The sequence below is a fragment of the Engystomops pustulosus genome, chromosome 2, assembly GCF_040894005.1.
Source record: "Engystomops pustulosus chromosome 2, aEngPut4.maternal, whole genome shotgun sequence".
NCBI lineage: Eukaryota > Metazoa > Chordata > Amphibia > Anura > Leptodactylidae > Engystomops > Engystomops pustulosus.
In genome coordinates, this window is record NC_092412.1 from 253,774,314 (window position 1) to 254,062,671 (window position 288,358).

Here is a 288,358-nt window from a genome sequence, read left to right on the forward strand (position 1 = left end):
TCTCCTTATGCCCCTTCTCCTTATGTCCCCTCTCCTTATGTCCCCTCTCCTTATGCCTCCTCTCCTTATGTCCCCTCTCCTTATGCCCCTTCTCCTTATGTCCCCTCTCCTTATGTCCCCCTCTCCTTATGCCTCCTCTCCTTATGTCCCCTCTCCTTATGCCCCTTCTCCTTATGTCCTCTCTCCTTATGCCCCTTCTCCTTATGTCCCCTCTCCTTATGCCTCCTCTCCTTATGTCCCCTCTCCTTATGCCCCTTCTCCTTATGTCCCCTCTCCTTATGCCCCTTCTCCTTATGTCCTCTCTCCTTATGCCCCTTCTCCTTATGCCCCTTCTCCTTATGCCCCTTCTCCTTATGCCCCTTCTCCTTATGTCCCCTCTCCTTATGCCCCTTCTCCTTATGTCCCCTCTCCTTATGCCCCTTCTCCTTATTTCCTCTCTCCTTATGTCCCCTTCTCCTTATGCCCCCTTCTCCTTATGTCCCCTCTCCTTATGCCCCTTCGCCTTATGTCCTCTCTCCTTATGCCTCCTCTCCTTATGTCCCCTTCTCCTTATGCCTCCTCTCCTTATGTCCTCTCTCCTTAAGTCCCCCTCTCCTTATGTCTTCTTCTCCTTATGCCTCCTCTCCTTATGTCCCCCTCTCCTTATGTCCTCTCTCCTTATGTCCCCTCTCCTTATGTCCCCTTCTCCTTATGCCTCCTCTCCTTATGCCTCCTCTCCTTATGTCCCCCTCTCCTTATGCCTCCTCTCCTTATGTCCCCCTCTCCTTATGCCTCCTCTCCTTATGTCCCCTCTCCTTATGCCCCTTCTCCTTATGTCCCCTCTCCTTATGTCCTCTCTCCTTATGCCCCTTCTCCTTATGCCCCCTCTCCTTATGCCCCTTCTCCTTATGTCCTCTCTCCTTATGCTCCTTCTCCTTATGTCCCCTCTCCTTATGTCCTCTCTCCTTATGCCCCTTCTCCTTATGCCCCCTCTCCTTATGCCCCTTCTCCTTATGTCCTCTCTCCTTATGCCCCTTCTCCTTATGTCCCCTCTCCTTATGCCCCTTCTCCTTATGTCCCCTCTCCTTATGCCCCTTCTCCTTATGTCCTCTCTCCTTATGCCTCCTCTCCTTATGTCCCCTTCTCCTTATGCCCCCTTCTCCTTATGTCCCCTCTCCTTATGTCCCCTTCTCCTTATGTCCTCTCTCCTTATGCCTCCTCTCCTTATGCCCCTTCTCCTTATGTCCCCTTCTCCTTATGCCCCTTCTCCTTATGTCCCCTCTCCTTATGCTCCTTCTCCTTATGTCCCCTCTCCTTATGCTCCTTCTCCTTATGTCCTCCCTCCTTATGCCTCCTCTCCTTATGCCTCCTCTCCTTATGTCCCCTTCTCTTTATGCCTCCTCTCCTTATGTCCCCTCTCCTCATGTCCCCTCTCCTTATGTCCCCTTCTCTTTATGCCTCCTCTCCTTATGTCCCCTCTCCTTATGCCCCTTCTCCTTATGCCCCTTCTCCTTATGTCCTCTCTCCTTATGCCCCTTCTCCTTATGTCCCCTCTCCTTATGCCCCTTCTCCTTATGTCCCCTCTCCTTATGCCCCTTCTCCTTATGTCCTCTCTCCTTATGCCTCCTCTCCTTATGTCCCCTTCTCCTTATGCCCCTTCTCCTTATGTCCCCTCTCCTTATGTCCCCTTCTCCTTATGTCCTCTCTCCTTATGCCTCCTCTCCTTATGCCCCTTCTCCTTATGTCCCCTTCTCCTTATGCCCCTTCTCCTTATGTCCCCTCTCCTTATGCTCCTTCTCCTTATGTCCCCTCTCCTTATGCTCCTTCTCCTTATGTCCTCCCTCCTTATGCCTCCTCTCCTTATGTCCCCTTCTCTTTATGCCTCCTCTCCTTATGTCCCCTCTCCTTATGCCTCCTCTCCTTATGCATCCTCTCCTTATGTCCCCTTCTCTTTATGCCTCCTCTCCTTATGTCCCCTCTCCTCATGTCCCCTCTCCTTATGCTCCTTCTCCTTATGTCCCCTTCTCTTTATGCCTCCTCTCCTTATGTCCCCTCTCCTTATGCCCCTTCTCCTTATGTCTCATCTCCTTATGCTCCTTCTCTTTATGCCCCCTCTCATGTCCCTCTCTTTATGCCCCCTCTCTTTATGCCCCCTCTCCTTATGTCCCCTCTCCTTATGCCCCCTCTCATGTCCCTCTCCTTATGTCCTCTCTCCTTATGCTCCTTCTCCTTATGTCCTCTCTCCTTATGCTCCTTCTCCTTATGTCCCCTCTCCTTATGCTCCTTCTCCTTATGTCCCCTTCTCCTTATGTCCTCTCTCCTTATGTCCCCTCTCCTTATGTCCCCTCTCCTTATGTCCCCTCTCCTTATGCCCCTTCTCCTTATGTCCCCTCTCCTTATGCCCCTTCTCCTTATGCCTCCTCTCCTTATGCTCCTTCTCCTTATGTCCCCTCTCCTTATGCCCCCTCTCCTTATGTCCTCTCTCCTTATGCTCCTTCTCCTTATGTCCCCTCTCCTTATGCTCCTTCTCTTTATGCCCCCTCTCATGTCCCTCTCTTTATGCCCCCTCTCATGTCCCTCTCTTTATGCCCCCTCTCCTTATGTCCCCTCTCATGTCCCTCTCTTTATGCCCCCTCTCCTTATGTCCCCTCTCATGTCCCTCTCTTTATGCCCCCTCTCCTTATGTCCCCTCTCATGTCCCTCTCTTTATGCCCCCTCTCCTTATGTCCTCTCTCCTTATGCTCCTTCTCCTTATGTCCCCTCTCCTTATGCTCCTTCTCTTTATGCCCCCTCTCATGTCCCTCTCTTTATGCCCCCTCTCCTTATGCCCCCTCTCATGTCCCTCTCTTTATGCCCCCTCTCTTTATGCCCCTTCTCATTATGTCCCCTCTCTTTATGCCTCCTCTCCCAATAATATTTGCAAAAGTTACCCCATGTATATGTCCCTCACAGCAGCCTCCATGGAGGATGGGGAGGTGTAGAAGTGCATGGAGGCAGCTGTAATTTCATGTGATCAGATACATATATGGGGTACACTATGCAAATGTAATGGGTAAATGACCTTACACTAAGTACATATCTGCTATTATACAGCAGGAGAACTATCCCAATACCGTTCCTTCCCATACCTGAAAAGTTCCACAGTCCATTTATAAAGTTGACTTTCATTTATGCAAATGGAATAGAGACTGGCATTTTCATATTCTTCCAGCTCGGATTACCAGTCCAGAATAACATGCAAGGGATGAAGGTTGAGCGCTAAGGAGGACGCTTGAATAACCGCCTTGGGATTAGACTAAAGTCAAACCGGTTGGGTGACAGATTAAGTTCAGGAAATTGAAATAGAAAATTTTTAGGGCAAGAGATAGGAGTGAGAAGTGAGTTACATGGTTGCATCTAGAACAATCACAAGTCTGAGTAATCATCTAAATATTGTCTCTAAGAAATAACAAAATAACACATTCTCTAATTCACTGTTATTAACAGAAATGCAGCATTTCCCAGATATAAGTCCAACACCTGAGTGAAGTTGGCCCCCCCACCTTCTTCAAATCAAACAAAATTGGTGTCAAATGTTTGTGCAGCAGAAATTTTTGTTTGTGCCGCCATCGTTTTCGAGATTTTAATGAAAGTTTACAGAGGTCAACCAGCCCCCCCACATTGCCCAAATCAAACAAAACTGGTGCCGAACAATTCTGCTACGTTTGTGCTGCGCAAATTTTTGTTTGTGCCGCTTTTGTTTTGAATATATGAACAAAAATTTAAAGTTCAAAAGTTCAAGCAGCCCCCCCACATTAAATTTTTTGTTTGTGCCGCTATCATTTTTAAGGTATGTTCAGGTGTTTGAGGTGTTTAGGATGAACTGGTAAAAAACAAACCTAGTGACACTTCCCTGGTTTGATCACCAGGGGGAGCTAGCAAACACATTGTACTTTGGAAGAAATGAACTCTGATGACCTCTGCAAAAAAGTATGAATATATTAAAAATGATAGCGGCACAAACGAAAATTTTTGCTGCACAAACCAGCACAAACGTAGCACTAACGTTTGACACCCGTTTTGTTTGATTCGGTTAATGTGGGGGGGGCTGCTTGAACTTTTGAACTTTAATTTTTTGTTCATATATTCAAAACCAAAGCAGCACAAACAAAAATTTGAGCAGCACAAACGTAGCAGAATTGTTCGGCACCAGTTTTGTTTGATTTGGGCAATGTGGGGGGGCTGGTTGACCTCTGGAAACTTTCATTAAAATCTTAAAAACGATAGTGGCACAAACGAAAATTTCTGCTGCACAAACAAGCACAAACGTAGCACAAACGTTTGACACCAATTTTGTTTGATTTGAACAAGGTGGGGGGGCCAACTTCACTCAGGTAAGTCCAACCTGTCTCTATCAGTCCTGCTGTACACAATTTCAGTTTCCCCTAGACACGACCCTGTAACTTCTCTTAGGGTCGGGCAGCCATCTTGGATGAGATCGTGGAGTTGAGATTTCTATCTGTCTCTGCTCTATGGCTGTAGCCCCGCCCCCTGCACGGAGCTCAGAGACACTCACTTCCTGCCAGCACATTGTGAGCAGAGGAATGGCTGCAAACTACAAGCTACAAGGAGATAAGTGATCCGGGGGAAGGGGGAGGCAGGCACATGTCTGTGAGATGTAGCAGACGCCAAAGTGTAACAGTGTAATGGTTCATCAGCCTCTGTGTAATCTCATGCATCTCTGATCTGTCTCATCTCTCTCTATGTGTCAGTGTGTTAGTACAGTGTCAGAAGCCGGATGAAAGTGCATATACACCTTGTACCCTGATAATATAACCACATTGTCACTCCACAGAACTACATGGATAATACAGTAATGTGTCTGCTTAGAGAGGCCCCACTCACACCCTGGGATTTTACACTGAGCAGCCTAGGGAGTTACAGGAGCTAAAACAGCAATAACACTGAGTAACATTGTAAAGAAAGGGGTTAAAATGATCTTCACTGTGTAACATCACTAGGGGATTGAAATGTGAGAATTTTCTTTCGTGGGAAAACCCCTTTGGATGCTCATGTCCAGATGTGTTGCCAGCCATATGCAAACAGAGGCCAGCAATGTCCTCAGTGCGTTACAGCCTGCAACTGCCTCTGTAGCAGGTACGTTGTTGTCAACTCTGGACGCTGTATTCAAACAGATCGGTGGTCCGCAGCGGCACAGGAGAACCAAGGAGGGTGAAGATGGAAGTAAAAATCAAACACTGTCCAGGTCCTATGGGGTTAAACAAATCCCCATGGCCGACAGCTAACACAGTCTACATCCTCATGGTCACAACTACTCTGGTTAGAAAAGTGCTACAGGTACAGAAGAGGACGGAGAAGAAGTTGTTGTAAATCAAAAAGATTTAAATTAAAAGTTTTTTTCTTGTATACATAATATAAAATACAAAAAAATAATACAAAGTGAAAAAAAAATAATATTACTAAATACATTGCCGACCCCTCCCGGGCCAAATCCCCAACCCGTGCCCCCACATGATTAGATTCGGTAGAAAAAAACCCAAAAAACTAGGCTTTCTCATAAGAGAATCTTAGATTATAGCCCAATTCTGCTACAGCAGTAACTTTTTGTGTTGTAGTCAGGCGTTAAGTTTACACATCAGAAGGCGTCTCTAGGCCGCATGTCCGATGACGCCTTCTCTCCTGTGTGAATTCTCTGATGCGCCACTAGACTCCATCTCTGAGTAAAGCGTTTCCCGCAGGCTACACATGAAAAGGGCTTCTCCCCTGTGTGAGTTCTCAGATGTACCATGAGGTTTGACCTACGGGTAAAGCATCTTCCACATTTTTCACACGAATTTGGCTTTTCCCCTGTGTGGATTCTCTGATGTTCTATTAGCTTTGGCTTCTGGGTAAAACATTTCCCGCATTCCTGACATGAAAATGGCTTCTCTCCCGTGTGAGTTCTCTGATGTTTAATAAGACTAGATTTCAGCCGGAAACATTTCTGGCATTCGGAACACGAAAATGGCTTCTCCCCCGTGTGGATTCTCAGATGTTTAATAAGATCCGATCTCATGGTGAAACATTTCCCACATTCGGAACATAAATAAGGTTTGTCCCCTGCGTGATTTTTTAGATGCTCCACCAGACTCGATTTGTAACCAAAGCATTTCCCGCATTGGGGACATTCCAGCGGCTTTTCTCCTGTGTGAATTCTCTGATGTTCGATGAGATGAAATTTCCTCGGAAAACATTTGCCGCATTCCGAACATGAGAACCGTCTCTCATCCCGATGGATTTTCTTGGGCTTTAAAAGGTAAGAATTATTTTTAAAATCTTCCCCACATACAGAACTGTCAAAAATGTCACATATTCGATGCTCCGTTATTTCTGCACCAATCGCCATTCGATTATCTTCTTCTTTATAAATCTGAGAGGAGGGGGAATGTTCTTGGGAACCTCTTATCTGGTCTTTATCTGGAAAATAAAAAAATTTCCAGGCATCAAAAGGAACAATTCATAGAACGCGGAACAACATGCGGTCAACCATCGGTACAACCATCGGTACAACCATCGCCAAAAACATTCAGCATCGAGATATAACGAGAAATAGACAAGTCTCTAGGATAGACTCAATGGGGGAATTCACGATCCTTCCTCTTCTGGTGCCTCGTCCGCCCGATATACCAAAAGCTTCCAGTGCCCGGTTGAATTCTACGGTAGGTCTGGCCAACTATAGCATCTGCCCCAGCCTGGGGCATCCCTGGTCCACTCACTAACCCTCCTCACCCACTAGGCATTTGGGGAAAAATTTGGCGTAGAAGCCGTGATAGATCCTCCCCATTGACTTTTTCACAGTTCACAAAGATCATTGAAAGAAACAGGGGGGTAACTTTGGGATATTACTCGCCTCCTAACAGCTCGTAACCTCCAAGATGGCGGAAGATCCATCAATTCTAATCATTGGGACACATTTACTTACAGGATCACTGGAGGTCACAGAAGACATCATCTTAGTCTGAAATGTATAACCACAGATTTATGAAAGTCTCTTACCATCCGCTGGCACGGGTTCTGCTCCTTCAAGTCCAGTTGGCACTTCACCAGATATTTCCTGCAAAGATCCCATAACAAAGACATGGAAATGATCAGATATGTAGGTGACTAATACTTACCTTTTCTCGTAACCGCAATTCTCCAGCCACTTATCACCATCCATGACCCCATAAGTCAATACGGGCAACTTATAACCACGTTGACTGGTTTCTTTACAACTTTTTGAAACTTTTTGTCTCGAGAAGTAGTAGAAGAAACCAGTCAAAATACTAATAAATCCCTCCCCCCCCCCATAACTGTTCAATCACATGACAATATTGTGTTAGCTTTGGATGCAGCTTATTGACATTGGGTCTCAGAACTTTCCATCTATCCACACTGGCTCTTAATGTTCACATCCATAAAGATCGGAGGTTTAGCCACAACCAACTACAAGATCATACAAATCATATCCTCGACCGGGGCGGGAAATGCTTAGAGGAAAGTTTTGTCTCATCAAAGAATTCAAAATTTCATCTACCTGATGGTCCAGTAGATCATTTTCCTCTTTTATTGGAAAATCCAGGGAATATGAAGGACTGGGACATCTCTCTGGAGGATCTACTCTACTGGATTCATCTATAGAGAGTAAGCAGAGATGACCAGATGATGGGTGAATGGAGGTGACCCTCAGACCTGGTATCATGAGAGGTCTCCTCTTACCTGGTGATGTGAGGGGCTGGTGGTCCTCCATCATGATGTCCTTGTACTGGTCCTTGTGTCCTTCTATATACTCCCACTCCTCCATGGAGAAATAGACAGTGACGTCCTGACACCTTATAGGAACCTGACACCCACAATGACACAGTCATCACCCGGACCCCTCCCTTGTGTTATTATATAATGTCCCAGCATTCCCTGCAGCGCTCACCTCTCCGCTCAGCAGCTCAGTGATCCTGGAGGTAAGTTCTAGGATCTTCTGCTCATGTATCAGTGAATGAGGTGGAGGCTCGGTGATGGGGCTCGGGGTCCATCCTCCTGACACACGGGGGGTCACACACTCACCAGACGACTTCTTCACTACTGTGTAATCCTGTGTATGGGGAGACACTGATCACTACTAGATCCTGAGAATAAGAGAGAAGACTGATGTCCGGGGAGACCCTCACCTCATCAGTTAGCAAGGAGATGATCTCTAGGGTGAGGTCTAATATCGTAGCAGCCATCAGCATTCTGTCATTGTCCATCCTCGGTGACTCGTTGACAAAAAGAACCATCGACTTACAAAGAAAATGCACCTAAGGAAACTGAGGATAAACAAGGAGGATTGAGGGCAAAATTGTACTTGGATGAACATCTCCAATCAAGTACATTTGATGGACAATTATCTTTTCAGTGACTCCTCTACGTCTGCGATGCCATCCTCCTCCTGACCCCTCCACACCTCTGATGCCATCCCTCCTCCACACCTCTGATGCCATCCCTCCTCCACACCTCTGATGCCATCCCTCCTCCACACCTCTGATGCCATCCCTCCTCCACACCTCTGATGCCATCCCTCCTCCACACCTCTGATGCCATCCCTCCTCCACACCTCTGATGCCATCCCTCCTCCACACCTCTGATGCCATCCCTCCTCCACATCTCTGATGCCTTCCCTCCTCCACATCCGATGCCATCCCTCCTCCACATCCGATGCCATCCCTCCTCCACATCCGATGCCATCCCTCCTCCACATCCGATGCCATCCCTCCTCCACATCCGATGCCATCCCTCCTCCACATCCGATGCCATCCCTCCTCCACATCCCATGCCATCCCTCCTCCACATCCCATGCCATCCCTCCTCCACATCCCATGCCATCCCTCCTCCACATCCCATGCCATCCCTCCTCCACACCTCTGATGCCATCCCTCCTCCACACCTCTGATGCCATCCCTCCTCCACACCTCTGATGCCATCCCTCCTCCACATCCGATGCCATCCCTCCTCCACATCCGATGCCATCCCTCCTCCACATCCGATGCCATCCCTCCTCCACACCCGATGCCATCCCTCCTCCACACCCGATGCCATCCCTCCTCCACACCTCTGATGCCATCCCTCCTCCACATCCGATGCCATCCCTCCTCCACATCCGATGCCATCCCTCCTCCACATCCGATGCCATCCCTCCTCCACATCCGATGCCATCCCTCCTCCACATCTCTGATGCCATCCCCCCTGCACATCCCATGCCATCCCCCCCGCACATCCCATGCCATCCCCCCTGCACATCCCATGCCATCCCCCCTGCACATCCCATGCCATCCCCCCTGCACATCCCATGCCATCCCCCCTGCACATCCCATGCCATCCCCCCTGCACATCCCATGCCATCCCCCCTGCATATCTCCGATGCCATCCCCCCTGCACATCCCATTCCATCCCTCCTCCGCACATCCCATGCCATCCCTCCTGCACTTCTGATGCCATCCCTACTCCATATCTGATGCCATCCCTCCTGCACATCCGATACCATCCCTACTCCATATCTGAAGCCATCCCTCCTGCACACCTCCGATGCCATCCCTCCTGCACTTCCCATGCCATCCCTCCTGCACATCCCATGCCATCCCTCCTGCACATCCCATGCCATCCCTCCTGCACATCCCATGCCATCCCTCCTGCACATCCCATGCCATCCCTCCTGCACATCCCATGCCATCCCTCCTGCACATCCCATGCCATCCCTCCTGCACATCCCATGCCATCCCTCCTGCACATCCCATGCCATCCCTCCTGCACATCCCATGCCATCCCTCCTGCACATCCCATGCCATCCCTCCTGCACATCCCATGCCATCCCTCCTGCACATCCCATGCCATCCCTCCTGCACATCTCCGATGCCACCCCTCCTGCACATCTCCGATGCCATCCCTCCTGCACATCCCATGCCATCCCTCCTGCACATCTCCGATGCCACCCCTCCTGCACATCTCCGATGCCACCCCTCCTGCACATCTCCGATGCCATCCCTCCTGCACATCTCCGATGCCATCCCCCCTGCACATCCGATGCCATCCCTCCTGCACATCCCATGCCATCCCTGCTGCACATCCCATGCCATCCCTCCTGCACATCCGATGCCATCCCTCGTAGAACCTTGTGAGGCAGACAGAGCTGACCCTGCAGTGTCCTCTTTTCCACCGGCACTGGATACAGGACACTCCCTATAGATCCGGGTGACGCTTATGTTTGTGTTATAAGCTGACGCTTATTTTAACCCTGAGCTGCAGTGAAGCGGCTCAGCCTGACAACCCTCTACCACTATAGACAGCATAATCTGGAGCTAATCCTGCAGCATGATGGGAGTTGTAGTCACAATGATAATGAATCTGTTCCCTTCAGTGCACACAATGGCACATTGTCCCCCTCCCCTGATAGGGACTTACAGCAGCTCCGCCATGTTGTACCGGTGACATCTACCCCTGACTTACCCTCCAGGACAGGACCCTCCATAGACATCCTCCTGCACCCCCTCCCTGCTGCTCAGCTGTGACGTCACAGGAAGGGGCGGGGCTCCCGGGGTCACAGGAAGCAGCAGCAGCAGTGTCATAGTCTCCACAAGCCACGAATCTTGCTGCACATTTTGGAGGGTCTTTACATGTATTTTGGACCTCAGATTTATCACAGAGGTCTATGAGGCCTGATACCTGCGGCTTTTAATGTAAAAAGTCTCACAGATGCGACAATTGTGAGATATTTTGAAAACAGAAAACTTATGTATCCGCAATATTACTTGTGTACAGGAGGGATTTACATGGGACTGTATACAAGAGGAGATGATGGGAGTGATGATATTACATGGGACTGTATACAGAGGAGATGATGGGAGTGATGATATTACATGGGGCTGTATACAGAGGAGATGATGGGAGTTATGATATTACATGGGGATGTATACAGGAGGAGATGATGGGAGTGATGATATTACATGGGCCTGTATACAGAGGAGATGATGGGAGTGATGATATTACATGGGGATGTATACAGGAGGGGATGATGGGAGTGATGATATTACATGGGACTGTATACAGAGGAGATGATGGGAGTGATGATATTACATGGGACTGTATACAGGAGGAGATGATGGGAGTGATGATATTACATGGGACTGTATACAGAGAAGATGGGAGTGATGATATTACATGGGGCTGTATACAGGAGGAGATGATGGGAGTGATGATATTACATGGGACTGTATACAGAGGAGATGATGGGAGTGATGATATTACATGGGGCTGTATACAGAGGAGATGATGGGAGTGATGATATTACATGGGGCTGTATACAGGAGGAGATGATGGGAGTGATGATATTACATGGGACTGTATACAGAGGAGATGATGGGAGTGATGATATTACATGGGGCTGTATACAGAGGAGATGATGGGAGTGATGATATTACATGGGGCTGTATACAGAGGAGATGATGGGACTGATGATATTACATGGGGCTGTATACAGAGGAGATGATGGGAGTGATGATATTACATGGGACTGTATACAGGAGGAGATGATGGGAGTGATGATATTACATGGGGCTGTATACAGAGGAGATGATGGGAGTGATGATATTACATGGGGCTGTATACAGGGGAGATGATGGGAGTGATGATATTACATGGGGCTGTATACAGAGGAGATGATGGGAGTGATGATATTACATGGGACTGTATACAGAGAAGATGGGAGTGATGATACTACATGGGACTGTATACAGGAGGAGATGATGGGAGTGATGATATTACATGGGACTGTATACAGAGGAGATGATGGGAGTGATGATATTACATGGGGCTGTATACAGAGGAGATGATGGGAGTGATGATATTACGTGGGGCTGTATACAGAGGAGATGATGGGAGTGATGATATTACATGGGGCTGTATACAGAGGAGATGATGGGAGTGATGATATTACATGGGACTGTATACAGAGGAGATGATGGGAGTGATGATATTACATGGGGCTGTATACAGAGGAGATGATGGGAGTGATGATATTACGTGGGGCTGTATACAGAGGAGATGATGGGAGTGATGATATTACATGGGGCTGTATACAGAGGAGATGATGGGAGTGATGATATCACATGGGGCTGTATACAGAGGAGATGATGGGAGTGATTATATTACATGGGGCTGTATACAGGAGGAGATGATGGGAGTGATGATATTACATGGGACTGTATACAGAGGAGATGATGGGAGTGATGATATTACATGGGGCTGTATACAGGAGGAGATGATGGGAGTGATGATATTACATGGGACTGTTTACAGGAGGAGATGATGGGAGTGATGATATTACATGGGACTGTATACAAGAGGAGATGATGGGAGTGATGATATTACATGGGGCTCTGTACAGGAGGAGATGATGGGAGTGATGATATTACATGGGGCTCTGTACAGGAGGAGATGATGGGAGTGATGATATTACATGGGACTGTATACAAGAGGAGATGATGGGAGTGATGATATTACATGGGACTGTATACAGAGGAGATGATGGGAGTGATGATATTACATGGGGCTGTATACAGAGGAGATGATGGGAGTGATGATATTACATGGGGCTGTATACAGGAGGAGATGATGGGAGTGATGATATTACATGGGACTGTATACAGGAGGAGATGATGGGAGTGATGATATTACATGGGACTGTATACAAGAGGAGATGATGGGAGTGATGATATTACATGGGGCTCTGTACAGGAGGAGATGATGGGAGTGATGATATTACATGGGGCTGTATACAGGAGGAGATGATGGGAGTGATGATATTACATGGGACTGTATACAGAGGAGATGATGGGAGTGATGATATTACATGGGACTGTATACAGGAGGAGATGATGGGAGTGATGATATTACATGGGACTGTATACAGGAGGAGATGATGGGAGTGATGATATTACATGGGGCTGTATACAGAGGAGATGATGGGAGTGATGATATTACATGGGGCTGTATACAGGAGGAGATGATGGGAGTGATGATATTACATGGGACTGTATACAGGAGGAGATGATGGGAGTGATGATATTACATGGGACTGTATACAGGAGGAGATGATGGGAGTGATGATATTACATGGGGCTGTATACAGAGGAGATGATGGGAGTGATGATATTACATGGGGCTGTATACAGGAGGAGATGATGGGAGTGATGATATTACATGGGACTGTATACATAGGAGATGATGGGAGTGATGATATTACATGGGACTGTATACAAGAGGAGATGATGGGAGTGATGATATTACATGGGACTGTATACAGAGGAGATGATGGGAGTGATGATATTACATGGGGCTGAACCAATCATTGGCTTCTTTATTATTTCACCACAGTTTCAAATAAGACCGGAGGGGGTGGGGTTCCCCTGAGATGAAGCTCCGCCCAGTTTTGTCGTCATTTCGGAGTCTTTTTGGAGACCTCACAGACAGATGTGTAGAAGGATCATTCATTATTACCGAAGAATTTCTCCATTCTCTAATTTACTAAAAATATTCAGTAATTAGGAGTTTATATGTCTGACAAAAAATATTCTACATCTATGAATCTCTATCTGTATGTAAGTCTATATGTCTACAGTCTGTCTATATGTCAATCCGTATTTCTATCTATCATATTACCTCCAATAAGCTCATATTAATGACCTGTGGCAGAACAGCAGCCAATCACGGCTCAGCTTCCAACTGCCACAGCAGCAAACAATGGCTCCTGTATATGGGGGGTAATAAGTGGATTTTGGAAACCGCAGCGTGAAAATATAAGCTCAAAACCAAGTCTATGACATTCCCTTGCAAAATTTGGTGATTTGGAAATTTGGTGTAAAAGCGACGGTGCAGATTCCTTTAGCGGACATACATTCACATACATATATACATACATACATACCTGTATATACACACACATATATACATACATACATACATACACACACACATACATATATACACACACATATATACATACACACACACACATACATATATACACACAAATATATACACACACATACAAACCCACACACATATATACACACACACACATACATACACACACATATATACATACATACATACACACACATATATACATACACACACATATATACATACATACACACATACATACACTCACCGGCCACTTTATTAGGTACACCTGTCCAACTGCTCGTTAACACTTAATTTCTAATCAGCCAATCACATGGCGGCAACTCAGTGCATTTAGGCATGTAGACATGGTCAAGACAATCTCCTGCAGTTCTCCCGAGCATCAGTATGGGGAAGAAAGGTGATTTGTGGCCTTTGAACGTGGCATGGTTGTTGGTGCCAGAAGGGCTGGTCTGAGTATTTCAGAAACTGCTGATCTACTGGGATTTTCACGCACAACCATCTCTAGGGTTTACAGAGAATGGTCCGAAAAAGAAAAAACATCCAGTGAGCGGCAGTTCTGTGGGCGGAAATGCCTTGTTGATGCCAGAGGTCAGAGGAGAATGGGCAGACTGGTTCAAGCTGATAGAAAGGCAACAGTGACTCAAATCGCCACCCGTTACAACCAAGGTAGGCAGAAGAGCATCTCTGAACACACAGTACGTCCAACTTTGAGGCAGATGGGCTACAGCAGCAGAAGACCACACCGGGTGCCAGAACAGGAAACTGAGGCTACAATTTGCACAAGCTCATCGACATTGGACAGTAGAAGATTGGAAAAACGTTGCCTGGTCTGATGAGTCTCGATTTCTGCTGCGACATTCGGATGGGTCTGAATTTGGCGTCAACAACATGAAAGCATGGATCCATCCTGCCTTGTATCAGCGGGTCAGGCTGGTGGTGGTGGTGTCATGGATCCATCCTGCCTTGTATCAGCGGGTCAGGCTGGTGGTGGTGGGGTCATGGATCCATCCTGCCTTGTATCAGCGGGTCAGGCTGGTGGTGGTGGTGTCATGGATCCATCCTGCCTTGTATCAGCGGCTCAGGCTGGTGGTGGTGGTGTCATGGATCCATCCTGCCTTGTATCAGCGGCTCAGGCTGGTGGTGCTGGTGTCATGGATCCATCCTGCCTTGTATCAGCGGCTCAGGCTGGTGGTGGTGTCATGGATCCATCCTGCCTTGTATCAGCGGCTCAGGCTGGTGGTGGTGGTGTCATGGATCCATCCTGCCTTATATCAGCGGCTCAGGCTGGTGGTGGTGGTGTCATGGATCCATCCTGCCTTGTATCAGTGGCTCAGGCTGGTGGTGGTGGTGGTGTCATGGATCCATCCTGCCTTGTATCAGCGGCTCAGGCTGGTGGTGGTGGTGGTGTCATGGATCCATCCTGCCTTGTATCAGCGGCTCAGGCTGGTGGTGGTGGTGTCATGGATCCATCCTGCCTTGTATCAGCGGGTCAGGCTGGTGGTGGTGGTGTCATGGATCCATCCTGCCTTGTATCAGCGGCTCAGGCTGGTGGTGGTGGTGTCATGGATCCATCCTGCCTTGTATCAGCGGCTCAGGCTGGTGGTGGTGGTGTCATGGATCCATCCTGCCTTGTATCAGGGGCTCAGGCTGGTGGTGGTGGTGTCATGGATCCATCCTGCCTTGTATCAGCGGCTCAGGCTGGTGGTGGTGGTGGTGTCATGGATCCATCCTGCCTTGTATCAGCGGCTCAGGCTGGTGGTGGTGGTGTCATGGATCCATCCTGCCTTGTATCAGCGGGTCAGGCTGGTGGTGGTGGTGTCATGGATCCATCCTGCCTTGTATCAGCGGGTCAGGCTGGTGGTGGTGGTGTCATGGATCCATCCTGCCTTGTATCAGCGGTTCAGGCTGGTGGTGGTGGTGTCATGGATCCATCCTGCCTTGTATCAGCGGCTCAGGCTGGTGGTGGTGGTGTCATGGATCCATCCTGCCTTGTATCAGCGGGTCAGGCTGGTGGTGGTGGTGTCATGGTGTCTTTGGGCCCCTTGGTACAACGCCACAGCCTACCTGAGTATTGTTGCTGCCCATGCCCATCCCTTTATGAGCACAATGTACCCTGTAACATCTGATGGCTACTTTCAGCAGGATAATGCGCCATGTCATAAAGCTGGAAGCATCTCAGACTGGTTTCTTGAACATGACAATGAGGTCACTGGACACAAATGGCTCCACAGTCACCAGATCTCAATCCAATAGAGCATCTTTGGGATGTGGTGGAACGGGAGATTCGCATCATGGATGTGCAGCCGACAAATCTGCGGCCACTGTGTGATGCCATCATGTCAATATGGACCAAAATCTCTGAGGAGCTTCCAGCACCTTGTTGTATCTATGCCACGAAGAATTGAGGCAGTTCTGAAGGCAAAAGGGGGTCCAACCCGTTACTAGCATGGTGGACCTAATAAAGTGGCCGGTGAGTATATATATATACACATACACACATACATATATACACATACATACATATATACACATACACACACATATACATACACTCATACATATATATACACACACAAAGATACGAGGGCGGCTCAATAAGTCCCCATGTTTGGAGACAGAGGGCGTTCCTGAGGGAGATCTATCAAATGACGACGAAACAGATTGCAGACTGATTGTTTGGTTAGTTTGGATTTGGCAGCCATTTGACGTGTTTCGTGATTTTCCCTAAGATGGAAAAGTGCAGTATCGTCCGGTAATTTTGCTTTTTGTTTTTGGATGGGAAAAAAATAAAAGCAAAGTTGGACGCTGTGTATGTGGACACTTTCCCACCTATGACCACAGTTAGATATTGGTTCAACAAATTTAAACGTGGGCGGACATCCGTTTTTGATGAGGAGCGACCAGGACGCCCGGCAGACGCGGTTACTGAGGAAATCATTCAAAAAGTCCACAACATGAAACTCGCTGATCGAGGGAATGAAAGTGCGTGAAGTAGCAGAGGCCGTATGTGCGCCGACCGGAACGGCAATTAATATTTTACAGGATAAGTTGGAAATGAAAAAATTGGGTGCCACGATTGCTCGCGGTGGACAACAAGCGGATGCGGCTGATAACTTCGGAGCTTCGTGTTTGGAGCAATGTAAGCGAGATCCGAAGGAGTTTTTGCGTTGAGTTGTCACCGTTGATGAAACTTGGATCCATCATTACACACCAGAAACTAAGAAATAATCCAAACAATGGATTTCTCCCGGTGAATCTGCTCCAAAGGAGGGGAAGACGGTCCCATCAGCTGGAAAAGACATGGCGACGATATTTTGGGATGCAGACGGCGTCATCCACATGGATTTTTTAAAAAAATGGAAGAGCGATCACTGGACAATACTACAGTCAGTTATTGGACCATTTTGCCAAAATATTGAAGGAGACACGGCCACATTTGGCGAAAACGAAGATGCTGTTTCACCACGATAACACACCAGCACATTCATCCGGACTAGTCGCTGCCAAACTGCATGAATTGTGTTATAAATTGATGCTGCGCCCCCCGTATTCACCCGATCTGGGTCCCTACGACTGCCGCACCCCCCGTATTCACCTGATCTGGCTCCCTACCACTGCCGCACCCCCCGTATTCACCCGATCTGGCTCCCTGCGACTTCCGAACCCCCCGTATTCACCCGATCTGGCTCCCTACCACTGCTGCACCCCCCGTATTCACCCGATCTGGCTCCCTACCACTGCAGCACCCCCCTTATTCACCCGATCTGGCTCCCTGCGACTGCCGCACCCCCCGTATACACCCAATCTGGCTCCCTACCATTGTTGCACCCCCCGTATTCACCCGATCTGGCTCCCTACCACTGCCGCACCCTTTGTATTCACCCGATCTGGCTCCCTGCGACTGCCGCACCCCCCGTATTCACCCGATCTGGCTCCCTACCACTTCCGCACCCCCCGTATTCACCCGATCTGGCTCCCTGTAACTTCGGAACCCTCCGTATTCACCCGATCTGGCTCCCTGCAACTTTTTCTTGTTCCCTAAAATGCAGAAATGGCTTGCGGGGAAAAAATTTTGCTCAAACGAGGAAGTCATCGCCGAGACAGAGATGTATTTTGGAGAGTTCGACAAATCCTATTTTTTGGAGGGGTTAAAAAACCGTCAGGAGTGTTGGGAGAAGTGTGTCTTTCTAAAAGGGGATTTTGTTGAAAAATATATATATTTTTTTTTTTTCTTAAATGGTGTCTTCTTTTCTAACCAGTCCATGAACTTGCGCAAACCAGCCCAGTGGGTGATTCCTATTGGTCAATTCTGGCTAATACTTACTGCCACTCAAATACTCTGATCCAATTGTACCATATGTTACCGGGAGACCCACTCCATAGGTTCTCCCTAATAACTGGGAGGACACTAAGAGTCTATAAAGCCCCAGACAGGAGTGGCCGCCATCATCTATAGCCCAGGTTCCATACTGGGGGATAATAAAGCTTTGTATTTTAACTACAATATGAGTGTGGAAGAGAAATGCAAAGCAGCCGATCCATGTAAAACTCCGAACTGCAGTCGGTGTTAGCTGCAAATAAGGGCGGATAGCGACCAAACACTTGTGTGTACCAGATGGAGCACAATCTATTAGTGACAATCGGCTGTTTACACCAGGCAGAGGATATGTGTGAAACATTGGGGCTTATTTACTAAGGGTCGCGGATCGCACCTTTCAGGATTTGCGCAGCTTTGACAAGTATTTAATGGGTCTGTGCTGGGATTGTGTCGCACGCGATTGGATTTTGACGCGGCTGCGCTGCTTTCATGCGACAGAAATTGGGGGATGTGCCGTCGGATGATCTGTCTGATTCGGATTTAACTTTCAAATTGTTTCACATACAATGCACTTACATGCACCAGGAAGAAGAAGGTGAACTCCAGAGACCTGAGCAGGGAAGCGACACATGCAGGATATCGGGTGCAGGATCTTAGTGACTCCCCGCACAGCGCATTATACACGGACAATGCACTTACATGCACCAGGAGGAAGAAGGTGAACTCCGGGGACCTGAGCGGGGAAGCGACACATGCAGGATATCGGGTGCAGGATCTTAGTGACTCCCCGCACAGCACATTATACACGGACAATGCACTTACATGCACCAGGAAGAAGAAGGAGAACTCCGGGGACCTTAGCGGGGAAGCGACACATGCAGGATATCGGGCGCAGGATCTTAGTGACTCCCCGCACAGCACATTATACACGGACAATGCACTTACATGCACCAGGAAGAAGAAGGTGAACTCCGGGGACATGAGCGGGGAAGCGACACATGCAGGATATCGGACGCACGATCTTAGTGACTCCCCGCACAGCGCATTATACACGGACAATGCCCTTACATGCACCAGGAAGAAGAAGGTGAACTCCGGGGACCTTAGCGGGGAAGTGACACATGCAGTATATCGGGCGCACGATCTTAGTGACTCCCCGCACAGCACATTATACACGGATAATGCACTTACATGCACCAGGAAGAAGAAGGTGAACTCCGGGGACCTGAGCGGGGAAGCGACACATGCAGGATATCGGGCGCACGATCTTAGTGACTCCCCGCACAGCGCATTATACACGGACAATGCACTTACATGCACCAGGAAGAAGAAGGTGAACTCCGGGGACCTGAGCGGGGAAGCGACACATGCAGTATATCGGGCGCACGATCTTAGTGACTCCCCGCACAGCACATTATACACGGACAATGCACTTACATGCACCAGGAAGAAGAAGGTGAACTCCGGGGACCTGAGTGGGGAAGCGACACATGCAGGATATCGGGTGCAGGATCTTAGTGACTCCCCACACAGCGCATTATACACGAACAATGCACTTACATGCACCAGGAAGAAGGAGGTGAACTCCGGGGACCTGAGCGGGGAAGCGACACATGCAGGATATCGGGCGCAGGATCTTAGTGACTCCCTGCACAGCACATTATACACGGACAATGCACTTACATGCACCAGGAAGAAGAAGGTGAACTCCGGGGACCTGAGCAGGGAAGCGACACATGCAGGATATTGGGCGCACGATCTTAGTGACTCCTCGCACAGCGCATTATACACGGACAATGCACTTACATGCACCAGGGAGAAGAAGGTGAACTCCGGCGGACCTGAGCGGGGAAGCGACACATGCAGGATATTGGGCGCACGATCTTAGTGACTCCCTGCACAGCGCATTATACACGAACAATGCACTTACATGCACCAGGAAGAAGAAGGTGAACTCCGGGGACCTGAGCGGGGAAGCGACACATGCAGGATATCGGGCGTATGATCTAAGTGACTCCCCGCACAGCGCATTATACACGGACAATGCACTTACATGCACCAAGAAGAAGAAGGTGAACTCCGGGGACCTGAGCGGGGAAGCGACACATGCAGGATATCGGGCGCACGATCTTAGTGACTCCTCGCACAGCGCATTATACACGGACAATGCACTTACATGCACCAGGAAGAAGAAGGTGAACTCCGGGGACCTGAGCGGGGAAGTGACACATGCAGGATATCGGGCGCAGGATCTTAGTGACTCCCTGCACAGCGCATTATACACGGACAATGCACTTACATGCACCAGGAAGAAGAAGGTGAACTCCGGGGACCTGAGCGGGGAAGCGACACATGCAGGATATCGGGCGCACGATCTTAGTGACTCCCTGCACAGCGCATTATACACGGACAATGCACTTACATGCACCAGGAAGAAGATGGTGAACGCCAGGGACCTGAGCGGGGAAGTGACACATGCAGGATATCGGGCGCAGGATCTTAGTGACTCCCCGCTTAGCGCATTATACACGGACAATGCACTTACATGCACCAGGAAGAAGAAGGTGAACTCCAGGGACCTGAGCGGGGAAGTGACACATGCAGGATATCGGGCGCAGGATCTTAGTGACTCCCCGCACAGCGCATTATACACGGACAATGCACTTACATGCACCAGGAAGAAGAAGGTGAACTCCGGAGACCTGAGCAGGGAAGCGACACATGCAGGATATTGGGTGCAGGATCTTAGTGACTCCCTGCACAGCGCATTATACACGGACAATGCACTTACATGCACCAGGAAGAAGAAGGTGAACTCCGGGGACCTGAGCGGGGAAGCGACACATGCAGGATATCGGGCGCAGGATCTTAGTGACTCCTCGCACAGCGCATTATACACGGACAATGCACTTACATGCACCAGGAAGAAGAAGGAGAACTCTGGGGACCTGAGCGGGGAAGCGACACATGCAGGATATCGGGCGCCGGATCTTAGTGACTCCCCGCACAGCGCATTATACACAGACAATGCACTTACATGCACCAGGAAGAAGAAGGTGAACTCCAGGGACCTGAGCGGGGAAGTGACACATGCAGGATATCGGGTGCACGATCTTAGTGACTCCCTGCACAGCGCATTATACACGGACAATGCACTTACATGCACCTGGAAGAAGGAGGTGAACTCCAGGGACCTGAGCAGGGAAGCGACACATGCAGGATATCGGGCGCACGATCTTAGTGACTCCCGCACGGCGCATTATACACGGACAATGCACTTACGTGCACCAGGAAGAAGAAGGTGAACTCCGGAGACCTGAGCGGGGAAGCGACACATGCCGGATATCGGGCGCACGATCTTAGTGACTCCCGCACGGCGCATTATACACGGACAATGCACTTACGTGCACCAGGAAGAAGAAGGTGAACTCCGGGGACCTGAGCGGGGAAGTGACACATGCAGGATATTGGGTGCACGATCTTAGTGACTCCCCGCACAGGGCATTATACACGGACAATGCACTTACATGCACCAGGAAGAAGAAGGTGAACTCGGGGGACCTGAGCGGGGAAGCGACACATGCAGGATATTGGGCGCAGGATCTTAGTGACTCCCCGCACAGCGCATTATACACGGACAATGCACTTACATGCACCAGGAAGAAGAAGGTGAACTCCAGGGACCTGAGCGGGGAAGCGACACATGCAGGATATCGGGTGCACGATCTTAGTGACTCCCCGCACAGCACATTATACACGGACAATGCACTTACATGCACCAGGAAGAAGAAGGTGAACTCTGGGGACCTGAGCGGGGAAGCGACACATGCAGGATATCGGGCGCAGGATCTTAGTGACTCCCTGCACAGAGCATTATACACGGACAATGCACTTTCAGGGAACTCCTAGGACCGGGTAAGTAATTGTGCCCCAATGTGTCTTTCTCGGGATATTATCAACAGTGGCCAAAGATCGTTCACTTCTTCATTAACAATACTGACACCTAGTGACTGCACAAGGTCACTGCAGCTGCTGTATGTGTGTAATCTGGAAAAATTAAACTCACGGACCACTCTAAACAAACAGGAATAGACCTTAATATAGGTCTTTATAATAAATGAAACCCTTCTAGTAACAACTGAATCAATTCCACACAAATATTCGGTTTTTAAATCTTTATTTACACAAAAAATTATTTTATTAACGATACATTAAAAGTACTTGGAAACGGGATGATTCGTATTTGCCTTTGGCAATATTCTGTAAAATGTGTTAACCCTGCCAGTACTTCTGTCCCTAAATAATTATACACACACATAGATACATACACACACACATAGATACATACACACACACATAGATACATACACATATACATACTGTGAGACACTGAAGGGGTTAACTGTGGATGGGCGGTATGTTTCCCCTAGGTTTTGCTATTATGCAAGGCCTTAGTGCTGAGGTTGGGTGTCCAGCACCTTGGACACAGGTGATGGGAGCAGCCCAATCAGGCCAATAAAGCCGCTCAGCAGAGCTGGAAGTGTTGTCTCTCTCTGGAAGGAGGCTGGAGAGCACACAGCCCTGACCTCTGTGCCTGGAGCAGCCAAGTGATTTTGTATAGTGGTGAGTTAGTGAACACCTGTATAGTTAGCACCCTGACGGGTAGGATTTTTGTTTATTTAATGCCTGAGTGTAAAGGCTGTTTTGTTTTGCTGCGGCAATAAACGCAGGCGAGACCTGTTTTGGACTGTACCGCTACCACGGTCTCTACTGGGCCAAATCCCCACATATGGTGCTTCGGATTGCGGGCAGTTCAAAAGACACACACCTGAGGGCGCGTTTGAAACGCATATACAACAGCTGAGGAGAGGTGATTTGCCTAATTTCATCACTGTTAACGCATGCGTTAACAAAACGCATCGTAAACGCGATGTTAACGAATGCGTTAACAAAGCGTTAACGCATGCGTTTTGTTAACGCATGCGTTAACATTACGTTTACAAACGTAAACGGTAATGTAATTAGGCAAATTACCTCACATCAGCTGTTGTATATGCGTTCCAAACGCAATGAAAACGCAACCAAAACGCAACGTGTGAACGCGCCCTGAAAGGCTCGCTACATCCTGCAACATTGCATGGCCTGGGTGAAAGCAGCAGGCAAATTGCAGGATAAAGCCAAGATGGAGGACTTTATTAAATACCTGCAAGAGGAGGCCAGAGCTAATCGGCAGCAGCAGCAGGAAGAGTCCCAGGCTAATAGGCAGCTGCAGCAAGCCATGTTCCAGCAGCAGGAGGAGAGGTCCCGCCAGCAGCAGGAAGAATCCCAGGCTAATCGACAGCTGCAGCAAGCCATGCTCCAGCAGCAGGAGGAGAGGTCCCGCCAGCAGCAAGCCATGCTCCAGCAGCAGGAGGAGAGGTCCCGACAGCAGCAAGCCATGCTCCAGCAGCAGGAGGAGAGGTCCCGCCAGCAGCAGGAAGAGTCCCGAGCCATGTTCCAGCTGATGATGGAAAAGTTTTCTGGCGTTATGGCAGCACCGCAAGCGACGACTACTCAGGGGTCCCATACTGGTTTGCAAGGGTACCCGGTTGTCCAGCATTCCGCACGGGCTGCAGTGCAGAAGGCCTTACAAAAGATGACGGCGACCGACGACGTGGAGGCGTATCTCACTGTGTTCGAGCGAGTAGCTGAGCGAGAGGAGTTACCAGCTGAGCAGTGGGCAGATGTCCTGGCGCCGTTCCTGACAGGCGAATCGCAGAAGGCCTACTACGACCTGAGTGAAACGGAGGCCCGTGAGTACCCCCAGCTAAAGGCGTAGATTCTGGCTCGTCTTGGGGTCACCGTTCAAGTTCGTTCCAGCCGGGTCCACCAGTGGGCATACTCTGAAAAACTACCCCCGCGCTCCCAAATGCATGACCTGATCCATCTTGTCCGGAAGTGGCTACAACCCGATGACTGCACCCCAGCACAGATGGTCGAGAGAGTGGTTCTTGACAAGTTCACCCGTTCTCTGCCCTCTCGGCTCCAGCGATGGGTTGGACAGGCCGGTCCCACAAATGCTGAGGAACTCGTGTCCCTAGTAGAGAGATATCGGGCTACGGAGGATCTTCTACTTACTGCTCCCGCACGAAGCAGTGCCAGTGACAAGACCACTAAACCATCTGGTAAGACTGCTACTGCAGAAAAAGGGAAACAGGTCAGGTTGGGAGGGGGTACACTGGGGGGCTTGGATACACAGAAACCCAGTGAGGCTCGCGACAGAGGTCATAGCCGTATCCAGTGCTGGCGATGCCATGAAATAGGCCATATTGCTGTCAACTGTCCCCTGTCCGTGGAGCCAATGGACTGCAACCAGACCCGGCGAATGTCACTGTTTGCCCGGCCGGTTCTGGCAGCCGAGTCGGTCATGGATGCAGAACCCCAAGTGTGTATGGTCACAATCGGTGGTCACAGGGTGGAAGCCTTGCTAGACTCAGGGAGTCTGGTCACCCTGGTGCGGGGAACTTTGGTTGATCCTGGACTGTACAGCGGGCGGAAAGTGGGAGTGTTGTGTATACATGGGGACACTCGCGATTATCTCACTGCTGTCATCAACCTACATACCCCTTGTGGTACTATTACCCATGAAGTGGGGGTGGTGGGGACCCTGTTTCATGAGGCTATTATCGGCAGAGACTTACTGGTGTTTTGGGACCTCTGGAGACGAAGACCCACCTCAGGTGCTGTTGCAGATAGTGGACATCAGGTATGTCCGGCCTTGGCCCCTGAACCCTTTGAGGCCAATGTACCCACACCAGCAGTAGGGGTGACCCCATGTGATGAGTTCTCTCCCCTAGAGGTCCTAGCTGGTGAGGTCGAGGGCCACGAGGAGGTGGTCGACATGCCGGACCTTGAGATTTCCTGTGAAAATTTCGGGGCTGCACAGCTACAGGACCCTACCTTGTTTAAAGCACAGGAGAATGTTAAGGTGATAAATGGGGTACTCCAAATACCAGGGGCTGACAAAATATACCCCCGAATGGTGATTGTTGGGGAACTGTTGTACAGGGTCGACCAGATACGGGGTGAGGAGGTTGAGCAACTTGTACTACCCCAATCTCACCGTAGGCTGGTGCTAGAGTTGGCACACAAACATGTGCTGGGAGGGCACTTAGGTGCAGAGAAGACCCGAGAGAGGATCCTGCAGAGATTTTTCTGGCCCGGGGTGTGGGAGGAGGTAAACCGGTATTGTAGCTCCTGCCCTGAGTGTCAACTTACTGCCCCGGTGTCCCACTTCAGGAGTCCTTTGGTCCCGCTACCAATCATAGAGGTGCCATTTGAACGGATTGCAATGGATCTGGTTGGCCCCATAGTCAAATCCTCAAGGGGGCACCAATACATCCTGGTTATCCTGGACTACGCTACGCGGTATCCCGAGGCGATTCCATTAAGGAACACCTCCTCCAAAAATATTGCTAGGGAGCTGTTCCAGGTATTCTCCCGCACAGGCCTCCCCAAGGAAATCTTGACTGACCAGGGTACCCCATTCATGTCTAGGGTAATGAAGGAGATGTGTAAGTTACTGCAGGTCAAACAGCTCCGCACCTCTGTGTATCATCCTTAGACAGATGGCCTGGTCGAGAGGTTTAACAAGACCTTGAAGGGGATGCTAAAGAGGGTGGTCAGCAAGGATGGGAAGGACTGGGATTGTTTGTTGCCCTATTTGATGTTTGCCATACGTGAAGTTCCCCAGTCCTCCACGGGTTTCTCACCCTTTGAGCTGTTATATGGCCGTTCCCCACGTGGGGTTTTGGATGTAGCCAAGGAGACCTGGGAACAGGAGAGGACCCCCCACCGTAGTGTGATTGAACACGTCTCCCTTATGCAGGACCGCATAGTGGCGGTAATGCCCCTTGTAAAGGAGCACATGACAAGGGCACAAGAGGCCCAGTCTAGGGTCTACAATAGGTCAGCCAGACTCAGGACCTTTAACCCAGGCGACAGAGTGCTAGTTCTGGTGCCCACCGTTGAGAGCAAGTTCTTGGCAAAATGGCAAGGACCATATGAGGTCATGGAGAAAGTGGGGGAGGTAACCTACAAGGTATCTCAGCCGGGGAGGAGGAAACCCGAACAGATATACCACGTGAACCTCCTAAAGCCATGGAGGGAAAGAGAGTCCCTGATGGCCGTGGGAGTAGAAAAAGCGCCTGTCCCCAAGAAGGTGACACCGGAGGTAGGTGTACCCAATGCCAAGGTGCCTGAAGTACGGATCTCGGAGTCCCTCTCCAGGGCCCAGATTCAGGAAGCGAAGGAGTTTGTGCTCCGAAATGTGGATGTGTTCTCTAAGTTACCGGGACGTACTTCAGTCATCAAGCATGACATCATAACCGAACCCCACATCCGGGTACACCAAAAACCCTTCCGGGTCCCTGAAGCGCGCCGGCTTGCCATATCCGAAGAAGTCAGGCAGATGTTAGACCTGGGGGTTATCGAGGAGTCTAAAAGTGACTGGTCGAGTCCTATTGTGTTGATTCCCAAACCTGATGGTTCCCTACGGTTCTGCAATGACTTTAGGAAGTTGAACGAGGTGTCCAAATTTGATTCTTATCCTATGCCTAGAGTTGACGAGTTGATAGAACGACTTGGACAGGCTAGATTCTTCTCCACCCTTGACCTGACGAAAGGGTATTGGCAGGTACCCCTTACTGACAGGGCCAAAGAGAAGACCGGTTTTGTTACCCCTGATGGGCTTTTTCAGTACGTGGTACTCCCCTTTGGGCTACATGGGGCTCCCGCCACATTCCAGAGGTTAATGGATCTCGTGCTAAAACCTCACCGGAGATATGCCTCGGCCTACCTGGATGACATCATAGTCTATAGTAACAATTGGGAGAGTCACCTGGCCAAGGTGCAAGCAGTGGTAGACTCCCTGAGGGCAGCAGGGTTGACAGCGAACCCCCAAAAATGTGTGCTGGGTCTGGAAGAGGCCCGTTACCTGGGGTACCGTATTTGGCGAGGTATCATCAAACCCCAAGTAAATAAAGTGGATGTGATCCAGCAGTGGCCACGACCTATGAGCAAGAAGCAAGTGAGGGCTTTCCTAGGCATAATGGGCTATTATCGCCGGTTTATTCCCGATTTTGCTACCATAGCGGCACCCCTGACTGACCTGACCAAGGGTAGCAGGGCGGTGATAGTAAAGTGGAGTGAAGAGGCTGAGGGGGCGTTTCAGCGACTTAAGACGGTTTTGTGCGGGGGACCGGTACTGATCACCCCTAACTTCACCAAGACCTTTATTGTGCAGACTGACGCTTCTGACGTAGGCTTAGGGGCTGTCCTGTCCCAAGTAGTGGAGGGTGAGGAACATCCTGTGACATTCCTGAGCCGCAAGCTCACACCTCCTGAGAAGAACTATAGCATAGTTGAGAGGGAGTGCTTGGCGATAAAATGGGCTCTGGAATCCCTGAGGTATTACTTGATAGGGCGACAGTTTACACTAGTGACCGATCACTCTCCCCTCACCTGGATGAGTCAGGCCAAAGAGAGGAACGCCAGGGTCACAAGGTGGTTCCTAATGTTACAAAATTTCAAATTCACGGTGGAACATCGAGCAGGAAAGCTGCATGGGAATGCTGATGCCCTGTCTCGTACCCACTGTCTCATGGCCAAAAATGTTCGCCCCCACAGGGTCAAACAGAGGGGGAGGGTATGTGAGACACTGAAGGGGTTAACTGTGGATGGGCGGTATGTTTCCCCTAGGTTTTGCTATTATGCAAGGCCTGAGTGCTGAGGTTGTGTTGTCCAGCACCTTGGACACAGGTGATGGGAGCAGCCCAATAAAGCCGCTCAGCAGAGCTGGAAGTGTTGTCTCTCTCTGGAAGGAGGCTGGAGAGCACACAGCCCTGACCTCTGTGCCTGGAGCAGCCAAGTGATTTTGTATAGTGGTGAGTTAGTGAACACCTGTATAGTTAGCACCCTGACGGGTAGGATTTTTGTTTATTTAATGCCTGAGTGTAAAGGCTGTTTTGTTTTGCTGCGGCAATAAACGCAGGCGAGACCTGTTTTGGACTGTACTTTGGTGTCACTGTCTTGAACTGCATCCCAGCACCCCGCTACCACGGTCTCTACTGGGCCAAATCCCCACAATACACACATAGATACATTCACACACATATAGATACATACACACATACATACATACATACACACATATAGATACACATACATACATACACACATATAGATACATACACCCATAAATACATTCACACACACACACATATAGATACATACACACATACATACACACACACACATACAGATACATACATATACACATAGATACATACACACATACAGATACATACACACATACATACACACATATATATATACACACATACATACATACACACATAGATAAATACACACATACATACATACACACTTATAGACACATACATATGCATACATACATACAGTTTCCCTCAGTAATGTACACTGTACGCTATATAATCCACTAGTGTCGCACACTCTTAGTACATCTGGTCAGTGTTCAGGAGGCGACACAGTTGCACCTTCTTTTTCGGTGCACTTTGTTTAACCACGTAATGGCAGTACACGACAGGGAATATTATATACCGTCACTATGAAGAGCAATTTGTTACCCAGAAAACAAGCCTCACACAGCTCTGTACATGGAAGAATAAAAAAGTTATAGATTTTTATAGCGCAAAAACCAAGAAGGGGTTAATAAATATGGGGTTATGTGTTAGTTTATATATTGTCATTTATCTATTATATATAATTATACTGATATTATTCTTAGTATAGGACATTGAAGGGAGGTCTGACAAGTTATTTTGTTTCTTTTTACTTATATAATGATATATTTTCCCCTTATGACTTGATGCTACTTATTAGAAATAATACAGGATCGGATATTCCGCAGAGACAGGATCCCCCTGTAAATGCTGCAGGCACATAGCTTGTCTACTCTTGGGCGCCAACACCTTTCGATGCCAGTCGTCGCCCTCTGTGACGCCAGTAGAGGGCGCCGATTGGTGCACGGACAGCTGGGAGTCCGTTAAAGGCCGTCATTAGGATTTCCATATTAGTCTGAGACGCCATTGTCTCACTCGCAGTATATTTTACCCTCCAGGGTGATCGGATTCCTGGTTCATGACTTTGTCTGGTGATCCCTTTATTGTGATTTGTGCATAGGGAGCAATACAAAAAATTGGGGCACATTTACTTACCCGGCCGCTGGAGTTCACAGTAAGTGTATTGTCCGTGTATAATGCGCTGTGCGGGGAGTCACTAAGATCCTGCGCCCGATATCCTGCATGTGTCGCTTCCCCGCTCAGGTCCCCGGAGTTCACCTTCTTCTTCCTGGTGCATGTAAGTGCATTGTCCGTGTATAATGCGCTGTGCGGGGAGTCACTAATATCCTGTGCCCGATGTCCTATATGTGTTGCTTCCCCGCTCAGGTCCCCGGAGTTCACCTTCTTCTTCCTGGTGCATGTAAGTGCATTGTCCGTGTATAATGCGCTGTGCGGGGAGTCACTAATATCCTGTGCCCGATATCCTGCATGTGTCGCTTCCCCGCTCAGGTCCCCGGAGTTCACCTTCTTCTTCCCAGTGCATGTAAGTGCATTGTCCGTGTATAATGCGCTGTGCGGGGAGTCACTAAGATCCTGTGCCCGATGTCCTATATGTGTTGCTTCCCCGCTCAGGTCCGACAAAGTTCACCTTCTTCTTCCTGGTGCATGTAAGTGTATTGTCTTGCAACACAATCTATGGTGATGGTAGAACTTCCTCTCCTCTAGGTGTAGAGGATGCCCCCTGTCTATGGTGATGGTAGAACCTCCTCTCCGCTAGGTGTAGAGGATGCCCCCTGTCTATGGTGATGGTAGAACCTCCTCTCCTCTAGGTGTAGAGGATGCCTCCTGTCTATGGTGATGGTAGAATCTCCTCTCCTCTAGGTGTAGAGGATGCCCCTGTCTATGGTGATGGTAGAACCTCCTCTCCTCTAGGTGTAGAGGATGCCCTCTCTCTATGGTGATGGTAGAACCTCCTCTCCTCTAGGTGTAGAGGATGCCTCCTGTCTATGGTGATGGTAGAATCTCCTCTCCTCTAGGTGTAGAGGATGCCCCTGTCTATGGTGATGGTAGAACCTCCTCTCCTCTAGGTGTAGAGGATGCCCTCTCTCTATGGTGATGGTAGAACCTCCTCTCCTCTAGGTGTAGAGGATGCCCCCTGTCTATGGTGATGGTAGAACCTCCTCTTCTCTAGGTGTAGAGGATGCCCCCTGTCTATGGTGATGGTAGAACCTCCTCTCCTCTAGGTGTAGAGGATGCCCCCTGTCTATGGTGATGGTAGAACCTCCTCTCCTCTAGGTGTAGAGGATGCCCCCTGTCTATGGTGATGGTAGAACCTCCTCTTCTCTAGGTGTAGAGGATGCCCCCTGTCTATGGTGATGGTAGAACCTCCTGTCCTCTAGGTGTAGAGGATGCCCCCTGTCTATGGTGATAGTACAAACTCCTCTCCTCTAGGTGTAGAGGATGCCCCCCGTCTATGGTGATAGTAGAACCTCCTCTCCTCTAGGTGTAGAGGATGCACCCGTCTATGGTGATAGTACAACCTCCTCTCCTCTAGGTGTAGAGGATGTCCCCTGTCTATGATGATAGTACAACCTCCTCTCCTCTAGGTGTAGAGGATGCCCCCGTCTATGGTGATAGTACAACCTCCTCTCCTCTAGGTGTAGAGGATGCCACCGTCTATGGTGATAGTAGAACCTCCTCTCCTCTAGGTGTAGAGGATGCCCCCTGTCTATGGTGATGGTAGAACCTCCTCTCCTCTAGGTGTAGAGGATGCCCCCGTCTATGATGATAGTACAACCTCCTCTCCTCTAGGTGTAGAGGATGCCCCCGTCTATGGTGATAGTAGAACCTCCTCTCCTCTAGGTGTAGAGGATGCCCCCTGTCTATGGTGATGGTAGAACCTCCTCTCCTCTAGGTGTAGAGGATGCCCCCGTCTATGGTGATAGTAGAACCTCCTCTCCTCTAGGTGTAGAGGATGCCCCCTAGCTATGGTGATGGTAGAACCTCCTCTCCTCTAGGTGTAGAGGATGCCCCTGTCTATGGTGATGGTAGATCCTCCTCTCCTCTAGGTGTAGAGGATGCCCCCTGTCTATGGTGATGGTAGAACCTCCTCTCCTCTAGGTGTAGAGGATGTCCCCTGTCTATGGTGATGGTAGAACCGCCTCTCCTCTAGGTGTAAAGGATGCCCCCTGTCTATGGTGATGGTAGAACCACCTCTTCTCTAGGTGTAGGTGATGCCCCCTGGCTATGATGATGGTAGAACCTCCTCTCCTTTAGGTGTAGAGGATGTCCCCTGTCTATGGTGATGGTAGAACCACCTCTTCTCTAGGTGTAGAGGATGCCCCCTAGCTATGGTGATGGTAGAACCTCCTCTCCTCTAGGTGTAGAGGATGCCCCCTGTCTATGGTGATGGTAGAACCACCTCTCCTCTAGGTGTAGAGGATGCCCCTTGTCTATGGTGATGGTAGAACCTCCTCTCCTCTAGGTGTAGAGGATGCCCCCTGTCTATGGTGATGGTAGAACCTCCTCTCCTCTAGGTGTAGAGGATGCCCCCTGTCTATGGTGATAGTAGAACCTCCTCTCCTCTAGGTCTAGAGGATGCCCCCTGTTTATGGTGGTGGTAGGACCTCCTCTCCTCTAGGTGTAGAGGATGCCCCCTGTCTATGGTGATGTTAGAACCTCCTCTCCTCTAGGCGTAGAGAATGCCCCCTGTCTATGTGATGGTAGCCCTCCTCTCCTCTAGGTGTAGAGGATGCCCCCTGTCTATGGTGATGGTAGAACCTCCTCTCCTCTAGGTGTAGAGGTTGCCTATCCAGCCAGTATCTACCGCTGCACAGTTACCTCTGAATGTACTAAATGGTACAAGGGGCTTATTCGCAACTACTCCTCTGCCATGCGCATTGGCAGGGGTGTTGCACATGTCTAAGGAGCTTAGAAAAAAGTTATAGACAAAGGTAAAGGTTATAAGACCATCTCCAAGCAGCTTCATGTTCCTGTGACTGCAGTTGCACATATGATTCGGAATTGTAAGATCTATGGGACTGTAACCTCCCAGGACGTGACCTCAGAAGGAAAATGGATGACAAATCAAAGACAAATAATTCAAAGGGTAACAAAAAAACCCAGAAAAACTTCTAAATAGATTTAAGTTGAACTTTAAGCTCAAAATTTCACCATCCATTGTAGTTTGAGCCAAAGTGGACTTCATTGGAGACCACCAAGAAGGACCCCACTGCTGAAAGCAGATCATAACAAAAGACTGGAATTTTCAAAACTACATGTTGACAAGTCACAAAACTTCTGGGAGAATGTCCTACGGAGAGATGAGAGTAAATGGAACTTTTTGGCAAGACACATGTCCACAGACTGAAAACAAAGCATATCCTGAAAAGACACTGCCCCTGCTGTGACACATGGAGGAGGCCGTTATGTTCTGGGGCTTTGCTGCACCTGGCACATGGGGTCTTGTATCTGTGCAGGGGACAATGACATCTCCAGACTATGAATGGATCTTGAGAGAAATGTGCTGCCCAGTGTCAGGAAGTTTGGGCTCAGTCACAGGTCATGGGTCAAAGGATAATGACCAAAAACGCCCAAGAATGAGGAAAACAATGGACTGTTCTGAGGGACCTAAATCCCTATTGAGCATCTTGGAAGGAGCTGAAACCCTTCACATCCCAAGCACTGGAGCAGCTCATGAGGAGCGTCCCAAATCCCTGCTGAGAGGAGCAGAATCTCATGGTCACAGAAATCGTGTGATGGCAAAGATTGTCTCAAAAGCTGCTGCAACACAATATGAACTTAAAGGACCTGTCACCAGACTTTGACCCCCCCTGACTTAAAATGCCTGCTGATAAAGGGTTACAAGTCCTCCCCATAACGCCTTAAATTATCTGCCAGTGAGACCATGTACCTTAATTACAGACGGTTTTCTGATATGCAAATTAGCTTTTATGACTTATATCTGGTGTCTGTGACTCCTCTCTCTCAGGCTGGCAGTGAGACACGCCCCATTATTGTGACTGACAGCTCTGTGTCTCTTCAAATCCCTGCTCTGCCTCCTTGTACTTAGGGGCCATCTGCTAATATTCAACTTGAGACACATAAAGCTCTATGTACAGATGCAAACTATTGTGTCAATTTTTTAAAACGGTGCCTTGTGTTATATTCATAATATGTGACCAGTGACATCATCGCAGGTCCTTTAGCCTTTTAACAATAGAAAACAGTACCCATTGTATGTGATTACATGAAATCACGGCAGCCTCCATGGAGGATGGAAAGGAGTAGAAGTCCAAGGAGCCTTCAGTGACTTCATGTGGTCAGATACATGTATGGGGCACAGTTTGCTATTGTTAAGAGGCTAAAGGACCTGAGATGATGTCACTCTGGTCACATGACATGAACTGTGACCAGTAAGGAGGCATAAGACATGGGGATTATTAGATGGGAGGGGCCGGCTGAGCAGGACACGCCCCCTCTGATGCCGGATAATAGAAGATAAAAGGTGATTTATGTGGATATAATAAGTTTTAGCTTAAAGAAGGGGGTCAGCCAGTTATTAGAGCTCCACTGTCACTGGCTGTATATGTGCACATGTGCTGACAGGTTCCCTTTAAGGAAATTATCATTAATGTCCAGACGTTTCATCAGTTTTACCTTGTAAAAAATCCTGTTGCATCCATGTGTTTATTTTCATAAAAATTTATTTTTTTACTTTTATCAGATTTAAGTTATTCCTGAGTTTTTCTTTCACTAAACGAGGGAGGACCAATAATTGTGTCCAGGTGTAGACTGTGTCCTGTGTATGATTTGTATGAGGGGCTCAGCTCATCTTCGGAGCCGCTGGTTGTCAGTGACTACCATGTTGTGTCGCTGTTAGCGGCTGGAGACGTCGCACTGACGGATCTCATTAGTTATGTTACACGAAGTCGGCAGCGGTCTCCATGGTGACACGTGATGTAAACACAGAGGAGCGATTGTCATCCGGCAGGGCCGCAGTGCGCACCTCAAGGAAATCAATAAACAGCTCATAGTAAGAGCAGCTCGTCCTCGTGGGTCCACCCCAGGGCATGCTGGGACGTTCCGTTTTGGAGGCCCAAAATAAGCCTGGAACGTTGTTACATCATCAGCAGTTGCTGTATCTTCCTTACAGGATAATAAAGAGGACAATGTGTAGGGTGAGAAAACATCACTGGACTGTGAATGAAGTAGCTCTTTCTTCCCCTCTCGCAGCAGGAAGTCCCAGCATCATGTCTCATATTTACCAGGAATCTGTAGAAACTCTTGTAAATCATTTCCTTCTCATGTATTTCCTAAATCTGAGAAAATAAAATAAGTTCTGGGGAAATGAAAGGAAATCTCCCGTCAGAATCCATCAGATCCAGGCAACGTGACTGTAGTAATCTTTTTATATTTGTTTCCCATGCCTTCCTTCTAAAAATCAACTTTTAAAATTATGGTAATGAGCCAGAAGAACTCCTGGAAGTGTTACCACAGTCCCTCTACGCTGTCGCTTCACAGGCTGTTACACTGTGCAGGAGCATTTCTCTCCTCCCACTTTGTGAGATTACATCAGGCAGAAGGGGGGGGGGGGGGGAGTGATAAGATGGAGACAGTGCAACACCCTGTGGAGCTGCAGCACAGAGGGGTTCTGGTAACACCCCCCAGAACCCTTTAGGCTCATTACCATTACCTAGTCACAGCGCCTGGATCTATGAGTAAGTGTCCCTGATTGATGATGAATACTGATAGTAGAATTTCTTTACTACTTACTGTACTTTATTCCTTCTTCCTCTATGAACCATCTTACAGACCCTCCATCGTGGGTGGGGGGGATCACAAACTACTCGTTACTACAGATGATTAGACATTAGTCTTCTTACACACAGTTAGAATTTCACACTTGGATTTTAATACTATACCAAAAAAGCTCCTCCCTCTCCCAGCAGTAGGTACAGTCTCTAGCTTCCCCTGTGATGCTGTGCTGAGGCATCATGGGATTGATAACAGACATCACAGTGAGGGATACACTGAACAGTGAAAAAGTCAGATCGAAGCAGAGAAGAGAGTTTTGTAGACATCAATCAGGTTGTGGGTAAAGGGATGGGACGGTAAGTGTCTCCGGCAGCTTTGTGTGTATTGGTTGTGGGTTGTCGGCTGGATCCGGGCCTCACGCGTCTCGTTTGACTTGTTTATCAGTTTATTACTCGCCAGGACACACATCCACTGCTGTATAATGTGCCACCATCATACATCTATATAACATACATGGAGGAGGATGGAGGCTCCGGGTTCTACTTATCTTTCCCAGATCTCTGCACCTGTGGATAATCCTCGGCTCCAGGCGTCGCTGTCGTTGCGGAGCATCTGCCGAATTACACATAAAGACCTTTTGTTTCCTCCGACTATAAAGTGCGATTTGTCTGATTACACATCGTGCGGCTGAGAGCACGGAGATGATGGTCCGCGAACACACGACTGTCTCTATTTACATCTCAATGCACAAACACAAAGCAAATGACTGTCTTTTCACTGCGTCCACAATAACTGCAGGAAGAGGAGACGCAGCAGCAGCAAACAACACGGAACACAGCACAAGACACAGCAATTACTGATTACTATGTACCAGGATTATAGAGAGAATGTCCTGTCTATTCACAGCTACATCCCTGTCTGTAGTTATATTCCTGTACATAGGGGGCAGTATTATAGTAGTTATATTCCTGTACATAGGGGGCAGTATTATAGTAGTTATATTCTTGTACATAGGGGGCAGTATTATAGTAGTTATATTCCTGTACATAGGGGGCAGTATTATAGTAGTTATATTCCTGTACATAGGGGGCAGTATTATAGCAGTTATATTCCTGTACATAGGGGGCAGTATTATAGTAGTTATATTCTTGTACATAGGGGGCAGTATTATAGTAGTTATATTCTTGTACATAGGGGGCAGTATTATAGTAGTTATATTCCTGTACATAGGGGGCAGTATTATAGTAGTTATATTCCTGTACATAGGGGGCAGTATTATAGTAGTTATATTCTTGTACATAGGGGGCAGTATTATAGTAGTTATATTCCTGTACATAGGAGGCAGTATTATAGTAGTTATATTCCTGTACATAGGGGGCAGTATTATAGTAGTTATATTCTTGTACATAGGAGGCAGTATTATAGCAGTTATATTCTTGTACATAGGGGCAGTATTATAGCAGTTATATTCTTGTACATAGGGGGCAGTATTATAGTAGTTATATTCCTGTACATAGGGGGCAGTATTATAGTAGTTATATTCCTGTACATAGGGGGCAGTATTATAGTAGTTATATTCCTGTACATAGGGGGCAGTATTATAGTAGTTATATTCCTGTACATAGGGGGCAGTATTATAGTAGTTATATTCCTGTACATAGGGGGCAGTATTATAGTAGTTATATTCCTGTACATAGGGGGCAGTATTATAGTAGTTATATTCCTGTACATAGGGGGCAGTATTATAGTAGTTATATTCCTGTACATAGGGGGCAGTATTATAGTAGTTATATTCCTGTACATAGGGGGCAGTATTATAGTAGTTATATTCTTGTACATAGGGGGCAGTATTATAGTAGTTATATTCCTGTACATAGGGGGCAGTATTATAGCAGTTATATTCTTGTACATAGGGGGCAGTATTATAGTAGTTATATTCTTGTACATAGGGGGGCAGTATTATAGTAGTTATATTCCTGTACATAGGGGGCAGTATTATAGTAGTTATATTCCTGTACCTAGAAGGCAGTATTATAGTAGTTATATTCCTGTACATAGGGGGCAGTATTATAGTAGTTATATTCTTGTACATAGGGGGCAGTATTATAGTAGTTATATTCTTGTACATAGGGGGCAGTATTATAGTAGTTATATTCCTGTATATAGGGGGAAGTATTATAGTAGTTATATTCCTGTACATAGGGGCAGTATTATAGTAGTTATATTCTTGTACATAGGGGGCAGTATTATAGTAGTTATATTCCTGTACATAGGGGGCAGTATTATAGTAGTTATATTCCTGTACATAGGGGGCAGTATTATAGTAGTTATATTCTTGTACATAGGAGGCAGTATTATAGTAGTTATATTCTTGTACATAGGGGGCAGTATTATAGTAGTTATATTCCTGTACATAGGGGGCAGTATTATAGTAGTTATATTCCTGTACATAGGGGGGAGTATTATAGTAGTTATATTCCTGTACATAGGAGGCAGTATTATAGTAGTTATATTCCTGTACATAGGAGGCAGTATTATAGTAGTTATATTCTTGTACATAGGGGGCAGTATTATAGTAGTTATATTCTTGTACATAGGGGGCAGTATTATAGTAGTTATATTCTTGTACATAGGGGGCAGTATTATAGTAATTATATTATTGTACATAGGGGCAGTATTATAGTAGTTATATTCCTGTACATAGGGGGCAGTATTATAGTAGTTATACTCTTGTATATAGGGGGCAGTATTATAGTAGTTATATTCTTGTACATAGGAGGCAGTATTATAGTAGTTATATTCTTGTACATAGGGGCAGTATTATAGCAGTTATATTCTTGTACATAGGGGGCAGTATTATAGTAGTTATATTCCTGTACATAGGGGGCAGTATTATAGTAGTTATATTCCTGTACATAGGGGGCAGTATTATAGTAGTTATATTCCTGTACATAGGGGGCAGTATTATAGTAGTTATATTCCTGTACATAGGGGGCAGTATTATAGTAGTTATATTCCTGTACATAGGGGGCAGTATTATAGTAGTTATATTCCTGTACATAGGGGGCAGTATTATAGTAGTTATATTCCTGTACATAGGGGGCAGTATTATAGTAGTTATATTCCTGTACATAGGGGGCAGTATTATAGTAGTTATATTCCTGTACATAGGGGGCAGTATTATAGTAGTTATATTCCTGTACATAGGGGGCAGTATTATAGTAGTTATATTCCTGTACATAGGGGGCAGTATTATAGTAGTTATATTCTTGTACATAGGGGGCAGTATTATAGTAGTTATATTCCTGTACATAGGGGGCAGTATTATAGCAGTTATATTCTTGTACATAGGGGCAGTATTATAGTAGTTATATTCTTGTACATAGGGGGGCAGTATTATAGTAGTTATATTCCTGTACATAGGGGGCAGTATTATAGTAGTTATATTCTTGTACATAGGGGGCAGTATTATAGTAGTTATATTCTTGTACATAGGGGGCAGTATTATAGTAGTTATATTCCTGTACATAGGGGGCAGTATTATAGTAGTTATATTCCTGTACATAGGGGGCAGTATTATAGTAGTTATATTCTTGTACATAGGAGGCAGTATTATAGTAGTTATATTCTTGTACATAGGGGGCAGTATTATAGTAGTTATATTCCTGTACATAGGGGGCAGTATTATAGTAGTTATATTCCTGTACATAGGGGGCAGTATTATAGTAGTTATATTCCTGTACATAGGAGGCAGTATTATAGTAGTTATATTCCTGTACATAGAAGGCAGTATTATAGTAGTAATATTCCTGTACATAGGGGGCAGTATTATAGTAGTTATATTCTTGTACATAGGGGGCAGTATTATAGTAGTTATATTCTTGTACATAGGGGGCAGTATTATAGTAGTTATATTCCTGTATATAGGGGGAAGTATTATAGTAGTTATATTCCTGTACATAGGGGCAGTATTATAGTAGTTATATTCTTGTACATAGGGGGCAGTATTATAGTAGTTATATTCCTGTACATAGGGGGCAGTATTATAGTAGTTATATTCCTGTACATAGGGGGCAGTATTATAGTAGTTATATTCTTGTACATAGGAGGCAGTATTATAGTAGTTATATTCTTGTACATAGGGGGCAGTATTATAGTAGTTATATTCCTGTACATAGGGGGCAGTATTATAGTAGTTATATTCCTGTACATAGGGGGCAGTATTATAGTAGTTATATTCCTGTACATAGGAGGCAGTATTATAGTAGTTATATTCCTGTACATAGGAGGCAGTATTATAGTAGTTATATTCTTGTACATAGGGGGCAGTATTATAGTAGTTATATTCTTGTACATAGGGGGCAGTATTATAGTAATTATATTATTGTACATAGGGGCAGTATTATAGTAGTTATATTCCTGTATATAGGGGGAAGTATTATAGTAGTTATATTCCTGTACATAGGGGCAGTATTATAGTAGTTATATTCTTGTACATAGGGGGCAGTATTATAGTAGTTATATTCCTGTACATAGGGGGCAGTATTATAGTAGTTATATTCTTGTACATAGGGGGCAGTATTATAGTAATTATATTCTTGTACATAGGGGGCAGTATTATAGTAGTTATATTCCTGTACATAGGGGGCAGTATTATAGTAGTTATACTCTTGTACATAGGGGGCAGTATTATAGTAGTTATATTCTTGTACATAGGAGGCAGTATTATAGTAGTTATATTCTTGTACATAGGGGGCAGTATTATAGTAGTTATATTCCTGTACATAGGGGGCAGTATTATAGTAGTTATATTCTTGTACATAGGGGGCAGTATTATAGTAGTTATATTCTTGTACATAGGGGGCAGTATTATAGTAGTTATATTCTTGTACATAGGGGGCAGTATTATAGTAGTTATATTCTTGTACATAGGGGGCAGTATTATAGTAGTTATATTCTTGTACATAGGGGGCAATATTATAGTAGTTATATTCTTGTACATAGGGGGCAGTATTATAGTAGATATATTCCTGTACATAGGGGGCAGTATTATAATAGTTATATACCTGTACATAGGGGGCAGTATTATAGTAGTTATATTCCTGTACATAGGGGGCAGTATTATAGATTGGGGAACATGAGCGCCGGACATTGGTCCCTTCTTACCGTTATTTGGTTTGGTTCTTGACAGTGAGGAAATCTCCCGGTAATTCTGCCTTGTATATTTCCTCCTATACTCAGAAGATGATATGTCTTTTGCGATTCTAAATGATGACGCAATTAGGAAATGACTTATATTCCCAAGAAAAATCCATGTATGAAGTTTGAGGATAAAATGAAAAATATCATTCCGTTCCGTGATGAGAATAAAGATACAACCAGATTTCTAGCACAATTTTTTGTTTTTTTTTAATAACAAATTGATAAGAGACAATGAAAGGCAGCGGAATATTGTGGTCACAGTACAAGCCCTTCCAGACGCTGTATATACACCAGGGTCGGGACGGACGCTCTGGGTCCATGGTACTTACCCCAATTACCAATGTATGTGCATATCCCATCATGCAATGCTGCACATAATGTCAGCACCATTGACCGATACAAAAATATTTAAAATCTAATATAGACTTAGTGTTCGTCTTTGGAGCAAGTGGCAGCAAAAATAGCCGAGAGTCCGATTATATCTTCTGCACATCATGTAAGGATAAGGAATGGAGTGCTGGAAATTTTTTTAAAAAAAAACACATTTTTTTTCTGCCGTGCAGTTATTACAATCAATAATTCTGTCTAATTCTTTCCTTAGGTTTGAGTGAATCCGTCTCTTTATAATTCTAGTGATTAAAAAATCAATGATAAACCAAAAAAAAAAAAATTAAAAATTATGAATCTAAGGTCAGCGATGAAATGATAAACGATTAGTAGAAGCGAAACGAGAAGGAAAATCAGATGAGACTCCATCTGGATGTTCACTGTGGGCCACATTCCTGGAAGAAAACTTTTTTTTTTTTTTGGTTTTACACATTTTTTTTTAAATTAGTTTTCCATATTCTAATCTTTTTCTATTCAAATTATTTTTAGATTTTGTTTTAAAATTTTTTTAAAAAATAAAATCACATTTTTTGTTACAAAATACTGGCATCATTTTTAAAAAATAAATAAATCATCTTCGGGGCGAGTCCTCATGACATTAATGTGCGGGAGAAGGCGCAGGGTCATTGTATGTAGCTGCTTTCACCCGTTGTCTTGTCCTGCTGCAGCTCTAATTACAGGGATTGTCCAGGAATTGTAATTTTTTTTTAAATCTATGGATGTGGAGTCTGATCCAGTGTAATTGATCAATATTAAAGAATTGTAATGCCCTTCGAGGGTACCGTATATACTTGAATATAAGCCGAGTTTTTCAGCACAAAAATGTGCTGGAAAACTCTAACTCATCTTATATAAGAAAAAACCAGTGTATTCACCTTCCGACGCAGGTCCTCTTCTATCCATCTAATGTGTACGTCGGCATCGGCACACACTATGATGTCAGCAACGGCCCATGACAGGGCGTCGGAAGGTGAGTAGACTGTTTGTTTTTTTTTCCTACAGGCATTATAATGGGGGCAGGGGCTGCAGGCTATATACTGGGGGCATGGGCTGCAGGCTATATACTACAGGGGGCTGGCAGGCTATATACTACAGGGGGCTGGCAGGCTATATACTACTGGAGGCTGGCTATAAACTACAGGTGCTGGCAGGCTATATACTACAGGGGCTGGAAGGCTATATACTGGGGGGGCACAGGCTGCAGGCTATATATTATAGGGGCTGGCAGGCTATATACTACAGAGGGCTGGAAGGCTATATACTACTGGGGGCTGGCAATAAACTACAGGTGCTGCAGGCTATATACTACAGGGGCTGGAAGGCTATATACTACAGAGGGCTGGAAGGCTATATACTACATGGGGCTGGCTATATACTACAGGGGCTGGCAGGCTATATACCACTGGGGACTGGCTATATACTACAGGGGCTTGCAGGCTTGCTACTGGGTGCTGGCTGGGTATATACTACAGGGGGCAGGCAGGCTATATACTACTGGGGGCTGGCAGGCTATATACTACAGGGAACTGGCAGGCTATATACTACAGGAGCTGGCTATATACTACAGGGGGCTGGCTGGCTATATACTACAGGGGCCTGGCAGGCTATATACTGGGGTGGGGGGTGCAGGCTATATACTACAGGGTACTGGCTGGCTATATACTACAGGGGACTGGCAGGCTATAAACTACAGGGGCTGGCAGGCTATACACTAGAGGAGCTGGCTGGCTATATACTGGGGGGGCTGTTACCAATGCATTTCCCACCCTCGGCTTATACTCGAGTCAATATGGTTTCCCAGTTTTGTTAAAATTAGGGGTCACGGCTTATACTCCAGTATATACTGTATGTCCGATTTATGTGCACACAGTGGAGGTGCTGCACCTCCATTGACACATTGTACAATAAAAATGCAAATTTTGGTTGGGGTTATAGGGAAACAGTTCTTTTTTTAATATATGGCCCGCAGGAGCGCTACTGCCGATCTCTGTACCCAAACACAAGCTGGTAGTGACGGGCGGTGCCACAGGAGTGGTAGGTATAAGTTTATTTTTTAGGACCATTCCACCATATATTACAAAATAACTATTCCAGACAACCCCTTTAATTATGCTTTATTACAATTTTGTAAAATTTTTATTTTATTTTTTGACGGTGTGTGAAGGGGGGATGCAGGAATTTCTCACCAAAAGAAATCCACTGTGTGCACATCCACTGGACATCCCCTTGAAGGGCATTACAATTGTATGAAATTGATCATCTATAGGAGATCAGTCAGGGTTGACTTCACCCCCTTACAAATCAGCTTCTGCCCCTTTTATATGTGGTGGTAGTTGTTTCGGCATTGTTCCCTTTAATTTAATATTCTAAAGACAAACCATCAATTTAAAAGGCCTGAAAGACCCCTTTAAGGGGAGTGTGCCAGCCCCACAATCACCCCACAAGTAGAAACTAATTGTATAGGCCAATCTATAAGATTTATTGACTTTCACAGCAAGTTGACATTTTAGAGGAATTTACTGATTTTCATCAATATGCTAAAGAGATTTTTGGTGCCTTGTGGGCAGGACCTGCAACTGCAATACTTACATCTTATGGTGTCTATCACCAGCCCTTCACTCAGCGATTAACATTCCAAAAGGTGAGGAAAGAAGACGAGGGCACCAAAAGATATGGCCCCACCCCCAATGCACCAAGGAGCTAATTTGCCTCAAAATAAAAATGGTTGTTTGTCTTTCAGACAGCAGATTTACTGACACTTCCATTCTTGTCCTGTTGCCTTAGGGGCGGAATTGTTTTTCTCTTGTTCAGGAACGGCAGATTTCTTCAGAAAATAATGTTATAAAAATATGCAAATGAGCACTGGGGACAGGGCAAAGTGAGCTTATGCCACCGGGGTGGCCTCTTGCTCTGGCTCTGCCATATTTTAACATCTGCACACCCCCATTCTCTTAATGTAGCCTGCTCCCTTAAAGCCGGCTGATGTCATCACCAGTCTGCAAGAGGGAGGGGACCAAGGCTACAGGGGTGCAGAGAGACCTCTCCAGGAATGGCAGCTCTCCCCTTCTTCTTCCTGTCCATAATTCCCTTCCCTATGCTCCAGTCCTCAGCAGTGCGCATGCGTCCAGCCCCCCGTCCATCTGGCAGACTGCTGGTGATGGGAGGAACCAGACTACGCTAAATGGGGGTGTACATATATTAAAAGAAAGCAAAGCCAAGAGGCACTATGGTGATGTAAGCCTCTGGCTCATTTGCATATTTTTTATAATGTTATTGTCATTACAATCCAGCCGTTCCAGAACATGATAAAAACTATTCCAACCACTGGGCATCAGGATGAGCAAAGGATTTTAAAATTTTTTCTGGGGCCCACAAATATCTCTCTACGGCAAAAGTTTTTATAAATAAGCTTAGAATGGATTTTATTATTTATCCCAAGGAAAACTAATTATAGTAGGGACTTTGTGTCTCATCATACACAAACGTAAATTTTTTTTTCATGGGAACTTGACCCAAAGTCAAAATCCAGTGAATCGTTAACGTAACAAAGTGAAAATGTGAACATGAATGTAAAAGCAATAAGTGTACATGATGTTTAGATGAATCCATGCAAGTTACATTTCTCCAACAAAAACAGCAAAGGCAACAGAACATTTCTCTTTTTTCTTAAATGCAGTAAAAAAGATCTCTACTTCTATCATAATGATACTAAAGCATAAAACACTGTACTATAAAGTAATTGCTAAACTAAAATACTAAATCATAAAAAAGCAACACAATACATTCACGGTACATTCACCCCTTCTGGGAGTTTGCTCTTGGTTGGCAAGATCCAATAAATTCTACAAAAACTGAAGCTGAGTTCCAAAAATAGATACAAAAAGTCACACGTATTGATTTGCATTCTATAACGAAAAATATTTCTTGCGTTAAAGGTTTTGCAGTTGTGATATGATAAAACGGGAATGAGCGAGGACAGATATATGGCAGCAGAGAGATACAATGATGTAAACTTAGATAAAAATGATATCGGTACGTAAGTAGCACCTTTACCATGTAAACCAAAAAGACGCTTGGCTGAATTCACAGACAGAATTGGAAGATTGCTGGAGGACAACCAACTTTTTTTAAAAATTATATTTGAGAATTTTTAAAATAAAGTAAAACTTCAGATTTTTAAAAAAAATTCTACTCCAGGACTTTGTAGAATATAAATTTAAATAAAAAAAATGCAATTGATCAATTTTTTAATGATTGAATTAATTTTGGAAATAATACAGTTTCAGACTCTTTTGCTTTTGATGATTTTTTTCTTTTTCTTTACCTAAGCAATTTAACCCTTATAAAATATACAATCTTTCATCTTTTATTCCAATGTTTTTTTCGGTAATTTTAAAACCTATTTTATGTTATTTGTATAAATCAGAATTTTGATAGAATGTTTATCTCTTTTTATTTTAATTATTATAAGTATATTTAATAAAAAAATATTTTAATTCCATTGAAAATGATTTTCAGATAACGACAAAATTTTTTTCCATCGTGTCTGTGAATTCAGCCCACTATACTGAAAAACATAATTCGTCCCTTCCCTGGACACTGTCAATGAGAGGCACAAATAGATTGGATGGTACAAAAATAACACTGTTTGAGTGTGAGACATAAGGAATGTTGGAGAATGGAGGCAATTTTCACCCCTGTTGCTTTTGATTAGGAACAGGAGTAAGATAAAGTCTACTAAGGCTAGTCCTAACACAATCTAAAAGTGTGGCAAGTTGTAATGCCCCGCTATACTTCACATTTTTTTAAAACAAATTTGTTGAGGTCCAATTCTAGTTGGGTTGTATACCCAGCAGGAGACCACTGCTCCCAATAAGGCCCAAATGCATATGGTCTACTAGCTACTAATATGATCTTCCGCGTCAAGAAGGGGTTCCTTGGAGCACAGTGGCTAATGGCTCTGCCTCTTGTAACCAGGACTGCCTCAGTACCTCCTCCAATGAGAATCTTCCTTAAGTCTTTCACGGTGTCAGACAACGAGGGACATCCTGTTTGGGAAATCACCCTGTGAAAAATAATAAACAGTAAGATATGAACATGACAAAATGAAAAACAAAACCTCTCCCTGTCCTTGGGGCAAGAAACACAGCACCCCCAACCAAAAAAAAAATTTGGACTAAATTTTTATCTAAATTTTCCTAACCACGTGCAACCCAAATGAGACCATCACGAAAACAAACGTGTAACATGGGGCTGTTCTTAGACTGGACGGATGATCCATGACATGCATAGATGGGAGGACATGGTGACATATGGAGTGGAGTGTCTTAGATCAGATGGATGGGAATTTTTTTTTTGTCTTAAATAAAGATAATTTTTTGGTCTGTTCCTCACTGGATGTTTCCCTCAAACTTCCTGTAAAAACCACCAAACTACAAGGAGAGAGAACAGGATTATTGAAGAATAAAGGAAGCCACCCATCTGGTTTTGATTTTTTACTTGTCTTTGTTTTCATTTGATACATTTCAAAAAGTTTTATACATTTAATAAAAAAGCTGCCACATTTACAGGTTCATGTAAATTAATTTGGGGAACAAAAATAATTAGCAGCAGCGACACAAACAGTTTCATATCTGTACAAGTCTAGAATGTTTTTGCTTTTTTTATTATTATTGTTGCAAAAAAATAGATTTCTGGTCAAGGTGAATTTTAAAATTCAGAGTCTTTTTGGAGCAGCTTTTTTGAAACTGCACAGACAATCGGTAAGAACTTTTTTTTGCTTCTACAACATATCAGTCTTAGTTCCGTAACAGCAATAAAATAACCACCAAAAAAAAAAAAAAAATCAACCTAAAAGAGTGGAACCACCCGCAAGCCCACATTTTTTTTTTTTATTATTCGTTTACAAAGATTTTCAACTCAAACAAGTGTCCCAATTTCAACCATGCCTGCACAAGACAAGATACATCTGGAGCTGAATATACAGAATATATAGATATATAAAAAAAAGACATCATTAACCACTCACTGTCCACAGCATGGAGAATTGTCCGAACAGCCCATGTTTTCTTGTGTTATTTTTGAATCGTTTTTGTGTCAAACCCGAAAAAGAGGACAAATTAGTCCCTGTTTCGAAATGTGATCAAACAGGAGCTGCCTTATTACAGCATGCGTATCCCAATTAGTATCGTGTTAATGGTCCACCAACATCGTACCATAGTGTCCTCACACACACATTCTACCCAGTGTTTTTTTTAAATTTTTGACAAAGCCCGCCAACCCCATTTGGCCTGTGACCCATTCATGTAAAAAAAGAAGGCTTTTCTCACTGTTTTACTTGGTTGGTCCTTTTTCTTCCTCTTGTCTGAGGCGCTGTGATAGGAGTGTTCTCTCGAGCGAAACGGGAGAGCCCTGGCAAGCTCTCTCTCGCAGTACGGAGGAAGTGAGTCGTCTTCCTCGACTCTGTTATCCTTGCTGTCTCCCAGCTTGAACGTTGGAGAGCGACCATAGCTGCGACTAGAGTTCTGCCGCAGGCTCAGTTTGGATGGCGTTATGGTGGTCTCCTCAATACTCCTTGATTTCCTTTCGAGAATACTGCTAAGATAAGCGTCATCGTAACTCTGTCCCATTCGAGATATCCTTTTAGGCAGATGCTTGTCCTCTGGGGCTCGTATTCTAGACGGGCTAAAGGACCATCCTCTCTCGTTGTCTGAAAACAGTTCCCTGGCGTGGTTTCTCTTTCCATAGTAGTCATCAGTAGAGCTGTCCTGGTACAGAGACCTTCCTCTCATCTCAGACCTCTCAAACCTTGGCCCTGTCCCGGGACCTCGGCTGTCGGCCCTACGAGGACGTTGTTTAAAGGAGTCTGCAAATACAGCTAACTCGTCTGTGGAGACAGCTTGGACCGCCATGGGAAAGGCTTTCCTCTCTAGGACCTCCGATGTTGGTCTCTGAAGGCTGTAAAATGAAACAAAATTTAGGATGGAGTCACATGTTCTATATAGTAAATTTGTTTTTGATACCAATCTAAAATAGAATTTTTTCATCACAGCCATGAAATTCAAGTGATAAAATATCCCCAAGCCCTGTATGTACACAGTGACTGCACCAGCAGCAGAATAGTGAGTGCAGCTCCGGAGTATAATACAGGATGTAACTCAGGATCAGTACAGGATAAGTAATGTCATGTATGTACACAGTGACTGCACCAGCAGCAGAATAGTGAGTGCAGCTCTGGAGTATAATACAGGATGTAACTCAGGATCAGTACAGGATAAGTAATGTCATGTATGTACACAGTGACTGCACCAGCAGCAGAATAGTGAGTGCAGCTGTGGGGTATAATACAGGATGTAACTCAGGATCAGTACAGGATAAGTAATGTCATGTATGTACACAGTGACTGCACCAGCAGCAGAATAGTGAGTGCAGCTCTGGAGTATAATACAGGATGTAACTCAGGATCAGTACAGGATAAGTAATTTGAACGGTGACCAACCTTTTTCTATATGTAAACTACAGCATGGAGTTCGGTGGACATACCCTTTGATACACTCTGTGTTTGTACTGAGTACCTACCTGGGTTCATATCTCTGTGTATGTAGGAGATGTGGAGCTCTGTGATCATCTCATAGAGATTGATTATTGGCAGAACCAGTAAAAGCCTCTGAGCTGGAGGAATCACTTACCTACTCCGGAAGTCGTCCCGGTATTTGGAGCATGTAGAGGCTCTGGCCGTAGCCCCCACCACCCCGGACCAGTATTCCTGGTCTCCGTCGATGGTACAGCTGGCAGGTAACGGCTTCCTGTGGACTTGCCGATAGGAGCGGTTGAAGTTGGTGTGGTCTTCGTGCAGGGAGCTGAGCTCTGAGATTGTGTGGCTGTCTGAGGGAAGACAACGAGAAGATGTCAATAATGGGGGCACTGAGGCGCATTCACCCCAAAATAACAATTTCCTGAAATGGCAGATTCTTCTGGAAAAGCTGGATAAGGGGAAGGGGGGTGTGTGTCCCAAATTTGCACCGGTGGTCTGCCAGCTATCCCTAAAGCAGAGGAGCAATAGTCTGGGTGGTGATGTACCTACCACAGAGACACCAGAGCGGCTGCTTCCACCTCTTTCCACGATTATTTCCCTGCAGCCACCACTAGGGGGCGGTAACTGCACAGAGAATTCGCAGCAGCGTCTACTCCCTATGCTCCCCGATTATAGGCGTTAAAATGTTTTGGGGGTCTGTATTATTTCAAGGGTCTGATCTAAGGTCTGTATGTGTGTAGTAATCCGGGATCTTAGAAGGGGTCTGGGATCTGTAGGTTTTCTTCTGGGGTCTGCACTTATTTAGGGCACTTGGTCTGGGGTCCATCTGCATTTTTTCTGTATATGTCCGGAGGGTTTGGTCTGGGGTCTGTAATGTTTAGGGATGTGGGTCTGTATTTCTGTTTCTCTGAGGTGTGTAGTAAGAGGGTCTAAGCTTTCTATTTATTAGGGTCTCTAATCCTTCTATATGCTGTATTAAGGGGGTGTAATCTGACATTTGTAATTATTTAGGTCCGTTACATTTTCATTTAGAGGTCTGTTCTGGGGTCTGCATTATTTAGGGGATCTTTTCTGCATTATTTAGGGGGTCAGGTCTGTATTTCTGCCCTGGGGTCTGTATGTATTAGAAGTTCTGGTCCTGGGTCTGTATTATTTAGGGGGTCTGTTTATATTAAGAGGATCTGAATTATTTAAAGGGTCTGGGGTCTGTATTATATAGAGAACCTGGCCTGTATTATTTAGGGGCTCCGGTCCAGGATCTGAATTATTTAGGGGATCTTTTCTGTATACATTAGGGGGTCGGGTCTGTATTTCTGCCCTGGTTCTGTTCTGGGGACTGTATATATTAGAAGTTCTGGTCCTGGGTCTGTATTATTTAGGGGGTCTGTTTATATTTAGAGGTTCTGAATTATTTAAAGGGCCTGGGGTCTGTATTATATAGAGAACCTGGTCTGTATTATTTAGGGGGTCTGTATATATTTAGAGGATCTGAATTATTTAAAGGGTCTGGGGGTCTGTATTATATAGAGAACCTGGTCTGTATTATTTAGGGGCTCCGGTCCAGGATCCGAATTATATAGGGGATCTGTTCTGTATTATTCAGGGGGTCAGGTCTGTATTATTTATGGGTTCTGTTCCTGGGTCTATAATTTTTAGAACATCTGGTTGTGGGGTTGCATTATTATGGGGGGGGGGGTCTGTTTATATTTAGAGGATCTGGTCATAGGTCTGAATTATTTAAGGGGTCTGGATTATATATTGAACCTGGTCTGTATTATTTTTATAGGATCTGGTCCTGGGTCTGTATTATTTAGGGTTCTGGTCCTTATTCTGTATTATTTAGAGGATCAGGTCCGAGGTCTGTAATATTTAAGGTACTCGTCCTAGGTCTGTATTTTTTTAGGGTTCTGATCCTGGGTCTGTATTATTTAGGGTTCTGGTCCCGAGTCTGTATTATTTAGAGGATCAGGTCCTAGGTCGGTATTATTTAAGGTTCTGGTCCTGGGTCTGTATTATTTAGGGTTCTGGTTCTGGGTCTGTATGGTTTAGGGTTCTGGTCTTGGTTCTGTATTAATTAGGGTTCTGGTCCTGGGTCTGTATTTTTTAGGGTTCTGCTCCTGGGTCCAGATTTATATTTAGAGGATCTGGTCCTGGGTCTGTATTATTTAGGGTTCTGATCCTGGGTCCAGATTCATATTTAGAGGATCTGGTCCTGGGTCTGTATTATTTAGGGTTCTGGTCCTGGGTCTGTATTATTTAGGGTTCTGGTCCTGGGTCTGTATTATTTAGGGTTCTGGTCCTGGGTCTGTATTATTTAAGGTTCTGGTCCTGGGTCTGTATTATTTAGGGTTCTGGTCCTGTGTCTGCATTATTTAGGGTTCTGGTCCTGTATTATTTAGGGTTCTGGTCCTGGGTCTGTATTATTTAAGGTTCTGGTCCTGGTCCTGTATTATTTAGGGTTCTGGTCCTGGGTCTGTATGGTTTAGGGTTCTGGTCCTGGTTCTGTATTATTTAGGGTTCTGGTCCTGGGTCTGTATTATTTAGGGTTCTGCTCCTGGGTCCAGATTTCTATTTAGAGGGTCTGGATTATATAGTGGACCTCTGGTCTGTGTTGTATTAGTTTAGTTTTCTGAATATACTTATATTTTGATGTCTCAGGTTGCCTTTAAAGGTTCTGCTTTTCAAGCCTTCAAATCTACCAGAACCTAGGTGGTCCAGAACCCGTTGGCACGTGATCGGAGCTTGGATTTGGGTCCCTGTAGATGCAGCTGATCCCGGTAACGTCTCTGCGTTCATGTTCCTATGTATTATTTGTCTGCTTGGGGACAATGCGGGGCTGGAAGTGACAGCTCGTAGCGGTGACTCAGTGTGTAGGTGGCCGCCAAGTTCACACAAGAATGACTCAAATGAAGAAACTCTGAAATCTTGGATTAAACCCTCCGGCTCTCTAAGATTGTTACAAGAGAAGACGTTCTGTATCGGGCACTCACATCGCTCTCGCATCCGCCGCGCCGGGTCAAACTGCGCCAGCTCCTTCTCCACGTAGTACAGGACCTTCATGGAGTCGCGCTCCTTGTCCGCCTGGATGCGGTAACCTTTACGCACTGATGAGAACACGAACATGTTATAATACTCAACACCGAGTCTATTATGTATCTTTACACTTTACATGACAGGACAGGTATATCCTTAAATACTTTATGGTGCTGCTGCAGCACCTCCTGAAATACTCTGTGCTGCAAGGGACATGGCTTCTCCCTACATAGTCAGCAACCTCTCTACTACTCGCTTCCTTACATCACTGACCACGGAGGCTTTACTGGTATCATCACACTCTTCTCCTGACATACTCTGTGCTGCTGTGGGAACCTTCCACTCCTTGTAGTACATTGTTCTGAGTCTCTGACCAGCCTCTTATCCACATCTACCCGGCTTGAATAACGTTGGACTCACCATTTTGCCCTCCCAATGAGTCGCTTTGCACTAGAGGTGGAACATGCGGTTTCTCCATTAGCATCGGAGCAGGGACTGGAGCAACAGGAACGGTGGAGATGTAATAAGGAGGGCAAGCGGTGGGAACGGTGGGAGGATAGCCGATCTTTGCAGCCTTGCCTGCTTCATACACTGCCGGAGAGGAAAGAAAAATCTGAATTATAACATTTTTCATCCAGAAGACAATGAGCTCCCCCTAGTGGTGGCTGCAGTCATGTTATTTTTGGGGCTTCTTTTTATCACATGTATACATACAAAGAGACAATACTCACAAGCTCTAGGACAGCAGCAGGTTTCTGGACAGCAAGGGCAGCGAACGTAACAGCAGCAGCTGTGGGGGCAGCACTGGCACCAGCAAAGGCCCACCATGGCGAAGAAGAGGAAAGTGCCGATTATGACCAAGCAGACAAACACCCATTCTGCAAAAGACAAAGTAGATTTTTTTGGATCAGTCTACAGAAACGATGTGGCAATTTTTTAGTTTTCGTTGATCACCTGCCACTCTCAGGTAACAAAAAGTAACAATGTCACGCTAGCTACTGCGCTGCATTGATAAGTCATGTGATGGCGCTGTAACGTACGGAGAGGTCATGGAAGATGAAGGTGGGAAGAAGGTACATGGGCACTTGAGTGGAATGTATACTCCAAGGTCTTTGGCTGCATCCATGATCATTGTCGTTACTCTCCAGCCTCTAAACATAATGAGAAAACCCTGCTCATTCTGTCTCAGTCTATAAAGCACAATGGAGAGTGTAGAAGCGTCATGCTCAAGTGTCTACTCCGGTGTTCACATTGGACAGTCACATGAAATTGATATTGGCTTCTGCTGATAAGCTACATCCCTGATCATTGTCGTTACTCTCCAGCCTCTAATTATAATGAGAAAACCCTGCTCATTCCGTCTCAGTCTATACAGTAAAGCTCGCTGGAGAGAGTAGAAGCGTCATGCTCAAGTGTCTACTCCTGTGTTCACATAGGACAGTCACGTGATATTGATATTGCCATGAATAAGCCAGAGATTCAGGGGTGACACCACAATATTACAGACGCCTTCAGGTCGGTTTATACACAATGCATTAGAGGCTGATTACTACACGGCGGTAACATGAGTGCTTCTACGTTCACTATGGTAACGCTGTGGTATCTGCTGATTATACGCTCCAGAATATGGAAGGAGCTCGGTACTGAACACGTCGGAGATCCTCTCCACCAGGACTGTGTGTCCTCTCGGCACAGACTTCCCAGTATGAATCATGTTCTTCAGACGTCGCAAAGCATCAAAGAGATTCACCTTGTTATGGGCCAGAGAGAGCGGCGGTCCTGGAGGAGTACGGACCACCTGGCTCTCCTGTTCCCGCGCTATGGGAAATCACTGTAGCCTAAAGGACCACTAGAACCCTCAGGGTGCAGGTTTGAGGTAAAGAAAAACTGAATAAAATCCAAATTCATCTATTTAGAATGTCCCTCGAGACATCAGAGGCCATTTCTTAGGGACTTCAGGTTCTATTAAACAAATATTTGATAAGATCACTTTCATTGCGCTCTTGACCACTCAAGTCAATCGAGTATCATCTGATCGCACTTTAATTTATGCCTCTTCAATATCACCCTGCATTACTGGAGAACAACAATTCGGTGGAGGCATGTCCTCACACTGCTGTGCTCTTTGCACTTTTTAGTTCCTAAGCCCAGCTTTCTGACTGCCTACTTTAAGATGCGACCACCCACTTTGTGGAGGAGTTTTGCAGGCTCCACCCCATTACACTCCAGTAGTGCCCTCTTTTGGGTGAGGTTCACACAAACCCCACCCCTTTTCATGAAATTTTTTGAATGTAGACCTTACTTGCCGAAGTTTTTCTGGGGTGTCCATGCCGGTTTTCTGGGGAATTTCCCAAACTTTTCAAAGCCGTTAACAACCCAACCATTATTCATCAAAGCCGACGCAGTGTACTGTGGCTACTAAATAGTTAATATAATAAAAAGGCTTCCGCCGGCAGCAGAGTAATGAGTACTCGGGGGTCCACTGTGTAATTTGGAAACCTGCTATTACCCCGACTACTAGGCTGGGATCCCGGTCCATTCATGTTGCACAATTTTCCTTCTCTACTTTACAATCTGTATAATTAGGCGCAGACATCTGCTGAGCGGAAGCAAAATGGACCCTGAAGCGGCAGAATCACTGACACACTGTAACGGATCTCCAGCCAGAGCCCCAGAGAGAGAACTGGACTGTGTTGTGCGCTGATGGAGTCTAATGCAACAGCATCAAACTACAATGTGAATATTAACTCTTCCCCACTACTAACCCTCCGCTTCCTTCTTCCCAATTCTTGTCCCCTGATCTCCACTGCTTTCTTCCCTCCTCTCACCCCCAGCCGCCTACCTACCTGGGACTTTGGTCTCCGCTGCCTCCTCCCCACCTCTGGGCCTTCTGTCTCCGCTGCCTCCTCCCCACCTCTGGGTCTTGGGTCTCTGCTGCCTCCTCCCCACCTTTGGGTCTTGGGTCTCTGCTGCCTCCTCCCCACCTTTGGGTCTTGGGTCTCTGCTGCCTCCTCCCCACCTCTGGGCCTCCGGTCTCCACTGCCTCCTCCCCACCTCTGGGCCTTCGGTCTCCGCTGCCTCCTCCCCACCTCTGGGTCTTGGGTCTCCGCTGCCTCCTCCCCACCTCTGGGCCTTCTGTCTCTGCTGCCTCCTCCCCACCTCTGGGTCTTGGGTCTCCGCTGCCTCCTCCCCACCTCTGGGTCTTGGGTCTCTGCTGCCTCCTCTCCACCTCTGGGTTTTGGGTCTCCGCTGCCTCCTCCCAACCCCTGGGTCTTGGGTCTCCGCTTCCTCCTCCCCACCTCCTGGCCTCCAGTCTCCGCTGCCTCCTCCCAACCTCTGGGCCTTCGGTCTCTGCTGCCTCCTCCCAACCTCTGGGCCTTCGGTCTCTGCTGCCTCCTCCCCACCTCTGGGCCTCCGGTCTCCGCTGCCTCCTCCCCACCTCTGGGTCTTGGGTCTCTGCTACCTCCTCCCCACCTCTGGGTCTTGGGTCTCCGCTGCCTCCTCCCAACCCCTGGGTCTTGGGTCTCCGCTTCCTCCTCCCCACCTCTGGGTCTTGGGTCTCCGCTGCCTCCTACCCACCTGTGGGCCTTCGGTCTCCGCTGCCTCCTCCCCACCTCTGAGCCTTAGTTCTCCGCTGCCTCCTCCCCACCTCTGGGTCTTGGGTCTGGGCCTCCGGTCTCCGCTGCCTCCTCCCCACCTCTGGGCCTTCTGTCTCCGCCGCCTCCTCCCCACCTCTGGGTCTTTAGTCTCCGCTGTCTCCTACCCACCTCTGGGTCTTGGGTCTCTGCTGCCTCCTACCCACCTCTGGGCCTTCGTTCTCCGCTGCCTCCTCCACACCTCTGGGCCTTCTGTCTCCACTGCCTCCCCCTCACCTCTGGGCCTTCTGTCTCCGCTGCCTCCCCCTCTCCTCTGGGCCTTCGGTCTCCCCTGCCTCCTCCCCACCTCTGGGCCTTCGGTCTCCGTTGCCTCCTCCCCACCTCTGGGCCTTCGGTCTCCGCTGCCTCCTCCCCACCTCTGGGCCTCTGGTCTCTGCTGCCTCCTCCCCACCTCTGGGCCTTCGGTCTCCGCTGCCTCCCCCTCACCTCTGGGCCTTCGGTCTCCGCTGCCTTCTCCCCACCTCTGGGCCTTCAGTCTCCGCTGCCTCCTCCCCACCTCTGGGCCTCTGGTCTCCGCTGCCTCCTCCCCACCTCTGGGCCTCTGGTCTCCGCTGCCTCCTCTGCACCTCTGGGCCTTCTGTCTCCGCTGCCTCCCCCTCACCTCTGGGCCTTTTCTCTCCGTTGCCTCCTCCCCACCTCTGGGCCTCTGGTCTCCGCTGCCTCCTCTGCACCTCTGGGCCTTCTGTCTCCGCTGCCTCCCCCTCACCTCTGGGCCTCCGGTCTCCGCTGCCTCCTCCCCACCTCTGGGCCTCTGGTCTCCGCTGCCTTCTCCCCACCTCTGGGCCTTCGGTCTCCGTTGCCTCCTCCCCACCTCTGGGCCTCCGGTCTCCGCTGCCTCCTCCCCACCTCTGGGCCTCCGGTCTCTGCTGCCTCCTCGCCACCTCTGGGCCTTCTGTCTCCGCTGCCTCCCCCTCACCTCTGGGCCTTCGGTCTCCGTTGCCTCCTCCCCACCTCTGGGCCTTCGGTCTCCGCAGCCTCCGCCCCACCTCTGGGCCTTCGGTCTCCGCTGCCTCCGCCCCACCTCTGGGCCTCTGGTCTCCGCTGCCTCCTCCCCACCTCTGGGCCTTCTGTCTCCGCTGCCTCCACCTCACCTCTGGGCCTTCGGTCTCCGCTGCGTCCTCCTCACCTCTGGGCCTTCTGTCTCCGCTGCCTCCCCCTCACCTCTGGGCCTTCGGTCTCCGCTGTCTCCTCCCCACCTCTGGGCCTTCGGTCTCCGCTGCGTCCTCCTCACCTCTGGGCCTTCTGTTTCCGCTGCCTCCCCCTCACCTCTGGGCCTTCGGTCTCCATTGCCTCCTCCCCACCTCTGGGCCTTCGGTCTCCGCTGCGTCCTCCTCACCTCTGGGCCTTCAATCTCCGCTGCCTCCTCCCCACCTCTGGGCCTTCGGTCTCCGCTGCCTCTTTCCCACCCCTGGGCCTTCGGTCTCCGCTGCCTCCTCCCCACCTCTTGGCCTTCGGTCTCCGCTGCCTCCTCCCCACCTCTGGGTCTTGGGTCTCCGCTGCCTCCTCCCCACCTCTGGGGCTTCGGTCTCCGCTGCCTCCTCCCTGCCTCTGGGCCTTCAGTCTCCGCTGCCTCCTTCCCACCTCTGGGTCTTGGGTCTCCGCTTCCTCCTCCCCACCTCTGGGTTTTGGGTCTCCACTGCCTCCTCCCCACCTCTGGGCCTTCGGTCTCCGCTGCCTCCTGCCCACCTCTGGGCCTTCGGTCTCCGCTGCCTCCTGCCCACCTCTGGGCCTTCGGTCTCCGCTTCCTCCTCCCCACCTCTGGGTTTTGGGTCTCCACTGCCTCCTCCACACCTCAGGGCCTTCGGTCTCCGCTGCCTCCTGCCCACCTCTGGGCCTTCGGTCTCCGCTGCCTCCTCCCCACCTCTGGGTCTTGGGTCTCCGCTGCCTCCTCCCCACCTCTGGGTCTTGGGTCTCCGCTGCCTCCTCCCCACCTCTGGGTCTTGGGTCTCCGCTGCCTCCTCCTCACCTCTGGGCCTTCGGTCTCCACTGTCTCCTCCCCACCTCTGGGTCTTGGGTCTCCGCTGCCTCCTCCCCACCTCTGGGTCTTGGGTCTCCGCTGCCTCCTCCTCACCTCTGGGCCTTCGGTCTCCGCTGCGTCCTCCTCACCTCTGGGCCTTCGGTCTCCCATGCTTCCTCCCCACCTCTGGGCCTTCTGTCTCCGCTGCCTCCTCCTCACCTCTGGGCCTTTGGTCTCCGCTGCCTCCTCCTCACCTCTGGGCCTTCTGTCTCCGCTGCCTCCTCCTCACCTCTGGGCCTTTGGTCTCCGCTGCCTCCTCCCCACCTCTGGGCCTTCGGTCTCCGCTGCCTCCTCTACCTGTCCAGACTTTGTGATGAATATTTAATCCCCGGCATTAAGGATGAGGTGTAACAATCCATACGATCCATTATTCACGCTCTGCTCTATACATAATTCAGGGCTGATTTCTTTTGAGGGAATTGGTGGAATAAATCTGATTTGTGAGGAAAAACATTTCACTATTGCGTCTAATATTCATTCTACATTTCATTCCGGTGGTGACAGCCAGAACACGAAGGGTCAATTCTCCGGGCTGTTACTTAGTCACATCCGCAATACTCGTCACCTTGCAATGTACCGGCAAATATTATAATACTTTACATAACATTATCTGGGGGTGAATTATACTCTAGTCACACACACAGCTGCACTCACAATTCTACATGTACCAGAGTACAGCGCATTGTGGTGCGGAGATAAATATTACGCAGAACTAGATGGTGATTCAAAATGTCTGACACAGGGGGTGACGAGTGAATGCAGCTTATTCTAGTACATTGGGGGGGTGTCCTCACACTGCTGTGCTCTGTGCTCTCCGCAGTCTGTGTAAGGTATTGTTCCTGGAGAGATGTGTAACTATATCTTTGTGTACGTTGTTAGTAGCAGCAGCAGGACTGTGGAATATGGATTTATATTCCAGGATTGTAGCTTCATGAAGTGCACTGTGGGTGCATCCTCACACTGCTGTGCTCTTTGTATTTGAGTGCTTTATAGTCTATTTGGTCTGAACGATCGCTTAAGTATTTAACAAGCTTCCTTATTAAGTGGCAGAAAGGAGCAGTGGTCACACAGGGATGCAGTTAATACATTGAACTCTATGAGCCGGTCAGAATTAGCTGAACTCAGTCCTATAGGTACGGATGGAGCAGTATCGATCGGATGACCAATTCTCAATTCAACAAGGACCTCGTGATCAGTGAGGTCACAGCACAATCCATAGTAAACAGTTGATAACATTTGGCACAATCTCATAAAAATATAAGATTCTATCTTCCTGTAGCCACCACTAGGGGGAGCACAGGAGCATAGTACGTATACAGCATGCAGTAAGCTCCCCCAACTGGCATCTGATAGTAGTCTGTGTGTTACCTGTATGTAAGTACAAAAAAAGTAACAAAAAAATTGCAATTTTCCAGCAATTTGTCGAAAATAGTAGATGAACTGCAACAGCTCTGCCACATGAGAACTCATCCTGATGCTAAGGATGTGACTGAACTCACAGAATAATAAGCTGAGCTGGGAATTTTGGCTGATAAGGAGGAGGAGCCCCGGAGATTGGAGAAGCGCTGACTCAGCACATAAACCAATTACCTACATGTTTAATGAAAAGATGAAATAACGACAACAACGAGGATGAAGAATATCTGATGGATCCAAAGCCGGGCACTGCCTGCTGCACGTGTAACGTTACTAAGCTGCAGCCCTTAAGGGAGTCAGTTAGTTAAGAGACAATGGCGCTGAGGGGGTGACCCAATAACTATGTGCAAATGTATAACGCATCAATACATCAAGAACCTGTACATTTACAGGAGAGGGTTCTCTACAGTAAGAGCAGTAAGACTCCAGATCTCTGATGTGGGCTGTGACTACAACATAACCCTTCACCTTTGGAGAAGTTCTTTAAAGTCTTCTTATACCCGAGACTGTAAAAAGTAGCCTCTACATTTACAGTAAGATATTCTCTACAGTAAGAGCACTGAAACTTTAAAGCTATGAGACAGGATCTTGTTATATCAAGGACATCGCCAGGGGTCATCCTTGACTAAATGGATAGTGAAGGGTGAAGGGGTTCTTTACTGTTAGAGCAACATAACCCTTTGCCTTTGGAGAAGTTAATGTAGTTATTTATAGTCTTCTTATACCCAAGACTGTAAAAAGTAGCCATCCTCTGCATTTACAGAAAGATGTTCTCTACAGTAAGAGCAGTTAAAGCTATAAGACAGGTTCTTGTTATATCCAGGACATCGCCAGGGGTCATCCTCTACGCCTATAGAGACAAGGTTGCTAAATTGATTGAGAAGGGAGTAGGGGTTCTTTACTGTTAGAGCATTGATACTTGAAGCTCTGTGACAGAATCTATTTATACCCAGGACTGTAACTATAACATAACCTTTGCTTTTAAAGGGAAAGACAGTAAGAAAACTGAAACAGTAAAGCTCTGAGACTGGATCTCTTCATACCTAAGACTGTAACTGTAAAAAGCGGACTTCCTCTGTAGTTACAGGAAAGGGTTCTCTATGGTAAGAGCATTAAGACCCAGGACCTTAACATAACCAGGGGCAACCCTCTACGAGAAGAGGGTTCTCTACAGCTCGAGCAGTGGCCTATAAAGCTCTGTAACAGGATCTAGTTATATGTTGTAACTGTAACACAAGAAGGAGTCTAGTTTTTACACCAACATATAATGGGGGTTCTCTACTGTAAGAGCACTGAGTCTATGAAGCTTTTAGACAGTATCTATAAATATCCAGGACTGTAACTTAAGACTTCTTTACAGTTAGGGCAATGAAACTATAAAGTTTTCACCAGGATCTAACAGTGTAACTGAATAAAAGAGACTTCCTCTACATTTACAGGAAAGGATTCTCTACAGTAAGACTCTAAAACTATGATACAGGTTTTGTTATACCCAGGACTGTAATGTAACCAACGCTACGTCTAAAGAAAAGAAGGTTTCTACATTGATATAGAAGGGAGGAGGGGGTTCTTTACTGTAAGAGCACCGAGACTATGGGGCTCTTCTCCAGAAAAAGTTGTCAAGGGTGTGAATATGTGTGTATGAGTGTATGAATATGTGTGTATGAGTGTATGAATATGTGTGTATGAGTGTATGAATATGTGTGTATGAGTGTATGAATATGTGTGTATGAGTGTATAAATATGAGTGTATGAGTGTATAAATATGTGTGTATGAGTGTATAAATATGTGTGTATGAGTGTATAAATATGTGTGTATGAGTGTATGAATATGTGTGTATGAGTGTATGAATATGAGTGTATGAGTGTATGAATATGTGTGTATGAGTGTATGAATGTGTATGAGTGTATGAATATGAGTGTATGAGTGTATAAATATGAGTCTATGAGTGTATAAATATGCGTGTATGAATATGTGTGTATGAGTGTATGAATATGAGTCTATGAGTGTATGAATATGTGTGTATGAGTGTATGAATATGAGTGTATGAGTGTATGAATATTAGTGTATGAATATGTGTGTATGAATATGAGTCTATGAGTGTATGAATATGTGTGTATGAGTGTATGAATATGTGTGTATGAGTGTATGAATATGTGTGTGTGTGTGTAATAATATGAGTGTATAAATATGTGTTTGTATGTGTATGAATATGATTATGTGTGTATGAATATGAGTGTATGAATATGAGTGTGTGTGTGTATGAATATGTGTTTGTGTGTATGAATATGATTATGTGTATGAATATGATTATGTGTGTGTGAATATAAGTGTATATGTATAAATATGATTGTATGAATGAGTGTGTGTGTGTGTATGAATATGAGTGCATGAATATAACAATATTTATGAGTCTCCAAATATATCTATTAATATGCCTTTGTATATGACATGTATGTGTGTAGGAGTGTATGAATATGAGTATGTGTGTATAAATAAGAGTGTATGAATATGATTATGTGTGTGTGAATATAAGTGTATATGTATGAATTTGTTTATATCTATAAATACCTCTGTATGTATTAATATTTTTTGCATGTATGAGCGTTTTTGATCTGTAACCATTGATATCACATACGTTTCATAAATGACTCTCATTGAGTTCAGGATTTACTATGAAAAGGCTAAAATGTAGGATCCTGCTACAGTATGAGAGGCATCTTACTCTTGCTCCTGCAGATAACAGGGCCCCCCCAGATGTTCTTACATGGGGCCCCCAGCTGTAACCCCAAGCCAAAATGCAAATAAATGAGCCCATTAAGAAATCAGCGAGCTCCATCACACACGAGGATCGTAACATAGAGATCGTCCTATTAGGAAAACCTGACCTGGCGCAGAGTGGAGACAGATGGAAGAGACAGATGGATGAATAACAGATCTGTAGAAACACTTAGAAGATGACACTGGGTACCTGGCATAATCTCCACTTCAAAACTGGGCAACAGATCAGCAAGCACCCCTGTCTTGCCTGGAAGAGAGAAGGAAGAAAGAAAAGACAGAAATTAGAATCAGGCCTCAAAAATCATCTCTAGATCATTCCTAGAAGAGAGTGGACAGAGGTGAGAAGAAGATGAACCAAGCAAGAAAAGCCAATATCACGTCAAATACAGACCCAAACTCACACCAAAAGACCTACCTGGAACACTACCTGGGCCATATCTGCTGCTCTTTGTGGAATAAGTTCCTACAAGGAGGAGCTTTGAATCCTCCTTGGGAGATCTTTACAAAAAGTTTGTCTGATCTTTTAAGTCTCAGATTATTATCGATCTGGTGGATCTGGTGGCTCTGGTGGATCTGGTTACTGGACCATCTGTAGGCGCTTTTGTGTCCTACAAGTCAGAAAAACCTTAAAGAACCATTGATCAGGGAACATCTACACAAATATGGGCAGATGTCCGTTTAAACCAGACATGGGACACCATTTCGTCTCAGTCGATGGAGCCAAACAAATAGGTGATATCAAAAGTTTTATTGTGTCAAGGATTTACCGGTGATTGGATCTCTCAACATCTGACATGGAAATGATGAAAGGCTGGAGGACGGAAGGCAACACAACCTCCTTGTCAGCGGTGGAGAACCTTGTAGGACCATTAGATGATTAGTGACCTAGTAAAACCAAAACCCAATGTCAATACCCCAACACCCTTCCCCCAAGGTAGTTGTGGAAATCCTTGGAAGACCATCAGAAGTCCTTGGCGATCTAGTAAAAAATAACTTTGAGGATTTAAGACATTATAGAGGTTTTTAAGTCATAGACCAACCTACACCTTCTCCTCCTCCGGGACCATCAGAGGTGTTTGTTGAGCTAGAACAACCTCACTCCACGATGGGCTTCCCAGTTACTGTAGCTACCAAATTGGTATTCATCCAACTAAACCATCTTCTTCGTCCAAGTATGCTACATGTCTATGGTCAAAATGTCTGTAGGACCATCAGAAGTCATTGGTGACCCAGTAAACTATCACCTCATGATAGCATGCCCAGTTGCGGTAGAAGGATTTGGAATATTGGGGCAGATTTACTTACCCGGACCATTCGCGATCCAGCGGCGCGTTCTCTGCGGTGGATTCGGGTCCGGCCGAGATTCACTAAGGCAGTTCCTCCGAAGTCCCCGAAATGCACTGATCTTCACCAAGCCGGACCAAGTGAAGGTAAGCGTGAGTCCCGCGACACTTTTTTTTTAAATGCGGCAGTTTTTCCGAATCCCTCGGGTTTTCGCTCGGCCACGCCCCCGATTTCCGTTGCGTGCATGCCAGCGCCGATGTGCCACAATCCGATTGCGTGCGCCAAAATCCCGGGGCAATTCAGGGGAAATCGGTGCAAATCGGAAATATTCGGATAACACGTCAGGAAAACGTGAATCGGGCCCTTAGTAAATGACCTCCAATAAGTCGGTAATATTCCAAATCAGTCCCGGAAATCCATGTAGGACCATCAGAAGTCATGGGTGACCTAGGAAACAATCACCCCACAATAGGTTTTCTAGCTACTGTAACGAAGCAATTCTGAACCATGAATCTACAAGGTAGGTCCATGTCTGGAGGCTGCAGCATTCCATGTTCTCCAACGGTTCCTTCGTTTCTATGTTTCTATGTTGATATCATTTACAGAAATGTCAACAGTGATTTCTACTCGTTGCGTATTACACCCGGATCCCATTACAAAGTAATAAGCGCCATTAGTCTAGTAATACAATTTGTCCGCAAAGCTGTTTAGGTTCCATAAACCCAAGACGAAGAAGAAGAAGGAAATTCTCATAAAAGCGAAGTTAAAAGATCTGTGATTAAGAGTTTGAGTCACGAGTCCCTAAAGGCGTCTTTAATCTTATGTTACATGGTTAATAGGATTCATAAAAAAATAAGGACTAACATAGGAGGAGAAAGCGAGCAATAAACATGAAGAGGCGGAAGGAAGACGAAGGATCTGAAGCAGCGCACGCGGAGATACGGGAGGAGAGGAGGAACACGTCAGGTCTACGGCAGAGGAGAATAAGATGGGGCTGTAGAAATAAAGAATTTTATATGGGATATGAAAGAGGGATACATAGGATCTGAGGAAGGGCAGGGTTACATGGGGGCTGCTCCTATAAGGAAGAGGATTTGGGATGAGGGAATGCATGGGGGATCAGAGAAAGGAGAGGAAAGGAGACGAGGGAATACATGGGATCTGAGGAGAAGAGGGAATACACAGGATCTGAGGAGAAGAGGGAATACATGGGATCTGAGGAGAAGAGGGAATACACAGGATCTGAGGAGAAGAGGGAATACACAGGATCTGAGGAGAAGAGGGAATACATGGGTATCTGAGGAGAAGAGGGAACACATGGGATCTGAGGAGAAGAGGGAATACACAGGATCTGAGGAGAAGAGGGAATACATGGGATCTGAGGAGAAGAGGGAACACACGGGATCTGAGGAGAAGAGGGAATACATGGGATCTGAGGAGAAGAGGGAACACATGGGATCTGAGGAGAAGAGGGAATACATGGGATCTGAGGAGAAGAGGGAATACATGGGATCTGAGGAGAAGAGGGAACACATGGGATCTGAGGAGAAGAGGGAATACACGGGATCTGAGGAGAAGAGGGAATACACAGGATCTGAGGAGAAGAGGGAATACATGGGATCTGAGGAGAAGAGGGAATACATGGGATCTGAGGAGAAGAGGGAATACATGGGATCTGAGGAGAAGAGGGAATACACGGGATCTGAGGAGAAGAGGGAATACACGGGATCTGAGGAGAAGAGGGAATACATGGGATCTGAGGAGAAGAGGGAATACATGGGATCTGAGGAGAAGAGGGAATACATGGGATCTGAGGAGAAGAGGGAATACATGGGATCTGAGGAGAAGAGGGGATACACGGGATCTGAGGAGAAGAGGGAATACACGGGATCTGAGGAGAAGAGGGAATACATGGGATCTGAGGAGAAGAGGGAATACATGGGATCTGAGGAGAAGAGGGAATACACGGGATCTGAGGAGAAGAGGGAATACATGGGATCTGAGGATGGAGAGGGGATACATGGGATCTGAGGAGAAGAGGGAATACATGGGATCTGAGGAGAAGAGGGAATACATGGGATCTGAGGAGAAGAGGGAACACATGGGGATCTGAGGAGAAGAGGGAATACACGGGATCTGAGGAGAAGAGGAAATACACGGGAACTGAGGAGAAGAGGGAATACATGGGATCTGAGGAGAAGAGGGGATACACGGGATCTGAGGAGAAGAGGAAATATACGGGAACTGAGGAGAAGAGGGAATACATGGGATCTGAGGAGAAGAGGGAATACATGGGATCTGAGGAGAAGAGGGAATACATGGGATCTGAGGAGAAGAGGGAACACATGGGATCTGAGGAGAAGAGGGAATACATGGGATCTGAGGATGGAGAGGGAATACATGGGATCTGAGGAGAAGAGGGAATACATGGGATCTGAGGAGAAGAGGGAATACATGGGATCTGAGGATGGAGAGGGAATACATGGGATCTGAGGAGAAGAGGGAATACATGGGATCTGAGGAGAAGAGGGAATACATGGGATCTGAGGAGAAGAGGGAACACATGGGATCTGAGGAGAAGAGGGAATACATGGGATCTGAGGATGGAGAGGGAATACACGGGATCTGAGGAGAAGAGGGAATACATGGGATCTGAGGATGGAGAGGGAATACATGGGATCTGAGGAGAAGAGGGAATACATGGGATCTGAGGAGAAGAGGGAACACATGGGATCTGAGAGAGAAGAGGGAATACACAGGATCTGAGGAGAAGAGGGAACACATGGGATCTGAGGAGAAGAGGGAATACATGGGATCTGAGGAGAAGAGGGAATACACGTGATCTGAGGAGATTCAAAGAAAAAGAAGGGATAAATGGAATCTGTGAAGGAAGAAGAAATACAATTGAATTGAAGAATGAAGAAGGGATGGCAGGAACAGAAGAGATAGAAATTTGGGATAGAAAATGGAAGAAAAAAAAAGTCCAGCATTTGAAATGAGTAAGAAGAAGACCACTGGAGAGCAGGACAGGAGCTTATAAGCAATGATATGACAGGATGGAGGGATATGCACACAGTAGTGCGGCATCTATGATCCCGTATGGACGCTGTATGGGGGGCGGCTGCTCATTCATCTCCTCTATGAAGCTCTTCCATCAGTCTATAACCCGCAGCAATGCAATCGCAGAGTCAATATGAAAGACGATGGAGTCATCTGCAATTATATCCACACAGTTATCTGCTCGTAGCCGGAAGCACCGGGAATATAGGACACAGGAATATCTGCTAAAATATTTATTATACCAAGGCGTCAGTTATATCAGAACCTCCGGCCATGAATAACAAGCAGTGTGATAGTAACATCATCATAGTCACATCACGCGGAGAGGAAGGAAAGGTTATGGGATTTACCGGAGCCTCATTGTTCATGGACTAGACCAATGGGAATTCTGCTGGAAATCTGCAGCGCCCCCACAGTACAAATGTAGTATTACCATTAAGTTTTTTATTCTATAGCCAGAGCTCCACTCACTATTCTGCTGCTGGTGCAGTCACTGTCTACATACATGACATTACTTATCCTGTACTGATCCTGAGTTACATCCTGTATTATACCCCAGAGCTGCACTCACTATTCTGCTGCTGGTGCAGTCACTGTACATACATGACATTACTTATCCTGTACTGATCCTGAGTTACATCCTGTATTATACCCCAGAGCTGCACTCACTATTCTGCTGCTGGTGCAGTCACTGTGTACATACATGACATTACTTATCCTGTACTGATCCTGAGTTACATCCTGTATTACACTCCAGAGCTGCACTCACTATTCTGCTGCTGGTGCAGTCACTGTGTACATACATGACATTACTTATCCTGTACTGATCCTGAGTTACATCCTGTATTATACTCCAGAGCTGCACTCACTATTCTGCTTCTGGTGCAGTCACTGTGTACATACATGACATTACTTATCCTGTACTGATCCTGAGTTACATCCTGTATTACACTTCAGAGCTGCACTCACTATTCTGCTTCTGGTGCAGTCACTGTGTACATACATGACATTACTTATCCTGTACTGATCCTGAGTTACATCCTGTATTATACCCCAGAGCTGCACTCACTATTCTGCTGCTGGTGCAGTCACTGTGTACATACATGACATTACTTATCCTGTACTGATCCTGAGTTACATCCTGTATTATACCCCAGAGCTGCACTCACTATTCTGCTGCTGGCGCAGTCACTGTCTACATACATGACATTACTTATCCTGTACTGATCCTGAGTTACATCCTGTATTATACTCCAGAGCTGCACTCACTATTCTGCTGCTGGTGCAGTCACTGTGTACATACATGACATTACTTATCCTGTACTGATCCTGAGTTACATCCTGTATTATACGCCAGAGCTGCACTCACTATTCTGCTGCTGGTGCAGTCACCGTGTACATACATGACATTACTTATCCTATACTGATCCTGAGTTACATCCTGTATTATACTCCAGAGCTGCACTCACTATTCTGCTGCTGGGGCAGTCACTGTGTACATACATGACATTACTTATCCAGTACTGATCCTGAGTTACATCCTGTATTATACCCCAGAGCTGCACTCACTATTCTGCTGCTGGTGCAGTCACTGTGCACATACATGACATTACTTATCCTGTACTGATCCTGAGTTACATCCTGTATTATACCCCAGAGCTGCACTCACTATTCTGCTGCTGGTGCAGTCACTGTGTACATACATGACATTACTTATCCTGTACTGATCCTGAGTTACATCCTGTATTATACCCCAGAGCTGCACTCACTATTCTGCTGCTGGTGCAGTCACTATGTAAATACATGACATTACTTATCCTGTACTGACCCTGAGTTACATCCTGTATTATACTCCAGAGCTGCACTCACTATTCTCCTGTTGTTGTCTTGTTAAGTGTATATATGAAGGTTTTCAATGACCGTCCAATAGGGTTTCTCCAAATCTGATCATTTGGAGCAGTGACACTTTATGACTTTGGGTTTTTACTACACTTTGGTCATTTGGACCAGAATCCCTTATGGCAGATTCCCTCTATATTCTGTAAATAATCCCATGTTGTTCTGCTCCGGGGCTGCGCTGCACTGGTGTTAGGACGCTGCAGCTACTGGCGCTGACGTTTCCAGGCACAAAATAAAATAAAACTTGTTTAACGCAATTTTTCAACCTCTACAGAACAATAAAACGATAATTAAAGATATCAGTTCGTGGTTCCACTCCGGAGGCCAAGACTCGCTCCGAGCCCCGGGGAAAATCAGCAGAAAAACCTGTGTTTTATTGGCGCGGCGCGGGGCCAATCTTCTATGTATTAGTAAAGGTCTGGATATGATTTATGACCCTGGATGCCAATCTTATATGATTGCTCTGACGCTCGGCCCTGAGCCTTCGAGATGAGAATCCTATATATAGCGTCTGGAGAGGCCGCGGCGGCAGATGAGTCACGGACGACATCTATACAGCGTGAAATACGGTCAAATATCCTTTCATACTAAAACAATAAAAGGTCATATAGACAATTAGCACTTACTACATAAAAAGTTATGTACACATGCAAATAATCCTAATGGTGTGACTATACAGCTTCTCTGGAGACAGTTGTGTCTCCATGGTTACAGACAACAAATTGAAACAGTTTGTAGTCAGGTCCTGTAATTAAGAGGAAATAAGAAGTGGAATAAAGCAATTATGCTAATATGTATCTCCAGTGTGTATCTAATATGTATCTCTAGTATGTATCTAATATGTATCTCTAGTATCTATATACATCTCTAGTGTGTATCTAATATGTATCTCTAGTGTGTATCTAATATGTATCTCTAGTGTGTATCTAATATGTATCTCTAGTGTGTATCTAATATGTATCCCTAGTGTGTATCTAATATGTATCTCTAGTGTGTATCTAATATGTATCTCCAGTGTGTATCTAATACGTATCTCTAGTGTGTATCTAATATGTATCTCTAGTGTGTATCTAATATGTATCTCTAGTGTGTATCTAATATGTATCTCTAGTGTGTATCTAATATGTATCTCTAGTGTGTATCTAATATGTATCTCTAGTGTGTATCTAATATGTATCTCTAGTATGTATCTAATATGTATCTCTAGTATGTATCTAATATGTATCTCTAGTGTGTATCTAATATGTATCTCTAGTGTGTATCTAATATGTATCTCTAGTGTGTATCTAATATGTATCCCTAGTATGTATCTAATATGTATCTCTAGTGTGTATCTAATATGTATCTCTAGTGTGTATCTAATATGTATCTCTAGTGTGTATCTAATATGTATCTCTAGTGTGTATCTAATATGTATCTCTAGTGTGTATCTAATATGTATCTCTAGTGTGTATCTAATATGTATCCCTAGTATGTATCTAATATGTATCTCTAGTGTGTATCTAATATGTATCTCTAGTGTGTATCTAATATGTATCTCTAGTGTGTATCTAATATGTATCTCTAGTGTGTATCTAATATGTATCTCTAGTGTGTATCTAATATGTATCTCTAGTGTGTATCTAATATGTATCTCCAGTGTGTATCTAATATGTATCTCTAGTGTGTATCTAATATGTATCTCCAGTGTGTATCTAATATGTATCTCTAGTATGTATCTAATATGTATCTCTAGTGTGTATCTAATATGTATCTCTAGTGTGTATCTGATTAATGTAAAACTGCCATATTTTGAGATTAGTATGTTGGAAAAATGAGGTGTAAAATCACCTGAGTTTGCATATCTATCTGCAGCCCCTGCTTGTTCAGTGACTGCTCTGTGCTCTAAGAGTAAAGAGTATACTGTATAACACCTACACAACATCTTACCCCTGTGTGTTTCCCTGAATCTCATCCATACTATGAGCTAGACTGAAATCTTGTAAGCTCTTTGGCTGCTCATATATCTAGCACCCCCTGCTGCTTCACAGTCTGCATTTTTTAGTATTAGAAACCAGGACAGTCTTTATATAATCAGAACATGTAGGGGGAAAATCATCCGTAAAATACCATAAGTTAAATCTTATAAGCTCATGGACACCCCAAATATCTAGCACCCCCTGATAGTTCAAGGTCTCCGGCTGTACATAAATCAGGTTTCCCACATATATGGGATGTAAACTTATCAAGAACATATAAGCAGCAAAATACTGGCAGCCTTTGCTTGTTCTAGGTTTTTCTGTACTCTTAGTATCAGGTTTGTCCAAGTAGACGCAAAACACATAAGCGGGAATCATCAAGGTCATATGTGCAGTATGGATAACTCTGACTGCTAATTGCTGTAGTACCCCCTGCTGGTTCAGGGTCTAGTATTTTAGGAAATTGATCCAGATGGAATCAAAAGACAAGGGGGAAATCATCAAGGCCATATAAGATGCAAAATACTATGAACATGAGGTACGTAACTAGCTCTCAAATGCTCAGCTCTCTGGCACCTCCTGCTGGTTCAGGATCCACTGTTGTACTTAGAAATCAGAACACACAGAGGGGAAACAGCATGGAAGCTATATCTAAAAAAAAAAATATGAACAAGCGTTAAATGCTCTTAGCTCGAAGACTACTCACTCCCCTAGCACCTCCTGCTGGTTCAGGATCTGCTTTTCAGCTCTTATAAATGAGGTCTGCCCTAATAAAATTAGAGCATAAGGTAGGGTGGGAGTCATTAATGGCTTATGAGCAGCAAAATACTAGGAACATAAATTTTAACCTATCAGCTTCAAGTCCGCTCATTTGTCTGGTATCCCCTACTAGTTCAGGGTCTTTTGTTATCCTTTGAAAAACTGGGTTAGTCCTAATGCAATCAGAAAATATAGGGGTTAATTCACCCATATGGCAGCAAAACACTAAGGCTATTATTTGAATCCTGGTGGTTCTCTGACTGCTCATCTCTCTGACACCTCCTGCTGGTTCATGGTCTGTGTGTTTGTAATTTAGGAAATAGGGTCTGTTCTGACAGAACCAGAATACATAGTGGAAAGCACGAGAGCCATATAAGCAGTATAATACTATAGGCATGGGTTCAGTTCTGTTAGCACTTAGGCTGCTCATCCCTCTGGCACCTCCTGCTGGCTCAGGGTCTGCTGTACTTTTCTTAGTAATCAGGACTGTCCCAATAGAATCAGAACAGATAGGCAAAGCATCAAGGTCCTCAAGCCAGTTTTCTGGCACAGTAACTGTACAATCCATGGCTGGATAAGAGAGATTTGCTAACAGAGAGGAAACTTGGAAGTAATTTCCAGTCTGAGAACATGTAAGAGGAGGACGAGTTCCAGCCGCACTGTGTTGGTGGATGTTTCTGTGCGGAGAGTCTCGGATGGATTTGGCTCCGCATTCTGCCGGTCAGATAAGGACGGGGAAGATAATGGAGTTGGTGGATTTCCCAACTTGGCAGAGAGAAGGCAATGACTCAGGAGGCAAATGGAAGTGATTTCCCATCCATGTGGAGCTCAGACTGACAGAAAAAGGATAACGCAAGGTTCTAGTGCAGAGGAGGTAACTAAAGGGCTGGGGGTCCCCAAAATGACAACAAGATAACATAATGCTGTACAGAAATGGGCTGAGTCAGCATAATATTTGCACTGACTTCATTTGGATCGTTAAGATGTAGCAGAACTTGCTCCGGAACGGAGGTTTAAAAAAAACCATTAGTCAATTTGTAACAATTTCTAAGCATTCTCAAGATTGCTGTCAGTGAATGGAAACATACTGCAGAGGCAGAAAAACCACCTCATCCCAATGCTGAGGGATTGACCTAAAAAGTCAATATGGAAGGTGCCAGCAGAGTTGACGCCTAGGACAAACCTTGTGTTGCCTGGGACCTGAAAAATCTGGGACAGGTGAGAGCTTTGTTCTAAAATCTTTGCCGAATCCGTCCTGCTAAAGAAAGATAGACTGGACTAAAAGAGGATGACCTAGGAGTCTATAGAGAGGGAGGGGGGGAAGGGGGACACAGGCACAGGCAGAAACTTCTGGAGATAATAGTAAGTTTTCTATCCCACACCAAGTGCTTTATTCCTACCACTACTTCTCTATAATGTCCTGTATGATCCTTCTGATTAATAGAGGAGGGTCATAGGAACAGATAGAGGCTGCTGGTGATAACATATATGGATAGACACTGCTGGAGATAATGGGAGGTTTCTATCTCACCCCAAGTGCTTTATTGCTATCATTACTTCTTTATAATGTCCTTTATGATCCTTCTGATTAATAGAGGAGGGTCATAGGAACAGATAGAGGCTGCTGGTGATAACATATATGGATAGACACTGCTGGAGATAATGGGAGGTTTCTATCTCACCCCAAGTGCTTTATTGCTATCATTACTTCTTTATAATGTCCTTTATGATCCTTTCGATTGATAGAGGAGGGACATAGGAACAGATAGAGGCTGCTGGAAATAACATATATGGATAGACACTGCTGGAGATAATGGGAGGTTTCTATCTCACCCCAAGTGCTTTATTCGCATTTTTAAAGGTCAGTACTTATCTACAATGTCCTATATGATCCTTGTGAGTTAGAGAGCTATGGATCAAATTTGTCTCTATTATCCATGTGAGGTGTTAAATTTTTCACTCTTCAGTAATGTGCACTCTGCTCCCATCTTGACAGAAAAAAACAGAAATGTAGATATATTGCTAATTTATTAAGAAAGAAAAACTGAAATATCACATGGTTATACATATTCAGACCCTTTGCTGTGACATTCATATGTAACTCACATGCAGTCCATTTCCTTCTGATCCTCCTTGAGATGGTTCTACTCCTTCATTGGAGTCCAGCTGTGTTTAAGTAAACTGATTGGACTTGATAAGAAGATGCTCACACCTGTCTATAAAAGACCTCACAGCTCACAGTGTATGTCGGAGCACATGAGAATAATGAGGTCTAAGGAACTGCCTGAGGAGCTCAGAGACAGAATTGTGGCAAGGCACAGATCTGGCCAGTGTTACAAAATAACTCCTGTTGCACTCAAGGTTCCTAAGAGCACAGTGGCCTCTATTATCCTTAAATGGAAAAAATTTGGGACAACCACAACTCTTCCTCGACCCGGCTGTCCAGCTAAACTAATCAATCAATTGTCTGAGCTCCAGAGATGCAGGAGGGAGATGGGAGTCACCTATCACTGCAGCCTCCAGCAGCCAGGGCTGGAAGTTTCTCCTCAGTGCAAGACACATGAAAGCCGCATACAGTGTGCAAAACACATGAAGGATCCCAGACTATCACCAGGGGCTGAATACTTATCACCAGGGGCTGAATACTTATCACCAGAGGCTGAATACTTATCACTGGGGGCTGAATACTTATCACCAGAGGCTGAATACTTATCACCGGGGACTGAATACTTATCACTAGGGGCTGAATACTCATCACCGGGGGCTGAATACTTATCACCGGGGGCTGAATGCTTATCACCAGGGGCTGAATACTTATCACCAGGAGCTGAATACTCATCACCGGGGGCTGAATACTTATCACTAGGGGCTGAATACTTATCACCAGGGGCTGAATACTTATCACCGGGGGCTGAATACTTATCACCAGGGGCTAAATACTTATCACCGGGGACTGAATACTTATCACTGGGGGCTGAATACTTATCACCAGGGGCTGAATACTTATCACCAGGGGCTGAATACTCATCACCAGGGGCTGAATACTCATCACCAGGGGCTGAATACTTATCATCAGGGGCCGAATACTTATCACCAGGGGCTGAATACCCATCACCAGGGGCTGAATACTCATCACCGGGGGCTGAATACTTATCACCAGAGGCTGAATACTCATCACCAGGGGCTGAATACTTATCACTAGGGGCTGAATACTCATCACCGGGGGCTGAATACTTATCACCGGGGGCTGAATACTCATCACCGGGGGCTGAATACTCATCACAGGGGGCCGAATACTTATCACCGGGGGCCAAATACTTCTTACCGGGGGCTGAATACTCATCACTGGGGGCCGAATACTTATCACCGGGGGCCAAATACTTCTTACCGGGGGCTGAATACTCATCACCGGGGGCTGAATACTTATCCCCGGGGGCTGGATACTTCTCACCGGCGGCTGGATACTTCTCACCGGGGGCTGAATACTTATCACCGGGGGCTGAATACTCATCACCGGGGGCTGAATACTCATCACCGGGGGCTGAATACTTATCACCGGGGGCTGAATACTTATCACCGGGGGCTGAATACTTATCACCGAGGGCTGAATACTTATCACCGGGGGCCGAATACTTATCACCGGGGGCCGAATACTTATCACCGGGGGCCGAATACTTATCACCGGAGGCTGAATACTTATCACCGGGGGCTGAATACTTATCACCGGGGGCTGAATACTTATCACCGAGGGCTGAATACTTATCACCGAGGGCTGAATACTTATCACCGAGGGCTGAATACTCATCACCGGGGGCCGAATACTCATCACCGGGGGCCGAATACTCATCACCAGGGGGCTGAATACTCATCACCGGGGGCTGAATACTCATCACCGGGGGCTGAATACTCATCACCGGGGGCTGAATACTTATCACCGGGGGCTGAATACTTATCACCGGGGGCTGAATACTTATCACCGGGGGCTGAATACTTATCACCGGGGGCTGAATACTTATCACCGGGGGCTGAATACTTATCACCGGGGGCTGAATACTCATCACCGGGGGCTGAATACTCATCACCGGGAGCTGAATACTCATCACCGGGGGCCGAATACTCATCACAGGGGTCCGAATACTTATCACCGGGGGCTGAATACTCATTACCGGGGGCTGGATACTTCTCACCGGGGGCTGGATACTTCTCACCGGGGGCTGAACACTTATCCCCGGGGGCTGAATACTTTCCGTCCCCACTGTATAGTGTTGCTCCTCTTGCTGTAAGGTTGGGTACATGTAATAACTATGACTGCTTCTCATCTGTTACAATGTATCGGCCGCCGTTTCATGTGCTGCAGGTTATGAAAGCAGCTGGGATTCTGTCACCGATAATAAGATTTTCTCATAACCCAATGAAGTTAGCGGCCGCATATCCCCGGATACAGCAAATTACTTCCCACACTACAGCGACTGAGAATTGATAAGAAAAGTCTCCAGATTTCTCAGATACTGGAAGACATGCTGGGATCTGTAGTTCCACTGGAGGAACATTTGTTATTTAAAGGACATCTACAGCCAGGATGAAGGATTGTAAACCAAGCACTGACATACTGGTTTTTCGCCCACTCTGGCAGGATCTGCTCCTTTTTAAGCTCCCTATGCCCTTGTTTTCAAGAAAACAAAGGCTTAAAAAATTATGCAAATGAGCCTAAGGGGCTCCAGGCTCCATTGAAACCTATAGATCCTGGAGCCCCTCTGGCTCATTTGCATAATTTTAAAAGCCTTTGTTGTGAAAGCTTGAGAAACTAAAAGAGCAGATCCTACACAAGAGGCCGCACACCAGTAGGTCAGTGCTTGGTTTACAATCCTTCTTCCTGGTGGTAGATTTCCTTTGAAGGAGATGTTCACCTTGAAGTTATTATGATTTAAAATGTCAACTTCTCTGCATAGGGTTATGGAGGTGATGACCCTATACACCCCTAGGTGACCTGGGACTGAACCCACGAGCAATGTTTTTAAGGGGATCCTCAAAGATGGGGTATTTGTGGCTTGTGATGACTCTCCAAGCGATGTCACTGCATATAATACATCATGTGCCAAATGACAAACTCAGCACTGCTGCATCAGACAACCGCATAATCTGCTACTGTTTCACTCCTGTGTATCTCATCAGCTCTGCTGCACCAAACTCATCCTCTTCTGCATGTGACCTGTTACATTAGAGCAACTCATCTCTGCTACATTAGGCGGACTTATCCTCTGCTACATAACGTGACCTGGTCCACTCTGCTACATTAGGCGGACGTATCCCCTGCTACATGATACGGGATACACTTTCATCCTGTAGCTCCACTACAAAACGTGACCAGATCCACTCTGCTACATTTCATCTACTCTACATCTTCCCCTACATGTCACCCACTCACCTCTGCTACATCTGCTTCCACTACATCCTCTTCTGACTACATCACCTCTAGGACCCTGCGGGGATCCACAGACTCCCCTTGAAGTGTCATCTGCCTCCCCTGTAATGTAATCCCCCACCGTATGTAGCAGAGCTGAATTTGTAACTGCACTATCCACAGTGGTCATATACACATGGTTAGATGGAGGGGTTGCTACCAGGTAATATAACACTAGATGACTTATTAGATCTGCCCCACCACTGGGGGGCGCCATAGTCTAACATTATCCCTCAGTACAGGTGCCTGATCCTATACAGCAGATGCAGAGAAGCCATAGAGCTGCAGTGACAAGAGAGGCCACTAGGGGGCAGTAGTGAGACTCACTCATTTCTTTGAATGAATGACATTTTGAGCAGTGTGCGGGGGATGAACCTGCAGTCCTATGTAAATCTGCCGACGGCGAATGAGAATCCAGTAAGTGAAATGTATCATTTGTTCTGTTATTAGACAATGACATTACATCCTGCATCACTGCAGAGCGGAGTATTCCATGATTTATCACAGGGGAGGGGGCAAGGATGAAGAATAAGGGCCCATTCACATCTCTTAGGTCTTCAGTTATTTCCTTCAGTTATTTTGAGCCAAAACCAGAAGAAGTCAAACACAGAACAGACGGAAAACCTTCCATTATATATGACAGTCGCTGAGAGACTTCCATCTGTTCTGTGGTCTCCTGGTTTTGGCTATATAATAACTGAAAGAAATAACTGAAGACCTAACAGAGATGTGAACTGGCGCCAAGAGAGCCCCTTAAAGGGATCTATCAGCAGGTGTGGCCATACAGACTACAGCCAGTGTTATGTATTGTCCCTTGAGATGAATAATCAGATCTTTGTGTATGTTGTAGCAGCAGGACTGTGATATATGGGTTTATATTCCAGGATTGCAGCTTCTCCAAGTGCACTGGGGGCGTGTCCTCACACTGCTGTGCTCTCTGCAGCCAGTGTTATGTATTGTCCCTGGAGAGATGTGTAATCAGACCTCACACTGCTGTGCTCTGTGCTCTCTGCAGTCAGTGTTATGTATTGTCCCTGGAGAGATGTGTAATCAGACCTCACACTGCTGTGCTCTGTGCTCTCTGCAGCCAGTGTTATGTATTGTCCCTGGAGAGATGTGCAGTCAGACCTTAGTGTATGTTGTTAGTAGCAGCAGGACTGTGATATATGGGTTTATTTTCCAGGATTGCAACCATTCCAAGAGACTGGTGGCGTGTCCTCACACTGCTGTGCTCTCTGCAGCCAGTGTTATGTATTGTCCCTGGAGAGATGTGCAGTCAGACCTTAGTGTATGTTGTTAGTAGCAGCAGGACTGTGATATATGGGTTTATTTTCCAGGATTGCAACCATTCCAAGTGACTGGTGGCGTGTCCTCACACTGCTGTGCTCTCTGCAGCCAGTGTTATGTATTGTCCCTGGAGAGATGTGCAGTCAGACCTTAGTGTATGTTGTTAGTAGCAGCAGGACTGTGATATATGGGTTTATTTTCCAGGATTGCAACCATTCCAAGAGACTGGTGGCGTGTCCTCACACTGCTGTGCTCTCTGCAGCCAGTGTTATGTATTGTCCCTGGAGAGATGTGCAGTCAGACCTTAGTGTATGTTGTTAGTAGCAGCAGGACTGTGATATATGGGTTTATTTTCCAGGATTGCAACCATTCCAAGTGACTGGTGGCGTGTCCTCACACTGCTGTGCTCTGACTTTTGAACTTCCCCGCAGCTCATAACTTTGCTATGAGTAAAAGTTGCATGCCGGCTTCTGGTGGAACACTACAGCAATCGCTCAGAGAAGAGAGGAAGTGCTGTGGATTGGTTTAATGCACAGAATTTACAGCACAGCAGTGTGAGGACACTGAGTGCCACTTGGAGACGCTACAATCCTGGAATATAAATCCTGCTACCAAGTGAAACCAATTGTATGTATCCTAGAAGTAGTAACTAGTCTGAGCCATATACATGTGATGTGCACTGATACATTGTAACAGTCTCTCAGATCAGGAGGGGGATAGTCTCCAATACATACAATTGTAACAAACCCTCAGCTGTGAGATAAGAAGTAATATCCCTTTAAGGCTCCCCGCACAGCGTCTTCTCGGCATGACTGAGGATGGCAGCGCAGAAACCTATTAATTTTCTTGTCACTTTTGTTATTATTTGCCTTTGCGCAGTGTTCCGGGATTACAGGCGGCGCGCACGTAACCGGCTCTGCTATTCCCAAGCCGCACAGACAATGGCGGCTCTGCTGAGCGGCGGCAGCCTGACAGCCTCCTCGCCCCATCCTCTATTAAAATGAAATTGCTTGGAGATCACAGAAGACTGATCCTAACTGTGAAGAGGCTCCGGGAGCAGCGAGCGTGGCGTCTGCAGAGCATGGAGCCGCCCGTGCCGGTCCTGGATCGCACAGACGCCGCTGCCTTGTGGACCAGAAAGTACAAGTCGTGTCATTTAGAGCGTTCGCTATTCCGGAGAGCGTCGGCGTTGTCAGTCTATTGTCATCTCATCTGCTCTGGCACAGAAAAGCGCAGTCTGCAGGATGATTAGAACATGGTACAAGTGGCGTCTGAGCTGCCCCTCTGCGCCAAACCTCTAGTAACACACAGGGGCGCATTCACTTACCCGATTTCACCATCTTTTTTCTGGTGCATGTAAGGGCTTGGGCATGCGACACAATTTGAAAGTCAAATCCCGCACTCAGTCCGAATCAGTTGGATCGTCCGACGGCACGCCACCTAATTTGTGTCGCATGGAAGCTGCGGCAAAAAAGAATCGTGTGGGATACAATCCCAGCGCAGACACTTCTTATATACCTGTACAAGCCGTGTAATCCCCGAAAACCAAGTCCAACAGAGGAGCAGCGCAACCCTTAGTAAATAAGCCCCAATATCTTATATTAGTGTCATCACCGGCCACAAGGGGGAGCACCAATCTGTGCCAAGGAATTGTAGAACTGACCCACTAATGACCTATTACTGTCACCTTGCCTGTATTATTCCCAATCCTGTAGGCTTCAGAGCTAAAAAAAATCTCTTTTCATTTCCCTGCTGGTTCAGTGTCTGCACAAAGCTTTCCTTAGTTTTCTGAGACTAGTCTTTTCATACAATACAATAGTTACTCTACTAAGTTACTCTATGCTTGCTTTACCATTCTAAAGGATTCAGAGCTAAAACCTCTTCGCTTATCCTGCTGATTCAGTGTCTGGAGAAAGAATTTCCCTGGTTTTCCAAGACATGTCTTATCATACAATACTGCACAGTTACTCTATGATTAATTCACCATTCTGCAGGATTCAGAGATAAAGTTCCTTCATGTATCCTGCTGGTTCAGTGTCTGGAGAAAGATTTCCCAGGTTTCCTATTGTCCTTACATACAATAATACACAGTTACTATATGTGAGGAAAGCCGTCTGCTCCTTATCTCCTACTGCATGATTCACCATTTTGGAGATTCAGAGCTAAATTCCCTTCACATACCCGTCTGGTTCAGTGTCTGGATAAATATTTTCCTATTTTTTTCCTAAGTTTTTACATATGTTGCTACACGTTGTTACTTTCTACAAGGGAAATTAACTGCCCCCTATATCCCACTGCAATACAATTACAATTCTGAAAGATTCAAAGCTAAACTCCCATTGCATCTCCTGCTGGTTCAGTATCTGCACAGAGATCTCCCTAGTTTTCTGAGAACTGTCTTCAAATTTAACCCTGTACATTATTTTTATGCAGACAAATCTAACTGCTCCCCGTCCCCACTACAATTTTTCCAATTCTACCGCCTTCAGAGCCCCAAAATTCATTGCTGCTTCTTGTCTGCAAACAACATGCACCCATTTGTTTGCATTCACAGAAGTGATATCTTTATATACAACCCTGTGTAGTCATTTTAGGTCGTAACTAACCACTCCCTACCCCCTCTGCATTGTGGAAGCTTAGTTTTAGCATTGTATGGTCAAATTTGACCACTAGGGGGAGCTCCTTGCAGACATATGAATACAACATAATAAAAATTACATAGACTAGATTTCTCACCCCGCAGGATGGTTGGGATTCCTCTCATCTCGGGAGACTCCTGTACAATCCGGGAGGGTTCCAATATTTCTATTTTCTTGGTTTTCTTCAACATTACGATGCAGATTGTTACTGCAGCCACGGAAGGACAATTTATCACATACAAATATATAAATAAATGCGTCTGCTAATCTCACTAGTGGCTGAAAGCGTTGCTCGATGAGACCGGCTGACTGATTGTGGTGTGGGTCTGCGGCCGCTGATATCCATCATTACCTCTCGGCTCCAGGAGCGGCTCATCAATCACTCCGTGGATCCTGCACCTCAGGAGGCGGCGCTGACAGCAAGGTCTGAGACACACAGCTGCGGTGTGGCGGTGTAACAAGTACGGGTTGTATGGTAATGCTTCAAAATGAAGGCTGTCAGAGCATGCTGGGAGTTGTAGTTTTGATCAATGCAACAACACTGTATCGAGCTAAATCACATGTCATTTTATGGCGGCATTCTTGCGCTTTATGATGCTGTGCACAGACACCATATGGCGGTATAAGAACACCAGCAGGCGCAGACAGTGGAGAGATGTGTAATCAGACCTTTGTGTATGTTGTTAGTAGCAGCAGGACTGTGAAACATGGATTTCTATTCTAGGATGATAGCTTCTAAGTATATCCTCACACTGCTGTGCTCTGTGATCACTGATTCTGTATACGTTATGATCAAAAACCCTGCAAGATTTCTATTGCTCATAACAATGAACTGCACCGTCACCTTCATCTCAGGATATTTGGGCTGTCATGCAGGTCAGAGTATTGCCCTTGTGAAGTCCAAACTGCTGAGGCAAGTCTCGCTCATGACTAAGGGAAGATTGTGTGTCCACAAATCAGTAACCAGAACCTTTACTTTACCAACTTCAAAATGGCTGCCTAGAGCAACAACTTCCTGCCCCCGCTTAGAAGGGAAAGTACTTCCTGTCCCCAGTTACATTGGCTGCAGAGTTCTGAGCTTGTTCCCACACCCAGGGCTCATCTGCTGGAGCTGTGGTTGACTGCTGCCTTGCAGAGTTGATCCCTGAGCTGGGTCAGTGTTCTGTGGTTTTCAGGTGTGAGCCAGTCAGCTACGAGGGCGGTGTCCAGGAACACCTTAAATATCTAATACTTAATTCACTTGCTTATACCTTCTCCTGCAAATAGTACTTCTGTATGTGTCTTTTTTTCCCCTGAGCCTGGATCCAGTCTGATCCAGAAACTTGAAGCCCAATCTGATCCAAACCCCCAAACCTGTAACTGAGCCTGAATCTTGTCTGTTCCAGAACTCTGACCCTCAATCTGATCTGGAACCCTGACCCTGGATCCTTCCTGATCCAGAACCTTGAGCCTCCACCTGATCTAAAACCTTGAACCACCCAACTGGATCCACAACTCTGTACCCTGATCCAGAACCCCAAGCCTGTATTCTGTGTGATCTGGAACCCTTAACCCCAGCCTGAACCGAAAACCCTGAACCGATACATGAGCCTGAATCTTGCTTGAACCTTAATCCTCGATTAACTTGTGTCGGTATATTTATCTGTAGGTCTCTCTGTTCATCTTACTTCTGTTCTGAACACAAGCTGGGAGTAGGGATTGTCAACCAGTAGTCCCAACACTATGGTTTGCGTTTGAGTTCACTGCCTCCACCCCTTTCACTCCCTAGACAGAAGTTCTACCTATCCCCAGTTTCAATAGGACGTACTTCCTGTCCCTAGTTGCAGTAGGAAGTACTACCTGTCCCAAGTTGCAGTTGGAAGTACTTCCTGTCCCTAGTTGCAGTAGGAAGTACTTCCTGTCCCGAGTTGCAGTTGGAAGTACTTCCTGTCCCGAGTTGCAGTAGGAAGCACTGCCTGTTACCAGTTATATGATGAAGCGTTTCCTGCTGTCACTGATTACATAAGGAAGCACTTCCTGTCACCAGTTTTAACAGGATGTACTTCCTGTCCCTAGTTGCAGTAGGAAGCACTTCCTGTCCTTGGTTGCAGTAGGAAGTACTTCCTGTCCCGAGTTGCAGTAGGAAGCACTTCCTGTTACCAGTTACAGTAGAAAGCACTTCCTGTTCCCAGTTATGTAATTGGTGACAGGAAACACTTTATCATATAAGGAAGCACTTCCTGTCCCCATTTTTACAAGGGAGTACAGCTCTGGGAAACAAACTGCTGCTCTGTAAAGACCTCATTTCACTTATTTCGAGGTATTTCACATGATTTGCAGGAACGTGGCCACCTTGCAGGAAAAGAATGGAAATAGGCACATTTTTTTACAAACTTTATTGCCAATTTTTCCACACAAAGTTTATCTAATCCAGTCTACTATCTACAGTATATTTGGACAACATTATCACATAAATCCCACACTCCCGCATAATCTACGACCATATTTTAATAAGTCTCTTTAAACGAAAGCCTCAAAAGGGCCATTCAGTTATATGAATGGTTGCCATGGTGACGCGGCGGAGGGCAGGGAGCACTTGCAAAGAACCCGAGACAACCACAAGTGCAGTCACGGTAATTAAGAGCCTGCCGCTCGTTATTATGCCGGAGAGAATGGAGAGCAACAAGTAGGACACCATCCAAGCGAGGGGAGATTTATAGGCCGAGTGTGTCCGAGGCCGATTCTCCGCAAATCTATTTCCTTTTTTCGCCAAACCGTAAACTTTCCCTTTTTTTTGAAGCCTTTTGTGTTCTCGTGGCTTGTGCTCCACGCCGTGTTTGTAAATGTTAAAAGGACGAGGCGGCGGGAGCTTGAAAAGATCAAAGGCCTAGCGGGCAACAAGACCTCTGGAAGGTGGTTGCCATGGAGACGCTAGTAGCTGAGGTTCTTTAATGGAAAAAAAAATGTTCATTGTGAGCCACACGAAAGAAAAAAAAACCTAAAACGGGAGGGAGGGAGGAAAATCCTTGGCAACGCGGCAGCATTTTAAGAGGGACGAGTGAAAGCGGCGTCGATACGGAGCTTAGTGACTCACGCTGAGGTAACAACGACGTGACGGAGAATATTTTTAGGAGAGACAAAGATGGCTACAAAGAGAATCCATGGCGGGGTGGCCGGGCCATGCCGAGATCTGGAGACATCGACCTACGAGGTGTCAACATGAAGATCTCGTGAGGAGACAGTCAGTAATGATTCCAAGCATCGAGGCCTTCACCCACCTCAATCGATAGTGTCTCAATTATCTTACGCGAGGGGCTTCCACCACCCGCCATGATGATTTCCTCTGAACTATAGGTCAGGTGACTGCATTGAAAATTTCTCATTTTCATCTTCTTTGTGGTAATAAATGTTATGACAGGAAGGATCGTTCATCCACGTCACTGGCAGATATACGAAAACCACGGAGGCCGATGACTGACTGCAGAAGAATACGTGACACATATATTAATGTATTGTATCATTATATATGACAGAGAACCTCTCCGAATGTCCGGCTCCATATCTCATCCTTTACTGCAGCGTTGATCGTGAGGCTGCCATCATTTTATACTCAATCATCTTGGCTCATAAATAGATGTACCTTGCAGTTATTTAGCATATACTTAGTTATGCAGATTCTTGTCACATATTTGCGCTGTTAGTCTTGTTACACCAGCCATGAGGCAAGTTGAGCCTTTTGCCTCAGGCGGCAATAGCTGGAGGAAGGTGGGGGGAGAATAAGGGGCTTAGTCACTTGCTACAAAGCAACCCCTGACAATAAAAAACAGTGGGACACATTAACTTACCCGTCCCGTTGACGCCGCCGATCCGGAATGTCCGACGAGGATTCGGAGCTGCCGCCGGAGTTCACCTTCTTCTTCCAGGTGCATGTGAGTGCTGATCTTGTGACACAATTTGCTTTGTAGTTTGTCCGAATCCGTTTGGTTGTCCGACATCCGTGCTCCCCGATTTGTGTCGCATGCAAGCCGGCGCCGATGCACCACAATTCGATCGCGTGTGCCAAAAACCCGGGGCAATTCAGGGCAAAACGGTAAAAAGTCGGGAAACCTGACGAAAATGCGTCTGACGCACCCTTAGTAAATGTGCCCCAGTGTGTCTTCCTACACGATGTCAGCATGGGAGTGATACATTACGTGGTGAACCCCCCTACTAAAAACTAACCAATATATTACTATTTGATGGGGCATTATTAGTTACTTATAAGTAACAAAGAGTTGAGGTTCACCCCTTGGGTGGGATTATCTTTTTTTATTCTTGCATAATACAAACTCAAATACAAACTATAATACATTCTCAAATAGCTCAGTGAATTATCGGGTTGGTTCCCCTGTGAAATGTCACAGGGGAACCAATGTAGAAGCAATAAGAAGATTTAGAAGCAATGAAGAAGATTTACCAAGAATAGGGGAGCAGCATCATCCAGCTCATCCATGGTGATATCTCAACCAAAAAAATTGCAGGGTCCCGAAAAACGGAAAAAATGAGAAGTGAACCGATCCATCTGAAAGCCATCGATGACCATTGCGGTGGAGTCTGAGTTGTGATAAAAATATCTAATTAATTATAAAAATTATGAAATTTCTTACTAGGTGGGTCGTATCCGTAACCAGTATCCCAGATGCACCAACAACCACAGTACAGCACAAAATGCCAACCCAGAAATGATAAATACCACAAGACAGCAATAAATACCCCCCCCCCTCCCAGGAACCAAACACTGCAGTGATCACAAGTCTGGAATGGTGGTCAAAAAAAGGAGAAGCTTTGAATTCAATATTGTAATTACTGTTGGAACGAGTATAAAAAAAATGGACCGTAGAAGATTGGAAAAAGGAGATTTGGAGAGATGAGAAGTCAATAGACTGTGCTGTGATGGGTACAAATGGGTCTGGAAGAATCGAGGGAAAATGAAGCCAAATGGATCTAGTAATTGAAGGACATGTTTGGTGGAGGAAGCTTGATGAGATGGAGCCACAGCCAAAGGTGTTGCCTACATGAACATGCTGGATGATGGTGGACTCAGTGCTGAGGTTAATGTGATGATCCTACAAGATGAGTTACTCTGTAATACTCTCGAGTATTGGATGACATAGTGGGCCACATTTACTTACATTTACATTTACTTGCGCTGTGCGGGGAGTCACTAAGATCGTGCACCCGATATCCTGCATGTGTGGCTTCCCCGCTCAGGTCCCCGGAGTTCACCTTCTTCTTCCTGGTGCATGTAAGTGCATTGTCCGTGTATAATGCGCTGTGCGGGGAGTCACTAAGATCGTGCACCCGATATCCTGCATGTGTCGCTTCCCCGCTCAGGTCCCCGGAGTTCCCCTTCTTCTTCCTGGTGCATGTAAGTCATTGTCCGTGTATAATGTGCTGTGCGGGGAGTCACTAAGATCGTGCACCCGATATCCTGCATGTGTCGCTTCCCCGCTCAGGTCCCCGGAGTTCACCTTCTTCTTCCTGGTGCATGTAAGTGCATTGTCCGTGTATAATGCGCTGTGCGGGGAGTCACTAAGATCCTGCGCCCGATATCCTGCATGTGTCGCTTCCCCGCTCAGGTCCCCGGAGTTCACCTTCTTCTTCCTGGTGCATGTAAGTGCATTGTCTGTGTATAATGCGCTGTGCGGGGAGTCAGTAAGATCGTGCACCCGATATCCTGCATGTGTCACTTCCCCGCTCAGGTCCCTGGAGTTCACCTTCTTCTTCCTGGTGCATGTAAGTGCATTGTCCGTGTATAATGCGCTGTGTGGGGAGTCACTAAGATCGTGCACCCGATATCCTGCATGTGTCGCTTCCCCGCTCAGGTCCCCGGAGTTCACCTTCTTCTTCCTGGTGCATGTAAGTGCATTGTCCGTGTATAATGTGCTGTGCAGGGAGTCACTAAGATCCTGCGCCCAATATCCTGCATGTGTCGCTTCCCTGTTAAGGTCCACTGGAGCTCACCTTCTTCTTCCTGGTGCATGTAAGTGCATTGTCCGTGTATAATGCGCTGTGCGGGGAGTCACTAAGATCCTGCGCCCAATATCCTGCATGTGTCGCTTCCCTGTTAAGGTCCACTGGAGCTCACCTTCTTCTTCCTGGTGCATGTAAGTGCATTGGTTGCGATACAATTTTAATCTTAAATCCCGCGCTCAGTCCAGATCTGTCCAACGGCATGCCCCCCCCCCATTTCTGTCGCATGGAATTCACATGCAAAATCCGATCGTGTGCAACACAATCCCCTTCTAAATACCTGTTTCAGCGGCACAAATCCCCAAAACGTCAGGAAGTCTGACAGAAATGCGATCTGCGGACCCTTAGTAAATAAGAAGCCCCATAGTGTCTATGCTGTTACTATTTTACCTTTGGTACAAAATATCTATTTATTACCTGTACACCCTATGATAACTATGGGATGACTCTGCTCATGTGCCCCAGTCTATACAGCAAAGCTGCATGAAAAATCTCTTCGACCACTTTGAGAATGTTTATACTGTAAATTGTCAAAAACTTACTAAAACATTAAAAAAAACTTTTTGAAAACAGCTGATTACTATGAATGAGAATCGTTGTGCGGTGGTTGGTGACCTACAAAAGGTCCACCTCCCCCATGGTATCTGTCTACCCCATAGTCGATCACATCTGGGACGGCAGCGGCTCGGAAGATTATCGGTGCTCAATACTCGGAGGATAATCTGCCTTCGGGAATGCAAAGTGGGATTAAGAAAATGAACCTGTGCGTCGCCTGTCAAAGCAATTTCAATCTGCCTGATGTGACGTGATTACTTACCATCCTCAGCCGCTCGCGCAGACAGCCGGGACTCACTGGAAATGAAGCGAGCGCCGTCAGCTTTTACCCGGCAAAACGTAATATTTGTTTAATTGAGTCGTTGAGAAATGTTCATCTCGAGATGATTATATTACAGTGAGAAGACACTTACTGAAGATTTTTCTCTACAACTTCAAGAAATCCACAGTAAAGACAAGTTCTGGCTGTAAAAATGTGTATATTGAGTTATAAAAGTCATGTATAAGAAAACTCAGTAAAAGCCAAGACGGCTAACCAAAGAGGTCCCCTTGGTGGCAGGGATCCCTCCCAAGGGTCACTTAGAGATAATTAGAAAGTTCAGGGATAAAGATGAGTGGACCAAATGTTCGGGTTCAGGGTTTGGTCAAGCCACCAGAGTCAACCGGTGTCCTCCTGGCCAATCATAGCCATGACTTATTGCTAGGGGCGTTAATTTGCCGGATTCGCTGTTGGTCCACCAATCCAGCAATGTATCCGAGTTGTGTGCCAGAACCCCGGACCCGACCGGGAATATCGACTCTGCTTATTTCTACTGATGGACCAACCGCAATGAACGGAAGAGCAAAAAGTACCTTTCCATATCATCTCTTCATTCATTATCATTGAAAAGAGGGAATATAAGCCAAGAAACTCCTCTCTGGATCTCCTTTTCCTTTTTGGGAAACTCAAAGAAAGCCATCTGTAAACAATGGAATAAGCTGAACTCCCGACATCGGTTATAACCTGGTCTAGATTCCTACAGCAACTGTTTAATTTTCCTGCAGCGCCTCCGGAGGCAGTCAAAAGAATTACATTGTTCACAATAAATTGAATGGATGGTCAGATGCCCCCAGAGATATTCTTAGTAGCCCCTTCCATTCTTCAATCATTTTGGACAAACTAAGAAGGTGTTGATGGATACTATCACATATTTTACTCCCAAAATCCTCCTAACAACTGTGCCCACTGGGGAATGATGGTAATTTCAACAAGCGTGTAACTTAAAGGTGGGATTTAAAGAGTGTAACTTTAGGCTGTCGGGTCCAAATATAATGGGGCTCATGTACTAACGGTCCGAATCGCGCACTTTCTCGCCCAGCGATTTCTGATTTGCGCCTAATTGCCCCGGGATTTTGGTGCACACGATCGGATTTTGGTGCATTGGCACCGGATTTCACGCGACAGAAATCGGGGGGCGTGGCCGTCGGATAACCCGATGGATTTGGAAAAAACGTGAGAATTAAAAAAGAATTTGTGGCGCAAGATCAGCACTCACACGCACCGGGACAAAGAAGGTGAACTCCGGCGGACCTCGGCGCAGCAGCGACACCTGCTGGATATCGGGCGCACGGACCTTGCTGAATCCTGGCAGAACCGAATCCTCGCGACTGGACCGGGTAATTAAATGTGCTCCAATGTATTGTTTATAGTACTTGCCTTCTCATATAGGAAAGGGACGCCATATGGGCCCTCGAGGCTTCTTGGGCCCAGCTGCGATCGCACCCTCTGCACCCCTTAAGTTATGCCCCTGGACTCAAACCTAACTACACCTACTGCAGATACACTATGCTATATACGGTGGATATATCCCTTCAAGGGTCTAAAAGTCAATGTATCCTCCATATTTCCTCTGATTTATGATGTCCAGGAAATTTATCTCATCCTTTGCTCCCGCCAGGTGAACCGTGACCAGGTCCAGGTGAGGCGGACGTCTGGTTTAGTCGCCAGCCTAAGAATTGATACTTGGCGTCAGTATACAGAGCCGTCGCCATCAGTTACCTGCGGGCGCTTTCTGCAGACTCTGACATATGCGTCTAGTTGTCAGGCCACAGATGGACGTTGCTGTGTTAAGCCGTATGAGACGGTAACGGAGAGAATGAGGTTTTATACGCTCGGCTAAGTCTGATGTTTGGATGCCAGGATTTGCAAGTCAGGAGAAAAACTTGAAAATGAATGATGAATGATGATTATTTCTGCGAGGACTTGCTACCGCTGCAGACCATGTATCTATTAGATCGATGGCTTTTTGAATCTTTTTTTCCTCTATCCATAAATCTGTGGTAAATGAGAATATATGAAGCTGTATGTGGGGAGAAGTTTCATCTTCCCCACCTCCCAGTGTTGTGTAATTCGTCTTTCAATCTCGTTTCCCCCCATCTACACAAACCTCCTAAGTTTCTAAAAAAATAAAATTAATGAAACTAATAAAACTAAAAGATAGGGAGAGGAGGGAGATGCAGCTGCAAAAGAGAAAGGGAAGAGGGGAGAGGAGGGAGATGCAGCTGCAAAAGAGAAAGGGAAGAGAGGAGAGGAGGGAGATGCAGCTGCAAAAGAGAGTGAGGGGGAAAGTGCAGCTGCAACAGAGAGAGGAGAGAGAAGAGGAGGGAGATGAAGCTGCAAAAAAGAGTGAGAAGGGAAGTGCAGCTGCGACAGAGAGAGGGAGGAGGGGAGACAGAAAGAGAGGACAGGAAACAGGTACAACTGAGACAAAGAGGAAGGAAATGTAGAGGGGGGTGTAACTGCTGAAGACATGGAGGAGGGAGATGCAGCTGCAGGAAGGAGATGGAAGGCAGAGGGGATGGGATAACAGCACACAGAAAGCCTCTGACATCACACCACACACACGGAGACAATATGTATATTTTCCAAAGCCATCGATTTACACTACAAATCTAATGCTTATTACACTGCAACGTATGCACAAGCACAGCTGCCTAAACCTAGGTACCACAGCACAGTTTGGAGTGATTGGGTTAGGGACTGCTGGGTGCTTTCACAATGGGGCACATCTACTAAGTGCAGTGTCCTGTGTATAGTGCAGGGGGCGCCAGATTCAGAATTTCTGGTGCAGTTCTTCATGAATCTGACTCCCCCTGCGCTGCCCCGACAGAGTGCACCACTTTTTTTTTTTGGTGCCCCTTTAACATGGGGCGTGCCGCACAATTCTTTCGGACTTTGCATGATAAACGTGGCGCACGGTCCGACCGAGCACCAGACGCCCTCTTCAGTACAGAAAGTTGCGTTGCATGAAGACTAGTGCAGCTGCGCCACAAAACGGTCGCATGGACATAAATGTGGCGCGGACGCTTCTTATATTCCTGGGCAAGCAGTTTGCACTAGAAAGGACATGCAGGGTCCGACAGGAAACTGGCGCAAAGCCCTTAGTAAATAAGCCCCAATGTCTACATAAATGACAAAGGACAATGAGACGGGATACGATACAATCCATTAGGTGACGTTTAGCGTCGGCCGCGGTTTTGTGATCCGCAATGATTTCCTATGAACCATCTAGAAGGATCCGGATGCAATTGCCATTGACTGCAATACAACTAATTGACCGAAATCCATGTCCCGTCTTCTACACGTCTCCTCTCTGTCTTATGGCTACATGTCCGGAATATCAATCCAACCATCCAGGTCACATGACGCTCTCTACATACTGCACCGTGTAACCACAGATCACTGGAGATCTCCACACTACAGGGTTACTGGACTGATCTGCTGCTGCCACCAGCTCCACTGCTCTGAACCTTCCTGATGGACCTGCTGGTGCAGTCACTGTGTACATACATGACATTACTTATCCTGTACTGATCCTGAGTTACATCCTGTATTATACTCCAGAGCTGCACTCACTATTCTGCTGCTGGTGCAGTCACTGTGTACATACATGACATTACTTATCCTGTACTGATCCTGAGTTACATCCTGTATTATACCCCAGAGCTGCACTCAATATTCTGCTGGTGCAGTCACTGTGTACATACAGGACATTACTTATCCTGTACTGATCCTGAGTTACATCATGTATTATACCCCAGAGCTGCACTCACTATCCTGCTGCTGGTGCAGTCACTGTGTACATACATGACATTACTTATCCTGTACTGATCCTGAGTTACATCCTGTATTATACTCCAGAGCTGCACTCACTATTCTGCTGCTGGTGCAGTCACTGTGCACATACATGACATTACTTATCCTGTACTGATCCTGAGTTACATCCTGTATTATACCCCAGAGCTACACTCACTATTCTGCTGCTGGTGCAGTCACTGTGTACATACATGACATTACTTATACTGTACTGATCCTGAGTTACATCCTGTATTACACCCCAGAGCTGCACTCACTATTCTGCTGCTGGTGCAGTCACTGTGTACATACATGACATTACTTATCCTGTACTGATCCTGAGTTACATCCTGTATTATACTCCAGAGCTGCGCTCACTATTCTGCTGCTGGTGCAGTCACTGTGTACATACATGACATTACTTATCCTGTACTGATCCTGAGTTACATCCTGTATTATACTCCAGAGCTGTACTCGCTATTCTGCTGCTGGTGCAGTCACTGTGTACATACATGACATTCCTTATCCTGTACTGATCCTGAATTACATCCTGTATTATACCCCAGAGCTGCACTCACTATTCTGCTGCTGGTGCAGTCACTGTGTACATACATGACATTACTTATCCTGTACTGATCCTGAGTTACATCCTGTATTATACTCCAGAGCTGCACTCACTATTCTGCTGCTGGTGCAGTCACTGTGTATATACATGACATTACTTATCCTGTACTGATCCTGAGTTACATCCTGTATTATACTCCAGAGCTGCACTCACTATTCTGCTGCTGGTGCAGTCACTGGGTACATACATGACATTACTTATCCTGTACTGATCCTGAGTTACATCCTGTATTATACTCCAGAGCTGCACTCACTATTCTATACTAGTTTCTCAATGTTTATATTTTTCAGTAAGTTTTTCTTGTGTTGTGTCTCATCTTTGCCTCCCATGAGCAGTTATTAGTGGTTGCACCTGCTTCCATTACTCTCAGCTTTATGAGAAGGCTTTTTCAGGGGTCGGAGTAATTTGGTGTCTCCCGCGTTGTCCTACAAATGAGACACAATGGGGTTTATGTTCCTCCATAGAATATTATTCCAGCTATTAGTGTAGAGCTGAGGAGCGTTTCTCGCATCCCTCTGTAGGATGGCGCTGCCCACTCACTATTCCCCCAGCGCATCTGCTTTTAGCATTTTCAAGTCTAAGCAGAAAACACGAGGTTCGAGGCTCAGACAATGTGAATTCTGCAGATATTTGGGAAATTAAAAAAGACGACTCGTCAGGATGTAACATCGGCCCCCGGGAGACTCCCACCCAGGGAGAAAACTGAATGTCACAAGTATTTCCGAAAATCTAGAGATGACTGGAGGCCGCCATTAAAGGGATCCTCAATTCTCTATGGAAGGTTTTTCAGATGGCTGCTACACTAAGGAGTGGACAGATGGTGGCGCTAAACACTAGACACCAGGACAGGGGTAAAGAAGCCTCAATACACCAGGGACATGGGCACCATCTCTCCACATGTATGAAAGAGTTACAATAATATCACCCGGAACAAGAATGAATGATCTGGGTGGCAGGTTGGCTATTCCCAAACAATTTGGACAATAGGTCAGAGGTCATGATGGGCAGCAAGGTTCAGGGTCTACACAAGCTGGGGATGCGTTTACATACTACATTAGGACCGAGCTACCGTGACATCTGAGACTAGTTCCCCACATGCCAACCACTCGCTTACTAGTTACTGCCCTCATATATTGCCTGCCCCACCGGTGGAGTTGCCGCAATGTTTATGCGTCCACTTGTTTTGTTTTTTTTACGTTGTGTTAACAAATGTGTAAACATCATGTTTGTGTAAACACTATATTAATATAATGTAAATGCAATGTTTTCACAGTGTAAACACAATGGGGGTCATTTACTAAGGGTCATGGATTGCACTTTCGTCAGACTGTGCGCCATTTTCGGGGATTGCGCGGCTTGGACAGGTATTTACCAGGTGTCCGTGTTGGGATTGTATTGCACACCATCGGTTTCTGTCGCAGCTGCGCTTGACTCCATGTGACACAAATCGGGAGGCGGGGGGGGGGGGGGGTAGGCGGCCCGTCGTATGATCCGGCTGATTTGGTATGAGTGCAGGATTTTACTTTCAAATTGTGTCGCAAGACAATGCACTTACATGCACCAGGAAGAAGAAGGTGAACTCCGGGGACCTGAGCGGGGAAGTGACACATGCAGGACATCGGGCACAGGATCTTAGTGACCCCCGCACAGCGCATTATACACGGACAATGCACTTACATGCACCGGGAAGAAGAAGGTGAACTCCGGGGACCTGAGCGGGGAAGCGACACATGCAGGATATCGGGTGCAGGATCTTAGTGACTCCCCGCACAGCGCATTATACACGGACAATGCACTTACATGCACCAGGAAGAAGATGGTGAACTCCGGGGACCTGAGCGGGGAAGCGACACATGCAGGATATCGGGCGCACGATCTTAGTGACTCCCCGCACAGCGCATTATACACGGACAATGCACTTACATGCACCAGGAAGAAGAAGGTGAACCCCGGGGACCTGAGCGGGGAAGCGACACATGCAGGATATCGGGTGCAGGATCTTAGTGACTCCCCGCACAGCGCATTATACACGGACAATGCACTTACATGCACCAGGAAGAAGAAGGTGAACTCCGGGGACCTGAGCTGGGAAGCGACACATGCAGGATATCGGGCGCACGATCTTAGTGACTCCCCGCACAGCGCATTATACACAGACAATGCACTTACATGCACCAGGAAGAAGAAGGTGAACTCCGGGGACCTGAGCTGGGAAGCGACACATGCAGGATAGCGTGCACATGATCTTAGTGAATCGCGGCACAGTGCTTTATACACGGACAATGAACTTTCTGTGAACTCCTCCAGATGGATGAGTAAATGTGCCCCAATATGAACAAAATGGGGCACATTTACTTACCCGTCCGGAGGAGTTTACAGAAAGTGCTTTGTCTGTGCATAATGCACATCTGCCGCGATTCACTAAGATCGTGCGCCCAATATCCTACATGTGTCGCTTCCCCGCTCAGGTCCCTGGAGTTCACCTTCTTCTTCCTGGTGCATGTAAGTGCATTGTCTGTGTATAATGCGCTGTGCGGGGAGTCACTAAGATCGTGCGCCCGATATCCTGCATGTGTCGCTTCCCCGCTCAGGTCCCTGGAGTTCACCTTCTTCTTCCTGGTGCATGTAAGTGCTTGATCTTGCAACACAATTTGAAAGTTAAATACCTGTCACGGCTTCGCAAAACCCGAAAATGTCGGAACATCCGACGAAAGTGCGTCTGCGGACCCATAGTAAATAAGCCCCACTGTGTGAACGCACCCTTGGTTACGAAAAAGTGTCTATTTACATACAGGTGTGCATACTGAAGCTAGGACCCTGGGGATGTCCGAGAAGCACGGGGCGGGCATAGGAAGAGCGCCAGGCTCTAGGGGAGGAGGAGGGAAGCGCCGGTTAGGCCCACCGGACAAGGTATCACACCAAGGACTGTAAGTTATCGGACACATGAAATGACACCCAACAGACACCGAAACAAGGACTAACAACTAAACAGGGACCTGGGCGCTGAGCCTTACAATACAAGGAACTGTGCTACAAAAATATCAAAAATACCACATGCACCAGGGACCAGGCCAAATAACACTGCAGACAAAGATTTCCCGAATTTTTAATTATCTTTGGAATGTTTCATGTAGTCTTCAGATTTTTGAATTTTAATTACATCATCCTGAACATTTATTGTGTTTCTGACATCAGGTTTTTTTTCATACAATTTGCCTCATTTATCTGAATTTTCCTGGATAATTGGACACAATCCTCCACATTCCCAATCAAAGTCAATTCAAAGAATAGAATAGAATCCATGTAGCGGCAGACGAGCGAGGATGGGGGAGGGGGATGGGCCGGGAACAGGTTATCAATGAGACATGTAAAGACGCACTAAACGCTCCGTGAGGAATACGAGAAATTGGAGCCGTTCAATAATGAGCCATAAATATTTATATGACAGAGATCAGGAGTAGCGCCACACTGCAACTTTGTTTTCACACGTCTGATTTGAAGTTCAAGTGCAAAAAGCAAAACAGGAATATCAATGTGTTCTGCCCCGTCTAATTATCTCCCACAATTCTGAGAATATGTCTGCATCTTGTAAAAAATTAACAGAATAAAACTTTCTGATTGGAAATGGATTATGTCGGAGTTGGTGGATTGTTAGTAAAAGACTAGAGGTGGAGCCATTGGGACGTCAACGTATTCAGCCAAATAGGGAAGATCTGTTTTTTTTAATGATGAGCAAATTGACAAAATCCAAGGTCATTGTATCTCTACCTACCCCCACCCAAGCAGGCAAAGTGGCTGGTGATGGATATCAAGCTAATATGACCTGCACCAATGGTGGACCCCCAGACCTACTTTCATTGATGCAAGAGGGGGTGGTCTTCTCCAATGCACCAGAACATGGCAAGCTACACTCTAGATACAACAGGGGCTTTAACTAGGGAGTTTCTTGTTTTCACCACTAGGGTCCTATCTTGCTGATTGCTGGTGGCCCAAGGTAAGCTTGAGTAGTCCCACTCCATTCACTGTCTATGGCACTGATGAGTACTGTGCTCAGCTATCATATAGATGGATGGAATGCCAGGGAACCTGGGCATATTATGAGAAATCCTCATTGTAGTGTTATCCTCTCGGCCCGGGAAACCCCTTTAAATGAATGTTGTACTGTCGTACAGGGTGGTCCATTACTAAATTCTGTATCCAGTTGGCTTACTGCAATTGGCTGGAGAGGGTCTGTCTAGACCTCTCTCTGCCACCATACAGCCCATAGTGCCTTTAAGGCTGGGTCACACTTTTAAGAGCTAACGTCTCCTTTATCTGTGCCCAGTAATCCTGTGGTAATACAAGGCGGCAGTACACTATCCAGAAAGAGGGTAAAGGACCTGCATTTCATTCTGTCCTGTTTATAAATGGTAAAACATGTTTGACAAATTTTAAATGAATCTTTTGTATATTTGCTTGGGGTATTGCAGGCTGTTATCGGCTAGCTCCCGGGAACCTTCCAGAGTTTAAAAGTTTATAAACCCCAGCTCAGCTCTAGGGTTCTGGTAGTTGTTTCTTTCAGACTTATACTGCTACAGAGGGAGGTTCTGTGGAGCCGACCTATCTCCAGGAGATCAATCCAACTGAACAGACCACTGGCCCAAGGCTGAGACAGTGAAATTCTACCCAGGCAACCAAAGTATTTATTGTATTTCAACTATCCAAATGGATGAGTGGAACATTACATCGCTTGTTACTGCTGCTGTGGATTCTTCTAATAAAGGAACCGTGAGTTTTTCAGCATCTCCATTTCCAATGTCTCTGGCTTAGCAGCTAATATCACGGGCCTCCCTGAGACTAGTTGTTAATAATTAGGATACTTGAGTCGGGGAGTGGTTATTAGTCACTTTGGGGATCCAAGGTGTCCTAACCCAACATGAGTAAGTGTCTAAGGTGAAAGCTCCACAGAATCGAGACTCAGAATCCATGGAATATCCATCCATTGTGCCTGACACTGCCCCCTCCTCGATACTTATGCACAAGCCTCACCAAATGAATCCCATCAATCACGGGGCGATGGAGCGGGATAGCCATGGAGATTAGTCCACCTCTATATACCAGGAGCCGGAGTGAAGAAGAGACAGCGAGGACTGGAGACATTACAGGCATTAACTTCCCCAGCGAAATCAATGGAGACGACTGATTTAATCTAAACATTGAGGCGCGCCGCCCGCCCGCTAATCACCCGCCATTTATCTGGACGGCCCGCGCTCTGTAATTAAGCCGCGCTCTATAGAAGACGAGATGGAACGCGCTTCCATCTAGATTATTGACTCCGCTGCCGGAACGTCTCATCTCTTAATAAATATCATGACGTCATCGCAGCAATATTTCTCTTTGGCGCCGTCAGGAGGTGAGAAGGGCTGCGAACACGTAAATCCTTCCAGGAGCTGCACAACAATGAGCTCATATCTTGGCTCAAGCATCGCAAGGATCCGGAGCGGAGATAAATAAGAAGATTTACCTATTAAATGTAATGAGGTTCTGTAGTTCAGACTGCATTCTACACTGACACATTGTAGCAAAGCATCTGCAGTGCTGAGCTCACAGAGCATTGTCTAGACTACATAGACTGCTGTGCACTTCTTTGCCAAAAGAAGAACAAGCCATGTACAGGTTCAATGAATCTGCGAGTAAGCAGGAGTCTTCTCGCTCACTGACAGCAAGCAGAGATCTTCTAAATGAATATTAGAAAGTAATAGAATGTAAAGGGAACCTGTCAGCAGGTGTGACATTACAGACTGCAGCTAGGTATTGTCCCTGCATAGGTGTATTGTCCCTGCATAGGTGTGTAATCAGACCTTTGTGTGTATTGTTAGTAGCAGCAGGACTGTGAAATACGGATGAATATTCCAGAATTGTAGCTTCTCCAAGAGCACTAGGGGTGTGTCCCCACACCGCTGTGCTCTCTGCAGACAGTGTTATGTATTTTCCCAGGAGCTATGTATAATCAGACCTTCGTATATGTTGTTAGTAGCAGCAGGATTGCGATAAATGGATCTGTATTTCAAAATTGTAAATGTGAGGTCCTCACACTAATATAATCCATATTTCACAGTCCTGCTGCTACTAACAACATACACAAAGGTCTGATTACACATCTCTCCAGGGATAATACATAACACTGACACACCCCTAGTGCTCTTGGAGAAGCTACAATCCTAAAATATAAATCCCTATTCCACAGTTCTGCTGCTACAACATTCACCTATCCAGGGACAATACAAAACACTGTCCGCACTCTGTATAGTAAACACAACTGACATTCCCTTTAATTGATATGATATGAATCAGCCTGTCCTGTGTGCGCCGCACAGAATGGCAATGCTGGGCTGTCCTGACGTGTGATGGATGAGATCTGACAGGTGACATATTCGGCTCTGTAAAGGTCAGCGCTGTGATGTTTGGGGGGGGGGGGGGTCACAATATGGAAACATACGAGAGATTTCAGAGTCTCCAGAACTAAATTTGCGATAGTCTCTGCTATTAAACACTGTTGTCGGTGCCCTGTGCTTTGCAATATTATGGGGGAGCTACAGCAATCACTGTTATTGGGGGCCCTGTGGTGGTCTCTATTATGGGGGGCATTGTGGCTATCTGTATTATGGGGGCCCTGTGGCTGTCTATATTATGGGGGCACTGTGGCCGTCTCTACTATGGGGGCACAGTGGCCGTCTCTCTATTATGGGGGCACAGTGGCCCTCTCTATTATGGGGACACTCTGGCTGTCTCTATTATAGGGATCTTTGTCTCTATTATGGGGGGCACTGTGGCTGTCTCTATTATGGGGGCACTGTGGCCGTCTCTATTATAGGGGGCACTGTGGCTGTCTCTATTATAGGGGGTCTCTGTCTCTATTATGGGGTCATTGTGGCTGTCTCTATTATGGGGGGCACTGTGGCTGTCTCTATTATGGGGGGCTCTGTGGCTGTTTCTAATATGCTGGCACTGTGGCTGTCTCTATTATGGGGGGCACTGTGGCTGTCTTTATTATGGGGGGCACTGTGGCTGTCTCTATTATGGGGGGCTCTGTGGCTGTTTCTAATATGCTGGCACTGTGGCTGTCTCTATTATGGGGGGCACTGTGGCTGTCTCTATTATGGGGGGCACAGTGGCTGTCTCTATTATAGGGCTCTGTCTCTATGGGACACTGGGCTGAAACCTTTAAGGGGGCACTGTGGTTGTCTCTATTATGGGGGGCACTGTGGTTGTCTCTTATGGGGGGCACTGTGGTTGTCTATTATGGGGGTCACTGTGGCTGACACTATTATGGGGGCACTGTGGCTGTCTCTATTATAGAGGTATCTATTATGGGTCACTGTGGCAGTATTTATAATGGGGGCACTGTGGTTATAACTGCTACGGGGGGCACTGTGGCTGTCTATATTATGGCTGTCTAAAACTTTTAAGGGGGCACTGTGTTGTCTCTATTTAGGGGCGGGCACTGTGGTTGTCTCTATTATGGGGGTCACTGTGGCTGACACTATTATGGGGGCACTGTGGCTGTCTCTATTATAGAGGTATCTATTATGGGTCACGGTGGCAGTTTTTATTATGGGGGCACTGTGGTTAATACTGCTATGGGGGTTTGTGGCTGTCTATATTATGGGGGCACTGTGGCTGCTGTTGTTGTGGTTGTCAAAGAGGATACTGTGGGTGTCACTGTTATAGGGTCCTACAGGCACTCGTTGTCAAAGTAATGGAGGTCCTTTTGCTGCCCATGTTATGAGGACACTGTGGCTGTCATTGTTATGGGGTCATTGTGTAGACTTCATGGCTCTTGCTGATGTGGGGCCCCCATGGTCGACCTCACCATAACAGCATTTCAGTAATGGGAAGCTGTACTCATGGGGGCACTGTAGATGTCACCTCTGTGAAGGTAATGTAAAGCCTCATAAATAACAGATTGTCTTTCAGTTGTTAAACATCTTTACATAAACAACTCCGATGGTAGTCACTCAGACAGAAAGTCGAGTGATTTCTAGGCAACCGAAATTCACACAAACAGGAAGTCAAGTGGTTTCTGGGGAACTGAAATTCACACTAACAGGAAGTCAAGTGGTTTCTGGGAAACTAAAATTCACTCAAACAGGAAGTCAAGTGGTTTCTGGGAAACTGAAATTCACACTAACAGGAAGTCAAGTGGTTTCTGGGAAACTGAAATTCACACAAACAGGAAGTCAAGTGGTTTCTGGGAAACTGAAATTCACACTAACAGGAAGTCAAGTGGTTTCTGGGAAACTAAAATTCACTCAAACAGGAAGTCAAGTGGTTTCTGGGAAACTGAAATTCACACTAACAGGAAGTCAAGTGGTTTCTGGGAAACTGAAATTCACACTAACAGGAAGTCAAGTGGTTTCTGGGAAACTGAAATTCAATCAAACAGGAAGTCAAGTGGTTTCTGGGAAACTGAAATTCCCTCAAACAGCAAGTCAAGTGGTTTCTGGGAAACTGAAATTCCCTCAAACAGGAAGTCAAGTGGTTTCTGGGAAACTGAAATTCCCTCAAACAGCAAGTCAAGTGGTTTCTGGGAAACTGAAATTCCCTCAAACAGGAAGTCAAGTGGTTTCTGGGAAACTGAAATTCCCTCAAACAGGAAGTCAAGTGGTTTCTGGGAAACTGAAATTCACACAAACAGGAAGTCAAGTGGTTTCTGGGAAACTGAAATTCACACAAACAGCAAGTCAAGTGGTTTCTGGGAAACTGAAATTCCCTCAAACAGGAAGTCAAGTGGTTTCTGGGAAACTGAAATTCCCTCAAACAGGAAGTCAAGTGGTTTCTGGGAAACTGAAATTCCCTCAAACAGGAAGTCAAGTGGTTTCTGGGAAACTGAAATTCACACTAACAGGAAGTCAAGTGGTTTCTGGGAAACTGAAATTCAATCAAACAGGAAGTCAAGTGGTTTCTGGGAAACTGAAATTCCCTCAAACAGCAAGTCAAGTGGTTTCTGGGAAACTGAAATTCCCTCAAACAGGAAGTCAAGTGGTTTCTGGGAAACTGAAATTCCCTCAAACAGGAAGTCAAGTGGTTTCTGGGAAACTGAAATTCACACAAACAGGAAGTCAAGTGGTTTCTGGGAAACTGAAATTCCCTCAAACAGCAAGTCAACTGGTTTCTGGGAAACTGAAATTCAATCAAACAGGAAGTCAAGTGGTTTCTGGGAAACTGAAATTCAATCAAACAGCAAGTCAAGTGGTTTCTGGGAAACTGAAATTCCCTCAAACAGGAAGTCAAGTGGTTTCTGGGAAACTGAAATTCCCTCAAACAGGAAGTCAAGTGGTTTCTGGGAAACTGAAATTCACACAAACAGGAAGTCAAGTGGTTTCTGGGAAACTGAAATTCACACAAACAGCAAGTCAAGTGGTTTCTGGGAAACTGAAATTCAATCAAACAGGAAGTCAAGTTGTTTCTGGGAAACTGAAATTCCCTCAAACAGCAAGTCAAGTGGTTTCTGGGAAACTGAAATTCACACAAACAGGAAGTCAAGTGGTTTCTGGGAAACTGAAATTCACACAAACAGCAAGTCAACTGGTTTCTGGGAAACTGAAATTCAATCAAACAGGAAGTCAACTGGTTTCTGGGAAACTGAAATTCACACAAACAGGAAGTCAAGTGGTTTCTGGGAAACTGAAATTCACACAAACAGGAAGTCAAGTGGTTTTAGGGAAACTGAAATTCAATCAAACAGGAAGTTCTGGTTTCTAGGCAACCAAAACTCATAGACATTGTGGAAAACAATTTGACGCGTTCGACTTGCAGATCTCTTCTGATCAGGCGGCCATTTTTATTTTACGATGTCTTTGTACTTGTAAGAGTTGGGTTTGAAATTTGGAAATAAAAATGTAAAAATATGTCTTTTTTTAAATGTTTACTCGTATAACAGTGACCAAAAGCCAAAGCTCAGGTGTAATGAGAGAGCTGAACGCGCCCGGGGAGACGGTTTACAATAGAGGTGGGACAATACAGCGGCGCGCGCCCTCCGCTCTATGTGACCTTTTCGTTGTCTTTTCATTCTGTGTAGTTTGCTGAAGCAAAAGGTCACGAGTGTCGCCTTTATCTCCCCGCGCAAGCGCTAGGCGAGCAGACTCTCTGCAAGTAAATTACGGCAGGCGCTTCCCCGTCTCTGTACGAGGCTGAATAGAATCTTAATAAGGCAATGGAGTCTACGTCAATGGGGAGCGGCAGCTGTTTTATAGAGACGCCTTCACCACAAAGGAGACAAAACAAAGAGAAACATCAGACGTAACGATAACACAAACAAAAAAGGCCACGCCCATGATTATCTATCAATATGCACTAAAATACTGGAAAATACGCCCTGTTTTTTGGATTTTATTTAATAATTTAATATTTAATTTAATATTTAATTTAATATTTTGACTAATTATAACCAGATAAGAACATTTTGTATGAATTTTTACTAATCTGCTTTTATTTTCTGATTAGCGCCTGATTTCTGTACATGGTTCTGCTGGCGGTTATCGTACCCGAGACCTAATAACAGCATTTAGTGATCAACTTTACTGTAGCCTCATGGCCACAGACAAAAATTGTTAGTAGTGATGTAGTGATGGGTCAGTGTTATCTATATAGAGGTCATTGTACAGGGAGGGGGAGGAGATAAGCTGTGACATCATCTATTGTCAGTCGTGATGTAATGATGGGTCATTGTTATCTATATAGAGGTCATTGTACATGGAGGGGGAGGAGATAAGCTGTGACATCATCTATTGTCAGTAGTGATGTAATGATGGGTCAGTGTTATCTATATAGAGGTCATTGTACAGGGAGGGGGAGGAGATAAGCTGTGACATCATCTATTGTCAGTAGTGATGTAATGATGGGTCAGTGTTATCTATATAGAGGTCATTGTACAGGGAGGGGGAGGAGATAAGCTGTGACATCATCTATTGTCAGTAGTGATGTAATGATGGGTCAGTGTTATCTATATAGAGGTCATTGTACAGGGAGGGGGAGGAGATAAGCTGTGACATCATCTATTGTCAGTAGTGATGTAATGATGGGTCAGTGTTATCTGTATAGAGGTCATTGTACATGGAGGGGGAGGAGATAAGCTGTGACATCATCTATTGTCAGTAGTGATGTAATGATGGGTCAGTGTTATCTATAACACTGCCCCATCATTACATCACTACTGACAATAGATGATGTCACAGCTTATCCCCTCCCCCTCCCTGCACAATGACCTCTAAATAGATAACACTGACCCATCATTACATCACTACTGACAATAAATGATGTCACAGCTTATCTCCTCCCCCTCCCTGTACAATGACTTCTATATAGATAACACTGACCCATCATTACATCACTACTGACAATAGATGATGTCACAGCTTATCCCCTCCCCCTCCCTGTACAATGACCTCTATATAGATAACACTGACCCATCATTACATCACTACTGACAATAGATGATGTCACAGCTTATCTCCTCCCCCTCCCTGTACAATGACCTCTATATAGATAACACTGACCCATCATTACATCACTACTGACAATAGATGATGTCACAGCTTATCTCCTCCCCCTCCCTGTACAATGACCTCTATATAGATAACAATGACCCATCATTACATCACGACTGACAATAGATGATGTCACAGCTTATCTATATAGAGGTCATTGTACAGGGAGGGGGATGTTGCTCCCTGTCTCACCCTCAGTAATGTTCATTTTTTATATGAATAGGAATTTGGAGAGACATACGGACTACAGATAATAAATTATGGCCATATTTTGTACTATTACCATATGGAAGTTCCGCCACATCCCCAGGGGGGTATGTCCTTTGGTTGAACCAGTCTGACGTTTTGAGATAACCCCCCCCCCCCTCCTCCCCCTACAAATGTGGAAAATTTTGAATGACAAAGTCAGAGACCTGTGAACCGCTTACGATGTAAGCACATAATAGGGCGCTTGTTTTTCGGTTCTCTGCACCCCCTCCACTCTCATTTACATTGTGATGTGAGTTTTAGGTATTACGAGATGAAAGGTTCCGAGAAGAGGTTGTCAAGGCAACCTGTAGTTTTCGAGACTATTTCTGTCAATTTTCTTAACTTGCGCAAAAATAAGAAAATGGGCTTAATCTTAATGTAAACAACGTGATGCTGAGCGCTGATCGGTAAGGATGAAGGATTAGGGGTTAATACAAGGAGGAAGCCATGGCCAGCAGGGGGTTAATCTGTACCATGGCCTCCTCTGCTATTTGGTGATAGTTTATGAATTGTTTCTGTATCTAAGCCTTCACTAAACAGAGATCTGGCATGTTCCCCGTGCTCTGATTGTAAAGGGTTAATGTCTACACCACTGATGGTCTAAGGCAATCAAGGGGTTAAATTAAAGGAAATCTACCATCAAAATCCATCCTGATAAACCAGGGGCACCGGGGCTGTGGTAATCTTCTTATATTTGTTCTTCTTCTAAAATCTACTTTTAAAATTATGCTAATGAGCCACAAGGGCTCTGCAGGGCATTACCTGAGCCCCTCTGTACTGCAGCTTCACAGGCTGTTACATGGGAAGTACTCCTGCACCGTGTAACAGCCTGTAAAGCTATAACACAGAGGAGATCTGGTAACGCCCCCAGGGGCTTATTCAAGCTCATTAGCTAATTTTAAAAAATGGGATTTTAGAAGGAAGGAGGCCACGGATAACAAATATCAGAACATTCCCATAGTCCCGGTGCCTGGATCTATGAGTAATGTCCATGGTTTATCAGGATGGATTGTAAAGGTAGATTTCCTTTAAGAATCCTTAATGGTCAAAGGATTCTGTGATGGCCCCTTAGTGATGTGGAGCATGGATCTTTGATAGCCTGCAGACGCTTAGCCGTGGGGCTAATGACTGCCTGCAGGTTCAGGCGTGAAAATTTAGAAAGGTTTTTAGCAGGTGCAGCATGGCCCCTTTTAAGAAAAGTTTGTTTATCCCCCGGGTACATGGGCTAAGTGACTGGGGGTGGGCTACAGGTGTGGGTGGTATCTAGAGGTGGGCAAAAGTGATAAAGCAGGCTGCAAGGGTGATACCACCCTCTTTCCTGCGAATCTTCCCACCCTCCCTCCCCTATTTGTAATTATATCCAATGTCACAGCTGGCACAGGAACCAATTCCCAATTAGTGTAGTTTGAATCTTACGGGGATCCTGCTTGTCTACTTCCTGCTCCCGTTTCAGCACACAGGAAGCGCTTGTGTTTGCTGAGCCAATCAGAAGCTGAGGCAGTCTGAGGCTGAGTGTTAATTTTTCCACAATGGGGCACATTTACTTACCCGGTCCAGTCGCGATCCCGCGGTGCGTTCTCCAACCAGGATTCGGGTCTGCCGGTATTCACTAAGATCGTGCGTCCAATTTCCTGCATGTGTCGCTTCCCCGCTGAGGTCTGCCGGAGTTCACCTTCTTCTTCCCGATGCATGCGAGTGCTTGATCTTGCAACACAAATCCTTTTTAAATTCCGCGTTTTTTCTGAATCCGATGGACCCGCCCCCCCCCCCCATTTCTGTCGCGTGAAAGTCCGACGGGCAATTCGGCGTAAATCGGAAATATTCGGGAAACCCGACAAAAGTGCTGCGTTTGGACACTTAGTAAATGAGCCCCAGTGTCTATGAGGCGCCCAACAGTCCAGAAAACAGTCTTCCCCAAATCCACCCACACTCGCCACATCCACTGAGCCCTTCTGTGTGTACCTGTGTCTCAGTCTCCTCATACATTCTTCCTCTCCGCCCCCTCCCCTGCTCAATGCACATGACAGGAAGTGGGGAGGAGCAGAGGGTGTTGGATGCGCTGTAGAGACTCAGACACAGGCACACACAGCTGCCCCCCCCCCCCCCCCTCAGGACTCACCATGCACTTCTGGCTGTGAGACAGGTATTATTGTGAAATAAAGTTTTATAAAGTACTGAAATGATTTAGAATGCTGACAAATGTATTTTTCCAATCTGCATAGCATAGGCTACTGGAACCTGTCATCAGCTAAGAATGACATTCCTGGTGATAGGTGCGCCTTCTGTAAACTGAATATACATTTTTTATTACCGTCCAGCACTATCGCTGTAAGCAGAGCTGCCACGGTCTGCAATATGCGACACTACGTCAATGACAGCTGCTGACACGAGAAGACTCAGCTGCCGTCAGTGAAGCGCTGACAGCCTGCCTGCCGCTATCATTATTGATGGAGTTCCCGGTGCAGAACCATACACACGGCGCTCCACGCCCGCCATGGAAGATAAGTGGTCTTATCATAGAGGTACAGCCGCCTTCTGCAGACCGTCACTACCAGCGCCTCCATCCAGTAATTTGATGTCTTCGTAGTGTGAATCTTATAGCGAGCGCTTATGTCCAGGGGCCTTCTATTTCAAGATTTAAGGTTTACAGACACAGAATGTAATTTTCCATATGGCTCCTTGTTTACACTCAAAGCCTCCGGGTAATGAAAATCTTTACAAGCTATTGATGTGTAATTCATTATCTGTCCTGTGGTGGCGCTGCAGAGGAATGTAATGCTTGCTGTTAGGATTACAGGTGATTGCTGTTTGTTACAGCAGGAAGAAACTTTATGTTCAGCTCTGTTCACATAAGTGACGGAGGTCAGTCCCATGATAGACACCCAACAGATCCCATGTCAGACCCAGGATAGACACCCAACAGATCCCATGTCAGCCCCGTGATAGACACCCAACAGATCCCATGTCAGCCCCATGAAAGAAACCCAACAGATCTCATGTCAGCACCATGATAGACACCCAACAGATCCCATGGCAGACCCAGGATAGACACCCAACAGATCCCATGTCAGACCCAGGATAGACACCCAACAGATCCCATGTCAGACCCAGGATAGACACCCAACAGATCTCATGTCAGCCCCAAGATAGACACCCAACAGATCTCATGTCAGCACCATGATAGACACCCAACAGATCCCATGGCAGACCCAGGATAGACACCCAACAGATCCCATGTCAGACCCAGGATAGACACCCAACAGATCTCATGTCAGACCCACGATAGACACCCAACAGATCCCATGTCAGCCCCATGATAGACACCCAACAGATCTCATGTCAGCACCATGATAGACACCCAACAGATCCCATGGCAGACCCAGGATAGACACCCAACAGATCCCATGTCAGACCCAGGATAGACACCCAACAGATCTCATGTCAGACCCACGGTAGACACCCAACAGATCCCATGTCAGCCCCATGATAGACACCCAACAGGTCCCATGTCAGCACCATGATAGACACCCAACAGGTCCCATGTCAGCACCATGATAGACACCCAACAGATCCCATGTCAGCCCCATGATAGGCACCCAACAGATCCCATGTCAGCCTCATGATAGACACCCAACAGATCCCATGTCAGCACCATGATAGACACCCAACAGATCCCATATCAGCCCCATGATAGACACCCAACAGATCCCATGTCAGCACCATGATAGACACCCAACAGATCCCATATCAGCCCCACGATAGACACCCAACAGATCCCATGTCAGCCCCATGATAGACACCCTACAGATCTCATGTCAGCCCCATGATAGACACCCAACAGATCCCATGTCAGCCCCATGATAGACACCCAACAGATCCCATGTCAGCCCCATGATAGACACCCAACAGATCCCATGTCAGCCCCATGATAGACACCCAACAGATCTCATGTCAGCCCCATGATAGACACCCAACAGATCCCATGTCAGCACCATGATACACACCCAACAGATCCCATGTCGGCACCATGAAGGAAAGCCAATTGATCCCACACCCTGTACTATTATGGAAACCCAACAGACCCCATACCACCTCCATGATAGATATCCAATAGATCCCATGTCAGCCCCATGATAGACACCCAACAGATCCCATGTCAGCCCCATGATAGACACCCAACAGATCCCATGTCAGCCCCACGATAGACACCCAACAGATCCCATGTCAGCCCCATGGTAGACACCCAACAGATCTCATGTCAGCCCCATGATAGACACCCAACAGATCCCATGTCAGCCCCATGATAGACACCCAACAGATCCCATGTCAGCCCCATGATAGACACCCAACAGATCCCATGTCAGGCCCATGATAGACACCCAACAGATCTCATGTCAGCCCCATGATAGACACCCAACAGATCTCATGTCAGCCCCATGATACACACCCAACAGATCCCATGTCAGCACCATGATACACACCCAACAGATCTCATGTCAGCCCCAGGATAGACACCCAACAGATCTCATGTCAGACCCATGATACACACCCAACAGATCCCATGTCGGCACCATGAAGGAAAGCCAATTGATCCCACACCCTGTACTATTATGGAAACCCAACAGACCCCATACCACCTCCATGATAGATATCCAATAGACTCCATGCCTGCGCCATGAGGGGAACCAATGAACCACATGCCAGCACCATGATGGAAACTCATAGATGCCATGCAAGCTTCATAATGGAAACCCAAAAGAACCCCAAGGATAGAGGATTAAACACTTATGGTGAGGTTTTATAAGATCCCAAGCTAGCACCATAACAGACACCCAACAAACCACATGCCAGGACAATGATGGGCACCCAATAGACCCTATGCCAGGACCACAAGGGACCAGGTCAAATTGCAGCACCATGATGGACACCCAACAAGTCCCCTGCCAGTACCATGAAGGAAAGCCAATTGATCCCTTGCCCAGTATTATGATGGAAACCCAACTGACCCCATGCCAGTTCCATGATAGAAACTCAACGGACATCACCCCAGCTCCATGAGGGGAACCAATGAACCCATGCCAGTACTATGATGGAAACCCAGCTGACCCCATGCCAGTTCCTTGATAGGAACCCAAAGGACATCATGCCAGCTCAATGATAGAAACCCTACAGACCCCATGCCTGCACCATGATGGAAACTCATAGATGCCATACAAGCTTCATGATGGAAATCCAAAAAATCCAAGCCAAAAATTCTATAGACCCCATGCCAGAATCATGCCAAAAACTCAACAGACCCAATGCCATCACCATGATTGAAAACCCAGCAGACCCTATGCCACAACCACATTCAATATATAGACCACCGATTTATGTGAGTGATTGTGTAATGCTTCATCTGTCCTCTGATGGTGATGTAGAGGATTAAACACTTATGGTCAGGTTTCATAAGACCCCATGCCAGCACCATGACTAAGCAAGCAACTCAATGACACCACCATGACAAACACCCAACAAACCACATGCCAGGAAAATGATGGAAACCCAATAGACCCTATGCCAGGACCACAAGGGACCAGGTCACGTCCAAGCACCAAGATGGACACCTAACAGGTCCATGCCGGGACCATAAGGGAAACCAAATAGATACCATTCCAATACCATGAGGGACACCCAACTGGTCACATGACAGCACCAAGATGGACACACAACATGCCTTATACATGCACCAAGATGGACACCCAACAGGTTCCATGCAAGCAGCAAGATGAAAACCAAACAGACTCTATGACAACCTAAATAACTGATGCCAGCACAGTGACAGAAACCAAACAGAACCCGTACCAGAACCATGATAACAACTTAACAGCAGGATGGACATCCAACAACCATTGGCATTGGTGTCCATCATCTGATGGATCCAAAGTATCCGGCAAGTCTGGGAATGTCCAGAGGAGAACCCCTCTACTACCGGCTCATGTTCCTCTCATCATGAAGACGACTGATCATCACCTTCTGATAAATCACGGCCTACATCACTTCTTATATTATTTTTTTTATTTCGAAAGCTCTATAATTTCAAGGGTCTTGTTGAATCTCAAGGGTCTTTTTGATGAATTATCTTCTACTCGAGAACCTAATTCTGAGAGAATCAGAAGACAGGAAGGTTATTATCTAATCTTTGTACAGAAGATCAAACCGAGGGCTTTCCATATGTGTAGACACAAGGGCCGGGGGGGAGGAATAATCATACATGTCGGCGGCTTGAGGTATCTTTAAAACGGTGGAGTCAACTGTGACTTTTTGAGGGCAAAAAGTTGCGTGATAATCGGAAGATCTTTAGCAAGGTCTGAATTCTTGCATAAGAGTAGAGATAAGCAGAATCGATGTTGGCATTCAGGTTCGGACGCCCTGGCCAGTCGTACCTGTGGCTAGCAGCTAGAAGTGTCATTCGCCTGGCCGGCTGTTATGCCACCAATCCGGCAATTTGTCTGGGTCGAACCCCAAACGGAAACATCAGGTCTGCTCATCTCTGGTTAAGAGTTACCCAAGAATCAGCTGATGATAGCGAGACCTCCAGTGGCTATATATATTGGGGCAGATTTACTTACCCGGTCCATTCGCGATCCAGCGGCGCGTTCTCTGCGCTGGATTCGGGTCCGGCCGGGATTTAATAAGGGAGTTCCTCCAGTTCCTCCAGGTCCACCAGGTGGCGCTGCTGCGCTGAAAGGAGCATATGAATGCGCTGGAATTCACCGAGGCCGGCTGAGTGAAAGTAAGCGCGTCCTGAGCGACACATTTTCCGTTTTTAAATGCAGCGGTTTTTCCGAATACGTCGGGTTTTCATTCCGCCACGCCCCCCGATTTCCGTTGCGTGCATGCCGGCGCCGATGCGCCACAATCCGATCGCATGTGCCAAAATCCCGGGGCAATTCAGGTACAATCGGCGCAAGTCGGAAATATTCGGGTAACACGTCGGTAAAACGCGAATCGGGCCCTTAGTAAATGAACCCCAAAGTGTACAATCTCCCTGCAGTGCCCCCGCAGGAGAAGCTAAGTATTACAACCAAATAATACATAGATAACCTTGGTTCTTCAGACAAGTAGACGTCCTCTGCACTTGATCGTGGAGTCTTCCACAAATGTTTTTTTTAATCTGACAACCCCTTTAAATCCATTTCCCCTTTATTATCTACGTCTTTCTGCACAGAGCTTCTCCCCCGCTCGCTCCAGGCAGATTTTAAACTTTTATTTCCTTAATTCAATCCGGTGAAGGGAAAATGTCAGGAGGTAGCATCTGCTTTTCCGTCTAATTAATCTGCGGCCGAATGAGCAGCACTGCTGTAGCGGTGATGATTTACCAACATTGTCATCTCCGCGACCTTTCTGCGTCGCTATCCGGAGTGGAATCAATGTAATCCTTTAGGACAGATGAACGCCTCGTGTTTACCTAGGACTCTCCGTTTTGCACGAGGGATGGAAGTTGCGTTATTCAATGAGCGCATCACATGGGATCCTGGAGAAGATTACTGGGGGGAGGGGGGTGTCAATGGTGACCCTGGTACCGGCAGCTGCCTGCAGGCACGGGACATGCCCCTTCTCCATTGTTATTGGGGGATTTTGTAATTAAAGGGTTATCCCGCTTTATGTAATCGCTGCATAAAAGTGACCAGAACACACACCCCAAGCTACAATCCTGGAATATAAATCTATGTATCACAGTCCTGCTGCTACTAACAAGATGCACAGATGTCTGAGTACACATCTATCCAGGGACAATACATAACACTGGCTGCAGAGAGCCCAGAACACAGCAGTGTGAGGACATGTCCCCAGTGCAATCGGTGAAGCTACAATCCAGGTATATAAATCTATGTATCACAGTCCTGCTGCTACTAACAAGAAACACAGATGTCTGAGTACACATCTCTCCAGGGACAATACCTAACACTGTTTGTAGAAAGCACAGAACACAGCAGTGTGAGGACATGTCTCCAGTGCAATCGGTGAAGCTACAATCCTCAAATATAAATCCATATAACACAGTCCCCCGGCTACTAACAAGATACACAGATGTCTGAGTACACATCTATCCAGGGAAAATACATAACACTGGCTGCGGAGAGACCAGGACACAGCAGTGTGAGGACATGTCCCCAGTGCAACCGGTGAAGCTACAATCCTAGAATATAAATCCATATATTACAGTCCTGCTGCTACCAACAATTTACACAAAGGTCTGATTACACATCTCTCCAGGGACAATACCTAACACTGGCTGTAGAAAGCACAGAACACAGCAGTGTGAGGACATGTCTCCAGTCTAATAGGTGAAGCTAAAATAATCCTGGAATATAAATCCATATATTACAGTCCTGCTGCTACTAACAAGATACACAGATGGCTGAGTACACATCTCTCCAGGGACAATACCTAACACTGGCTGCAGAGAGCCCAGAATATCCATACGTCTGCCCCGGATCTGCCATTTACTAAAATCTGATCCACAGAATTATTCTGCGATTAACCCCTGCTGTCCTGTCACTGCGGGGGTGAAGGGGTTAATTATTCTTGGAGACTTTGCTTCACTTGCTATTCTGTGTTTAGACACCAAAGACGTCAAAAAATGGGGAGCTATCTGGCAGGCGCAGCGCTCACAGCTGCGGTGTATTCCCGAGAGGTGGAAATATTAAAAGTTTAATGGCCCCTCCGTCACCAGCTGCAGTAACGACGTCTTCCTAAATGAATTACACATTAAACACTGCGTTTAAGAAGAAATTATACCTCCGAGCCTGGCGGGAGGAGCGCAGCCGTACAGGAGCACATCCAGGGAATCCTCCTCACCATTATATCATTAGGGAATCCCCGGCCTCTCCGTCTTATGGAGGGCACCCGGGGGTTAACCCTATAGAGTGGCGCTTGTCTCTTGTGTATACATTGTGTAAGTTCCATGCAAGAGGCGAGTGCACCCAAGTCGTGTCACCCACGACAGGAGCACCCTGATCCATTGTGTAATCTCCACTTAGCAACATTGTTTCACTTCATCTTTTGTTCCCTGTAACATTCTATACCCGGCAAAACCTCGACCAAGCCTCGATACCATCACATGAGCTTGTGGTTACCACTGGGGTGCACTGGGCCAGTATTAAGGGGTCACATTGGGGTGCACACGGGTTAGTGTTGGATAGGTTCACATTTACCAGTGGGGTGCCACAGGGGTCAGTATTAGGGAAGGGTCATAGTTACATGTGGGGTGTCACAGGGGTCAGTATTGGGAGGTCACAGTTACCAGTGGGGTATCACAGGGGTCAGTATTGATGGGGTGGGTCACAGTTACCAGTGAGGTGCCACAAGGGTCAGTATTGGAGGGGGTCACAGTTTTCAGGTGCCACAAGGGTCACAGTTACGAGTCAAGTGCCACAGAGGTCAGTATTGGGGGGCTCACAGTTACTAGTCGGGTGTCACAGGGGTCAGTATTGGGGGCTCACAGTTACTAGTCGGGTGTCACAGGTATCAGTATTGGAGGGAATCACAGTTTTTAGTGAAGTGCCACAGGGGTCACAGTTAGGAGTCAAGTGCCACAGGGGTCAGTATTGGAGGGGTCACAGTTACTAGTTGGGTGTCACAGGGGTCAGTATTGGAGGGAATCACAGTTTTTAGTGAAGTGCCACAGGGGTCACAGTTAGGAGTCAAGTGCCACAGGGCTCAGTATTGGAGGAGTCACATTTACCAATGAGGTTCCACAGGGGTCAGTATTGGGGGGTTCACAGTTACTGGTCAGGTGTCACAGGGTACAGTATTGGGGGGGGGGTTACAGTTACTAGTCGGGTGTCACAGGGTTCAGTATTGGGAGGTAACAGTTTTCAGTGAGGTGCCACAGGGGTCAGTATTGGGGGGGCTCACAGTTACTAGTCGGGTGTCACAGGGGTCAGTATTGGGGGGCTCACAGTTACTAGTCGGGTGTCACAGGTATCAGTATTGGAGGGAATCACAGTTTTTAGTGAAGTGCCACAGGGGTCACAGTTAGGAGTCAAGTGCCACAGGGGTCAGTATTGGAGGAGTCACATTTACCAATGAGGTTCCACAGGGGTCAGTATTCGGGGGTTCACAGTTACTGGTCGGGTGTCACAGGGTTCAGTATTGGGGGGAGGTTACAGTTACTAGCCGGGTGTCACAGGGTTCAGTATTGGGGGGGGGGGGGTTTACAGTTACTGGTCGGGTGTCACAGGGGTCAGTATTGGGGGGGGGGGTTACAGTTACTGGTCGGGTGTCACAGGGGTCAGTATTGATGGGGTGGGTCACAGTTACCAGTGAGGTGCCACAAGGGTCAATACTGGGGGGATCACAGTTGCTAGTAAGGTGCCACAGGGGTCAGTATTGGAGGGGGTCACAGTTTTCAGGTGCCACAAGGGTCACAGTTATGAGTCAAGTGCCACAGAGGTCAGTATTGGGGGGGTCACAGTTACGAGTCAAGTGCCACAGAGGTCAGTATTGGGGGGCTCACAGTTACTAGTCGGGTGTCACAGGGGTCAGTATTGGGGGGCTCACAGTTACTAGTTGGGTGTCACAGGGGTCACAGTTACTAGTCGGGTGTCACAGGGGTCAGTATTGGGGGGCTCACAGTTACTAGTCGGGTGTCACAGAGGTCAGTATTGGGGGGCTCACAGTTACTAGTCGGGTGTCACAGGGGTCAGTATTGGGGGGCTCACAGTTACTAGTTGGGTGTCATAGGGGTCACAGTTACTAGTCGGGTGTCACAGGGGTCAGTATTGGGGGGCTCACAGTTACTAGTCGGGTGTCACAGGGGTCAGTATTGGGGGGCTCACAGTTACTAGTCGGGTGTCACAGAGGTCAGTATTGGGGGGCTCACAGTTACTAGTCGGGTGTCACAGGGGTCAGTATTGGGGGGCTCACAGTTACTAGTTGGGTGTCACAGGGGTCAGTATTGGAGGGAATCACAGTTTTTAGTGAAGTGCCACAGGGGTCACAGTTAGGAGTCAAGTGCCACAGGGCTCAGTATTGGAGGAGTCACATTTACCAATGAGGTTCCACAGGGGTCAGTATTGGAGGAGTCACATTTACCAATGAGGTTCCACAGGGGTCAGTATTGGGGGGTTCACAGTTACTGGTCAGGTGTCACAGGGTACAGTATTGGGGGGGGGTTACAGTTACTAGTCGGGTGTCACAGGGTTCAGTATTGGGGAGGTAACAGTTTTCAGTGAGGTGCCACAGGGGTCAGTATTGAAGGGGGTCACAGCTTTTAGTGAGGTGCAACATGGGTCAGCATTGTAGGGGTCGCAGTGAGGTGCAATTGGGGTCACTAGTGGGGGGGGGGGGTCAGTATTGGGGAAGTTACCAGCACCCCTTAAGAACTATAAAGAGACAAAGGTCAGACGGATAGGTGTATAATGTATGACGATGTAATAAATTAGGGGCATCCTCTGCTGGCGCCAGGGAATATTGAATCTGCCGCACAAATCAGAGGTCTAGATAAATGTTGTGTACTGTGAAGCCTACACACACTAGATTTGGGCAGCACTTGCTCACCCCTGGATGTGGATGACATTGTTACGGTTTTCTCACCAAAGAAAAGAAGCACAGGATAATAATAGCTTCCAACGATAAATCCTCAGTCAGTAAATGGCTGATAACAGAGGACAATGCGCTGGATTACTGAACATGACAATGGTAGATAACATTCGATATATCCTTACAGACATTTCTGCTGTTATAAAGGATTGCTCCGCCCACTTGTATATCAGTATAGGATAGTGGTACGTACCCATCACGAGGACCTCCACCCGATCCTCATTCTTGCCTTCCAGGTCGTCAGAGACAGCGACGAGGCAGTAATAGAGGCCGCTGTCCCCCCACTGCACGGTGCCAAACTGGAGGTCCGCATCTAGGAACAACAACAACGACCAGAAGTGTTATCAGAGGCACGAGAGAGTCTGCATGGGATCTGAGGTATGTGTAAGGGATCTGTGGAGTCTTATGTGATCCTGAGAGCTTGTATGGGATCTGGGGAGCCTGTATGGGATCTGGGGAGCCTGCATGGGATCTGGGGAGCCAGTGTGGGACCTTGGGAGCCTGTCTGTGATCTGGGTGTCTCTAGGGGATCTGGGGGTGGGGGCTGTAGGGGATCTCAAGAGCCTGTATGTAATCTGGGGAGCCCTTATGGGATTTGGGGAGCCTGTCTTTGATCTAGGAATCCTGAATGGGATCTCAGGAGCCTGTAGGGGACCTCTGGAGCCTGTAGGGGATCTCTGGAGCCTTATGGGATATTGGGAGCCTGTATGGGATCTGGGGAGTCTTATGGGATCTTGGAAGTCTGTATGGGATCTGGGGAGCCTGCCTATGATCTGGGGAGCCTGTCTGTGATCTGAGGAGCTTGTCTGTGGTCTGTAAGCCAGTCTGTGATCTAGGTATCCTGTAGGGCAGTGGTGGCGAACCTATGGCACGTGTGCCAAACAGGGCACGCGGAGCCCTCTCTGCTGGCACGCACGCCATTGCCTCCACCATGTGATTTATTAATGGAGCTCCGGCCAGGCTACAAGCTGTTGCTACGTGCCGGAGCTCCAGTGATTCTCTGAGCATCGGAGAGGCAGAGCAGAGACTAACACGCTGGCAGTATTATTTGGCATCACTGCTGTAGGGGATCTCTGGACCCTTATGCAATCTTGGGAGCCTGTATGGATTCTGGTGAGTCTGTAGGGGATCTGAGGAGCCTGTTTGGGATTTTGGAGCCTGTATGGGATTGGGGGAGCACGACTGTGATCTGAGGATCCTGTATGGGTATCATAGCATCAACCTCTACCGGCAGGGGGTGAGATTTCTCTCTCTATTACACAACACGGATCTGAATACAACAAAATCTATAATAACTGCATCCACACTAATAATATTTCCATCCCTCATTCTGTGCCGGACACATAAAATCTGTGAAGCGAAAAATGGAAAATAATAATGATTAGGAGCTGATAAGAGTAATGGCTGCAATAAACAGTGTCCTAGAGAGTGACGGAGGCCTCCATAATGACGTGCACGGCCCTGCACCCGCAGCACGGTGATATCACCTCATAGCAGAAAAATATGGCTGCACACAAAGAGCGCCGCACCAGTCCACAGGCGGCATCTGGTACTGCAGCTCAACTTCAGTAAAATATGAATGTGAATATGTGTTGAAATGCGATACCAAGCACCACCTGCAGAGAGAGGGGGCGCCGCTCCCCTCTCTCTGCAGGTGGTGTGTATAAAGAGCTGTGGAAAGGGAATAAGGCTTTCCAGTCATCATAGCCCTTTAAGGACTTTTGCAGTTGAATATTTTACTTTAGCTATTTTTTTTCATTTTGGGATACAAATTATTTATTGCCGAACTTCTATGAACTTTTTTAACAAATTATAAAAATAGCTGTTTTGATATTTTTAATTAACGGTGATCACCGCACGACATAACTTGGTAACTTTATTCCCCTGCTGTTCTTCTACACCTACAGAGCGGGCTGACATTTAAGGACCATTTTATTTCTTTATTTTAATCAATTATTATTATTGTTTTGTTGTTAAACGGATGTTAATTTAATGACTTTTACTGTGGAGACTAAATACTGTGCAAATTCACGAGGAAATATACGTTTTCTTTCTTTAGATTTTTTATATGATTTTTTTTTTACTATATTTTATTATTTTTATTAATTTAATTCATATTTATTCATTTCTCCATCTATTATTATACGCACATGGGGATCTGAATATGCAATGATTTGATACATAGTATCACTGATAGACGGCCTATTAGACCCTGCCTCTGGCAGACACTAAGCACTGAGGTCTTCATTTGGCCCCCGGTTGTCCTGCACTACAGATGGACCTATGTGAACTCGCTGCAAGGTATCAGAAGAGGTGAGTGAAACACTTCATTAAAGTCACTATAAGTTAAAGGAAATCTACCATCAAAATCCATCATGATAAAACAGGGACATTACTCATAGATCCAGGCACCGTGACTGGGGAAATTTTCTTATATTTGTTATCCATGACCTCCTTATTGCTCAAATCAACTTTTACAATTATGCTAATGAGTTTGAAGGGTTACCAGGGTGCCGTGCTGTGATAAAACAAGGGCACTTACTCATAGATCCAGGCACCGTGACTGTGGTATCTTCTTATATTTGTTATCAATGGCCTCGTTATTGCTCAAATCAACTTTAAAAATTATGCTAATGAGCTTGAAGGGTTACCAGGGACCTCTGTACTTTGGTTTCAAAGGCTGTTACACTGTGAAGGGGCTATTCCTCCATCCCACTGTGTGAGATTACATCAGACAGAGGGAGGGGGAGCAGTGGGAGGGGGAGACAGTGTAACAGCCTGCGAAGCTACAGCACAGAAAGGCTCAGGTAACCCTTCAGGTTCATTAACATAATAATAAAAGTTGATTTTAGAAGGAAGAAGGGTATGGATAACACATATAAGAAGATTATCACGGTCCTGTAATTTTGATTACATAGATATTTCCCCTCCTATAAGCATTTGGACCAGGTAGTTAGGACGTGAGTAGGCAGCGAGGTGGAGCCGGCAGCCTCTGGAAAACCTGCAGATACAACCCCTTATAAGTTATAATCAACTTATATTAATGACAAAATAAAAAATGTACAAAAATAAAACACAACCTGAGCGTTAGATGACGGCATCAGCTCTGCTACTCCTGAATCTCCAGTCCCAGCTCGGTCTAAGCCGGTAGATTTGCTCTAATACACGTCCCTACTACAATTTCCATATTGGCAGAGACCCAGCTTTTTCAGGATCTAGTCAGTATAATACAATGTATGACGCATCCAGCTCTGCCGACTGTAACGAGCCGCTCGTTATCTCGCTTTCCATCAGTGATCGCGGTCCTGCAGGATTAGATCCGGGAGACTGGGAGGGGGCGGGGCTGACGTTTGTTACATAATTTACAGGAAAATTGCTACTTTTTATTAAAGGATCCGATACATAATAAAATCATAGAATAGAATGTACAGAAAACTGCAAATATGAGGGGCGATGACAAAGGAGTAATCTAGAATATATTATGTATAAACCTCTAATATCAGACTGGTGGGGGTCGGACACCCCCTTTCAAGTTAAGATGTCCTCACCTGCTGATAACAATGGCACAGGAAGTAGACAGCGCCGTCTCTGTGTAGTGGTGATACTGAGTAGCTGCACCTTAGCTCCAATCAAAATGAATATATGCTGGTATGCAGTAACCTGGTCTGACCACTACAGACAGAACGGCGCTGTCTGCTTCCTGTTCCATTCCTTATACACTGATCTGTGGGGGTTCTGGGTGTCAGACCCCCCCACTAATCAGATACTGAGGACATTTTCTAAGGATATGTTGTTACACAGTTGACATTTTCTGATCATGTTACTCTTAAATCAGTTAAAATTGTATTTTATGATACGGAGGACCAAACCCTCAGGTGCCCCTGAGCTACACAGTAAAATTCACGTGGGAATCCCCATTAATGCATGTGATGGCCCCTATTATGTGGGTTAAGCATAACCAGAAGTCTTAGGACAACCCCTTTAAGAGACCAGTATACTAAAAGCTAACGTACCGTTTACAATGGTGACCGGACGCCCCTTGTAGAAGTCTCCCAGGGTCACGCTGTCTCCCAGTTTGGAGGCCACGGGTCGCACCGTCCGGCTGCCGTCGGCACAGTCCAGGTACTGGTTGCCCCCCATGTTGGCTTTGTTTGGCGGTTTTCCGATGCCCAGCGCCTCCTCTGTACGATCCTGGCAAAAAGACTTGTACTTCCACTGCACCAGGACGGGCTGCGAGGAGGTGGTGGAGTAATGGCACCGCAACAAGGTGGACTGGAAGAGCATGACCGACTTCTTGTGGTCAGGCATCGTCACCTGCACCGCGTGGGACACACCTGAGGGAGGAGAACACAGAACCAGTCATTACCCATCATAACCAGTACACAAAGCAGAGCAATGGGGGCAGATACACAAGACCCATTATATATAGCTGATGTACAATTCATGTGATACACAATACACAGAACAAGTATAGAACCCATTTACCATATACACAGGATTGTATCTTTAATACTATGCAGATCATTATCATGTACAAGAATATAACTACTATAATACTTCTCCCTATGTACAGGAATATAACTACTGCAATACTTCTCCCTATGTACAAGAATATAACTACTATAATACTGCCCCCTATGTACAAGAATATAACTACTATAATACTGCCCCCTATGTACAAGAATATAACTACTATAATACTGCCCCCTATGTACAAGAATATAACTACTATAATACTGCCCCCTATGTACAGGAATATAACTATAATACTGTCCCCTATGTACAGGAATATAACTACTATAATACTGTCCCCTATGTACAAGAATATAACTACTATAATACTGCCCCCTATGTACAAGAATATAACTACTATAATACTGCCCCCTATGTACAAGAATATAACTACTATAATACTGCTCCCTATGTACAAGAATATAACTACTATAATAATACCCCTATGTACAGGAATATAACTACTATAATACTGCCCCCTATGTACAAGAATATAACTACTATAATACTGCCCCCTATGTACAAGAATATAACTACTATAATACTGCCCCCTATGTACAGGAATATAACTACTATAATACTGCCCCCTATGTACAAGAATATAACTACTATAATACTGCCCCCTATGTACAGGAATATAACTACTATAATACTGCCCCCTATGTACAGGAATATAACTACTATAATACTGCCCCCTATGTACAAGAATATAACTACTATAATACTGCCCCCTATGTACAGGAATATAACTACTATAATACTGCCCCCTATGTACAGGAATATAACTACTATAATACTTCTCCCTATGTACAAGAATATAACTACTATAATACTGCCCCCTATGTACAAGAATATAACTACTATAATACTGCCCCCTATGTACAAGAATATAACTACTATAATACTGCTCCCTATGTACAAGAATATAACTACTATAATACTGTCCCCTATGTACAGGAATATAACTACTATAATACTGCCCCCTATGTACAGGAATATAACTACTATAATACTGCCCCCTATGTACAGGAATATAACTACTATAATACTGCCCCCTATGTACAAGAATATAACTACTATAATACTGCCCCCTATGTACAGAAATATAACTACTATAATACTGCCCCCTATGTACAAGAATATAACTACTATAATACTGCCCCTATGTACAAGAATATAACTACTATAATACTGCCCCCTATGTACAGGAATATAACTACTATAATACTGCCCCCTATGTACGGGAATATAACTACTATAATACTGCCCCTATGTACAAGAATATAACTACTATAATACTGCCCCTATGTACAAGAATATAACTACTATAATACTGCCCCCTATGTACAGGAATATAACTACTATAATACTGCCCCCTATGTACAAGAATATAACTACTATAATACTGCTCCCTATGTACAAGAATATAACTACTATAATAATACCCCTATGTACAGGAATATAACTACTATAATACTGCCCCCTATGTACAAGAATATAACTACTATAATACTGCCCCCTATGTACAAGAATATAACTACTATAATACTGCCCCCTATGTACAGGAATATAACTACTATAATACTGCCCCCTATGTACAGGAATATAACTACTATAATACTGCCCCCTATGTACAAGAATATAACTACTATAATACTGCCCCCTATGTACAAGAATATAACTACTATAATACTGCCCCCTATGTACAGGAATATAACTACTATAATACTGCCCCTATGTACAAGAATTTAACTACTATAATACTGCCCCCTATGTACAAGAATATAACTACTATAATACTGCCCCCTATGTACAGGAATATAACTACTATAATACTGCTCCCTATGTACAGGAATATAACTACTATAATACTGCCCCCTATGTACAGGAATATAACTACTATAATACTGCCCCCTATGTACAAGAATATAACTACTATAATACTGCCTCCTATGTACAGGAATATAACTACTATAATACTGCCCCTTATGTACAGGAATATAACTACTATAATACTGCCCCTATGTACAAGAATATAACTACTATAATACTGCCCCCTATGTACAAGAATATAACTACTATAATACTGCCTCCTATGTACAGGAATATAACTACTATAATACTGCCCCCTATGTACAGGAATATAACTACTATAATACTTCTCCCTATGTACAAGAATATAACTACTATAATACTGCCCCCTATGTACAAGAATATAACTACTATAATACTGCCCCCTATGTACAAGAATATAACTACTATAATACTGCTCCCTATGTACAAGAATATAACTACTATAATACTGTCCCCTATGTACAGGAATATAACTACTATAATACTGCCCCCTATGTACAGGAATATAACTACTATAATACTGCCCCCTATGTACAGGAATATAACTACTATAATACTGCCCCCTATGTACAAGAATATAACTACTATAATACTGCACCCTATGTACAGAAATATAACTACTATAATACTGCCCCCTATGTACAAGAATATAACTACTATAATACTGCCCCTATGTACAAGAATATAACTACTATAATACTGCCCCCTATGTACAGGAATATAACTACTATAATACTGCCCCCTATGTACGGGAATATAACTACTATAATACTGCCCCTATGTACAAGAATATAACTACTATAATACTGCCCCTATGTACAAGAATATAACTACTATAATACTGCCCCTATGTACAAGAATATAACTACTATAATACTGCCCCCTATGTACAGGAATATAACTACTATAATACTGCCCCCTATGTACAGGAATATAACTACTATAATACTGCCCCCTATGTACAAGAATATAACTACTATAATACTGCCCCCTATGTACAAGAATATAACTACTATAATACTGCCCCCTATGTACAGGAATATAACTACTATAATACTGCCCCTATGTACAAGAATTTAACTACTATAATACTGCCCCCTATGTACAAGAATATAACTACTATAATACTGCCCCCTATGTACAGGAATATAACTACTATAATACTGCTCCCTATGTACAGGAATATAACTACTATAATACTGCCCCCTATGTACAGGAATATAACTACTATAATACTGCCCCCTATGTACAAGAATATAACTACTATAATACTGCCTCCTATGTACAGGAATATAACTACTATAATACTGCCCCTTATGTACAGGAATATAACTACTATAATACTGCCCCTATGTACAAGAATATAACTACTATAATACTGCCCCCTATGTACAAGAATATAACTACTATAATACTGCCTCCTATGTACAGGAATATAACTACTATAATACTGCCCCCTATGTACAGGAATATAACTACTATAATACTTCTCCCTATGTACAAGAATATAACTACTATAATACTGCCCCCTATGTACAAGAATATAACTACTATAATACTGCCCCCTATGTTCAAGAATATAACTACTATAATACTGCTCCCTATGTACAAGAATATAACTACTATAATACTGTCCCCTATGTACAGGAATATAACTACTATAATACTGCCCCCTATGTACAGGAATATAACTACTATAATACTGCCCCCTATGTACAGGAATATAACTACTATAATACTGCCCCCTATGTACAAGAATATAACTACTATAATACTGCCCCCTATGTACAGAAATATAACTACTATAATACTGCCCCCTATGTACAAGAATATAACTACTATAATACTGCCCCTATGTACAAGAATATAACTACTATAATACTGCCCCCTATGTACAGGAATATAACTACTATAATACTGCCCCCTATGTACGGGAATATAACTACTATAATACTGCCCCTATGTACAAGAATATAACTACTATAATACTGCCCCTATGTACAAGAATATAACTACTATAATACTGCCCCCTATGTACAGGAATATAACTACTATAATACTGCCCCCTATGTACAGGAATATAACTACTATAATACTGCCCCCTATGTACAAGAATATAACTACTATAATACTGCCCCCTATGTACAGGAATATAACTACTATAATACTGCTCCCTATGAACAGGAATATAACTACTATAATACTGCTACCTATGAACAGTGCCCCCATGTATCGCTTGTCACAGTGCCCCCCATGAAATAAAGCAGGGTGCAATAGTAGTCACAGGTGATGTGATGCTCTGCAGGCCGGCAGTACATTACATAGATGTGTGCCGGCTGAGCAAAATGGGTCATGATTACCGACAGGTCTCCGGGGAGACTCTCTGTGGTCCAGGATACGACAAAAATTCCAGGTCACGGTATTTGGGAACACTCCACTCCCACAAGAGCACAAAGACAAAGGAACTTCTAGGAAATAATTACGCTGCCTCCTAATGGCCTGTCCTCCCGTCATAACCTACTTTCTAAAATTAAGCGAGAAATCCTTAAAGGCATATTTACCGCCGCGCCTGATATTTATAGACGCAGGAATAATAGATGGAGCACGACAAGTATACGCACAACCTGCAGCTGAGGAGCCGAGCTATTTATAAGGCGAGTAACCCATATTCCTCACCCCATCCCGTCCTGGAACACCCACACTGCCAACCCTGACACATATACGTCACCACCTACTATGCATAGCAGACATCATGTATAATGCTCCAGTCACTGCCAAAGCTCCATTCACATTTCTTCCAAATTTCCTATTGCTCAGCTGACAGGGTCAATAGTTACAGTAGGTCACGGAGTACGGATATAGCAAGAAGAATTGTGAATGCAGCTCTGGATGTAACTAGAGGAGATGTGATGACTTAACATCACTGAGAAAATGGAATCAATGTATAATGTGAAGTCTCAGGACTATGTAATCGATTTTCAATTTGATATTAAGATCTCTGCTTGCTGGCAGTGAATGTATTCTGTCTGATGTGAAGCTTCTGTTGTGTAGGTCGTTACGGTCAGTGCTCCTTCTTGTAATGAGCCTAGTTTCTGGAGGACTAATACTTCATGTGGCCTGTGAGGGCGCTGTTTGGAAACTAAACACATGCTACTATCAGATTGCTGGAGGTTCTAGTATCCTCATTGCATTTAATGGCAGTCTACTTCTGGGATGTATCATCAAATAACGATTGGGGGGCTGACCACCACCGGGATACAAAGTGGATTTTTGTGTGCATTAAAGGGGTATTCTTCCCACAAAAACAAGATTCTTAAATATACTCAATATAACAAAATAACATATTCTCTAATTCACTGTTATTAACAAAAGTACAGCATTTCAAAGATATAATTCCAATCCGTTTCTTCGATTGTACTGGGATCCGACCCTAAATCAGAAGTCTAGGGTCGGGCAGGACAGATTTTTCTCCTGTTTGACGCTGCACTGATCTTCTCTCTGCATTCCAAGACGAGCTCACACACACACACACACACAGACTTCCTGCCAGCAAGCAGCGTGCACAGACTTACTGTACAAGCTACAGACAGAGAAGGGGAGGGAGGCACAGCAGACCTAACAGTTTATGTTATGGCTGTGATAGCAGAGCTGAGAATGTCATGTGTAATATGCATCTCTTGGTCCTCATCATCTCTGATCTGTCTCATCTTTCTTTTTATGTGTCAGATACTAGTAGAATGTTCAGAAGCTAAATGAAAGTGTAGATAAACCTATACCCTGATAATATAAGCACATTGTCAGCACACAGCATCTCATAGAAGAGACATGAAGTGTCTGCTTAGAGACACTCTGGAATTTTACACTGAGCAGCCTTTATTGTGTAAACATCACTAGGGGATTGAAATTTGAGAATTTTCTTTCACGGACAAACCCCTTTACGAGGGGTGTATGAATTTAGGAAAACCATGCTAAAACAGCCATTTAGGGCTCTTCCGCTCCATCGTTAGAAAAATCAATGAGAGATGTGTATTACTTTATATCACCTTTGATGCCGCTGCAAGAAAACAGAACACTTTCTTCTGACTGATCATTGCTGATTCTGGAATTTCTATTGTGCCTAATTTTTCAGCACAATTATATGAAAAACTTAGTACTTACCCCCGATGCTCCCCAAAGCTCCTTTTCTCTCTTTGGGTTTGTGTTTAACGGGTCCAAGCATTCGGCCACCATGTTCTCGCCACCTGATGACATCATAGTGTGTGTTTGTGGGCAGAGCACTTGCACCTGTCTCTACCCGTTACACAGGAAGCCGTGACGAAGGAGAACCAGAGGTAAGTACTTGATTTATTTTTTTTTATATAAAAAGGGGCTGCTGCTTGGCATTTCAGTAGTGGAGGAGAATATTGGAAATGTTATCAGTGAGGGGAGGCTGCTGGGCATTCCATTAGTGATGGGAAGCTGCTGGACATTTCATTATTGAGGGGGAGGCTGCTGAGCATTTAATTATTGAGGGGGAGGCTGCTGGGCATTTCATTATTGAGGGGGAGGCTGCTGGGCATTTCATTAGTGATGGGGAGGCTGCTGAGCATTTCATTAGTGATGGGGAGGCTGCTGGGCATTTCATTAGTGAGGGGAGGCTGCTGGGCATTTCATTAGTGAGGGGAGGCTGCTGGCCATTTCATTAGTGAGGGGAGGCTGCTGGCCATTTCATTAGTGAGGGGAGGCTGCTGGCCATTTCATTAGTGAGGGGAGGCTGCTGGCCATTTCATTAATGGTACAAAATGAGAAAAAAGAGAGAGAGCCAGGTGGTTGCGCTTGTAACCAAAAGATGTAGGAAGGAATAAGTAGAATGGAATCTTCTAGGGTAGCAAAGGTTCACAATATTTATTGGTAGCTGGATCTTTTGCTACCAATAAATATTGTGAACCTTTGCTACCCTAGAAGATTCCATTCTACTTATTCCTTCCTACATCTTTTGGTTACAAGCGCAACCACCTGGCTTTCTCTCTTTTTTCTCATTTTGTACCATTTACGTTACGGTGCCTTTGGCTACCGGTCCTCTAGAGAGCCTACGTGTTGCTGCAGTAACCTTAAACTGTACCTTTTGAACAAATAACAAGAAATCTTCTTCCTATTGGATAAAATAAAACCACTTACCCACAAGTGGTCACCAGGTGAGCACCCATTCTCTCACCACATTTGGCACCTACTTGTCTTTACGATATCACGCGAGGCGCCGTCCTCTCCCGTTGTTGTTTTTGTTTTTCCTTTTCCCGGGCATTTCATTAGTGAGGGGAGGCTGCTGGGCATTTCATTAGTTAGGGGAGGCTGTAACCAATGCATGTCCCACTGTACAGTTTTAATTAACCCACCTTACCAGTTTTTGTGGTAAAAAAGAATGGGAAAACTGGGGGTGTGACCTCCTCAAATCACTATCATAATCCCCAGATTTATAAAATAGATGTACTTCTATTGTAAGGGGGAACAACAACCTTAAAATCCCCCTAAATCAGGACCTCCATCCTTAGATATAAAGGGTGTTGTCTTTGGAGGACCCATCAATACTGTGTAATACCTTATGTTGCCTGCGGTGGTGCTGTAGGGAAACACTTGTTGTGATCTGATCGTTGATGATCCCGGGATTCCCATATTACCCAATATATGTCATCACTTGCAGAGCACTGGGGACGTCCCCTATAAAAGGAGCGCCTGCATTATAAGTAAAACGTCTATAATCAGCTGGAATTTGCAAATTTTAGTGATTTTTTTGGTGGGGATTTATCCTACTTTGCAAATATTAACGAGGCGCAGCCGTTCCGGGTGGTTGTCCCCCCCCATTAGTCGGGTATTTTAGGTCGCGGGAAGATGAGACATTAGGGAAACACATTACTGGCAATTAAAGGGAACACGAGGAAGATAAATCCCCGCTCCGCCTCAGGTAGCCATGGTGATGTCCTGATTAGCTTTAGGGTTTAGATTAAACCCCCTTCCCTGGATTTGTACATTAACCCCTTCAGTCACAGATGGGACCTCCGACGAGTGGAGGCTTAATGAGCATCTGATCAGCGTCGTGATCAAAGCTGGGATGTGATTGGCGGTGAGGGCCCCACACAATCTGCACCGCGCTAATGAGCCCTTTAAGGAACGTGCTGTCAGGATCCTTACCATGAAATATCGTCATTAAAGGAACTGAAATCTTCCGCTACATATTTCAGGAAGGAAATTAGAATATTGTACAGTTTGCCACCGGCCATGTCATTTTAACAATAATTTTTTAACCAATAGTAGAGTGGTTGTAATATAAGATGTCCCAGATAAAGGGGTGTGAAAACTGATGACTGATGCAAAACCCGGGCTGTGGGGTCAGGGCTATAAAATGATGACATTTCCTCTCATTGTCTGTTCTATTCCTGATCTAAGGATTTAGGTCCGGGGTGAGCAACATTTATTGGTCCAAGGGCCACTTTGTCATAAGGGGCTGTATCAGTAACCAGCGTCCTAGACGCCCCAACAACCGCAGTACAGAACAAAATGACACCCCAGAAATGATAAATACCACAAGACAGCAATAAATACCCCCCAGGAACACTGCAGTGCAAAGAATAATAGTGCAGACCCCAGAGCAGATACAAAATAAATAAATCCTCTCCTTTCCTGGCTCCTTGACTGCAGCTTCTCCTCTCCTCCCTGCACCACACACTGCAGCTTCTCCTCTCCTCCCTGCACCGCACACTGCAGCTTCTCCTCTTCTCCCTGCACCGCACCCTGCAGCTTCTTCTCTCCTCCCTGCACCACACACTGCAGCTTCTCCTCTCCTCCCTGCACCGCACACTGCAGCTTCTACTCTCCTCCCAGCACCGCACACTGCAGCTTCTTCTCTCCTCCCTGCACCGCACACTGCAGCTTCTACTCTCCTCCCAGCACCGCACACTGCAGCTTCTCCTCTCTTCCCTGCACCGCACACTGCAGCTTCTTCTCTCCTCCCTGCACCGCACACTGCAGCTTCTCCTCTCCTCCCTGCACCGCACCCTGCAGCTTCTTCTCTACTCCCTGCACCACACACTGCAGCTTCTCCTCTCCTCCCTGCACCGCACACTGTAGCTTCTTCTCTCCTCCCTGCACCGCACACTGCAGCTTCTCCTCTCCTCTCTGTACCGCACACTGCAGCTTCTTCTCTCCTCCCTGCACCACACACTGCAGCTTCTCCTCTCCTCCCTGCACCGCACACTGCAGCTTCTTCTCTCCTCCCTGCACCACACATGCAGCTTCTCCTCTCCTCCCTGCACCGCACACTGCAGCTTCTCCTCTCCTCCCTGCACCACACACTGCAGCTTCTCCTCTCCTCCCTGCACCACACACTGCAGCTTCTTCTCTCCTCCCTGCACCACACACTGCAGCTTCTCCTCTCCTCCCTGCACCGCACACTGCAGCTTCTCCTCTCCTCCCTGCACCGCACACTGCAGCTTCTCCTCTCCTCCCTGCACCGCACACTGCAGCTTCTCCTCTCCTCCCTGCACCGCACACTGCAGCTTCTCCTCTCCTCCCTGCACCGCACACTGCAGCTTCTCCTCTCCTCCCTGCACCGCACACTGCAGCTTCTCCTCTCCTCCCTGCACCGCACACTGCAGCTTCTCCTCTCCTCCCTGCACCGCACACTGCAGCTTCTCCTCTCCTCCCTGCACCGCACACTGCAGCTTCTCCTCTCCTCCCTGCACCGCACACTGCAGCTTCTCCTCTCCTCCCTGCACCGCACACTGCAGCTTCTCCTCTCCTCCCTGCACCGCACACTGCAGCTTCTCCTCTCCTCCCTGCACCGCACACTGCAGCTTCTCCTCTCCTCCCTGCACCGCACACTGCAGCTTCTCCTTTCCTCACTGCAGCTTCTTCTCGCTTCTAAAGGTGGTGTGAATACTTACACACCCTAGTACTTTCTATGACCTTACAATGTTAGTTTCGATACTAAATCCAATGGTAAAGATGGTGAAGGATGTGAATATTTATACATCAAATTGTTTCTAGATGTAAGGAGAAAGGGGGTTGAAAACTTATCTATTATATTATGATTGATTACTATTACTTGATTACTATTGATTGATACCAGGAATAGTTAGGAGCGTGAATTCTTTTGCATCCATTGATTTCCGATGGTAAAGGGCCGGGCTTGATACTTTATCAATGACATTGCAGATTAGATTTCTATGGACTGATAACATGATAAAAGATAAGGGGTGAATACTTATACATCACTACTTATACATTACCATCTATGACAGTGATGGCTAACCTATGGCACGGGTACCAGAGGTGGCACTCAGAGCCCTTTCTGTGGGCACTCAGGCCATCACCAGAGATGACTCCAGGTATCTTCCTGCAGTCCCAGACAGCCCAGGACTTGCTGTGCACAGAGCTATTTTAAAGTGACAGCTCTACCTGGGACTATTTTCTGCTTTATTGGTGTCCTCAGGGGCTGGTATCAATGAAAGCTGTGACAGAGAAGGGAGAATAAATCACAAATGAAATTTCTGTGTTGGCACTTTGCGATAAATAAGCGGGTCTTTCTTGTAGTTTGGGCACTCGGCCTCTAAAAGGTTTGCCATCACTGATCTATGAAATACCAAGGTAAATGTCTATGAACTGATCCAATGATGGAGTGTAAGGGGTGTGAATACTTATATGTCTGCTGTCTCTTAGCTATCCCCATATATCTTGGTCCCTGGATCTCGCTTTCAGTCCCGTGGTCCCAGAACATGATTTACCGCACTCCCACTGTCCAGGGTCCGCAGCGGTCAGAGGAAATTTCTGTAATGTATCAGGACTTACATCTCTCCTCTTGTTGCATCTTGTAACTGCTGAGACAATGGGGTCATGGGGAAAACTGTAGCATCACCCATCAGATCGATGGACAGAGAATGACAGATAGATAGGAAGGAGATAGATAGGAGATAGATAGATAGATAGATAGATAGATAGATAGATAGGAGATAGATAGATAGATAGATAGATAGGAGATAGATAGATAGGAGATAGATAGATAGATAGATAGATAGATAGATAGATAGATAGATATGAGAGAGATAGATAGATAGATAGATAGATAGATAGAAGATAGATAGGAGGTAGATAGATAGATAGAAGGTAGATAGATAGATAGATATATAGATAGATAGATAGATAGATAGAAGATAGATAGATAGATAGATAGGAGGTAGATAGATAGATAGAAGGTAGATAGATAGATAGATGGATAGATAGATAGATAGATAGATAGAGATAGATAGATAGAAGATAGATAGGAGATAGATAGATAGATAGGAGATAGATAGATAGATAGATAGGAGGTAGATAGATAGATAGATAGATAGATAGAAGATAGATAGATAGATAGATAGATAGATAGATAGATAGATAGATAGATAGATAGATAGAAGGTAGATAGATAGGAGGTAGATAGATAGATAGATAGATAGATAGGAGATAGATAGATAGATAGATAGATAGATAGGAGATAGATAGGAGATAGATACATAGATAGATAGATAGGAGATAGGAGATAGATAGATAGAAGATAGATAGATAGATAGATAGACAGATAGATAGATAGGAGATAGATAGATAGATAGAAGGTAGATAGATAGATAGATAGATAGATAGATAGATAGATAGATAGATAGATAGAAGGTAGATAGATAGGAGGTAGATAGATAGATAGATAGATAGATAGATAGATAGATAGATAGGAGGTAGATAGATAGATAGGAGATAGATAGATAGATATTTTGACATATATAGACGGACAGAAAATAAATTAGAATTACCGGTAGATAATTAGGTTTAGAATTAGATTGGAGATAAATATTTAGATAGATTAGATATGAGATAGATAGAAGGATAATAGAAATATATGAGATAGATATATAGACTGATTACAGGATTGGAGTCTAATAGACAGATCCTGCTGCAGGGACCAAAAGACCCGACACAAATGATTGTCCTTCAAGGTTCCTTATTTTCGTGATTCTCCTTGAAAACCTGTTTCCTTCTAGTTTCAGGATTATTTCCGCACTTCTGGAAATAAGTGCCCCCCTACCTGCGCCATTATATAATGTCCTCCAGGAGGTAATACTGCGGCGCATCGTCTGCCATGGTTACGGCTCCGCTACAATTACAGGATGAGCGGCGTCCGGCTGTGTACACGAGGCGCTGACCAATCACCTCCCTGCGACCGTCCCCGAGTGTTATCTCTTCCTTCCAGGAATCTCGGCAGGACGGGATGGAGAGCTGGCTATTTGTCAGATAGGCCACTTACTAATGTGTTAGAGTCGCGATGCCAAGGCGGATCTTTAAGCACATTCGTATAGCGCCGCACCAGTTATACGGATTGTGTTACTTCAATGCGTTGGGGCAGCATTACGGATTCATCATTATTATATTCATGAGTTACGGCTTGTAAGCTGACGTATAAACTTATCACAACTGGACCATCCATAGGGAGGAATAGAATACCTAACTACAGTAAGGACTGACACAGTATCAGAGGTGCAAGAAGCATAACCAAAAGCATTGGGGTTACCATACTTCACCCACCACCCTATTTGTATAAAGCGTTGTCCACTACAAAGGCCATGAGGCATAGAAAATAGTTAATGTAAACACAGGACCCCCTTAAGACAGCCCATTTCTCACCTTTAATAACTCCACCTCTTTGTTACCTTTAATAGGTGCCGCATCACTGATTCCGACGCTTTTGGAATTTTTTCTCTAGCCCTTACCATTCCTGAGCAATCACTGCCGTAAGATTTGGCAACCAATATGCTAATCAGGTTTTTGTTTGTCAGGTGGGTGGTGCTTCAACCCAGGACTGCCCTACTGACATATTGGGTGCGGGAACTACAATTACAGATTACTCAGGAACGATACGGGCTAGAGAAAAAATTCCAACTGCGCTGTAATCGGTGGAGCAGGGCCTATATATTAAAGGCAAAAAATGAGAATTAAAAGAGGTGGGGAAAGGTCCCCTTTAAATTGGACCAAAATGATACATACACCCTGAATATACACCGTCTATGTACAGATTACATGTTTTGTAGCTGTGATTTTTCTATTGTCTCCTCAGTGAATCATCGCACTGTGTTAAAGAAGAACAAAAAGATCTGACGAAAAAAAACTGAGAATAACCATTAAGACGTCTAAAGTCGTAAAACCGGGCCCAAAAATAAACGGCAACGGGCAACAGGGTACCAAAGACGATGATGAAGAGCTGAGTAATTGTTCAAAGACGTCTGAGGAACACGTTCACATTCAGAACATCTGCGGATGATGTCTCAAGACGTCAATGGTGTCTACACCCTCTGGAGATACGTCAAGGGAGTGCATGTAGACTCCTCAGGAGGAGCCTGGTACATAGACTATAACTGGAGGAGGGCTGCTGAAGGGATTCAAGGGGGGGTGTAAATGGTATTGGACTGCATGTGGTGCTGGGATCTGTTTATCTTGTGCTGAGGTCACCTGAAGGGTTCAGATTCCTGCGGAAGGTCTGTTTAGGTGTGTAGGGGTCTCCTCCAAATCATAATGACTTTCTAAAGGGGGCTGAGGTCTACTTATTGCAGTCTGTTGACAGGACCCTCTGAGTGGATGGAGGGCTGAGGTCTGTTAAAGGTTGTTGGGGTCAGCAGAAAGTTGAATAAACTAAGTGAAAAGGACAATTGGATATGTTGGTGGCTGCCTGTGGTCTGCTGAAGTGTGCTTGGGTCTGTTGATGCTGGGGGTCTTCTGATGGTCTGTGGATTGTCACTGACAACAGGATTTGAAGATGTAAGGTTGCATTAGATCCCATTATAATCCCTTGGTTATCACACAGAAACGTGGGGTTGTGTTAGACCCCATAACAACCCCCTATGTCATCACATAGAAACATGGGTTGTATCAGACACTTTACCTCCATAAAACAGAATTGTGGGGTTGTGTTGGACCCCATTACGACCCCTGAATCATCACATAGAACTATGGAGTTGAGTTAGACTTCCACATTACACAGAAAAGTGGGGTTGTGTTAGATCCCATTACAATCCCTCGCATCATCACACATAAGTGTTACAACCCCCCATGTCTACAATCAAAGATATGGATAATAATAATAATAATAATAATAATAATAATAATAAAGATATGGATAATCATGTATGTAGTTGTATATTGTATATAGTATATTGTATACATATTTTTCATTGCTTACTGTTCATCATCTCGCGGTCCAGCACTGTCCATGTGACAGAAGATCCCTACTTAGTATAATGAGTATAGAAATTATGCTAATCTGGTGTCAGATAGGTGGTCCAGGGTTGGCCGTAGAGATCTAAAACAATAACTACTCGGGAATATTAGGGGTTAGAGAGAAAATCACAGCTACCCCATAACCAGCATCTTGGAACCTATTAAAGGTCCAAAAGAGTTGGCGCTGAAGGTGGAGGTAAAATTATTCTTTATGGTGATGAAGCAGATCCGATCCTCCTGGGGCACCGAGCGCCATTCCTCTATATTTATACGCAATTGATGTAACAAAAGGTGAGGAATAGAAGAGAATCTGCGTGACAAAGATTGTCAAGGTCTTGTGTGAGATCATTCAGTCAATGAACGACGCGTAACATAATATACAGAGCGTCCTGTATAGAAGCGACTAGACCCCCGACTCTCCATCAGCGATTTCCTGTCCTTAAACATCACATGATAAGTGTGCACCAGACACTTCATCCACACATGACAGGGATCACAATGCACTGTTATATATATATACACCCCAAAGGTTCTGATGGCACCACCCAGAGTCCACAGGAGTATGCTCCACGGGGTCCCAGCAGTACCAGGCACACTCCCTTATCTAAGAAGTAAAGTAGACCACCGATTCTCCCAATAGCCACAACTGTCCACAGTGTAGATTCTGTCCCAGTAGTCACAGTGGTCTCCTCCGGTAGTCAGAGCGGCCTCCTCCGGTAGTCAGAGCGGCCTCCTCCGGTAGTCAGAGCGGCCTCCTCCGGTAGTCAGAGCCGCCTCCTCCGGTAGTCAGAGCCGCCTCCTCCGGTAGTCAGAGCCGCCTCCTCCGGTAGTCAGAGCCGCCTCCTCCGGTAGTCACAGCCGCCTCCTCCGGTAGTCACAGCCGCCTCCTCCGGTAGTCACAGCCGCCTCCTCCGGTAGTCAGAGCGGCCTTCTCCGGTAGTCACAGCCGCCTCCTCCGGTAGTCACAGCGGCCTCCTCCGGTAGTCACAGCGGCCTCCTCCGGTAGTCACAGCGGCCTCCTCCGGTAGTCACAGGGGCTTCCTCCGGTAGTCACAGCGGCCTCCTCCGGTAGTCAGAGCGGCCTCCTCCGGTAGTCACAGCGGCCTCCTCCGGTAGTCAGAGCGAGCGGCCTCCTCCGGTAGTCACAGCGGCCTCCTCCAGTAGTCACAGCGGCCTCCTCCAGCAGTCATAGCAGCAGCGGCCTCCTCCAGTAGTCACAGCGGCCTCCTCCAGTAGTCACAGCGACCTCCTCCAGTAGTCACAGCGGCCTCCTCCAGTAGTCACAGCGGCCTCCTCCAGCAGTCATAGCAGCAGCGGCCTCCTCCAGTAGTCAGAGCGGCCTCCTCCAGTAGTCACAGCAGCCTCTTCCAGTAGTCACAGTGGCCTCCTCCAATAGTCACAGTGGCCTCCTCCAATAGTCACAGCGGCCTCCTCCAGTAGTCACAGGGGCTTCCTCCAGTAGTCATCCGGTAGTCACAGCGGCCTCCTCCGGTAGTCACAGCGGTCTCCTCCGGTATTCACAGCGGTCTCCTCCGGTATTCACAGCGGCCTCCTCCGGTATTCACAGCGGCCTCCTCCGGTAGTCACAGGGGCTTCCTCCGGTAGTCACAGCGGCCTCCTCCAGTAGTCAGAGCGGCCTCCTCCGGTAGTCACAGCGGCCTCCCCCGGTAGTCACAGCGGCCTCCCCCGGTAGTCAGAGCGGCCTCCTCCGGTAGTCACAGCGGCCTCCTCCGGTAGTCACAGCGGCCTCGTCCGGTAGTCACAGCGGCCTCCTCCGGTAGTCACAGCGGCCTCCTCCGGTAGTCACAGCGGCCTCCCCCGGTAGTCAGAGCGGCCTCCTCCGGTAGTCACAGCGGCCTCCTCCGGTAGTCAGAGCGGCTTCCTCCAGTAGTCAGAGCAGCCTCCTCCAGTAGTCAGAGCGGCCTCCTCCAGTAGTCAGAGCGGCCTCCTCCATAGGTCCGACAACCCGGGAAGTCACCTCCAGGCAATGGCCGCCTTCCCTCCCACCAATATAATGAAGTCTGTTTAACCTAATGAGTTCAGTGGGTTTCAGGTGTGTGGCAGCCGGCCCAGATTCTGCGGTGCCCATTTCCACAAAGTGGTTGCACACAGCGAGAGGCACGGGCAGGCGGCTGCCGCTGGCACATTAACCTCTTGAGATCTGCGAAGGTTAAACGCCCTCTGCTGTACGGCGTCCGGTACGGGTGACACAGTGATGACATTTCTGTAATTTCCTCCTCTTTCTGCGGCGTATGAAGGGCAGACAGTCCCCGGCTGGCGGATGACATCAATAATTACTCCGTGTAATGCTCGGAATTATTCAGGACGAGCAGCGAGGGATAATTACTGGACGGAAGCGTTTCTGCTAATGACAGCCAAACAAGAGCCGCGATTTCAGGGGATTTATCAAAATTTCACACACAAAAGGGAGAATAGAGTTTTTGACTTTGGTAACATAATTCAGCGAATCCTCCTCACGACAAATCATCGCTTCCCTCTACTTCAGCCCTTTAAATCCCTCCTCTTCTGTCTTTTCGGCATATATCGCTTTATGGTTGTTAGTGCTGCTCTCAGTGTAATAATGTGTTACTATTTAGTTGGGTTCCGTGCAGCAGGAAATTGCAACATTGTCTACAATTTAGTTGAACACTAATGTAACCATGTTATCTATTCCCGATATATGATCCCTGTCTATGGGAAAGACACACAACAGGGCAGTTCAATCCAGAGAGCACAGGGCACAGCAGTGTGAGGAAACATCTTCAGTGCACTTGGAGAAGCTGCAATCCTGGAATATAAATCCATATATAATAGTCCTGCTACTACTACCAACATACACAAAGATAAGAATACACATCACTTCAAGGTTAAAGGGAACCTACCATCACAAATCTACCTATAAAGGTAGATCGGGCGGTAGGTGGATCAATGGGACGTGAGGATCCTCACGTCCCCACACTTTTTTGTTAACTTTTATTAGACTTTTATGCAAATTTACTTATGCGGCTACTGGGGCGTGGAGTAGCCGCATCTGAGGTTACACGAGGCGGCTACTCCACGCCCCGGTAGCCTCTGTTCCCCTCCTACTCACCCATCTTCGGCGCGCAGCTCCGCGTAGCTGCGCGCCCTCATCCGTCGATCCTGCCGTCCCATGCCTGTTTCGGAGCAGTGAGCGCGCAGGCGCGGGCCTGCTCTTCTGCGCATGCGCAGACGGCAGGATCGCCAGACGAGGGCGCGCAGCTACGCGGAGCTGCGTGCGGAAGATGGGTGAGTAGGAGGGGAAAAAAGGCTACTGGGGCGTGGAGTAGCCGCGCCATGAAACCTCAGATGCGGCCACTCCACGCCCCAGTAGCCGCATAAGTAAATTTGCATAAAAGTCTAATAAAAGTTAACAAAAAAGTGTGGGGACGTGAGGATTAGCCCTTAAAAGGACTATCCTCGCGTCCCATTGATCCACCTACCACCCAATCTACCTTTATAGGTAGATTTGTGGTGGTAGGTTCCCTTTAATAACTGACTGGCTGCACAGAGCACAGCAGTGTGAGCCATCTCTCCTGGGACAATAAATAAAACTGGTGGTAGAAAACACAGAGCACAGCAGTGTGAGGGCATGCCCCAAGCGCACTTGTAGAGGCTACAATCCTGGAATGTAAATACATATATCACAGTCCTGCTGCTACTAACAACATACAGAAAGATAAGGTAACACATCTCTCCAAGGTTAATAACTGACTGGCTGCACAGAGCACAGCAGTGTAAGAACAGAAGCTATAATCCTAGAATATAAACCCATATATCACAGTCCTGCTGCTACTAACAACATACACAAAAGTCTGATTACACATCTCTCCAGAGACAATACATAACACTGGCTGCAGAGAGCACAGAGCACAGCAGTGTGAGGACATACACCTAGCACTACAATCTTGGAATATAAATCCATATATCACAGTCCTGCTGCTACTAACAACATATACAAAGGTCTGATTACACATCTCTCCAGGAACAATACATCCATTGAAGATAAGAGACACGGAAAGATGAATGACTTAAAGGGACGCGGCTACATATGAGAATGATTCCATTTCTCTATAGCCGTCTGTCTCTGACTGGCTGGTGGTGGCGCGGTGGCAATCACTAGGTCTCATGTGGCTTGTCCCTGACATCTATACAAGTGGCATCTCTGCGCTCCATTAGTCTGGTCTTGTAACGACTTCATAGATTGAAGAAAACATTAATTAAAGGGATGAGAGAGATCAGGAGAGAAGCTGAGCCCGGGGAACCGCAGCGGGGAAGTCATCAATCATCCCCGGCCCCAGCGAGACCACTGACCACAAGTCAATAATCAGGAAACAGGTGAAATGAAGGGATAATTATCATCCTGCCGAGAGAAGCTGGAGCCCCCCCGGGGGTCACACACATCCTTATAGACAGACATTCAGCATATACGGAGGGAGATCACAGTCACTACCTCTGCTACCCCATCAGAATGGAAAAAAACGTGTCTCATCTTCACAGAACAACTCTACTCAATGATTTTACCTAATGTCCTATAACATTGTAATATTAATTCATGAATTAACATCAGTAATGGTCTCAACTAGAGGTCCCTGGTGGTCTAGGGAGGTAAGGATTTTATTTGATGGTTCCTGGTGGTCTAAGAAGGTAAGGACTTTAGCTCATGGTACCTGGTAGTTTGAGGACTTTATCTCATGGTCCCTGGTGGTCTAGGGAAAAAAGGACTTTATCTCATGGTCCCTGGTGGTCTAAGGAGAAAATAAATTACTTTATCTCATAGTCCCTGTAGTCTAGGGAATATAAGGACTTTATTTCATGGTCCCTGGTGGTCTAGGGAGAAAAGGACTTTATTGGTCTCTAGTGGTAAAGGGAGGTAAGGACTTTATCTTGTGGTCCCTGGTGGTCTATGGCATTAGGGTTTTTTTGCTCAGGGTCCCTGGTAGTATAGAGCAATAATGGCTTTATTTAATGTCCCTGGTGGTCTTGAGAGGTAAGTACTTTATCTCATGGGCCCAGATGGGGGCTTCATAGTCCCTTGTGGTCAAGGTCTTAATGTCAATATCCCTAATGGTCTAGGGGCTTTATGAACTATATGTCAAGTTCTGGGGTTACGGGAAGTAAAAAGTCCATGGTCTAAGGCAGTATGAAGATGTACAAAATCCTGGTAGATTAAGCACTGATTATCAGATCCCTGGTGGTCTAGGAAGGTAAAGAGGTGATTGCAGGGTCCCTGGTGGTCTAGGGCAGTAGGTACTTAGAATTAAATTTCTTAGTGTACACGTAAAGTATAGGGTTAATGTTGAGATCCCTTGTAGAGCGCTACATGGTTATTACTAAGATTTCTAGGGGTTGACTAGTGCAGTAAGGAATCCCTGGTGGTCTAGTGCAGTAAGGAATCCCTGGTGGTCTAGGGCAGTAAGGAATCCCTGGTGGTCTAGTGCAGTAAGGAATCCCTGGTGGTCTAGGGCAGTAAGGAATCCCTGGTGGTCTAGTGCAGTAAGGAATCCCTGGTGGTCTAGGGCAGTAAGGAATCCCTGGTGGTCTAGGGCAGTAAGGAATCCCTGGTGGTCTAGGGCAGTAAGGAATCCCTGGTGGTCTAGTGCAGTTAGGAATCCCTGGTGGTCTTCTAGGGCAGTAAGGAATCCCTGGTGGTCTTCTAGGGCAGTAAGGAATCACTGGTGGTCTTCTAGGGCAGTAAGGAATCACTGGTGGTCTTCTAGGGCAGTAAGGAATCACTGGTGGTCTTCTAGGGCAGTAAGGAATCACTGGTGGTCTTCTAGGGCAGTAAGGAATCACTGGTGGTCTTCTAGGGCAGTAAGGAATCCCTGGTTGTCTAGTGCAGTAAGGAATCCCTGGTGGTCTAGGGCAGTAAGGAATCCCTGGTTGTCTAGTGCAGTAAGGAATCCCTGGTGGTCTAGGGCAGTAAGGAATCCCTGGTTGTCTAGTGCAGTAAGGAATCCCTGGTGGTCTAGGGCAGTAAGGAGTTACTATGAGGATCCCTGGTGGTCCAGGGCAGTGTGGAGTTAATGTCTGGATCCCTGGATCTTGTTGATGGTTTCCACGTATGCGGCAGCAGTAGTACTCTGCGCTCTCGCTCTATTATTCGCCACTTTGCGGTTGTAGATTATAAGCAGCGGGAGGCGGCTCAGACACTGAAGATGTGCAGATTGATGCGGTTGTTAACGAGACGCATTTCATTTGCATAATTGCATTATCCTGAGAGGCGACAACACTAAAAAACTCCAGAATCTGTGACACTGCAGGAAAATGTACTCCTTATATGGTGAAGGAGATGACAAACTGGTTATAAGGGGGACTCCGACCCCCAGCTACAGTCCAGCAAACCCAACAGACGAGATCCGACCTCTCAGCAGCGCCACCACAAGGGGGAAGGAAGCATTACACAGATCTGGATGAACTGAGCTCCCCCTAGTGGTGACTGTAGGCAGATAGAAATTTATCACTGAAATCTATGGCTTGGATACACAAGCTAAACAGACAACAGTCTCAACTCACAACATGTTCGGCTTCATTTGCTCACCTGATATGTTTATACATAATAGGCTTAGATACACATGATACATAATAGGGTTAAATACACTGGTTAGTGGATATTATCATGCGATAGGCTTAGATACACCAGCTAAGAAGACAGAATCATGCATGACTTATACTAGATACAGCAGAAAGCATTACTGTTAAAAGGCTTAGATACAGCATCTGCGTAGAGAATATAACACAGGATAAGTTAAATAAAACAATAAGTCGTAAACACAGATGATAGGCTTAGATACACAGGGCAGTGGATATTATGACACATATGCTTAGATACACAGGTCAGTGGATATTATCACACATATGATGAGATACACAGGTCAGTGGATATTATGACACATTATATGCTTAGATACACAGGTCAGTGGATATTATCACACATATGATGAGATACACAGGTCAGTGGATATTAACATACGGTATAAGCTTAGATACACAATATCAGCAGCAGTCTCACACATCATTGATTACATTGACATCTGGCCGATGTACCGCACAATGAGCTTAGATACACTGGATAAGCAGACGATATAGAAAAAGGTTGTGTAGACAAGTGTCTCAGCTGGCCGTATCACAAAGAGACTTATATACACATTGGAGTTATTATAACACATGACAGATTAGATACACTCAGCCAGGAGATAGTAGCACATATAACTGGCTTAGATACACCTGTGCATCAGACATTATTACATCATAGGTATAGATACACATAGCTCCCCAGACAGTATCACGACAGCAAGAACTAGATACACTAGCCAGGGCTGAGATACACCAGCTCAGGTTAGAGACAGTATTACACCCACCCAGCCAGCTATGACTTGCTTAGATACAGCAGCCACACAAAATTTCAGAATTAGATACAATGAGCAAGTATAATTCAAGAATGGCTTAGATACACTGGTTCACGAGACTTTATCATACATGATATACAGATACCTTCTATAGAAAACATGACACATGATGGATTAGATACACTCAACCAGGGGACAGTTAAGTTGACAGGTTCCAAGTATAATCCATGAGTGGCTTAGATTCACGTTTCAGGAGACTGTATCACATGTGAAACAAGGATACAATCAAGAAAAGTATTACACATAGGGCAGTGAATATCAATTACATCTGGCTTAGATACACCAGCCACAGAAATGTCAAAATTATGTACTACAAGATAGGCTTAGATACACTGGCTCGGGAAACTGTATCACGCGCCTAGAGGCAGCATTATACATGCTGGATGAGATACACTTAACCAGGATATAGCATCAATGACAACTGGCTTAGATACACCAGCCCCTTACATTTCAGAATAAGATATAACGTAAAGCGCATTACAAGATGGGCTTAGATACATTGTCTCAGGAGACTGTACCGCAGATGATAGTTTAGAAAGGTGTCTCAGCAGACAGTATCACATTTGGGGGCTTAGATACCTCCCTAGACACAGCTCTTTTTGTCACTGTATCGCTCCGGGTAGGTTACATTTAGCGGTGGGGTCTGTGCAGTGGTGTCGCAGGCAGCGGATACGTCTCTACGTTAGGGGAAGGTTGTGGAAATAAATATTGTGCGGTGTAAACATTCGGCGCCCCCCCCCCGCTAGACTCAGTTCTCCGACGCCGGGAAGGTCAGGACAGTTAACTCCGCGGATCATTTGTTCCGACTCTTTGTATTTACTAAGGCGCACAAAACAAATTGAATTTCGGGAAAACGAGTCTGTGGTTTATGTCGGAATTATCTTTTTTTTGGAATTGAAAGCCCGGAGCGCGGCTGAGGCGCTTATCTGTAGCTCAGCGGAGCTCATTCATCAGGATCTTCAGAGAATTTCCCAAATCTTAGGCATATTTACATAGAGGGGGGGGGCGCTGCAAACATGGCCGACGCGTGTCCAATACAGCGGGAAAAACATTCTCCTTCTATTCTGATGCTTGTAAAACTCTACTGGTCGCCCTTGGAGACATCCCTGCTGTCAGACGTGTGATCGGAGGCCGCCACAATGCACTGCTCCCCGATAACAGGAAATCTACAGAGTTGGTGAATTTAGCTTTAGAGATGAATGAAGAAAAAGAAATCAGCTAAAAAAAAAAAAAATAAAAACTAAAAAGATTTCATGATTCTATAAAAAAGCACGCAGCACTGGGACATTATGATAACTAACAAAGGTCTTTGAGCCCACCCCCTAACATGTCAGGCCAACCCCCACATCATTAAACACACCCAGAATATCATCAGGACAGCCCCTACATCGTTGGACACACCCCTTCTGTCATCAGGCCAGCCCCTACATCATTGGACACATCCATTATGTCATCAAAGCAGCCCCTACATCTTTGGACACTCTCATAATTTCATCAAGCCAGCCCCTACATAATTGGACGCAATCCCTTATGTCATCAGCCCAGCCCCTACATTATTGGATGCACCCCTTATGTCATCAGGCCAGCCCCTACATCATTGGACACTCCCATAATGTCATCAGGCCAGCCCTTACATCATTGGACACACCCATTAAGTCATCAGGTCAGCCCCTAAATCATTGGACACACCCATTAAGTAACAGGCCAGCCCCTACATCATTGGACACACCCATAATGTCATCAGACCAGCCATCTACATAATTGAACACACCCCTCATGTCATCAAGCAAGCCCCTTTATCATTGGACACAGCTATACTGTAATAAGGCCAACCTCCACATCATTGGACACACCCCTAATGTCATCAGGCCAGCGCCTACATCATTGGACACACCCCTCATGTCATCAGACTATTCCTCTACATCATTGTACACACCCCTCATGTCATCAGACTATTCCTCTACATCATTGGACACACCCCTCATGTCATCAGACTATTCCTCCACATCATTGGACACACCCCTCATGTCATCAGGCCAACCTCCACATCATTGGACACACCCCTCATATCATCAGGCCAACCCCCACATCATTGGACACACCCCTCATGTCATCAGGCCAACCCCCACATCATTGGACACACCCCTCATGTCATCAGGCCAACCCCCACATCATTGGACATATATCATCAGACTAGTCATCAGACTAGTCCCTACATCATTGGACACACCCCTCATGTCCTCAGTGTACAGTCTGCAAGGTCAACAAGAAGACTCACTCTCTCTGCTGCGGGAGCACACCCTAGTTTTCCACCACACTTCTAGGGGTCCGTGAAGCCTCTGTTTTTTGGGGGAGTCTCCCACAGGTTCTGTTTGATGGAGATCAGATTGGTAGCTTGAGGTGTAGGTTTAGGGGTTGCTACTGGGCCCGTGGGCTCGGGGTAGGGGGGTCCATAGGATCCTCTAGGACACAGTTTTATAAAGAGTCTAAATTCTAAATGGACAATTGACAAAGGAAAAACAGTTTCTGCGGCTTGTGCTGCCGCTGAAATGCAAATTGAAAATTCATCCCTGGATTCTGCTGACCGAGGACGGCGGCTGCCAAAATAACTTTATTGCTTGTGCTCAGCAGTTTTCTGTCACCTGTTCCTGGTCGGAAAGTCACGGTCCTTGACCACGAGGGTAAAACTCCTTACCGGACGTCTAACATCCGATCCCTCAGGTCTATGGTCCAGGTTTATCGACTACCTTCATATAATGTACAAATGATGCAAAATTGAAAATAGTTTTAATTAAACATCTTTTTTTGTTTAGACTATAAGCCTGTGTCTGTTACCATGGTAACAGACTACAAACACATCCTGTGTAGTCTGGTCCTGCACTCAGCCTCTCTTCTATCTCTGCCTTCCTTCTCCATGGTCAGAAGATGGCGAGATGGCGAGATCAGACTACGCAGGATGAATTTGTAGTCTGTTACCATGGAAACATCAGCACAGGAGCTGTAGGCACAAAAAAACTATTAGAAATACAAGTTCATTGTAGGTCTGTACGATTCACACATACTTTGTGTTTCAATGTCCGACTATCTCCGCTTGCCGTCAGTGAATGTACATGGATGCAGTTAAAGTTATCTACCCCATGGACACCATCAACTAAGAACTTTTTATAAATGTAAATTACAGAATATGCTACAGTATAAGCAGAGTTTTTCAGCACAATTTTTTGTGCTTAAAATACCTCACTCAGCTTATACTCGGGTATATAAAAAACCCCATAAGGGCACATTTACTAAGGGTCCGTTGGATGCATTTCCGTCTGGTTTCTCAAATATTGCCCCAGGTTTTTGGCACACACATTCAGATTTAAAATTCAGATTGTGTCGCAAGATCATGCACCGGGAAGAAGAAGGTGAACTCCGGGGACCTGAGCGGGGAAGCGACACATGCAGGATATCGGGGACAGGATCTTAGTGACTCCCCGCACAGCGCATTATACACGGACAATGCACTTACATGCACCAGGAAGAAGAAGGTGAACTCCGGGGACCTGAGTGGGGAAGCGACACATGCAGGATATCGGGAGCACGATCTTAGTGACTCCCTGCACAGCGCATTATACACTGACAATGCACTTACATGCACCAGGAAGAAGAAGGTGAACTCCAGGGGACCTGAGCGGGGAAGCGACACATGCAGGATATCGGGCACACGATCTTAGTGACTCCCAGCACAGCGCATTATACACGGACATTGCACTTACATGCACCAGGAAGAAGAAGGTGAACTCCGGGGACCTGAGCGGGGAAGTGACACATGCAGGATATCGGGCGCACGATCTTAGTGACTCCCCGCACAGCGCATTATACACGGACAATGCACTTACATGCACCAGGAAGAAGAAGGTGAACTCCGGGGACCTGAGCAGGGAAGCGACACATGCAGGATATCGCGCGCACGATCTTAGTGAATCGCGGCAGCTCTGAATTCTCGTCGGACAACGCACCTCGGGGATCGTGACGGCACGGGTAAGTAAATGTGCCCCATAATGTGATTACCGGCTCCAGGTCCGCAACAGCTCTGTGCGCATGACCCGGCCGGCACACAACTCCGATGTCAGCCCCCCCCCCCCCCCGTAGCATATATACTAAAATGGGCTGGCTGTATACTACTGGGGGCTGACTATATACTACTGGGGGCTGCCTGTATACTACATGGGGCGGGCTGGCTATATACTATATGCATTCCCACCCTAGGTTTATACTCGAGTCAATAGGTTTTCCCAGTTTTGGTGGCAAAATTAGGTGCCTCGGCTTATACTTGGGTTGGCTTATACTCAAGTATATACAGTATTCTTGGTCCATCATGGAGTGGGAGTGATGTGTACACAGGGGGCACAGTCACTGCACGCACCAGTGCCCACCTAGAATTACTGAGGCTCCTTCTATAAACAGAGACCGAGGCAAAGGCCACATGTCCTGATGGTCTCTTTAGGCTAAATACTGGTATGAAATTCCACAGGTTGCATCTGCAGCGTTTCATACTGATAACTGCTCAGCTGGAATTCCGGAATAGAATGCAAGAACTTCAGTGAAGACCGACACGTACAAGATATTAATGGCTGCATTGTATCTCACATTGATGGTTCATAGTAGGGAGAGAGGACATCAGAGACAATGGACCCTAAGTATCCCCATCCGAGAACGGTGATATACGGTGTTATTACATGAGCATGGTATGGCAGTATTATTTATATTTACACATTATTGACCTGTATAGTGTCAAGCCCCCACCCCCAGTACTGATCTTATATAGGTTATATATATATGTGCAACGGGGGCCATCCTCTGTGACCCGTAGAAGAGATGAAGATCACTCAGGGACGACTATAACAAGACTCCGGAGGAAAACCATGACCTCATTTTTCCAAATTTTGGTATTATATCTAGACCCCCTCCCTGGGCGGTATAATGTCATTTCAGACAGTGTAACCTGACTGCGGGCGATATAACCTCGCATCGCAATCCATATGATGTAGGTCAGACGCTTTACGTCGCCTCTCGTGATAAATGATACTAAAATAATTCCCTACGTGACAAGAATAGCGATCGCTGCCCAGAAGACACTGGAGGCTACTATTAAATTGTATGACCGCCAGCGACACCGTGCAAGCTGTCACTCCACATCTGCCAGGGTCACCCCTTCATAGATCACTCACCCGACTTAAAGGGACCCTCTAGCTAAAAGGAAATCTACCATCATAATCCATCATGATAAATCAGGGACACTTATTCATAGATCCAGGCACCGGGACTGTGGTAATATGTGGGAATTCTCAAAAAGGGGGTGGAGGAAGCAGGACTCACAGGCTTTCTCTATGAGTGAGAGGAGGGAGTAGGACTCACAGGCTTAATCTGTAAGTGGGAGTAGGAAGTGGGACTCATAAGCCTACTCTATGAGTGGGAAGAAGCAGGACTCACAGGCTTTCTCTATGAGTGGGAGGAAGCAGGACTCACAGGCTTACTCTATGAGTGGGAGGAAGCAGGACTCACAGGCTTTCTCTATGAGTGGGAGGAGGAAGCAGGACTCACAGGCCTTCTCTATGAGTGGGAGGAGGAAGCAGGACTCACAGGCTTTCTCTATAAGTGAGAGGAGGGAGTAGGACTCACAGGCTTAATCTGTAAGTGGGAGTAGGAAGTGGGACTCATAAGCCTACTCTATGAGTGGGAGGAAGCAGGACTCACAGGCTTTCTCTATGAGTGGGAGGAGGAAGCAGGACTCACAGGCTTTCTCTATGAGTGGGAGGAGGAAGCAGGACTCATAGGCTTTCTCTATGAGTGGGAGGGGGAAGCAGGACTCACACGTTTTCTCTATGAGTAGGAGGAGAAAGTAGGACTCACAGGCTTTCTCTATGAGTGGGAGGAGGAAGTAGGACTCACAGGCTTTCTCTATGAGTGGGAGGAGAAAGCAGGACTCACAGGCTTTCTCTATGAGTGGGAGGAGGAAGCAGGACTCACAGGCTTTCTCTATGAGTGGGAAGAGGAATTAGGACTCACAGGCTTTCTCTATGAGTAGTGGAGGGGGAGCAGGACTCACAGGCTTTCTCTATGAGTGGGAGGAGGAAGCAGGACTCACAGGCTTTCTCTATGAGTGGGAGGAGGAAGCAGGACTCACAGGCTTTCTCTATGAGTAGGAGGAGAAAGTAGGACTCACTGGCTTTCTCTATGAGTGGGAGGAGGAAGTAGGACTCACACGCTTTCTCTATGAGTGGGAGGAGAAAGCAGGACTCATGGGCTTTCTCTATGAGTGGGAGGGGGAAGCAGGACTCACAGGCTTTCTCTATGAGTGGGAGGAGGAAGCAGGAATCACAGGCTTTCTCTATGAGTGGGAGGAGGAAGCAGGACTCACAGGCTTTCTCTATGAGTGGGTGGATGAAGCAGGACTCACAGGCTTTCTCTATGAGTGGGAGGACAGGCAGAAAAAGAAGGAATCTCTGGAGTCTTTCATTCTTGGCAAAAATTAAAAGGTCATTTCCATTCAAGAAATATAAGGTGTATAAATAAGATTTATCATCTATAAGTGCTGCAAACCTTTCTCCAGAGAATTCATGGAATGAATGCGGTGTATATACCTGCCCCCCATTATTTAATGCCCCCTTTAGATGATGTGACCTATGACCCCTATAGTACTGAGAATAGGGTCTATACATGCACTAACACCATCATCTCCATGTGTACTCCGTGCACTCCAGCCACCCCCTCCCCCCCTCCACACGGCCACAAACGCATCAGTAGATCAGGACTCGGCTGAATGTGAGGGTTCACGTAATAAACAAATCTTACAACCCCCCGAGGATTTGTCTGACATCAAACAGAATGCGGGATTTGATAATCTGCGGTATGATACCGTCTGCACTCATCTCTCGCTCCTTTGAAGAGGAGACTTAGTCTTTCTACCCCATTAATAAGTAGAAATGTGCACGGGATTTCTAAAGTTGGTTTTGTAACATGTTGTTAAAAAATAACCGAGAGACTGTAAATGTTTGACCCTTCAGCGATACATGGTGAACCACTACAACTCCCCTACACACATGCATGCTCTGCTGAGCCAAGGTGTGCATGTCTTCCCATAGTGCATGCTGTTAGTAGCAGCAGGACTGTGAAATATGTATTTATATTCCAGGATTGTGCATTGGGGGGCCTGTCCTCACACTGCTGTGCTCCCGTCTCTATGCATTAAACTGTTCCACATCTGCTTCCCTCTACTCAAAGTTAAAGCTGGAGAAGGCTTCATACTAAATACTCAAACATCCTTTCAGAATAGAAGCTATACAGCAGTTCTGTACAGAGAAATGTGAGAACAGCAGAGAATACGCCCCTTTGTCCCTATGTATCACAGTCCTGCTGCTACTAACAACATAAGCAAAGATCTGATTAGAAATCTCTCCTGGAACAAGCCACCAGAGCTACAATCCTGGAACATAAATCCATATTTCACAGTCCTGCTGCTACTAACAAGATACACAGAGGTATAATTACACATCTCTCCAGGGACTAAACATAACAATAGCTACAGAGAGCACAGAGCACAGCAGTGTGAGGACATGTACCTATTACACTTGGAGAAGCTACAATCCTGGAAAATACATCAATTTATCACAGACCTGCTGCTATGAACAACAAACATACATACACATCTCTCAAGGGACAATACCTAACACTGGCAGCAGAGCATAAATTGCACTGCATGAGAAGGGATTATAAAGCAGCTCAATGCAGAAAGCTAACAGCACAGCAGTGTGAGGATACGCCCTAGTGCACTTGGTGCAGCTACAATCCTGGAAGATAGATGAATATTTCACAATCCTGCTGCTAATAAAAATACACAAAGGTCTGAATACACATCTCTCTAGGGACAATACATAATGCAGCCTGCAGAGAGCACAGAGCACAGCAGGGTGAGGACACTACTCCAGTGCAATTAGATATTAAACAATCCCGGAATATAAATCCATATTTTACAGTCCTACTGCTTTAAATAATAGATTCCACAGCCAACGACATATAATGGGTCACACAATCAGCAAATTGTCTGCCAAACCCGACAAATCTTCCCACAGCGAGTACAAGTCAGGGCTCAGAGACAGAGCACGCCGCTGTTGGCCCGCGTCTCATCCCGCTGCCACATTCATAATCTCTCCGCTCCAATAAGCCTTTTAATAAAGCGCTATATTTTTTGTATACTATAATGTCGCTCTGAGATCCGTTTAATGCTGAAAATCTGCGCAGTGGGGGCCGTGAACACAAATGAACTGCAATAATTGTAGCGGACACGTGCGCTCTACATCTGTCGCCGTGCTGGCGCGAACGCAAGGTTACGGCGCGGTGTAGCCCGTGTAACAAAGCTGCTGAACACCTGGGCTCCTTCCATGTGCCTGATATTAGTAGATAACGTCCATGGAGCAGACGGATTTGTAATTAATATAACGAGGCCCCGCGGATACAAGGTTACTGGGGATACGAGGCTCAATGCCGCAGGTTTGTAGGAGGATTCTATAGATCAGGGCACTGGATAGAAATGGACATATAGGAGGGGCTACAAAGATGAAGGGGAGAAGGTATGTGGAATGGGAAATACAGAGAGGAAGAGGAGGAGTTATAGGGAAAAAAACCCGGGAAATGGGAGTGGCTGAAGAGGGGAGGAGGTACAAAAATTAGAAATGGGAGTGGTTACAGAGGGGAAGGGAAGGAAATACAGAGAGGAAGAGGAGGAGTTATAGGAAAAAACCCAGAGAAATGGGAGTGGCTAAAGAAGGGAGGAGGTACAAAAATGAGAAATGGGAGTGGTTACAGAGGGGAAGGGAAGGAAATACGGAGAGGAAGAGGAGGAGTTATAAGGAAAAAACTGAGAAATAGGAGTGGCTAAAGAGGGGAGGAGGTACAAAAATGGGAGTGGTTACAGAGGGGAAGGGAAGGAAATACAGAAAGGAAGGAGTTATAAAAAAAAGAAGAATGGGAGTGGTTACACAATGGAATAGAATGTGATATAGATCAAGGGAAGGATTTATAGAAAACTAGGAAATGGGAGTGGCTACAGAGTTGGAGGAGGTACATAAAAAAGGGAATGGGAGTGGTTTTAGAGGGGAAGGAAAAGAGATTCAAACAAGAAGGGAAGGAGTTACATAAAAAGGAGAATGGGAGTGGCTACAGATAGGAAGGAGAGGAGTAAGGGAAATCGTAGTGGCTACAAAGGGGGAGGAAATACAGAAATCGTCGGAAAAGGGAGTGGTTACAGAAGGGAAGGCGAGAGCTACAGAGAGGAATGGAAAGAACTTATAGGAAAAAGAGAGTACCTATAGAAGGGAAGGAACTATAGATCCTGGTTATGCGGGGGGTTACAGAGGGAAAGGGGAGGAGATACAGAGAGGACAAGGAATAATTACACAAAAAGAGGAAACGAGTGACTACAGAGGTGGAGGAGATATAGTAAAAAGGGGAGGAGCGTCAGAAAAAAATGGTTGGAAGTGGCTATAGAGGGAGGAGATACACAGAGGAAGAGGAGGAGCTACAAAAAAAGGAAATGGAAGGGCTACCGAGTGAAGGGAACTAAAGAAACAGGAAATGGGTGGGGCTAAAGAAGGAAACCTAAGGAACTACAGAAAGGGGAATGGGAGGGGGCACAGAGGGGAAGGGAAGGAAATACGGAGAGGAAGAGGAGGAGTTATAAGGAAAAAACTGAGAAATAGGAGTGGCTAAAGAGGGGAGGAGGTACAAAAATGGGAGTGGTTACAGAGGGGAAGGGAAGGAAATACAGAAAGGAAGATGAGGAGTTATAAAAAAAAGAAGAATGGGAGTGGTTACACAATGGAATAGAATGTGATATAGATCAAGGGAAGGATTTATAGAAAACTAGGAAATGGGAGTGGCTACAGAGTTGGAGGAGGTACATAAAAAAGGGAATGGGAGTGGTTTTAGAGGGGAAGGAAAAGAGATTCAAACAAGAAGGGAAGGAGTTACATAAAAAGGAGAATGGGAGTGGCTACAGATAGGAAGGAGAGGAGTAAGGGAAATCGTAGTGGCTACAAAGGGGGAGGAAATACAGAAATCGTCGGAAAAGGGAGTGGTTACAGAAGGGAAGGCGAGAGCTACAGAGAGGAATGGAAAGAACTTATAGGAAAAAGAGAGTACCTATAGAAGGGAAGGAACTATAGATCCTGGTTATGCGGGGGGTTACAGAGGGAAAGGGGAGGAGATACAGAGAGGACAAGGAATAATTACACAAAAAGAGGAAACGAGTGACTACAGAGGTGGAGGAGATATAGTAAAAAGGGGAGGAGCGTCAGAAAAAAATGGTTGGAAGTGGCTATAGAGGGAGGAGATACACAGAGGAAGAGGAGGAGCTACAAAAAAAGGAAATGGAAGGGCTACCGAGTGAAGGGAACTAAAGAAACAGGAAATGGGTGGGGCTAAAGAAGGAAACCTAAGGAACTACAGAAAGGGGAATGGGAGGGGGCACAGAGGGAAGGGGTACTTATTTCTATGAATTCCAAGTGGGTCGCTAATTTCCACCCTTCCAGAATTCAGTGGGACATCCCTGAACTTTTGGGCCTGTCCCAGGCATCCGGAGATTTCTCTCAGATCTAAACTCTGAAATGTAATGGTGAAGCAGGGAGCCGTCAGCCACCCTCTGCTCTGAGGCTGGCATGTGATGATAATGATGACAATACAAATTGTCACCCAGCTTTCCTAGAAATAAGAAGTTAATACTTTATGTAGGTATTTATCACAGCAAAAGTTTTATTTACCATTCAGGAGTCTGAGAAAGCTGTGTCACAATCCCAATACAATTAATGTATTAGTTTTTAACAAACTTTTCAGAAATGCATGAAAGAATATACATAAGAAAGCTATGTATCACTGTAGGAATCTAGACAGATTTGCCGTTCAGGGGTCTAGAAAAGCTGGGTGACAGTGCAGAATGATGCTGCGGTGCTTAGCAGCAGCCAATACTTTGCAATCTGCAGTCTGTGGGACCTTTCTAATGATTCCATAAATTGAGAAATCTATGTGACAGCAGCAGTATTCACCCGCAGTAATGTAATTATGTGCGGGGTTACTGATGGCGCCCCCGAGACATTCTCACTGCATTGCGCAGTGCCCCACAAATTACCCCAGAGCGTCAGGAGGGGAGTGATAAGCGGGGACCATCCATGGCAGCTGCCGCCTGTGCTTCACGGATTAGATGCCCCCAAGACAAGCAAGATTAAGCAGCTCCTTCATCATGGCCGTCCCGTAATTACTGGACAATCGCTCAGTGACCCCGTCACACAACATCACTCTCTACAAGCTCTGCCGCCTCTCCTCATTTATGCCGCATGCCCCCAGCCCACAGAGCTTACAATTTATGCTTCCACCAAACATCATAAGTAAAAATTGGAAATTATGAGAAGGAAAGCCAAAGAACTTCATAATATCCAGCGCCCTGACAGCGTAGCCTGTCTATACTCTAGTTACATACAGAGCTGCATTTAGAATTCTACCAGATTCCTGGACAGTGCTTTATCACTTTGTGTCCTACACTCTAGTCACATACAGAGCTGCATTTAGAATGCTGCTGGTCTCATAAGAACGGTACTATGTAGCGTAATCACTTTGTGAGTATACTCTAGTGACTTCCAGAGCTGCATTCAGAACTGTGAACTGTGTGAGCTCAGTCATGTTCTGTCTTATACTCTAGTCACATCCAGAGCTGCGGGGAGACTGCACTTTCTATTAAGAGCAGTACATTGTGTGAGATTACTAAATGAATATTCATATACAGAACTGCAGCTCATGTCTTATACTGTAGTCACATTCAAAGCTGTAACATGTCGGTTTCCTTTTACCAAGCAACTAATCATTGTAGGAATTTAGTTACCCCATGTAACCCTCTAGTCCAGTGATGGCTAACCTATGGCACTGGTGCCAGAGGTGGCACTCTGAGCCCTTTCTGTGGGCACTCAGGCCATCACCAGAGATGACTCCAGGTATCTTCCTGCAGTCCCAGACAGCCCAGGACTTGCTGTGCACAGAGCCATTTTAAAGCTCTGGGACTATTTTCTGCTTTATTGGTGCCTCGGGTGCTGGTATCAATGAAAACTGTAACAGAGAAGGGAGTATAAATCACAAATTACATTTCTGTGTTGGCACTTTGCGATAAATAAGCGGGTCTTTGTTGTAGTTTGGGCACTCGGCCTCTAAAAGGTTTGCCATCACTGCTCTAGTCCCATCCATAGCCGCAGCATCTCGGTTTATTATTACAAAAGAGCAAAGCATTATAGGAGTTTAGGTACCTTAGGACTTACTTATACTCTAGCCACCTCCAGAGCTGTATTCTGTTGGTTTAGTTTACCTACATCTTATCTTATCCTCTAATCACATCCAGAGCAGCACTGTTCCAAACAGTAGTGCATTGTGGAATGGTCACGTCATGCATACGAGCTTGATGCAGGTCTTGTACTCTAGTCACACCCAATGCTGCGTTCAAAATTCTGCCGATTCTCCTTAGATAATTGGCACCATTGTGTGAGAAGGACTGTATATGCAGATACAGGTATATATAAAGATGCAGCGTCTGCAGATGTGGAGCCTCTCCAAGCAGCGTCTTGGGGGGCACATACTTTCTCCCTGCTATGTATACAGCTATTGATTGTGGGCAATGATTTACACTCTGGACATTGCTTGGACCAAAGGTCTATTCCCTGATGGAAGAATGACGGTAGATCCATGGCCACGCACAACGCGCGCAGAATACAGATGACATTCTGGTACCTGGGAAAGCTGGGTGACCACCCAAAGAACCATGAAGAAACAGCAATTGTAGCATATACAGGTTTTTCATGCCAGTCTTGTTAGCTCCTTGCCCTGGTGCAGGACTAATCATAAATTGGGTGCACAGCCTAGCAGTGATCTACTTATCATGAGACCGGTGTCACCTGAGTTTTCACTCTACTACAGATCTCTGCTGGATGTCAGTGAATAGAAGCGCTCTTCCCAAGGTTAAAAGAACAGACCGAATACTTCTCACAACCGCATTCATCTCTTATGTGAGCCGCATATAGGATACACTGTGGCTGTCACTGATGATGCCATACATACAGTGGGCACTGTGTTGGCAGGTATATAGTGGGCATCACAGGTGGAAGATAGATAGAGAGGTACTGCAGATAATAATATGGGGTAAATTATGGTTGGCTCTAATATAAGGTGAAATGTGGTTGTTACAAATCTAGGGAGCACACCAGCTGCCATTAGTAACGGGCACATACATGAACTATGACTGCAATTATATAGGGGGTCACTGGATTTGGCACTAATATGTTTACCACTCTTCCAGGAAGATTTATATAGGGATGCCCGGCACTAATGTGAAAACCATTTTGACTGGCATTTATATAGGGTGTAGTGGGGTTGGCTTGTTGGACATGCAACACCCTCGCCGATGCAATGGCGAGGGAGGGTTTGCGAATACGTCCCACCTGCATGTAATCCCATTACACTACATGGTCCTTATAGGACATAGGGGTATTGCAGTGGTGAATCCTGCCTGGCAAGGCAGGAGTTAAGTATTTTGTATGATGCAAGATGCTGTTGTCCAATGATATGTGTTACATCCTGTGCTCTGTAAGCTGAGATGTGATTGGAGGAGCAGCCACCACCTGACCAAAGGGAGGTAATAAAACCCCCTGGCCAGGAATGTTCTGGATGATTATTCTAGTGTGGAATCCTAGGTGAATCAGTGAGTGAGTGAGTGAGTGATCTCTGAGTCTAGCCCATACCAGAGCAGGAAGAGCCTAGCCCCTGCCTCTGAAGAGTGGAGCATCAGACTAGAGTTAGTGTAGTGAGGAAAGGGGTATTATCTTACCTTTAAAGGTGATACCTGAAGCCCTACAGGACAAGCTGAAGCTTCCTACCCGGACACAGCTGCCTCCCAGCCTGTGCTCTACATCCAGGCTGGTGAACTATCTCCTGAGGCTCCCTCCAACTCACATCTCAGCACTCCATCTACCTGTTAAAGGCACGTTTGCTGCGGTTCCTGCCGGTTCAAATAAAGAACTGTAAGTTGTTTTCTTCAACTTCTGTCTCCGTCTGGTCCCTGCTAATACGGCTGCCTTCATCACCGCCACCCTGTCCATCACACAGAGACTCACACTCGGGACATTAAGGGGTTGCCCCAGGGAGATCCGCTATAGCAGCCTCTCCCTCATCATTTCTTGCCAACACCACCCTGCTGGAGACCTGCCAGGCTGTAGGACAGCCCTCCGGTTCCCCCGTACCAAGCACCGTGACAATAGCGTGCTTAGGCCGCAACCGCCAGCCACTCCGGTACCGCAGGCCCCGGCTGTCTCCAGGCCGCACCTCAAGGGCTAGGCCCCGGTGGGGGATGTTGCAAGTGGCGTCACGAACAGGATTGATACTTCTGTGCCTTATTACGGCATTAAAGACTTTCCTTTATAAAAAAAAACTGTGCTGCCTAACCCTGCTGCCATCCGGGTTTAGGCCCAAGTAATTGTGTGTTTCTGGATTGAACTGTGTTATACTGCTGCCACGTGCTGTCAAGCGCCGCTCCAGCACTCAAGAGGTTAATCCTTGCAAGAACTGTACCAGCTCTGCTACATCCGGCGCTGCCGCGCCTGAAGATTTTACCTCACGAAACTGTGGCGCAGCAAGTAATTCCAGCCCGCCAAAACTTTCACTGGCGGGAAACCCAGAGACATCGCTAAGCTCCGCCCCCTGCGCGTATGGCGCGAATCCTGCCTCAGCGCGCTGTGGCGCAGCAGAAAATTCAGCCCGCCACAACTCCTGGCGGGAAAGACTCAAGCTCCGCCCTCTGGCGCGAAACTCTCCCGCGCTGCAACGCCAGTGAGAGCCCACGAGGTACCTCAGAGTCAGAGCAGCCGCCATCCAGCATCAGAGAGGTTAATCGGCCATCTTGGATTTCTCCACGTGCTGTCCTGCCGACATGCCGCACAGCCTTCGAGATGAAGAACCAAGTGTTGCATGGCTTACCCATGAGCCTCGGGCCCCTTCCTCTGCTGCACCGCTTACTGCTGTCTCCCGTACGCAGTCTTCAATGGCGGATTCTCCACAGCGGCTGCCTCCTCCGATGACGGACCTCCTGAGGACCACCGCGGATGTGAGTACCATGGCCCCCAGGGCCTATATCACAGTGACTGTGACTATATCTCCCTTAACCCCGGCTGGGGTACAGTCCGGCCTCCCTGCAGAGGGTCAACATCTCCCCATAGGAGGCCCGGCTACAAAAGGGACTCTCTTAAAGGGGCCTGACCCCTTATCTAATGCTGCTGATCGTCCTGCGGAGTATCCAGGACCACCTGCTAAGAGGCCCAGGCTGTCCGGTGAGAACGCCCTGCCAGCTACAGAGGTTACCACCGCCAGCGCAACAGCGCCCCCAAGAGCTACAGGTCAGTCCAGGAACAACAATCCTTCAGCTGTCAGCAATGGAGAAGTTACAGCTCCTGCGGTCATCATCATGCGCTCCACAGCGCCCCCAGCTACAGAAGGTCAGCCAGAGAAGTGCCTGTCTCCTTCCTTTGCTGAGATGCCTGCCGCTGTAGGTGACCTCCCTGCTGTTCCAGCTCCAGCTTCTGGGTGTTCCATGTCAGCAGTTCCAGTGTCTACCACCAGATGTCTTCAGGTGACGGATTTCAACACTGCTTTCTTCACCCAGGCTGATGATGTCCATGCTGCAGTTCCTGCTTCCATGCCTGCAGCCATTGCTCTTGAGCAGCAAGATTAACCCCTGAAGGGCTGTAGCCCACTTCAGGTACTGCACTATGTACATATTGTGTATTTATTTCTGTCCTTACCCCAAAGAGCCAGAGACTTTCCTGAGACTCTTACCCTTATTTATCTCAGTCAAGAGATTATACACTGTCATGTGCTAGGATAGCACCCTTCCTCTGCCACCGCAGAGATTTCTTCAAAGGACTCTGTCTCTCTCCAAATAGAGGAGACCCTTTGCTTCTCAGTGCACTTTTCCCCACATCAAGGGCTGTACCCAGAAGATGGACTTTGTTACTAGAGACCTTCTGAGAGACTTTTGCCAGATACTCCAGGGAAAAGTTGCTATGTCTATTGACTATTATTTTGCACTTAATGCCTTTCCTTGTAGGTACGGACATTATGCTTGCACCTTTTTATGCCTTTTCTTTGCAGGAAAAGAGACATTTGCTACCGTGCTACCCTGAGTAGCCTATCTACTTCTGTAACGTTTGTAACGTTCAAGATGTGTACCCATTGGGCTCCTAAGCCAATGTGATCTTAACCTGTTTGCACACTGTCAGAAGATATGCCAGTAGTCTGCATTAACCCTTTCATAGGCTTTTCAGGTTGTAGTGTGGCTGTGTCGGACCGTCTATTTGTGTAAAACACTGACCGCTACCTGATCCCTCAAACTGAGGTTTGCACATGGGGGTAGTCCATAAACTGCGGGTCCTACGGGGACCGGGAGTGTTACAGAGTTAGCACCTGGATGCCACTCATACATGGGTAAGGATGCCAGTCAGGAGGTACTTGTGTCGCATATGCTAACGCAATGCAGATAGACACCTTATATAATTGCCGCCAGGGAAGAAGCGTTGATAAAACAAATATACAGGCCTTGGTGCAAGGAGTGGATTACAGGACATGACACAACACCTTTCCTACTGTACAGTTCGGTTTAATGGCGTCAGCGACCAACTGTCATACAGCTACATATTTTTGTCTTAGTCCGACACCAACCCAGGTGCCTGTCTCCAGGACCATGGGCGGTTTGTCCCTACACCTCACATAGCCTGCACTTCCTAGAAGTGCCCTTAGCCCCCTCTGTGCCCCAAACCATCTGTAGTCGAGCCGAGGGCGGCTCTTTCAATTGCCCCCGGGGTATGCAACACCCTCGCCGATGCAATGGCGAGGGAGGGTTTGCGAATACGTCCCACCTGCATGTAATCCCATTACACTACATGGTCCTTATAGGACATAGGGGTATTGCAGTGGTGAATCCTGCCTGGCAAGGCAGGAGTTAAGTATTTTGTATGATGCAAGATGCTGTTGTCCAATGATATGTGTTACATCCTGTGCTCTGTAAGCTGAGATGTGATTGGAGGAGCAGCCACCACCTGACCAAAGGGAGGTAATAAAACCCCCTGGCCAGGAATGTTCTGGATGATTATTCTAGTGTGGAATCCTAGGTGAATCAGTGAGTGAGTGAGTGAGTGATCTCTGAGTCTAGCCCATACCAGAGCAGGAAGAGCCTAGCCCCTGCCTCTGAAGAGTGGAGCATCAGACTAGAGTTAGTGTAGTGAGGAAAGGGGTATTATCTTACCTTTAAAGGTGATACCTGAAGCCCTACAGGACAAGCTGAAGCTTCCTACCAGGACACAGCTGCCTCCCAGCCTGTGCTCTACATCCAGGCTGGTGAACTATCTCCTGAGGCTCCCTCCAACTCACATCTCAGCACTCCATCTACCTGTTAAAGGCACGTTTGCTGCGGTTCCTGCCGGTTCAAATAAAGAACTGTAAGTTGTTTTCTTCAACTTCTGTCTCCGTCTGGTCCCTGCTAATACGGCTGCCTTCATCACCGGCACCCTGTCCATCACACAGAGACTCACACTCGGGACATTAAGGGGTTGCCCCAGGGAGATCCGCTATAGCAGCCTCTCCCTCATCATTTCTTGCCAACACCACCCTGCTGGAGACCTGCCAGGCTGTAGGACAGCCCTCCGGTTCCCCCGTACCAAGCACCGTGACAATAGCGTGCTTAGGCCGCAACCGCCAGCCACTCCGGTACCGCGGGCCCCGGCTGTCTCCAGGCCGCACCTCAAGGGCTAGGCCCCGGTGGGGGATGTTGCAGACACTGTATTGTATTTACTAGTTATATAAGGGGCATTGCAACTGGCATCTATATACAGGGCACTGCGGCTGCCAACAATATATAAAGCCTCATGGTTGGCACTAAAATAAGGTGAGGTAAGACTGATACAGATATAAGGGGCACTACAGCTGACAGTAATATAAAACCCACAGAAACCAATATGGGGTGTATGTGGTAGTCATATAGGGGTCACTGCAGCTGACACTAATTATATAGTGGGCAGTATACCAGGCAGACACATGGGGGGACCGTGGCACTAATATAGTGGCACCAGAATAGTTGGCTTATTTTGGGGCACTCTTATTGGGGAAAACAAGCCAATATTCCGGGGTGAGAGCAATGTACCACATATCATCCCTGTGGTATGACTATAGCTCAGGCCTTGTCACCAGGGCCTTCATTACAAGATAAAGATGTGAATCTTATACAATGCGGTGCCACAAATACCGCCATTCTGAGGTAAAATTTTAAGAAACTTATATAATCTGGTGACTGAACTGAAAAAAATGTGGAAGATTTAACAAAACAAGTGAAAAATGGAGCTGTTTTCCATAGCAACCAATCAGATTCCAGCTCTCATTCCTCAGAGGCCCTTCTGAGAATGAAAGCAGCAAACTCATTGGCTGCCAGAGGCACAATGTCCACCATGGTGTCCCCGGCCTGCGTCTACGCATTGTTTAGTCTGTATACCGCCGCACTCAGAGATCTTCATCAGTCTCGTAATTGTGTGTGCATAAATTAATGAATGTCTGGCAAGGCACCTCGCTAAACAAAAGCCTCATTAATCGCACTGCTCCGGCCAAGGCTGGGGCTGGCATTTTTCAGGATTTTATACGAGTTGAGCGCATTTTAACTCTAGACTTACCAACATTGCTCAGGTTTTTCATAATTAAAGGTGAAAATCACGCTATGTATACTATAAGTGATCCCTTTAAGGGTAGCAGCAGTATGGTGGTTAGGCTCCTTGAAATTACATTATGAAAATAACATAAAATTCTCAGTTTGGAGAAAATGGAACAGACGCCCTTCCATTAAAATTAACAGGAGGTGGATTTTGGCTCAGATTCTTCAGTCAAAAAAAATCTGTGCAAAAATTTGCAGTGTGAACGTACCCCGAAAGCTTGATGTGATCATACCACTAAAGTGATATTGGAAACGGCCCTTGGACTCTGGATATCCCAACTCCCACAAATTACCAAAACCACAAGCCTTTCCCATTATTTGAAGACTCCTGATTTAAATCCCTTCCCCTGCCCAAATCCTAATATCCTAAAAGCACCGGACCATCTGCCTTAGCCCTTCTGTACACAACCATTTTCTCCATGTATTGCTATGGGCTCATGCCATATAACCTAGCGTTAAAGGGGTCATACAATCCTATAAAATAAAGTAGGTTTAAAGTGGGTTGTTCATAGATTCAGACACTGTAACTGTGAAAAACGTCTTATATTTGTTATTTATGGCCTCCTTGCTTCCAAAAATCAACTTTAAAAATGAAGCAAATGAGCCAAATGCTCTGGGTTGGTGTTACCAGAGGCCCCTCCATGCTGTAACTTCACAGGCTGTTACACTGTGTTCCCTCCCATCTGCTTCCTCAGCACGTTTCCCTTCCATCTGTCTCTGTAACCTTACACAGTGGGAGGGGGAAGTTCTCCTGCACAGTGTAATAGCCTGTGAAGCTACAGCACCGAGGGGCTCTGGTAACAGCCCCAGAGTCCTTCTGACTCATTGGCATAATTAGAATAGTTGATTTTAGAAGGAATGCGACTATGGATAAGAAATATAAGAAGATTAACACCGCCATGGTGCCTGGATCTATGGGTAATGTCCCTGGTGTATCCTGATGGAAGATTTCCTTTAAAATATTAACACCAATCTCTGCTTGTTGGTGTTTGGAAAAAGGCACAGCTGAGGGTTTGCTACACTATTATTCTAGGGTAGATTTTCCTTGCAGTGTGACACTGTATCAATTAGAGGTCACGGTGAGGGGGCTGTGGGCACATGGCGAGTTCTCGAGATTCCTGAGATGGGAGGGGGGGGGGTTAGTCGCCGTTTTGTAGCTGCAGCTTTTTTTACTTCGCTGCTTGTCACATAAAATCAGCAGCATTTACTGCAGTTGCCCAGATACGAGCGGAGCAGAAGTCGTGCGGGGGAAGAGAGCGAGCGAGGAAGAGACTGTACCTACTACACCATCTTATATCTGCTGCAGTACCACCACCACCTGGAGACAAGGGGGCGCTATTTTTGGAAGAGAGCAGCCGTATCTCTCTAATCCTAATATATGAGTTTTATGTCCCGAATTAGCAGCCCAATGTCAAAAGCTGTGACAGAATCTTTACTATCCACGCTTTAGTCTCACACCACTTGAAAAAGGAGTCTTCGCTACTCCGAAACGCGTTGTGATCCGAGATTATCAATAAATGATATCTTCAATATGACGTATCGTTTCTGAACCTGTGTGTGCGCCGCAACAGACAGCTCCTGATCTACCAGATGTTGTGTGTGCCAGAAGAGGGGAACAGTGTGCACTACATTCAATGGATGCATGTGGTGGGCGCCCCTTTAACAGTGTGTCCTTAAAGGGCACCTGACCGCAGCGCTTAAACTCCCTGGAGTAGAATTAAAGTTATTTGGAAACTGGTGCAATATTTAGAGGACCAAAAAATTACAATGTTATGCACTTTAAGGGGAGTTTTCCAAGTGGGATACAAGGGGATACAATGTATCCCCATTGCGCAGAGTTTGTAATACTTTAATTATGGTGGGGGTCTCACTGCTGGGGAGTGGGGATGCCTCCATTTTATTCAGCAGCAGGGTGCGGCGTTCAGCTATCTTCATCAGCCTCATAAACTCTGTATAGAGCAGCGGCCACATGTGCAGCCATGGGGATACCCCTTTAAGAAGATCCTCCGAAGTGTCCAGTCATTTAGGCAACCGCTGTCTCAGCATCTCCTGGAACAAACCCATAACTCCCTACAATGATTCCTGGAAGGAGATCTGCCAATGATCCGGGGCAGAGGCTGAGGCCAACTAGCTATCAATTATCAGAGTCACATTGACTGCTCAGGACTCGTGACAGTGTACAAGGCCGCAGCTCTGCAATAACAGTGTCCCTCCATGAGCAGTGTGGGGCAGGGGGGATCCAAGGTGGTGAATCCTGGTTGCCCTGTCACCTGCCCCCCTGAGGGGGGGACACGGGGTACCTCTGACTCACTCGTACAGAGAGTGGGAGTCATTGCTCTGACAAGTACGAGCATGGCCGCAGGCAGAACATATCACAGTCTCCCAAACATATGAGGACATCTTCACACATCCACCGAAAAGTGTGATAGCAAGTGCGCGGGAAGAAAGACAAAGACGTCATCTCAAAGCAGTCACTGAAAACATAAGGGGGTACTTAAAGGAACCTGTCAGCAGGTGTGACCATGCAGACTGCAGTCAGTGTAATGTATCGTCCCTGGAGAGATGTGTACTCATACCTTGGTTTATGTAGTATGTTAGTAGCAGCAGGACTGTGAAATATGGATTTCATATTCCAGGATTCTAGCTTTTGGGGCGTGTCCTCACACTGCTGTGCTCTGTGCTCTCTGTATTGTACTGTTCCAAAGCCTAAAAAATATTTACCATGATGATGGTTGTATTTTATTGTTTTCACTTACAGCGAGAGGGGCTAATGAGTGACGGAACAGCAGGGTGAGGACATACCCCACTTTACAATCCTGGAATATTAATCCACATATCACAGTCCTACTGTTACTAGCAAAATACATAAAGGTCTGATTACACATCTCTCCAGGGATAATAACTAACACTGGCTGCAAAGAACACAGAGAACAGCAGTGTGAGGACATACCCTACAGTACAATCCAGGAATATACACTCACCGGCCACTTTATTAGGTACACCTGTCCAACTGCTCGTTAACACTTAAATTTCTAATCAGCCAATCACATGGCGGCAACTCAGTGCATTTAGGCATGTAGACATGGCCAAGACAATCTCCTGCAGTTCAAACCGAGCATCAGTATGGGGAAGAAAGGTGATTTGTGGCCTTTGAACGTGGCATGGTTGTTGGTGCCAGAAGGGCTGGTCTGAGTATTTCGGAAACTGCTGATCTACTGGGATTTTCACGCACAACCATCTCTAGGGTTTACAGAGAATGGTCCGAAAAAGAAAAAACATCCAGTGAGCGGCAGTTCTGTGGGCGGAAATGCCTTGTTGATGCCAGATGTCAGAGGAGAATGGGCAGACTGGTTTGAGCTGATAGAAAGGCAACAGTGACTCAAATTGCCACCCATTACAACCAAGGTAGGCAGAAGAGCATCTCTGAACGCACAGTACGTCCAACTTTGAGGCAGATGGGCTACAGCAGCAGAAGACCACACCGGGTGCCACTCCTTTCAGCTAAGAACAGGAAACTGAGGCTACAATTTGCACAAGCTCATCGAAATTGGACAGTAGAAGATTGGAAAAACGTTGCCTGGTCTGATGAGTCTCGATTTCTGCTGCGACATTCGGATGGTAGGGTCAGAATTTGGCGTCAACAACATGAAAGCATGGATCCATCCTGCCTTGTATCAGCGGCTCAGGCTGGTGGTGGTGGTGTCATGGATCCATCCTGCCTTGTATCAGCGGCTCAGGCTGGTGGTGGTGGTGTCATGGTGTCTTTGGGCCCCTTGGTACAACGCCACAGCCTACCTGAGTATTGTTGCTGACCATGTCCATCCCTTTCTGAGCACAATGTACCCTGTAACATCTGATGGCTACTTTCAGCAGGATAATGCGCCATGTCATAAAGCTGGAATCATCTCAGACTGGTTTCTTGAACATGACAATGAGGTCACTGGACACAAATGGCCTCCACAGTCACCAGATCTCAATCCAATAGAGCATCTTTGGGATGTGGTGGAAGGGAGTTTCGCATCATGGATGTGCAGCCGACAAATCTGCGGCAACTGTGTGATGCCATCATGTCACTATGGAGCAAAATCTCTGAGGAGCTTCCAGCACCTTGTTGTATCTATGCCACGAAGAATTGAGGCAGTTCTGAAGGCAAAAGGGGGTCCAACCCGTTACTAGCATGGTGTACCTAATAAAGTGGCCAGTGAGTGTAAATCCATATATCCACAGTCCTGCTGCTACTAACAACATACAAAAAGTTCTGATTACGCATCTTTTTTTTAGGGATAATAACTAACACTGGCTACAAGGAGCACCGAGAAGAGCTGTAAATGTGAATAATTGCAGTACATAAAGAATGCCTGAGGTTGCGCTGCATGCTACAGGTGCCTAGAGGAGGTCACAGGCAGTCTGGCCCTGCCACGTAATCAAGCTATTAGCAAGCAGACTGCGATAAGAAGCCTACACCTGCATTACACTGAGAGGGGTCACAGCACCGAGGAGAGGGATGGAGGGAGCGTCACCCAGGGAGAGGTGGTCCAGAATCATCAATGGCAAGAAAAAAATTATCATGGAAGATAGAGATAGATAGATAGATAGATGATGGATAGATAGGAGATAGATAGATAGATAGATATGAGATAGATAGAAAGATAGATAGATAGATAGATAGATAGATAGATGATAGATAGATAGATAGATAGATAGATAGATAGATAGATAGATAGATAGGAGATAGATAGATAGATAGGAGATAGATAGATAGGAGATAGATAGATAGGAGATAGATAGATAGATAGATAGGAGATAGAAAGAAAGAAAGAAAGAAAGATAGATAGATAGATAAATAGATAGATAGGAGATAGATAGATAGATAGATAGATAGATAGATAGATAGAAATAATCACATAGTAGATGTGCGTCTGCTCTGTCTCCATCACTGATATCCTGACACGTCCAGGTACATGGAGGACACATATCTACACCCAGGGCTGAAGCCGCACTGACGCACATCACATAAGAGCCATTCACTTACCTATGTGGGCGGTGGATTTGTTCTCATCTCCTTAATGAACTCCTCACACAGTTTGTGAATCTTAAACACAAAGCTACGGAGCGAGGACATAATAATATCACTGCCCGAAAATATCATACCACATCACAGAGGAAATGTACAGTGTGTGGGGTAAGATGGAGAACTGCAAATATCATATATAGAATAAAGACGGACACTTATATGTACAAGAACGTGGAAACTTCTGGAATCTCTCAGTGTATGTGGATGCAGAACTCCCAGCCGTCCCTCCCATTAATCAGATATGACAAGTGGCAGCCATGAGAGCGATGTGTGTGCAGTCACCCTACAATGGTATATCTCTCTGCAATGGTATATATCTCTGATTGCTGAATCATTTTTCACCCATCTACTGTGTCTTTAAATCCAGTCTCACTCTCTGCAATGGTATATATCTCTGATTGCCCTAGTATTGCATGTGTCTGTTTCTTTCTGTAACATTTGACCCTTTTCTGTCCTACCTGATTTAATGTTCATCTATGCCCCTCAATGAGTTTGTTTTTCTCTGTTCAGAACTTGATCCACATGTGTTAAGTCTCCTAGATTAATTGTTTTACGAGCTAAATGAGGGCCTGGTCTCTTGTCTTCTCTGGGTATAAATTTAGTGATAGTATAGGATGCTTGCATTCCAGGTTGCTTGCATTCTTTGTTTGCTTAGCATAATATTCTGCTAAGTATAATAATATTCTGAGAAGTATGAAACTGCAGTTTGACATTGCAGTTGGGCAGGAGACAGGTAAGATGGCAGAGAAAAATGAACAATTATGTTTGTCTCAAAATGTTTTCCATTTTCTCCCTGTTTGCCATGGTCGGTTTACTTGCCTTCCGTCCATCTATTCCACCAGTACCAACTATCCATATCAATGCCTCCCTTCTTCACTCACCTTTCTTTTCCACTCACACACTCTATACGTTATGTAACCAGACTAACTTATCACAGTCTTCTGCCGTGAAGCAAGAAATAACTTCTGATAAATCTCTGCAGCATCTTTTGTCTCTTTTCTTTCTCCTTCTGCTTGCTGCAGGGGACATCTCTCCTAACCCAGGTCCACCTTCTGCCTATTTTAACCCTTCACACAGAAACCCTGCTAACCTTATAAAGATTCAGTGTATCCCCTCTTCTCCTTCTCCACCCGTAACCCCTTTTAAATGTGCCCTATGGAACGCCCGCTCTGTGTGTAATAAACTAGAATCAGTTCATGACCTCTTTCTTTCTAAGTCTTTTGACATGCTTGCCATTACGGAAACATGGATCCAGCAGGATGACTCTGCCTCCGTTGCAGCATTGTCTTATGGCGGTTTACACTTTTCGCACTGTTCCAGACCTGAGAATAGGCAGGGAGGAGGGGTAGGCATACTACTCTCTCCACAATGCACTTTCCAGGTCATTCCTCCTGTACCTTCTCTTACTTTCCCATCTTTTGAGGTCCACACCCTCAGACTTTTCCGCCCATTCCCTCTTCGTGTGGCAGTAGTATACCGTCCTCCTGGCTCACCCTATCAGTTTCTTGACCACTTTGCCTCTTGGATCTCTCACTTTTTATCCTGTGACATTCCAACCATCATCATGGGAGACTTCAACATCCCTGTTAACACTCCCATTTCCCCTCCTGCCTCTCAGCTCTTAGCACTGACTACTTCTCTCGGTCTTTCACAACTCTGCGTTTCCCCCACTCATAGTGAGGGAAACATCCTCGATTTGGTCTTCTCTCGACCATCTTCAATATCTGAATTTACCAATTCCTCCTTTCCACTTTCAGACCATAACCTCCTTTCTTTTACTTTCAATAATCCTTCTCATTCTCAGAAGCCTTCCACCCATCACTCATACCGGAACCCACGTGCAATAGATACTCATAAACTCACAGAAAACTTACAGTCTGCACTGTCCCCCATCTCCTCTTTCGCCTGTCCAAACCTGGCTACTAACCACTATAATCACACTGTCAGAAGCGCCCTAGATGAGATGGCACCACTCACTATCCGAAATTTTCAACACGCACGCAGGCAACCTTGGCACACTGAACAAACTCGTTTCCTTCGGCAGTGCTCCAGGACTGCTGAACGTCTGTGGAGAAAATCGCGCACATCTGCAGACTTTCTACACTTCAAATTTATGCTAAAAACTTATAACTCTGCCCTTCGCCTCGCTAAACAGGTCTATTTTACTAATCTCATATCCTCTCTCTCTAACAACCCCAAAAGGCTCTTTGATACCCTTCACTCCTTACTAACACCAAAGGTGCAGCCACCTGTCACAGACCTTGGGGCTGAAGATCTGGCCGCCTATTTTAAGGATAAAATTGATTGTATCCGCCAGGAAATAATTGCTCAATCCACTCACCCCTCCAATCCCCTTCCCTCTGGTACCTTATCTTGTTCACTCTCTTCCTTTGAGCCAGTCACAGAGGAAGAAGTGTCTAGGCTCCTTTCCTCTGCTCGCCCCACTACCTGCATCAGTGACCCCATCCCCTCACATCTTTTACAGTCTCTCTCCCCAGCAGTCACTTCTCACCTAACTAAAATTTTCAATCTCTCTCTCTCTTCTGGGGTCGTCCCCTCTTCTTTCAAGCATGCTATTGTTACCCCTTTACTAAAGAAACCTTCCCTGGACCCATCCAATGCTACTAACTACCGACCAGTTTCTAACCTCCCTTTCATCTCCAAACTCCTGGAACGCTTGGTCTATTCTCGACTAACCCGCTATCTCTCAGCTAACTCCCTCCTTGACCCCCTACAATCTGGTTTCCGCTCTATGTATTCCACTGAAACTGCTCTTTCTAAAGTCTCCAATGATCTCCTCACTGCAAAATCCAAAGGTGACTATTCTCTCCTCATTCTCCTGGATCTATCGGCAGCGTTCGATACTGTAGACCACCAGCTCCTCCTCAGGATGCTTCACTCCATTGGCCTAAAGGACTCTGCACTCTCTTGGTTTTCTTCCTATCTCTCTGACCGCACTTTCAGTGTCTCCTTTTCTGGATCTTTCTCTTCTCATCTTCCTCTCAGTGTCGGGGTTCCTCAGGGCTCAGTCCTAGGTCCTCTTCTCTTCTCTCTCTATACTGCCCCCATTGGACAAACCATCAGCAGATTTGGTTTTCAATATCATCTTTATGCTGATGACACCCAGCTGTATACCTCAGCACGTAACATCACTCCTGCCTTAATCCAGAACACTAGTGACTGTCTCTCTGCTGTCTCTAACATCATGTCCTCTCTCTTCTTGAAACTTAATCTTTCTAAGACTGAACTTCTTGTCTTTCCACCATCTACTAACCAAACCACCCCTGACCTCTCCATCTCAGTCTGTGGGATCACTATAACACCGAGGCAGCAGGCCCGCTGTCTTGGGGTTGTGCTGGACTCTGACCTCTCTTTTTCACCATATATTCAATCTATTGCTCGCTCTTGCCGGATGCATCTCAGAAACATCTCCAGAATACGGCCGTTTCTGACATTTGAAACTTCTAAAATACTAATTGTTGCACTTATTCACTCTCGACTAGACTACTGTAACTCCCTACTAATTGGTCTTCCACTCTCTAAACTCTCTCCTCTACAATCTATTCTTAATGCAGCAGCCAGGCTCGTCTTTCAGGCCAAACGCTACACAGATGCCTCCAGTTTGTGCCAATCACTGCACTGGCTACCTGTCTCCTTCCGTATTCACTTTAAAATAATAACCCTCATCCACAAAGCTCTGAATAATGCTGCACCTCCCTATTTATCTTCTCTCATCTCAGTCTATCGCCCTTCCCGTGCTCTTCGATCTGCCAGTGACATTAGATTAATCTCTACCTTAATTCGAACCTCCCATGCACGTATCCAGGACTTCTCCCGAGTTGCACCAATTCTCTGGAATGCTCTTCCCCAGACTCTCAGACTAATACCCACTCTCCAAAGCTTCAAACGTGCTCTTAAAACCCATCTCTTTAGGCAAGCTTATCACACTCGCTAACCGCATGAAATGTCAACTCTCCCTTTACTAATCCATCCTATCTGTTATCTGGCAAACAGCTGATATATACCAAGCTCCAGGCTTGGCTGCAGTCTTTTTCACCTAGGACCCTGTAAATAAGATGGCGGCTGATGGCTGGTTCAAGCAGCAACATCGTTGTTTAGTAAATTATTTATTAAATTATTTTTATATTGTTCCCTTATAAAGAATGGCTGGACCATTATACAACCTCTTGTGTCACCCCCTCATCCTCATAGTCTGTAAGCTCTTGTGTCACCTCTCATCCTCATAGTCTGTAAGCTCTTGTGAGCAGGGCCATCACTCCTATTGTTCTATATGACTGTTTGTTCTTTGTAATGTAATATAGTTGTATATGTCCCCTATGATTTGTAAAGCGCTACGTAATTTGATGGCGCTATATAAATAAAGATTATTATTATTATTATACACACAGACATGGCTATGGGGCTGCTGCATGGCGCTGTACATCACATCTCAGACTCCTGAGTCATAGGGAAAGTTTTCATTTGGTCTTTTTCCCCCTTATAGTCATAAAGGTAACTAATAGTATTCTGTCTGGAGCCAACACTAGGGGGAGCTCACAGCCCATATGCATACACTGAACTCAATACAAATAGATATTCTATTGCAAAGTCTATAGTCTGTACTAAAAACATGCCCTACATGTTGTTTACGACATTAGTTACTTATTTTGACAAGGAGGCGTGGCCTTGTGGAAAAAGGTCATGACACCATGGGAAAGGTGCACAAATTTTGCACAAAGATGCAACACATGCGCCAAAATATCTAAATATTCTTCTGATCTTGTGTGATTGGGACTGTCAGTGACCGGCAGCTGAACTCCCCTATTTTTCATTGCCCCTCCCCCCCATACTTTGACTCCACCTCTGCTGAGATGCCGGGCAGTGATTGGACAGATAGAATTTAGAAAAACAATTAAAAACATTCTTAAAAATGCAACATTCATTGATCTACTGTAGATCCGATCTGGCGCAATCCACTTCCTGCTTCCTCTTGACACACAGGACGTTGCTGCTCGTCCAATCATTGTTTGCAATGGTGATCCCTCCCCTTTGCCACTGATTGGCTGAGCAGTCATTTCATGTGTGTCAAAGGAAACCAGAATCGGGCAGTGTCATCAAGATGATTGTGGGGGATCGGGGAGAAAGATAAGTTTAAATGCAATTAGTGCAACCTAGACAAGGGGGCGGGATCATACAATGGACAGAGACACACCCCCAGGAGAAAGTATAAGATTACCTCCCCCTTGACAGGTAGGAGGTCCCGGGGGCTATATCTTATGAGTGGGTGGATGGATTTGAATGGAGCAAACGCCGAATCAATCAGGAGCACAGCGGCTATCACATAGGATTGTGTTATTCAGAATTATGTGCTTCTTACCAAGATCTCTACTTGCTGTCAGTGAATAGGTAAGATTCCTGTTTATACCCAGAAACTAAAAACCTTAGTACGCACCTAATACTTCTTATAGCTGAGGTTTTGTTGCAGTTGCATCCAGTCTCCGCAATCCTTTCTAACCATAAGAACCTGGTTCCCAGATACATCTGCAACAAACCCTCAGCTGTGAGAAGTATTTGGTATCAGGAATGATAAGTAGATTGTATATAGCAGTTGAGGGGGTGACGGGGAGGATTATGGCGGCTGAATAAGGAATAAAAAATCTTCGCAGAGCTGACTTCCGTCACTTTGTACTTAACTTTTTTTGCATCTCTGAACTTTTCTGATGGCTCAGCGTCACCTGACACTTCAATTAACACGTCCCGTCCGCGCCATCAGTCAAGTGATCCGGAGCGTTACGCCAATCACAGGAGGAGGGGCCACGAACTGGGGTCTTGTGGGAAATTATGTAAATCTATGCTAATGATCGTCATGCTGAATACAAGCTGTAACGATATTACACACACATTATCCGCATCAATAAAGAGGCGCGTGAGGCACAAGGTCTCCACGCAGGAAAAATGGCTGACCTGGCATCTCATTAGCCGCGCCGTTATTAAAGGAGTCGAAAACCGTAATTAATATTTTTATGATCTGATTAACCCCGAAAACCAATCACAGTAGAATCTGCTACTGAGCGCATATCAATTGCTCGCTATTTGAAAGATCTCTGCTTGCTGTCAATGTATGGTACCATTCTTGTTAACATTAAGAGGCTGAACGCCTTTACAGAACTGCTTTTTCCTCCAGCTGAGGGTTTGTCACAATTGCATCTTGTGTAGGCAAACCTCTGTGAGTTGAATGCTAGATTATAAGTACCTGTACTGACACATTAAAACGGAAAATCTGTGCCCCTCAAGTCTATAATCCACCGTCGTGTTAAAAGTACTGGATTTCTGTTCACTAAACAAGGAAGATTGTTACGGACATGTCCTCACACTGCTGTGCTCTTGGGTCTCTTCATTACTCTGTTACATAGCCCCTTCCTTCTATATAACAACATCAAGAGGCATCTGGTTGAATAATACTAATGGTAGAGAGGCAGTGGAACGTCTCACTGCCGAGAGCTAAGAGCACAGCAGTGTGAGGACACCTGGAGAAGCTACAGTCCTGGACTATAAATCCATATGTCACAGTCCTGCTGCTACTAACATACAGAGAGGGCTGATTACACCATTTATCAGGGACAATACCCAACAATGCCTACAGGGAGCACAGAGCAAAGCAGTGAAAGGAAACACCCCAGTGCACTTGGAGAAGCTACAATCTCGGAAAATAAATCCAAATTTCACAGTCCTGCTGCTAATAACAACAACATACAAAACAGGTACATCTCTCCAGAGACAATGGGGCTCATTTACTAAGAGTCATGCTGCTCACTTTCGTCGGACAATGCACTCAGTGATCTCCAAGTAAATGAGCCCCAATAAATAGCACTGGCTGCAGTTAGCACAGAGCAAAGCAGTGTCGGGACACTCTCCCAGTGCACCAGGAGATGCTCCAAGTCCCAGGGTCAACATATGCAAAGAGTTTGTATGTTCTCTCCGTGTTTGCGTGGGTTTCCTCTGGGTCCTCCGGTTTCCTCCCACACTCCAAAACATACTGGTAGGCTGATTAGATTGTGAGCCCCATGTGGACAGGGACCAATTTGGCAAACTCTGTGTAGTGCTGCATAATCTGTGTGCACTATATAAATAAATAAATCCTGGAATCTGAATCCACATATCACAGCTCTGCTGCTACTAACAACATACACAAAGGTCTGATGACACATCTGTCCACACGTCTTCGAGAACTGGGACAATGGCATCAGAGGTAAGAGCAGGGGAGAAACACTTTATTAGTTTTATTGCTTTCTCTGCCCGGATCCTATGAATTACACAAAGTTTTGCAACAAATAAGAAGTGGATATACCCAAAAGTATAGTATGTCTCCCACAATGCATCACACCTAGCGAGCTGAATGAGCTGACTCACCCCGGCTGTCAGGGAGCAGCTCCACCGCTCTGACTGACATATTGTTACCAAAGATCATCGTAAGAAAAGTGGAAGTCTCCTCCGAGTTACACAGCGTTATCGGTGGATGCTAATTATGAAGCCGCGCGTCTGTCTACAATGCCTGACCTGTAATACGTCTACGCAAGGAGGAAACCGTACAGCAGCGAAGTACACGGCGTAATGGCCGAGATACCGCAGCACACTAAATAAAAGCCTCACAAGGAGAAAACAATCTATTATCCAGACGTAAACTATAATAACACTTACATCTGGCACTTCACATTCATTTATACCGTCACATCAGACCTTCACGTCCCTCATCACCGTAATAATGACAGAAGGTCATAATACTACTATAATACTGCCCCCTATGTACAAGAATATAACTACTATAATACTGCCCCCTATGTACAAGAATATAACTACTATAATACTGCCCCCTATGTACAAGAATATAACTACTATAATACTGCCCCCTATGTACAGGAATATAACTACTATAATACTGCCCCCTATGTACAAGAATATAACTACTATAATACTGCCCCCTATGTACAAGAATATAACTGCTATTATATTGTCCCCTATGTACAAGAATATAACTCCTATAATACTGCCCCCTATGTACAAGAATATAACTACTATAATACTGCCCTCTATGTACAAGAATATAACTGCTATTATATTGTCCCCTATGTACAAGAATATAACTCCTATAATACTGCCCCTATGTACAAGAATATAACTACTATAATACTGCCCTCTATGTACAAGAATATAACTACTATAATACTGCCCTCTATGTACAAGAATATAACTACTATAATACTGCCCCCTATGTAGAAGAATATAACTACTATAATACTGCCCCCTATGTACAAGAATATAACTACTATAATACTGCCCCCTATGTACAGGAATATAACTACTATAATACTGCCCCCTATGTACAAGAATATAACTCCTATAATACTGCCCCCTATGTACAAGAATATAACTGCTATACTACTGCCCCCTATGTACAGGAATATAACTACTATAATACTGCCCCCTATGTACAGTAATATAACTGCTATAATACTGCCCCCTATGTACAGGAATATAACTACTATAATACTGCCCCCTATGTACAGGAATATAAATACTATAATACTGCCTCCTATGTACAAGAATATAACTACTATAATACTGCCCCCTATGTACAGGAATATAACTACTATAATACTGCCCCCTATGTACAGGAATATAACTCCTATAATACTGCCCCCTATGTACAGTAATATAACTGCTATAATACTGCCCCCTATGTATAGTAATATAACTACTATAATACTGCCCCCTATGTACAGGAATATAACTACTATAATACTGCTTCCTATGTACAGGAATATAACTACTATAATACTGCCCCCTATGTACAGGAATATAACTCCTATAATACTGCCCCCTATGTACAGGAATATAACTACTATAATACTGCCCTCTATGTACAGGAATATAACTACTATAATACTGCCCCCTATGTACAGGAATATAACTACTATAATACTGCCCCCTATGTACAGGAATATAACTACTATAATACTGCCCCCTATGTACAGGAATATAACTACTATAATGCTGCCCCTTATGTACAGGAATATAACTACTATAATGCTGCCCCCTATGTACAGGAATATAACTCCTATAATACTGCCCCCTATGTACAAGAATATAACTACTATAATACTGCCCCCTATGTACAAGAATATAACTACTATAATACTGTCCCCTATGTACAGGAATATAACTACTATAATACTGCCCCTATGTACAAGAATATAACTACTATAATACTGCCCCCTATGTACAGGAATATAACTACTATAATACTACCCCCTATGTACAAGAATATAACTACTATAATACTGCCCCCTATGTACAGGAATATAACTACTATAATACTGTCCCCTATGTACAGGAATATAACTCCTATAATACTGCCCCCTATGTACAAGAATATAACTACTATAATACTGTCCCCTATGTACAGGAATATAACTACTATAATACTGCCCCTATGTACAAGAATATAACTACTATAATACTGCCCCCTATGTACAGGAATATAACTACTATAATACTACCCCCTATGTACAAGAATATAACTACTATAATACTGCTCCTATGTACAGGAATATAACTACTATAATACTGTCCCCTATGTACAGGAATATAACTCCTATAATACTGCCCCCTATGTACAGTAATATAACTGCTATACTGCTGGTGCTGCTCTCCTCCCCTCCTGGCACAGCTATGTGTGTAATTTCTGGGAGTGCTCATCATTCACATTCATCTCCTGTTTATATTCCCGGCAGGAGGTCTCTCAGGCTCAGATCCTCCCTGATGGGTGAGGTCCTGCATGTGCAGTAGTGAGGGGGCACTGACCTGTCTCCTGCTCCTGTGTATGCAGAGTTTTCCTCTCTCTCTTTCTGTCTTATGACCTTTATCCAAGGAAATTCCAGATATAAAAAGCGCCTGTTCTGTCGCGCGTCATGTGATCAGTCAGCCGCAGCGCATGGATCCTATTATCAGACACCCTCCTGGTCCAGCTTTTGTAGGGTCCTCTATAGGAACCATTGTGCTCACACAACATGAAGAGGGTCACCGTCACAGCAATGTGTATCCAGCATCCCCCCCAACACCCAGAGCCCCCCATAGCAGCCACAGCGTAATATCAGTCACACTGCACCCATAACAAACGCAATACCCCCATAAAAGTAAAGCCCCCATATAATCTACACTAACATTATAGAAAAAACGAACCCCTGGCAATAGACCCAGTGAGCACAGACCAGAGACCCCTAATAAGAATGACAGTGCCCCCATAACAAGCACAGACCAGAGACCCCTATAAGAATGAAAGTGCCCCCATAACAAGCACAGACCAGAGACCCCTATAAGAATGACAGTGCCCCCATAACAAGCACAGACCAGAGACCCCTATAAGAATGGCAGTGCCCCCATAACAAGCACAGACCAGAGACCCCTATAAGAATGACAGTGCCCCCATAACAAGCACAGACCAGAGACCCCTATAAGAATGGCAGTGCCCCCATAACAAGCACAGACCAGAGACCCCTATAAGAATGGCAGTGCCCCCATAACAAGCACAGACCAGAGACCCCTATAAGAATGGCAGTGCCCCCATAACAAGCGCAGACCAGAGACCCCTATAAGAATGACAGTGCCCCCATAACAAGCACAGACCAGAGACCCCTATAAGAATGGCAGTGCCCCCATAACAAGCACAGACCAGAGACCCCTATAAGAATGACGGTGCCCCCATAACAAGCACAGACCAGAGACCCCTATAAGAATGGCAGTGCCCCCATAACAAGCACAGACCAGAGACCCCTATAAGAATGACGGTGCCACCATAACAAGCACAGACCAGAGACCCCTATAAGAATGGCAGTGCCCCCATAACAAGCACAGACCAGAGACCCCTATAAGAATGACAGTGCCCCCATAACAAGCACAGACCAGAGACCCCTATAAGAATGGCAGTGCCCCCATAACAAGCACAGACCAGAGACCCCTATAAGAATGACAGTGCCCCCATAACAAGCACAGACCAGAGACCCCTATAAGAATGGCAGTGCCCCCATAACAAGCACAGACCAGAGACCCCTATAAGAATGGCGGTGCCACCATAACAAGCACAGACCAGAGACCCCTATATGAATGGCAGTGCCCTAGCGAGGAGGACAGAAGAGTCTGGAAGGAGACAGAGGAGTCCTGAGAGGGACAGAGAGATCAGGAGGAGGCCAACAGTAGAGTCTTTAGTACAACAGAGAGGTCTGGAGGAGAACACAGGAGTCTGGAAGAGGAGGACAGAGGAGTCTGGAAGAGGAGGACAGAGGAGTCTGGAAGAGGAGGACAGAGGAGTCTGGAAAAGGAGGACAGAGGAGTCTGGAAGAGGAGGACAGAGGAGTCTGGAAGAGGAGGACAGAGGAGTCTGGAAAGTTCAGAGGGGTCTGGATAGAACAGAGAAGTCTGGAAGAGGATAGATGAGTCTGAAGGAGGAGGACAGAGGAGTCTGGAGGAGGACAGAAGAGTCTGGAGGAGGACTGGAAGAGGACAGAGGAGTCTGCAGGATGAGAAGAGGAGTGGGGAAGAGGACAGAAGAGTCTGGAGGAGGACAGAAGGGTCTAGAAGAGGACAGAGGAGTCTGGAGGAGGACAGAAGAGTCTGGAGGAGGAGGAGGACAGAGGAGTCTGGAAAATAGCAGGACAGGGGAATCAGGAGAGGGGCCGAGGCATTCAGGTGACACCTATAGAACATGCAGGGCAGTCTGGCACCGATGCTGCTCTATATGATCCTATATGTCACCTCTGATATTCCTTCCCATCCTTCCCTCTGCATTTATTATCTGTCAGTTCTTTGTGTCCAGTGTGAACATGGTCCATGGTGTGTGGGGCGGGGAGGGGGGGCTCGGCCGGTTACTCCCCCTACATCTGCTCCTGGTACACAATGACACAGAGCATTGTCCTCCCGCGTCTCCTCCAGATAACCCGAGGAGACCTTTCCCACCAGATCCAGGCCACAGCAAATCTGCCTCATAATCCCAAATTCCAACCCCCTCCCCCCTTATGCCGGTGCCACTCAGGAGCCAGAAAAGCTGGGTAGTATTCCATGTAAAAATTGTTAACTCCCAGGTTCTCCTGAATACAGAGACAGATGGTTTTGGCATGCAGGAGACTGGGAGAGTTGGGTGGCAACATGATTATGTAAAACTTGATTCATCTGGAATTCAACAGCCTGGAAAAGCTGGGTTATAATCCATGTAAAGTGTATTAGTTATCTCCCAGCTTTTCTAAAGCCCTGGTTATGTAGGGAAATATGCATTTGCCATTCAGGAGACTAGGAAAGCTTAGTGGCATCATCCTTACATTGAGAAACAGAAGGCGCATGGCATTCAGCAGCCTGGAAAACTGGGTTATAGTCCATGTGAGCTGCATTACTTGTCACCCAGCTTTCCGACCGCCCTATTTATGTAGGAGCAGATGCATTGAGCATAAAGGAGAGTGGAAAAGCTGGGTAATCCCTGTATGTGCCACAGAGCTACCTAGTGACATAGCAATATAAACTCCCTTATACTGCAAAACTAGATCTACATGGCACCCAACTTTCTAAAGTCTATATTTGGAGACGGATGCATTTGGCATACCTCTGACTGTTGGGTGGTTACAGCCTTATATTGAGAAGCTTAACCCACTTGACATTCAGAATCCTGGAAATGTTGGGTTATGATAATCCATGTGAACTGCATTCGTCATCACCCAGCTTTCCTAAATCTTTTATGCATTTAATATACAGAATACTGGGAAAGCTGGGTGGTAACACCTTACTACTGTAAAACTAGATCTATGTGGAATTCAGAAGCCTGGAAAAGTTGAATTATGTGAATTTTTCTAATGAGTTGGGAGAAAGGACTTGTTTCCATGGTCTGGCGACTGATGATGCTCAGTTATCAATGAATTCATGCATTTCCAGGCGGAGTAACAGAGGGACAGCACAGAGGTGTAAGTTTAGGATCACAGGGTCCTGGTGGAGGTGCCCGCGGGTGCAGTGCCAGTCCGCAGCACAGCTGATATATTGTGCCACCTGTCCATAGGCAGCGCCAGGGATTTATTCATCACCCAGGAGCGATGGCGCCTTCTCCTGATCAATCCTCCTGGTTAATATTCCGGTCAGCGGGAAGTAAGACTGATAAGATACAAATGTGGCGGCGGCGCGGAGGTGCAGGAGGTGCTGATGTCAGCGCGGGATGGTGGCACGCATAATAATCTCTCCCCTTATTATTATGCGGCTTCATAACTGGGGGAGGGAGAGGACGGAGCCTTCATCATCATCACACAACAAGCAGCCGCACAGCGGGCACCGGAGTGCGGGGAGAATGCACTGACCGTACCACCGCACACTGTGACGACACCTCTCCTGTTGCATTACAAGCTTTTGTCAGTCTGCGTAACAAAGCAAGAGAGAAGCGGCCTGATGGTGTAGGCAGGGTGTATGGGTGCAGGGTGTAAGGGTGCAGGATGTATGGGTGCAGGATGTATGGGTGCAGGGTGTATGGGTGCAGGGTGTATGGGTGCAGGATGTATGGGTGCAGGGTGTATGGGTGCAGGATGTATGGGTGCAGGGTGTATGGGTGCAGGGTGTATGGGTGCAGGGTGTATGGGTGCAGGATGTATGGGTGCAGGGTGTATGGGTGCAGGGTGTATGGGTGCAGGATGTATGGGTGCAGGGTGTATGGGTGCAGGGTGTATGGGTGCAGGATGTATGGGTGCACGGTGTATGGGTGCAGGATGTATGGGTGCAGGGTGTATGGGTGCAGGGTGTATGGGTGCAGGATGTATGGGTGCAGGGTGTATGGGTGCAGGGTGTATGGGTGCAGGGTGTATGGGTGCAGGATGTATGGGTGCAGGGTGTATGGGTGCAGGGTGTATGGGTGCAGGATGTATGGGTGCACGGTGTATGGGTGCAGGATGTATGGGTGCACGGTGTATGGGTGCAGGGTGTAGTTTATACGGGTAAAGTGTAATGTGCAATGTAGTGCATTGTTGTGGGTATGGGGGTAGTGTAAAGGGGTGCAGTGTAGTGTAGTGTATAGGGGCCCATAGTATGGGTGCAGTGTTGGGGGTATGGGTGCAGTGATGTGGGTATGGGTGCAGTGATGAGAGTATGGGTGCAGTGTTGAGGATATGGGTGCAGTGATGTGGGTATGGGTGCAGTGATGTAGGTATGGGTGCAGTGATGTGGGTATGGGTGCAGTGTTGGGGTTATGGGTGCAGTGTTGGGGGTATGGGTGCAGTGATGTGGGTATGGGTGCAGTGTTGGGGGTATGGGTGCAGTGATGAGAGTATGGGTGCAGTGTTGAGGATATGGGTGCAGTGATGTGGGTATGGGTGCAGTGATGTAGGTATGGGTGCAGTGTTGGGGTTATGGGTGCAGTGTTGAGGGTATGGGTACAGTGATGTGGGCATGGGTGCAGTGATGTGGGTATGGGTGCAGTGATGTGGGTATGGGTGCAGTGATGTGAGTATGGGTGCAGTGATGTGGGTATGGGTGCAGTGTCGTCAATATGGGTGCAGTGTTGATGGTATGGGTGCAGTGATGTGAATATGGGTGCAGTGATGTGGGTATGGGTGCCGTGATGTGGGTATGGGTGCTGTGATGTGGGTATGGGTGCAGTGTTGTGGGTATGGGTGCAGTGATGTGGGTATGGGTGCTGTGATGTGGGTATGGGTGCAGTGTTGTGGGTATGGGTGCAGTGATGTGGGTATGGGTGCAGTGTTGGGGGTATGGGTGCCGTGATGTGGGTATGGGTGCAGTGTTGTGGGTATGGGGTAGTCTAGTATGTATGACTGCAGTGTTCTATGTATGGGTGCATTTAAGCAGTTCTGCCCCCATACCTATAAGGTTGGGTGAAGCTCCCGGACTCTACAATGTTGTTTTCTCTTTAGCTTTATTTACTGCAATGGATGAACTTTTAGGCTTACTCCGGCTCTGGGGCCCAGGTGCAACAATATCTTACGCGCCCCAACAGTTACATTGCTTAAAGGGAACCTAGCAGTACAGTATTGTGGATGAGGGTGTAGATTGGAGTATGGGTGCACTATATGCATGGTATGGATGCAGTGCTGTGTGTATAGGTGTAGTGTTCTGCCTATATTTGTACTGTATAGGGCACAGTACTGTGTGTACAGGTGTAGGTATAGATGTGCCCTGTATTACAATGTTGTATGTATGGGGGCACTGTATGGGCACAGTGTTGTATGTATGGGGGCACTGTATGGGCACAGTGTTGTATGTATGGGGGCACTGTATGGACATAGTGTTGTATGTATGAGGGCACTGTATGGGCACAGTGTTGTATGTATAGGGGCAATGTATGGGCACAGTGTTGTATGTATAGGGGCAATGTATGGGCACAGTGTTATATGTATAGGGGCACTGTATGGACATAGTGTTGTATGTATGAGGGCATTGTATGGGCACAGTGTTATATGTATAGGGGCACTGTATGGGCACAGTGTTGCATGTATGGGGGCACTGTATGGACATAGTGTTGTATGTATGGGGGCACTGTATGGTCACAGTGTTGCATGTATGGGGGCACTGTATGGACATAGTGTTGTATGTATGGGGGCACTGTATGGACACAGTGTTGTATGTGTGGGGGCACTGTATGGGCACAGTGTTGTATGTATGGGGGCACTGTATGGACACAGTGTTGTATGTATGGGGGCACTGTATGGACATAGTGTTGTAAGTGTGGGGGCACTGTATGGACATAGTGTTGTATGTATGGGGGCACTGTATTGGCACAGTCTTGTATGTATAGGGGCAATGTATGGGCACAGTGTTGTATGTATAGGGGCACTGTATGGACACAGTGTTGTATGTATGGGGGCACTGTATGGACACAGTGTTGTATGTGTGGGGGCACTGTATGGGCACAGTGTTGTATGTATGGGGGCACTGTATGGACACAGTGTTGTATGTATGGGGGCACTGTATGGACACAGTGTTGTATGTATGGGGGCACTGTATGGACATAGTGTTGTATGTGTGGGGGCACTGTATGGGCACAGTGTTGTATGTATGGGGGCACTGTATGGGCACAGTGTTGCATGTATGGGGGCACTGTATGGACACAGTGTTGTATGTATGGGGGCACTGTATTGGCACAGTCTTGTATGTGTGGGGGCACTGTATGGACATAGTGTTGTAAGTGTGGGGGCACTGTATGGACACAGTGTTGTATGTATGGGGGCACTGTATGGACATAGTGTTGTAAGTGTGGGGGCACTGTATGGGCACAGTGTTGTATGTATGGGGGCACTGTATGGACATAGTGTTGTAAGTGTGGGGGCACTGTATGGACACAGTGTTGTATGTATGGGGGTACTGTATGGGCACAGTGTTGTAAGTGTGGGGGCACTGTATGGACACAGTGTTGTATGTATGGGGGTACTGTATGGGCACAGTGTTGTAAGTGTGGGGGCACTGTGTGGGCACAGTGTTGTATGCACATAGATATAAAACAGGATCACATATAGCATAAGACCCCCCTCTTCCAGCTGATCCTGTGTGCCCCCAATCCTCAGCTCCAGAACAATGCAACCTAGCTGGGCACACATGCCATCCTATGTTATTATCACCCCAAGCCAAGTCTATACAATAACCCACAGTATGCAGTGCCAGCTCCTATCCTGGTACCACAGGATGCCAAGGCGCCCACCTAAGGATGCACATTAATATCCTGCCAGCAGGTCAATGAGTGCATGCACCTTCTCAGAGAACACATCATGCCCACACTCCAAGTGGCACCCCTGTGCCCACACTTTACTGACTATATAGTAACAGCAATGCATGACAAAGTGGCATAGATAATGCAGGGTACCGTGCCCCCTCACACACACTGACATAGCAATGTGCCTGTAGTGTGCCCACACTTTGCCGTCACCTTGGATACACATCACAGGCAATGCTGTGCCAACAATCTGTTGATTTACTGAACGCACATTGCAAGAACTATCCTGTGCCCACACCCAGCCTCAGGAACAAGACCCTGGGGGTCATACCCATAAAATGCCCACATCAGATGTCTCCATTGTCTGCTGCAGGGCACCACATGCACATGGCATCAGTACAAGAGCTGAGGTGAAGCCGATGCCCACAGACATAACCGATATGCCTGTAAATGCTGAGAGCACCCATAAAGATGCCCACGCTGCCTACTGAAAAGATATCCTGGGGGGGTGATCATGTCCATGAATATTAGGCAGATGCCCCATTGTCTGGTCTGACACTCCAAGGGCACAGAAAACTCAGTAAGGGGGTTACCCAGGGCAGTGCCAGCCCCCAGGGCAGTGCCAGCCCCCAGGTGCCCCCTGGGCAGATGCCAGTCTGCAGCAGGGAGGACTCAAAGACCCAGGTAGCACTTACCTGTGGCACACAGCAGAGCAATGCAGCCCAGTAGAGTGGCAGCCATAGCCCAGTCCTGCGGCAGCTTCCATCCAGAGCCCTGTTCACACGCACAGCCCGGGCAGCACCTGGCACTGAGCTCCAGCACAAGAATGAGGAGAGGAGCGGAATCTACCACTGCGCCGGGAGGAGGGGGGAATGAGAGAATGAGCCTGACCCCTGTGCACAGCAGGTGGGACGCTCTCACCTCCCCGCCCCCCTCTCCGGCGCGGTGGTACAGCCGGGGCCCCTCACACGTCTGTGCTGCTGGAGGTAAGTGCCCCCCACATACCCTGCTGTGCCAGGGTCACTGACTATAATATCTACCACTGTCTACACATGAAGATTCATCACCTTCTCCCATAGCTGTGCTTGCTGTCAGCGAATAGACAGACACTGAGGGGTTGTCACAAATTATTCCAGTCTTGACAATGCTCTGGGCTCCAGGCTGATACATTGTAACAGATCATCAAGTAAAATGTGTTTATGTGGGCTCCATGTTATTTGGAATAGCTTTGCTTGCTGTCAGTAAAGGATTCTGATATATGGGAAACTTATACAGCTGAGGGTTTGTTACAAATGTTTCCAGTCTTGACAATTCTCTGAGCTCCAGGCTGATACATTGTAACAGATCATCACATATAATCTGTTTATATGGGCTCCATATCGCTTTGCTTTCTGTCAGTAAAATATTCTGGTATACAGGAAACTTATACAGCTGAGGGTTTGTTACAGATGCATCAGTCCAGGCTGATAAGATGTAATATTGTTTTATTGAACACTGCAATCAGAACCTTCCCCTGTACAATCATACATATATATGTGTTACATTGTTCCATATATCATACATGATAATCGCTTCCTAGAACACAAGAAAGTCTGCGCCTAAATCGCCACATCTGGGGGTAATAGACATTTTTGACAAGAGGGAGATTTGTGTATTGATTCCTTATTAAATTGTAACTTGCTGTCAGTGAATGGATACAATCAGGTATGCGGGAATCAGTCATGATTGAGTATTTGTCAAAGCTGAGGGTTTGTTACAAATACATCCAAGTCTAGACAATCCTCTGGACCCCAGGGGAATATTTTGTAAAAGATCATTAGGGCAGGAGTAAGTTTTTTGCTTGCTGTCAGTGAGCGAAACCTTGTTCAGACCAAGCAGTGGTCACAGCTGATCATCTGATACAGTGGATCCGTTCCCTCTGCTTTCAGTCCCAGGAATCGGTGCTGTGACCAATCCCAGTGACATCCCCGTTTCTGCACACTCACTAGTGATTGGCTGCAGAAGTCTCAGGATCCACCAATGAATGGAGCACAGGACATAGTTGAATATCATTTTTATTGAAACTAGAAATCCCCTTTAACACCACAAAGGATTGTGTAGCCTGATGATTGATTTAACTGTACCAAACCATCAGCAGTGAGAACTGTTTGGTGTGTTTCCATTCACTGACAGCAAGCAGAGATCTTCTGAAATTAGTTCTATGACCTTGTTATAGGGGGAGGTGCCACCAATTTGGGCAAATGAACATGGAGGGGCAGGGTCTACTCCGGATTTTTTAGGCGAAGTCCCCCCCTACTAACTGATATTTACAACCTGCACCTTTGCCCCACTGCTTATATATTAGGTGGATTGGCATTAATGTTAACTTCTAATCAGGAAATTTAAGAAGGGAACGCACCCAAAATGCCTAATTTTGAAGCTACATTCATAAGGCCTGATGATACTTTGTGCTCCGAGTCAAGATTGCTACCAAAATCAGGTCCAGTTTATCATTTGTCCATCTCAACCCCCATTATTAATCAGATTCTTCATAAGAATCTTTATTATACGAAGAACTAATTTAAATAATTTTATCCTTTGCCAGCTAAACCTTTTTCCTTGCCACTGGAGTCCTAGCTGGACTGGCATTAGAGGAGAATACAAATAACCAGCCAATCCTATGTTCCCATTTGCAGCCTGCATTATTAATCAGATTTTTCATAAAATCTTATTACTAACGCACAATAATACTATAAGGTGGAGAACATAATTTGAAGATTTTGCCTCCCCTCCTTCCCCTGACAAAAGCCAAGACTATCTTTTCTCCATCATAACTTTAATTACTCATGCCGCTAAGATTTTCACAGAACCACTTTAAATTATTTGAGGATTCTGCCTCCCCACTACCATAATCCTAAAGCCGGCGGCACATGAGCCGTCTTGAACCTGTTTTTGGGCCATTTTTAAGCAGTCCGTTAAACACATCCGTTTTAGTTAAGATAATTTGAAAAACCGCGCAAAAACGGGTGCGTTTTCAAAAAACGCATACATTTTTCAAAAACGCATGCGTTTTTTTAATGGACTGCTTAAAAACGGCCCAAAAACGGGTTCAAAACGCCATTGTGCCGCCGGCCTTAGGCCTTAGCTGAAGTGAATACTATCATTTCCTTATCTCAAAACACTGTTATTAATCAGATTTTTTGCAAAGAAAAAATAAAAATACTAAATAATTTGGAAATTCTGCCTCCCCTCCAAGCTACACGTACTGATAATATTCTAGCTTGATTCACATTAAAGAAGACGACAAGCAGATTTTCAGAAGTCTAACCTTACATAATTTGCACTATTGATCAGATTTTTCGCAAGAATATTTTCAGTTGGAGAACCCCTTTAAATTACTGTTTCGCTACCTTTACTCCACCAGCTACACCCCTGCTCTACTGATTTAAATTAAAGGAGCTAGGCAGAAATTTAACCTTATATTTCCCCATCATAATTTGCATTATTAATCTGATTTTTCGCAAGAATATTTTCAGTTAGAGAACCCCTTTAAATAATTAGCTCTTTCTGCTGCCTTTCCTCCACCCGCTACACCCCTGCTCTACTGATTTACATCAAAAGTAAAAGCAAAAGTCTACCCTATCTCTTACCATTTCTCCATCTCAGTCTGCTTTATGAATCAGATTTTTCATGAGAATTCTTTTAGATGGAGAGCCCCTTTACATAATCTGAAGATTCTGAATCCGGTCTTATTCCTTGAAGCTACACAGCTGCTCTACCGATAATATACTAGCTTGATTCGCATTAAAGAAGAGGACAATCAGCTTGGCAGAAGTTAACCTTTCGTAACTCCATCATGATTTGCATTATCAATCAGATTTTTGTTAAGAAAACTTTTAGGTAGAGAACCCCCTTAAATAATTTTTTCTTTCTGCTGCCTCTCATCCACCAGCTACACCTCTGCTCTACTGATTTACATTAAATAAGCAGAAGTCTACTCTATCTCTCCCCTTTTCTCTATCTCAGCCTGCATTATTAATCAGATTTTCATGAGAATTCTTTTAGATGGAGAACCCCCTTAAATAATTTGCTGTTTTGCTGCCTTTCCTCCACCAGCTACAACCCAGGTCTACTTATTTACATCAGGGAAGAAGTAGCTTTGCATAAGTCTACCCTATCTCTTCCCCTTTCTCCATCTCAGTCTGCATTATTAATCAGATTTTTCACCAGAATACTTTTAGATGGAGAGCCCCTTTAAATAATATGAAGATTCTGTCTCCTATCTTATTCATCAAAGCTACACCACTGCTCTACTGATAATATCTTATAATATAATTAGTATAATGTATTACATATTATAATAGCTTGATTCACATGAAAGAAGAAGAAATGTAGCTTTGCAATAGTCTAGCCTATCATTTCCCCATCTCGGTCTGCATTATTAATCAGATTTTTTTAAATAATACTTTCAGATGGAGAATCCCTTTAAATAATTTGCTGTTTCTACTGCCTCTCCTCCTCCAGCTACACCCCTGCAGTGCTGCTCGGTCCCTGGCTGCATCATAATTAAAGGAGAAGAAGGAGAAGTCACGCCTGCATTATTAATCAGATTTGTCAGAGGAACCCATTCACACATCGAATTAAAACATGGAGTGTATTTCCTGTGTATTAAGCCCGATCCTGGGATTTTCCTGGAATTTGAACTTCTGTTGGTTTTGTTGGTGATTTTACATGTCACTTCCTTTATGTGTAAAATTATGGACCGGAGAAACTTTAAGACTGGAAAACCCCTTAAAATCTCAGTGTCTGAGTTCAGTGTATAGCAGCTACTTATCTCCAGACAAGGGATGAGATGGCGGTTTAATCTACCGTACGCTTTTATATAAGAGTCCATTGATTTTGTCCTCCGCTACCCACTGACAGCACAGACAGGTGACTCTTTAGTGCAGTAATGTAGTGGCATAAGTGGACGGTGCTGGAGCGGGGAGATAAGCCATGATTAATGGGGCCCTGCGGAGGTGTGATACTAACTAGATACTTGGTTAAAGGAGGAACACCAAGGGTTAATGGAGTGATCATTATATGCTCCATCCCAGGGAGGGGACACTCAGCACTGTCCATGGTCAAGTTTATGGCTATTAGTAATGCAACCTACATCCTACTTGTGTGTAGTGTCCTCTAGTGGCAGCAAGGTGTAAGTGCAGGTAGAGAATAGCCTAAAGCACAATCTATAACAAGTGATGTACAGGCAGTCCCCGGGTTACATACAAGATAGGGACTGGAGGTTTGTTCTTAAGTTGAATTTGTATGTAAGTCGAAACTGTATATGTTATAATTGAAGTTCTGGACATTTTTTTTTCTTTTGTCCCAGTGACAATTGGAGTTTCAAAATGTTTCTGTAATAGGACTAAGGATTATCAATAAAGCTTCATTACAGACACCTTACAGCTGATCATTGCAGTCTGGGACTATAGTAAAGCATCCAGAGAGCTTCACCAGAGGTCACAGTGGGCAGAGGGGTCTGTCTGTAACTATGGGTTGTCTGTAAGTCGGGTGTCCTTAAGTAGGGGACCGCCTGTATAGTGATAATATATAGTGATGTATATAGTGATGGCAAAGAGGATATTGGGGTTTTTTTGCATGAAAACACCGTTTTTTTCATACTAGTACGGTAGATGAGCCCTTCATTACACCCCAAAATACAAACCTAAAAACAGAGCCCCAATAATAAAGAAAGCCCAACCCGGGACCCCTAAATACAGAGCCCATGCCAGACCTCTAAGAAAATACAGATAGCAAGGAAAATCAGCATCTGACAATAATAATAAATCTATATTCCTATATCACCATCATATACTGCAGCGCTGTACAGATCAAGGAACAAAATGTCTAATCTATGAAATCAGACCCCCTGAGTGCAGGCCTAAATAAACAAAGACCCCTTCAAACACACTCAACCCCCTAAATAAACACAGTCCCCCAGATCAGACCCCCTAATAACAGATTGAAACCCCTAAAAAAACCAAGACCCCAGATAAGACCCCCTTAGTACAAAACCAAATCACCAAAATAAGCACCAACCCCCATATCAGACCTCCTAAGTATAGACCCCCAGCTCAGACCCTCTAAGAACTGACTTAATCCCTTAGGTAAACAGAGATCCAAGATCAGACTGTTAAAGGGGTCGTCCACATTCAGCAAATAATTGATTTTGTTTGTGTAGAGAAAAGTTTTCTAGTATACTTTCTGAATCAATTCCTCATGGTTCTCTAGATCTCTGCTTGCTGTCCTTATATAGGAAGCTTCATTGTTTACTTCCTGTGGATAAACACCAGACTCTGGTCATGGGATTTCATACAGGTGTACAGAGATATAACGAGCCGTGCACCTGTGGGACATCACATGACCAGGGATATAACGAGCCGTGCACCTGTGTGACATCACATGACCAGGGATATAATGAGCCGTGCGCCTGTGTGACATCACATGACCAGGGATATAATGAGTCGTGTGCCTGTGTGACATCACATGACCAGGGATATAACAAGCCGTGCACCTGTGTGACAGCACATGACCAGGGATATAACAAGGCGTGCACCTGTGTGACAGCACATGACCAGGGATATAACAAGCCATGCACCTGTGTGACATCACATAATCAGGGATATAACGAGCCGTGCACCTGTGTGACATCACATGACCAGGGATATAACGAGCCGTGCACCTGTGTGACATCACATGACCAGGGATATAACGAGCCGTGCACCTGTGTGACATCACATGACCAGGGATATAACGAGCCGTGCACCTGTGTGACATCACATGACCAGGGATATAACGAGCCGTGCACCTGTGTGACATCACATAATCAGGGACATAATGAGCCGTGCACCTGTGTGACATCACATAACCAGGGATATAACGAGCCGTGCACCTGTGTGACATCACATAACCAGGGATATAACGAGCCGTGCACCTGTGTGACATCACATGACCAGGGATATAACGAGCCGTGCACCTGTGTGACATCACATGACCAGGGATATAACGAGCCGTGCACCTGTGTGACATCACATGACCAGGGATATAATGAGCCGTGCACCTGTGTGACATCACATGACCAGGGATATAATCTGAGCTACGGAAGAACATTAAGCACACAACCACTGAAGAGATATGAACCCCTGACCTGACCTCAGTCCAGACCCTCTAAATTAGGTCCAGCAGAACCTGTGTCAACCGTATGCAATGGTCATTGTGCCATATAGGTTATCAGTCAGCATTACTTATACATTTAGGACTGGGTGTAGGTGCTCAGCTGTGATCACACGTACTATAACTCTGAGTATGATTTGTCAGTATAATAATGGTGCATGCTGGGAGTTGTAGTTCAGCCGTAGCTGGACAGCAGCAGGTTGTAGACACTAACCCCCGGTCGTGCTGAACGCTGACTCATCCCTTTAATGAGAGTTTTGCCCTTTGAAGCTGTAGCAGGACCGAGGCAGTGACTGGAGGGGAGGCTGACATGTCCCCCGTCAGGACGAGGCTTCATATCTCCGCTCACGCTCGGCTTCACATCTCATCTCCAGCCGCTGGACTGTGATTCACTTCTCATCACATTGAAATTAAATCCGTCATAAATCCCACAGACCCCCCCCCCCCCCCCCCACAAGGTGCGAGAAACCCGGAGCATCTCTACCAGAGGAACATCATGTGATGGCAGCCAGATACATAATATGCAGGAAGTTATTTTAAGAAATATTTAATATTACAGCACAATGTAATACACCTAATAAAGGATAAGTAATGTCATGTATGTACACAGTGACTGCACCAGCAGCAGAATAGTGAGTGCAGCTCTGGAGTATAATACAGGATGTAACTCAGGATCAGTACAGGATAAGTAATGTCATGTATGTACACAGTGACTGCACCAGCAGCAGAATAGTGAGTGCAGCTCTGGGGTATAATACAGGATGTAACGCAGGATCAGTACAGGATAAGTAATGTCATGTATGTACACAGTGACTGCACCAGCAGCAGAATAGTGAGTGCAGCTCTGGAGTATAATACAGGATGTAACTCAGGATCAGTACAGGATAAGTAATGTCATGTATGCACACAGTGACTGCACCAGCAGAATAGTGAGTGCAGCTCTGGAGTATAATACAGGATGTAACTCAGGATCAGTACAGGATAAGTAATGTCATGTATGTACACAGTGACTGCACCACCAGCAGAATAGTGAGTGTAGCTCTGGAGTATAATACAGGATGTAACTCAGGATCAGTACAGCATAAGTAATGTCATGTGTGTACACAGTGACTGCACCAGCAGCAGAATAGTGAGTGCAGCTCTGGGGTATAATACAGGATGTAACTCAGGATCAGTACAGGATAAGTAATGTCATGTATGTACACAGTGACTGCACCAGCAGCAGAATAGTGAGTGCAGCTCTGGGGTATAATACAGGATGTAACTCAGGATCAGTACAGGATAAGTAATGTCATGTATGTACAGTGACTGCACCAGCAGCAGAATAGTGAGTGCAGCTCTGGAGTATAATACAGGATGTTACTCAGGATCAGTACAGGATAAGTAATGTCATGTATCTACACAGTGACTGCACCAGCAGCAGAATAGTGAGTGCAGCTCTGGGGTATAATACAGGATGTAACTCAGGATCAGTACAGGATAAGTAATGTCATGTATGTACAGTGACTGCACCAGCAGCAGAATAGTGAGTGCAGCTCTGGAGTATAATACAGGATGTAACTCAGGATCAGTACAGGATAAGTAATGTTATGTATGTACACAGTGACTGCACCAGCAGCAGAATAGTGAGTGCAGCTCTGGAGTATAATACAGGATGTAACTCAGGATCAGTACAGGATAAGTAATGTCATGTATGTACCCAGTGACTGCACCAGCAGCAGAATAGTGAGTGCAGCTCTGGAGTATAATACAGGATGTAACTCAGGATCAGTACAGGATAAGTAATGTCATGTATGTACCCAGTGACTGCACCAGCAGCAGAATAGTGAGTGCAGCTCTGGAGTATAATACAGGATGTAACTCAGGATCAGTACAGGATAAGTAATGTCATGTATGTACACAGTGACTGCACCAGCAGCAGAATAGTGAGTGCAGCTCTGGTGTATAATACAGGATGTAACTCAGGATCAGTACAGGATAAGTAATGTCATTTATGTACACAGTGACTGCACCAGCAGCAGAATAGTGAGTGCAGCTCTGGAGTATAATACAGGATGTAACTCAGGATCAGTACAGGATAAGTAATGTCATGTATGTACAGCGACTGCACCAGCAGCAGAATAGTGAGTGCAGCTCTGGTGTATAATACAGGATGTAACTCAGGATCAGTACAGGATAAGTAATGTCATGTATGTACAGTGACTGCACCAGCAGCAGAATAGTGAGTGCAGCTCTGGAGTATAATACAGGATGTAACTCAGGATTAGTACAGGATAAGTAATGTCATGTATGTACACAGTGACTGCACCAGCAGCAGAATAGTGAGTGCAGCTCTGGAGTATAATACAGGATGTAACTCAGGATCAGTACAGGATAAGTAATGTCATGTATCTACACAGTGACTGCACCAGCAGCAGAATAGTGAGTGCAGCTCTGGGGTATAATACAGGATGTAACTCAGGATCAGTACAGGATAAGTAATGTCATGTATGTACAGTGACTGCACCAGCAGCAGAATAGTGAGTGCAGCTCTGGAGTATAATACAGGATGTAACTCAGGATCAGTACAGGATAAGTAATGTTATGTATGTACACAGTGACTGCACCAGCAGCAGAATAGTGAGTGCAGCTCTGGGGTGTAATACAGGATGTAACTCAGGATCACTACAGGATAAGTAATGTCATGTATGTACACAGTGACTGCACCAGCAGCAGAATAGTGAGTGCAGCTCTGGTGTATAATACAGGATGTAACTCAGGATCAGTACAGGATAAGTAATGTCATTTATGTACACAGTGACTGCACCAGCAGCAGAATAGTGAGTGCAGCTCTGGAGTATAATACAGGATGTAACTCAGGATCAGTACAGGATAAGTAATGTCATGTATGTACAGCGACTGCACCAGCAGCAGAATAGTGAGTGCAGCTCTGGTGTATAATACAGGATGTAACTCAGGATCAGTACAGGATAAGTAATGTCATGTATGTACAGTGACTGCACCAGCAGCAGAATAGTGAGTGCAGCTCTGGAGTATAATACAGGATGTAACTCAGGATCAGTACAGGATAAGTAATGTCATGTATGTACACAGTGACTGCACCAGCAGCAGAATAGTGAGTGCAGCTCTGGGGTATAATACAGGATGTAACTCAGGATCAGTACAGGATAAGTAATGTTATGTATGTACACAGTGACTGCACCAGCAGCAGAATAGTAAGTGCAGCTCTGGGGTATAATACAGGATGTAACTCAGGATCAGTACAGGATAAGTAATGTCATGTATGTACACAGTGACTGCACCAGCAGCAGAATAGTGAGTGCAGCTCTGGAGTATAATACAGGATGTAACTCAGGATCTGTACAGGATAAGTAATGTTATGTATGTTCACAGTGACTGCACCAGCAGCAGAATAGTGAGTGCAGCTCTGGAGTATAATACAGGATGTAACTCAGGATCAGTACAGGATAAGTAATGGTATGTATGTACACAGTGACTGCACCAGCAGCAGAATAGTGAGTGCAGCTCTTGGTTATAATACAGGATGTAACTCAGGATTAGTACAGGATAAGTAATGTCATGCATGTTTAACATTCCCCACCGGGGCCTGGCCTTTTCTTGGGGCCTGGAGGCAGCCGGGGCCCAGAATAGCGGAGTGGCTGGCGGTTGCGGCCTGGGGCACACTGATGTCACGGTGCTTGGTATGGGGACCGGAGGGCTGCCCTGCAGCCTGGCAGGTCTCCAGCAGGAGGTGTGTGCAAGAAATATGGAGGGAGAGGCTGATGTACTGATTCTCCCTGGGGCAACCCCTGAGTGTCTATAAGATAGGTCCCTGGGTAATGGATGGGGAAGCCCGTGGTGGTAACAGTTGTATCCAGGAATCAGACGAAGTCTGAATACTCATGATTCTTTATTGAACAACAGGTAGCAGGCAACGGGCCTGAACGGTCAAACAGCAGATCTGGTCGTGGAGAGTGGTCCTCAAGAATAATGCTTCAGCCTGGTTGTAGATGGAGGCTGGGATAGTTGAGGTGGAGCTGTGTCCAAACTGTGGAAGCTGCAGCTCTGGATTAGAGTCTCCTGACTCAGTTCCTGGGATTGGTTTTTGTGGTAGCACTGAAGGTGTACTGGACACTGACTCTCTCTTCACTCTCAGACTCCTGTAGTCTGGACTGGACCATGAGATCTAGACAGACCAGCTAAGACAGGACGTAGACCACTTCAGACTGGACCATGTGCTCCCCATGCACAGGGGTTTTATACCCCCCCCCCCTGGTCAGATGGTAGAACCTCACCAATCACACTCCAGTTTACAATACAGCCAGTATAACATAGTACACCCATTTAACTATTGCCTTTCCAGGCGGAATCTACAGCTGCTATTACATAATGACAAAGTTCTACAACCTTATAGAGGGTTCGCGACTCCCCCTAACAGCTCCTGACCTGGAGAGGGCGCTATTCGCAACTACCAGCCTGCACATGCATTGGCAGGGGTGTTGCATAGGAACACAAAGACTGCAGCAGACTAGTGAGTGCAGCTCTGGAGTATGCTGGTAACAATAACTTCTAGCTTTAACATTCCAGCTGGAAATTATTACATTTTGTAAATAAGAAGAGGAAACTTCTGACACTTTGGGAAAATATGGTGATAGAATTTCTTATTCTGTCTGACATATTCATTTTCACTTGAACGCCAACTCTAAGAAATGTCATAATTGAGTTTCTGACAACTAACTCTGCCCTGTTCATCTCACCAAGGAATAGCATGAGAATGACAACATCTTCTAACATGACGCCAGTAGTCACTGCGCTAATTGGTTACATAGTCTCTGATGAATTCCTGATTGATGGGAGGAAAATATAATCAGGAGGGTCAGGCCTGTAGGATATCGCACAGGAGGAGAAATATCCAGCGGCTCTTAACTGGAAAAGTCTTGAAACTTTGTATAGTACAGAAATCCGACAGCTGGGGCCACAAGGAGACTGGCAACCAGTCTCACATCATTGGCCGCTTGTATCATTAAATTCTGAAATCTCCAATGTGTGAATAGGAAGAAGGAAGCTCATTTTTATTGTACTGCATCTGCACGTTCACTACAATTGTAAGAACTAACATTTCTATATCATAATAATACTGCCCCCTATGTACCAGAATATAACCACTATAATACTGCCCCCTATGTACAGGAATATAACTACTATAATACTGCCCCCTATGTACAGGAATATAACTACTATAATCCTGCCTCCTATGTACCAGAATATAACCACTATAATACTACCCCCTATGTACAAGGATATAACTACTATAATACTGCCCCCTATGTAAAAGAATATAACTACTATAATACGGCCCCCTATGTACAAGAATATAACTACTATAATACTGCCCCCTATGTACAAGAATATAACTACTATAATACTGCCCCCTATGTACAAGAATATAACTACTATAATACTGCCCCCTATGTACAAGAATATAACTACTATAATACTGCCTCCTATGTACAGGAATATAACTACTATAATACTGCCCCCTATGTACAGGAATATAACTACTATAATACTGCCCCCTATGTACAGGGATATAACTACTATAATACTACCCCCTATGTACAAGGATATAACTACTATAATACTGCCCCCTATGTACAAGGATATAACTACTATAATACTGCCCCCTATGTACAAGAATATAACTACTATAATACTGCCTCCTATGTACAGGAATATAACTACTATAATACTGCCCCCTATGTACAGGAATATAACTACTATAATACTGCCCCCTATGTACAGGGATATAACTACTATAATACTGCCCCCTATGTACAAGAATATAACTACTATAATACTGCCCCCTATGTACAGGGATATAACTACTATAATACTGCCCCCTATGTACAAGAATATAACTACTATAATACTCACCCCTATGTACAAGAATATAACTACTATAATACTGTCCCCTATGTACAAGAATATAACTACTATAATACTGCCCCCTATGTACAAGAATATAACTACTATAATACTGCCCCCTATGTACAAGAATATAACCACTATAATACTACCCCCTATGTACAAGGATATAACTACTATAATACTGCCCCCTATGTACAAGAATATAACTACTATAATACTCACCCCTATGTACAAGAATATAACTACTATAATACTGCCCCCTATGTACAAGAATATAACTACTATAATACTGCCCCCTATGTACAAGAATATAACTACTATAATACTCACCCCTATGTACAAGAATATAACTACTATAATACTGCCCCCTATGTACAAGAATATAACTACTATAATACTGCCCCTATGTACAAGACTATAACTACTATAATACTGCCCCCTATGTACAAGAATATAATTACTATAATACTGCCCCCTATGTACAAGAATATAACTACTATAATACTGCCCCCTATGTACAAGAATATAACTACTATAATACTGCCCCCTATGTACAGGAATATAACTACTATAATACTGCCCCCTATGTACAAGAATATAACTACTATAATACTGCCCCCTATGTACAGGAATATAACTACTATAATACTGCCCCCTATGTACAAGAATATAACTACTATAATACTGCTCCCTGTGTACAAGAATATATCTACTATAATAATGCCCCCTATGTACAAAAATATAACTACTATAATACTGCCCCCTATGTACAAGAATATAACTACTATAATACTGCCCCCTATGTACAAGAATATAACTACTATAATACTGCCTCCTATGTACAGGAATATAACTACTATAATACTGCCCCCTATGTACAGGAATATAACTACTATAATACTGCCCCCTATGTACAAGAATATAACTACTATAATACTGCTCCCTATGTACAGGAATATAACTACTATAATACTGCCCCCTATGTACAAGAATATAACTACTATAATACTGCTCCCTATGTACAGGAATATAACTACTATAATACTGCCCCCTATGTACAAGAATATAACTACTATAATACTGCCCCCTATGTACAGGAATATAACTACTATAATACTGCCCCCTATGTACAAGAATATAACTACTATAATACTGCTCCCTATGTACAAGAATATATCTACTATAATACTGCCCCCTATGTACAAAAATATAACTACTATAATACTGCCCCCTATGTACAAGAATATAACTACTATAATACTGCCCCCTATGTACAAGAATATAACTACTATAATACTGCCTCCTATGTACAGGAATATAACTACTATAATACTGCTCCCTATGTACAGGAATATAACTACTATAATACTGCCCCCTATGTACAAGAATATAACTACTATAATACTGCTCCCTATGTACAAGAATATAACTACTATAATACTGCCCCCTATGTACAGGAATATAACTACTATAATACTGCTCCCTATGTACAAGAATATAACTACTATAATACTGCCCCCTATGTACAGGAATATAACTACTATAATACTGCCCCCTATGTACAAGAATATAACTACTATAATACTGCCCTCTATGTACAGGAATATAACTACTATAATACTGCCCCCTATGTACAGGAATATAACTACTATAATACTGCCCCCTATGTACAGGAATATAACTACTTTAATACTGCCCCCTATGTACAAGAATATAACTACTATAATACTGCCCCTATGTACAAGGATATAACTACTAGGTGTATCAGGGACCTGAAGCTGCAGGCAGAGTTGTATCATGGACCTGGGGCTGCAGGTAGAGGTTTACCAGGGACCTGGGGCTGTGGGTAGAGGTTTACCAGGGACCTGGGGCTGCGGTAGAGGTGTATCAGGGACCTGGGGCTGCCGGTAGAGGTGTATCAGGGACCTGGAGCTGCCGGTAGAGGTGTATCAGGGACCTGGAGCTGCCGGTAGAGGGGTATCAGGGACCTGGAGCTGCCGGTAGAGGGGTATCAGGGACCAGGAACTGCAGGTAGAGATGTATCAGGGAGCTGCAGCTGCATGTAGAGGTATAACATGGGCCTGGGGCTGCAGGCACAGTTGTATCAGGGACCTGGGGCTGCAGGTAGAGGGGTATCAGGGAACTGGAGCTGTAGGTAGAGGGGTATCAAGGACCAGGAGCTGCAGGTAGAGGTGTATCAGGGAACTGGAGCTGTAGGTAGAGGGGTATCAAGGACCAGGAGCTGCAGGTAGAGGTGTATCAGTGACATGCAGTTGCAGGTAGAGATGTTTCAGGGAGCTGCAGCTGCAGGTAGAGGTGTATCAGGGACCTGGGGCTGCAGGTAGAGGTGTATCCGGGACCTGGCGCTGCAGGTAGAGGTGTATCAGGGACCTGGAGCTGCAGGTAGAGGTGTATCAGGGACCTGGAGCTGCAGGTAGAGGTGTATCAGGGACCTGGGGCTGCAGGTAGAGGTGTATCAGGGACCTGGAGCTGCAGGTAGAAGTGTATCAGGGACCTGGAGCTGCAGGTAGAGGTGTATCAGGGACCTGGAGCTGCCGGTAGAGGTGTATCAGGGACCTGGGGCTGCAGGTAGAGGTGTATCAGGGACCTGGAGGTAGAGGTGTATCAGGGACCTGGGGCTGCAGGTAGAGGTGTATCAGGGACCTGGAGCTGCAGGTAGAGGTCTATCAGGGACCTGGAGCTGCAGGTAGAGGTCTATCAGGGACCTGGAGCTGCAGGTAGAGGTGTATCAGGGACCTGGAGCTGCAGGTAGAGGTGTATCAGGGACCTGGAGCTGCAGGTAGAGGTGTATCAGGGACCTGGAGCTGCAGGTAGAGGTGTATCAGGGACCTGGAGCTGCAGGTAGAGGGGTATCAGGGACCTGGAGCTGCAGGTAGAGGTGTATCAGGGACCTGGAGCTGCAGGTAGAGGTGTATCAGGGACCTGGAGCTGCAGGTAGAGGTGTATCAGGGACCTGGAGCTGCAGGTAGAGGTGTATCAGGGACCTGGAGCTGCAGGTAGAGGTGTATCAGGGACCTGGAGCTGCAGGTAGAGGTCTATCAGGGACCTGGAGCTGCAGGTAGAGGTGTATCAGGGACCTTGAGCTGCCGGTAGAGGGGTATCAGGGACCTGGAGCTGCAGGTAGAGGTGTATCAGGGACCTGGAGCTGCAGGTAGAGGTGTATCAGGGACCTGGAGCTGCAGGTAGAGGGGTATCAGGGACCTGGAGCTGCAGGTAGAGGTCTATCAGGGACCTGGAGCTGCAGGTAGAGTTGTATCAGGGACCTGGAGCTGCAGGTAGAGGGGTATCAGGGACCTGGAGCTGCAGGTAGAGGTGTATCAGGGACCTGGAGCTGCAGGTAGAGGTGTATCAGGGACCTGGAGCTGCAGGTAGAGGGGTATCAGGGACCTGGAGCTGCAGGTAGAGGGGTATCAGGGACCTGGAGCTGCAGGTAGAGGGGTATCAGGGACCTGGAGCTGCAGGTAGAGGTGTATCAGGGACCTGGAGCTGCAGGTAGAGGTGTATCAGGGACCTGGAGCTGCAGGTAGAGGTCTATCAGGGACCTGGAGCTGCAGGTAGAGGGGTATCAGGGACCTGGAGCTGCAGGTAGAGGGGTATCCGGGACCTGGAGCTGCAGGTAGAGGTGTATCAGGGACCTGGAGCTGCAGGTAGAGGTGTATCAGGGACCTGGAGCTGCAGGTCGAGTTGTATCAGGGACCTGGAGCTGCAGGTAGAGGTGTATCAGGGATCTGGAGCTGCAGGTAGAGGTCTATCAGGGACCTGGAGCTGCAGGTAGAGGTGTATCAGGGACCTTGAGCTGCCGGTAGAGGGGTATCAGGGACCTGGAGCTGCAGGTAGAGGTGTATCAGGGACCTGGAGCTGCAGGTAGAGGTGTATCAGGGATCTGGAGCTGCAGGTAGAGGGGTATCAGGGACCTGGAGCTGCAGGTAGAGGTGTATCAGGGACGTGGAGCTGCAGGTAGAGGGGTATCAGGGACCTGGAGCTGCAGGTAGAGGTGTATCAGGGACCTGGAGTTGCAGGTAGAGGTCTATCAGGGACCTGGAGCTGCAGGTAGAGGTCTATCAGGGACCTGGAGCTGCAGGTAGAGGTGTATCAGGGACCTGGGACTGCAGGTAGAGGTGTATCAGGGACGTGGAGCTGCAGGTAGAGGTCTATCAGGGACCTGGAGCTGCAGGTAGAGGTCTATCAGGGACCTGGAGCTGCAGGTAGAGGTGTATCAGGGACCTGGGACTGCAGGTAGAGGTGTATCAGGGACGTGGAGCTGCAGGTAGAGGTGTATCAGGGACCTGGAGCTGCAGGTAGAGGTGTATCAGGGACCTGGAGCTGCAGGTAGAGGTGTATCAGGGACGTGGAGCTGCAGGTAGAGGTGTATCAGGGACGTGGAGCTGCAGGTAGAGGTGTATCAGGGACGTGGAGCTGCAGGTAGAGGTTCTTGATCACGTATCGGTGCTGTACCGTACACTCATGCAGGATCCTATTATATCCAGCCACAGGCACCATGTCTGTTCTATGGCTCCAATCCTGCAAGTAACTGATGGTAAAATCCTCCTTAAATAAATTGAAAACTTAATGTGGTGTAAAGTCATTATTTTCTAGTAAATACGCCTGCGGGTGACGTAACCCAGTTAGCGCCGTATAAGCGAGACTCGTCTGTGCAGTGAGCGATGGTGGGAGGGGGTCTGGACGTCCCACAAAATCTCTGCAAGTCACAGTCAGCACGATTGTAATCAGAAGGGTGCAATACTTCATTTCTCCTGCGGGGGCAGTGCAGGGAAAGTGAGCAGACATTTTTACTGGAACTCAAGATGCCAAACTGTACTGATCGGCTCTCTCCCTCCAAAATATATCACCCTTGTCTGGATAAGGCAACATTTTGGGAAAAAATCCTGCAATGTTCTGCTTCCCTGGGTCAAAGCCGGGATTTAGGAATTTTGAGATAATGCAACATCCCAGGTGAAGGTCACATAAGCTTCTCACATCCTCAATACATTGCACAAAGATTTATTCTATCCTTGTAATACGCCCTAGTTCAGATCACCCAGACCCCTGACAGAGAGAATTATGGTCCCTGAAATGTTGCTTATATCTCCCAATATTTATTTCTATAGAGTTTCCACTAAGTCTGAGCTGTATAACCGTATATACAGAGAGCTCCCCCTAGTGGTAGCTGTTGTAAGGAGAATTTCAGTGGTTCTGACCATGCAGACTGCAGCCGGTGTTACGTATTCTCCCTGGTGAGATGTGTAATCAGACCTTTGTGTATGTTGTTAGTAGTCCTGCGGTGGATTTGGGTCCGGCCGGGATTTATTAAGATAGTTCCTCCGACGTCCACCAGGTGACGCTGTTGCGCTGAAAAGCATCGGAACGCACTGGAATTCAACGAGCCGGGCTGAGTGAAGGTAAGTGCAAGCTTCGCGACAGATTTTTTTGTTTTAAATGCAGCGGTTTTTCCGAATCCGTCAGGTTTTCATTCGGCCACGCCCCCCGATTTCCGTCGCGTGCATGCCGGCGCCAATGCGCCACAATCCGATTCAGGGGTAATCGGCGCTAATCGGAAATATTCGGGTAACACGTCGGGTAAATCGGGCCCTTAGTAAATGACCTCCACTGGCTGCAAAGAGCACAGGAGTGTAAGGACATGCCCACAGTGCACTTGGAGACGTTACAATCCTGGAAAATAAATCCTTATATCACAGTCCTGCTGCTACTAACCTGAAACACAAAGGTCTCCAGGGCCAATACATATATGAAAGTACCAAGCACAGCAGTATTGGTGAACACCTGCACTGAATATGGGGAAGCTACAATCCTGTAATATAGATCCATATATCACAGTCCTGCTGCTACTAACATACACAAAGGTATGATTACACATCTCTCCAGGGATAATACATAACACTGGCTGCAGAGAGCCCAGAGCACAGCAGTGTGAGGACACCCCCCCCAGTGCACTTGGAGAAGCTGCAATCCTGGAGTATAAATCCATATATCACAGTCCTGCTGCTACCAACAACATACACAAAGGTCTGATTTCTCCATGGGCAATACATAGCACTGGCTGCAGTCTGCGGGGTCACACCTCCTGTCATAGTTATGTCCTCCTGTATGGGTGGTGGCAGCCTGAGCTGGCGTTGTACCACTAGTCGGTATTGTACAGTGCAGGTAGTGGCGGTATTACATTGCTCCATGTTACGTGCAGCTTCACAGCTCGAGCCCCAGTGATGCCCCCCCCCCATCCATCTTCCTCCCACTGCTTCATCTCCTGCCTCCTCCTCCTCAGCTGTTGCCTGTGTCCCCGGCGCCCCTCTGGCACTTCTCATCGTCGCTCTGCCTCATCGTGTCAGACAATGAAGGATTCTTGGTCACGGAGCCGGCACCAGATGCTTCAGAGCGAAGCCCGAGAACCCACCGGACCCTCCGCAAAGCCCGAGAGACCCCCGGACCCTCATAGTCCTTATAGAACCATATGGAGCGTTGCATCACTACAATATATTGCAAGATGTTTTTTTATGGGGCAGGATTTTATTATTTTTTTTAATCATTTTTTTATTTTTTGCAAAAAATATAATGACATGTTATGTCCTCCTCATATTCACCGAAGCTTCTCTGAAAATTCTGGAGTAAATTCATGATAATGAGGCCTGAATATTGCAATCTGTTGCTCTCCCATATTCTGCAGCGCAGTACAGATTGTAGGGGACATATACAAGAGCTTACAATCAATCCCATAAACTAAGTATTGATCACTCAGTGTTTTTTCTTCCTCCACGGATAGCCTCATCTGCACTCATGACCGGGAAGGGGGTGATACATGATATCTAAGAGAACTGTAACCGGGTATCCTGAGCTCTTGTTTCATATTACAAGCCTTCTACAATACTGCCCCCTATGTACAAGAATATAACTACTATAATATTGCCCCCTATGTACAAGAATATAACTACCATAATACTGCCCCCTATGTACAAGAATATAACTACTATAATACTGCCCCCTATGTACAAGAATATAACTACTATAATACTGCCCCCTATGTACAGGAATATAACTACTATAATACTGCCCCCTATGTACAAGAATATAACTACTATAATACTGCTCCCTATGTACAAGAATATAACTACTATAATACTGCCCCCTATGTACAAGAATATAACTACTATAATACTGCTCCCTATGTACAGGAATATAACTACTATAATACTGCCCCCTATGTACAAGAATATAACTACTATAATACTGCCCCCCTATGTACAGGAATATAACTACTATAATACTGCCCCCTATGTACAGGAATATAACTACTATAATACTGCCCCCTATGTACAGGAATATAACTACTATAATACTGCCCCCTATGTACAAGAATATAACTACTATAATACTGCCCCCTATGTACAGGAATATAACTACTATAATACTGCCCCTATGTACAGGAATATAACTACTATAATACTGCCCCTATGTACAGGAATATAACTACTATAATACTGCCCCCTATGTACAGGAATATAACTACTATAATACTGCCCCCTATGTACAGGAATATAACTACTATAATACTGCCCCCTATGTACAAGCATATAACTACTATAATACTGCCCCCTATGTACAAGCATATAACTACTATAATACTGCCCCCTATGTACAAGAATATAACTACTATAATATTGCCCCCTATGTACAAGAATATAACTACCATAATACTGCCCCCTATGTACAAGAATATAACTACTATAATACTGCTCCCTATGTACAGGAATATAACTACTATAATACTGCCCCCTATGTACAGGAATATAACTACTATAATACTGCCCCCTATGTACAGGAATATAACTACTATAATACTGCCCCCTATGTACAGGAATATAACTACTATAATACTGCCCCCTATGTACAGGAATATAACTACTATAATACTGCTCCCTATGTACAGGAATATAACTACTATAATACTGCCCCCTATGTACAAGAATATAACTACTATAATACTGCCCCCCTATGTACAGGAATATAACTACTATAATACTGCCCCCTTGCTGGGAGGTTGTGTGTGAGCAGAGCTCCTGAAGTCTCCTAATGCCTGGAGATAGCCCAGGGCGGGGCCACCCTGGGTGGGGAACTTCCCCAAGCAAGGCCCAGGCTCCAAGGCCTTCTCTGGGAGGAAACTCTCAGACACCAAAAACTGAGGATGCAAATCCTAAAGTGAAGTCTGTGAGTAAGGTGCAGAATGTCAGTGGCTCCAGTATAGCTGGAGTTTGTGAGAGAAAGAAGGTGAATGTTTTGGAAAAGCAAGAAGCAGCAGTGAGTTCCAGTCTGGTGAAACCATCTCCCAGTGTTAATGTGCAGCAAAAAACAGTGAGTGAGACCAGAGCGCTGGGTCAGGCAGCAGGGAAAGGTGTGCAAGAGCAGAGGCAGCCTCCATTACAGGCCTCAGCTGTGCCCTCTACACCTCCATCCAGGCACAGGAGGACATCTCTAGAGCGCCAGACTATCTTGGAGAACCTGCAACAGTCTGTATTCATCCGGCCTGAGAGAACCAGGTCTGGGAGTGGAGGTAACAAGACTGTAAGATCTGTGGAGGCCGAGGTGAGACCAGCAGGGAGGCCTCAAGCTGCTACCAGCGCTGTCACTGGCAGGAAAGTGGGACCCAGTCCCCATCATGGACAATGTCATCCCCCAGTAGTGACAGCCGCAGCGCGCCAGAGCCCACCAGCGGCACAGAGGCCCGGACCCAGCAGCAAGTCATTACCCTCAGCATGTAACCAACCTGCAGCCTCTCCCAGTCCTGTGGCTGAGCGTGCACCTGTAGCCTCTCCCAGTCCTGTGGCTGAGCGTGCACCTGCAGCCTCTCCCAGTCCTGTGGCTGAGCGTGCACCTGAGCTCCACCTCGCTGATCAGATCCCAGCGCTCGTGAAAAGACTGGAAAAGCTGAAGGAGCAAAAACTGCTGCTGCAGAAAAACATCGACTGCGCTTACAAGCTGAAGGCAGCGAATCCTGAGAGACACGAGCTCCTGGACAAGAAACTGGCCACACTGGCCAAGCAGCTCGCTGACAACATCACCCAAACTGAGGCAGTCCTGGAGCAGATGGGACCCCTGGCAGAGACCTTCAGGAACCAGGAGCGCTTCCAGGCGCAGAAACATGGAGGACCATCATATCCTGCACCCGTGACCTGCCCTGATGTCGTCCAGCAGACCCAAGTAAAGCCAATACTGCAGCCGGCAACATTCCCCTACCACAGAGCCAGTGATCAGCCACTTACAGCAGAGGCACTACAAGTCCCAGCAGCCTGCAATCTGCAGCAAGAACAGAGACACCTGACTGATGGTGATGGTGCAGTGCAAGCACCACAAGACTCAGATGACATCTCCTCGCAGAAAGACTGTAGAGATGTTCCTGAAGGTAACACTGCAGCAGCGCAGCAGAGCTCCCAGGTGACACCAGAGCAGGACAATCAGGACTCTGCTGTGCCTGTTACTGACTCTGCTGATCCTAATGTTACAGACTCTGCTGGTCCTAATGTGTCTGATACTGCTGATATGTCTGTGGTTATTGCTGCCAATGTCTGTGATATAACTAATCCCTGTATTGATACCTCCGTGTTTGATAATATTCCAACAGAAGGGGCTTCACCATCTGTCTGGGATGTTGTTATAGAGCAGTCAGAGCAGTGTATGGAGGCTGGGGACATGGAGGCTGATGGTGGGGAGGAGGTAGAGCAGTCCAGTGCTCAGGACTTTCCTCCATTAGTTCCTGATGGTGGCGCAGACCCCCCTGTTTCAGATGCTCAGCAGCGCCCCCAGTCACAGCGTGGTACCGGTCCTGATCAGGCCTCCTCTGGCAATGCCTGGAGCCGGGGTGCACCATCCTTTACATCTGGCTCGCATTACACCGGTCAAGCTTTTAAGAGGAGGAACGTGGTTAGGTTTAAGCACAAAGGGGCCAAGGAAGACCTACCTGACCGGAGGTTTGTAGTAAGATCTCTGCTATGTGACCAGATGGGTTTCTCGCCAAGTGACATCCTGGCAGTGATAAACCTCCCCGATCGCCAGGGATATGATGTCAGTTTTAAGTTGATGTGCAACCTGGACCGGTTTTGGGCCATCTTCCCCAGGTTTAGAGATGCAGAGGGGTGGAATACTTTCAGCTTCATCCCCATCTCTAAACTTGGCCAGGTTACTGTCACCATTATCTTCTGGAATGAGTCTGTGCCCCCGCAGGATATTGTCATCTGGCTCAAGAGGCACTGTGACCTCATGTCAGAGCTCACCAAGACCCGGGATGAGGACGGGATCTGGACAGGAGGGTGGAAGGTCCTGGTGAGGTTACGCCAGTTTCATAACATAACCCAACATCTGCCCAACTCCTTCTTCATTGGTCGTGAGAAGGGAGTATGCTTCTATCAAGGTCAGCCCCGCAGATGTTTCAAGTGTGGTAGAGTCGGTCACGTGGCCAGTAACTGCTCTGTGGTCAAGTGCAGCCTTTGTGGGGACATTGGTCATGTGAGTGCGGACTGCCAGAACATCCGTTGTAATCTGTGTGGAGAGATGGGGCATGCCCACAGGGATTGTCCTAATGCATGGCATAACATCTGTAAGACCTTCCCTGATGAAGATGTACTGGCAGGGGCAGATGACCTGGGGGAGGAGGAGACTTTGGTGTCAGGGTCAGCTCAGGTTGGGCCAGAACCTCAGTGCGTTGAAAATTATATCATACCAGACCAGCCTCAAATAAACACCATACCAGAACCAGACCAGCCTCAGATTAAAACCACACCAGTACCAGACCAGTCTCAAACAAAAATCATTGAGGGGAACATGCAGGTTGTCCAGCAGGTTGTACAACCCTCAGTGCCAATTCCTTCTCCAGCACCAACTTCTACAAAGAGAAGGAAGAAGGATACATCCACCCGTAAGCCAGAGGGTGAGTGGACCACTGTCCAAAAATCATCCAGGATGAAGGTGGACAGAACAGCAGATGTGACAATGACCGTAAACAGGTTTAGTGTGTTGTCAGAGTCAGATGCGGAGGAAGAACTAGAACGTGAATTGCAGAGAATGGTGGCAGAATATGAGGATGAGCCAGATGCAGATCCCCCATCCAAACGGAGACCTCAGGCAGTAGGGCCAGAATCTGAATCGGATATGGAGACGGGTGGTCAGCAGGAGGGCTCGGACTCACACTTATGATGATGGGGTTACTCTCTCTGCTTCTTCTTATGGCTCTAATGGCGGATTTTCAACTAAAAGTCATCTCGACTAATGTAAATAGCATTAGGGCAAGGAAGAAAAGACATGCGGTGTATGAACATCTCCAATATCTGGACGCTGATGTCTTTTTCTTACAGGAGACTCATCTCAATAGTCTTAGTCTCTTACGAGAAGCAGAGAGGGAATGGCGCTCAGGTCCATCCTTCTGGTCGCTGTCTGTGGAGCCATGTGCCGGGGTCTCCATACTCTTTAATACACACAATGCCACCATACATAGACTTACCGAGGTATTGATGGGAAGGTGTCTGGTGCTGGAGGTTACCATCCGAGGTAGGAGGCTCCGACTTATTAATATCTATGGTCCACAGACAGTGACTGAAAGGGTAAATCTGTTTAATGAGGTAAAACCCTATCTCTTTACATCTGTGCCCGTAATCATGACGGGTGACTTTAACGCCACCAGAGCATCTAGTGATCGATCCAGTGGTAGACCTCTCACCAGGGACTCCAAGGTCTTGAATGCTATAATCTCGCAGTCAGGTCTATCTGATGTGTTTGTGCAGGGTGGTAGGAAACCCAAATTTACCTACTCCTGTGCTGGAAGATCTAGCCGGATAGACTTGGCGCTGGTGAGTCCTATGGAGGTCATAGGTGAGAGAAGCGAAAAGTGTGTTCCCTATTCAGATCACCTTGCCTTATATTTTTGTTTAGGTGCTAGTGAGCGGCCTGATATGGGAAGAGGGTTATGGAGACTTAACTCTAGTCTCTTGGAAGAAGGTTTTGTCCAGGAACATGTCCATTCTCTTCTACAGGGTGAATCGGAGAGAGTGGATTTCTATAACCACATATCTGACTGGTGGGAGGACGTCAAGGAGGAGATCCGGTCCCTTTTAAAGAGACTGTCAGTGAAGAAGGGTAAGAGTAAGTACAGCCAGTATCTCAAGCTGCGGAAAGAATTGGAGTCACTCTATTCGGCGGGTGGGGATGAAAAACAAAAGATTGACCGACTGAAGTCTGAAATAAAGCAGTATCAGTACAGCCGCTACACGTCCCTGGTTGTGGAGCGAGACTATGGAAACTTAGTCACTCCTGATCCATATGAGAGTTGCCGGGAACGTGTGGCTAAGAAATCGATCACAGGTCTCACTGACTCCCAGGGAGTTTTACAGGAATCTCGGGAGGGTATCCTGGGGGTGGTGAGATCCTACTATGCTGAGTTATTTCAGAAGAAGGTTTTGGATAAGGATAAAATGGCTCAATTCTTGGAGGCAACTCCAGGTCCTGACACTAAAGATTTGGACTTTACTCCTTTGACAGCAGGAATAACAGAGGAGGAGGTTAAAGAGGCCATTGATAAGTTACATCTGAAGAAGGCACCAGGTCCTGATGGAATAACAGCTGAATTCTATAAGAAGTTTAGAGACCTCTTAGCCCCGATCCTTGTGGATGTTTATACAAACTGTCTAGATAATCACCTGATGCCTCCATCCATGAGAGTGTCCTCCCTTATTCTGCTGTCCAAAGGGAAAGAGCCTAGAACTGGAGGCCGATCGCCCTCTTGAATGTCGACAGGAAGATTCTGGCAAAAATTCTATTCTGTAGATTAGTCTGTTTGTCCCCGGCACTGTTGGCAGGCTCTCAGTACGGCACAGTAAGAGGGCGGAACATCTCTGGAGCAGTCATCTCGATAAGGGAGATGTTTGAGAGATGTAAAGCTCTGAGGTGTGGGAGATATGTTGTAGGTCTGGACCAGGCTAAAGCCTTTGACAGGGTTGATCATGATTATCTATGGGCCACTTTGTCAAAGTACGGTATTCCGGGACAATTTATAGATTGGCTGAGAACTTTGTATAGAGAGGCGAAGAGCTTTCCTCTGATCAATGGTTGGCAGGGGGACACTTTTGAAGTAGAGGCAGGGGTGCGACAGGGCTGCCCCCTGAGTCCACTGCTGTATGTGTTTGCCATAGACTTGTTTCTGCGATCACTGCAGCGGTGTGATTTTCAGGGGGTGCCGGTCCCCCATTGCTTGCCTTTGAAGGTAGTCGCCTACGCGGATGATGTGACTGTGGTGATATCTGAACCTCGTGAGGTGGAGATGTTATCCACAGCCATCAGAAGTTACTCAGAGGCCTCCGGGTCTCTGGTCAACCTTGAGAAGAGTCAAGCTTTCTGGACATTGGATGCTGCTCCTGGCTTTGATCTGCCACAATTCGCCAAGGCCTCCACCCATATTAAGATCCTTGGGGTGAAATTCGGGAGGGAAGATAATGCCAAACTAAATTGGGAAGAGAAGTTGGAAACCGGAAATGTAAAGGTTCAGCGATGGAAGAACTGGAGGCTGACCTATAGAGAAAGGGTTACTCTGCTGAAGACTTACCTGGTCCCTGTCTTCCTCTACGTCTCTGTCGTCTTTCCTTTGCCAGAATCTTTCTCCGCTAGGCTCTTTAGCTTGTTCTTCCAGCTTTTATGGGGGAACAGGTTGAACCCAGTAAAAAGAGGGATCACCTACCTGCAGAGGAGAGAGGGTGGGCTGGATATGTTAAATCCAAGGGTTTTCTTTGACTCCATGTTTCTGAAAGTCAATTTTGGTTGCCTGGACTCAAACAATGGTCTCCTGTGGGTAAGTAGTGTCAGGGACTGGATATTGCCTTTTGCAGAGTCTTGGGTGCGAGGCGGCAGTCTCAAGAGGGGCCGATGGACTCCTGGCTTCCTCCCCCAGTATCTGGTGTATGGTCTGAAGTGTGTCAGGATGTGGAAGCTGGAGAAGTCCTACATTGTCAGTAACACCAGGAGAGATCTCTATACTAGGATATGTCGGGCTTTCTACCACTCACCACTCGCTCTCAGAGACTGTGTGACCGCCACCTTACAGAAGAGTCTCAGGTTCCTCAATGGGAAGCGACTTCCCCCCAAGTTTTTTGATATCTCTTGGTTGTCATTACATGGGAAGTTATTTGTTAGAGGGAACCTAAAGTTTGTGAGTGTGGCAGATAGGAAGTGTCCCCTGGGGTGTCAGCAGGAGGAGACGATGGAGCATTTCATCTCTGAGTGCTGGGGAGGGAGGAAGATCTGGAAGGAAGTGTCTGACCTGCTGAACATCCCGAGGCTGCAATTCCTCCAGTACCCGGACGTCATCTATGGCGTCCCATCTCCTGATGGTATTATAGATCCGGGAACCATGTATCTTATAATAACAGTGATAAAGTATTACCACTGGCATGCCAGAACCCGGGTGTCCCTACACAGAGAGGACTATAACTACACGGCTGTGGTATCCCAAATATTGTCTGAGCTCAGGTGGATAAAATCACTGGAAGTCAGAAAAGACCAGAGAAATAGGAAATTATGGAGGAATATATCTGGTGTTTAATTTCTATATATATTGAATTTACATTTAACTTTTTCCTTTCCAGCAGCAGCAGCTATGGACTCTGTAAGTTAAATTTACTTTGAGTTAATATTTTGAATACTAATTGTACATACAGAAGAATGTATTTATGATTTTGTATTTTGTTTAATTGTATTTTTGTTGGTTTTCACAATAAAAATTGCCCCCTATGTACAGGAATATAACTACTATAATACTGCCCCTATGTACAGGAATATAACTACTATAATACTGCCCCTATGTACAGGAATATAACTACTATAATACTGCCCCCTATGTACAGGAATATAACTACTATAATACTGCCCCCTATGTACAGGAATATAACTACTATAATACTGCCCCCTATGTACAAGCATATAACTACTATAATACTGCCCCCTATGTACAAGCATATAACTACTATAATACTGCCCCCTATGTACAAGCATATAACTACTATAATACTGCCCCCTATGTACAAGAATATAACTACTATAATACTGCCCCCTATGTACAGGAATATAACTACTATAATACTGCTCCCTATGTACAGGAATATAACTACTATAATACTGCCCCCTATGTACAGGAATATACCTACTATAATACTGCCCCTATGTACAAGAATATAACTACTATAATACTGCCCCCTATGTACAAGAATATAACTACTATAATACTGCCCCCTAAGTACAAGAATATAACTACTATAATACTGCCCCCTATGTACAAGAATATAACTACTATAATACTGCCCTCTATGTACAGGAATATAACTACTATAATACTGCCTCCTATGTACACGAATATAACTACTATAATACTGCCCTCTATGTACAGGAATATAACTACTATAATACTGCCCCTATGTACAAGAATATAACTACTATAATACTGCCCCTATGTACAAGAATATAACTATTATAATACTGCCCCCTATGTACAAGAATATAACTACTATAATACTGCCCCTATGTACAAGAATATAACTACTATAATACTGCCCCTATGTACAAGAATATAACTACTATAATACTGCCCCCTATGTACAGGAATATAACTACTATAATACTGCCCCCTATGTACAAGAATATAACTACTATAATACCGCCCCCTATGTACAGGAATATAACTACTATAATACTGCCCCCTATGTACAAGAGTATAACTACTATAATACTGCCCCCTATGTACAAGAATATAACTACTATAATACCGCCCCCTATGTACAGGAATATAACTACTATAATACTGCCCCCTATGTACAAGAATATAACTACTATAATACCGCCCCCTATGTACAGTAATATAACTACTATAATACTGCCCCCTATGTACAAGAATATAACTACTATAATACTGCCCCCTATGTACAGGAATATAACTACTATAATACTGCCCCCTATGTACAGGAATATAACTACTATAATACTGCCCCTATGTACAAGAATATAACTACTATAATACTCCCCCCTATGTATAAGAATATAACTACTATAATACTGTCCCCCTATGTACAAGAATATAACTACTATAATACTGCCCCCCTATGTACAAGAATATAACTACTATAATACTGCCCCTATGTACAGGAATATAACTACTATAATACCGCCCCCTATGTACATGAATACAACTGCTATAATACTGCCCCCTATGTACAAGAATATAATTACTATAATACTGTCCCCTATGTACAGGAATATAACTACTATAATACTGCCCCCTATGTACAGGAATATAACTGCTATAATACTGCCCCCTATGTATAGGAATATAACTGCTATAATACTGCCCCCTATGTACAGGAATATAACTATTATAATACTGCCCCTATGTACAAGAATATAACTACTATAATACTGCCCCCTATGTACAAGAATATAACTACTATAATACTGCCCCTATGTACAAGAATATAACTACTATAATACTGCCCCCTATGTACAAGAATATAACTACTATAATACTGCCCCCTATGTACAGGAATATAACTACTATAATACTGCCCCTATGTACAAGAATATAACTACTATAATACTGCCCCCTGTGTACAAGAATATAACTACTATAATACTGCCTCCTATGTACAGGAATATAACTACTATAATACTGCCCCCTATGTACAGGAATATAACTACTATAATACTGCCCCTATGTACAAGAATATAACTACTATAATACTGCCCCCTATGTACAAGAATATAACTACTATAATACTGCCCCCTATGTACAAGAATATAACTACTATAATACTGCCCCCTATGTACAAGAATATAACTACGGTACTATAATACTGCCCCCTATGTACAGGAATATAACTACTATAATACTGCCCCCTATGTACAGGAATATAACTACTATAATACTGCCCCCTATAAACAAGCATATAACTACTATAATACTGCCCCTATGTACAGGAATATAACTACTATAATACTGCCCCCTATGTACAGCAATATAACTACTATAATACTGCTCCCTATGTACAAGAATATAACTACTATAAAACTGTCCCCTATGTACAGGAATATAACTACTATAATACTGCCCCCTATGTACAGGAATATAACTACTATAATACTTCCCCCTATGTACAAGAATATAACTACTATAATACTGCCCCCCTATGTACAAGAATATAACTACTATAATACTGCCCCCTATGTACAAGAATATAACTACTATAATACTGCCCCCTATGTACAAGAATATAACTACTATAATACTGCCCCTATGTACAGGAATATAACTACTATAATACTGCTATCCCTCTAATCCTGGGGCTGGTTGGGGCTGATGATTTGTACACAACATGTTACACTTTAGGATTAAACACTTCCTTTCTAGTTCCTCGCTCTGACACTAATTACATGATCAGTGAGTTATAATTTATGCGTCCTGGGACTGCACCGGAGCCTCTGGGTATGGAGGATTCTTGGCAGCTGTGTATCTGACGTGTGATGTGGTTCGTTGGTTAAATGTTCCCTCTAACCGCTCACAACCGATCTGAAGGCGACGACGTCCCGTGTAATCAGATTTCCGTATGATTTGCATCATGAATAGGCGATGCTCCTGGACATGTCGTGGTAATACAGGATTCTTTGAAGGCGGAAGCTTTAATCCGTGAAATACAGAAACTTTGTATCGAGGAAACCCCAAGGAGGCGGCCATGTTGTCCTAAGGTAGCAGAGTTCTTACACAACCCCCGTTTTGCCAATATTATGGAACTGGATGTAACTGCAATGTATCTAGAGATTAATAAGTCACTTGCTGCAGATTAAATTAGCAGTATATACTTGAGTATAACCCGGTCTGGGTATAACTGAGACTTCTAATTTTAACACAAAAAACTGGGAAAACATATTGGGGCACATTTACTTACCCGGCCCATTCGCGATCCAGCGGCGCGTTCTCTGCACAGGATTCGGGTCCGGCTGGGATTTAAGATGGTAGTTCCTCCGCCGTCCACCAGGTGGCGCTGCAGCGCCGAAAATAATCTTAACGCCCCGGAATGCACCATCCCATAGAAGGTGAAGGTGAGCGCTCCCCAAGCGACACATTTTCGGTTTTTAAATGCGGCGGTTTTTCCGAATACGTCGGGTTTTCGTTCGGCCACGCCCCCCCGATTTCTGTCGCGCGCATGCCGGCCCCGATGCGCCACAATCCGATCGCGTGCGCCAAAAACCCGGGGCAATTCATGTACAAGCGGCGCAAATCGGAAATATTCGGGTAACACGTCGGGAAAACGCGAATCGGGCCCTTAGTAAATGACCCCCATTGACTTCAGTATAAGCCGAGGGTGGGAAATGCATTGGTTACATCCTCCAGCCAGTATAAGACGGACCAGTCCACATCCCCCAATATATAGCCAGCCCCTGCCCCCCCCCAGTATATAGCCTGCCAGCTCCTGCCCCCTCACATTATATAGGCTGCCAACCCCCTGCCCCCAGAGTATATAGCCTGCCAGCCCCTGCCCCAGCATATAGGCTGCCAGCTCCTGCCCCCTCACAGTATACAGACTGCCATCCCCTCCCCCCGAGTATATAGCCTGCCAACACCATGCCCCTCGAGTATATATGCTGCCAGCCCCTGCCCCCCAGTATATAGCCTGCCAGCCCCGGCCCCAGATTATATCCTGCCCCCAAGTATATAGCCTGCCAGCCCCTGCCCCCCAGTATATAGCCTGCCAGTTCCTGCCCCCTCACATTATATAGGCTGCCATCCCCTGCCCCCAGAGTATATAGCCTGCCAACCCCCTGCCCCAGTATATAGCTGGGGTCGTTGGTCTCCTCTTCGGCTCCTCGTGTATGGCGGCCACACACAATGACCTCAGCCACTTGCCAACGTCATTGTTTGTGAGCCGCGGGGGGAACCCGAAGAGGAGCCAAAGGACAAGAAGAGGCATCAAAAGCAAGAAGAGGACCTGTGGGTCCAGTACAGTGTTCATTTTTTTATAGACTCGAGTATAAGCCAAGTTAGTTTTTTCAGGATAAATTTTGTGCTGAGATACTTGGCTTATACTCAAGTATATACGGTACAAATTTCCACAATTTGTTTTCAGCAATTATATAACATACATTTACAAAAACTGAAAAGCCAGTGGGACAGAGTTTGAGCAGGGGTGAAACTTGATGGGGTACAGAGGGTGCGGTCACAACCGGACTCAAAGGCTTAGAGGACAATTAAGTTGTCACTTTCCCATATGGGAAATCTAGTACTATAAACCATACATTATGGTCGGGGGCCCGGCACAGACTTTGCACTGGGGCCCGGCACAGACTTTGCACTGGGGCCCGGCACAGACTTTGCACTGGGGCCCAGCACAGACTTTGCCCTGGGGCCCGGTACAGACTTTGCCCTGGGGCCCATCAGCTTCAAGTTACGTCACTGAGTTTGAGTATCCAATAGAAAGGGGAACCAAGACTTGAGAAGGACCAGATAGGAGGATGTCATTCCTTGCCAAAATCACCAGCACAAATCCCCCCTTTTTTTGAACTCTGTCCAGGTTCAGCGTGAAGACTTTGGGCGGACACATTACTAAGGATGCTCTTCTAAGGACGCTCCATGCCCAAGGGGTATTTCAACAAATACAAAATTCTTAAATATATTAAGGATGGAAAAAATAACAGTCTCTAATTCACTGTTAATAACAATAATGCAGCATTTCACAGATAATTCTAATCTGTCCTGCTGTTGTGATTTTTTTGATGCCCATGGATCCGACCATAAACTCAGTCCTGACTATGGTCAGGCAGGTCTTCCAGTCTGCTCATATATCTCTCTCATGAACATGCATCTCCTGTACTGCAGGAGCAGGGGGGAGGTGGAGGAGGCAGAGAGCAGAGGACCCAGAGGTACTTCCTGTGTATGTGTGATTGGTTAGGTGAAATAGCAGAGCTGAGTGTGTGTGTGTGTGATTGGTTAGGTGAAATAGCAGAGCTAAGTGTGTGTGTGTGATTGGTTAGGTGAAATAGCAGAGCTAAGTGTGTGTGTGTGTGTGATTGGTTAGGTGAAATAGCAGAGCTAAGTGTGTGTGTGTGATTGGTTAGGGAAGAAAGCAGTATTGAGTGTGTGTGACTGATCAGGCGAGATGCGAACCTCTTGTGCACGAGCACGGAAGTCAGGAAGTGTCCGCTCAGATAGTGTCCACAAGTGATGGGAAGTCCGGCTCTTCTTAGTGAGCTGGATCATTAGGCGATGCTCAGTAAGAAGAGCCGGCTCTTCTGGATCCCGAACGGCTCCCTATTAAATATATAACAGGGAGCCTCAGGCCAGTCAGTCACCCCACAGCACTCCACTCTTACACCTGATTTTATCGGGTTAAAGGGGGTGTGGATGAGCCAGTTAAGGACAGGGTTAGGCAAGCTATCGGCTCACTGAGGGGGTCCGACTTCTGACGTTCTCGCGAAAGAGCCAGCTCTTTGTGCCGGCTCATTCGAGAACAACCCATCACTAGTCTCCACCCACAGAGCTGAATCTTACAGTGATAGGACCAAAATCGGAAGAAAAACTGAGTAGAACTGTAAAGTAAACGGTTAAAACGTATCTTTTTCATGTGAGCATCACTCGGGGATTAGGACGTGAGGACTTTGTTTGGGTCAAACCCTTTTAAAATGGGGTTGGATACAATCCTAGATTTCGGCTTTTCTGCTGCCGAACATTGGACCCCATCAATCTGATACTCAGGATCTATCCAACTATTGTGTTTAGCCCGAACCCCTTTGCAACACCCTCGCTGATGCAAGGCAGAGCTGTGTTTGCGAATACGTCCCATCATGTAGCTTTCAGCCTGTGTAGGGTCTGACTAGCCCCACAGCATGTCACTACATAGTCCCTAGATAACACAGGGGAACACTGCTGTGGTAGAACCTGCCTGGTAAGGCAGGAGTTAAGTGTTTTGTGTGATGTCATCTGTGTCAGCCATTCACATGTATTACACTCTGTTTCTGTGAGTTGAGATGTAATTGGAGTAGTAGCCACCACCTGACCAGTGGGAGTAACAAAACCCCTGGTCAGGAAACTTCTAGAAGGGGAAGAAGACTGGAATGAATCCAGTGAGTTCAGTTCTCTCTCAGAAGAGAGTGCAGTGTGAGGAGAGAGTTCACTCTCTCAGATTAGAGACTCAGAGGAGTCTGTGCAGCTAGCACACCAGACCAAGAGCAGGTGAGCCTAGCCCCTGCCTGAAGAGTGGAGCTAGTTAGTGAGGAAAGGGGTATCATCCTACCTTTAAGGGTGATACCTGAAGCAATCCAGGATAAAGCTGAAGCATCCTTCCAGGACACAGCTACCTCCCAGCCTGCCTTTGCATCCAGGCTGATGATCTACATCCTGTGGCTCCCTCCAACTGCATCTACAGCATTCCACCATCCTGTTAAGGCACGTTGCCACTGTTCCTGTCAGTTCCAATAAAGAACTGTAAGTTGTTTTTGTTCAACGGCTGCCTCCTTCTGGTCCCTGCTACTACGGCTGTCACCATCACGGGCACCCTATCCACCACACAGAGACTTATACTCCAGACATCAAAGGGTTGCCCCAGGGAGATCCGCTATAGCAGCCTCTCCCTCATCATTTCTTGCACACACCACCCTGCTGGAGACCTGCCAGGCTGTAGGACAGCCCTCCGGTTCTCCATACCAAGCACCGTGACACTAGCGTGCTTAGGCCGCAACCGCCAGCCACTCAGGTACTGCGGGCCCCGGCTGACTCCAGGCCCCGAGAAAAGGTTAGGTCCCGGTGGGGGATGTTGCACCTTTATAATGGATCCTGGCTCTGGGGGTCCCACAGAGGGGCCCTGACCCCTCTTCATATACACATTCCCCTATGACACAATATCAGGATTATTTGGCGTGATCTGTATTCCTGGGCTCATTCTGTCACCGGATCTATAAAGGGAGGGGGGAGGTGCAGACATGATTGTTGTCAGAACGCGAAGGCTTAATGGAGCAGAAAGTCATTTGTTTTTGCAAATAACCTCTAGGTGTGAATGACAGCTTCACCGGAAGACGCCGTCCTATCAAAGCCCAGAGTCCTAAATAGCCCCAGGAGTATTCTGTCTCCATGGAAACCCTAATCTGAGTCTTACATATTTGAAAGTCATTCCTGTCCTCAGTAAGTAAAGATTGTGTCTCCTGCACACAGAGCGCGGCATGTGACTCCTCTCCTGCATCTCCCAGCCCGGAGCACGAATCCTTGCACCTTCTCCATGAAGCTGCTGCAGAACACAATCATACACACCTCAGCTGCTGCAGAGCATCATAATATACACCTCAGCTGCTGCGGAGCCTCAGTATACAAGTCTCAGCTGCTGCAGAACACAATAATACACACCACAGATGCTGCAGAACCTCACAATACACACTTCAGCTGCTGCAGAACCTCATAATACACACTTCAGCTGCTGCAGAACCTCATAGTACACACCTCAGCTGCTGCAGAGCATCATAATATACACCTCAGCTGCTGCAGAACCTCATAATACACACCTCAGCTGCTGCATAGCATCATAATACACACCTCAACTACTGCAGAATCTCATCATACACACAGCTCATGCAGGCTATTCCAATTCCACAGAAGAGCTACCAAAGTCCAAATTGCCAAAAGTTCCTGCCAGATATGATAGAAAGGTGTCAGGACACAGGACATGGCAGCTCGCTGTGTATGGAGGGTGTAGTCACAGAGGGGTCAGAGCGCCCATGCTGACCCCTGACCACTGCTGGCTATGATAGAAAGGTGTCAGGACACACAGGACATGGCAGCTTGCTGTGTATGGGGGGTGTAGTCACAGAGGGGTCAGAGCGCCCATGCTGACCCCTGACCACTGCTGGCTATGATAGAAAGGTGTCAGGACACACAGGACATGGCAGCTCGCTGTGTATAGGGGGTGTAGTCACAGAGGGGTCAGAGCACCCATGCTGACCCCTGACCACTGCTGGCTATGATAGAAAGGTGTCAGGACACACAGGACATGGCAGCTCGCTGTGTATAGGGGGTGTAGTCACAGAGGGGTCAGAGCACCCATGCTGACCCCTGACCACTGCTGGCTATGATAGAAAGGTGTCAGGACACAGGACATGGCAGCTCGCTGTGTATGGGGGGTGTAGTCACAGAGGGGTCAGAGCGTCCATGCTGACCCCTGACCACTGCTGGCTATGATAGAAAGGTGTCAGGACACACAGGACATGGCAGCTCGCTGTGTATGGTGGTGTAGTCACAGAGGGGTCAGAGCACCCATGCTGACCCCTGACCACTGCTGGCTATGATAGAAAGGTGTCAGGACACACAGGACATGGCAGCTCGCTGTGTATGGGGGGTGTAGTCACAGAGGGGTCAGAGCGCCCATGCTGACCCCTGGCCACTGCTGGCTATGATAGAAAGGTGTCAGGACACACAGGACATGGCAGCTCGCTGTGTATGGGGGGTGTAGTCACAGAGGGGTCAGAGCGCCCATGCTGACCCCTGGCCACTGCTGGCTATGATAGAAAGGTGTCAGGACACAGGACATGGCAGCTCGCTGTGTATGGGGGGTGTAGTCACAGAGGGGTCAGTGCCCCCATGCTGACCCCTGACCACTGCTGGCTATGATAGAAAGGTGTCAGGACACACAGGACATGGCAGCTCGCTGAGTATGGGGGGTGTAGTCACAGAGGGGTCAGAGCGCCCATGCTGACCCCTGACCACTGCTGGCTATGATAGAAAGGTGTCAGGACACACAGGACATGGCAGCTCACTGTGTATGGGGGGATGTAGTCACAGAGGGGTCAGAGCACCCATGCTGACCCCTGACCACTGCTGGCTATGATAGAAAGGTGTCAGGACACAGGACATGGCAGCTCGCTGTGTATGGGGGGGTGTAGTCACAGAGGGGTCAGAGCGCCCATGCTGACCCCTGACCACTGCTGGCTATGATAGAAAGGTGTAAGGACACAGGACATGGCAGCTCGCTGTGTATGGGGGTGTAGTCACAGAGGAGTCAGAGCGCCCATGCTGACCCCTGACCACTGCTGGCTATGATAAAAAGGTGTCAGGACACAGGACATGGCAGCTCGCTGTGTATGGGGGGTGTAGTCACAGAGGGGTCAGTGCCCCCATGCTGACCCCTGACCACTGCTGGCTATGATAGAAAGGTGTCAGGACACACAGGACATGGCAGCTCGCTGTGTATGGGGGGTGTAGTCACAGAGGGGTCAGAGCGCCCATGCTGACCACTGCTGGCTATGATAGAAAGGTGTCAGGACACACAGGACATGGCAGCTCGCTGTGTATGGGGGGATGTAGTCACAGAGGGGTCAGAGCACCCATGCTGACCCCTGACCACTGCTGGCTATGATAGAAAGGTGTCAGGACACAGGACATGGCAGCTCGCTGTGTATGGGGGGGTGTAGTCACAGAGGGGTCAGAGCGCCCATGCTGACCCCTGACCACTGCTGGCTATGATAGAAAGGTGTCAGGACACAGGACATGGCAGCTCGCTGTGTATGGGGGTGTAGTCACAGAGGGGTCAGAGCGCCCATGCTGACCCCTGACCACTGCTGGCTATGATAGAAAGGTGTCAGGACACAGGACATGGCAGCTCTCTGTGTATGGGGGGTGTAGTCACAGAGGGGTCAGAGAGCCCATGCTGACCCCTGACCACTGCTGGCTGGGATAGAAAGGTGTCAGGACACAGGACATGGCAGCTCGCTGTGTATGGGGGTGTAGTCACAGAGGGGTCAGAGCGCCCATGCTGACCCCTGACCACTGCTGGCTATGATAGAAAGGTGTCAGGACACAGGACATGGCAGCTCGCTGTGTATGGGGGGTGTAGTCACAGAGGGGTCAGAGCGCCCATGCTGACCCCTGACCACTGCTGGCTATGATAGAAAGATGTCAGGACACACAGGACATGGCAGCTCGCTGTGTATGGGGGGTGTAGTCACAGAGCGGTCAGAGCGCCCATGCTGACCCCTGACCACTGCTGGCTATGATAGAAAGGTGTCAGGACACACAGGACATGGCAGCTCGCTGTGTATGGGGGGTGTAGTCACAGAGAGGTCAGAGCACCCATGCTGACCCCTGACCACTGCTGGCTATGATAGAAAGGTGTCAGGACACACAGGACATGGCAGCTCGCTGTGTATGGGGGGTGTAGTCACAGAGGGGTCAGAGCGCCCATGCTGACCCCGGACCACTGCTGGCTATGATAGAAAGGTGTCAGGACACACAGGACATGGCAGCTCGCTGTGTATGGGGGGTGTAGTCACAGAGAGGTCAGAGCGCCCATGCTGACTCCTGACCACTGCAGGCTATGATAGAAAGGTGTCAGGACCCACAGGACATGGCAGCTCGCTGTGTATGGGGGGTGTAGTCACAGAGGGGTCAGAGCGCCCATGCTGACCCCTGACCACTGCTGGCTATGATAGAAAGATGTCAGGACACACAGGACATGGCAGCTCGCTGTGTATGGGGGGGGTGTAGTCACAGAGGGGTCAGAGCGCCCATGCTGACCCCTGACCACTGCTGGCTATGATAGAAAGGTGTCAGGACACACAGGACATAGCAGCTCGCTGTGTATGGGGGGTGTAGTCACAGAGGGGTCAGAGCGCCCATGCTGACCCCTGACCACTGCTGGCTATGATAGAAAGGTGTCAGGACACACAGGACATGGCAGCTCGCTGTGTATGGGGGTGTAATCACAGAGGGGTCAGAGCACCCATGCTGACCCCTGACCAATGCTGGCTATGATAGAAAGGTGTCAGGACACACAGGACATGGCAGCTCGCTGTGTATGGGGGTGTAATCACAGAGGGGTCAGAGCACCCATGCTGACCCCTGACCAATGCTGGCTATGATAGAAAGGTGTCAGGACACAGGACATGGCAGCTCGCTGTGTATGGGGAGTGTAGTCACAGAGGGGTCAGAGCACCCATGCTGACCCCTGACCACTGCTGGCTATGATAGAAAGGTGTCAGGACACACAGGACATGGCAGCTCACTGTGTATGGTGGTGTAGTCACAGAGGGGTCAGAGCGCCCATGCTGACCCCTGACCACTGCTGGCTATGATAGAAAGGTCTCAGGACACACAGGACATGGCAGCTCGCTGTGTATGGGGGGTGTAGTCACAGAGGGGTCAGAGCGCCCATGCTGACCCCTGACCACTGCTGGCTATGATAGAAAGGTGTCAGGACACAGGAGATGGCAGCTCGCTGTGTATGGGGGGTGTAGTCACAGAGGGGTCAGAGCACCCATGCTGACCCCTGACCACTGCTGGCTATGATAGAAAGGTGTCAGGACACAGGAGATGGCAGCTCGCTGTGTATGGGGGGTGTAGTCACAGAGCATTTAGGACCTACAAAATCTGCTGCTGACATGGTGGTGCAGATACCACAGATGACATGTAAGGTCCAGGACTTAACAAGTGGAGAGTACACAGCATCAGGGCGAGTGAGTTTTTGATGATTACAAAGTTGCAGCACAACATTAACCATGATAATCCACCATTGCCTCAACTTCATTACATCTGGTAGTGATTGTTGTGCCCCGGATGAGCCATGAGGACGTCTCCGTCACGTAAATGCTGATATTCCTCCACTGTTGTGACATTTCAAAGTAGCATCTAACAAAACGGAATATTGGCTCTGAGGTAGCACGAGATATTATAAAGTTTAGCATCAAAAACGAAAACGCATCATTACGATGTAAGAAATGTATAAGAAATGGGAATCTCATACAGCAGCTTAGTTTTTATACTCCAGTCACACCCAAGTCTGCCATCAGAAGTGACCTTCAATCAGCCTGGAATATGATGACAGACAGATCCTAATGGCAGGTTTTGTGCCTGGAATGGTATATGTGGCTTATCTACATGAAACCGCTCTGTTAAACCTGTAATCATCCATCATGTTCTGCACAGACACTGAATCAGCAGGGACAGCTGAAGGCAGAAGAAATCCTAACACAGCTCAGGAGGTTATTACAGATTGGTGATATTGTTACTCAAGGTCAGTAAGAGGGAAACAAAGCAGGTAATTCTAAACAGGGCAATGGAGGGTGGACGGAGGAGGCCATTAAATCATTACTAAGTGCACGCCCCCTCCATCTTAACAACTCCCATATCAGTGGTTGGAGTTGTGAGCCGACGTCCTCTGCAGAGCCATCCACGTACGCCTCTCCTACCTCTGATATGGGAGTGGTTAGAAATGACAATTGTACTGAGTAATGACTTAATGGCCTCCTTCATCCACCCTCCATTGTCCTGTGCACATAATGTCCAGTTCTTTTAGAAGCACCTGCTTTGTTTCCCTCTTATAGACCTTGAATTACAATACAACCGATTTGTTAATAACCTCCTGAGCTGTGATCAGATTTCTGCAGCCTTCAGCTGCCCCTGCTGCTTCAGTGTCTGCAGAGAACATGATGTATTGTGAATGATGGATGATTATAGGTTTGACGGAGCAGTTTCATGTAGATAAGCCATATATACCACTCCGTGTACACAACCTGCCATTAGGATCTGTCTGTCACGGGAGGATCTGGTCACTTGTGATTGCAGCTTTGAATGTGACTGGAGTATAGAAATAAAGCAGCTGTATGAGATTCCCATTTCTTCAAAGTGATGTGTCTTAGTTTATGATGCGGAAGTTTATAATAGCTTGCAATTGTGATTGCCTCCTCCATCTGGCGGAATCCAGCAGGACACTGGAGGTAGCAGGAAGTTCAGAGTCCTGCTGCCCAGAGGTCACATGACCTGTGGTGATTGATAAACTTTAAAAGGGTAATTATATTATGGGTGACCCTATTTTGATCTTAAACTTACTCTGTTAAAGTTTGGTAAAAGTGGTTAACTCCTTTAAAGATAATGGGGCTCATTTACTTACCTGGTCCAGTCGTGATCCCGCGGTGCGGTGTCCGACGAGGATTCGGGTTTTGCCAGGATTCACTAAGGTCCGTGCGCCCGATATCCAGCAGGTGTCGCTGCTGCGCTGAGGTCTGCCGGAGATCACCTGCTTCTTCCCGGTGCATGTAAGTGCTGATCTTGCGACACTCTGAATTTTTTTCAATTGCACATTTTTTCCGAATCCCCCGATTTCTGTCACGAGAAAGCCGCCGCGATTGCGACGAAATCCGAACACGTGCGCCAAAATCCCGGCGGAATTCGGCGCGAAACGGAATAATTTGGGAAACTGGATGAAAGTGCGGCCGCGGAGCCCTTAGTAAATGAGCCCCAATATCCCTGGTGGTCTAGGGAAGGAATGTGAACACAAGAGACAGAACAGGTTTAGCTTCCTCTTCCCGCCCGGATCATGGATGTAAGTACCTGGTGGGAAGTGTGTAACTCCGTCTGCCTTTGCCAATTCCCTTTAGACTGTATATGTATTAGGCAACCCCCTGTGAAATGTTCTCCGTCATTCCTGATTATTTTTTCAGTGATCCATATTTTGGATTTTTTTTCTCAAAAATGTTCATCTCTTTCTTGTACTTGAACTCGATCTTTAATGTTGTAGTGTCTGACAACCCTCTGCTGACCCCTGGAGCATTGAACTTGTGCCTCTTGGCCTGCCATCCCCTAGACTGGGACCCCTTCAAGAGGTAGCAACCTGAAGTCCAGATCCATGAATAGGGGTTAAAGGGTGAAAACCTGGGAGGTCACTCAGAAAATGTCCCTATAAACAACCCAAAATTCAGCAAGCCTTGTGAAACTCTGGTTCCAATACCCACTGACTGTTACTGGAGACACCGACAAGTCAGTGGTGGAGACTGTATACCAAGAAATCGTGGCTAGAGGTTGGAGAATAAGGTATTGAAACTTATACTATTCCAGACCACCAGGATTCTTACTCATATAAAACATTCATTAATTCCATATGTATGCTTAATACCAGACACTGCATAACACTCTAAGTTTAGTGTCCCTTTAAAAAGAATATATATATATATATATATACAAATTCAATATATTTAGTACATTAGAAATGCAATTATTGGGGCAGTTTTGGTAACAATACAATAGTTCTCACCACTGGGAATAAATGTAAGATCTTAATAGATGTCATCGAGTCCAAACTGCAAACTCATCCTCCCGATACAGCAACCGATATAAATGTAATTTCATCCAAAGATGTAAGAAGCGGAACACCTGAAACCAGCAAATATATCAGACCTGAAGATAATGAGAAGAACATTACTCCCTGATAAAGAGATTCCAACAATACAAAACCCAGAAGAGACAGTAAATTATACTAAACACCACCAGAGGAGGCCACGGATTGCAGAATGTGGACCCAATATATTATAGTTATATAACATCTGAATATTAGCATTACTCGAAATTGGGAAGACAGACTTGTACAAGAATATAACTACTATAATACTGCCCCCTATGTACAAGAATATAACTACTATAATACTGCCCCCTATGTACAGGAATATAACTACTATAATACTGCCCCCTATGTACAAGAATATAACTACTATAATACTGCCCCCTATGTACAGGAATATAACTACTATAATACTGCCCTATATGTACAAGAATATAACTACTATAATACTGCCCCCTATGTACAAGAATATAACTACTATAATACTGCCCCCTATGTACAAGAATATAACTACTATAATACTGCCCCCTATGTACAGGAATATAACTACTATAATACTGCCCCCTATGTACAAGAATATAACTACTATAATACTGCCCCCTATGTACAAGAATATAACTACTATAATACTGCCTCCTATGTACAAGAATATAACTACTATAATACTGCCTCCTATGTACAAGAATATAACTACTATAATACTGCCCCCTATGTACAAGAATATAACTACTATAATACTGCCCCCTATGTACAGGAATATAACTACTATAATACTGCCCCTATGTACAGGAATATAACTACTATAATACTGCCCCCTATGTACAAGAATATAACTACTATAATACTGCCCCCTATGTACAAGAATATAACTACTATAATACTGCCTCCTATGTACAAGAATATAACTACTATAATACTGCCCCCTATGTACAGGAATATAACTACTATAATACTGCCTCCTATGTACAGGAATATAACTACTATAATACTGCCCCCTATGTACAAGAATATAACTACTATAATACTGCCCCCTATGTACAAGAATATAACTACTATAATACCGCCCCCTATGTACAGGAATATAACTACTATAATACTGCCCCCTATGTACAGGAATATAACCACTATAATACTGCCCCCTATGTACAGGAATATAACTACTATAACACTGCCCCTATGTACAGGAATATAACCACTATAATACTGCCCCCTATGTACAAGAATATAACTACTGTGGGGTATTGCTCAGGTATAAGCTAGGTAGCGGTCGCAGACAGAGGGAAAGAGACAGTTCTCAGTTCAGTTCAGTGTTTATTCACACCACAAAACAAATGGAACAAAAAATCCAGCATTGTCTTCATGCTTGGTTAAAACATAAACATACAGACCAGGCTTGGCCTTCTCACCCAGAAGCAGGGTCTTCACAAATAGTCCAAATTATTGGTGTAAGTTCACACCTTGCAGAAAATGCTGTATAGCACTTAGTCCGTTTAAAGTCCAAATAAAGCCAACCTGTCTTCCTAGACAGGACACGTGTTTGCTCTTGGAACAAGCCTCTCCCCCCTTGTGCACACTTCCAGCTCAGCTTTGTTAGCTGGAACACCCTGAAAACCCGGTTTGGACCGGAGCTTGAAGTTTGGTCCGGTGCTTGATTTCAGCTTGCTGCATTACTCTGAGCAACACAAGCTGAGAGGATAATACCTCCCATCCAACAACAAACCCCTGACTGTGTCACATACCCCCTCCCTTTGTTCAACCTTGAGGGGATGAACACTCGCCAGACAGTGCACCCGGGACAGGGCATCTGCATTCCCCTGTAGCCGGCCTGCTCTGTGTTCCACTGTGAATTTGAAGTTCTGTAGAGACAAGAACCATCTGGTGACCCGAGCATTCCTCTCCTTGGCCTGGCTCATCCACTTGAGAGGTGAATGGTCAGTCACCAGTCGGAACTTCCTCCCCAACAGATAATAGCGGAGAGACTCGAGTGCCCACTTGATGGCTAGGCACTCTCTCTCCACTATACTGTACCTGGTTTCGGCTGGGGTGAGCTTGCGACTCAGGAACCCAACAGGATGCTCTTCCCCATTAACTTCCTGAGATAGTACAGCACCGAGGCCCACTTCAGAGGCATCGGTCTGTACTACAAATTCCCTGTTGAAGTCGGGTGTCACCAGGACTGGTGACCCGCACAAGGCCGACTTCAAAGCGGAAAAAGCCTTCTCCGCTTGGTCATTCCAGCGAACCATCACTGTCTTACGTCCCTTCAGGAGCCCTGTCAATGGAGCCGCTACAGTAGCAAAATGGGGAATAAATCTCATATAATACCCCACCATCCCCAGGAATGACTTTATTTGCCTGGTGGTGACAGGTCGTGGCCAACTCCGTATTGCCTCTACCTTATTCATCTGGGGTTTGATGACTCCACGCCCAATGATATAGCCCAAGTACCGTGCCTCCTCTAGCCCTATGGCACATTTCTTTGGGTTAGCAGTTAGCCCGGCCCTACGGAGGGAGTCTACTACAGCCTGCACTTTTGCCAGATGACTCTCCCAGTCAGCACTGAAAATGACAATATCATCGAGGTACGCTGACGCGTAACGCCGATGTGGACGAAGCACAATGTCCATTAAACGCTGGAACGTGGCCGGGGCGCCATGCAGGCCAAAGGGTAACACTTTATACTGAAATAGGCCCTCAGGTGTGATAAAGGCAGTTTTCTCCTTGGCAGCCTCCGTCAAGGGCACTTGCCAGTACCCTTTAGTGAGGTCCAAGGTAGAAAAATACCTGGCCTGTCCTAAGCGCTCAATTAGCTCGTCCACCCGGGCATGGGATAAGCATCAAATTTGGATACTTCGTTCAGTTTACGAAAATCGTTACAGAAACGTAGCGTCCCATCTGGTTTGGGTATCAAAACTATTGGGCTTGCCCACTCACTTCTTGACTCTTCAATTACGTCCAGCCGCAGCATCAACTGTACTTCCTCCGTGATGGCTTGTCGCCGAGCTTCGGGCACCCGGTACGGCTTTAGCCGGACTTTTGCCTGGGGCTCCGTGACAATGTCATGTTGGATTACGGAAGTACGTCCAGGGAGGTCAGAGAACACGTCCGTGTTCCGACTAATGAACTCCTTGGCCTCTTGAGCCTGTTTAGGGGAAAGGCTGTCAGCAATGTGCACTGTGGCAACCGCTTCCCCGGGAACAGTTGGAGGTACTGGTTTCCCTTCCCCTAAACATACCGGCTGCGGGGTGCTCCCAACGCAGGTCTCCCTATCTCTCCAAGGCTTTAGCAAATTGACATGGTAGACCTGCTCTGGCTTCCGTCGCCCTGGCTGATGTACCTTGTAATTTACATTGCTTACCTTTTCCAGAATTTCGTAAGGGCCTTGCCACCTTGCGAGGAACTTACTGTCTACCGTTGGTACTAAAACCAAGACTCTGTCTCCTGGGTTAAAGCTCCGCACCTTAGCTACTCTATTGTAGACCTGACTCTGGGCTCGCTGAGCCGCCTCCATATGTTCCCTGACAAGGGGCAACACTGTCTCCATCCGCTCCTGCATCTTAGTGACATATTCAATGACACTCTTATGCGGAGTGGGTTGTTGCTCCCATGCCTCTTTGGCCACGTCCAGCAAACCTCGGGGATGTCTGCCATATAGTAATTCAAAGGGCGAGAACCCAGTAGAGGCCTGGGGCACCTCTCGCACTGCGAACATAAGATAGGGCAGAAGCAGATCCCAGTCCCTTCCATCCTTGGACACTGCTCTTTTCAGCATATTTTTCAAAGTTTGATTAAATCTCTCCACCAGGCCGTCTGTTTGGGGGTGGTAAACTGAAGTCCTTAACTGTTTAATCCCCAGCAACTTGCAGAGTTCCTTCATGACCTTCGACATGAAGGGAGTCCCCTGGTCTGTCAGAATCTCCTTAGGTATCCCAACCCTTGAAAACATCTCCATTAACTCCTTAGCTATAAGTTTGGCAGAGGTATGACGCAGTGGTACTGCTTCTGGATACCGGGTTGCGTAGTCAAGGACAACTAAAATATGTTGGTGACCCCTAGCAGATTTAGGTACTGGACCCACAAGGTCCATGGCAATTCTCTCAAAAGGTACCTCGATAATTGGGAGGGGTACTAGGGGACTGCGGAAGTGCTGCTGGGGGCTAGTTATTTGACAGGTCGGACAGGACTTACAAAACTCTTCCACCTCTTTGAACACACTGGGCCAGTAAAATCGCTGTAGTATACGGTCCTGGGTTTTCTGCGGCCCAAGGTGTCCACCTAAAACATGTTGGTGAGCAAGATCCAGTACCATCCTACGATATGCCTGAGGCACTATTAATTGTTCAACATTCTCACCCCGTAGTTGGGTGACCCGATACAGTAAATTATGGTGAACCACAAAACGAGGAAAAACTGCCTCAGCTCCTGGTTGTTGTGGCTCACCTTCAACCATTAACACATTCCCCCAGGCTCGGGACAGAGTCTGGTCCCGGAGTTGCGCCGTACCAAAATTGTCACCAGAGACGTTTAATTCTGACAATTCAGGGCCTGGCGGCAAGTCCTCTACTTCCCCAACCATTACATTCATTGGTAGTGTCTCCCCATCATCCACCGAAGTGGCGGTCACCCCTACCGCTGGCCCTTCCGCCTCGGGTTCCCAAGGTTCTGGTTCTAGGTCTGGAACATGACCTTCAGCTATTGCTCTCCCTGACCCCTGGGGACTGACATGCAGTAACGATGGCCATAGTGCAGAGAATAATGGAAAGTCTCTTCCTATAATTAGGTCATAGGGCAGATTTGATGCTACTGCCACCTCGTGGACTTTCCTCCCAGCAGGTGTTTTTATGACCACCAGTGCGGTTGGATAATCTTTTAAGTCTCCATGAATACACAAAACTCGAACCTTGCGACTAGTGAACTGAGAGGGTAGCGCCAGGGTATCCCGTACTATGGTCACTAGGCTCCCTGAGTCAAGTAATGCATTAGCCCTGCACCCATCAACGGACACTGGGCACATGGGAGGTGCCCTACCTGCATCCAGGACGTCAGCGGTACATACAGGCCGTGCATAGAAGGAAGTACGGCGAGCGTACCCACAGTCCATAGGTTCGGAGGCCAAGGGGCAATTTGCAGCCATATGTCCCAGGACATGACAGCGCCAACAGCGGAGTGTGGGGATCTCCCGAATCTTTGTGGAACGTTGTTTGGACATCGTTGGGGAGCTACTCCCAGCAGAAGGTCGGGGCTTTTCCTCAGTCACTGCAAGTGGGGGTGAGGGACGGGGTGGCTTACGCGTAGGGGTACAGTCCCGCACAAAGTCCTGGGTGGCTATATAACGTTCGACCAGACCAACCAGCTGGTCTAAATTACCTGGGTCACCTTGACCTACCCAGCACTGAATGGCAACCGGCAGAGTGCGCACAAAACGGTCTACCACCACCCTCTCCACTATTTGGGCTGGGGTTAAAGTCTCAGGCTGAAGCCATCTTTTTACCAGGTGCAGTAGGTCATAAGCTTGAGACCTGGCAGCTCGGGATTCCACAAACCCCCACTGATATACACGTTGGGCCCGCACATAAACATTGACTCCCATGCGTGCCAGGATCTCACCTTTCAACTTCTTGTAGTCCAGGGCATCCTCCTGAGTGAGGTCAAAATATGCCTTTAACGCATCGCCAGTCAGGAACGGGGCCACCACTTCAGCCCACTGGTCATGCTGCAGCCCCTCACGCTCTGCCGTTCTCTCGAACACCGCCAGGAAGGCCTCTACGTCATCCTCCGCTGTCAGCTTTCTCAGCGCAGTTCGGACTCTCTCTCTGGCCGCAGGCTGTAGCTGGGTCACCACTGTTGGAGTCTCACGCAGCGCCTTTATTTGTTGTAGCAGTAAGTCGTTAGTCTGTTGCTGGGCCTGCATAGCCTCAGAGTGTGCCATCTGCTGTTGAACATTAGCTTGCACAAGTTGTTTAATCAGCTCCTCCATCTTGTCCGGTGATGCTAGCTGAAACTTTGCAGGTTTAATCCACGACATGCAATGGTGCCCAGAAAAAAACTCCGGTTTTGCACCACCCTCACTGCGTTTTGCCCGCATCCTCCACCAATTGTGGGGTATTGCTCAGGTATAAGCTAGGTAGCGGTCGCAGACAGAGGGAAAGAGACAGTTCTCAGTTCAGTTCAGTGTTTATTCACACCACAAAACAAATGGAACAAAAAATCCAGCATTGTCTTCATGCTTGGTTAAAACATAAACATACAGACCAGGCTTGGCCTTCTCACCCAGAAGCAGGGTCTTCACAAATAGTCCAAATTATTGGTGTAAGTTCACACCTTGCAGAAAATGCTGTATAGCACTTAGTCCGTTTAAAGTCCAAATAAAGCCAACCTGTCTTCCTAGACAGGACACGTGTTTGCTCTTGGAACAAGCCTCTCCCCCCTTGTGCACACTTCCAGCTCAGCTTTGTTAGCTGGAACACCCTGAAAACCCGGTTTGGACCGGAGCTTGAAGTTTGGTCCGGTGCTTGATTTCAGCTTGCTGCATTACTCTGAGCAACACAAGCTGAGAGGATAATACCTCCCATCCAACAACAAACCCCTGACTGTGTCACACTACTATAATACTGCCCCCTATGTACAGGAATATAACTACTATAATACTGCCCCTATGTACAGGAATATAACTACTATAATACTGCCCCCTATGTACAAGAATATAACTACTATAATACGGCCCCTATGTACAAGAATATAACTACTATAATACTGCCCCCTATGTACAAGAATATAACTACTATAATACTGCCCCCTATGTACAAGAATATAACTACTATAATACTGCCCCCTATTTACAAGAATATAACTACTATAATACTGCCCCCTATGTACAAGAATATAACTACTATAATACTGCCCCTATGTACAAGAATATAAGTACTATAATACTGCCCCTTATGTACAAGAATATAACTACTATAATACTGCCCCCTATGTACAGGAATATAACTACTATAATACTGCCCCCTATGTACAAGAATATAACTACTATAATACTGCCTCCTATGTACAAGAATATCACTACTATAATACTGCTCCCTATGTACAACAATATAAGTACTATAATACTGCCCCCTATGTACAAGAATATAACTACTATAATACTGCCCCCTATGTACAAGAATATAACTACTATAATACTGCTCCCTATGTACAAGAATATAACTACTATAATACTGCCCCCTATGTACAGGAATATAACTACTATGATACTGCCCCCTATGTACAGGAATATAACTACTATATTACTGCCCCCTATGTACAAGACTATAACTACTATAATACTGCCCCCTATGTACAAGAATATAACTCCTATAATACTGCCTCCTATGTACAAGAATATAACTACTATAATACTGCCCCATATGTACAGGACTATAACTACTATAATACTGCCCCATATGTACAAGACTATAACTACTATAATACTGCCCCCTATGTACAAGAATATAACTCCTATAATACTGCCCCCTATGTACAGGAATATAACTACTATAATACTGCCCCCTATGTACAAGAATATAACTATTATAATACTGCCCCCTATGTACAAGAATATAACTCCTATAATACTGCCCCCTATGTACAAGAATATAACTACTATAATACTGCCTCCTATGTACAAGAATATAACTACTATAATACTGCCCCATATGTACAAGACTATAACTACTATAATACTGCCCCCTATGTACAGGAATATAACTACTATAATACTGCCCCCTATGTACAAGAATATAACTACTATAATACTGCCCCCTATGTACAAGAATATAACTACTATAATACTGCCCCCTATGTACAGGAATATTACTACTATAATACTGCTCCCTATGTACAGGAATATAACTACTATAATACTGCCCCCTATGTACAAGAATATAACTACTATAATACTGCCCCCTATGTACAAGAATATAACTACTATAATACTGCCCCCTATGTACAAGAATATAACTACTATAATACTGCCCCCTATGTACAAGAATATAACTACTATAATACTGCCCCCTATGTACAAGAATATAACTACTATAATACTGCCCCCTATGTACAGGAATATAACTACTATAATACTGCCCTCTATGTACAGGAATATAACTACTATAATACTGCCCCCTATGTACAAGAATATAACTACTATAATACTGCCCCCTATGTACAGGAATATAACTACTATAATACTGCCCCCTATGTACAGGAATATAACTAGTATAATACTGCCCCCTATGTACAAGAATATATCTACTATAATACTGCCCCTATGTACAGGAATATAACTACTATAATACTGCCCCCTATGTACAGGAATATAACTACTATAATACTGCCCCCTATGTACAGGAATATAACTACTATAATACTGCCTGTGTTTGTTGTGAATCCTCATAGGTGTCTGTGTTGCTCATTATTCGGACATCCTGGGACATGTTTGTTGTGTGATTCTATTAGCTGTGATTTGCTCTTGTTACTTCTCCTCGATGTGTCCAATGCCTTGTGAATAGATGATTTCCCTCCTATAATCCATATTTCATGAGGTGGGGGCAGTGAGGGGGGTGTGGGGATGTACATATGTAGTAATTGATGATATAATATTGGCGCTGTCCCTTGACCTCCCTTCTTCCTGCTGGGAGCTGTGCACTCCTGGCTGTAGGTATATATCAGTATGAGACCTTACCGCCAAAAGTGACCAAAAATCTACAGTTGAAAGTAAATCGTTTTTTTCTGCTTATTCTCATTGGGGCACATTTACTTACCTGGTCCTGTCGCGATCCCTGAGGTGCGTTGTCCAATGATCAATTCACTAAGATCGTGCGCCCAATATTCTGCATGTGTCGCTTCCCCGTTCAGGTCCCCGGAGTTCACCTTCTTCTTCCTGGTGCATGTAAGTGCATTGTCCGTGTATAATGCGCTGTGCGGGGAGTCACTAAGATCGTGTGCCTGATATCCTGCATGTGCCGCTTCCCCGCTCAGGTCCCCGGAGTTCACCTTCTTCTTCCTGGTGCATGTAAGTGCATTGTCCGTGTATAATGCGCTGTGCGGGGAGTCACTAAGATCCTGCACCCGATATCCTGCATGTGTCGCTTCCCCGCTCAGGTTCCTGGAGCTCACCTTCTTCTTCCTGGTGCATGTAAGTGCATTGTCTGTGTATAATGCGCTGTGCGGGGAGTCACTAAGATTGTGCACCTGATATCCTGCATGTGTCACTTCCCCGCTCAGGTCCCCGGAGTTCACCTTCTTCTTCCTGGTGCATGTAAGTGCATTGTCCGTGTATAATGCGCTGTGCGAGGAGTCACTCAGATCGTGCGTCCGATATCCTGCATGTGTGGCTTCCCCGCTCAGGTCCCCGGAGTTCACCTTCTTCTTCCTGGTGCATGTAAGTGCATTGTCCGTGTATAATGCGCTGTGCGGGGAGTCACTAAGATCGTGCGCCCGATATCCTGCATGTGTCACTTCCCCGCTCAGGTCCCCGGAGTTCACCTTCTTCTTCCTGGTGCATGTAAGTGCATTGTCCGTGTATAATGCGCTGTGCGGGGAGTCACTAAGATTGTGCGCCCGATATCCTGCATGTGTCGCTTCCCCGCTCAGGTCCCTGGAGTTCACCTTCTTCTTCCTGGTGCATGTAAGTGCATTGTCCGTGTATAATGTGCTGTGCGGGGAGTCACTAAGATCGTGCACCTGATATCCTGCAGGTGTTGTTTCCCCGCTCAGGTCCCCAGAGTTCACCTTCTTCCCGCTGCGTGTAAGTGCATTGTCCGTGTATAATGCGCTGTGCGGGGAGTCACTAAGATCGTGCACCTGATATCTTGCATGTGTCACTTCCCCGCTCAGGTCCCCGGAGTTCACCTTCTTCTTCCTGGTGCATGTAAGTGCATTGTCCGTGTATAATGCGCTGTGCGGGGAGTCACTAAGATCGTGCACCTGATATCCTGCAGGTGTTGTTTCCCCGCTCAGGTCCCCAGAGTTCACCTTTTTCTTCCTGGTGCATGTAAGTGCATTGTCCGTGTATAATGTGCTGTGCGGGGAGTCACTAAGATCCTGCCCCCGATATCCTGCATGTGTCGCTTCCCCACTCAGGTCCCCGGAGTTCACCTTCTTCTTCCCGCTGCGTGTAAGTGCATTGTCCGTGTATAATGTGCTGTGCGGGGAGTCACTAAGATCGTGCACCCGATATCCTGCATCTGTCGCTTCCCCGCTCAGGTCTCCGGAGTTCACCTTCTTCTTCCCGCTGCGTGTAAGTGCATTGTCCGTGTATAATGCGCTGTGCGGGGAGTCACTAAGATCGTGCACCTGATATCCTGCAGGTGTTGTTTCCCCCGCTCAGGTCCCCAGAGTTCACCTTCTTCCCGCTGCGTGTAAGTGCATTGTCCGTGTATAATGCGCTGTGCGGGGAGTCACTAAGATCGTGCACCTGATATCCTGCATTTGTCGCTTCCCCGCTCAGGTCCCCGGAGTTCACCTTCTTCTTCCTGGTGCATGTAAGTGCATTGTCCGTGTATAATGCGCTGTGCGGGGAGTCACTAAGATTGTGCGCCCGATATCCTGCATGTGTCACTTCCCCGCTCAGGTCCCTGGAGTTCCCCTTCTTCTTCCTGGTGCATGTAAGTGCATTGTCCGTGTATAATGCGCTGTGCAGGGAGTCACTAAGATCATGTGCCCGATATCCTGCATGTGTCACTTCCCCGCTCAGGTCCCCGGAGTTCACCTTCTTCTTCCTGGTGCATGTAAGTGCATTGTCCGTGTATAATGCGCTGTGCGGGGAGTCACTAAGATCGTGCACCTGATATCCTGCATGTGTCGCTTCCCCGCTCAGGTCCCTGGAGTTCACCTTCTTCCCGCTGCGTGTAAGTGCATTGTCTTGCGACACAATTTAAATGTTAAATCCTGCGCTCAGTCCGAATCCATTGGATTGCCTGAAGCGCCCCCCCCCCCCATTTCTGTCGCATGAAAGCAGCGCAGCTACACCAAAATCCCTGACACATTTCCCTTCTAAATGCCTGTCCCAGCGGGGCAAATCCCAAAAAACGACGAAAAAACTGACGGAAATGCTTCTAGAGCCTCTCAGCTTATGACCATCAATATGATATAAAGTGTCATTTCTGCCATCATATAGTGTGAAATACTTCTATATAAATAATGCTGCAGGGGCAGGTGCATAACTTGAAGCCCCCACCTGAAACAACCACTCATTTTGTTGAAAGCTTAAGGAGAGGAGATGTAGGACGCCGCTGTTCTGGGCACCAGGGTCGAGCGTCAGCTCTTGTGGCAATCACTGACCTCCTCTGGTTTTTTCTGTATTGCAGCTCCGTAGTTAAAATCTCCTCCATGGCGGTGGCTGTGTACAGTTATAGATCCGCTGTGATGGTGCCCATGGGGGACATATATTTCGGCACTCAGGGTTATTTGCTGTTTCCCTGTCCAGTTCCTTTAGACATTGGAAGAGGGAACCTAAAAATAATCTACAGACACACATAAGGCTCATCCAGAACGACCGCAACATGCGGGGTCACTCCAACAACCGGGTCCCCAACACTGCACGCAGGGAATCTAAGCTCTGCTGCCTGAGAGCCATAGGACGGCATCTACACTGCCACAAGTTATATAGCAGAGTCATTTTTTTGGTTTTAGGTTCAGTTGAGAATTTGGTCAAACATAACGGTGAGGGCAGGGGTTAGCGATCTGAGGCATGGGGGTCTTGCTGCCTTATTTTCTGCCCTCTTTCTTCCTCTGTTAGCACATCCCTCTGCAGGTTATACTGTGGCTTTATAATACGAGGCAAGATAGAGATTTTAAGTTACGGTTATTGTGATGGGGAGACATGCATGTGCCAGCCAGGGGGTCTTGCCCAACTTAAATGATAATGCAAAGAATAACAATGGATACAATGTAACAAAGCAAAGTGAAGAATGCTTCTATTCACTGACAGCCAGCAAAGATGTTGGAGAACTGCTTAGACTTCAACATACTTGACTTTGGCAACTACAGCCTGGACCCGGAGCAGGTCCCAATCTGAGTTCTTCTTAATGGATGCACTTTGCATGAAAATACTGGGTAATGATCATTCTTCATTCTCTTATTTCGGCAGCACTGCGGCATTGTGGGATATGCTAATACATATTAACATCACAAATATCCCAAATAAAAGACGGATTCGCATAATGCGAGAGATTATACGGAATTTCTTAATGACATGAATAGAATGGGTAAAAATATCCCACATTTAAAGGGGAAATTCATAGGGGACGCCACTGCTTCTATGTACAACGGATCATGGGGGGCAGCAAACTCCCTCCAATGTTTAATTACTGTGTAACTCAACACGTCTTCAACCTTCAAATATACTTTCTGTAGATTATTGTCACAGGTGCTCCCGCGATCCCTGTCTCGGATCGCAGGCGCTTCCGTGCTCCTCCGTGTGCCCCCGCTGCAGCCCGGCCAGCTCACTCACCTCTACCAGATCCTGCTCTTCCCCGGACTGCCGTGCTCCTGATGAAAATTTAAAGGGCCAGCGCAACGCTAATTGGTGCGCTGGCTGAACACCTCACCTTTAAAAATCCTGCTTCTTGCCTGCCTCCTGTGTCCCCTGCCGGATCTTTGTGCCTCACAGCCTGTGTAGTTCTGTGTAGCCGTGTTACCTGAGTTCCTCCGTGTTGCTGTGTTCCGTGTGCCTGTGTTCCCGTTCCCACCTGCCTGGACCTTCCGTTGCTGACCCCGGATTTGGACTTGACCTTGCATCTCTGCCGCCTGTCCTGACCCTGAGCCTGTACCTGACCTCGAGACTGTCTTCCACAAAGGTACCTCGACCTCGGCTGCCACCGCGGGCTGGTCCCACCTGTGGAACGACCTGGTGGTACCCTGCCACAGCAAGACCATCCCGCTTTGCGGCGGGCTCTGGTGAAAACCAGGTGCCACTTAGACTCCGGTCTCAGGTGTCGGCTAGTTCCATCTCCCGCGGTGGTCCAGAGGATCCGGAGGTCCTGACAATTATTAAAGGAAACCTACCACCATGGATCTACCTGTTAAGTTAGATCGGGTGGTAGGTGCATTTAACCCTTTTTAGGGCTAATCCTTTACTCCACTCTATCTTTTATAATCTTTAATTGGGGGATATGCAAATTTTCTAAAGAGGCTACTGGGGAATGAAGTAGCCAGAGCTACACGGCACGGCTACTCTACTCCCCAGTATCCTCCTACCAGATAGCTTCACTTGTCTGTGAAACCGGAGTTCTGTGCATGCGCTGATCGCATGCCAGCGGCTGCACAATCTGGGCTCCAAAGCCTGAGCTACAGCTCATGTGAAGAACTCTGGTTTCGCAGATGAGTGCACGCAGCTCCTCGTAGCTGTACCTGAAGATCAAAGAGGCTACTGGGGCGTGGAGTAGCCGTGTCATGTAGCCTCAGCACCGGCTACTCCACGCCCCGTTAGCATCTTTGCATATTCCCGTATTAAAGATTATAAAAGATAGAGGGGAGTAAAGGGACGTTAGATGTACCTACTACCGGATCTACGTTAATAGATAGATCTGTGGAGGTAGGTTTCCTTTAATGGAGACCCAAACAGGAAATGTTTAATGATTCAATTGTCCTGCGGAGGCGCTGCTGGGGAACTGCACAGTTTTCTCTAATGATTATATTTAATAAGTTGGGTTTACTTCACTTTGGGGACATCTTAAAGATGGAGGATAATCCATCTGGACGACACTACAGTAAAATGTAAAGTCCCTGAATCCCTAAACATCAGCCTTGTCTCGACTGTTCCTTTAAAAGGGGTTGACTCAAGAATATTTTATTACATTTTACACAAGTAACAAAGTATCACAAACACTCATCAATATCCATATAATAAGCCAACACCCAACTATCTCTGGGAGGAAAGAAAACTATATATATATTTTTTTTTATTCCAATAGACTTGTTTTAGTCCCCCCAAATTGTTCTTTAAATTTAAGAATATAATCCCTAATTCTGGAGTTCTCCTATTTTATCTACACTGTATCGTGTGTTCATGATACTGTTGCATATCCATCTCCTACCAATCCACGAACTGCATGATAAATACCCTCTCCTTCTGATAACATAATGGAGCATCTGCTCTCACTGTTCTCTGGAAAACTTATAAATTGCTGTTTTTACTTGTAGGAGGATTTTGTTGAATCCCTTTAAGAAACAGTTGCTGATTGATTTCTCCAATTTACTAGTAACAAATACCATGACACAGGAAACTACGGAGCGTTCCGAGTCTGACGCGGCTCACAATGAAACAAAGTTTTCAAAGGGAAGGAAAATTGATGCTCTTGGCAGGAAGAAAATGATCCGAATAGAGAAAATCCACAAGTTTCTGATGGAAACAAAGAAAAATAAATCCCTTTGTGTGGAGCAGGTCAGACCTGAGCGATGGCTGGCACCGGCAGGACAGCAGCGAGCGTTAGCGGGCACATTGTATTGTGCACAAAGACAAATACAAGAAAGAAGCTGAAAAGTAGAGAACCTCATCACTCAGAACCACAGAGGAGGATTAATAAGGGTCAGGGACCCCCGCAGCTCCAGAGACAGTCATTTGTTAAGAATTCAACTTCCTCTATAATTTGTCAGGAAATTATAAGAAGATTTTCTTATAACTGGAGGAATGAATAACCCAATATAGCACTGAAATGTTATGGTGGTCCTGATGTCCGCTGGTTGAGTGCTACAAAACCTGGTCCTTGTATTAATCACTAGTCCAGTGAGTATATGAGGAGTAAGACTTTTTTGGTGACTTGAAGTTGCCCCTCTGCAGGCTCTCAATTTCTCATTTGCTGGAAGCCGGGGACTAACTACGACAATGGGGCTCATTTACTAAGGGTCCGTCAGGCGCATTTTCGTCAGGTTTCTCAGGGATATCCGATTTGCGCTGAATTGCCCCGGGATTTTGGAGTACGCGATCGGATTGTGGTGCATCGGCGCCGGCTTTCACGTAACAGAAATCGGGAGGCGTGGCGGTAGGAGAACCCGACGGATTCTGAAAAATCGCAGAATTTAAAAACGAGTCGCAAGATCAAGCACTTACAGGCCGTCTGAAATTTAAAGGGCCAGCGCACCGCTAATTAGCGCTGGCCACCTGACAACCTATAAGTGCTCAACCTCTTCCTGTTACCCCTGCCGGATATTTGTGCTTCTATGCTCTAAGAGAAAGCTGTATTCCAAGCTAATCTGTGATTATCCTGATTTCCCATTGTGAGCTCAATTCCGTTCCTGACTCCAATCCAGTGCTGCCTGTCCTGACCTACCGCTACGTCCCCGACGCTGATCCTTTGCCTCCTGTCTTGACCTCCTGCCTGCCCTCGACCACAAGTTTGCCTTACAATTTTGTACCACGCGGCAACAAGTCCAACCTACATTGCGGCGGGCTCTGGTGAAAACCAGGTACCACTTAGACCCTGTCCCAGGTGCCGACTTACGTCATCGTTCGCGATGGTACAGAGGATCCACTGACACTGATCCTGACATTAAGATCCAACCATAGATCCCGCCGAGGTTCCGCTACCTGTGCTGGCTGATCTGACCACCGTAGTGACCCAGCAGACCTGGCAGATTGTTGCCTAAGGTCAGCAACTCGGACATGTCACCGCCATGTTGCAGCAAGTGATGGCTACATAGCACCAGTGTCAAGTTCCATGTGGTTCCCTCTGCAACTTGGTTTGTCCGCCCTCCACGGAAAAAAAAGCTGAGATTCTCCATGCAGTCTAAATATGATGGGGATCCCAAGTTGTGCACGGGCTTTATCGCCATGTGCTCCCTGCACATTGAACTCATGCCTACACAGTTCATCAAAGAATGGTCTAAAGTGGCTTTCATCATCAGCCTCCTCTCCGGGAAAGCCCTGGCATGGGCTACTCCCCTCTGGGACAGGAAAGACCCAGTCACGGCTAATATCACCACCTTTTTCGCCGAGATCCGGTCCGTCTTTGAGGAACCAGCCCGGGCGTCTTCTGCTGAGACTACACTGCTGAACTTGCGTCAAGGGCACTCATCTGTCGGTGACTATGTGGTTTAGTACTGTACCCTGGCTTCTGAGCTAGTCTGGAACAAAGCCACCTTGGTTGCAACCTTTAGAAAGGGGCTTTCTGGACAAATTACATACGCGAGTGATTGATCTCATCTCTCTGGCCACTCAGATCGACATCCGTTTTACTTAGCGCTTTGAGGAGCAGCGTCTTTAACAAGCGCATCTCAAGATCCGCCGTCTGCCCTGCCCGGCTCCTGACTTCCAAAGTCCACCTCTGCCGCCCTCTGGGTCGGCTGCTAAAGAACCCATACAGGTGGATAAAGCTCGTCTGACACGCCAAGAGTGCTCTGGACAAAGACAGGAGAACCATTGCCTCTATTGTGCCAGCCAGGAACACTTTCTTGATTCTCGTCCAGTCCGTCCTCAGGTGTCCAGGAAACGCACGCACCTAGGGTTCTTGGGAGGAGCGTCCATAGGTGAGAGCAAAGCTTCGCCACAACTATTTTACTCAGCTCCTGAACAGGTACTCTGTTTCAAGCCACAGCCTTCTTGGATTCTGGTTCCGCAGGAAATTTTGTGGATGCTGCCTTGTTCTCCCAGTATCACCTTCCTGTGGTTCGCCTAGAGAAGCCTTTGGATATCTCCTCCGCCAGTGGACAGGTCCTTAGCGATCCAGTATATTACCACACCGAGCTTCTGTCTCTGCAAGTTGAGGCTGTGCACAAGGAGAGACTGTTGTTTTATGGATCATGGAAAAAGAAATGAAGGTAGTACATTACTATAATGGATTTTGCATATAACTATACCTTTATCCATAAATTTATCACATACAAGACATGATTAGTAGAAATACATGATGTCTGTTCTAGAATTAAGTCTATGGGGTCTGCACGCTTGTAAGAGGGAAGATCCAGTAGGCTTAACGATTACATAGACCCTTGACCCAGTCTCCTCCTCTCTTGGAGCGTTATATTTTCTCAATCAGAATAACAGACAAATGATCGATGATCCGCTTGGTTTTTGCATTTTTCTAGATCACATGACATACAAATCCTGGCGTGGCTCATTGCTATATAAGTGTGTTATATGCCATTGTTCATTAGGCTACAACGAAGAATTATGCGGTCGAAACGCGTCGGTCTGTCAGTTATTCCATTATGTTTTTCATTTTTTAATCTAATTTTCAAGCGGATATTTTCCTGGATGCTGGATATTTTCTGTTGTTTTTCTCACCTGGCTTTACCCTGCGTGGTAATAATCCCGCCGTGGCCAGGATATGCTGAGGATTACACTGCCACGTCCCGGCTTCTCATCAATAATTCTGTGCTCGGCTTCAGAGCTGGAATAGCTGGAGGGATTCTAACAGCAAGGACGGAGAGAAAGTGAAGGATTCATGTTCTGTGTAGCAGTGAGAGCTCAATATGAAAGAGCGGGGCCCCCGAGGAGGCAATGCGGGGGGCCCGGAGCTGCCGCCAAGCACAATATACACAAAAACATGGCGCAACGTGAAAATGATCCTGTCCTGACGTATGCTGGTTATCCATATACAGGGAGTCCCCGGGTTACATACAAGATAGGTTCCATAGGTTTGTTCTTAAGTTGAATCTGTAGGTAAGTCGAAAATTTTTTGACCAAGTGACAATTGGAGTTTCAAAATTTTTTTCTGTAATTGGACCAACAATTATCAATAAAGCTTCATTACAGACACCTTACAGCTGATCATTGCAGCCTGGGACTATAGTAACATCCAGAGAGGTCACCAGAGGTCACATGGGGCAGAGGGGTCCGTCTGTAACTAGGGGTCGTCTGTAAGTCGGGTGTTTTTAAGTAGGGGACCGCCTGTATATAGCGAGATCTCTGTGATGAAGGGCAGTGTCAGTGACTATTTGAGGGTCACCGACGCCCCCTTGACTAGTTATGGCTAATTAACATATCATGAACATCTTTATCGCTTCATATTTCAAGGTACAGAATATCCTGAGAATTTCTCTCTCTTTCCCATGACTATATACAGTATAATACACCGGATATTACGGTACAGGTTTATTAACCCCCGCACGCCCTTTCTATATGGATCTCAGATCATGGATTCCGGCAGTGACAATTAGTAAGAGAAGCTTCCGCCACTTCCAGCACCTGATACAGATGGGAAATTCTTTGCTTCCTACAAAAGTTCCGGAAAGAATTTTAATAAGTGTTTAACACATGAAAGGAATGAAAGTCTTTGTAGATGGAACTTTTATGTTGCGGCGCAGAGCGATGAATATAGCTTTATTTATACACATTAGTTACGACACTCCGCAGAAGACGGCCTGACGATGCCTTTATTTTTAGGAGCAGAGGAGAAGAGAGGAGCGAGGAGCATATTCTTATCCCAATATGGCTGAAAACTTGTGATAATATTTCTGGGATAAAATATTACAATGGGAAATGGGTTATAGAAAACATTGGGGGTCATTTAATAAGGGTCCGATTCGCGCATTTTCGTCGGGTTTCCCGTATTTTTCCAATTTGCGCCAAATTGCCCCGGGATTTTGGCGCATACCATTTAGACTATTTAAAAAAAAAAAGGTGTCACTTGAAGCGCACTTATATGCACCAGGGATTGGATGGTGAACTCCGGCGGACCTCGGCGCAGCAGCGACACCTGGTGGACATTGGGCGCACGGACCTTGGTGAATCGCCGGAAGACCAGAATCCTCAACGGAGAATGCGCCGCTGGATTGTGACAGGACCGGGTAAGTAAATGAGCCCCATTGTTTCAGAAACAAAGTCAATAAATTAATTAGGCAGAGGTTAAGGCAGGTAGCACAGAGTCAGTAAGGTAATCGGGCAGAGAATCAGGGCAGGGGGAACAGAGTCAGGAAGGTAATCAGGCAGAGGTCAGGGCAGGGGGAACAGAGTCAGGAAGGTAATCAGGCAGAGGTCATGGCAGGGGGAACAGAGTCAGGAAAGGAAATCAGGCAGAGGTCAGGGCAGGGGGAACAGAGTCAGGAAGGTGATAAGGCAGAGGTCAGGGCAAGTGGCACAGATTCAAGACTATAATCACACGGTGATCAGGTCAGGTAGCACAGGCACTGGCACTGGTCGGGGCAGGTGGCACAAAGTCAGTAAAGTAAACAGTCAGAGGTCAGAGCAGGTGGGACATAGTCAAGATGGTAATGAGGCAGTGGTCAGGGCAGGTAGCACAGAGTCAGTAAGGTAAACTGGCAGAGGTCAGGGCAGATGGCACAGAATTAGTAAGGTAATCAGGCAGTGGTCAGGGCAAGTGGCAAATAGTCAATAAGGTAATCAGGCAGTGGTCAGGACGTGTGGCAAAGAGTCAGTGAATTAATCAAGCAGTGATAAGGGCAGGTGGCACAAAGTCAGTACGATAATCAGTACGATTGAGTTTTTAACCATGGGTCAAAACAAACGAAACCATAATTATTTGAACCTGTACAAAATGTTGGACCTTTCTAGACTGTAAAGAGTCAGTAACACTTTTACGCTACTGTCCCTTTAAAGTTAGAAGCGTTAATCACAGAAGGTTTAATATAGTAAAACTAAACAGGAAAACTGCGGCACAGATTTACATAACCGCGATGAAGTGATACATTATCCTACACGTCGTATTTGTAGCCAGAGCATGATTTAATCAGCGGCAAATACAGCAGAGGAAAGTGCGCGCTGCAAATGGAAAATAAGTATCGTATCGTGTGATGTGAGGCTGCGGAGCTGTCACTGCTCAACCCGCCAGATATCAGCAGCTCTCCATTGTAAAAACCAGCGTGAGGTCATGTCAGATGACATCACAATGAACACAACCCAAAATTAGACAATAAAAATAGCACATAAACCAATATATTTACATAGTGATGTGAGGCGTTAACAATATGTGTTGTTGCTACGGAATATTCACTAGTTATATATTATACATGCAGTACTATTGTAACACTGCCCACTATGTACAAGAATATAACTACTATAATACTGTCCCCTATGTACAGGAATATAACTACTATAATACTGCCCCCTATGTACAGGAATATAACTACTATAATACTGCCCCCTATGTACAAGAATATAACTACTATAATACTGCCCCTATGTACAAGAATATAACTACTATAATACTGCCCCCTATGTACAAGAATATAACTACTATAATACTGCCCCCAAAGTACAGGAATATAACTACTATAATACTGCCCCCTATGTACAAGAATATAACTACTATAATACTGCCCCCTATGTACAGGAATATAACTACTATAATACTGCCCCCTATGTACAGGAATATAACTACTATAATACTGCCCCCTATGTACAGGAATATAACTACTATAATACTGCCCCCTATGTACAGGAATATAACTACTATAATACTGCCCCCTATGTACAGGAATATAACTACTATAATACCGCCCCCTATGTACAGGAATATAACTACTATAATACTGCCCCCTATGTACAGGAATATAACTACTATAATACTGCCCCCTATGTACAAGAATATAACTACTATAATACTGCCCCTATGTACAAGAATATAACTACTATAATACTGCCCCCTATGTACAGGAATATAACTACTATAATACTGCCCCCTATGTACAAGAATATAACTACTATAATACTGCTCCCTATGTACAAGAATATAACTACTATAATACTGCTCCCTATGTACAAGAATATAACTACTATAATACTGCCCCCTATGTACAGGAATATATCTACTATAATGCTGCCCCCTATGTACAAGAATATAACTACTATAATACTGCCCCTATGTACAAGAATATTACTACTATAATACGGCCCCCAATGTACAAGAATATAACTACTATAATACTGCCCCTATGTACAAGAATATAACTACTATAATACTGCCCCCTATGTACAGGAATATAACTACTATAATACGGCCCCCAATGTACAAGAATATAACTACTATAATACTGCCCCCTATGTACAAGAATATAACTACTATAATACTGCCCCCTATGTACAAGAATATAACTACTATAATACTGCCCCTATGTACAAGAATATAACTACTATAATACTGCCCCTATGTACAAGGATATAACTACTATAATACTGCCCCCTATGTACAGGAATATAACTACTATAATACTGCCCCCTATGTACAGGAATATAACTACTATAATACTACCCCCTATGTACAGGAATATAACTACTATAATACTGCCCCCTATGTACAGGAATATAACTACTATAATACTGCCCCCTATGTACAGGAATATAACTACTATAATTCTGCCCCCTATGTACAGGAATATAACTACTATAATACTGCCCCCTATGTACAAGAATATAACAACGATAATACTGCCTCCTATGTACAAGAATATAACTACTATAATACTGCCCCTATGTACAAGAATATAACTACTATAATACTATCCCCTATGAACAAGAATATAACTACTATAATACTGCCCCTATGTACAAGAATATAACTACTATAATACTGCCCCCTATGTACAGGAATATAACTACTATAATACTGCCCCCTATGTACAAGAATATAACTACTATAATACTGCTCCCTATGTACAAGAATATAACTACTATAATACTGCTCCCTATGTACAAGAATATAACTACTATAATACTGCCCCCTATGTACAGGAATATAACTACTATAATACTGCCCCTATGTACAAGAATATTACTACTATAATACGGCCCCCAATGTACAAGAATATAACTACTTTAATACTGCCCCTATGTACAAGAATATAACTACTATAATACTGCCCCCTATGTACAGGAATATAACTACTATAATACGGCCCCCAATGTACAAGAATATAACTACTATAATACTGCCCCCTATGTACAAGAATATAACTACTATAATACTGCTCCCTATGTACAAGAATATAACTACTATAATACAGCCCCTATGTACAGGAATATAACTACTATAATACTGCCCCCTATGTACAAGAATATTACTCCTATAATACTGCCCCTATGTACAAGAATATAACTACTATAATACTGCCCCCTATGTACAAGAATATAACTACTATAATACTGCCCCCTATGTACAAGAATATAACTACTATAATACTGCCCCCTATGTACAGGAATATAACTACTATAATACTGCCCCTATGTACAGGAATATAACTACTATAATACTGCCCCCTATGTACAAGAATATAACTCCTATAATACTGCCCCTATGTACAAGAATATAACTACTATAATACTGCCCCCTATGTACAAGAATATAACTACTATAATACTGCCCACTATGTACAAGAATATAACTACTATAATACTGTCCCCTATGTACAAGAATATAACTACTATAATACTGCCCCTATGTACAGGAATATAACTACTATAATACTGCCCCCTATGTACAAGAATATAACTACTATAATACTGCCCCCTATGTACAAGAATATAACTACTATAATAAGGCCCCCTATGTACAGGAATATAACGACTATAATACTGTCCCCTATGTACAGGAATATAACTACTATAATACTGCCCCCTATGTACAAGAATATAACTACTATAATACTGCCCCCTATGTACAAGAATATAACTACTATAATACTGCCCCCTATGTACAGGAATATAACTACTATAATACTGCCCCCTATGTACAAGAATATAACTACTATAATACTGCCCCTATGTACAAGGATATAACTACTATAATACTGCCCCCTATGTACAGGAATATAACTACTATAATACTGCCCCCTATGTACAGGAATATAACTACTATAATACTGCCCCCTATGTACAGGAATATAACTACTATAATACTACCCCCTATGTACAGGAATATAACTACTATAATACTGCCCCCTATGTACAGGAATATAACTACTATAATACTGCCCCATATGTACAAGAATATAACAACTATAATACTGCCTCCTCTGTACAAGAATATAACTACTATAATACTGCCCCTATGTACAAGAATATAACTACTATAATACTGTCCCCTATGTACAAGAATATAACTACTATAATACTGCCCCTATGTACAAGAATATAACTACTATAATACTGCCCCCTATGTACAGGAATATAACTACTATAATACTGCCCCCTATGTACAAGAATATAACTACTATAATGCTGCTTCCTATGTACAAGAATATAACTACTATAATACTGCCCCTATGTACAAGAATATTACTACTATAATACGGCCCCCAATGTACAAGAATATAACTACTATAATACTGCCCCTATGTACAAGAATATTACTACTATAATACGGCCCCCAATGTACAAGAATATAACTACTATAATACTGCCCCTATGTACAAGAATATAACTACTATAATACTGCCCCCTATGTACAGGAATATAACTACTATAATACGGCCCCCAATGTACAAGAATATAACTACTATAATACTGCTCCCTATGTACAGGAATATAACTACTATAATACTGCCCCTATGTACAGGAATATAACTACTATAATACTGCCCCCTATGTACAAGAATATAACTACTATAATACTGCCCCTATGTACAAGAATATAACTACTATAATACTGCCCCCTATGTACAAGAATATAACTACTATAATACTGCCCCCTATGGACAAGAATATAACTACTATAATACTGCCCCCTATGTACAAGAATATAACCACTATAATACTGCCCCCTATGTACAAGAATATAACTACTATAATACTGCCCCCTATGTACAGGAATATAACTACTATAATACTGCCCCTATGTACAGGAATATTAATACTATAATACTGCCCCCTATGTACAGGAATATAACTACTATAATACTGCCTCCTATGTACAAGATTATAACTACTATAATACTGCCTCCTATGTACAGGAATATAACTACTATAATACTGCCGCCTATGTACAGGAATATAACTACTGTAATACTGCCCCCTATGTACAAGAATATAACTACTATAATACTGCCCCCTATGTACAAGAATATAACTACTATAATACTGCTCCCTATGTACAGGAATATAACTACTATAATACTGCCCCTATGTACAGGAATATAACTACTATAATACTGCCCCCTATGTACAAGAATATAACTACTATAATACTGCCCCTATGTACAAGAATATAACTACTATAATACTGCCCCCTATGTACAAGAATATAACTACTATAATACTGGCCCCTATGGACAAGAATATAACTACTATAATACTGCCCCCTATGTACAAGAATATAACCACTATAATACTGCCCCCTATGTACAAGAATATAACTACTATAATACTGCCCCCTATGTACAGGAATATAACTACTATAATACTGCCCCCTATGTACAGGAATATAACTACTATAATACTGCCCCTATGTACAGGAATATTAATACTATAATACTGCCCCCTATGTACAGGAATATAACTACTATAATACTGCCTCCTATGTACAAGATTATAACTACTATAATACTGCCTCCTATGTACAGGAATATAACTACTATAATACTGCCGCCTATGTACAGGAATATAACTACTGTAATACTGCCCCCTATGTACAAGAATATAACTACTGTAATACTGCCCCCTATGTACAAGAATATAACTACTATAATACTGCCCCCTATGTACAGGAATATAACTACTATAATACTGCCCCCTATGTACAAGAATATAACTACTATAATACTGCCCCCTATGTACAGGAATATAACTACTATAATACTGCTCCCTATGTACAAGATTATAACTACTATAATACTGCCTCCTATGTACAGGAATATAACTACTATAATACTGCCCCCTATGTACAGGAATATAACTACTATAATACTGCCCCCTATGTACAAGATTATAACTACTATAATACTGCCTCCTATGTACAGGAATATAACTACTATAATACTGCCGCCTATGTACAGGAATATAACTACTGTAATACTGCCCCCTATGTACAAGAATATAACTACTGTAATACTGCCCCCTATGTACAAGAATATAACTACTATAATACTGCCCCCTATGTACAGGAATATAACTACTATAATACTGCCCCCTATGTACAGGAATATAACTACTATAATACTGCCCCCTATGTACAGGAATATAACTACTATAATACTGCCCCCTATGTACAAGAATATAACTACTATAATACTGCCCCCTATGTACAGGAATATAACTACTATAATACTGCCCCTATGTACAAGAATATAACTACTATAATACTGCCCCCTATGTACAGGAATATAACTACTATAATACTGCCCCCTATGTACAAGAATATAACTACTATAATACTGCCCCCTATGTACAGGAATATAACTACTATAATACTGCCCCTATGTACAAGAATATAACTACTATAATACTGCCCCCTATGTACAGGAATATAACTACTATAATACTGCCCCTATGTACAGGTATATAACTACTATAATACTGCCCCCTATGTACAGGAATATAACTACTATAATACTGCCCCCTATGTACAGGAATATAACTACTATAATACTGCCCGTATGTACAGGAATATAACTACTATAATACTGCCCCCTATGTACATGAATATAACTGCTATAATACTGTCCCCTATGTACAAGAATATAACTACTATAATACTGCCCCCTATGTACAGGAATATAACTACTATAATACTGCCCCCTATGTACAGGAATATAACTACTATAATACTGCCCCCTATGTACAGGAATATAACTACTATAATACTGCCCCTATGTACAAGAATATAACTACTATAATACTGCCCCCTATGTACAGGAATATAACTACTATAATACTGCCCCCTATGTACAAGAATATAACTACTATAATACTGCCCCCTATGTACAGGAATATAACTACTATAATACTGCCCCTATGTACAAGAATATAACTACTATAATACTGCCCCCTATGTACAGGAATATAACTACTATAATACTGCCCCCTATGTACAGGAATATAACTACTATAATACTGCCCCCTATGTACAAGAATATAACTACTATAATACTGCCCCCTATGTACAGGAATATAACTACTATAATACTGCCCCTATGTACAAGAATATAACTACTATAATACTGCCCCCTATGTACAGGAATATAACTACTATAATACTGCCCCCTATGTACAAGAATATAACTACTATAATACTGCCCCCTATGTACAGGAATATAACTACTATAATACTGCCCCTATGTACAAGAATATAACTACTATAATACTGCCCCCTATGTACAGGAATATAACTACTATAATACTGCCCCTATGTACAGGAATATAACTACTATAATACTGCCCCCTATGTACATGAATATAACTGCTATAATACTGTCCCCTATGTACAAGAATATAACTACTATAATACTGCCCCCTATGTACAGGAATATAACTACTATAATACTGCCCCCTATGTACAGGAATATAACTACTATAATACTGCCCCCTATGTACAGGAATATAACTACTATAATACTGCCCCCTATATACAGGATATATGACTACTATGATATAACTTAGAGTCCTTCCCTCTCCATCCTCAGTCTGGTCACGGTGCGGTATAACACTGCAGACATATGGATATCAGACAGCAGGACGCGGCAGACGCTCTGGGGAACTATTAGTCTGGTAGAGACAAGAACTAAATAAATAGACTAATCCCGTCAAGAAAATAACAGCAGATCTGGATATAACGGCGGTGACGGTGGATATAACTTCCTTCCTCTCTGTCCTCTGAGTGCCCCCTAATATCACAGTGAGATCCTCCGCTGGGACCGCGGCTCTTCATCGGGAAAATGAAAGGGAGTGATGCTGTGATACAGGGACAGGCGGGGGGGGGGGGGGGGAATTTTATATATACGCTGGGAATATGTGGATAGGATGTGACATACACTGCTCCTCCACACCTCTGCTTGCTGAGTGCTCACACATCTATAGACGACCTCTGTGACGGTCCATCTATGGGGGTGCGCCCCCCGTGTATACAGGCAGATGGTCACCCTGCTCCAGAACCAGTGATGTGATACTTTGTATCTAGATTCTTTTATAACGTCTTCTATGTTACTTTAGGTTGGAGGAGCCTAAAACAAGTCTGTGCAGAGTGGAGAGGCAGTGCACTGTATAGCAGCTACATCACTATATAGGCTGCAGATACACTATACATAACTTATATCACGCCTTATAGAGGAGCTGTCCCAGGTGCTGAGCCGATTCTTGTAGAAACCTCATACAAAACCATGTTATCTCCTAGAAGCAGGTGTATCTAAGCCCGTTATGTGCAACTGTGTCTCCTTAACTGTCATTTGTATCCTGTCTTTCCAGGCAATGTATCTAAGCCTCTTGGTATGTGTGTGATACTGACAACCCTCTGAATCTAAGCCTCTTGGCGTCTGTGATACTGACAAGGCTCTGTATCTAAGCCTCTTGGTGTGTGTGATACTGACAAGGCTCTGTATCTAAGCCTCTTGGTGTGTGTGATACTGACAAGGCTCTGTATCTAAGCCTCTTGGTGTGTGTGATACTGACAAGGCTCTGTATCTAAGCCTCTTGGTGTGTGTGATACTAACAAGGCTCTATATCTAAGCCTCTTGGTGTGTGTGATACTGACAAGGCTCTGTATCTAAGCCTCTTGGTATGTGTGTGATACTGACAAGGCTCTGTATCTAAGCCTCTTGGCGTGTGTGATACTGGCGAGCTTCTGTATCTAAGCCTCTTGGCGTGTGTGATACTGACAAGGCTCTGTATCTAAGCCTATTGGCATGTGTGATACTGAAAAAGCTCTGTATCTAAGCCTCTTGGCGTGTGTGATACTGACAAGGCTCTGTATCTAAGCCTCTTGGCTTGTGTGATACTGACAATGTTTGTATTTAAGCCTCTTGGTGTGTGCGATACTGACAAGGCTCTGTATCTAAGCCTCTTGGCGTGTGTGATACTGGCGAGCCTCTGTATCTAAGCCTCTTGGCGTGTGTGATACTGACAATGTTTGTATTTAAGCCTCTTGGTGTGTGTGATACTGACAAGGCTCTGTATCTAAGCCTCTTGGCATGTGTGTGATACTGACAAGGCTCTGTATCTAAGCCTCTTGGTATGTGTGATACTGACAAGGCTCTGTATCTAAGCCTCTTGGTGTGTGTGATACTGACAAGGCTCTGTATCTAAGTCTCTTGGTATGTGTGTGATACTGACAAGGCTCTGTATCTAAGCCTCTTGGCGTGTGTGATACTGGCGAGCTTCTGTATCTAAGCCTCTTGGCGTGTGTGATACTGGCGAGCTTCTGTATCTAAGCCTCTTGGCGTGTGTGATACTGGCGAGCTTCTGTATCTAAGCCTCTTGACGTGTGTGATACTGGTGAGTCTCTGAATCTAAGCCTCTTGGCGTGTGTGATACTGGCGAGTCTCTGTATCTAAGCCTCTTGGCGTGTGTGATACTGACATTGTTTGTATCTAAGCCTCTTGGCGTGTGTGATACTGACAAGGCTCTGTATTTAAGCCTCTTGGCGTGTGTGATACTGGCGAGCTTCTGTATCTAAGCCTCTTGGCGTGTGTGATACTGGCGAGCTTCTGTATCTAAGCCTCTTGGCGTGTGTGATACTGGCGAGCTTCTGTATCTAAGCCTCTTGGCGTGTGTGATACTGGCGAGCCTCTGTATCTAAGCCTCTTGGCATGTGTGATACTGACAAGGCTCTGTATCTAAGCCTCTTGGTGTGTGTGATACTGACACGGCTCTGTATCTAAGCCTCTTGGTGTGTGTGATACTGACAAGGCTCTGTATCTAAGCCTCTTGGTATGTGTGTGATACTGACAAGGCTCTGTATCTAAGCCTCTTGGCGTGTGTGATACTGGCAAGCTTCTGTATCTAAGCCTCTTGGCGTGTGTGATACTGGCGAGCTTCTGTATCTAAGCCTCTTGGCGTGTGTGATACTGGCGAGCTTCTGTATCTAAGCCTCTTGGCGTGTGTGATACTGACAAGGCTCTGTATCTAAGCCTCTTGGCGTGTGTGATACTGACAAAGCTCTGTATCTAAGCCTCTTGGCGTGTGTTATACTGACAAGGCTCTGTATCTAAGCTTCTTGGCGTGTGTGATACTGGCGAGTCTCTGTATCTAAGCCTCTTGGCATGTGTGATACTGACAATGTTTGTATTTAAGCCTCTTGGTGTGTGCGATACTGACAAGGCTCTGTATCTAAGCCTCTTGGCGTGTGTGATACTGACAATGTTTGTATTTAAGCCTCTTGGCGTGTGTGATACTGACAAGGCTCTGTATCTAAGCCTCTTGGCGTGTGTGATACTGGCGAGCTTCTGTATCTAAGCCTCTTGGCGTGTGTGATACTGGTGAGTCTCTGAATCTAAGCCTCTTGGCGTGTGTGATACTGACAATGTTTGTATTTAAGCCTCTTGGCGTGTGTGATACTGGCGAGCTTCTGTATCTAAGCCTCTTGGCGTGTGTGATACTGGCGAGCCTCTGTATCTAAGCCTCTTGGCGTGTGTGATACTGTCGAGCCTCTGTATCTAAGCCTCTTGGCATGTGTGATACTGACAAGGCTCTGTATCTAAGCCTCTTGGTGTGTGTGATACTGACAAGGCTCTGTATCTAAGTCTCTTGGTGTGTGTGATACTGACGAGGCTCTGTATCTAAGCCTCTTAGTGTGTGTGATACTGACAAGGCTCTGTATCTAAGCCTCTTGGTGTGTGTGATACTGACAAGGCTCTGTATCTAAGCCTCTTGGTGTGTGTGATACTGACAAGGCTCTGTATCTAAGCCTCTTGGTGTGTGTGATACTGACAAGGCTCTGTATCTAAGCCTCTTGGTGTGTGTGATACTGACAAGGCTCTGTATCTAAGCCTCTTGGTATGTGTGTGATACTGACAAGGCTCTGTATCTAAGCCTCTTGGCGTGTGTGATACTGGCGAGCCTCTGTATCTAAGCCTCTTGGTATGTGTGATACTGACAAGGCTCTGTATCTAAGCCTCTTGGCGTGTGTGATACTGACAAGGCTCTGTATCTAAGCCTCTTGGCGTGTGTGATACTGGCGAGCCTCTGTATCTAAGCCTCTTGGCGTGTGTGATACTGACAATGTTTGTATTTAAGCCTCTTGGTGTGTGTGATACTGACAAGGCTCTGTATCTAAGCCTCTTGGTGAGTGTGATACTGACAAGCCTCTGTATCTAAGCCTCTTGGTATGTGTGATACTGACAAGGCTCTGTATCTAAGCCTCTTGGCGTGTGTGATACTGACAAGGCTCTGTATCTAAGCCTCTTGGCGTGTGTGATACTGGCGAGCCTCTGTATCTAAGCCTCTTGGCGTGTGTGATACTGACAATGTTTGTATTTAAGCCTCTTGGTGTGTGTGATACTGACAAGGCTCTGTATCTAAGCCTCTTGGTGTGTGTGATACTGACAAGGCTCTGTATCTAAGCCTCTTGGTATGTGTGATACTGACAAGGCTCTGTATCTAAGCCTCTTGGCGTGTGTGATACTGGTGAGTCTCTGAATCTAAGCCTCTTGGCGTGTGTGATACTGACAAGGCTCTGTATTTAAGCCTCTTGGCGTGTGTGATACTGGCGAGCTTCTGTATCTAAGCCTCTTGGCGTGTGTGATACTGGCGAGCTTCTGTATCTAAGCCTCTTGGCGTGTGTGATACTGACAAGGCTCTGTATCTAAGCCTATTGGCGTGTGTGATACTGAAAAAGCTCTGTATTTAAGCCTCTTGGTGTGTGCGATACTGACAAGGCTCTGTATCTAAGCCTCTTGGCGTGTGTGATACTGGCGAGCCTCTGTATCTAAGCCTCTTGGCGTGTGTGATACTGACAATGTTTGTATTTAAGCCTCTTGGTGTGTGTGATACTGACAAGGCTCTGTATCTAAGCCTCTTGGCATGTGTGTGATACTGACAAGGCTCTGTATCTAAGCCTCTTGGTATGTGTGATACTGACAAGGCTCTGTATCTAAGCCTCTTGGTGTGTGTGATACTGACAAGGCTCTGTATCTAAGCCTCTTGGTATGTGTGTGATACTGACAAGGCTCTGTATCTAAGCCTCTTGGCGTGTGTGATACTGGCGAGCTTCTGTATCTAAGCCTCTTGGCGTGTGTGATACTGGCGAGCTTCTGTATCTAAGCCTCTTGGCGTGTGTGATACTGGCGAGCTTCTGTATCTAAGCCTCTTGGCGTGTGTGATACTGGCGAGCTTCTGTATCTAAGCCTCTTGGCGTGTGTGATACTGACAAGGCTCTGTATCTAAGCCTATTGGCGTGTGTGATACTGAAAAAGCTCTGTATTTAAGCCTCTTGGTGTGTGCGATACTGACAAGGCTCTGTATCTAAGCCTCTTGGCGTGTGTGATACTGGCGAGCCTCTGTATCTAAGCCTCTTGGCGTGTGTGATACTGACAATGTTTGTATTTAAGCCTCTTGGTGTGTGTGATACTGACAAGGCTCTGTATCTAAGCCTCTTGGCATGTGTGTGATACTGACAAGGCTCTGTATCTAAGCCTCTTGGTATGTGTGATACTGACAAGGCTCTGTATCTAAGCCTCTTGGTGTGTGTGATACTGACAAGGCTCTGTATCTAAGCCTCTTGGTATGTGTGTGATACTGACAAGGCTCTGTATCTAAGCCTCTTGGCGTGTGTGATACTGGCGAGCTTCTGTATCTAAGCCTCTTGGCGTGTGTGATACTGGCGAGCTTCTGTATCTAAGCCTCTTGGCGTGTGTGATACTGGCGAGCTTCTGTATCTAAGCCTCTTGACGTGTGTGATACTGGTGAGTCTCTGAATCTAAGCCTCTTGGCGTGTGTGATACTGGCGAGTCTCTGTATCTAAGCCTCTTGGTGTGTGTGATACTGACAAGGCTCTGTATCTAAGCCACTTGATGTGTGTGATACTGACAAGGCTCTGTATCTAAGCCTCTTGGTGTGTGTGTGATACTGACAAGGCTCTGTATCTAAGCCTCTTGGTGTGTGTGATACTGGCGAGCTTCTGTATCTAAGCCTCTTGGCGTGTGTGATACTGGCGAGCTTCTGTATCTAAGCCTCTTGGCGTGTATGATACTGACAAAGCTCTGTATCTAAGCCTCTTGGCGTGTGTTATACTGACAAGGCTCTGTATCTAAGCCTCTTGGCGTGTGTGATACTGGCGAGTCTCTGTATCTAAGCCTCTTGGCATGTGTGATACTGACAATGTTTGTATTTAAGCCTCTTGGTGTGTGCGATACTGACAAGGCTCTGTATCTAAGCCTCTTGGCGTGTGTGATACTGACAATGTTTGTATTTAAGCCTCTTGGCGTGTGTGATACTGGCGAGCTTCTGTATCTAAGCCTCTTGGCGTGTGTGATACTGGCGAGCTTCTGTATCTAAGCCTCTTGGCGTGTGTGATACTGGCGAGCTTCTGTATCTAAGCCTCTTGGCGTGTGTGATACTGGTGAGTCTCTGAATCTAAGCCTCTTGGCGTGTGTGATACTGACAATGTTTGTATTTAAGCCTCTTGGCGTGTGTGATACTGGCGAGCTTCTGTATCTAAGCCTCTTGGCGTGTGTGATACTGGCGAGCCTCTGTATCTAAGCCTCTTGGCGTGTGTGATACTGGCGAGCCTCTGTATCTAAGCCTCTTGGCATGTGTGATACTGACAAGGCTCTGTATCTAAGCCTCTTGGTGTGTGTGATACTGACAAGGCTCTGTATCTAAGTCTCTTGGTGTGTGTGATACTGACAAGGCTCTGTATCTAAGCCTCTTAGTGTGTGTGATACTGACAAGGCTCTGTATCTAAGCCTCTTGGTATGTGTGTGATACTGACAAGGCTCTGTATCTAAGCCTCTTGGCGTGTGTGATACTGGCGAGCCTCTGTATCTAAGCCTCTTGGCGTGTGTGATACTGACAATGTTTGTATTTAAGCCTCTTGGTGTGTGTGATACTGACAAGGCTCTGTATCTAAGCCTCTTGGTGTGTGTGATACTGACAAGGCTCTGTATCTAAGCCTCTTGGTATGTGTGATACTGACAAGGCTCTGTATCTAAGCCTCTTGGCGTGTGTGATACTGACAAGGCTCTGTATCTAAGCCTCTTGGCGTGTGTAATACTGGCGAGCCTCTGTATCTAAGCCTCTTGGCGTGTGTGATACTGACAAGGCTCTGTATCTAAGCCTCTTGGTGTGTGTGGTACTGACAAGGCTCTGTATCTAAGCCTCTTGGCGTGTGTGATACTGGCGAGCCTCTGTATCTACGCCTCTTGGCGTGTGTGATACTGGCGAGCTTCTGTATCTAAGCCTCTTGGCGTGTGTGATACTGGCGAGCTTCTGTATCTAAGCCTCTTGGCGTGTGTGATACTGGCGAGCCTCTGTATCCAAGCCTCTTGGTGTGTGTGATACTGGCGAGCCTCTGTATCTAAGCCTCTTGGCATGTGTGATACTGACAAGGCTCTGTATCTAAGCCTCTTGGTGTGTGTGATACTGACAAGGCTCTGTATCTAAGCCTCTTGGTGTGTGTGATACTGACAAGGCTCTGTATCTAAGCCTCTTGGTGTGTGTGTGATACTGACAAGGCTCTGTATCTAAGCCACTTGATGTGTGTGATACTGACAAGGCTCTGTATCTAAGCCTCTTGGTGTGTGTGATACTGACAACGCTCTGTATCTAAGCCTCTTGGTGTGTGTGATACTGACAAGGCTCTGTATCTAAGCCTCTTGGTGTGTGTGATACTGACAAGGCTCTGTATCTAAGCCTCTTGGTGTGTGTGATACTGACAAGGCTCTGTATCTAAGCCTCTTGGTGTGTGTGATACTGACAAGGCTCTGTATCTAAGCCTCTTGGTATGTGTGTGATACTGACAAGGCTCTGTATCTAAGCCTCTTGGCGTGTGTGATACTGGCGAGCTTCTGTATCTAAGCCTCTTGGCATGTGTGATACTGGCGAGCTTCTGTATCTAAGCCTCTTGGCGTGTGTGATACTGGCGAGCCTCTGTATCTAAGCCTCTTGGCGTGTGTGATACTGACAATGTTTGTATCTAAGCCTCTTGGCGTGTGTGATACTGACAATGTTTGTATCTAAGCCTCTTGGTGTGTGTGATACTGACAAGGCTCTGTATCTAAGCCTCTTGGTATGTGTGTGATACTGACAAGGCTCTGTATCTAAGCCTCTTGGCGTGTGTGATACTGGCGAGCTTCTGTATCTAAACCTCTTGGCGTGTGTGATACTGGCGAGCTTCTGTATCTAAGCCTCTTGGCGTGTGTGATACTGGTGAGTCTCTGAATCTAAGCCTCTTGGTGTGTGTGATACTGGCGAGTCTCTGTATCTAAGCCTCTTGGCGTGTGTGATACTGACAATGTTTGTATCTAAGCCTCTTGGCGTGTGTGATACTGACAAGGCTCTGTATCTAAGCCTCTTGGCGTGTGTGATACTGACAAGGCTCTGTATCTAAGCCTCTTGGCATGTGTGATACTGGCGAGTCTCTGAATCTAAGCCTCTTGGCGTGTGTGATACTGGCGAGCCTCTGTATCTAGGCCTCTTGGCATGTGTGATACTGACAAGGCTCTGTATCTAAGCCTCTTGGCGTGTGTGATACTGGCGAGCCTCTGTATCTAAGCCTCTTGGCGTGTGTGATACTGGCGAGTCTCTGAATCTAAGCCTCTTGGCGTGTGTGATACTGGCGAGCCTCTGTATCTAAGCCTCTTGGCATGTGTGATACTGACAAGGCTCTGTATCTATGATGTGTGATACTGTATTCAAGACAATCATGTTTTCCATATGACAAGCCTCTGTATCTAATCCTATGATGCTGAATTACAATTTCCCGTATCTTAGCCTACCATGTGTGATACTAACAATCCTCGGTATCTAAGGCAATCATGTGTGATGGATGACAAGCCTCTGTATGTGTGATACTGATTATCAAACCTCTGTATCTAGTCCATTAACGTGTCATATATGACAAGCCTCTGTATCTAAGCTTATTGTGTGTGATACTGACGAGCCTCTGTATCTAAGTCTAAGTCTCTGTATCTAAGCCAATAATGTGTGCTATTGACAATCATCTGTATCTAAGCCTATCATGCCTGTGCATCCATTGTGTGTGTGATACTGACAAGCCTTTGTAACTAACCCTGTGATGCTGACAGACATCCGTATCTAAGACTGTGATATGTGATACTGACTGATTAACCTCTGTATCTAAGCCAATAGCATGTTATGACAAGCCTTTGTATCTAAGCCAAACCCCTCACCCTTGCTCCCTCAGCCCTTCCCCCGCCTGCTGTAATATCACACAGACAGAGGGGGAGTCTTTGAAACTGCAGCACAGAGGGGCTCTGGTAACATCTTCAGAAGCCCTTCTGGCTCATTAGCATAATTGTAAAAGTTGATTTTCGGAGAAAGGAGGCTATGAATGTATGTACATATATAAGAAGATTCCCATGGTCCCTGGATCTATGAGTAATTGTCCCTGGATTATCATGAAGGATGCTAGATTTTCTTTTATCTACTTACTTGTCATACGTTATATTTGATGCTCCTTTTTCCATTGTGTTCCGACCCTCCTTCGTCTTTCGTGTGACAATATGTTGCATGGATACAAGTTGTGCATAGGGATTGGCGTACAATCATACTTCACAGCGAGCGAAATCTCCACAGTACGGAAGTGATGTCATGGGATTGGACCCGACGTGCAGACAATGAGGTTTTTAATAAATCTGTGTTTGTTACAGTAGGCGAACAGACCAAGAGCTGCTAGAGAAGGCTCGAAACGCGTAGGTCTGCAATTCATACTGCGGTTCGGAATTTACGTAGCTTTTACCAGGATGGAATAGATAAAGGAACCTGCTTCTAATTGTTTTTCGAGTGCTGGAGGAGTCTTCTCCATGGGTTTTTTTCTTCCTCTGAAGATGGATTATTATGGTATTCAGGTGAGAGTCAGTCTAGAGTCCAGGCTTTTTAGCTCACAGAGCATTGTCTAGACTGGATACAATTGTCTCCACTTCTCAGGTGAGAGCAGGACAAGCTGTGTACTCGTTTGCTACAATGTATCAGTCGGGAGTGTCCAGTCTGTTGAGCTCACAGAGCATTGTCTAGACTGGATACAATTGTCTCCACCTCTCGGATGAGAGCAGGTCTAGCTTTGTACTACTTTGTTACAATGTATCAGTCTGTAGTGTCAAGTGTGTTGAGCTCACAGAGCATTGACTATACTGGATACATTTGTCTCCACTTCTCAGGTGAGAGCAGGACAAGCTTTGTACTACTTTGTTACAATGTATCAGTCTGTAGTGTCAAGTGTGTTGAGCTCACAGAGCATTGACTATACTGGATACATTTGTCTCCACTTCTCAGGTGAGAGCAGGACAAGCTGTGTACTAACTTCCTATTTCAGTGATGGCGAACCTTTTACAGACCGAGTGCACAAACAACAACCAAAATCCACTTATTCACCGTGTAGTGCCAACATGGCATTTTAAGAAGTAACTTATTGCTACCTGTTCTTTAACATCTTTCAATTATATTGGCCGCCTGAGGCCACCAATACAGTTGAAAGAAGGAAGGCAAATTCAGACTCTCATTGTAGCTTCTCTCCAGGGTCTCTGTACAGGAAGACTGCTAGGTCCAGCAGGAGGATCTCCAAAGATAATGAAGTTCTGTCCACACCTTCTCACTTTTCCCGCAGTTCCGAAGAGCCAATGATGTGCCGCTTTAAAATCGCGCATCTTTTAAGTTGCCTGGGACTGCAGGAAGATTCAGTGTTTTGTCTTTATGCAGAACTATCTAAGAGCACACTTTCTCTCTTATTGCTTTTTATTTTGTGATAGTTTTTTTTTTTGTTGGGAAAATTGACTGATACGATGAACATTCGATCCTTTTTGCCTAATGTGACTACACCGCGACCAGAACGTGTCCATAAAGTTCTGGAATAAAGTTTTTATTTCCCACCATCCTCCATTATTTACCCCCATGTTATGATGTTCTCACTCTCATTCTTATGAAGCGCGGAGGGTTCTGTTATTGTGCGGCTAATACAATGGCGACATCTAAACGTGACTTATTATCTCATTAGCTTGGTTTATGGATATATAGTTATTTATTTGGGTTACCATTGTGTAAGGAACAGACAATGATACATCTGTGTGAATTTTCTGCAGTTCCCTTTGCTGCATATTTTGGTGAATATCCACATGTGGGGTCTGTATGATCTCCTCACATCTTACTGTTTTAGGAAAGTAGATTTTCTTTATATAAGTATCTGGATTTGTACATATTTTAGAGGAAATTTTAAATGTTAATTGCCAAATGCATCGCCTGGTTGTCTGCTTTCAAAATTCTATAGGTTTTATGGCGCCTTTACTTTTTATTCTGTTTTATTGATATATTTTGCAGGCTGTGACTGTCTAAAAATGTCTAGCTGAAAAGCAGATATCTAGTTATTACAGTTTTAGTGATATTTTAGGATTTATTTATGTGAAGATATCAATATGGGACATTTGTGAACTCTACACATGTCCATCTATTACATTTAGGAGATGTGAAGGTAAATATTTTCTGTTTGGAACAACTTTTTTGCCATCAGTCAAATTTTAAGTATTTTTTATAAAATGTTTCAGTTTGAATCAAAATTGCATGAAGGTGCCTATGTCTATAAACTCTTTGATGCAATTTTGAAAATGGGGAAAGTATCTGCTTTCAGAAAATATCGGTCCCTCTCCCCAATGGGCCTCACAGTCTAATCAACCTACCAGTCATTTTTTGGAGTGTGGGAGGAAACCGGAGGACCCGGAAGAAACCCACGCAGACACAGAGAGAACATACAAAATCTTTGCAGATGTTGACCAGCGCTGCAAGGCTGTAGTGCTAATCACGTAGCCACCATGCTGCCCATCAATCATCCTATGATTTATCTCCTGTAAAATTCTCCAAAATTACAGTATGTTTTATCATACTAAAGGGAGTCTCTTGCTGACTGTGACTGGTCATAAAATAGTTTTATTTTGGGGCCCCACTTTTAGTTTTGCCCAGGGCCCCACTTTGTCTAGAACCGGCCCTGCAGTCAAGTAGTTGTCCCAAAGCCGGATGAATAATAACTCATGTCGGTTTCACCAGAGGACAGATAAGGTGCGTAGTATATAGATCAGCTCATCCAAAAACCATACTAATCTATAAAAAAGAAGACAAAATGTTAGTAAAATCATATATAAAAAAATAATAAAACCAAAAGACTGCACCACAGGTAGGGAACGCAGAGACCAACAGATAGACCCAGTGAGCAAAAATCAAAAATCAAAGGAAAGCAAAAAACCCAAAATTTTCATTTAATCCCTTGGGTGACAGAGTTTGTAATGTCCAGATCCATTTGGACTCGAGCTGGAGCAATTTACGTTTTAAAGCCCCCCCTGTGACATGTTTGCGGATTCTAACTTTAAGTTCACGAGTTGTCATACCCACATAAATCTTCTTGCAAGGGCAGGTGGCATAGTAGATTACTCCTTTTGTGGTGCAATTAATGAACCATGTAATTTTGAAATGTTTTGTGCCATCTGAGGACTTGAAGTCCACTGATTTCTCCACATTAGAACATGCAATGCACTTCCCACAAGGGGTGCATCCCCATATAGGTGGGTGCACTCCGAAGATCCTTTTCGGTGGTTCAGGGACCAGATAACTATGTACAAGTGTGTCTCGCAGATTACGTGCTCTTCGAGATACAATAGCAGGATATGGTGTTAGTATTTTCTGCAAAATCGGGTCGGTTGTAAGGATTGGCCAAAACTTTTTGAAAATTTGTTGCATGTCTTTCCATCTATTGTGATAAGTGGTAATAAATCATGGAGGTTGTTTGCTATTCTTCGGTTTCTTAGGATACAGGAGTGAGTTGCGATCGGTAGCACATGCCCATCTATATGCTTTAGAGATGCATCTCTTACTGTAACCCCGCTCAAAGAATCTCTTTTTGAGATCAGTGGCCTGTTTATCAAATTTTTCAGGTGTCAAGCTAATTCTTTTCATCCGTAAGAACTGGCCCACTGGAACCGCGTTGATAGTTTGGCTGGGGTGGGTAGAAGTGGCATGCAGAAGGGTATTTGTCAAGGTAGCTTTGCGAAACACATCTGTTTGAAGATATCCAAGAGAATCTTTAGCAATCCGAATATCTAAGAAATCGATACAGTTGGCATTGCAGTTGGCATGGCATTGCAGGTCAATTTGATGTTGCGTTGATCTTCATATTGTGATAAATGTAGAAAATATGCCACCGCCCTCAATCTGTCTTCATGTTTAAAGGGGTATTACAGGAATCAGCATAATTCATATACAAATGGGCACTCAAAATATAAGCTTATATGTAATTAGTTGTTATTTAAAATTTTGCTCCGCTTAGCAGAAAATGCTGCTGACATAGACTGTAATGAAGAATTAAAATGCTACTGGCCCTTTAATCAGTCCGCTAATTTCCTCCGCGCGGTCCGTTGCAGGACAGAAGATGGCCGCCGGTCACATGTTCACATCACATGTCCATCACCTGCCTGGGAATGTCATGTGATCACCACTAGGTTTGGCTGTAGTCGGTTGGTTGCAGTGCATCCAGTATGGTCAGTGTTGTGGTAATGGCAGTTACACATCATTACTATGGTAACAAAGCAAGCAAGTCTGTTATATCATCACTGTTAGCAGAGCATAAGAGGTAGGAGGAGTTACTGAGAACCAAAGGATCATGGAACTTGTAGTTACCAGTGGCAGCCATCTTAGTGATAACTCCACCTACTTTAGAGAGGCCATAAACTTTGTAAATCATAAAATCAAATTATTTTAGCTCTGTTTTGTGACTAATGAGTATTGTTGTATTCATTTATTTATATCATCATGGGTTTTTGTGTCAGACGTTCATATTCCCGGAATACCCCTTTAATGGAAGTATAAAGGGACTCCACATCACAAGTCACAAGAAGCTGTCCCGAATCAAGATGGATTCATTCCAACTTCCACAAGAGGTCAGTGGAGTCCCGTGTGTAGGATGGAAGGGTCTTCACAAGTGGTTGAAGAAGGGCATCAATAAATTTACAGATGTTGTCCGTGCAGTTACCTCGACCCGAGATAATTGGTCTCCCGGTTGGATTCGTCAGGCTTTTATGGATTTTGGGCAACAGATATAGAGTTGAGATCATAGGGTCCTTTATGAACAAGGCATCCGACACCGATTTGGAGATGATATTGTCATCCACTGCTTTAGTTAGAAGTGTTTTGATCTGGTAATTGAAAGATAGTAAGGGGTTAAAAGTGACAGTTTTTTGTAACAGTCTTGGTTCCTCAACTGTCTATAAGCTTCTTTTTTATAGGCGGCTTCATGCCATACTACTACGTTGCCGCCTTTATCTGCTGGCTTTAGCAGCACCCCTTTAAGGGATTTTAGTTTGGATAAGCTGCGGCGCTCTTCCCTACTCAAATTACCCTTCTGTACACATGTTGGCAGAGTCATCGATTCACTTGAAACTGTTTTTACAAATGTATCCACTGCGGGCAGGTAGAGAAAGCAGGAAAAGTATTCGATTTGACCTTAATCGATGAAGGGATCTTATGTAAATTGCATTTCGTATCATCAGTACTCACCTCTTGCGAAATCATTTGTTCGTAAAGTTCAAGGGTGTTGACGGCCAATTGATCCATGTAGGATGTAAGATTGGTATTATCCTTTTTATAAAACCATCTCTTCAATATCAGATGTCGGGCAAAAAGGTGTAAATCTTTAATTACTGTAAAGGTGTCTGGCAGGGAGCTGAAACTGATCTGAGAATTTTTGTTGACCAGTTAAATAACAATCATTGCAACATCAAATTGACTTGGTGCTGCAATGCCAACTGTATCGATTTCTTAGATATTCGGATTGCTAAAGATTCTCTTGGATATCTTCAAACAGATGTGTTTCGCAAAGCTACCTCATCAAATACCCTTCTGCGTGCCACTTCTGCCCACCCCAGCCAAACTATCAACGCGGTTCCAGTGGGCCAGTTCTTACAGATGAAAAGAATTAGCTTGACACCTGAAGAATTTGATAAACAGGCCAAAAGAGATTCTTTGAGCGGGGTTACAGTAAGAGATGCATCTCTAAAGCATATAGAGGGGCATGTGCTACCGATCGCAACTCACTCCTGTATCCTAAGAAACCGATGAATAGCAAACAACCTCCACGATTTATTACCACTTATCACAATAGATGGAAATACATGCAACAAATTTTCAAAAAGTTTTGGCCAATCCATACAACCGACCCGATTTTGCAGAAAATACTAACACCATATCCTGCTATTGTATCTCGAAGAGCACATAATCTGCGAGACACACTTGCACATAGTTATCTGGTCCCTGAACCACCGAAAAGGATCTTCGGAGTGCACCCACCTATATGGGGATGCACCCCTTGTGGGAAGTGCATTGCATGTTCTAATGTGGAGAAATCAGTCCTCAGATGGCACAAAACATTTCAAAATTACATGGTTCATTAATTGCATCACAAAAGGAGTAATCTACTATGCCACCTGCCCTTGCAAGAAGATTTATGTGGGTATGACAACTCGTGAACTTAAAGTTAGAATCCGCAAACATGTCACAGGAATTTTGGCTGCAGCATCCGTCGCATCGGAAGAGGACATCCTCAAGCTTAAACCCATTCCCCGCCACTTCAGGCAAGTTCACAACTCAGATCTGTCTGGGTTTAAAGTTACTGGGATTGATCATGTAAGGTTGGACCTTTGGGCGGGGGGGGGGGTTTCTTTAAAACGTAAATTGCTCCAGCTCGAGTCCAAATGGATCTGGACATTACAAACTCTGTCACCCCAGGGATTAAATAAAAATTTTGGGTTCTCTGCTTTCCTTTGATTTTTGCTCACTGGGTCTATCTGTTGGTCTCTGCGTTCCCTGCCTGTGGTGCAGTCTTTTGGTTTTATTATTTTTTTTATATATGATTTTACCAACATTTTGTCTTCTTTTTTATAGATTAGTTTGGTTTTTGGATGAGCTGATATATATACCACACACCTTATCTGTCCTCTGGTGAAACCGACATGAGTTATTATTCATGCGGCTTTGGGACAACTACTTGAGTGGCCTGTGCGTCGCTCTGCCTGATATGCTATGAATTGGTATCCGTATTGCCAATGCTTGGCCGTCCACTCATTATGGGCAGCACTTTTGTCCTATATATGATTTGACACATAGCACTTCATTATCATCACACAGATTATTATCATGTATTATTGTCCATATAGTTGTACACACCTTTTATTCACTATTTTTTATTATTTTTTATTTATATGGCTATTTTTTAGCCATCGTATAGACATATATATTTTTTAGCCAGCAATTTCCCTTTGCATTTGTTAATATATTGATTCACATTCATGTTAAATTTCTTTGTTTGGCATTTTATATTTGTATCGCATCTTTTGTTTTTTACACACATGCATTGTAAATTATTAACTCTTTTTGCACACTCGCATTTTACCCTTTTATATGCGGCTAACATATATACTTCTCTCTTTGTATTTAGTCATGCGCATTGCCCCTTTAACTCATTATCGCTGTCTGTCATACACTACCAGAGAACCAGAGTACATTACCTTGTGCCCATTTCCAAGATGGCGCCCACTTCCATAGGTGGTTGTGCGCATGCCCGGGAGCCGCTGTGCGCCTGCGCGGGCGGCCGGCCGGCCATCGCATCGTCCGGATCACATGACTGCTCCGGATGATGCGTTTGTCCCGCCCCCCGCCCTCGTTCTGGCGCACAAGCCTCCGGACATGCGCCATACATCTTACCACCTCCTATGCCTTTTCATCTCCTCATTATGCACAGGTGTGTTCTTAATCCCCATTGGTCAGCTCCAGTTTTTAATCTGTTCACACCTCTCTGGCACCACCCCTTGACAAAGTGCTGAGAGGACGAAGGACGGGGAGGAGCTCGGCAGCGGCTCCTCTATGCACTTTAATTGTTACTGGATCTGAGGTATTACCACTAGGATTTATGGCTGTTTGTGTACCACCAATATTTGCGATCTAATGATATTCCTCTATCTTATGTTCAGTCCTATGCACTTTGGCACTTTGCTTATTTCATATTTATGATCTTATGGCTTACTGAACGCTTTCTGCGGCTCAGCACCTACATATGTTTGCTATGTAATCACCTTGTCTGCTTATGTGTTTTAATTATATTGTTGGAATAATAATACTGTATGCAACAACTACTTTTGTATGTATTGCATGTATGAGCCTTTGTCTAGGGACATTGTAAATGTTAATAAAGTTAGGCTGTCAAAGAAAAAAAAAAACTCTCTGAGACAGGAAGTGACAGCACAGACATCTTTCCTTGCTTGCTGCAGATGGACTGATAGCAGGACAGACATGTTATCCTGTATGCTGAGAAATTCTGGGAGTTCTGTTCATAAATAAAGTTTCTTTTTTTAACTATTCCACTACTGGAGAGTGATCTGAATAATCTGCTGCTAACATGTTATGGGCCCAGCATCCAAGTATTGCAGTATCACAGTACAATAGTGAAGTGTGAACAGTAAGAGGATAATAGAGAAAGATAAGATGGCTGCCAGCAGCAATCCTGTAGTTTTCAGTGCCTGACAAACCAGAACTATCAATCCTGGAAAGTCAAGGTGAAGAGAAGGTACATGGAAATGTACACAGGAGCCCAAGCCTGATCCTCCATCAGATGAATGGATAGAGAAGGATCAGAAAGCACAGAGCACTATCTCCCTCAGTATAGATGATGACCAGATTGTACACATATGCAAATGTAACACTGCAAAGGACATGTGGGAGGAGCTACAGAAAGTGCATGAAAGAACAAATCTCAGCAATAAGCTTTATCTAATGAGGAAACTGTATCAGTCTAAGTTAAGCAAGGGTCATAATATGCAGGACTACATCAGAGACACCCTAGAAATAGTGGAGCGCCTGCGCGGTATAGGAGAAGACATAAAAGACTTCCATGTTGCTGCACTGTTACTCAGCGGTCTCCCAGAAAGCTACGACACGCTTGTCACCGCACTGGATGCACGGCCGGATGATGAGCTCACATTAGAGGATGATAAAGGCAAACTTGTGGATGAGTATAAGAGAAAAACAGAGAGTGCAAGCAGCAGTGATGTGTCCAGCGCAGAATCTGCATTACAGACGCAGGACTACACAACACATAAGAGTCATGTAAAGGAAACACGTGAATGTTTTGTATGCAAGAAACCCGGTCACTTAAAGGCAAACTGCAGAGTCTGGAAAGCAAAAATGAATCAGCTTAAAGGGAGAGGGAATAATCAGAAGGCCAGAAGTGCTATTAAAGAAGAAAAGGACCCTGTGTGTGTTGAATCAGCATTGAATACAAGTACAGGCAGATCAGCGAGGCATGTATGGTGTATAGACTCTGGTGCTACAAGTCTTATGACAAATAACAGAAGTTTCTTTACTGAGCTAAACCAAAGCAGATCAGAAAAAGTAATCTTAGCCAATGGTCAGTATATAACTTCAGAAGGAATAGGAGATGCTACCTCCACTGCCAAGGCTCTCCAACAGAAACCAGAAAGATCCAAGTAAAGGATGTTCTCTATGTTCTTGAAAGCAACTTGTTATCAGTGAAGAAACTCACAAGAGAAGGGAATGGAGTTACTTTTAAGGATGACAACTGCATCATCACAAGAGAGGGTCATACTCTAGCAGAAGGAAAAATCAAAGATGAACTGTACCAGTTACAACACCAAGAGGCTGTTTATACTGTCAAACAGTGTCAGCTCGGACCAGTCTGCCCATTCTCCTCTGACCTCTGGTATCAACAAGGCATTTCCGCCCACAGAACTGCCGCTCACTGGAGGTTTTTTCTTTTTCGGACCATTCTCTGTAAACCCTAGAGATGGTTGTGCGTGAAAATCCCAGTAGATCAGCAGTTTCTGAAATACTCAGACCAGCCCTTCTGGCACCAACAACCATGCCACGTTCAAAGGCCACAAATCACCTTTCTTCCCCACACTGATGCTCGGGAGAACTGCAGGAGATTGTCTTGACCATGTCTACATGCCTAAATGCACTGAGATGCCGCCATGTGATTGGCTGATTAGAAATTAAGTGTTACGAGCAGTTGGACAGGTGTACCTAATAAAGTGGCCGGTGAGTGTAGTTTGTTTCAATGTATCAGTCTGTAGTGTCCAGTTTATTGAGCTCACAGAGCATTGTCTACACTGGATACAATTGTCTCCATCTCTCAGGTGAGAGCAGGATAAGCTGTGCTACAATCTATCAGTCTGTAGTGTCCAGTCTGTTGAGCTCACAGAGCACTGTCTACACTGAATACAATTGTCTCTACTCAGCTGAGATTTTGGGGCTTCCTTCCATCCTCTTATCATTAAACATCTTGCAGAGAAGTGAAGAAACTCTTTTTAATGTTTAGTACGGTGCCCCATGAGGCTCAGGTCTGTGACGCTCCATTATGTAAGTGCAGGTGACCTGCGTTCTGGTAACCTTGTACCTGCACATATACATTTTTGTACAGGCGCATTGTAAAACTTTCCTTGTTTGGGTGGGGTATAAAAATCCGCCACAATGTGTAAAATAAAATTGGAATCAGAAGACACAAGAGCAGCTCTCTCTGTATATATATAGTAATATGGACCCAAAGCAGAAATAGAACCCATTGTGCTCACATGAGTGATACTGACTGCTGAGACATGTATCTAAGCCTATCCCATGTGATACTGACTGCTGAGCCATGTATCTAAGCCTATCCCATGTGATACTGACTGCTGAGCCATGTATCTAGGCCTATCCCATGTGATACTGACTGCTGAGCCATGTATCTAGGCCTATCCCATGTGATACTGACTGCTGAGCCATGTATCTAGGCCTATCCCATGTGATACTGACTGCTGAGCCATGTATCTAGGCCTATCCCATGTGATACTGACTGCTGAGCCATGTATCTAAGCCTATCCCATGTGATACTGACTGCTGAGCCATGTATCTAAGCCTATCCCATGTGATACTGACTGCTGAGCCATGTATCTAAGCCTATCCCATGTGATACTGACTGCTGAGCCATGTATCTAAGCCTATCCCATGTGATACTGACTGCTGAGCCATGTATCTAAGCCTATCCCATGTGATACTGACTGCTGAGCCATGTATCTAAGCCTATCCCATGTGATACTGACTGCTGAGCCATGTATCTAAGCCTATAAGCGCTGTAAGATCTTCATGCAGAAATCCTACTCAATCCTAATGTTGGTTATGGGTGTCATTCCCTTTAAATGCCCCTGTCCCGCTGAAGTAAATGTGCATTTTGCACATAAAATATGAATTTTATCCTAATTCCACAGAAAATCCCAGTACAGATGACTAAATCCCCTCATCTTCATTATTCATTACTTTGCGAGTATCCGGATAAGAAGCAATTTCCAGTGAGATAGTAGCTGCGCCGCTATATATTGCTATATATAAGAGCTGCACCGCTATATATAAGAGCTGCACCGCTATATATAAGAGCTGCTGATAGCGGCTCTGATAGGAATCATCTCTACAAGACAGAATAAGAGACCTGCAACTGCAGTACAACATATTAGAACTAGGTGGCGCTGGTGAGTTACTGACTTCTATGGGGGAATGTAGTGAGCGTGCTCAGTGCTGTGCTGTGAGAGGGAGAGGAAGAGCTGAGCTGTCTGTGGTTCCCTGTCTGTCCTCCTGCACACAGTTTCCTGGACATGATTCAGATTTCTTCCCCAGTGGTGGAGACAATCTACCCCCTCATGGCGGAGGATGGTCTTATCTATTAAGGTCCCTTGATATAAAGCCCCACCTCCTCAGTGAGAAGCGGATCAGAACCAACCCATAAATCACTACCCTTATAGTCCTCTCCTGCACACACACCCGGTATCTACTGCAGCCAATGAAAAAGATTCAAACGATCCAGCACTTTTTTTTAATGAAAAAATTCTTGCTTCTTTATTGAATCATCATATAAAATCGGGGGCAAGGGGGGGGGGGGGTGATAACGGTGTTGGATTCCGGCTTATATAAAAAACAGGCTTATTGCCTACTATATAAAAAGAGATTAGAAAATAAGCTGGCTGAGCAAAAAACAAAGGAGGTCTGGAAAGGTCTAAAACTGATCACCGGTATACCAATGCGAACTGAGGGGGCAGAAGGGGATATAGAGAAGGCTAATGAATTAAATAACTTTTTTAATCGCTTTGATGAGTTGAGTAACTCCATAGTGTTGGGAATTAATATAAGGGATGGTGTAAATATTAATGTGGTGGGGGAACAATACGAGGGAGGAAAACAGGAGATGATGCCACTGATTAAAGTTGAGGATGTGGTATTAGAATTAGGACGGATAAAATCTAGTAAAGCTGGAGGCCCAGACATGTTGGATAATAGGGTCTTGAAAACGTGTTGTAAAGAGTTAGGTGAGGTTTTTACACATTTATTTAATATGAGCCTACAATGTGGAATAGTGCCGACTCTATGGAAAACGTCGGTTATTGTTCCCGTAAATAAAGTCCCCCGACCTAAAACGTTAAACGATTACAGACCAATAGCGTTGACCTCAGTGGTTATGAAAATCTTAGAAAGATTGGTTATGCGGCATTTAACTAGCACAGTGAAGGATTTTGTAGACCCACTACAATTTGCATATCGGTGTGGGCTGGGGGTAGATGACGCACTAATTAACCTGTTACACAGGGTATGTGCTCATCTTGAATCCCCCAAAACAGAGGTACGCTTGACTTTTTTTGACTTCAGCAGCGCATTTAATACGATCATTCCAGCATTGCTAGAGTCTAAGCTGCAGGTTATGCAGATAGAACCGACTATGATTAAATGTTTGATGGCTTATCTGCGCTGTAGACCACAGAGGGTCAGGTTGGGTGACACATGGTCTGATGAGGTGGTGTGCAGTACGGGGGCCCCCCAGGGTACTGTGTTAGCTCCCTTTTTGTTCACTCTGTACACTTCTGATTTTAGGAAAAACGATCCGCCCTGTTTTCTTCAGAAATACTCGGATGATTCGGTATTGGTGGGCTGTATCACAGAGGGGGATGATAGTGAATATCGAGAGTCAGTGAAGACATTTACTGAATGGTGCAGCTCAAATGGTCTTGTTCTAAATGTAAATAAGACGAGAGAATTGGTTATAGATTTTTCAAGGAAAAGGGGCGTTATGCCCAAACCACTTATTATAGCAGGGACAGAAGTTGAGCAGGTTGGTAGCTATAAATATCTGGGCGTGATTATTGATAATAAATTAAGCTGGCATGAGCAAATTGATAAGGTTTCCAGACGTGCTAATAGTAATTTATTTTTCTTACGTAGACTAAGGGCATTTGATGTCCCAAGGACTATGATGGTCAGTTTCTACAATACGGTAATGGTGAGCGCGTTCGCATTTGCCCTAGCGGCTTGGGGTAATTGTATCTCTAGTAGGGATTGCCAAAAGATGGATAAAATAATTAAGAAAGCCTCCTCGATAGTGGGTTTACCATTTGATAGATGGGAGAAACTTGTACAGTGTGGGACAGTAAGGAAATTGGAAAAAATCAGAAATAATAGTGACCATCCAATGTATGGCGTGCTGCAGGCGCAGATTAGTGGATTTAGTTCCCGTTTTATTCTCTTGCGATGCAGATCTCAGAGATTTAAAAAGACGTTTATACCGGCCGCTCTCGAGCTATCAAATACTGCAATTAGGGGAAAAAATGGAAAGTTTTAGAATGTATGATTATTGAAAAGAAGGGTACTATTTTTTATTACTTTTTATAATTCTTAGTTATTTATTGAACATCAACTTAAATCTATATGTATGTGTACCAGTGTTTATTTCTGTTTTATGGTATATGTGTTCTTTTTTTATATGTGAGTTTTTATACATGTGATGTCTTGTTAAATTGATGTACTGCGGATGTGACACTTTAAGTTCCCTTTTGGGATAATAAAGTATTATTATTATTATTATTACTAGAAGACACACAAACATATAGAAAATTAAGCCGTAATCCAACCTCAGATTTTCCCCCCACCCTTACGTCCTATCACAGCAAGAATAGGATCTCTAGGAGAGAGATTGAGTGATTGGGCCCTTTCCTGTTTTTTCATGTCCATTTTTCACTCCCCACCTTCGAAAATCTATAACTTTTTTATTTTTACACGTAAAGAGCTGTGTGACGGCTTGTTTTCTGCGTAACAAATTGCACTTCATAGTGGTGGTATTAAATATTCCATGCCATGTACTCGGAAGCGGGAAAAAAATTCCAAATGCAGTGAAAATGGTGAAAAAACGCATTTGCGCCATTTTCTTGTGGCTTGGATATTACGTCTTTCACTGAGCGCCCCAAATGACAGGTCTACTTTATTCTTTGGGTCGGTACGATTAAGGGGATACCAAATTTGTATAAGTTTTATAATGTTTTCATACATTTCCAAAAATTAAAACCTCCTGTACAAAAATTATTTTTTTGATTTTGCCAACTTCTGCCGCTAATAACTTTTTTATACTTTGGTGTACGGAGCTGTGGGTGATGTCATTTTTTGTGAAATTTGATAATATTTTCAATGACCATTTTTAGGACTGTGCGACCTTTTGATCACTTTTTATCGATTTTTTTTATATTTTTCAAAATGGCAAAAAAGTGCCATTTTCGACTTTGGGCGCTATTTTCTGTTACGGGGTTAAACGCATTGAAAAACCGTTATAATATTTTGATAGATCGGGCATTTTCGGACGCGTCGATACCTGATGTGTTTATGATTTTTACTGTTTATTTATATTTATGTCAGTTCTAGGGAAAGGGGGGTGATTTGAAATTTTAGGTTTTTTTATTATAATTTTTTTTTTTTAACTTTTTTTTATTTTTATTATTTTTCAGACTCCCTAGGGTACTTTAACCCTAGGTTGTCTGATCGATCCTATCATATACTGCCATACTACAGTATGGCAGTATATGGGGATTTTCCTCCTCATTCATTACAATGTGCTATCAGCACATTGTAATGAAGGGGTTAAAACGAGGCTACCATGGAGACGGATAGCCGCCCCACGATGAAGTCACGGGGAGCGGCGATCCCAGGTAAGATGGTGGCGCCGCTATCTTTTTGAGGCTGATGGCAGCTTTGCCGGCAGCCATCGCTGTGAAAACACCTGCGATCGGTGCTAGCACCGATCGCGGGTGTTACCGGTAAACCTTTGCGGCAATACATAGTCACAGAAGGCGTCAGACGCAACCTTTCTGTAACTATGGTTTCTGCCTAAAGGCGCCAGACGCAACGCTTTTGGTGAGCCATTCGCGATTGATTTAGGTCTTTGGCCATTTACTGAAGTCGCAAGACGCTACTCTTCAGTATTTAGCCAATTGCGGAGGTTGAAGCAACTACATGAAGGTGGCAAGGCTCGACACTTCATGAGCGGCTTGGTGGGTAAAGTCTTATGAGCGGCTGCACTGGTGATGAAGATCAGGAGCCGGGGACACAGCAGGAGACTTCTTACTTCTGGGGAGACCATCTGCTGAAGGTTCTGCTCATCCAGTTCTTTCTCTTGGTGACGTTGTTGGCCCGGGGGATTTCGGCATAGTAATCCTGTGACCAAGCAGGAGACACAAAGCTGATATTGTTGAACATTTCCTGCTGACCATACTTGATGGGGTCTCAGTATAGTCCAGTGTCTCCTTCACTTTCATGTCTAAGGCAATGCTGGTGAGGACGGCCGGTGGGGTGACTCTTCCGGCCTCAATGGCTTTTCAGTTCATCCCATGAAAGAACTGGTGCGTCCTGACTGTCTCTCTTGCAAGGCGCTTAAAGGGGTTTTTGTGCAGAAGTCCTTGGAGGAGGCGGACGGTCTCTGCAGTGAGAGAGTCCGGGTACAAGGGAGTGACACGAAGGACAGAATAGTCAAATTCTTCTGGATTTGTTCCAGGAAATGGTCTTTTCTGTAGCAGCAGGTTATACAGGATAACTCCAATGGCGAAGTAGTCTACCGCCTTTCCATGGGGTGTACCCAAAATCATCTCAGGAGGAGCATATCCTGATGTTCCTCTGCAAGGGTCTTTAGTGAACTCGGAGACGCCATCTACAGCAAGTCCAAAATCTGAGATTTTTACATGTCCATCACTGGTCAGCAGAATGTTCTCTGGCTTTAGATCCGATGCAGAATCCCGTGCAGATGGAGAAAGTCTGTTCCCAGGAAAATCAGGAATTTAATAGCCGCAATATCCAAAGGAAAACTCTGCAACATGAGGTCAAAAAGATCCCCCCCCCTGGTTGCCAGCTCCAGGCTGTGGAAGGCGGCCAGGCCCTGGATCAGAAAGGGGCTCCTGTATGAGATCCTCAGTACGTCCATGATCCGTATGGTCTCTCTTATCCACCACTTTTAGAGCCACTCGCTCCTTCCTCTTGCAGTCGGTAGCCAAATAAATTTTTGCAAAACTTCCGGAACCCAGGAGTTGGTGGAAGTTGAAGCAGTCAAGAGTAAGCAGCTCTGTGCAGGAGGAGGAGGAGGCTCCTGCAGCGGGGGGTCCTGGCATCGAGATGGTGCTTGGCACTGGGCACTGCTCTGCAGCATCGCCTATGGAGAAGCCAATACATATAATGTCAGTGACCGGACATGGCGTATTATAGCTCTAAATAACACAATTTGGCAAAAGAAGGATGAAGATGATGAGTTTAACCCCTAATACAACAGTTATGACCTCATAATGGTGAAGGTTCTCTTACCGCTGGGTGCTGGGGTCTCAGGGTCCTAGTTGAGGTAGTAGGTCCCTCTGTGGTGTAGACTGGATATCCACTTAAATGGCTTGCGCAGCCACGCAAAGAATAATCTGATTCTTCTCATAGGGGTCTTCCCTCTGGGGGGAGGCATGGCTGTCCGGAGGCAGCAGCGGAGCTGAGCTGTCAACAGTCTCCGGGATCCACGGATCTTCATCCAGGTCAGGGATGGCCATAGCAGCACACCTCACACTACTCACTATCTCCATACTGATGTGTTCGCCGCGCAGGCAGCGGGTGCCCACATTCATAGCCAAGCGGATGGGTGTGGTCGCCTCTATCTGGCTTCTGATTGGCTGGCTGCACACTGTGATGTCATGTCATCCATCATAGTGGAGGTGAAGGTGCGGGTGCAGCCTTCGTCTCGTTTTTGGTAGGTGAAGGTGCGGGTGCAGCCTTCGTGTCATATTTGGCAGGTAAAGGTGCGGGTGCAGCCTTCGTGTCATATTTGGTAGGTGAAGGTGCAGCCTTCGTGTCATATTTGGAAGGGTGATGGTGCGGATGCAGCCTTCGTGTCATATTTGGCAGGTGAAGGTGCGGGTGCAGCCTTTGTGTCATATTTGGTAGGTGAAGGTGCGGGTCCAGCCTTTGTGTCATATTTGGTAGGTGAAGGTGCGGGTGCAGCCTTCGTGTCACATTTGGAAGGGTAAAGGTGCGGGTGCAGCCTTCGTGTCACATTTGCTTGTTGAAGGTGTGGGTGCAGCCTTCGTGTCACATTTGCTTGGTGAAGGTGCGTGTGCAGCCTTCGTGTCACATTTGCTAGGTGAAGGCGCGGGTGCAGCCTTCGTGTCATATTTGGCAGGTGGAGGTGCGGGTGCAGCCCCCGTGTCATATTTGGCAGGTGAAGGTGCGGGTTCAGCCTTATAACAATCAACGCTGGTCACAGAAGGCACCAGACGCAACCTTTCCGTAACTATGGCTTCTGCCTAAAGGCGCATGACGCAACGCTTTAGGTGAGCCATTCGCGATTGATTTAAGTCTTTGGCCATTTACTGAAGTCGCAAGACGCTACTCTTCAGTATTTAGCCAATTGCAGACGTTGAAGCAACTACATGAAGGTGGCAAGGCTCGACACTTCATGAGCCACTTGGTGGGTAAAATCTTATGAGCGGCTGCACTGGTGATGAAGATCAGGAGCCGGGGACACAGCGGGAGACTTCTTACTTCTGGGGAGACCATCTGCTGAAGGTCCTACTCATCCAGTTCTTTTTCTTGGTGACGTTGTTGGCCCTGGGGATTTCGGCAAAGTAATCCTGTGACCAAGCTGGAGACACAAAGCTGATCTTGTTGAACATTTCCTGCTGACCATACTTGATGTGTAGAGATGGGGTCTCAGTATAGTCCAGCGTCTCCTTCACTTTCATGTCTACGGCAATGCTGGTGAGGACGGCCGGTGGGGTGACTCTTCCGGCCTCAATGGCTTTCCAGTTCAGCTCATGAAAGAACTGGTGCGTCCTGACTGTCTCTCTTTCAAGGCGCTTAAAGGGGTTTTTGTGCAGTAGTCCATGGAGGAGGCGGACGGTCTCTGCAGTGAGAGAGTCTGGGTACAAGGGAGTGACATGAAGGACAGAATAGTCAAATTCTTCTGGATTTGTTTGGTCTTTTCTTTAGTAGCAGGTTATACAGGATTACTCCAATGGCGAAGTAGTCTACCGCCCTTCCATGGGGCGTACCCAAAATCATCTCAGGAGGAGCATATCCCGATGTTCCTCTGCAAGGGTCTTTAGTGAACTCGGAGACGCCATCTATAGCAAGTCCAAAATCTGAGATTTTTGCATGTCCATCACTAGTCAGCAGAATGTTCTCTGGTTTTAGATCCCGATGCAGAATCCTGTTCAGATGGAGAAAGTCTGTTCCCAGGAAAATCTCCGTGGTCAGGAATTTAATAGCCGCAATATCCAAAGGAAAACTCTGCAACATGAGGTCAAACAGATCCCCCCTGATTGCCAGCTCCAGCACATAATATATATTATTAAGGCGGCCAGGCCCTGGATCAGAAAGGGGCTCCTGTATGAGATCCTCAATACGTTGTTCTCAATGAAGCTGAGTCCATGATCTGTATGGTCTCTCTTATCCACCACTTTTAGAGGCACTCGCTCCTTCCTCTTGCAGTCGGTAGCCAAATAAACTTTTGCAAAACTTCCGGAACCCTTAGAGTACCAGGGCTTCATTGCTCGCTTTTTGGTGTACTGTGTCTGATACTTGCCTGAGGGCCTGGGGACCTCAGACAAGTATATTGGGGTGCAGATAGGTGGACTGTAAGGACCTATCTGATCCCACTGATGACTCGCTCTGCTCCTCTCCTGTCCTCTCTGCTCCATTAGTTTCCGGTTCTTTCTGCTCGTCTCCTCTCTGCACAGGTAGTCTCCGCACGGCTCTTCTCTGCTTCTATCTACACCATTGCCGCTCCCTTAGGGCTCCGACATCTGCCGCCTGAGGCGAGATTCCCCTTTTGCCTCATGGCAGATGCGGCTCTGTCAACCAGAGCACTTACTCATAGATCCAGGCAATGGGATTGTGGGTATCTTCTTATATTTGATATCCTTCATACCACAATCAACCTTTATAATTACACTAATGAGCCTGAGCTACTGGGGTTGTTCCCAGTATCCCTCTGTGTCCCCCTTCCCTCTGCTGTCAATGATAAAAGTGATCTCAGGTGACTGTAACTCTTAGGATAAGGAGATATGTACACTTTACTCTAGAAACAGCGCACCCCCCTGCCCATGGGTCGTGTGTGGTATTACAGATCAGCTTTGTCTCCTGGTATTACCCTCCTATGTGGTGTCTCTGATCTGTAGGACGTCCAGGAACCTCTACAATACAATGTCCCCCAAATGTGCAGCTCTGCCCAGGACTCACCACCAATACCTGACACCCCCTTTACCTTAGATGTGTGAGACCTCTACCCCTTCCCACCAATTATATTGACTTACGGTATTTAAAGAATAACAAAACACATAAGGACTTTCACCAGTTTGAAAATTTTTTTTTTAATTTATTTAAATTTTTTTGGCCACGTCTGGTAAAAAGTCTATGACTGTGCGGTGTGTAGGGAACAGCCAGCAAGTCATATTTGGTAGGTGAAGGCGCGGGTGCAGCCTCCGTGTCATATTTGGTAGGTGAAGGCGCGGGTGCAGCCTTCGTGTCATATTTGGTAGGTGAAGGCGCGGGTGCAGCCTTCGTGTCACATTTGGTAGGTGAAGGCGCGGGTGCAGCCTTCGTGTCACATTTGGTAGGTGAAGGCGCGGGTGCAGCCTTCGTGTCATATTTGGTAGGTGAAGGCGCGGGTGCAGCCTTCGTGTCACATTTGGTAGTTGAAGGTGTGGGTGCAGCCTTATAACAATCAACGCTGGTCACAGAAGGCGCCAGACGCAACCTTTCTGTAGCCATGGCTTCTGCCTAAAGGCGCAAGACGCAACGCTTTAGGTGAGCCATTTGCGATTAATTTAAGTCTTTGGCCATTTACTGAAGTTGCAAGACGCTGCTCCCCAGTATTTAGCCAACGGCGGAGGTTGAAGCAACTACATGAAGGTGGCAAGGCTCGACACTTCATGAGCCGCTTGGTGGGTAAAGTCTTATGAGTGGCTGCACTGGTGATGAAGATCAGGAGCCGGGGACACAGCAGGAGACTTCTTACTTCTGGGGAGACCATCTGCTGAAGGTCCTGCTCATCCAGTTCTTTCTCTTGGTGACGTTGTTGGCCCGGGAGATTTCGGCATAGTAATCCTGTGACCAAGCTGGAGACACAAAGCTGATATTGTTGAACATTTCCTGCTGACCATACTTGATATGAAGAGATGGGGTCTCAGTATAGTCCAGTGTCTCCTTCACTTTCATGTCTACGGCAATGCTGGTGAGGACGGCCGGTGGGGTGACTCTTCTGGCCTCAATGGCTTTTCAGTTCAGCCCATGAAAGAACTGGTGCGTCCTGACAGTCTCTCTTACAAGGCGCTTAAAGGTTTTTTTTTGCAGTAGTCCTCGGAGGAGGCGGACGGTCTCTGCAGTGAGAGAGTCCGGGTACACGGGAGTGACATGAAGGACAGAATAGTCAAATTCTTCTGGATTTGTTCCAGGAAATGGTCTTTTCTGTAGTAGCAGGTTATACAGGATTACTCCAATGGCGAAGTAGTCTACCGCCCTTCCATGGGGTGTACCCAAAATCATCTCAGGAGGAGCATATCCTGATGTTCCTCTGCAAGGGACTCTAGTGAACTCGGAGACGCCATCTACAGCAAGTCCAAAATCTGAGATTTTTGCATGTCCATCACTGGTCAGCAGAATGTTCTCTGGTTTTAGATCCCGATGCAGAATCCCATGCAGATGGAGAAAGTCTGTTCCCAGGAAAATCTCCGCGGTCAGGAATTTAATAGCCGCAATATCCAAAGGAAAACTCTGCAACATGAGGTCAAACAGATTCCCTCCCCCCTGGTTGCCAGCTCCAGCACATAATATATATTATTAAGGCTGTGGAAGGCGGCCAGGTCCTGGATCAGGAAGGGGCTCCTGTATGAGATCCTCAGTACATTGTTCTCCATGAAGCGGAGTCCATGATCCGTATGGTCTCTCTTATCCACCACTTTTAGAGCCACTCGCTCCTTCCTCTTGCAGTCGGTAGCCAAATAAACTTTTGCAAAACTTCCGGAACCCAGGAGTTGGTGGAAGTTGCAGTCCAGAGTAAGCAGCTCTGTGCAGGAGGAGGCTCCTGCAGCGGGGGGTCCTGGCATCGGGCTGGTGCTTGGCACTGGGCACTGCTCTGCAGCATCGCCTATGGAGAAGCCAATACATATAATGTCAGTGACTGGACATGGCATAATATAGCACGAAATAACACAATTTGGCAAAAGAAGGATGAAGATAATGAGATTAACCCCTAATACAACAGTTATGACCTCATAATGGTGAAGGTTCTCTTACCACCGGGTGCTGGGGTCTCGGGGTCCTCGGTGAGGTGGTAGGTTCCTCTGTGGTGTAGACTGGATATCCACTTAAATGGCTTGCGCAATCGCGCAAAGAATAATCTGATTCTTCTCATAGGGGTCTTCCCTCTGGGGGGGGGTGTCCATGGCTGTCCGGGGGCAGCAGCGGAGCTGAGCTGTCAACAGTCTCCGGGATCCACGGATCTTCACCACCAATACCTGACGCCCCCTTTACCTTTAGATGTGTGAGACCTCTACTTATTCCCACCAATTATATTGACGTATTTAAAGAATAACCAAAACACATAAGGACTTTCATCAGTTTAAAAAAAATATTTATCTTTAATAAAAAATTTTTTGTCACGTCTGGTAAAAAGTCTATGACTGTGCGGTGTGTAGGGAACAGCCAGCAAGTCATATTTGGTAGGTGAAGGCGCGGGTGCAGCCTTCGTGTCATATTTGGTAGGTGAACGTGCGGGTGCGGCCTTGGTGTCATATTTGGTAGGTGAAGGTGCGGGTGCAGCCTCCGTGTCATACTTGGTAGGTGAAGGCGCGGGTGCAGCCTTCGTGTCATATTTGGTAGGTGAAGGCGCGGGTGCAGCCTTCGTGTCATATTTGGTAGGTGAAGGCGCGGGTGCAGCCTTCGTGTCATATTTGGTAGGTGAAGGCGCGGGTGCAGCCTTCGTGTCATATTTGGTAGGTGAAGGCGCGGGTGCAGCCTTCGTGTCATATTTGGTAGGTGAAGGCGCGGGTGCAGCCTTCGTGTCACATTTGGTAGGTGAAGGCGCGGGTGCAGCCTTATAACAATCAACGCTGGTCACAGAAGGCGCCAGACGCAACCTTTCTGTAACCATGGCTTCTGCCTAAAGGCGCAAGACGCAACGCTTTAGGTGAGCCATTTGCGATTGATTTAAGTCTTTGGCCATTTACTGAAGTTGCAAGACGCTGCTCCCCAGTATTTAGCCAACGGCGGAGGTTGAAGCAACTACATGAAGGTGGCAAGGCTCGACACTTCATGAGCCGCTTGGTGGGTAAAGTCTTATGAGCGGCTGCACTGGTGATGAAGATCAGGAGCCGGGGACACAGCAGGAGACTTCTTACTTCTGGGGGACCATCTTCTGAAGGTCCTGCTCATCCAGCTCTTTCTCTTGGTGACGTTGTTGGCCCGGGGGATTTCGGCATAGTAATCCTGTGACCAAGCTGGAGACACAAAGCTGATATTGTTGAACATTTCCTGCTGACCATACTTGATATGTAGAGATGGGGTCTCCGTATAGTCCAGTGTCTCCTTCACTTTCATGTCTACGGCAATGCTGGTGAGGACGGCCGATGGGGTGACTCTTCTGGCCTCAATGGCTTTCCAGTTCAGCCCATGAAAGAACTGGTGCGTCCTCACAGTCTCTCTTACAAGGCGCTTAAAGGGAACCCGTCACCACTATTTTCACAAATACAGCTAGTGACAGGTTCCTATAGAGCTCTAATAACTATTTGACACCCTGCTTGTAGCTAAAAATTATGCCCCTGAGATTCCCATATATTCAACTTTATAGTTTTATCTGGTAACTAAGCATGGCTACATGTAGTCCAGGTGGGCGTGGCCTCCTCGGGCTGAATCCAGCAGCTCCTCCCCATCCCTATCTCTGTATGCTGCTATAATGTCATGTGACCAGGGTGACATCTTCGCAGGTCCTATAGCTTTTGTAGCATTAGGAACTGTACACTATGAAATCACAGCATATTTTATCAAATGAAATCACAGCAGCCTGCATGGAGAGGAGTGGTAGTCCATGGAGGCTGCTGTGATGGTTTTATGTGGTCAGATATGTACATGGGGTATAGTTTTCATATTAAGTAGCTCAAGGACCTTTGATGATGTCACCCTGGTCACATGACATTAGGCCACGCCTCCGTGGACTAGCTCCAAAGCTGCATAGATACCAGGCAAGATTATAACTCTGATTTTATGGGGATCTGAGGGGAACAATTTTTAGCTAAAAGCAGGGTGTCAGATAGTTACTAGAGCTCTATAGGAACCTGGCACTACCTGTATTTATGAAAATAGTGGTGACGGGTTCCCTTTAAAGGGTTTTTTTTGCAGTAGTCCTTGGAGGAGGCGGACGGTCTCTGCAGTGAGAGAGTCCGGGTACACGGGAGTGACATGAAGGACAGAATAGTCAAATTCTTCTGGATTTGTTCCAGGAAATGGTCTTTTCTGTAGCAGCAGGTTATACAGGATTACTCCAATGGCGAAGTAGTCTACCGCCCTTCCATGGGGCGTACCCAAAATCATCTCAGGAGGAGCATATCCTGATGTTCCTCTGCAAGGGACTCTAGTGAACTCGGAGACGCCATCTACAGCAAGTCCAAAATCTGAGATTTTTGCATGTCCATCACTGGTCAGCAGAATGTTCTCTGGTTTTAGATCCCGATGCAGAATCCCGTGCAGATGGAGAAAGTCTGTTCCCAGGAAAATCTCCGCGGTCAGGAATTTAATAGCCGCAATATCCAAAGGAAAACTCTGCAACATGAGGTCAAACAGATCCCCCCCCACCCTGGTTGCCAGCTCCAGCACATAATATATATTATTAAGGCGGCCAGGCCCTGGATCAGAAAGGGGCTCCTGTATGAGATCCTCAGTACATTGTTCTCAATGAAGAGTCCACGATCCGTATGGTCTCTCTTATCCACCACTTTTAGAGCCACTCGCTCCTTTCTCTTGCAGTCGGTAGCCAAATAAACTTTTGCAAAACTTCCGGAACCCAGGAGTTGGTGGAAGTTGAAGCAGTCCAGAGTAAGGAGCTCTGTGCAGGAGGAGGCTCCTGCAGCGGGGGGTCCTGGCATCGGGCTGGTGCTTGGCACTGGGCACTGCTCTGTAGCATCGCCTATGGAGAAGCCAATACATATAATTAGTGACCGGACATGGCATATTATAGCGCTAAATTACACAATTTGGCAAAAGAAGGATGAAGATGATGAGTTTAACCCCTAATACAACAGTTATGACCTCATAATGGTGAAGGTTCTCTTACCACTGGGTGCTGTGGTCTCAGTGTCCTCGGTGAGGTGGTAGGTCCCTCTGTGGTGTAGACTGGATATCCACTTAAATGGCTTGCGCAGCCGTACAAAGAATAATCTGATTCTTCTCATAGGGGTCTTCCCTCTGGGGGGGGGGGGGTGTCCATGGCTGTCCGGGGGCAGCAGGGGAGCTGAGCTGTCAACAGTCTCTGGGATCCATGGATCTTCACCACCAATACCTGACGCCCCCTTTACCTTAGATGTGTGAGACCTCTACCCCTTCCCACCAATTGATATTGACTTATTTAAAGAATAACAAAACACATAAGGACTTTCATCAGTTTTAAAAAAATTTTTTTTATTTATTTACATTTTTTTTGTCACGTCTGGTAAAAAGTCTGACTGTGCGGTGTGTAGGGAACAGCCAGCAGGTAATTTTTGGCAGGTGAAGGTGCGGGTGCAGCCTTCGTGTCACATTTGGCAGGTGAAGGTGCAGCCTTCGTGTCATATTTGCTTGGTGAAGGTGCGGGTGCAGCCTTCGTGTCACATTTGGTAGGTGAAGGCGTGGGTGCAGCCTTCGTGTCACATTTGGTAGGTGAAGGTGCGGGTGCAGCCTTCGTGGCACATTTGGTAGGTGAAGGTGTGGGTGCAGCCTTCTAACAATCAACGCTGGTCACAGAAGGCGCCAGACGCAACCTTTCTGTAACTATGGCTTCTGCCTAAAGGCGCAAGACGCAACGCTTTAGGTGAGCCATTTGCGATTGATTTAAGTCTTTGGCCATTTACTGAAGTCGCAAGACGCTACTCTTCAGTATTTAGCCAATTGCGGAGGTTGAAGCAACTACATGAAGGTGGCAAGGCTCGACACTTTATGAGCCGCTTGGTGGGTAAAGTCTTATGAGCGGCTGCACTGGTGATGAAGATCAGGAGCCGGGGACACAGCAGGAGACTTCTTACTTCTTGGGAGGCCATGTGCTGAAGGTCCTGCTCATCCAGTTCTTTCTCTTGGTGACGTTGTTGGCCCGGGAGATTTCGGCATAATAATCCTGTGACCAAGCTGGAGACACAAAGCTGATATTGTTGAACATTTCCTGCTGACCATACTTGATATGAAGAGATGGGGTCTCAGTATAGTCCAGTGTCTCCTTCACTTTCATGTCTACGGCAATGCTGGTGAGGACGGCCGGTGGGGTGACTCTTCTGGCCTCAATGGCTTTCCAGTTCAGCCCATGAAAGAACTGGTGCGTCCTGACAGTCTCTCTTACAAGGCGCTTAAAGGTTTTTTTTTGCAGTAGTCCTCGGAGGAGGCGGACGGTCTCTGCAGTGAGAGAGTCCGGGTACACGGGAGTGACATGAAGGACAGAATAGTCAAATTCTTCTGGATTTGTTCCAGGAAATGGTCTTTTCTGTAGTAGCAGGTTATACAGGATTACTCCAATGGCGAAGTAGTCTACCGCCCTTCCATGGGGTGTACCCAAAATCATCTCAGGAGGAGCATATCCTGATGTTCCTCTGCAAGGGACTCTAGTGAACTCGGAGACGCCATCTACAGCAAGTCCAAAATCTGAGATTTTTGCATGTCCATCACTGGTCAGCAGAATGTTCTCTGGTTTTAGATCCCGATGCAGAATCCCATGCAGATGGAGAAAGTCTGTTCCCAGGAAAATCTCCGCGGTCAGGAATTTAATAGCCGCAATATCCAAAGGAAAACTCTGCAACATGAGGTCAAACAGATCCCCCCTGATTGCCAGCTCCAGCACATAATATATATTATTAAGGCTGTGGAAGGTGGCCAGGTCCTGGATCAGGAAGGGGCTCCTGTATGAGATCCTCAGTACATTGTTCTCCATGAAGCTGAGTCCATGATCCGTATGGTCTCTCTTATCCACCACTTTTAAAGCCACTCACTCCTTCCTCTTGCAGTCGGTAGCCAAATAAACTTTTGCAAAACTTCCAGAACCCAGGAGTTGGTGGAAGTTGAAGCAGTCCAGAGTAAGCAGCTCTGTGCAGGAGGAGGCTCCTGCAGCGGGGGGTCCTGACATCGGGCTGGTGCTTGGCACTGGGCACTGCTCTGCAGCATCGCCTATGGAGAAGCCAATACATATAATTAGTGACCGGACATGGCATATTATAGCGCTAAATAACACAATTTGGCAAAAGAAGGATGAAGATGATGAGTTTAACCCCTAGTACAACAGAATAATCTGATTCTTCTCATAGGGGTCTTCGTGTCACATTTTGTAGGTGAAGGTGCGGGTGCAGCCTTCGTGTCACATTTGGTAGGTGAAGGTGTGGGTGCAGCCTTCTAACAAGGGTGTGGTCTGGTCACAGAAGGCGTCAGACGCAACCTTTCTGTAACTATGGTTTCTGCCTAAAGGCGCCAGACGCAACGCTTTAGGTGAGCCATTTGCGATTGATTTAAGTCTTTGGCCATTTACTGAAGTCGCAAGATGCTACTCTTCAGTATTTAGCCAATTGCGGAGGTTGAAGCAACTACATGAAGGTGGCAAGGCTTCGTGTCATATTTGGTAGGTGAAGGCGTGCGTGCAGCATTCGTGTCACATTTGGTAGGCGAAGGCGTGGGTGCAGCCTTCGTGTCATATTTGGTAGGTGAAGGTGCGGGTGCAGCCTTCGTGTCATATTTGGTAGGTGAAGGTGCGGGTGCAGCCTTCGTGTCATATTTGGTAGGTGAAGGTGCGGGTGCAGCCTTCGTGTCACATTTGGCAGGTGAAGGTGCGGGTGCAGCCTTCGTGTCACATTTGGTAGATGAAGGTGCGGGTGCAGCCTTCGTGTCACATTTGGTAGATGAAGGTGCGGGTGCAGCCTTCGTGTCACATTTGGTAGGTGAAGGTGCGGGTGCAGCCTTCTAACAATCAACGCTGGTCACAGAAGGCGCCAGACGCAACCTTTCTGTAACTATGGTTTCTGCCTAAAGGCGCCAGACGCAACGCTTTAGGTGAGCCATTCGCGATTGATTTAAGTCTTTGGCAATTTACTGAAGTCGCAAGACGCTACTCTTCAGTATTTAGCCAATTGCGGAGGTTGAAGCAACTACATGAAGGTAGCAAGGCTCGACCATGTGCTGAAGGTCCTGCTCATCCAGTTCTTTCTCTTGGTGACGTTGTTGGCCCGGGGGATATCGGCATAGTAATCCTGTGACCAAGCTGGAGACACAAAGCTGATCTTGTTGAACATTTCCTGCTGACCATACTTGATATGTAGAGATGGGGTCTCCGTATAGTCCAGCGTCTCCTTCACTTTCATGTCTACGGCAATGCTGGTGAGGACGGCCGGTGGGGTGACTCTTCTGGCCTCAATGGCTTTCCAGTTCAGCCCATGAAAGAACTGGTGCGTCCTGACTGTCTCTCTTACAAGGTGCTTAAAGGTTTTTTTTTTTTGAAGAAGTCCTTGGAGGAGGCGGACGGTCTCTGCAGTGAGAGAGTCCGGGTACACGGGAGTGACATGAAGGACAGAATAGTCAAATTCTTCTGGATTTGTTTGGTCTTTTCTGTAGTAGCAGGTTATACAGGATTACTCCAATGGCGAAGTAGTCTACCGCCCTTCCATGGGGCGTACCCAAAATCATCTCAGGAGGAGCATATCCTGATGTTCCTCTGCAAGGGTCTTTAATGAACTCGGAGACGCCATCTACAGCAAGTCCAAAATCTGAGATTTTTACATGTCCATCACTGGTCAGCAGAATGTTCTCTGTTTTTAGATCCCGATGCAGAATCCTGTTCAGATGGAGAAAGTCTGTTCCCAGAAAAATCTCTGCCGTCAGGAATTTAATAGCCGCAATATCCAAAGGAAAACTCTGCCACATGAGGTCAAACAGATCCCCCCTGATTGCCAGCTCCAGCACATAATATATATTATTAAGGCGGCCAGGCCCTGGATCAGAAAGGGGCTCCTGTATGAGATCCTCAGTACATTGTTCTCAATGAAGCTGAGTCCATGATCTGTATGGTCTCTCTTATCCACCACTTTTAGAGGCACTCGCTCCTTCCTCTTGCAGTCGGTAGCCAAATAAACTTTTGCAAAACTTCCGGAACCCTTAGAGCACCAGGGCTTCATTGCTCGCTTTTTGGTGTACTATGTCTGATACTTGCCTGAGGGCCTGGGGACCTCAGACAAGTATATTGGGGTGCAGATAGGTGGACTGTAAGCACCTATCTGATCCCACTGATGACTCGCTCTGCTCCTCTCCTGTCCTCTCTGCTCCATTAGTTTCCGGTTCTTTCTGCTCGGCTGCTCTCTGCACAGGTCGTCTCCGCACGGCTCTTCTCTGCTCCTGTCTACACCATTGCCGCTCCCTTAGGGCTCCAACATCTGCCGCCTGAGGCGAGATTCCCCTCTCGCCTCATGGCAGATATGGCCCTGTCAACCAGAGCACTTAACCACAATCCCATTGACTGGATCTATGAGTGTCTTCTTATATTTGATATCCTTCATATCACAATCAACCTTTATAATTACGCTAATGAGCCTGAGCTACTGGGGTTGTTCCCAGTATCCCTCCGTGTCCCCCTTTCCTCTGCTGTCAATGATAAAAGTGATCTCAGGTGACTGTAACTCTTAGGATAAGGAGATATGTACACTTTACTCTAGAAACAGCGCCCACCCCCCTGCCCATGGGTTGTGTGTGGTATTACAGATCAGCTTTGTCTCCTGGTATTACCCTCCTATGTGGTGTCTCTGATCTGTAGGACGTCCAGGAACCTCTACAAAACAATGTCCCCCAAATGTGCAGCTCTGCCCAGGACGCCCCCCTTACCTTAGACGTGTGAGACCTCTACCTCTTCCCACCAATTATATTGACTTATTTAAAGAATAACAAAACACATAAGGACTTTCATCAGTTTAAAAAAAAAAAGTTTTTTTATAATTTACATTTTTTTTGTCACGTCTGGTAAAAAGTCTATGACTGTGCGGTGTGTAAGGAACAGCCAGCAAGTCATATTTGGTAGGTGAAGGTGCGGGTGCAGCCTTTGTGTCATATTTGGTAGGTGAAGGCGCGGGTGCAGCCTTGGTGTCACATTTGGTAGGTGGAGGTGCGGGTGCGGCCTTGGTGTCATATTTGGTAGGTGAAGGTGCGGGTGCGGCCTTGGTGTCATATTTGGTAGGTGAAGGTGCGGGTGCAGCCTTTGTGTCACATGTGGTAGGTGAAGGTGCGGGTGCAGCCTTCGTGTCATATTTGGTAGGTGAAGGTGCGGGTGCGGCCTTTGTGTCATATTTGGTAGGTGAAGGTGCGGGTGCGGCCTTCGTGTCATATGTGGTAGGTGAAGGTGCGGGTGCAGCCTTCGTGTCACATGTGGTAGGTGAAGGTGCGGGTGCAGCCTTCGTGTCATATTTGGTAGGTGAAGGTGCGGGTGCGGCCTTCGTGTCATATTTGGTAGGTGAAGGTGCGGGTGCAGCCTTGGTGTCATATTTGGTAGGTGAAGGTGCGGGTGCGGCCTTCGTGTCACATGTGGTAGGTGAAGGTGCGGGTGCGGCCTTCGTGTCACATGTGGTAGGTGAAGGTGCGGGTGCA

The 288,358-nt window shown here is 45.8% G+C and overlaps 2 protein-coding genes across 6 annotated transcripts; both read right to left on the reverse strand.

Annotated features, from left to right (window-relative positions):
• Positions 1–5,405: 5,405 nt before the first annotated feature.
• On the reverse strand, positions 5,406–10,593 carry LOC140119644 (uncharacterized). The gene is made up of 7 exons (XM_072138883.1): positions 10,474–10,593; positions 8,163–8,300; positions 7,925–8,086; positions 7,717–7,840; positions 7,535–7,632; positions 7,015–7,072; positions 5,406–6,435 (listed from the first exon to the last, which is right to left on the reverse strand). The coding sequence occupies exons 2-7, from the start codon at positions 8,268–8,270 to the stop codon at positions 5,615–5,617; spliced, it is 1,371 nt and encodes a 456-aa protein (XP_071994984.1). The 5' UTR covers positions 8,271–8,300; positions 10,474–10,593; the 3' UTR covers positions 5,406–5,614.
• A 29,914-nt stretch (positions 10,594–40,507) lies between these two features.
• Positions 40,508–202,950, reverse strand: ILDR2 (immunoglobulin like domain containing receptor 2). 5 transcript variants are annotated; one of them, XM_072138885.1, is made up of 10 exons: positions 181,516–181,739; positions 118,145–118,465; positions 114,325–114,444; positions 61,324–61,380; positions 51,994–52,140; positions 51,683–51,853; positions 51,220–51,333; positions 48,384–48,579; positions 47,025–47,652; positions 40,508–45,760 (listed from the first exon to the last, which is right to left on the reverse strand). In XM_072138885.1, exons 1-10 carry the CDS (start codon positions 181,559–181,561, stop codon positions 45,725–45,727), a joined length of 1,836 nt encoding a protein of 611 aa, XP_071994986.1. In that variant the 5' UTR covers positions 181,562–181,739; the 3' UTR covers positions 40,508–45,724. The 5 variants fall into 5 exon arrangements, with proteins under 5 accessions (XP_071994986.1, XP_071994989.1, XP_071994988.1 ...); XM_072138888.1 differs by lacking the exon at positions 61,324–61,380 and having other exon boundaries at positions 181,516–181,745; XM_072138887.1 differs by lacking the exons at positions 40,508–45,760; positions 181,516–181,739 and adding an exon at positions 202,737–202,950 and having other exon boundaries at positions 46,178–47,652.
• Positions 202,951–288,358: the final 85,408 nt, after the last annotated feature.

Bases quoted from the DNA above. Each gene is read 5' to 3' on its own strand.
- ILDR2 (XM_072138884.1), bottom strand. From the start codon at position 181,561: ATGGCTGCCACTCTACTGGGCTGCATTGCTCTGCTGTGTGCCACAG. The intron at 51,334-51,682 runs GTGAGTCCAACG...TGTTCTCATCAG, and splicing joins CTCATTGGGAGGGCAAAATG to TGCGTAAAGGTTACCGCATC. The intron at 48,580-51,219 runs GTGAGTGCCCGA...GTCTTCCCTCAG, and splicing joins GCGGCGGATGCGAGAGCGAT to ACAGCCACACAATCTCAGAG.
- LOC140119644 (XM_072138883.1), bottom strand. From the start codon at position 8,270: ATGGTTCTTTTTGTCAACGAGTCACCGAGGATGGACAATGACAGAATG. The intron at 7,633-7,716 runs GTAAGAGGAGAC...TACTCTCTATAG, and splicing joins CCAGCCCCTCACATCACCAG to ATGAATCCAGTAGAGTAGAT. The intron at 7,073-7,534 runs GTAGATGAAATT...GGATCTTTGCAG, and splicing joins ATGATCTACTGGACCATCAG to GAAATATCTGGTGAAGTGCC.